Source organism: Hemitrygon akajei, chromosome 6 (assembly GCF_048418815.1).
Source record: "Hemitrygon akajei chromosome 6, sHemAka1.3, whole genome shotgun sequence".
Taxonomy (NCBI): domain Eukaryota; kingdom Metazoa; phylum Chordata; class Chondrichthyes; order Myliobatiformes; family Dasyatidae; genus Hemitrygon; species Hemitrygon akajei.
The window spans coordinates 85737908-86005407 of record NC_133129.1 but is presented as its reverse complement, the minus strand read 5'-3'; the positions used below and the strand labels follow the sequence as shown (position 1 = coordinate 86005407).

Below are 267500 nucleotides of genomic sequence, written 5' to 3'. Positions count from 1 at the left end.
TCCACGATCACCACACAGTTCCATCACTCTCACTCCACAATCACCACACAGTTCCATCACTCACACTCCACAATCACCACACAGTTCCATCACTCTCACTCCACAATCACCACATAGTTCCATCACTCTCACTCCACAATCACCACACAGTTCCATCACTCTCACTCCACGATCACCACACAGTTCCATCACTCTCACTCCACAATCACCACACAGTTCCATCACTCTCACTCCAGTGTCACCACACAGTTCCATCACTCTCACTCCACAATCACCACACAGTTCCAGCACTCTCACTCCACAATCACCACACAGTTCCATCACTCACACTCCACAATCACCACACAGTTCCATCACTCTCACTCCACAATCACCACACAGTTCCATCACTCACACTCCACAATCACCACACAGTTCCATCACTCTCACTCCACAATCACCACACAGTTCCATCACTCTCACTCCACAATCACCACACAGTTCCATCACTCACACTCCACAATCACCACACAGTTCCATCACTCTCACTCCACAATCACCACATAGTTCCATCACTCTCACTCCACAATCACCACACAGTTCCATCACTCTCACTCCACGATCACCACACAGTTCCATCACTCACACTCCACAATCACCACACAGTTCCATTACTCTCACTCCACAATCACCACACAGTTCCATCACTCTCACTCCACAATCACCACACAGTTCCATCACTCACACTCCACAATCACCACACAGTTCCATCACTCTCACTCCACAATCACCACACAGTTCCATCACTCTCACTCCACAATCACCACACAGTTCTATCACTCTCACTCCAGTGTCACCACACAGTTCCATCACTCTCACTCCACAATCACCACACAGTTCCATTACTCTCACTCCACAATCATCACACAGTTCCATCACTCTCACTCCACAATCACCACACAGTTCCATCACTCTCACTCCACGATCACCACACAGTTCCATCACTCACACTCCACAATCACCACACAGTTCCATTACTCTCATTCCACAATCACCACACAGTTCCATCACTCTCACTCCACAATCACCACACAGTTCCATCACTCACACTCCACAATCACCACACAGTTCCATCACTCTCACTCCACAATCACCACACAGTTCCATCACTCTCACTCCACAATCACCACACAGTTCCATCACTCTCACTCCACAATCACTCTCACTCCACGATCACCACACAGTTCCATCACTCTCACTCCACGATCACCACACAGTTCCATCACTCTCACTCCACAATCACCACACAGTTCCATCACTCTCACTCCACAATCACCACACAGTTCCATCACTCTCACTCCACAATCACCACACAGTTCCATCACTCTCACTCCACAATCACTCTCACTCCACGATCACCACACAGTTCCATCACTCTCACTCCACGATCACCACACAGTTCCATCACTCTCACTCCACAATCACCACACAGTTCCATCACTCACACTCCACAATCACCACACAGTTCCATCACTCTCACTCCACAATCACCACACAGTTCCATCACTCACACTCCACAATCACCACACAGTTCCATCACTCTCACTCCACAATCACCACACAGTTCCATCACTCACACTCCAGTGTCACCACACAGTTCCATCACTCACACTCCACAATCACCACACAGTTCCATCACTCTCACTCCACGATCACCACACAGTTCCATCACTCACACTCCACAATCACCACACAGTTCCATTACTCTCACTCCACAATCACCACACAGTTCCATCACTCTCACTCCACAATCACCACACAGTTCCATCACTCACACTCCACAATCACCACACAGTTCCATCACTCTCACTCCACAATCACCACACAGTTCCATCACTCTCACTCCACAATCACCACACAGTTCCATCACTCTCACTCCAGTGTCACCACACAGTTCCATCACTCTCACTCCACAATCACCACACAGTTCCATTACTCTCACTCCACAATCATCACACAGTTCCATCACTCTCACTCCACAATCACCACACAGTTCCATCACTCTCACTCCACGATCACCACACAGTTCCATCACTCACACTCCACAATCACCACACAGTTCCATTACTCTCACTCCACAATCACCACACAGTTCCATCACTCTCACTGCACAATCACCACACAGTTCCATCACTCACACTCCACAATCACCACACAGTTCCATCACTCTCACTCCACAATCACCACACAGTTCCATCACTCTCACTCCACAATCACCACACAGTTCCATCACTCTCACTCCACAATCACTCTCACTCCACGATCACCACACAGTTCCATCACTCTCACTCCACGATCACCACACAGTTCCATCACTCTCACTCCACAATCACCACACAGTTCCATCACTCTCACTCCACAATCACCACACAGTTCCATCACTCTCACTCCACAATCACCACACAGTTCCATCACTCTCACTCCACAATCACTCTCACTCCACGATCACCACACAGTTCCATCACTCTCACTCCACGATCACCACACAGTTCCATCACTCTCACTCCACAATCACCACACAGTTCCATCACTCACACTCCACAATCACCACACAGTTCCATCACTCACACTCCAGTGTCACCACACAGTTCCATCACTCACACTCCACAATCACCACACAGTTCCATCACTCTCACTCCACAATCACCACACAGTTCCATTACTCTCACTCCCCAATCACCACACAGTTCCATCACTCTCACTCCCCAATCACCACACAGTTCCATCAAACTCACTCCACTATCACCACACAGTTCCATCACTCTCACTCCACAATCACCACACAGTTCCATCACTCTCACTCCACAATCACCACACAGTTCCATCACTCTCACTCCACGATCACCACACAGTTCCATCACTCGGACTCCACGATCACCACACAGTTCCATCACTCACACTCCACGATCACCACACAGTTCCATCACTCTCACTCCACGATCACCACACAGTTCCATCACTCACACTCCACGATCACCACACAGTTCCATCACTCTCACTCCACAATCACCACACAGTTCCATCACTCTCACTCCACAATCACCACACAGTTCCATCACTCTCACTCCACGATCACCACACAGTTCCATCACTCGGACTCCACGATCACCACACAGTTCCATCACTCACACTCCACAATCACCACACAGTTCCATCACTCACACTCCACAATCACCACACAGTTCCATTACTCTCACTCCACAATCATCACACAGTTCCATCACTCACACTCCACAATCACCACACAGTTCCATCACTCTCACTCCACAATCACCACACAGTTCCATCACTCTCACTCCACAATCACCACACAGTTCCATCACTCTCACTCCACGATCACCACACAGTTCCATCACTCGGACTCCACGATCACCACACAGTTCCATCACTCACACTCCACAATCACCACACAGTTCCATCACTCACACTCCACAATCACCACACAGTTCCATTACTCTCACTCCACAATCATCACACAGTTCCATCACTCACACTCCACAATCACCACACAGTTCCATCACTCTCACTCCACAATCACCACACAGTTCCATCACTCTCACTCCACAATCACCACACAGTTCCATCACTCTCACTCCACAATCACCACACAGTTCCATCACTCTCACTCCACAATCATCACACAGTTCCATCACTCTCACTCCACAATCACCACACAGTTCCATCACTCTCACTCCACAATCACCACACAGTTCCATCACTCACACTCCACAATCACCACACAGTTCCATCACTCTCACTCCACAATCACCACACAGTTCCATCACTCTCACTCCACAATTACCACACAGTTCCATCACTCTCACTCCACAATCACCACACAGTTCCATCACTCTCACTCCACAATCACCACACAGTTCCATCACTCTCACTCCACAATCACCACACAGTTCCATCACTCTCACTCCGCAATCACCACACAGTTCCATCACTCTCACTCCACAATTACCACACAGTTCCATCACTCTCACTCCACAATCACCACACAGTTCCATCACTCTCACTCCACAATCACCACACAGTTCCATCACTCACACTCCACAATCACCACACAGTTCCATCACTCTCACTCCACAATCACCACACAGTTCCATCACTCTCACTCCACAATCACCACACAGTTCCATCACTCACACTCCACAATCACCACACAGTTCCATCACTCTCACTCCACAATCACCACACAGTTCCATCACTCTCACTCCACAATCACCACACAGTTCCATCACCCTCACTCCAGTGTCACCACACAGTTCCATCACTCTCACTCCACAATCACCACACAGTTCCATCACTCTCACTCCACAATCACCACACAGTTCCATCACTCACACTCCACAATCACCACACAGTTCCATCAATCTCACTCCACAATCACCACACAGTTCCATCACTCTCACTCCACAATCACCACACAGTTCCATCACTCTCACTCCACAATCACCACATAGTTCCATCACTCTCACTCCACAATCACCACACAGTTCCATCACTCTCACTCCACGATCACCACACAGTTCCATCACTCTCACTCCACGATCACCACACAGTTCCATCACTCGGACTCCACGATCACCACACAGTTCCATCACTCTCACTCCACAATCACCACACAGTTCCATCACTCTCACTCCACAATCACCACACAGTTCCATCACTCTCACTCCACAATCACCACACAGTTCCATCACTCTCACTCCACAATCACCACATAGTTCCATCACTCTCACTCCACAATCACCACACAGTTCCATCACTCTCACTCCACAATCACCACACAGTTCCATCACTCTCACTCCACAATCACCACACAGTTCCATCACTCACACTCCACGATCACCACACAGTTCCATCACTCTCACTCCACAATTACCACACAGTTCCATCACTCTCACTCCACAATCACCACACAGTTCCATCACTCTCACTCCACGATCACCACACAGTTCCATCACTCTCACTCCACGATCACCACACAGTTCCATCACTCACACTCCACAATCACCACACAGTTCCATTACTCTCACTCCACAATCACCACACAGTTCCATCACTCTCACTCCACAATCACCACACAGTTCCATCACTCACACTCCACAATCACCACACAGTTCCATCACTCTCACTCCACGATCACCACACAGTTCCATCACTCACACTCCACAATCACCACACAGTTCCATTACTCTCACTCCACAATCACCACACAGTTCCATCACTCTCACTCCACAATCACCACACAGTTCCATCACTCACACTCCACAATCACCACACAGTTCCATCACTCTCACTCCACAATCACCACACAGTTCCATCACTCTCACTCCACAATCACCACACAGTTCCATCACTCTCACTCCACGATCACCACACAGTTCCATCACTCACACTCCACGATCACCACACAGTTCCATCACTCACACTCCACAATCACCACACAGTTCCATCACTCTCACTCCACAATTACCACACAGTTCCATCACTCTCACTCCACAATCACCACACAGTTCCATCACTCACACTCCACAATCACCACACAGTTCCATCACTCTCACTCCACGATCACCACACAGTTCCATCACTCTCACTCCACAATCACCACACAGTTCCATCACTCACACTCCACAATCACCACACAGTTCCATCACTCTCACTCCACAATCACCACATAGTTCCATCACTCTCACTCCACGATCACCACACAGTTCCATCACTCTCACTCCACGATCACCACACAGTTCCATCACTCTCACTCCACAATCACCACACAGTTCCATCACTCTCACTCCAGTGTCACCACACAGTTCCATCACTCTCACTCCACAATCACCACACAGTTCCAGCACTCTCACTCCACAATCACCACACAGTTCCATCACTCACACTCCACAATCACCACACAGTTCCATCACTCTCACTCCACAATCACCACACAGTTCCATCACTCACACTCCACAATCACCACACAGTTCCATCACTCTCACTCCACAATCACCACATAGTTCCATCACTCTCACTCCACAATCACCACACAGTTCCATCACTCACACTCCACAATCACCACACAGTTCCATCACTCTCACTCCACAATCACCACATAGTTCCATCACTCTCACTCCACAATCACCACACAGTTCCATCACTCTCACTCCACGATCACCACACAGTTCCATCACTCACACTTCACAATCTCCACACAGTTCCATTACTCTCACTCCACAATCACCACACAGTTCCATCACTCTCACTCCACAATCACCACACAGTTCCATCACTCACACTCCACAATCACCACACAGTTCCATCACTCTCACTCCACAATCACCACACAGTTCCATCACTCTCACTCCAGTGTCACCACACAGTTCCATCACTCTCACTCCACAATCACCACACAGTTCCATTACTCTCACTCCACAATCATCACACAGTTCCATCACTCTCACTCCACAATCACCACACAGTTCCATCACTCTCACTCCACGATCACCACACAGTTCCATCACTCACACTCCACAATCACCACACAGTTCCATTACTCTCACTCCACAATCACCACACAGTTCCATCACTCTCACTCCACAATCACCACACAGTTCCATCACTCACACTCCACAATCACCACACAGTTCCATCACTCTCACTCCACAATCACCACACAGTTCCATCACTCTCACTCCACAATTACCACACAGTTCCATCACTCTCACTCCACAATCACCACACAGTTCCATTACTCTCACTCCACAATCATCACACAGTTCCATCACTCTCACTCCACAATCACCACACAGTTCCATCACTCTCACTCCACAATCACCACACAGTTCCATCACTCACACTCCACAATCACCACACAGTTCCATCACTCTCACTCCACAATCACCACACAGTTCCATCACTCTCACTCCACAATCACCACACAGTTCCATCACTCTCACTCCACAATCACTCTCACTCCACGATCACCACACAGTTCCATCACTCTCACTCCACGATCACCACACAGTTCCATCACTCTCACTCCACAATCACCACACAGTTCCATCACTCTCACTCCACAATCACCACACAGTTCCATCACTCTCACTCCACAATCACCACACAGTTCCATCACTCTCACTCCACAATCACTCTCACTCCACGATCACCACACAGTTCCATCACTCTCACTCCACGATCACCACACAGTTCCATCACTCTCACTCCACAATCACCACACAGTTCCATCACTCACACTCCACAATCACCACACAGTTCCATCACTCACACTCCAGTGTCACCACACAGTTCCATCACTCACACTCCACAATCACCACACAGTTCCATCACTCTCACTCCACAATCACCACACAGTTCCATTACTCTCACTCCCCAATCACCACACAGTTCCATCACTCTCACTCCCCAATCACCACACAGTTCCATCAAACTCACTCCACTATCACCACACAGTTCCATCACTCTCACTCCACAATCACCACACAGTTCCATCACTCTCACTCCACGATCACCACACAGTTCCATCACTCGGACTCCACGATCACCACACAGTTCCATCACTCACACTCCACGATCACCACACAGTTCCATCACTCTCACTCCACGATCACCACACAGTTCCATCACTCACACTCCACGATCACCACACAGTTCCATCACTCTCACTCCACAATCACCACACAGTTCCATCACTCTCACTCCACAATCACCACACAGTTCCATCACTCTCACTCCACGATCACCACACAGTTCCATCACTCGGACTCCACGATCACCACACAGTTCCATCACTCACACTCCACAATCACCACACAGTTCCATCACTCACACTCCACAATCACCACACAGTTCCATCACTCTCACTCCACAATCACCACACAGTTCCATCACTCACACTCCACAATCACCACACAGTTCCATCACTCTCACTCCACAATCACCACACAGTTCCATCACTCTCACTCCACAATCACCACACAGTTCCATCACTCTCACTCCACGATCACCACACAGTTCCATCACTCGGACTCCACGATCACCACACAGTTCCATCACTCACACTCCACAATCACCACACAGTTCCATCACTCTCACTCCACAATCACCACACAGTTCCATTACTCTCACTCCACAATTACCACACAGTTCCATCACTCTCACTCCACAATCACCACACAGTTCCATCACTCACACTCCACAATCACCACACAGTTCCATCACTCTCACTCCACGATCACCACACAGTTCCATCACTCGGACTCCACGATCACCACACAGTTCCATCACTCACACTCCACAATCACCACACAGTTCCATCACTCACACTCCAGTGTCACCACACAGTTCCATCACTCACACTCCACAATCACCACACAGTTCCATCACTCTCACTCCACAATCACCACACAGTTCCATCACTCACACTCCACAATCACCACACAGTTCCATCACTCTCACTCCACGATCACCACACAGTTCCATCACTCTCACTCCACGATCACCACACAGTTCCATCACTCACACTCCACAATCACCACACAGTTCCATTACTCTCACTCCACAATCACCACACAGTTCCATCACTCTCACTCCACAATCACCACACAGTTCCATCACTCACACTCCACAATCACCACACAGTTCCATCACTCTCACTCCACGATCACCACACAGTTCCATCACTCACACTCCACAATCACCACACAGTTCCATTACTCTCACTCCACAATCACCACACAGTTCCATCACTCTCACTCCACAATCACCACACAGTTCCATCACTCACACTCCACAATCACCACACAGTTCCATCACTCTCACTCCACAATCACCACACAGTTCCATCACTCTCACTCCACAATCACCACACAGTTCCATCACTCTCACTCCACGATCACCACACAGTTCCATCACTCACACTCCACGATCACCACACAGTTCCATCACTCACACTCCACAATCACCACACAGTTCCATCACTCTCACTCCACAATTACCACACAGTTCCATCACTCTCACTCCACAATCACCACACAGTTCCATCACTCACACTCCACAATCACCACACAGTTCCATCACTCTCACTCCACGATCACCACACAGTTCCATCACTCTCACTCCACAATCACCACACAGTTCCATCACTCACACTCCACAATCACCACACAGTTCCATCACTCTCACTCCACAATCACCACATAGTTCCATCACTCTCACTCCACGATCACCACACAGTTCCATCACTCTCACTCCACGATCACCACACAGTTCCATCACTCTCACTCCACAATCACCACACAGTTCCATCACTCTCACTCCAGTGTCACCACACAGTTCCATCACTCTCACTCCACAATCACCACACAGTTCCAGCACTCTCACTCCACAATCACCACACAGTTCCATCACTCACACTCCACAATCACCACACAGTTCCATCACTCTCACTCCACAATCACCACACAGTTCCATCACTCACACTCCACAATCACCACACAGTTCCATCACTCTCACTCCACAATCACCACATAGTTCCATCACTCTCACTCCACAATCACCACACAGTTCCATCACTCACACTCCACAATCACCACACAGTTCCATCACTCTCACTCCACAATCACCACATAGTTCCATCACTCTCACTCCACAATCACCACACAGTTCCATCACTCTCACTCCACGATCACCACACAGTTCCATCACTCACACTTCACAATCTCCACACAGTTCCATTACTCTCACTCCACAATCACCACACAGTTCCATCACTCTCACTCCACAATCACCACACAGTTCCATCACTCACACTCCACAATCACCACACAGTTCCATCACTCTCACTCCACAATCACCACACAGTTCCATCACTCTCACTCCAGTGTCACCACACAGTTCCATCACTCTCACTCCACAATCACCACACAGTTCCATTACTCTCACTCCACAATCATCACACAGTTCCATCACTCTCACTCCACAATCACCACACAGTTCCATCACTCTCACTCCACGATCACCACACAGTTCCATCACTCACACTCCACAATCACCACACAGTTCCATTACTCTCACTCCACAATCACCACACAGTTCCATCACTCTCACTCCACAATCACCACACAGTTCCATCACTCACACTCCACAATCACCACACAGTTCCATCACTCTCACTCCACAATCACCACACAGTTCCATCACTCTCACTCCACAATTACCACACAGTTCCATCACTCTCACTCCACAATCACCACACAGTTCCATTACTCTCACTCCACAATCATCACACAGTTCCATCACTCTCACTCCACAATCACCACACAGTTCCATCACTCTCACTCCACAATCACCACACAGTTCCATCACTCACACTCCACAATCACCACACAGTTCCATCACTCTCACTCCACAATCACCACACAGTTCCATCACTCTCACTCCACAATCACCACACAGTTCCATCACTCTCACTCCACAATCACTCTCACTCCACGATCACCACACAGTTCCATCACTCTCACTCCACGATCACCACACAGTTCCATCACTCTCACTCCACAATCACCACACAGTTCCATCACTCTCACTCCACAATCACCACACAGTTCCATCACTCTCACTCCACAATCACCACACAGTTCCATCACTCTCACTCCACAATCACTCTCACTCCACGATCACCACACAGTTCCATCACTCTCACTCCACGATCACCACACAGTTCCATCACTCTCACTCCACAATCACCACACAGTTCCATCACTCACACTCCACAATCACCACACAGTTCCATCACTCACACTCCAGTGTCACCACACAGTTCCATCACTCACACTCCACAATCACCACACAGTTCCATCACTCTCACTCCACAATCACCACACAGTTCCATTACTCTCACTCCCCAATCACCACACAGTTCCATCACTCTCACTCCCCAATCACCACACAGTTCCATCAAACTCACTCCACTATCACCACACAGTTCCATCACTCTCACTCCACAATCACCACACAGTTCCATCACTCTCACTCCACGATCACCACACAGTTCCATCACTCGGACTCCACGATCACCACACAGTTCCATCACTCACACTCCACGATCACCACACAGTTCCATCACTCTCACTCCACGATCACCACACAGTTCCATCACTCACACTCCACGATCACCACACAGTTCCATCACTCTCACTCCACAATCACCACACAGTTCCATCACTCTCACTCCACAATCACCACACAGTTCCATCACTCTCACTCCACGATCACCACACAGTTCCATCACTCGGACTCCACGATCACCACACAGTTCCATCACTCACACTCCACAATCACCACACAGTTCCATCACTCACACTCCACAATCACCACACAGTTCCATCACTCTCACTCCACAATCACCACACAGTTCCATCACTCACACTCCACAATCACCACACAGTTCCATCACTCTCACTCCACAATCACCACACAGTTCCATCACTCTCACTCCACAATCACCACACAGTTCCATCACTCTCACTCCACGATCACCACACAGTTCCATCACTCGGACTCCACGATCACCACACAGTTCCATCACTCACACTCCACAATCACCACACAGTTCCATCACTCTCACTCCACAATCACCACACAGTTCCATTACTCTCACTCCACAATTACCACACAGTTCCATCACTCTCACTCCACAATCACCACACAGTTCCATCACTCACACTCCACAATCACCACACAGTTCCATCACTCTCACTCCACGATCACCACACAGTTCCATCACTCGGACTCCACGATCACCACACAGTTCCATCACTCACACTCCACAATCACCACACAGTTCCATCACTCTCACTCCACAATCATCACACAGTTCCATCACTCTCACTCCACAATTACCACACAGTTCCATCACTCTCACTCCACAATCACCACACAGTTCCATCACTCACACTCCACAATCACCACACAGTTCCATCACTCTCACTCCACGATCACCACACAGTTCCATCACTCTCACTCCACAATCACCACACAGTTCCATCACTCACACTCCACAATCACCACACAGTTCCATCACTCTCACTCCACAATCACCACATAGTTCCATCACTCTCACTCCACGATCACCACACAGTTCCATCACTCTCACTCCACGATCACCACACAGTTCCATCACTCTCACTCCACAATCACCACACAGTTCCATCACTCTCACTCCAGTGTCACCACACAGTTCCATCACTCTCACTCCACAATCACCACACAGTTCCAGCACTCTCACTCCACAATCACCACACAGTTCCATCACTCACACTCCACAATCACCACACAGTTCCATCACTCTCACTCCACAATCACCACACAGTTCCATCACTCACACTCCACAATCACCACACAGTTCCATCACTCTCACTCCACAATCACCACATAGTTCCATCACTCTCACTCCACAATCACCACACAGTTCCATCACTCACAACTCCACAATCACCACACAGTTCCATCACTCTCACTCCACAATCACCACATAGTTCCATCACTCTCACTCCACAATCACCACACAGTTCCATCACTCTCACTCCACGATCACCACACAGTTCCATCACTCACACTTCACAATCTCCACACAGTTCCATTACTCTCACTCCACAATCACCACACAGTTCCATCACTCTCACTCCACAATCACCACACAGTTCCATCACTCACACTCCACAATCACCACACAGTTCCATCACTCTCACTCCACAATCACCACACAGTTCCATCACTCTCACTCCAGTGTCACCACACAGTTCCATCACTCTCACTCCACAATCACCACACAGTTCCATTACTCTCACTCCACAATCATCACACAGTTCCATCACTCTCACTCCACAATCACCACACAGTTCCATCACTCTCACTCCACGATCACCACACAGTTCCATCACTCACACTCCACAATCACCACCACAGTTCCATTACTCTCACTCCACAATCACCACACAGTTCCATCACTCTCACTCCACAATCACCACACAGTTCCATCACTCACACTCCACAATCACCACACAGTTCCATCACTCTCACTCCACAACACCACACAGTTCCATCACTCTCCACTCCACAATCACCACACAGTTCCATCACTCTCACTCCACAATCACCACACAGTTCCATTACTCTCACTCCACAATCATCACACAGTTCCATCACTCTCACTCCCACAATCACCACACAGTTCCATCACTCTCACTCCCACAATCACCACACAGTTCCATCACTCACACTCCACACTCACCACACAGTTCCATCACTCTCACTCCACAATCACCACACAGTTCCATCACTCTCACTCCACAATCACCACACAGTTCCATCACTCTCACTCCCACAATCACTCTCACTCCACGATCACCACACAGTTCCATCACTCTCACTCCACGATCACCACACAGTTCCATCACTCTCACTCCACAATCACCACACAGTTCCATCACTCTCACTCCACAATCACCACACAGTTCCATCACTCTCACTCCACAATCACTCTCACTCCACGATCACACACAGTTCCATCACTCTCACTCCACGATCACCACACAGTTCCATCACTCTCACTCCACAATCACCACACAGTTCCATCACTCACACTCCACAATCACCACACAGTTCCATCACTCACACTCCAGTGTCACCACACAGTTCCATCACTCACACTCCACAATCACCACACAGTTCCATCACTCTCACTCCACAATCATCACACAGTTCCATTACTCTCACTCCCCAATCACCACACAGTTCCATCACTCTCACTCCCCAATCACCACACAGTTCCATCAAACTCACTCCACTATCACCACACAGTTCCATCACTCTCACCTCCACAATCACCACACAGTTCCATCACTCTCACTCCACGATCACCACACAGTTCCATCACTCGGACTCCACGATCACCACACAGTTCCATCACTCACACTCCACGATCACCACACAGTTCCATCACTCTCACTCCACGATCACCACACAGTTCCATCACTCACACTCCACGATCACCACACAGTTCCATCACTCTCACTCCACAATCACCACACAGTTCCATCACTCTCACTCCACAATCACCACACAGTTCCATCACTCTCACTCCACGATCACCACACAGTTCCATCACTCGGACTCCACGATCACCACACAGTTCCATCACTCACACTCCACAATCACCACACAGTTCCATCACTCACACTCCACCAATCACCACACAGTTCCATCACTCCTCACTCCCACAATCACCACACAGTTCCATCACTCACACTCCACAATCACCACACAGTTCCATCACTCTCACTCCACAATCACCACACAGTTCCATCACTCTCACCTCCACAATCACCACACAGTTCCATCACTCTCACTCCACGATCACCACACAGTTCCATCACTCGGACTCCACGATCACCACACAGTTCCATCACTCACACACCACAATCACCACACAGTTCCATCACTCACACTCCACAATCACCACACAGTTCCATTACTCTCACTCCACAATCATCACACAGTTCCATCACTCACACTCCACAATCACCACACAGTTCCATCACTCTCACTCCACAATCACCACACAGTTCCATCACTCTCACTCCACAATCACCACACAGTTCCATCACTCTCACTCCACAATCACCACACAGTTCCATCACTCTCACTCCACAATCATCACACAGTTCCATCACTCTCACTCCACAATCACCACACAGTTCCATCACTCTCACTCTACAATCACCACACAGTTCCATCACTCACACTCCACAATCACCACACAGTTCCATCACTCTCACTCCACAATCACCACACAGTTCCATCACTCTCACTCCACAATTACCACACAGTTCCATCACTCTCACTCCACAATCACCACACAGTTCCATCACTCTCACTCCACAATCACCACACAGTTCCATCACTCTCACTCCACAATCACCACACAGTTCCATCACTCTCACTCCGCAATCACCACACAGTTCCATCACTCTCACTCCACAATTACCACACAGTTCCATCACTCTCACTCCACAATCACCACACAGTTCCATCACTCTCACTCCACAATCACCACACAGTTCCATCACTCACACTCCACAATCACCACACAGTTCCATCACTCTCACTCCACAATCACCACACAGTTCCATCACTCTCACTCCACAATCACCACACAGTTCCATCACTCACACTCCACAATCACCACACAGTTCCATCACTCTCACTCCACAATCACCACACAGTTCCATCACTCTCACTCCACAATCACCACACAGTTCCATCACTCTCACTCCACAAACACCACACAGTTCCATCACCCTCACTCCAGTGTCACCACACAGTTCCATCACTCTCACTCCACAATCACCACACAGTTCCATCACTCTCACTCCACAATCACCACACAGTTCCATCACTCACACTCCACAATCACCACACAGTTCCATCACTCTCACTCCACAATCACCACACAGTTCCATCACTCTCACTCCACAATCACCACACAGTTCCATCACTCTCACTCCACAATCACCACATAGTTGCATCACTCTCACTCCACAATCACCACACAGTTCCATCACTCTCACTCCACGATCACCACACAGTTCCATCACTCTCACTCCACGATCACCACACAGTTCCATCACTCGGACTCCACGATCACCACACAGTTCCATCACTCTCACTCCACAATCACCACACAGTTCCATCACTCTCACTCCACAATCACCACACAGTTCCATCACTCTCACTCCACAATCACCACACAGTTCCATCACTCTCACTCCACAATCACCACATAGTTCCATCACTCTCACTCCACAATCACCACACAGTTCCATCACTCTCACTCCACAATCACCACACAGTTCCATCACTCTCACTCCACAATCACCACACAGTTCCATCACTCACACTCCACGATCACCACACAGTTCCATCACTCTCACTCCACAATTACCACACAGTTCCATCACTCTCACTCCACAATCACCACACAGTTCCATCACTCTCACTCCACGATCACCACACAGTTCCATCACTCTCACTCCACGATCACCACACAGTTCCATCACTCACACTCCACAATCACCACACAGTTCCATCACTCACACTCCACAATCACCACACAGTTCCATCACTCTCACTCCACAATCACCACACAGTTCCATCACTCACACTCCACAATCACCACACAGTTCCATCACTCTCACTCCACAATCACCACACAGCTCCATCACTCTCACTCCACAATCACCACACAGTTCCATCACTCACACTCCACAATCACCACACAGTTCCATCACTCTCACTCCACAATCACCACACAGTTCCATCACTCACACTCCACAATCACCACACAGTTCCATCACTCTCACTCCACAATCACCACACAGTTCCATCACTCTCACTCCACAATCACCACACAGTTCCATCACTCACACTCCACAATCACCACACAGTTCCATCACTCTCACTCCACAATCACCACACAGTTCCATCACCCTCACTCCACAATCACCACATAGTTCCATCACTCTCACTCCACAATCACCACACAGTTCCATCACTCACACTCCACAATCACCACACAGTTCCATCACTCTCACTCCACAATCACCACACAGTTCCATCACCCTCACTCCACAATCATCACACAGTTCCATCACTCACACTCCACAATCACCACACAGTTCCATCACTCTCACTCCACAATCACCACATAGTTCCATCACTCTCACTCCACAATCACCACACAGTTCCATCACTCACACTCCACAATCACCACACAGTTCCATCACTCGGACTCCACAATCACCACACAGTTCCATCACTCACACTCCACAATCACCACACAGTTCCATCACTCTCACTCCACAATCACCACACAGTTCCATCACTCACACTCCACAATCACCACACAGTTCCATCACTCACACTCCACAATCACCACACAGTTCCATCACTTGGACTCCACAATCACCACACAGTTCCATCACTCACACTCCACAATCACCACACAGTTCCATCACTCTCACTCCACAATCACCACACAGTTCCATCACTCACACTCCACAATCACCACACAGTTCCATCACTCGGACTCCACAATCACCACACAGTTCCATCACTCACACTCCACAATCACCACACAGTTCCATCACTCACACTCCACAATCACCACACAGTTCCATCACTCTCACTCCACAATCACCACACAGTTCCATCACTCTCACTCCACAATCACCACACAGTTCCATCACTCTCACTCCACAATCACCACACAGTTCCATCACTCACACTCCACAATCACCACACAGTTCCATCACTCTCACTCCACAATCACCACACAGTTCCATCACTCACACTCCACAATCACCACACAGTTCCATCACTCGGACTCCACAATCACCACACAGTTCCATCACTCACACTCCACAATCACCACACAGTTCCATCACTCTCACTCCACAATCACCACACAGTTCCATCACTCTCACTCCACAATCACCACACAGTTCCATCACTCTCACTCCACAATCACCACACAGTTCCATCACTCTCACTCCACAATCACCACACAGTTCCATCACTCGGACTCCACAATCACCACACAGTTCCATCACTCACACTCCACAATCACCACACAGTTCCATCACTCTCACTCCACAATCACCACACAGTTCCATCACTCACACTCCACGATCACCACACAGTTCCATCACTCTCACTCCACAATCACCGCACAGTTCCATCACTCTCACTCCACAATCACCACACAGTTCCATCACTCTCACTCCACAATCACCACAGTTCCATTACTCTCACTCCACAATCATCACACAGTTCCATCACTCTCACTCCACAATCACCACACAGTTCCATCACTCTCACTCCACAATCACCACACAGTTCCATCACTCTCACTCCACAATCACCACACAGTTCCATCACTCACACTCCACAATCACCACACAGTTCCATCACTCTCACTCAACAATCACCACACAGTTCCATCACTCTCACTCCACAATCACCACACAGTTCCATCACTCTCACTCCACAATCACCACACAGTTCCATCACTCACACTCCACAATCACCACACAGTTCCATCACTCACACTCCACAATCACCACACAGTTCCATCACTTGGACTCCACAATCACCACACAGTTCCATCACTCACACTCCACAATCACCACACAGTTCCATCACTCTCACTCCACAATCACCACACAGTTCCATCACTCACACTCCACAATCACCACACAGTTCCATCACTCGGACTCCACAATCACCACACAGTTCCATCACTCACACTCCACAATCACCACACAGTTCCATCACTCACACTCCACAATCACCACACAGTTCCATCACTCTCACTCCACAATCACCACACAGTTCCATCACTCTCACTCCACAATCACCACACAGTTCCATCACTCTCACTCCACAATCACCACACAGTTCCATCACTCACACTCCACAATCACCACACAGTTCCATCACTCTCACTCCACAATCACCACACAGTTCCATCACTCACACTCCACAATCACCACACAGTTCCATCACTCGGACTCCACAATCACCACACAGTTCCATCACTCACACTCCACAATCACCACACAGTTCCATCACTCTCACTCCACAATCACCACACAGTTCCATCACTCTCACTCCACAATCACCACACAGTTCCATCACTCTCACTCCACAATCACCACACAGTTCCATCACTCTCACTCCACAATCACCACACAGTTCCATCACTCGGACTCCACAATCACCACACAGTTCCATCACTCACACTCCACAATCACCACACAGTTCCATCACTCTCACTCCACAATCACCACACAGTTCCATCACTCACACTCCACGATCACCACACAGTTCCATCACTCTCACTCCACAATCACCACACAGTTCCATCACTCTCACTCCACAATCACCACACAGTTCCATCACTCTCACTCCACAATCACCACAGTTCCATTACTCTCACTCCACAATCATCACACAGTTCCATCACTCTCACTCCACAATCACCACACAGTTCCATCACTCTCACTCCACAATCACCACACAGTTCCATCACTCTCACTCCACAATCACCACACAGTTCCATCACTCACACTCCACAATCACCACACAGTTCCATCACTCTCACTCAACAATCACCACACAGTTCCATCACTCTCACTCCACAATTACCACACAGTTCCATCACTCTCACTCCACAATCACCACACAGTTCCATCACTCTCACTCCACAATCACCACACAGTTCCATCACTCTCACTCCACAATCACCACACAGTTCCATCACTCTCACTCCACAATCACCACACAGTTCCATCACTCACACTCCACAATCACCACACAGTTCCATCACTCTCACTCCACAATCACCACACAGTTCCATCACTCTCACTCCACAATCACCACACAGTTCCATCACTCTCACTCCACAATCACCACACAGTTCCATCACTCACACTCCACAATCACCACACAGTTCCATCACTCTCACTCCACAATCACCACACAGTTCCATCACTCTCACTCCGCAATCACCACACAGTTCCATCACTCTCACTCCACAATTACCACACAGTTCCATCACTCTCACTCCACAATCACCACACAGTTCCATCACTCTCACTCCACAATCACCACACAGTTCCATCACTCACACTCCACAATCACCACACAGTTCCATCACTCTCACTCCACAATCACCACACAGTTCCATCACTCTCACTCCACAATCACCACACAGTTCCATCACTCACACTCCACAATCACCACACAGTTCCATCACTCTCACTCCACAATCACCACACAGTTCCATCACTCTCACTCCACAATCACCACACAGTTCCATCACTCTCACTCCACAAACACCACACAGTTCCATCACCCTCACTCCAGTGTCACCACACAGTTCCATCACTCTCACTCCACAATCACCACACAGTTCCATCACTCTCACTCCACAATCACCACACAGTTCCATCACTCTCACTCCACAATCACCACATAGTTCCATCACTCTCACTCCACAATCACCACACAGTTCCATCACTCTCACTCCACGATCACCACACAGTTCCATCACTCTCACTCCACGATCACCACACAGTTCCATCACTCGGACTCCACGATCACCACACAGTTCCATCACTCTCACTCCACAATCACCACACAGTTCCATCACTCTCACTCCACAATCACCACACAGTTCCATCACTCTCACTCCACAATCACCACACAGTTCCATCACTCTCACTCCACAATCACCACATAGTTCCATCACTCTCACTCCACAATCACCACACAGTTCCATCACTCTCACTCCACAATCACCACACAGTTCCATCACTCTCACTCCACAATCACCACACAGTTCCATCACTCACACTCCACGATCACCACACAGTTCCATCACTCTCACTCCACAATTACCACACAGTTCCATCACTCTCACTCCACAATCACCACACAGTTCCATCACTCTCACTCCACGATCACCACACAGTTCCATCACTCTCACTCCACGATCACCACACAGTTCCATCACTCACACTCCACAATCACCACACAGTTCCATCACTCACACTCCACAATCACCACACAGTTCCATCACTCTCACTCCACAATCACCACACAGTTCCATCACTCACACTCCACAATCACCACACAGTTCCATCACTCTCACTCCACAATCACCACACAGTTCCATCACTCTCACTCCACAATCACCACACAGTTCCATCACTCACACTCCACAATCACCACACAGTTCCATCACTCTCACTCCACAATCACCACACAGTTCCATCACTCACACTCCACAATCACCACACAGTTCCATCACTCTCACTCCACAATCACCACACAGTTCCATCACTCTCACTCCACAATCACCACACAGTTCCATCACTCACACTCCACAATCACCACACAGTTCCATCACTCTCACTCCACAATCACCACACAGTTCCATCACCCTCACTCCACAATCACCACATAGTTCCATCACTCTCACTCCACAATCACCACACAGTTCCATCACTCACACTCCACAATCACCACACAGTTCCATCACTCTCACTCCACAATCACCACACAGTTCCATCACCCTCACTCCACAATCATCACACAGTTCCATCACTCACACTCCACAATCACCACACAGTTCCATCACTCACACTCCACAATCACCACATAGTTCCATCACTCTCACTCCACAATCACCACACAGTTCCATCACTCACACTCCACAATCACCACACAGTTCCATCACTCGGACTCCACAATCACCACACAGTTCCATCACTCACACTCCACAATCACCACACAGTTCCATCACTCTCACTCCACAATCACCACACAGTTCCATCACTCACACTCCACAATCACCACACAGTTCCATCACTCACACTCCACAATCACCACACAGTTCCATCACTTGGACTCCACAATCACCACACAGTTCCATCACTCACACTCCACAATCACCACACAGTTCCATCACTCTCACTCCACAATCACCACACAGTTCCATCACTCACACTCCACAATCACCACACAGTTCCATCACTCGGACTCCACAATCACCACACAGTTCCATCACTCACACTCCACAATCACCACACAGTTCCATCACTCACACTCCACAATCACCACACAGTTCCATCACTCTCACTCCACAATCACCACACAGTTCCATCACTCTCACTCCACAATCACCACACAGTTCCATCACTCTCTCTCCACAATCACCACACAGTTCCATCACTCACACTCCACAATCACCACACAGTTCCATCACTCTCACTCCACAATCACCACACAGTTCCATCACTCACATTCCACAATCACCACACAGTTCCATCACTCGGACTCCACAATCACCACACAGTTCCATCACTCACACTCCACAATCACCACACAGTTCCATCACTCCACACAGTTCCATCACTCTCACTCCACAATCACCACATAGTTCCATCACTCTCACTCCACAATCACCACACAGTTCCATCACTCTCACTCCACGATCACCACACAGTTCCATCACTCTCACTCCACGATCACCACACAGTTCCATCACTCGGACTCCACGATCACCACACAGTTCCATCACTCTCACTCCACAATCACCACACAGTTCCATCACTCTCACTCCACAATCACCACACAGTTCCATCACTCTCACTCCACAATCACCACACAGTTCCATCACTCTCACTCCACAATCACCACATAGTTCCATCACTCTCACTCCACAATCACCACACAGTTCCATCACTCTCACTCCACAATCACCACACAGTTCCATCACTCTCACTCCACAATCACCACACAGTTCCATCACTCACACTCCACGATCACCACACAGTTCCATCACTCTCACTCCACAATTACCACACAGTTCCATCACTCTCACTCCACAATCACCACACAGTTCCATCACTCTCACTCCACGATCACCACACAGTTCCATCACTCTCACTCCACGATCACCACACAGTTCCATCACTCACACTCCACAATCACCACACAGTTCCATCACTCACACTCCACAATCACCACACAGTTCCATCACTCTCACTCCACAATCACCACACAGTTCCATCACTCACACTCCACAATCACCACACAGTTCCATCACTCTCACTCCACAATCACCACACAGTTCCATCACTCTCACTCCACAATCACCACACAGTTCCATCACTCACACTCCACAATCACCACACAGTTCCATCACTCTCACTCCACAATCACCACACAGTTCCATCACTCACACTCCACAATCACCACACAGTTCCATCACTCTCACTCCACAATCACCACACAGTTCCATCACTCTCACTCCACAATCACCACACAGTTCCATCACTCACACTCCACAATCACCACACAGTTCCATCACTCTCACTCCACAATCACCACACAGTTCCATCACCCTCACTCCACAATCACCACATAGTTCCATCACTCTCACTCCACAATCACCACACAGTTCCATCACTCACACTCCACAATCACCACACAGTTCCATCACTCTCACTCCACAATCACCACACAGTTCCATCACCCTCACTCCACAATCATCACACAGTTCCATCACTCACACTCCACAATCACCACACAGTTCCATCACTCTCACTCCACAATCACCACATAGTTCCATCACTCTCACTCCACAATCACCACACAGTTCCATCACTCACACTCCACAATCACCACACAGTTCCATCACTCGGACTCCACAATCACCACACAGTTCCATCACTCACACTCCACAATCACCACACAGTTCCATCACTCTCACTCCACAATCACCACACAGTTCCATCACTCACACTCCACAATCACCACACAGTTCCATCACTCACACTCCACAATCACCACACAGTTCCATCACTTGGACTCCACAATCACCACACAGTTCCATCACTCACACTCCACAATCACCACACAGTTCCATCACTCTCACTCCACAATCACCACACAGTTCCATCACTCACACTCCACAATCACCACACAGTTCCATCACTCGGACTCCACAATCACCACACAGTTCCATCACTCACACTCCACAATCACCACACAGTTCCATCACTCACACTCCACAATCACCACACAGTTCCATCACTCTCACTCCACAATCACCACACAGTTCCATCACTCTCACTCCACAATCACCACACAGTTCCATCACTCTCACTCCACAATCACCACACAGTTCCATCACTCACACTCCACAATCACCACACAGTTCCATCACTCTCACTCCACAATCACCACACAGTTCCATCACTCACACTCCACAATCACCACACAGTTCCATCACTCGGACTCCACAATCACCACACAGTTCCATCACTCACACTCCACAATCACCACACAGTTCCATCACTCTCACTCCACAATCACCACACAGTTCCATCACTCTCACTCCACAATCACCACACAGTTCCATCACTCTCACTCCACAATCACCACACAGTTCCATCACTCTCACTCCACAATCACCACACAGTTCCATCACTCGGACTCCACAATCACCACACAGTTCCATCACTCACACTCCACAATCACCACACAGTTCCATCACTCTCACTCCACAATCACCACACAGTTCCATCACTCACACTCCACGATCACCACACAGTTCCATCACTCTCACTCCACAATCACCACACAGTTCCATCACTCTCACTCCACAATCACCACACAGTTCCATCACTCTCACTCCACAATCACCACAGTTCCATCACTCACACTCCACAATCACCACACAGTTCCATCACTCTCACTCCACAATCACCACACAGTTCCATCACTCACACTCCACAATCACCACACAGTTCCATCACTCTCACTCCACAATCACCACACAGTTCCATCACTCTCACTCCACAATTACCACACAGTTCCATCACTCTCACTCCACAATCACCACACAGTTCCATCACTCTCACTCCACAATCACCACACAGTTCCATCACTCTCACTCCACAATCACCACACAGTTCCATCACTCTCACTCCACAATCACCACACAGTTCCATCACTCACACTCCACAATCACCACACAGTTCCATCACTCTCACTCCACAATCACCACACAGTTCCATCACTCTCACTCCACAATCACCACACAGTTCCATCACTCTCACTCCACAATCACCACACAGTTCCATCACTCACACTCCACAATCACCACACAGTTCCATCACTCTCACTCCACAATCACCACACAGTTCCATCACTCGGACTCCACAATCACCACACAGTTCCATCACTCTCACTCCACAATCACCACACAGTTCCATCACTCTCACTCCACAATCACCACATAGTTCCATCACTCTCACTCCACAATCACCACACAGTTCCATCACTCTCACTCCACGATCACAACACAGTTCCATCACTCTCACTCCACGATCACCACACAGTTCCATCACTCGGACTCCACGATCACCACACAGTTCCATCACTCTCACTCCACAATCACCACACAGTTCCATCACTCTCACTCCACAATCACCACACAGTTCCATCACTCTCACTCCACAATCACCACACAGTTCCATCACTCTCACTCCACAATCACCACATAGTTCCATCACTCTCACTCCACAATCACCACACAGTTCCATCACTCTCACTCCACAATCACCACACAGTTCCATCACTCTCACTCCACAATCACCACACAGTTCCATCACTCACACTCCACGATCACCACACAGTTCCATCACTCTCACTCCACAATTACCACACAGTTCCATCACTCACACTCCACAATCACCACACAGTTCCATCACTCTCACTCCACAATCACCACACAGTTCCATCACTCTCACTCCCCAATCACCACACAGTTCCATCACTCACACTCCACAATCACCACACAGTTCCATCACTCTCACTCCACAATCACCACACAGTTCCATCACTCGGACTCCACAATCACCACACAGTTCCATCACTCTCACTCCACAATCACCACACAGTTCCATCACTCACACTCCACAATCACCACACAGTTCCATCACTCGGACTCCACAATCACCACACAGTTCCATCACTCTCACTCCACAATCACCACACAGTTCCATCACTCACACTCCACAATCACCACACAGTTCCATCACTCTCACTCCCCAATCACCACACAGTTCCATCACTCTCACTCCACAATCACCACACAGTTCCATCACTCGGACTCCACAATCACCACACAGTTCCATCACTCTCACTCCACGATCACCACACAGTTCCATCACTCTCACTCCACAATCACCACACAGTTCCATCACTCTCACTCCACAATCACCACACAGTTCCATCACTCTCACTCCACAATCACCACACAGTTCCATCACTCTCACTCCAGTGTCACCACACAGTTCCATCACTCTCACTCCACAATCACCACACAGTTCCATCACTCTCACTCCACAATCACCACACAGTTCCATCACTCTCACTCCACAATCACCACACAGTTCCATCACTCTCACTCCACAATCACCACACAGTTCCATCACTCACACTCCACGATCACCACACAGTTCCATCACTCTCACTCCACAATCACCACACAGTTCCATCACTCTCACTCCACAATCACCACACAGTTCCATCACTCTCACTCCACAATCACCACACAGTTCCATCACTCTCACTCCACAATCACCACACAGTTCCATCACTCACACTCCACGATCACCACACAGTTCCATCACTCTCACTCCACAATCACCACACAGTTCCATCACTCTCACTCCACAATCACCACACAGTTCCATCACTCACACTCCACGATCACCACACAGTTCCATCACTCTCACTCCACAATCACCACACAGTTCCATCACTCTCACTCCACAATCACTCCGACTCCACGATCACCACACAGTTCCATCACTCACACTCCACAATCACCACACAGCTCCATCACTCTCACTCCACAATCACCACACAGTTCCATCACTCACACTCCACAATCACCACACAGTTCCATCACTCTCACTCCACAATCACCACACAGTTCCATCACTCTCACTCCACAATCACCACACAGTTCCATCACTCCGACTCCACAATCACCACACAGTTCCATCACTCTCACTCCACAATCACCACACAGTCCCATCACTCACACTCCACAATCACCACACAGTTCCATCACTCTCACTCCACAATCACCACACAGTTCCATCACTCTCACTCCACAATCACCACACAGTTCCATCACTCACACTCCACAATCACCACACAGTTCCATCACTCTCACTCCACAATCACCACACAGTTCCATCACTCTCACTCCCCAATCACCACACAGTTCCATCACTCACACTCCACAATCACCACACAGTTCCATCACTCTCACTCCACAATCACCACACAGTTCCATCACTCGGACTCCACAATCACCACACAGTTCCATCACTCTCACTCCACAATCACCACACAGTTCCATCACTCACACTCCACAATCACCACACAGTTCCATCACTCGGACTCCACAATCACCACACAGTTCCATCACTCTCACTCCACAATCACCACACAGTTCCATCACTCACACTCCACAATCACCACACAGTTCCATCACTCTCACTCCCCAATCACCACACAGTTCCATCACTCTCACTCCACAATCACCACACAGTTCCATCACTCGGACTCCACAATCACCACACAGTTCCATCACTCTCACTCCACGATCACCACACAGTTCCATCACTCTCACTCCACAATCACCACACAGTTCCATCACTCTCACTCCACAATCACCACACAGTTCCATCACTCACACTCCACAATCACCACACAGTTCCATCACTCTCACTCCACAATCACCACACAGTTCCATCACTCTCACTCCAGTGTCACCACACAGTTCCATCACTCTCACTCCACAATCACCACACAGTTCCATCACTCTCACTCCACAATCACCACACAGTTCCATCACTCTCACTCCACAATCACCACACAGTTCCATCACTCTCACTCCACAATCACCACACAGTTCCATCACTCACACTCCACGATCACCACACAGTTCCATCACTCTCACTCCACAATCACCACACAGTTCCATCACTCACACTCCACGATCACCACACAGTTCCATCACTCTCACTCCACAATCACCACACAGTTCCATCACTCTCACTCCACAATCACCACACAGTTCCATCACTCACACTCCACGATCACCACACAGTTCCATCACTCTCACTCCACAATCAGCACACAGTTCCATTACTCTCACTCCACAATCACCACACAGTTCCATCACTCTCACTCCCCAATCACCACACAGTTCCATCACTCTCACTCCACAATCACCACACAGTTCCATCACTCTCACTCCACAATCACCACACAGTTCCATCACTCTCACTCCACAATCACCACACAGTTCCATCACTCACACTCCACAATCACCACACAGTTCCATCACTCTCACTCCACAATCACCACACAGTTCCATCATTCTCACTCCAGTGTCACTACAGAGTTCTGTCACTCTCCATCCTCTCCCGTGAGTCATTTTTTGTTTGTGGACTTGGTATTGCATGTCTTTGGACATTACAGGTCTATCCAGACCCTTCAGCCTACAGTGAAGCCTACTGCCAGCTTTTAAATCTGCTCTGAGATCGTTCTAATTCTTCTCTCCTACACACGTCTCCATGTGCCCTCTTTCTCTACGGTTTTCCCATGTTCTTAAGCTAGGCTGATAGATATCTCCTGACCTGGCTTTCATGGGGAACAAGACAGGGTTGTCTATTAAGTCCTTTGCTATTTAATTTAATATTACAGCCCATTGCTTTTGCCCTTCTTGAAGCTTAAGATATTCATGTGATTTTTGTAAAGGAGACCATTCATGAGATTTCTGTTTATGCTGACGATTTACTGGTTTACATATCTATTCCTGCAGAATCTTTCCCTGCCTTGCTAAAATTATTCAATGAATTTGGAGATTTTTCAGGATATAAAATTGATTTTAATAAAAGTGAACTGTTTCCTTTAAATGAATCTGTTTTTATATACGATAATACTCCTTTTCATGTTTGACTTTGTTAGATATTTTGGTGTTATAATCACTAAAAGATATAAGGATCTTTATAAAGCTAATTTTGTTCCCATGGTAGATTCTATGTCGTATTTATTTAGTAGATGGAACCCACTTACATTTTCACTCGCTCACCACATCCATATAGTCAAAATTATGATTTTACCAATATTTTGATATTTATTTCAGTATATCCCTGTTTTTTTGACCAAGAAGATTTTTGAACGGATTGATTCTATTATCTCATCTTTTATTTGGAATGATAAAAGACCAAGAATTGGTAAATGTCACTTACAAAAATTGAAAAAGGATGAAGGTCTTGCTTTGCCTAATTTATGAATGTATTACTGGGTTGTTAATGTGTGATATATGTCCTTTTGGTTATACTGGGTTGATAAGAACGAGCGGCCAATTTGTGTAGACTTGGAGCTGAAAGCTATGAAACAGTTTTATTTAACCTCGTTATTGGGAGTTTCTCTACCTATACAATTAGCTAAAGTTGCTAATTTAAATTTATACCCTGTGATTAAGTATTCTTTACAAATTTGGCTCCAGTTCTGTAATTTTTTAATCTTAAAAAATTTAAACTTTGTAGTTTAATTTATCGAAACTATTTTTTTAAGCCTTCTTTGAATGATCCAATTTTTTTTATTTTGGAAAAATAAAAGTATTAATTCTTTTTTGGATCTATTTAAAGAAGATAGACTGATGTCTTTTAAACAATTGGTTGATAAATACGCTCTTTCATATTCAAACTTCTTACAAAACCTTCAAGTTAGACATTTCTTACAAAAATACTTAAGTAAATTTCCTTACATATTGGATGCCGACCTGTTAGATACTATTACGAGTATGGACCCTTTGATGAAGGGCTCCATTGGAAGAATTTATAATTTACTATTACTATGGGATAAGCGCCTTTTCCTTAAGATTAAACAAGATTACGAAAAAGAACTTAATTTGACTTTTATAATGGAGGACTAGATGCGGATCTTGAAGTTGGTTAACTCTTCCTCGATTTGCACTAGCCATTCATTGATTCAATTTAAATTTGTACACCGTTACTATTTGACGAAGGAGAGATTGTCTAAAATCTTTCCAAATGTTGATAGTTATTGTGATAGATGTAAAACTGAGAGAGCTACACATGTTTTGGTCTTGTTCGATACTGGAACAGCTTTTGAAGTCAGTTTTTTCTACAATTTCTAAAGCACTTAAAATTAATTTACAGCCTAACAAATTAACTGTGCTCTTTAGAATAATTCATCAAAATATCCGCAGTATTTCTCTGTCTGACCAACATGTTATTGCATTTGTTACATTGATAGCTAGGAGGGCCATTTTGTTGAAGTGGAAGGATATGTTGGCTCCCACTCTGTCACAATGGTTCTCTCAAGTGATGTTATGCCTTAGTTTGGAGAAAATTAGAAGTCGAACCTTCGAACCTATGTTTGATTTTGAGAAAAGATGGGGTTCATTTGCTCGTTACTACCATTTGAGTTAATTGATAGATTTCCTCCTCGATCTAATTGTAAATTTTGGTGGCAGTTTGATGTTTATCTTTAGAAGCTTTTTGTATGATGCAGGGCTCTGGGGTTGAACACCTAATGGGGTCTTTTTTCCTCACTTTCTCTTGCTTTAGTAGGGTTTTTTTCTTTTCTTCTCTTTTTTTTGTGTCACCATGTTTTTCAATCCTTAATATTGTTTTTTTCCCCTTTGAGACATTATAAGTGTTACTTATTCCATGTTCTCTTGTATTTTGGATGATGATGATGATGATAATAATAATAATAATAATAATAATAATAAAAAGATTTGAAAAGACAAAAAAGAAATGAACTCAATATTCTGGGTGTGGTCTAACCAGAGTTTTATATAGAGCCATCAGGTTTACAATAATCCAGTTTGCCTATCATCACAACAGGTCAAGATGATTGTCTCTTCACTCAACGCTGGAACAGCGGGCAGTGAGGATGCCCTGCACTCAATACGCTCCAAGACCATGGCCTCAATACCTCCTTATACAACTCGATTCTCGATTTCCTCAGTCAGTTCGGATTGGCAACAACATCTCCATGATCTCCATCAGCACAGGTGCACCACAAGGCTGTGTGCTTAGTCCCTGCTCTGCCCACATTACACCTACGACTGTGAGGCTAACCACAGCTCCAATGCCATATTCAGGTTTGCTGAGGACACCACTGTCGTTGACTGAGTCACGGGGTTTTAACATCTGGTTGAATTGTATATATAATTTGTAACTATGTGGTTTTGTGCAGGTCTTGTAGCTTTAGTTTTTGGTTTGCTGGTGGTAGAGTTGGTCTCCTGACTTGGTGTGTCTGGGTAGTCTTGTTTTGTCTGGTGGATTTGGAGCTCCTTTCTGGGGTACGCGCTAAGAGGGTAGCGCGATATTAATACGCAGCAGCCTCTCTGGACTCTGGATTTGGGGATTACCAAACATTATGTGGATTTTCTGGTGTAGTCTGTTTTGTCGTGTGCTTTTGTGATATCATTCTGGAGGAACGTTGTCTCATTTTTTAACTGCATTGCAGTTGTGGTTTCTAAATGACAATAAACTGAACTGAACTGAATCACAACAACAACCTCCCACACAACATCAACAAATTCAAGGAGCTGATTATTCATTACAGGAGGAGAAAACCAGAGATCCATGAGCCAGATCTCATCAGTGAATCAGAGGTGGAGAGGATCAGCAAGTTTAAGTTCCTTACAGTTAGTAAACTCTTTCCCATCCAGCCCTGCTACTGTATGTAGAAAGCTAAAATCATGAGAGAGGAGAGGGGAGATGGGAGGAGTATTAAAAGGTATTTGATCATAATAATCAGAATAAATATTAATAGGAAATAATTCACTTTTATGTAAATTAAGTTTATATCCAGAAAAAATACCAAATTCTATAAATATAGATAACATAAAAGGGGTAGATTTCCTAGGATTTGAAATGTAATCTAATAAATCATCCGCATATAACAGAACCTTATGTAATTTATCCCCTCTCCTAATACCCTGCACAGAATTAGAATCCCTAAGAGCAATAGCAAGTGGTTCTAAAGCCAAATTAAATAATAAAGAACTGAGGGGACATCCCTGACGGGTTCCTCTATATAATCTAAAATAAGGAGACTTTTGATTATTAGTAATAACCGCAGCTACCAGGGCATGATAAATCAATTTAATCCAGGAAATAAATCCTGGACCAAAATTAAACCTCTTCAAAACCTGGAATACATAAGGCCACTCCACCCTATCAAAGGCTTTCTCTGCATCCAAAGATACAATACATTCAGATTCTTTGGCTGAGGGGGAATAAATGATATTTAACAATCTTCAAATATTAAAATGTGAGTACCTATTTTTTATAAATCCTGTTTGATCATTTGAGATAACATTAGGCAAGATATTCTCAAGCCTATTTGCTAGAATCTTAGAGAGGATTTTAAAATCTACATTCAATAAAGAAATAGGTCTATAAGATACACATTCTAGTGGGTCTTTTCCTTTTTTTGGAATCAATGAAATTAGAGCCTTATAAATAGTTTTAGGAAGGTTCCCAGAGGATGTAGGATCAATAAACTATTTCACTTACCTTGGTATCAAAATTACTAAAAATTTTAAAGACCTATATAGGTATAATTTCTTCCCTTTAGTTGAATATACTCAACAGGCGCTTTCTAAATGGTCACTTATGACAATGTCATTGATAGGTCGAATTAATGCTAAAAAAATGGTTATTCTACCAAAATTTTTATATATATTTCAAGCAGTTCCCTCTTTTGTTCCAAAAACATTTTTTGATAAAATAGATTCTCTGATTTTGTCTTATGTTTGGAATAATAAAAGCTCTAGAGTGAATAAACTTTTATTGCAAAAACCAGAAAAAGATGGAGGACTGGCCTTACCAAACTTTAGATTTTATTATTGGGCAATTAATATTCATTATATTCCTTTTTGGATTTATGATATAGACGATCAAGATTGCCCTTCATGGTTACAGTTGGAGGAAAATTCAGTAATGGGGTTTTCGTTAGCTTCTTTATTAGGAGCTCCTCTTCCGTTTGCACTCTCCAGAATAGGTAGACAAGCTCTTAACCCTATTGTTAAACATACTTTAAAAATTTGGTTTCAGTTTCGTAGATTTTTTGAATTAAACGATTTTCCACTTTCTAGTAATATTTATTCTAATTTCTTTTTTAAACCATCAACTTTGGATAAGGCTTTTTTAACATGGAAAATTAAGGGAATAAAAACTTTTTTAGATTTGTTTTCACAGGACTGTTTAATGTCCTTTTCACAGTTAATGGATAAATATGATATCTCTAATACACATTTTTTCTGATATTTACAGGTTAGGAATTTTTTACGTGATTTTTTACCGAATTACCCCTTAGCCTGCTCTTTAAATTTGACTTATGCTATTTTTCAGCAATTTTTGGGATTATTCCAGAGGAAGCAAGCAAAGTGTCTGCTTCCGCTCAACATATGATAGCCTTTTCAACTTTACTGGCTAGGACACCTATTTTGCTACACTGGAAAGAATCTAACACACCTACTGTTTTCTATTGGCGCTCCTCCGTTATGTCATGTCTAAGCTTGGAGAAAATTAGAAGCCGGACATTTGATACATCCTTTAATTTTGAACATCTGGCGACCCTTTATTCAATATTTTCACATGTTTAAAATTATTTATTTATTTATTTATTTTTCTTTACTCTTTTGGAGATGACTGGAAGGATGTTTCTTTTCCTTTCTCTCTTTTTTAAATTATATCCTCAATTAGACTGCCCAATCTTTCTTTTTCTTTCTTTTTTTCTCTTTTCTTTCATCTTAGTTAGTTAGTGGGATTTTTTTCCTTTATCAAATAAAATTTCCAGTCTTTTTGTTATGATTGCTATGAGTTGTAGTTTTTTTCTGCCCATTGTATATATAACAGCGTAACATTTTACCTATCTGATTTTGACATTATATACTTTCTGTTTTTATTATTGCTGTTTATATGTCTTTTATATTATCTGTTTGCTAAGCTCCTCCACCAATTTGTATATTCTTTATTTGAAAATTAATAAAAAGATTGAAAAATGAAATGAGGGGGAGAGAGAGAGGGGACAGGGGAGAGGGAGGGGGAGAGAGAGGGGAGAGGGAAGAGGGGAGAGAGAGGGGAGGAAGAGGAGAGAGGGGAGGGGGAGAGGGGGGGAGAGAGGGGAGGGGAGAGGAGGGAGAGAGGGGAGAGGGGAGATGGGAGGGGGGATAGTGAGAGGGGAGAGAGAGAGGGGACGGGAGAGAGGGGGGAGAAGAGGGGAGGGGGAGAGAGGAGAGGGAAGAGGGAAAGGGAGAGAGAGAGAGGGAAGGGGAGAGGGAGAGAGGGGAGAGAGAGGAGAGAGAGAAGGGGAGAGGAGAGGGAAGAGGTAGAGGGAGAGGGGAGAGAGGAGGTGAGCAGAGACGCAGGAGAGAGGGAGAGAGAGAGAGATCTGTGATTCCCTCTGGCATTCTGCAGATCAGATCATTTCGTGGATGATAAGTGTTAGTTTAATTTCCATACTGCATTAACCATTTGTTTTCCTTCTAGCATTCTAGTAAGTGATTTATTGTGGTTTAACACATGTACAGTGCTGCCTTTGTTTGTGGATCTGTTTAAAAATACTCTTGGGTAAATCAGAAAATAATACGGAATGAATTTGAAAATATGTGATGTTACAGTTCGATGTTTTCCCTGACTCTCCCCCCGCCCCCCACACTCTATCATGTGTAAAACTACAGAATGCTGGAATATCGAGCTGCCTCATGTAACCAAGTCTCACTAATGGCTGCAATTCCATAAGTCCACGTGCTGGTGCAGGCTCTGAGCTCAACACCCTCACAGCACTCAACGCACCTACCCTCCTCATCTCTTGTCATGCTCTCCTTGACATGTTGCAGTACCGTTGGATCTCACTGTAGGTCTCATCTGCCCAGTCTGCTAGAGGTGACCTTGCATGCTAGGGTAGGTACGTCCCTAGGTCACCAGGGTACGAGACCTGCCGGCTACCCTCACCCGGTTTAGCCTGCCTGTCGGAGCGGTGTACCGGGGATGTGGGCGTTGTCACATGCAAACAGAGGCTTGGAGCCACAGGGGAGAGCTGAGTGTCCGGAGGGGACCAAAGGTGAGTGAGCTGCCCCAGAGTGGACACGACAAGCCCCTTCACCACAGGTGCTACCCCACCCGGACACTCCATACACCCCAATTAATTGGTTTACTGTACCCTAATGGTCCGAACAGCATTCGGCATGTCATCTAAAACTTTGACAGATTTCTATTGATGTGTGGTGGGGAGTATCCTGACTGGTTGAATCAAGGCCTGGTATGGAAACACCGATGCCCAGGAATTGAAAAGCCATAAGAAGTAGCGGATATGACCCAGTCCGTCACAGGAAGAGCCCTCCCCACCACTAAACATATCTACAAGGAGCACTGTCACAGGAAAACAGCGTCCTTCATCAGGGACCCCCACCATCCAGGCTGTGCTCTCTCTCACTGCTGCCATGGGGAAGGAGGTACAGGAGCCTCAGGACTCACACCACCGGCTTCAGGAACCCCTCAACCATCAGGCTCCTGAACCAGCATGGATAACTTCACTCACCACAACTCCGAACTGATTCCACAACCAATGGACTACTTTCAAAGACTCTACAGCTCCTGTTCTCAGTATTATTTATTTAGTGAGTGTGAGTGTGAGAGTGAGAGTGTGAGTGTGAGTGTGTGAGTGTGAGTGTGAGAGTGTGAGTGTGTGAGTGTGAGAGTGAGAGTGTGAGAGTGTGAGTGTGTGAATGTGAGTGTGTGAGTGAGTGTGTGAGTATGAGTGTGTGAGTGTGAGTGTGAGAGTGAGAGAGTGTGAGAGTGAGAGAGTGAGTGTGTGAGAGTGAGAGTGTGAAAGTGAGAGTGTGAGAGCAAGAGTGTGAGTGTGAGAGTGAGAATGAGTGAGAGTGAGAGAGTGAGAGTGAGAGTGTTAGTGTGGGAGTGAGAGTGAGAGAGTGAGTGTGTGAGAGTGAGAGTGTGTGTGAGAGAGTGAGTGTGTGAGAGTGAGAGTGTGAGAGTGAGAGTGTGAGAGCGAGAGTGTGAGTGTGAGAGTGAGAATGAGTGAGAGTGAGAGTGAGAGAGTGAGAGTGTGAGTGTACGCTCGCGCGATTGTATTTGCACAGTTGGTCTTTTTCTCAGACTGGTTGTTTGTGTCTTTGTGTGTAGCTTTCATTGATTCTATTGTATTTCTTTGTTCTATTGTGAATGTCTGCAAGAAAATAAATCGATACACACTTTGACAATAAACTTACATCGCACTTTGAACTTTACCTAATGGCTCTTGAACCGAACCCTGCCCCCACCCAGCTAATGAAAGCCAACACACCAGACGCCTTGTATACCAGGCTATCGACGTGCAGCAACTTTAAAGGATCCTTTGACTCGTACTGGGGGAGCTTTCCGAGGATTCATCATGGATTGAATCACTCAGGAGGGGGCCATTCAGCCCTGTTTCCACTAGCCCACCCTCCCCGCCAGTCAGCACGCATCCCCACTGTCAGCACACTCTCTCCCCCAAAACCCCCTCCCCACCAGCACCCGACTCTCCCTGCCGGCTCACCCTCTCCTCACCGGACCCACTCCCCCACCAGCCCCTCCTCTATGCCAGCACCCCCTCTCCTCTCCAGCCACCTCATTCCTCACTCTTTCACTGCTTCCTTATGTTTGTTCTACTTATTTAACATGTACTTACTGGAATTCCATTTTTTCTATGAACAGCGTTGTACTGCTGTGCAAAGTTAGTGACTTTCACAACACGTGCTGGTTCTGATTCTGATGGGTAAGGGGTAGAACCTGTGGGACACTGGTGGGATTAAAACAGGTTTCATGCCCAACGATGGCAGGAGATCTGTGCAGGAGTGTTTTTGAAGTGGAAAAGCCATTCATGAAAGATTACTAGAAGTAGATGCTTGAGGGGCAACACAGACTCACGAGCCAAAGATTTCCGTTGGTTTCAAAACAGAAAGCTTAGCAGCACTCGAACGGGCTGCTCAGTCCAACGAGCTCACACCGAGACCAGTACTTGGCCTGTAGCCGCTGCCCCGTGCCCGTCTCTACCCTTCTTAAACACCACCGGTGCCTGTTCCCACCGCACTCTCCGGTAGTATGCTCCAGAAACTCACCCCTCTCTGGCTGAGAAAGATCCTGCTCTAACAGTGCTAGAAAAGCACAGCACGGAAACAGGCCTTTCAGCCCATCTAGTCTGTGCTGAACCACTTAGACTGCTTTCTCTTATCAATAGCTGCACTGGGACCACAGTCCTCCACATGCCTACACCTATCCAAACTTCCCTTAAACATTGAACTCCACACTCACAACCCTCTGAAAGAAGAGATTTCATCTCATGTTACCTGTAAAGATTGTTACTTTTCCACCTTAAACCCATGACCTCCAGTTGTAGCCCCACCCAACCCAATACTCTCCCCCTTTCCCTAAACTTGTTTTGTCTAGCTTTACCTACCTCGGATCTGGGGAAAGATTTCCTGCAGTCTGCTCTCTATACCCCTCCAAATTTTATATACCCCGATCATGACCTCTCTGAACCACCTCAGCTTACAGAACGGATCCTGACACTCCTCAGAGCTGAAACCCTCCATCCCAGGCAGTGTCGCCTAGTCACGCCCTTCCTGTAGAGCGGTGACAGGAACCGCACGCAGTTCTCCAGCTGTGGTTAGACCAGAGTTTGATAAGGTTGGAACACAACGTCCCTGCACTCGTATTCAGTGCCCTGACTAGTATCCCTCAGGCATTTCTGCCTCCATTGAGGGAATATGGCACAAATAGGGTTAACATACAACTGGGTGCACTTGCAGGAGTGAGTTTGATTATCCTTTCACTGTTTTTAAAAACAAGTTTCATCCTGTGACTCCGTCTACCCCTCCCCTTACAGTTAACCTTGTCCAAGCCAGTGCCAGAGATGTATGATAATGCCTCCTCCACACATCCTGCAGGAAAATTCCCAGAACCAGAATGAGATGAAAGTTCCTCCCAAAAAAATATAAAAGACAAAATATTCCTCACAATGTTTTATTTCCTTAAAAAAAAGCATTACATAACAACCAACTCTTCAACTTAAAAAAACACAAATATTATACACAGTTCACAGTCCTAGCCAAGTTATAAAATTGAATCACAAACAGGATAAAAATCTGCTGATGCTGGGAATCCAAAGCAACACACGGACCAGATGCTGGAGGACCTTCCATCAGGTCTTCCAGGAGGGTCCCGGCCTGATGCATCAACTGTTTATTCATTTCCATAGATGCTGCCGGACCTGCCCAGCTCCTCCAGCAATTCCTATAAAATGGAATGAACGATTATGATAATACTGAGAGGTCAAAGCTGGTGATTGTCAGTTGTAACATAATCAGTGACAGACGGATTGGGATGGGAAGATGATGGTTCAAGTTCAAACAGGGAACAGCCCGACCATCATGGATAATCTTGGTCACCCTGTTATAGTAAATGGGCGGCAGGGCGGAGATACGTCTCTACCAATGGCGATGTAAGGCGCTCCTTCCCTCCACTAGCCTGCAGGTCACCCTTGGGCGAGGGGTAGCACCTGCTTAGACCCCCCCCACCCCAATCAGGGTCATGTGAAGCCATGGGAGCAGGACATGGTTGGTCACAAGTCCAGTTATGCGACCTCTGACACCAGGCAATCTCTGAAGAGCATTGATAATGGCTGGGGTTACCCATCTTGTAAAGACACTGTCCAGATGAATGGCAAACCACTTCAGTAGAAACATTTGCCAAGAACAACCACGGTCATGGATAGACCATGATCACCCTTGTCATACAATACAGCACATAATCATGATGATGTTACCATAGATACGTTTTCAAACTGGAAAGAGTACAGAAAAGATTTGCCAGGACCCAGGGGCCCCAAGTTACCAGGAGAGATTGTGTAGACTGGGACTCCACTCAAACAAACGTCGTGCACCTTTCTCCCTGGGAGAGGGTCAGTGCCCAAAGAGAATGGGCTGAGAAACCACAGGAACTTCCTTTTTAAAAAGAGGATTCATTTATGTTTTTATTTAATCAGCTAAAGATTGACAATGGGGGGGGGGTGTTGTCAGGGAGAAAGTACTCTGATGGAACAAGGCACACATAATGCTGGATGAACTCAGCAGGTCAGGCAGCATCTATGGAGGGGAATCAACGGTCGACCTTTAAGAGGGTCCCGGCTGTTTATTCCCTGCCATAAATGCCCCTGTCCGGCTGAGTTCCTGCGGCATTTTGAGTGCCTTGCCCAAGATTTCCAGCAGCAGTACAATCTCCTGCACCGGCCCTCGGAAAGGCTCAAGGACTGCACTGTACTCCGGATTGCAGTGGAACTGACTCTCCCTCACTGGAAGGTCTCCGAGATGCAGAGGGCGGGGCTGAGCAGGGAGTTCGGAGACCCAGACAGGAATTGATCCCAGTTTGAGATCTGATTAAAGTGTGTCTGAGTGTCTGGGGCCTCCCGTGTTGGAAGCTCTGGGTTGTGACTCAGCAGACCAAGCTGCTACCATGGCAACGCCTCAACACCAGCATAAAAACAAGGCGCGTCAGTCTGGGCTTTCCTGGGACTTGGCAACCTTGGTAAACAGTGATGGGGATTACGCAGCGGGTTTGGGTGGGGGGGGGGAGGAGTGGTCTGCCTTGTCCCAGTTTTGGGCTGACGGAAGAGTGAGGGAGCCCAGAGGATGGGGAGCAACTTTCTCCCACCGAGGACAAAGTTTAACAGCAGGGGGAGCATGCGAAGACTCAAGGCCAGCACTCTGCACAAATGGATGCAAGGATCCGGCCATGGGAAACCATTGTGGTGCGTTAATCTAGCCAGCAATGGACACACGACGAGCAGCACCATGATGACTGTTATAGTTTGTTCTCGTTCTCCCCCCTCCCCCCACAGCGATGCCACAGGACGTTCAACAGGATGTCAGTGAAGAGCAAGAATTTCAGGTTGTCTACTGGATATATACTGTTAGTGAATGTACTTCGAAACCTCTTCCTAAGGGAGGTGGTGTTGCTTGGGACTAAAACCTCCTGGGCTGGGAGGTCATTGGGGGGTGTAGGACCTCAGTTTCAATCTACCAAAGTCTTGCTTCTGCCCCGCTCCTGCAGCATGCTGCGTAGGGAACTGTCATGTCGGTACACCCGTTCCTCAGGCAAGGGGCTTTTCTTTCGGGGGGGGTAGAGGCATTGGTTGTTTCAAGCGCCTCATCCAGCTGTCGCAGTGGCCCTGCCAGTCGGAGCCTCGAGTGTGGTCCATCGCTACCCAGGAGGGCGTCCGCTCCACAGTCCCGCCTCACATCATGTTGAAGCTCATCATCAGCACAATGTCCTCCTTTTTCATGGTGGCAGCTGAAAAGACAGGGAAATCAGGGCCAGAGTAAATGGCAGTCCTTCTAACGGCAGTTAGTGCTAGCGTTATCCTGGAACAACGCCTCCTCGTTGAGCCAAGCGTGACTTTTGGGAGCTTTGTCACTCCCTGTACGTGCAGGCACCTCGCAGTCTCCATCCAGCTAATCACAATCGCCTGCCACTCATTCTAGACTCGTCACCAGCAGCCAACTTAGCCCCAGCTCTCATTCACATTCCCCGTTCACTCATCGAACCAGCTGGTCTTGCTCCTAACTTTAACTCTCCCTGCCTGATGCTTACCTGTCGTGTCTAGTTTCTGCCTTATCTTGTTGTGTGGCCCCTCCTAGAATTATAGAAAAGTACAGCACAGAAACAGGCCTTTCAGCCCATCTAGACCATGCCGAACCATTTAAACTGCCAACTCCTGTCAACTTGTGCCCGGACCATACCCCTACCTACGTTGAAATCTCCACCTGCACTGGCAGCGAGTTCCACACTCTCATGACCCTCTGAGTGAAGAAGTTTCCCTTCATGCCCCCCTTAAACTTTTCACCTTTCACCCTTAACCCATGACCTCTGGTTGTAGGCCCACCCAACCTCAGTGGAAAACGCCTGCTTACATTTACCTCTTAATTTTGTATAGCTTTATCAAATCTCCTCACAACCTTCTACATTCCAAAGAATAAAGTGCTATTCTATTCGATCTTCCTCCAGTCCCGACAACACCCTTGTTTGCCCAAGTCTTGTTATGTTATGGTCTAATAGTAAAGTACCGTGTTGCTAAATTGTCTCCGCTGCCCTGTTTTTGGGTCACGCCTCCTCTACGTCCGTGACGAGCTCTCTTCAGTTTTTTGCCCGCGGCGCCCCCGTCCAGGTGGCAACATTCATCCAGGCTGCCCACTAACCGGGTCATACCCTCTTCTAACTGCTGCCGCCCAGCAGAGGAGCAGAAGCCTGAAGTCCCAAACCAGCAGGGTCAACAACAGCCATTTCCCCTCGACCATCAGGTTACTGAACCGCCCAGCGAGACCTGGGGTTAGCGCAATGATTTACAGCGCCGGTACCGCGGGTCCAACTCCCCCCGCTGCCTGGACGGAGTTTGCAGATCCCCCCCCCGTGGCTGCCATTGCTAAATAGTCCTGTGATTAGGCTAGGATTTGCTGGGCGGCGTGGCTCGGAGGACCTACCGGAAGGACAGTCTCAGGAGTGCTGAAGTTTAGCGACCGCAGAGTGAACAAGGACTGGACGAGAGCAGCGGAGACCATTTAGCAGAAACTTCACTAATAGGACTGACTGTGGATGAGAGCGGCAGCTGAGTGAGTTGGGTGAGACTCCGTTTCCTTCATGAGCAGGGCCTGACAAGGCACCTGGAGGTCCGGTTTTGTTCGGGAATAATGCAAATTTAAAATAAAAACCCTAACCTTATCTCACTAACGGGCCGCCTCTTGCACAGTGCACTTGTCTCAGATTTACACACACACACACACACACACACACACACACACACACACACACACACACACACACACACACACACACACACACACACACACACACACACACACACACACACGTGCCTTGTTGTGCACATTTCTTTCACCATCCTGTATAATTTTTGTACAATTTATTTTCAGCGCCTGTGAAACTGCAGCACGCAAGTTTTTCCATTGTACCTGGACCTTGCGGCGTTTGTGCACACAACGATTAACTTGAGCGGATTTAACTCCAGTCCAAGGCGTGTTCCTGTTTAATCTTTACCCACCTCCCAGCAGGTGTAAGGACAGCTTTTATATAACGGTCATCAGACTCTGAAATTCACCATTCATCCACTAAATGATGAGCATGTGATCTCCCAATCTACCCCGCGGATACCCCTGCTCTCTGTCACTGTAACACTATCCGCATTCCACTTTCCTTTTTAACTACCTCAGTGAAATGATGTATGGGGTGATCGGTCCGGCCCGCACACCAACAGCAGCTTATCACTATCTCCGTACAGGTGACAATAATAAACCAATTCCAGGAACCAGCAGAGCAGCAGAATCAGGCCATTCGGACCATCGAATCTGCCCTGCCATCCGTTATGGCTGATTTATTTTCTCTCTCAACCCCATTCCCCTGGCTTCTCCCCTTATTCTTAGATGCCCTGACCAATCAAGAACCCATCAACCTCTGTTCTAAATACACCCAATGATTTGTGCTCCGCAGCCGTCTGTGGCAACAAATTCCACAGATTCACCACCCTCTGGCTGAAGTTAGAACATTACAGCTCAGAAACAGGCCTTTTGGCCCTTCTTGGTTGTGCCAAACCATTTTCTGCCTAGTCCCACTGATCTGCACCCGGGCCATATCCCTCCAAACCCCTCTCATCCATGTACCTGTCCAAGTTTTTCATAAATGTCATGTGAGCCCGCATTCACCACTTCATCTGGCAGCACATTCCACACTCCCACTACTCTCTGTGTGAAGAAGCTCCCCCCCCCATGTCCCCTTTAAACTTTTCCCCCTTCACCCTTAACCCATGTCCTCTGGTTTTTTTCTCCCCTAGCCTCAGTGGAAAAAGCCTGCTTGCATTCACTCTATCTAGACCCATCATAATTTTATACACCTCTATCAAATCACCCCTCATTCTCCTACGCTCCAGGGAATAAAGTCCTAACCTATTCAACCTTTCTCTGTAACTCAGTTTCTCAAGTCCCGGTAACATCCTTGTAAACCTTCTCTGCAATCTTTCAGCCTTATTAATATCCTTCCTGTAATTAGGTGACCAAAACTGCACACAGTTCTTCCTCGTCTCTGTTCCAAATGGACATCCCTGTAGTCCAGGGGTTCCCAACCCTACCATTTTCGGGGGTCCATGGCATAAAAAAGGTTGAAAACCCCTGCTCTATTCTGAGGTCACGACCTCTGATCCTAGACTCCCCCACAATAGGAAACATCCTCTCCATGTCCACACTATCTAGGCTTTTCAACATTCAAAATGTTTCAATGAGGCCCCATCTTATTGTTCTGAATTCCAGTGGTACAGTCCCAGAACCAAATGACGCTCTCCGCACGTTAACCCTTTCATTCTCAGAATCCTCCTGGCGAACCTCCTCTGGACCTTCTCCAATGTCAAGGCACCTTTTCGTAGACAAGGGTGCTAAACTGCTTTCAACACTCCTGGTAAACACACAAAATGCTGGAGGAACTCAGCAAGTCAGGCAGCATCTGTGGAAATGAATGCAGTCGGCGTTTCTGGCGAGACCCTTCCTGGACCCTACGCCAAGTGTCTGCCGAAGGGTTTCGGCTCCAAACATCGACTGTATTTTTTTTCTCCCATAGATGCTGCCTGGCCTGCTGAGTTCTTCCAGCATTTTGTGTGTGTTGCTCAGATTTCCTCTTGCAAGCGTCTGATCAATGCGTTATATCTTCTCTCTCATAGTCTAGTTCTCTCCAAGTGAATGCTAACGCTGCATACATTTGCCTTCCTTATCACCGACTCCACCTGCATGTCAACCTTTCGGGAATCCTGCATAAGGACTCCCAAATCACTTTGCACCCTGATTTTGGAATGTTCTCCCCGTTTAGTAAATAGTCTAGGCTTCCAGCCGAGCACAGGTATCAATTATACCTGACATTTTGATGACGAACTCTGCCAACTTCTCCATTCAGGGATGAGAAGAGCTTATTCGTTATATTCTCCGGGAAAAGCACGAGATCCCTTCCCAGTCCGCGCTTTATATCTTCTACCACAGGGCGCGACCGGACACTTCCCGACTCTGTATTCCATCTGCCACTTGTTCGCGAATTAGTCTTTCTGCCGCCGCCTCTCAACACTCCCTGCCCTTCCACCCATCCGAAAACCTGGCCACAAAGCCGGCAATTCCGTTATGCAGATATTGACTTATAACGTGAAAAGAAGCGGTCCCGACACCGACCCCGGCGGAACATTAACGGGGGGAAACTGTGCCAGGAAGTTGATGTGATCGGCGTGAACTGGCGGTCAATAGCCGACATAGACCCGACGGGCCGAAGGGCCTGTTCTTAGTGGTAATTTCTAATTTGTCAACTCCCCTCCCCACCCGATCCGAGGCTGCTCCAATGTCCCATGTCCCAGAAAAGATCCACCTCCCCCCACCCCCGCGGGTGGTCTTACCGTCACTCCCGGGGGTCCTCTGACCCCACAGGCGCTTCTTCAACCCTCGAGTCCACCCCTTGGCTCTTCGCTTCAGGGCATCCGCCACGCTCGATCTCGTCTCCTCCTCCTGCGGTCCCTCCCAGACCCCGGGGTAGGGGATGCTCCGACCGTCCCACCGCACCCGAGAGAGGTGGCGGCACAGCGGGCAGGCGAGCTGGTGGTCTCCCGAGATGTCCGGGTGGCTCTGGGAGAGGAGGGTCAGGACACACTCGCTGCAGAAGGCGTGCTGGCACGGCAATACCCTCGGGGTCCGGGACCCGCCGTTATAGGGGGAATAGCACACACTGCATTCCGCGTCTCCAAACATCTTGTCTGCTCTCTGAAGGACAAGAAGGGATCCCGCGCTCTATTTATAGCCCGCTGGGTGTGTTTAACAATGAACTCACCCTTCCAAATACGGTATGATTCGTCACACGTCTGGCTGGACAGCCTCCAGGTTTCACCTACCCAATCTCCCCGTCGGTTTCAACACCCACTCGCGCATTCCCCCAGCCACTCAGACAATCCGGTAACTAATGCTGCCCCGCGGGTGTCAGTGGTTGGACTCTTTTACACATTAGGTTTATTATTGTCACATGGCACGGTGAAAAACTTGTCTTGCATTCCGTTCATACAGATCATTTCATTACGTTGAGGTAGTGCAAGGTAAAACAGTAACAGAGTGCAGAATAAATTGGTTTGAGTATAATATCCTCGACTCCATTCAATCAGCCTGGAGCCAATCCCTTTCCACTTCCGATGTTCTCAAAATCCTCAGCTACTGTCAATTCCCTGGCTCTGACACCGTGGAGGTCCAGTCCCTATACACTTATCCCCTATCAAGAAGGCTTTAAAGCTCTCTGCTTTTTTCTCAATGACAGAACCAAACAGTTCCCCTCCACCACCCTCCAACTGGCAGAACTGGTCCTCCCCCTCAACAATTTTTCCTTGTGCTCCCCCCACTTTCTCCGGACTCCATCGTCACCAGCATGGGCCCAGGCCATGCCCGCCTCTCCGTTGGCTACGTGGAACTGTTCCTGTTCCAAGCCTTCCCTGTCGTGCTCCCCAGTTCTTCCGGGGCTGCACTGACTACTGAGTTGGTGCTGCTTCCCGCACCCACGCTGAGCTCATCGACTTTGCCTCCAACTTCCACTCTGCACTTAAATTCACTTGGTCCATTTCTAGCACCTCCCTCCCCTTTCTTGATCTCTCTGGCACCATGTCTAGAGACAAATTGTTGACCAATATCTTTTATGAACCTACCAATTCCCATGGTTATCCTGTTTCCACCTGATCATCTGTAAAAATGCTCTTCCCTTTTCTCAGCCCCTTGGCCTCTGCTGCAGCCGTTCCCAGGCCATTCTCCTACGATCTCTCATCAACGAGGTATTCTTGCCCTCACAACTGCTGCTCGTTAGATGTTCTTTCTTGTTTTTCGCAACATTCTCTATAAATTCTAGTGACTTCTGAGATACTCAAATCACCTCATCTGGCACCAACAATCATTCCACTGTCAAAATCATTTAGATCACATTTCTACCCCATTCTGGCGTTTGGTTGGAATAACAATTGAACCTCTTGACAACGTCTGTATGCACCTACCACCCAACCAGCCTCTGCGTCCAGTACATAATTCTCCAAAACTTCTGCCACCTGTAACGGGATCCCACTACCAAGCACATCTTTCTCCATCCCCAACTTCCTGCTTTCCGCAGGAATTACTCTACACGACCACTGGTCCCTTCCCACCGATCTCCCTCCTGGCACTTACCCTTGCAAGCAGAACAAGTTCCACACCGGCCCCCTACGTCTCCTCCCTCACTACCATTCAGGGCCCCGAACAGTCCTTCCAGGTGAGGCGACACTTCACCTTTGAGACTGCTGGGGTCATTTGCTGTGTTCGGTGCTCCCGGTGTGGCCTCCTGTACATCGGTGAGACCCAACGTGGATTGGGAGACCTCTTCACCGAGCCTTTACGTTCCTTCCACCAGAACAAGTGGGATGTCCCTGTAGCCACTCATTTTAATTCCACTTCCCATTCCCATTCCAGTATTTCCATCCGTGGCTTTCTCCGCTCTTGTGATGAGGCCACACTTAGGTTGGAGGAGCAACACCTTATATTCCATTCAACCTGATTTCTCAAACTTCTGGTAATGCCCCAAACCCACCCACCTTCTCCATTTGCCATCCCCTTTTCCCCCTCTCAGCTTATCTCCTTGCCCACCCATCACCTCCCTCTTGCACTCCTTCCCCCATTTCTTTCTTCCAGGGCCTTCTGTCTCTTGCGCCAATCGACTTCCAAGCTCCTTACTTCATCCCTCCCCCTCCAAGTTTCACCTACCACCTTGTTTCCCTCTCCCTTGCCCCCACCTTTTAAATCTACTCCTCAGCTTCTTTCCTCCAGTCCTGCCGACACGTCGACTGTACTATTTTCCACAGACGCTGCCTGGCCTGCTGGGTTCCCCCAGCGTTTTGTGTGTGTTGCTCAGATTTCTGGCATCTGCAGATTTTCTCTTGTTTGTGCTTTTATGCTCTGAGTTGCTGCCACGTGATTTGTATTAAAAAGCCCGTGTACTGGTGTACCTAAAGGAGCGGCCACTGAGTGTATACTGAGATACGGCGAAAAGCTTGCCTCGTGTACCGTTTGTACAGATCAGATCATTACGCAGTGCATTGAAGTAGAACAAGGTAAAACAATTGTGTACAGTTCTGGTCACGGAATTATAGGAAAGATGTCAACAAAATAGAGAGTACAGATAAGATTTACTAGAATGTTACCTGGGTTTCAGCACCTAAGTTACAGAGAAAGGTTGAACAAGTTAGGTCTTTATTCTTTGGAGCGTAGAGGGTTGAGGGGAGAACTTGATAGATGCATTTAAAATTATGAGGGGGATAGATAGAGTTGACGTGGATAGGCTTTTTCCATTGAGAGTAGGGGAGATTCAAACAGGAGGACATGAGTTGAGAGTTAGGGGGCAAAAGTTTAGGGGTAACACGAGGGGGAACTTCTTTACTCAGAGACTGGTAGCTGTGTGGAACGAGCTCCTAGTAGAAGTGGTAGAGGCAGGTTCGGTATTGTCATTTAAAGTAAAATTGGATAGGTATATGGACAGGAAAAGAATGGACGGTTACGGGCTGAGTGCAGGTCGGTGGGACTAGGTGACAGTAAGCATTCGGCATGGACTAGAAGAGCCAAGATGGCCTGTTTCTGTGCTGTAATTGTTATATGGTTTTATAATAACAGAATGCAGAATAAAGTGTAACAGCTACAGAGAGAGTGCAGTGCAGGTAAACAATAAGATGCAAGATGATAGGGCACCATGGCAGTTAGCAAGACTGTCTTACAGCTTGAGGTGTCGGAGTTCAGAGTTCAATTCCCCCTTCTTCTGTAAGGAGTTCGTACGTTCTCCCCGTGGGCTTCCTCCGGGTGCTCTGGTTTCCTCCCACAGTCCACAGACATTCCGGTTAGTAGGTCATCGTAAATTATCCTGTGTTTAGGCTAGGGTTCAGTAGGTGGGTGGTGTGACTTGTTAGGTCAGAAGGACCTGCTCTGTGCTGTAAATAATGAGGTAGACTGTGAGGTCAAGTGTGCGTATTGATGTAAAGTTCAAAGTAAATTTTATTATCAAAATACATTTTGTCACCATATACAACCCTGAGATACATTTCCTTGCAGGCATACTCAAGAAGTCTGTAGAATAATAACCACAACAGCATCAATGACAGGCTGCATCAACATGGGTGTTCAACCAGTCTGCAAAAGCACTCCTTATTGTCGTGTAGCAGTGTGTTGGAACAGGTTATATGCTGCTGATAATTGGGCAGGGTTTTCTTCAAACAGGTGTGCTTGAAGTTACTGGAGTACTCATCAGAGGATCAGTAACTTTAAACTCCTTTGTGTCACTATCTCAGAGGACCTCTCTTGGACCCATCATATAAATGTAATTACAAAGAAAGCACAACAGCGCCTTTACTTCCTTAGGAATCTGCCGAGATTCAGCATAACTTCAAAAACTTTGACAAAAATCTCTAGATGTGTAGCGGAGAATATATTGACTGGCTGCACCATGGCCAGGTATGGAAACACAAATGCCTTTGAATGGAAGATCCTACAAAAGAGCAGATTTAGTCCAGTACATCACAGGTAAAGCCCTCCCAACCGTTGAGCACATCTACATGAAATGTTGTCGCAAGAAAGCAGCATCCATCGTCAGGGATTCTCTCACTGCTGCCATCAGGTAGAAGGTACAGGAGCCTCAGGACTCACACCACCAGGTTCAGGAACAGTCACTACCCCTCAACCATCAGACTCTTGAACCAAAGAGGGTAACTAAAATCACTTGCCCATCCATTGAGATGTTTCCACAACCAATGATCTCACTTTAAGGACTCTTTATTTCATTTTCTCGTTATTTATTGCTATTTATTTATATTTGCATTTACACAGTTTGTTGTCTCCTGGTTGATCTTTCATTGATCCTGTTATCGTTACTGTTCTATAGATTTGATGAGTATTCCCACAGGAAAATGAATCTTAAGGCTGTATGTGGTGATATATATGTACTTTGGTAATAACATTTACTTTGAACTTTGAACAGACAACAAACTGTGCACATACAAAGATAAGAAATAAAAATAAATAGATAGATAAATAAATAGATAAGCAAGCAAGCATCAAGAACACGAGATGAAGAGTCCTTGAAACATTTCAATTATAGGGCAAGTATAGTTATATGAAGTTATCCCTTTTGATTAAAGAGCCTGATGGTTGAGGGGTGATAACTATTCCTGAACCTGGTGGTGTGAATCCTGAGGCTCCTGAACCTTCATGATGGTAGCAGTGAGAAGAGAGCATGTCCTGGGTGGTGGGGTCCCTGATGATGGATGCTGCTCTCCTGCGACAGAGTTTCATGTAGATGTGTCTAGCGGTTGGGAGGGCTTTACCCGTGATGGACTAGGAACCGTTCAATAGTCTGATAACAGTGGGATAGAAGCCGCCCTTGAACCTGGTGATACCTGGCTTTTGTATCTTTTGATGTGGGAGGAATACCATTATGCTGTTTTTCTCCCCCCAGGTCAGCAGGAAGTATAGACAGGATAGGATGCTTTCTGGAGAGGGTGGAGTTTCTTTAACCTGAGGGGGTAGAAGCATTGGTGAGTTCTCCCGGTGGTTGGATCAGGACAGGCTGTTGATGATGCTCACATCTACAAACTTGAAGTTCTTAATGCTCTCAGCCTCAGCACTGTTGATGTAAACAGGACCATGTTCATTACCCCCACTGCCCCCGAAGTCAATGACCACCGTTTTGTCTTCTTAACACTAAAGGAGAGGTTGTTATCAACATGTCACTTTGTTCTCCATCTCCTTCCCGTACTCCATCTCATCAGCACTTGAGACACTGCCCATCTGTGTTATTCATTAATTATGGAAATGATTACACAACACTTGGTCAATAAGGTTGCAAAATGTTGACTGTCCATTTCCCTCCATACGTACTTGGTAAATTGGTTTAGTATTGTCACATGTATTAAGAACAGTGAAAGTGAAACTCTTGCCTTGCATGTTGTCCATGCAGATCGAATCATTACACTGTGTATTGAGGTAGAACAAAGTAAAACAATAACAGATTTTTTTTCTGTCTTGGCAGGCGGCAGGCAATCAGAGCAGGGCTAATAAATAGACAGGAGGTGTAAACAAGCGGCCATTGTTAGACTGGTGCGGCTTTGGCTGAACAGGTTTGGCAAGCCCAGGCAGAGGTTCTAAGTAAGTAATTAGAAAGATTATGTTAAGTTTTTTTTTTCTGTAGCACATAGCTAGAGTGCTGAGAAAAGATCTGGAGTTAGTGGTATGTTCCTTGTGTGAAATGTGGGAAATTTGGGAGACCTCCAGCCTCTCTGATAACTACATCAGAATGATTTTCAGCTCCTTAGAGACTATGTGAAGAGACTGGAGATGCAGCTCGATGACCTTTGGCTCACAAGGGAAAATAAGGAGGTAACCATCCCTAGGTTGCAGGAGGCGGGTAGCTGGGTGACTGTCAGAAGGGAAATGGTCAAGCCTTTGGCCGTTTCCTTCAATAATAAGTACACCACTTTGGATACTGGTTGGTTGGTTGGGTGGGTGGGTGGTTGGGTGGGTGGGTGGGTGGTTGGGTGGTTGGGTGGGTGGTTGGGTGGGTGGGTGGGTGGTTGGGTGGTTGGGTGGGTGGTTGGGTGGGTGGGTGGTTGGGTGGTTGGGTGGGTGGGTGGGTGGGAACAACATAGCAGGGGGAGCCTCAGTTACAGGGTCTCTGGCACTGAGTCTGATGTCGTGGCTCAGAAGGGAAGGGGAGAGAAGAAGAGTGCAATAGTGACCGGGGGTTCCATAATTCGATGAGCAGAAAACAGATTCTGTAGACCCAGATAAGCCATTGCCTCCCACTTACCAGGGCCAGGACTATTTCAGCTTGGGCCCGCAGCATTCTAAAGGGGGACGGTGAGCAGCCAGGAGTCTTGGTACACATTGGCATTAATGCCGTAGGTAGGAAAGGCAAGGAGGTCTTGAAGAGAGATTTTAGGGAAGCATGCAGAAAGCTGCAAAGCAGGACCTGTGGGGTAGTGATATCTAGATTGGTACCTTTGCCACACAACAAGTACCGGTAGTATTATTCGGCAGATGAACACGTGGCTGAAGAATTGGTGCAGGGGACAGGGCTTTAGATTTCTGGATCATTGGGATCTCTTCCGGGGAAGGTATGACCTGTACAAGAAGGACGGTTACACCTGAATCCAAAGGAGACCCATACCATTGCAGACAGGTTTGCGAGAGCTGTTGGGGAGGGTTTAACTTAACTTGGCAGGGGGGTGGGAACCGGAGTGAGAGGGCTGAGGAAGGGCAGCTGGTTCACAAGTAGATGCAGTGTGTAGTGAGACCGTGAGGATACAAGACTGGCTGACTGGCAGGAGGCAAAGAGTGAGAATAAAGGGGGCCTTTTCTGGATGGGTGCCAGTGACTAGTGGTGTTCTACAGGTGTCAGTGTTGGGACCGCTTCTTTTCACATTGTATGTCGATGATTTGGAAGGAGGAACTGATGGCTTTGAGGCCAGGTTTGCAAACCACACAAAGATAGGTGGAAGGGCAGGTAGCTTTGAGGAAGCAGGGTGTCTGTCTGCAGACAGACTGGGGGAATGGGCAATGAAGTGAGATGGAATACAGTGTCAGGAAGATTATGGTCTTGCACTTCGGCAGAAGGAATAAAGGCACTGACTATTTTATAAGAGGGAAGAAAATTCAAAATCAAAAGTGCAGAGGGACTCGGGAATCCTCACACAGGAATCCCTAAAAGTTAACTTGCAGGATGAGTCAATGGCGAAGAAGGTAAATGTGATGTTAGCATTCATTTTGAGAGGGCTGGAATATAAAAGCAGGGATGTAATGCTGAAGCTTTATCAGGCATTGGTCAGACTGCACATGGAATATTGTGAGCAGTTTTGGGACCCTTATCTAAGAAAAGCCGTGCTGTCCAGAGAGAGTCAGGAGGAGATTCTGGGATGAGGAAAAGTAGTTTTAGCCACAGGATGGTGAATCAGTGGAATTCATTGCCACAAATGGCTGTGGAGGCCAAGTCATTGGGTATATTTAAAACGGTGGTTGATATGTTCTTGATTAGTCAGGGCATCAAAGGTTATGAGGAGAGGCAGGAGAATGGGGTTGAGAGGGATAATAAATCAGCCATGATGGAATGGGCCAGAACAACTAATTCTGCTGCTAGGTCTTATGGTCTGATGCAGAATAAAGTGTAAGAACCACAGAGAAAGTGAAGTGCAACCAGACAGTCAGGTGCAGGAACATAACCAGAGAGAATCTGAGGTCAACAGTCTATCTTATCAGGCGAGGGATGTGTTCAACAGTCTTACAGACCATTTAGAGGGGCAGAAGTTGCCCTTGAGCCTGGTGGGACGTGCTTTCTGGCTTTTGTATCTTCTCCCTGCTGGGAGAGGGAATGACCGAGGTGGGTGGGGTGTTTGGTTATGTAGGCTGGCTTACTGAGGCATTGGCCTGCTGAGCAACTTCGTGTGGTGCTCACGGGAACAACTGCAACTGGAGTAACGCACGCAAAATGCCGCAGGAACTCAGCAGGTCAGGCAGCATCTATGGAGAGGAATAAACAGTCGAAGTTTCGGGCCATCAGGACTGGAAATGAAGGGGGAAGCTGCCAGAATAAGAAGGTTGGGGTAGGGGGTGGGGAAGGAGAACAAGCTGGAAGGTGATAGGTGAAGGTAGGTGGGTGAGGGAGGGGCGATGAAGTAAGAAGCTGGGAGGTGATAGGTGGAAAAGGAAAAGGGCTGAAGAAGAAGGAATCTGATAGGATAAAAGAGTGGACCATGGGAGAAAGGGAAAGGGGAGAGGCACCAGGGGTTAGATGATAGGCAGTAAAGGAGAAGAGTGGGAAATGGAGAAGAGGGAAGGAAGGAGATAAAAGTTACTGGAAGTCGGAGAAATTGATGTTCAAGCCGACAGGTTGGAGGCGACGGAGAAGGAATATGAGGTGCTGCTCTTCCAATGCATTCCCTGGGAAGATGAAGCCTGGGGCGGATATGCCATGGAATAATGGGGCAGGCTTGAGGGGCTGAATGGCCTCCAACTGCCTCTGCTTTCTAACGTGCTGTAATCTATTCTCACCCTCCCCATATTTCCAGTAACTCCCCTTCAGATTCTACCAATCACAGAGACACACTGTTGGGGGGGGGGGGGATTTTACAGCAGCCGATTAACCCAGTGACCACACACGTTGTTGGGATGTGGGAGGAAACCGCAGCAACTGGGAGAAATGTCCATCATCCAATCTCCTCTGTCCATTGGAGGACAGGCAACCTCGTCCTTCACGTTCTGGCAGCATCCTCATAAATCCTCCCCGTTTAATAACATCTTTCCTACAGCAGGGTGGCCAAACTGAACACAACACGCCATTCCCTCTAAGCTGATTGGGTGCATTGCCGCACAACTGGAATTGGAAGCAGGTAAGAACAAGTCCACGAAACGTGAGAGACTTTCTAAAGACCTTTCATAAGACACAGAACAGAATTCAGCCATTTGGCTCATTGTGGCTGATCCATCTCCCTCTCAGACCCAATCTCCTGCCTTCTCCCCGTATCCCTTCAATCAAAAATCTATCAACCTCCGCCTCAAATATACAGAAAGACTTGGCCCCCACTGCTCTCATGGCAATGAATTCCACAGATTCACCACTCTCTGGCTAAAGAAACCCCTCCTCATCTCCATTCTAAACGGACAGCCCTCTATTCTGAGTCTGTGTCTGCTAGTCTTAGACTCTCCCATCACAGGAAACATCCCCTCGGCATCCACTCTATCAAGGCCTTTCACCATTCGATAGGTTTCAATTAGGTCACCCCTCATTCTTCTGAATTCCAGTGAGTACAGACCCGGAGACATCAAACGCTCCTCATATGACACGCTGTTGAATCCTGGAATCATTTTCATGAATCTGTTTTGAACCCTCCCAATTTCAGCACATCCTTTCAAAGATAAGGGGCTCAAAACTGTTCACAATACTCCAAGTGAGGCCTCACCAGTGCTTTATAAAGCCTCAGCATTACATCTTTGCTTTTATATTCTAGTCCTCTCAAAATGAACGCTAACATAATTTTTGTTTTCCTCACCACAGACTCAACCTGCAAATTAACATTTAGGGAATCATACACAAGGACTCCCAAGTCCCTTTGTGCCTCAGATTTTTGTATTTTCTCTCCATTTAGAAAATATCCAACCCTTTCATTTTTTTCTACCGTACACTTCCTGACACTATATTCCATCTGCCACTTCTTTGCTGATACTGCTAATTTGTTTGTCTTTCTGTAGCCACTCTACTTCCTCAAAACTAACTTCCCCCCCCATCTATCTTCATAACATCTGCAAACATTGCAACAAACCATCAGTTCCTTCATCCAAATCATTGACATATAACATATAAAGAATCAGTCACAACACAGAACCCTGTGGAACACCATCAGCCAACCAGAAAAGGCTCCCTTTATTCCCACTTTTTGTCTCCTACCAATGAGCTTTATCCATGCTAGAATCGTTCCTGTAATACCATGGGCTTGTAGCTTGTTAACAGCCTCATTTGTGTCACCTTGTCAAAGGCCTTCTGAAAATCCAAATACATCAGTCAATTCTCCTTTGGCTGTCAAATAATTGCAACAGATTTGTCAGGCAAGATTTTCCCTTGAGGAAGCCATGCTGACTACTGCCTATCATATCATGTGCCTCTGAGTACCCTGACACCTCATCCTTAATAATCGACTCCAACATCTTCCCAACCACTGAGGTCAGACCAACTGGCCTCCTTTCCTTTCTGCAGCCTCTCTCCCTTCTTGAAGAGTGGAGTGACGTTTGCAATTTTCTAGTTTTCTGGAACCAATCCAGCATCTAGTGATTCTTGAAACATCATTACTAATGTCTCCACAAACTCTTCAGCTACCCCTTTGAGAACGCTGGGGTTTACACCATCTGGTCCAGGTGACTTACTTACCTTCAGACCTTTCAGTTCCCAAGAACCTTCTCCCTAGTAATGGCAACTTTATACACTTCATGATCCCTGACTCCTGGAACTTCCACCACACTGCTTGTGTCTTCACCACAGTGAAGACTGATGCAAAATGCTTAATTGGTTCGTCCGCCATTTTGTTGTCCCACATTACTACCTCTCCAGCAACATTTCCAGCAGTCCAAAATTCACTTTCATCTCTCTTTTACACTTTAAGTATCTGAAGAAACTTTTGATATCCTCTTTAATATTGTCTAGCTTACTTTCATGTTCCATCTTTACCTTCTTAATGACTTTTTAGTTGCCTTCTGTTGGTTTTTAAAAACTTCCCAATCCTCTACCTTCCCACTAATTTTTCTCTATTATATGCCCTCTCTTTGGCTTTTATGTTGGCTTTGACTTCTCTTGTTAGCCATAATTGTGTCCTTTAGAATAATTCTTCCTCTTTTGAATATATATCCTGCGCCTTCCAAATTGCTTCCAGAAATTCCAGCCATTGCTGCTCTGCCCTCATCCCTGCCTGTGTTCTTTTCCAATCAATTCTGGCCAACTCTTCTCTCGTGCCTCTGTAAATTTCTTCACTCCACTATAAAACAGACACATCTAACTTTAGATTCTCTTACTCAACTTTCAGGGTAAATTTGATCACATTATGATCATTTGTTCCTTAAACTCTCCAATCAGTTCCGCTTCATTGCGCAACACCCGATCCGGAACAGCTGATCCCCTAGTGGGTTCAATCCTGAGCTGCTCTCAAAAGCCAATTTAGGGTTATTAGAAAAAAACATTCTAGAAATCCCACCTCTTGGAATCTGGCACCAACCTGATATTTACAATCTACTTGCATATTAAAATCCCCCATGATTGTTGTAATATTGCTCTTTTGGCATGCATTTTCTATCTCCCGTTGTAATTTATAGGCCATGTCTTTACTATTATTTGGGGCTCTGTATATAACACGGTCTTTTCACACTTGCAGTTCTATCTACAATGACTCAACACCTTCCGACTCTATGTCACCTCTTTCAAATGATTCGATTTCATTTCTTTTTACCGACTGAACAATTCCACCCTCTCTGCCTTCCTGCTTGACCTTTCAATGCAAAGTGCATCCGTAGATATGAAGCTCTCAGCTAGAGTTATCTTTCAGCTATGATTCAATTAATAAATAAAATCAAAAACGTGTGATTTTTCAATTTTCATTCTAAACGTTTATAGCATGCGTATTACAAAAAACATTTAAAGTGCCGTGCAATTTTCAGGCCGTAAGCATTTCCTGCTTAGAGCAAAGGTTGGTCAGCACAGCTGTAAAAATATGAGGGGGAAAGTTTCACGCACGGAGTCTTGTACAACCACACCATTTCCTATACTCAGTGCCCTTGCCCACATACCAAAAGCCTGCTTCCCTATCCTGTCTACCTGTGATGACGCCACTTTCAGGGAAACATGGTCAAAGTTCAAAGTACGTTTAATATCAAAGTATGTGGGCAGTATTCGACCCTGAAATTCGTCTTCCTGCAGACAGCCAGGAAACACAGAAGCACCATGGAGCCCGCTCAAAGCGAACATCAAACAACCAACGCGCGAAAGGCAACAGAACAAGCAAATAGCACACAGAATATTAAAACACCAGCCTGAACTCCAGGGTCACTTTGTTCTACGACACTCCCCAGGGCCCTGACGTTCACTGTGAACGTCCTACTTTGAGTCACGGAGAGATTCGGAATGGAAACTGGACCTTCATCCCCTCCAGTGTGTGCCCAACCATCAGCCACCCATCTACAACAATCTCAGCTCATTCCTCCTATATTCCCATCGACTGCACCCCCTCACCTCCTTCAGTTCAAAAATGCAGGGTCTCCACCCAAGACGTTCTGACCTTTTCCCTCCACAGACACTGCCTGACCCTCTGAGCTCCTCCAGGAGTTTGTACGATGCTCCTGGTTGGCCCTTTGTGTCTCCAGTGGATAGTGCGGGCGTTAGTGTGACGCAGGGAACAGAGCTTAGCTGTCTGCTGTCTCCACCTTGTGGTTGAGCTGGGTATTGCTAACGGTTCTAATTACAGTGAGTTGGCTCAGGAGCAGATTGCGACTCAGGTTTAATATCACCGGCATATGTCATGAAATTTGTTGGCTTTGCAGCAGCAGTACATAATAATGGGAAAAAACTGTGAATTACAGTGTGTATATATACATAAAGTAATTAAATTAGATAAGTAGTGCAAAAATAGAAATAAAAAGTAATGAGGTAGTTTTCATGGGTTCAATGTCCATTCAGAAATCAGATGGCAAAGGGGAAGAAGCTGTTCCTGAATCACTGAGTGTGTGCCTTCAGGCCCCTGTACCTCCTCCCTGGTACAATGAGAAGAGGGCATGTCCTGGGCGATGGGTGTCCTCAATGATTGACATTGCCTTTTTGAGGCATTTGTCCTTGAAGATGTTGGATGATGGGGACGTTAGTGCCCATGATGGAGCTGACTATGTTTACAACTCTCTGCAGTTTATTTTGATTCTGTGCAGTGCCCCTCAATTCCCCCCTCCCCAATACCAGACGGTGATGCAGCCAATCAGAATGGTCTCCATAGTACATCTGTAGAAATTTGTGAGTGTTTTTGGTGACATTCCAAATCTCCTCAAACTCCGAATGAAATACAGCCACTGTCGTGTCTTCTTTGTAGCTTCATTGATATGTTGGGTCCAGGTTAGATCCTCAGAGATATTGACATGCAGGAACTTGAAACTGCTCACCCTTTCCATTTCCGATCCCTCTGAGGACTGGTGTGTGTTCCCTCGTCTCAGCCTTTCTGAACTCCACAATCACAGAAACATAGAAAACCTACAGCACAATACAGGCCCTTCGGCCCACAAGGTTGTGCCGAACATATTCCTACCCTAGAAATGAGTAGGCTTACCCACAGCCCTATATTTTCCTAAGGTCCATGTACCCATCCAAAAGTCTCTTAAAAGACCCTATCGTATCCGCCTCCACCACCGTTGCCGGCAGCCCATTCCACGCACTCACCACTCTCTGAGTAAAAACTTACCCCTGACATCTCCTCTGTACCTACTCCCCAGCATCTTAAATCTGTGCCCTCTCATGCTAGCCATTTCAGCCCTGGGAAAAAGCCTCTGACTATCCACACAATCAATGCCTCTCATCATCTTCTACACCTCTATCAGGTCACCTCTCATCCTCTGTCGCTCCAAACAGAAAAGGATTATGGGGAAGACTCCTTTCCGATGATGTCGGAATTGAATTCCGAAGCTGTAATTGCATCACGCTAGCCACTGTGTTACCGGGGTGCACGGGATTTCCCTCTGGTATCCAGTTTTCTCCCACATCCCAACAACATCCAGGGTCAGTGCGAATTACCCCCTGAGTGTGTGGGTGAGAGGATGAGAGTGTGGGAGAATGGGGTTGCTTTGAGGGCCCATATTGGTCTTGGTTTTTTAGATTAAGCGCGGGTAGGTACCCCTCAGAGATGTGTGCTTAGCCCACTGCTCTACTCTCTTCACTGACTGTGGCTAGGACAGCTCAAATCCATTTGCTGACAGATGGTGATGAGAAAGGGTACAGGAGCAAGATTGATCAGCTGGTTGAGTGGTGTATCAGCACTCAACGTCAGTAAAACATTGCGATTGGTTGCGGACTTCAGGAAGGGTAAGTCGAGGGAACACACCCTGGTCCTCATCGAGGGATCAGGAGTGGAAAGAGTGAGCAAGTTCAAGTTCCTGGGTGTCAACATCTCTGAGGGTCTGTCCTGGATCCTGATGCAGTTACAAAGAAGACATGACTGCAGCTGTATTTTATTAGGAGTTTGAGGAGATTGGTATGTCACTTGCAACTTTCTACAGACGTACCATGGAGAGCATTCTAATTGGCTGCATCATCATCTGGTACGGGGTGGGGCTACTGCACAGGATCAAAATAATCTGCAGGAAGTTTTAAACTCAGTTGACTCGATGGTATTGTTTCATAATTGGGGACATGTATAAAATTCACAACCACGGACATTGAGTTGGGGTTTTGCTTTCAGAAGTTGGTCTGACGCGATGATGTGATTAATGGAAAAGGTTTTTCGCGCACTTTAGTTGTGTAGGTTTGGGAGTTCAATATAATGCATTACGGGTTTTGTTAAACATAAAATGCATCACTTCGTTTTATTTTTGAATATCTACATTGGTGACCCTGATGCTCTAGGACAATTCCAAAGTTACTGAACAATGCAGTCGCTTTGAAACTGCCGGAGTTTTGGGAGCAAAATGCTGTCATTTGGTTTGTGCAAGCTGAGGCCCAATTCACGCTGCAAGAAATCTCCACCGACAACACCAAACATCTCTATGTGGTAGCATCGCTCAGCAACTCCATGGTGGCAAGAGTGGGGAATCTTCCAGAACACCCACCTGAACACGATAAATGCCAATTGCTGAAAACTCCCCTTTTACAGACTTTTGGACTATTGGAGTCTGAGCATTAAACAGTTGCTCTTCTTGTCCAGCCTCGGCGATGCTAATCCTTCGGAACTAATGGATCACATGCTGTCTCTCCTGGGAAATCACCATCCTTGTTTTATTTTTAAAGAACTCTTCATGCAGCAAATGCCTGATCCAGTTCAGACAGCCGTCACCAATGAACCCTTGAAGGAAGGACTGTGGGGAGCTTGCTAAAATGGCTGACAGTCTACACTCAGCCGGGCAGTGATGCGTCATTCCACCTCCTCTCTCTACCTCAACAAGCCCAGTCAGCAAGGCCCCCAACATAAGGACGCCCGTGGCTGTGAAACAGACGATGCGGGAACTGTGTTTTTACCACGCTCGCTCTGGTAAAAACACGAGGAAGTGCTGACAACCTTGCAGCTTTGACAGTGGCAGCGTATCGGGATGTCAGAGATCTGCGACCACCGTGAGCTCCAGACTCTTCATTTCAGGGTGACGTGTGACACGGGTGATTAAGAGAGCGTGCTGCCTGCATCCCCTGTTGGTGAGAAAGCAAAGAGTGGTGAAACCTCGCTGGAGACCACAGGATCCAGACTTACAGGAAACGATGCTTCGGTGGGCAGTGTGACTTCATCCTGGCTAAAGTGACTGGACGTCTACTCAGTGCAAATCTCCTGTGTGCCCAAGGACTGCTAGTCATTCTCAAGAACTGCTGCCTCATGGACGTCAAGGACTCTAGGTCATTACCCTATTCCCCAGCAAGCTCCCCACAATAACTCTGTCAAGCACATGCACCTCAGCATGTGAGTTTACTCGACTGCTGGGGGAGTTCCCAAACCTCACCAAGCCTACATTCGCCACCCGGTCAAGTCACAAAACACCGGGTCGAGCACCACATTCCCACAACTGGCCGCCAGTCCGTGCCCACACTCATAGACCGGACCCCGAAAAGCTGGCAACTGCGAAGTCGGAGTCTGCCAACATGGAAAAACTTGGCATTGCACGCCAGTCGAGTGGCCCCTGGGCATCGCTCCTCCATATGGTCCCTACGTCCGATGGTAGTTGCTGCCCATACAGTGATTACCTTCATGAGGCCACAATCCCAAACCGTCACCCAGTCCCACACGTCCAAGACTTTTCGTTATCTTCAGCCGGAAAGTTAATTTCTTTTCCAAAGTCAGTCTAGTTAGGGGCTACCATCTGGTGCCTGTGTGCTCGGAGGACATTCCCTAAATGGCTGTGATAATCCTGTTTAGTCTCTTTGAGATTCTGCACATGCTGTTTAGGCTGAAAAATACAGCACAGACATTCTAACGGCTGATGGACTCTGGATTAAAACACTGCGATTTTCTTTTTGTTTACCTGGATGACATACTTGTCACCAATGGATCCAAATCCGAACACGTATCTCATCTCCGCTCACTTTTCGTGCCCTTAAGCCAATGCAGGCTGATTATCAACCCAGCTAAATGCCAGGTTGGGTTGTCAATCATTGACTTTCTCGGCCATCACATCTCTGCAGAAGGTGCGGAACCCCCCCCCCCCCCATCAAGGGTAGCCACAATTTTGGATTTCCCACCATCCCGCACGACTAGAAACTACAGGGGTTTTTAGGTGTGGTGAGTTTCTAGCACCGCTTCATTCCGTGGGCTGCTGAATTTATTCTCCCCCTGTATAGTGGCTTAAAGGCAATGCTCCTTGACTGGTCAGTGGATGATACCAAACAAGCTCTTCCTAACATGACACTACTGGTGCACCCACTCCATGCCCCAGACTATGCTGTGGGCGTTGTGCACGAACAGTGAAGGCGTGTGGCAGCTGCTCCCCCCGACAGGAAGTATAACATGTCTGAGCGGGAGCTTCTGGGTCTCCTTCTGGCTATCCGCCATTTTTGTTTTCTTCCCGAGAGTCGCCATTTCACAACATTCATCGGCCACGGACCCCTCGTGTGCACGATGGCCAAAATATCAGAACCTTGATCTGCACAGCGGCAATGCCAACTGAGTTCACAGCAAGTACACAGCATCTGAAAGGGGAAAGAGTAATGTTGTGGCTGATTGCCTCTCACGTACACATGGGGGATGATTATGACAGCTGACCAAGTTACTGACCCGGAGGTCCAGGCTTACCGACTAGCAGCCACAAGCCTGCAGCTGGCTGACATTGAGTTCGGGGAAGCTGCAGTTTCTCTCCTGTGTGATGTCTCAACTGGTCGCCCTCACCCCATCATGCCCACAAACTGGAGATGGACTGCTTACAACTCCAAACATGGCCTCTTGCGTCCGGGCCGAAAGGCCTCACAGAAACCGGTCACCCTACCGTTTGTGTGGCAGAGCCTCAGGAAGGACACGTGTGATTGGTCTGCAGATGGTGTGGCAGAGTCTCAGGAAGGACACGTGTGATTGGTCTGCAGATGGTGTGGCAGAACCTCAGGAAGGACACGTGTGATTGGTCTGCAGATGGTGTGGCAGAGTCTCAGGAAGGACACGTGTGATTGGTCTGCAGATGGTGTGGCAGAACCTCTGGAAGGACACATGTGATTGGTCTGCAGATGGTGTGGCAGAGCCTCAGGAAGGACACGTGTGATTGGTCTGCAATTTGTGTGGAATGCCAGTGGGCAAAAATTAACCGTCATGTTCAGGCACCATCGGCACCTTTTGAGGTCTTTGAATGATGGTTTGACTATGTTAATGTGGACTTTGTTGGCCCTCTTTCTCCCACTCCATGGTTTCACTCACCTTACCATTGTGGACCGTACCACCAAGTGGTCAGAGGTCATCCTTCTAGCATCGACAACGGCCGCAGACTTGGCTTGGGTGTTCATCAGCACCTGGGTCACTCAGTTTTGCACCCCATCTGATATTTCCTCTGACCGTGGCCCCCCAATTCACGTCAGACCTCTGGGGTGCGATGGCCCAGAAGCTCAGCGTTAGGCTACATCACTCCACGGCGAATCACCCGCAGTCCAACGGCCTATGCGAGCGGTTTCACCGTTCCTTAAAGGCTGCTCTGAGAGCTTCCCTGACCGATGAGTGTTGATGTGATCGGCTCCCGTGGGTCCTGCTGGGGCTCAGAAAGGGTCCGCGGCTGAGTTGGTCCATGGGAAGCTGTTACAAGTGCCAAGTGATTTCATTCCTAATACCACAACCGCCTGGTCAACTTCTCAACAGCGTCCCACCCTCCTCAGTGAATCCACTCCCTTTCCACCTATCCCTACCTCCCATCATGGCCTACCGCACTCCTGCGTACCTGTTGACCTACAATCCACCTCATTTGGTTTTGTCCGCCATGACAGTAACATCCCTTACGCTGGCCCGTTCCGTGTTTTGGAACGGGGGGAAAAGACTTTTACCGTAGATAAGAGGGGTAAACCTGAACGTATTTCAGTAGATCACTTTAAGCTGACCCGCCAAGGTTTGGAATATTACGCTTCCGTGCCCCGGCGTCACAACCTGAACGTGTCAGCGTACCTCTGGACGAGCCAGAGGCGCCTACAGTTCCTCCGCCCATGGAACACAGGACCCGAGCCGGGCAGCTCGTCCGAGCTCCAGCTTTAGTGAAGCCTGGCGGCCTGTGTAGGGTAATGTAATTAGAAATGTACATAATTCACAACCACCAACACTGAGTTGGGGTTTCACTTTAAGAGACTGGTCTGACGTAATGACGTTATTATGTGAGAGGTTTTTAGTGCTCAATAAAAATGTGTTACAGGTTTCCTTAAAGTTAAAACACCTCACCTTGTTTTATTTGCAGAAACCTACAAATGGGTCAGCCTTGATGGAGCAGATTTGATGGGCCAAATGGCCTAATTTGGGCAGCATCTGTGGAGGGAAATGGTTAATGTTTGGGTCAAAGATCCTTTAAGAATTGTCCAATAAACAGACTTCAACAGAATATTTGCCCTGTTTTCTGAGCCACCCTAATCACTCTCCGGGTAGAGCAACAGCAGGACCAGTCAGCACTCCCACAGACTTACATGTCTTTATAATTGTTTTCACAATCGAGAACGTCAGGCGCTCTGTGCCTGTGAGGCAGCAAGTGTGTTTTTCATCGCACCCGTGGGTGTGACCAGCTTGACTAACTTTAACTTTCGTCATCCCCAGTACTTCCCGTCCAGTCTGGGCACTGCAGTGACCCTGCCCTGCACTTGCAGCTGAAATCACTACTGGCTTCCTTACATTGGCGGTGATCTCGCTGCAGGGTATGGGCAACGGGACTCTGGTCAGTTGGCTGCTCCCTTCTCCTCCCCCGGGGTAGTTCATGAGGTAACCTCCCTTTCTTTTCTAAAATAAAGGGTGGGATGTCACTCCTAATCCATGCTCCATAACCACGTCGCCTCACAGGACATCTCCCTCCAGCACTTGCATGCAGGGATTGGCCTCAGTCTGAAGGATAATCGGACCTTGGAGGTGGAGGAGCAACTGCACTGTGTCGCGTACGTTTACCGTCCAGGAACAAGTCTTGGGTAAGTAAGCACTGCCTTGGAGAAAATAACCTGTTAACCAAGAGGGTCTGGGCCTGATTGACACACAAATGACAAGTCAGGCAGTAACTATGGAGGGAAATGAGTTAATCACAAACACAGATGCTGGAAATCTGAAGCAACACACACAAAATGCTGGAGGAACTCAGCAGGCCAGGCAGCATCTGTGGAAAACAGTAAAACAGTCGATGATTTGGGCCGAGACCCCCCTTCAGGTCTGGAATAGAATAGAAAGGTGGGGGGAGAGGGGAGGTCAGCTGGAAGGGGACAGGTGAAGCCAGGTGGGTGGGAGAGGTCAGGGGCTGGAGAAGAAGGAATCTGAGAGAGAACAGTAGGAGAAAGGGACCCAGGGTGAAGTAATCGGTAGGTGAGAAGTAGAGAGCCAGAGTGGGGAATAGAGGACGAGAGGAGGGGGAGAAATCTGTTCACCAGGAGGAGAAATCCATATTCATTCCATAAATGAACAGCCGATGTTTTGGGCTGAGACTCTTCAGGATTGGAAAGGAGGGGTCAGAAGTCAAAATAGGTAGGGGCAGGAGTACAAGCTGGCAATTGATAGATGAGACCGGGGGGGTGGGGGGAAGAGGTACGAAGCTGATGTGATAAGTAGAGGCAAAGGGCCAGAATAAGAAGGGAGAGGGGGAATGGATGAACTATAGGTGATTGGTGAAACCATGGGAGGGGGAATGGATGAACTATAGGTGATTGGTGAGACCAGGGGAGGGGAACGTATGAACTAGCAGGTGATTGGTGAGACCATGGGAGGGGGAAATGGATGAACTATAGGTGATTGGTGAGACCATGGGAGGGGGAACGTACGAACTAGCAGGTGATTGGTGAGACCATGGGAGGGGGAATGGATGAACTAGCAGGTGATTGGTGAGACCATGGGAGGGGGAATGGATGAACTAGCAGGTGATTGGTGAGACCATGGGAGGGGGGAATGGATGAACTATAGGTGATAGGTGAGACCATGGGAGGGGGAATGGATGAACTAGCAGGTGATTGGTGAGACCATAGGAGGGGGGAATGGATGAACTAGCAGGTGATTGGTGAGACCATGGGAGGGGGAATGGATGAACTAGCAGGTGATTGGTGAGACCATGGGAGGGGGGAATGGATGAACTATAGGTGATAGGTGAGACCATGGGAGGGGGAATGGATGAACTAGCAGGTGATTGGTGAGACCATGGGAGGGGGAATGGATGAACTAGCAGGTGATTGGTGAGACCATGGGAGGGGGGAATGGATGAACTATAGGTGATAGGTGAGACCATGGGAGGGGGAATGGATGAACTAGCAGGTGATTGGTGAGACCATGGGAGGGGGGAATGGATGAACTAGCAGGTGATTGGTGAGACCATGGGAGGGGGGAATGGATGAACTATAGGTGATTGGTGAAACCATGGGAGGGGGAAATGGATGAACTATAGGTGATTGGTGAGACCATGGGAGGGGGAATGGATGAACCAGCAGGTGATTGGTGAGACCATGGGAGGGGGAATGGATGAACTAGCAGGTGATTGGAGAGACCATGGGAGGGGGAATGGATGAACTAGCAGGTGATTGGTGAGACCATGGGAGGGGGAAATGGATGAACTATAGGTGATTGGTGAGACCATGGGAGGGGGAATGGATGAACTAGCAGGTGATTGGTGAGACCATGGGAGGGGGAATGGATGAACTAGCAGGTGATTGGTGAGACCAGGGGAGGGGGAACGTACACACTTGAAGGAGATTGGTGAGTCCATGGGTGGGGGGGATGTATGAATGCAGGTGATTGGTGAGACCAGGGGAGGGGGGGATGTATGAACGCAGGTGATTGGTGAGACCAGGGGAGGGAGAATGTATGATCGCAGGTGATTGGTGAGACCATGGGAGGGGGGATGTATGAATGCAGGTGATTGGTGAGACCATGGGAGGGGGAATGGATGAACTATAGGTGATTGGTGAGACCAGGGGAGGGGGAATGGATGAACTAGCAGGTGATAGGTGAGACCATGGGAGGGGGAATGGATGAACTAGCAGGTGATTGGTGAGACCATGGGAGGGGGAAATGGATGAACTATAGGTGATTGGTGAGACCATGGGAGGGGGAAATGGATGAACTATAGGTGATTGGAGAGACCATGGGAGGGGGAATGGATGAACTAGCAGGTGATTGGTGAGACCATGGGAGGGGGAATGGATGAACTAGCAGGTGATTGGTGAGACCATGGGAGGGGAATGGATGAACTAGCAGGTGATTGGTGAGATCATGGGAGGGGGAAATGGATGAACTATAGGTGATTGGTGAGACCATGGGAGGGGGAAATGGATGAACTATAGGTGATTGGAGAGACCATGGGAGGGGGAATGGATGAACTAGCAGGTGATTGGTGAGACCATGGGAGGGGGAATGGATGAACTAGCAGGTGATTGGTGAGACCATGGGAGGGGAATGGATGAACTAGCAGGTGATTGGTGAGATCATGGGAGGGGGAATGGATGAACTATAGGTGATTGGTGAAACCATGGGAGGGGGAATGGATGAACTATAGGTGATTGGTGAGACCATGGGAGGGGGAATGGATGAACTAGCAGGTGATTGGTGAGACCATGGGAGGGGGAATGGATGAACTATAGGTGATTGGTGAGACCATGGGAGGGGGAATGGATGAACTAGCAGGTGATTGGAGAGACCATGGGAGGGGGAATGGATGAACTAGCAGGTGATTGGTGAGATCATGGGAGGGGGAATGGATGAACTAGCAGGTGATTGGTGAGACCAGGGGAGGGGGAACGTACACACTTGAAGGAGATTGGTGAGTCCATGGGTGGGGGGGATGTATGAATGCAGGTGATTGGTGAGACCAGGGGAGGGGGGGATGTATGAACGCAGGTGATTGGTGAGACCAGGGGAGGGAGAATGTATGATCGCAGGTGATTGGTGAGACCATGGGAGGGGGGATGTATGAATGCAGGTGATTGGTGAGACCATGGGAGGGGGAATGGATGAACTATAGGTGATTGGTGAGACCAGGGGAGGGGGAATGGATGAACTAGCAGGTGATTGGTGAGACCATGGGAGGGGGAATGGATGAACTAGCAGGTGATTGGTGAGACCATGGGAGGGGGAATGGATGAACTATAGGTGATTGGTGAGACCATGGGAGGGGGAACGTACGAACTAGCAGGTGATTGGTGAGACCATGGGAGGGGGGAATGGATGAACTATAGGTGATTGGTGAGACCAGGGGAGGGGGAACGTACGAACTAGCAGGTGATTGGTGAGACCATGGGAGGGGGAATGGATGAACTAGCAGGTGATTGGTGAGACCATGAGAGGGGGAATGGATGAACTATAGGTGATTGGTGAGACCATGGGAGGGGGAATGGATGAATTATAGGTGATTGGTGAGACCATGGGAGGGGGGAATGGATGAACTATAGGTGATTGGTGAGACCATGGGAAGGGGGATGTATGAACGCGGGTGATTGGTGAGACCAGGGGAGGGGGGATGTATGAATGCAGGTGATTGGTGAGACCAGGGGAGGGGGGATGTATGAACGCGGGTGATTAGTGAGACCAGGAGAGGGAGACAGGTGTGAGAGGTTGGGAGGTGATAGGTAAAGAGTAAGAAGGAAGAGGGGAAGGGTACAACCTCCAGGTGATAGGTGAGACTCAGCCTCGTTCTAACCTGTCAATGCGGGTTCCTGTTCTGTAAGCAGGTCTGTGGAATTTCAGTTCATTGGTATTAACTTGTGTATTAACACAGGGTCTTTCCTTTCCAGATGGTACCATTGTTGTCACTGTTACATCAGCAAGCACACTGCCTTATATCAGTATCAGTAATAGGCCCAGCCTGTGGCCCTGTAGAGGAGGACTTCTTTGTGGTTGATGTCGGCTCCTGTGGAGCTATTGGAACAGTAAGTCTTGCTGCTCTTGGTGGGGTGGGAGATAAGGCAGAATCTTATTGAAACTGTACGGGTCTCTGCCGTTCCCAGCTGCATAGAGTGGGAGCCTGTTACCTGGGCATCATCTTCCTCTCCATATTGTACTGCCCTGGCCTGCATATCACGCAGACAGCTAGGATCAATATCCATGGTCAGCAATGGATGGCCTGTCTCTGATAACTGCCAAGTCAAAAGTAATCGCTTCCCTCAACGATGTGGTTTTACCTTCAATAGATGTGATAGTCAATGTCTGATATTTTCCTTTCAGTTGACCAAGCACATCATTGTTCATGAAAATTAGATGTTGCACTCAATAGAAAAAAGGCCACTTGACTTCCCGGTAATAACAAGGGATACTGAATCCAGGTAAGCTTTAAATTTTATGGGATTCGTACGATTTAAGTGCCGGGCCAGATTAAAAGGGTCAGGGTGTCTGGACCGGACGCGAGGGCCGATTCTGCTCCTTGCTCTACGATGTTTACTCAGCTCCGCATTGAACTGCCCAACGTTGTAACCGGGTAGCAGTCATCACCGGAATTCCCTTCCTGGGATTGAAAATGGACAAAAGGGGCTGGTGGTCTGTCACTAGCGTAAACCTTTGTCCGTAGAGGTAGTTGTGGTGAACTACATATACCTGTCTGGACACGCCCCCCCCCTGCTGACTGCTCCTGTGGCCCCTCCCACAGACCCCTGTATAAAGGCGATTGGAGGCACTGCTCCTCCCTCAGTCTCCAGGATGTTATTGATGGTGCATCAATGTAGTGGTGGAACAACTTTACACCCGATATGAGACTAAGGGCCTCTGGGTTGATCTGTGCATAGTTGAAGCAAATGCAATGAAAACATTCAGATCCATCTTTCACAGAGTGTGATAAAGCAGCTCCAATGCCATAGGGGACACACCACACGCCAGTCTGATGGGCAGAGACGGGTCATAGTAGGTGAGCAGTTCACCAGATGTTATTAGTCTCTTTGTTTCCTTGAAAGCTTCTTCACATCTTTCTGACCATTCCCACTTTGCTCCTGTAGTGCCTGTAGTACAGCTTCAGTCTTCTCTTGTGTCTTATGTAAGCCATGTTTGTCAACCATTCTATGGTTAAAGTCATTTAGATCACATTCCTTCCCCATCCTGACATTTGGTCTGAACAACAACCGAACCTCTTGACCATGTCTGCCTGCTTTTATGCATTGAGTTGCTGCCACATGATTGGCTGATTAGATATGCACATTAATAAGCAGCAGTGTCCAATAACTGAGTGTTGCTGGCATGTGATTGGCTGATTAGATATGCACATTAATGAGGAGGAGTGTCCAATAACTGAGTGTTGCTGGCATGTGATTGGCTGATTAGATATGCACATTAATGAGGAGGAGTGTCCAATAACTGCATGTATATGGGGTCACGCCAAGTGGCTGAGACAGGAGCAAGCTGGCGCAGGAGGAGGGAGAGCCAGACGGTGTCCGTCTGCTGAAGAAGTCTGCTCGGTGCCCCCACCTCTGCTTGGCTCAACCCAATCCCTGATGGCTTCAGCTCAGGGTGGGGGTTGGGGGGGAGGAGAAAAGGAACGAATGCCCGAGTTCCACCTGGCAGGTGCCTGCAACCCCTTAGTAGCTGGCAAATTCATCCCACGAGACATTCAGCCATTTGTATGTACAAGATGCCCAAATGCTGGGTGCTCACAACTGCACCCTTGGTGCTAGAAGTGGGTGCCAGTAGAATGTTTTTATTGAGATGCAGTGCTGAGTTGGTCCTTTGAGCATACCTCCCAGCAATCCCACAATTTAATCTGAGCTTAATCACAGGACAACTTACTATGCCCACTTAACCCACCAACCAATAACTCTTCGGACATTAAGAAAGGATGTGCTGGAGCTTTTGGAAAGCATCGAGTTGGATAAGTCACCAGGACCCGATGAGATGTACCCCAGGCTACTGTGGGAGGCGAGGGAGGGGATTGCTGAGCCTCTGGTGATGATCTTTGCATCATCAATGGGGACAGGAGAGGTTCCGGAGGATTGGAGGGTTGCAGATGTTGTTCCCTTATTCAAGAAAGGGAGTAGAGATAGCCCAGGAAATTATAGACCAGTGAGTCTTACTTCTGTGTTGTTAAGTTGATGGAGAAGATCCTGAGAGGCAGGATTTATGAACACTTGGAGAGGCATAATAGGATTAGGAATAGTCAGCATGGCTTTGTCAAGGGCAGGTCATGCCTTACGAGCCTGATTGAAATTTTTTAAGGATGTGACTAAACACATTGATGAAGGTAGAGCAGTAGATGTAGTGTGTATGGATTTCAGCAAGGCATTTGATAAGGTACCTCATGCAAGGCTTATTGAGAAAGTAAGGAGGCATGGGATCCAAGGGGACATTGCTTTGTGGATCCAGAACTGGCTTGCTCACAGAAAGCAAAGAATGGTTGTAGATGGGTCATATTCTGCATGGAGGTCGGTCACCAGTGGAGTGCCTCAGGGATCTGTTCTGGGACCCCTTCTCTTCGTGATTTTTTATAAATGACCTGGATGAGAAAGTGGAGGGACGGGTTAGTAAATTTGCTGTTGACACAAAGGTTGGAGATGTTGTGGATAGTATGGAGGGCTGTCAGAGGTTACAGCAGGACATTGATAGGATGCAAAACTGGGCTGAGAAGTGGCAGATGGAGTTCAACCCAAGTAAGTGTGAGGTGGTTCATTTTGGTAGATCAAATATGATGGCAGAATATAGTATTAATGGTAAGACTCTTGGCAGTGTGGAGGATCAGAGGGATCTTGGGATCTGAGTCCATAGGACACTCAAAGCTGCTAATCAGGTTGACTCTGTGGTTAAGAAGGTATACGGTGTAATGGACTTCATCAATCACGGATTGAGTTCAAGAGCTGAGAGGTAATGTTACAGCAATATAGGACCCTGGTCAGACCTCACTTGGAGTACTGTGCTCGGTTCTGGTCACCTCACTATAGGAAGGATGTGGAAGCTACAGAAAGGGTGCAGAGGAGATTTACAAGGATGTTGCCTAGATTGGGGAGCATGCCTTATGAGAATATGTTGAGTGAACTTGGCCTTTTTTCCTTGGAACGACAGAGGATGAGAGATGACCTGATAGAGGTGTATAAGATGATGAGAGGCATCAATCGTGTGGATAGTCAGAGGCTTTTTCCCAGGGCTGAAATGACTAGCATGAGAGTGCACAGTTTTAAGATGCTTGGAAGTAGGTACAGAGGAGATGTTTGGGGTAAGTTTTTTTACAGAGCGTGGTGAGTGCGTGGAATGGGCTGCTGGTGACGGTGGTGGAGGTGGATACGATAGGGTCTTTTAAGAGACTCCTGGATAGGTACATGGAGCTTAGAAAAATAGAGGGCTATAGGTAACCCTAGGTAATTTCTAAGGTAAGGACATGTTCAGCACAGCTTTGTGGGCCAAAGGGCCTGTATTGTGCTGTAGGTTTTCTATGTTTCTAAACCAGAGCACCCAGAGGAAACTCACGGGGTTACGGGGAGAACGTATAAACTCCTTACAGACAGTGTTGGGAATTGAACCTGTGTCGCTGGTACTGTAAAGCATTGTGCTAACCACTATGCTACCGTGTCGCCCCAGGGTGTTCGGGTAACATGGTGTTTCTTTGCATCATGGCTGTCTGCGGGAAGGTGAATCTCAGGGTTGTATACTGCACACGTACTTTGATAATAAATGTTCTTTGAATCTCTGAATAAGCAGCGTTTCAGAAAACATAACTCTGCCTCTCCCACCACCCCTGGCAGCACATTCTAGACACCCATCACCCTCTGTGTAAAAACCCTCCCCTGCATATCTCACTTAAACATCCCCCTCCCACCTTAAAGGCTACGCCCTCTAGTTTTTAACATTTCCATCCCGGGGAATCTGCTCACTTGTGCCTCTCAGAGTTTTATAAACTTTTATCAGCTCTCCCCTCGGCGTCCACTGGACCACAACAAACAGCACAAGCTCGTCCAACCTCTCCTCGCAACTCGTGTGCGTGTGCGGCTCACACCATCTCCCTGTGACCACGTGGGATTCCCCGGATGCCCCACTTTCCTCCCGCATCCCGACAATGTGGGGGCTTCGGTGGGGTAAATTCCCCCCCCCCCGCTGCGTGGATTTCAGGGGGGTAGCTGATGGGAATAGAATGGGATTAGCGTAGATGAGATTAAAGGGGTAGCTGATGGGAATAGAATGGGATTAGCGTAGATGAGCATAAAGGGGTAGCTGATGGTGTGAACTGGGGTCCAGAGGCCCAGCTTCCAAGCAGGTGAGGATCCTCCTGATCGACATGGCCCCCTTTACCCCTCCCCCATCCTCTCCATCTACTTATCGCCCACACACTCCTCCATTACCCCTCTCCCCAACCCCCTCCTCATTCTCGGCCCGAAACATCAACAGTGCTTCTCCCTATAGATGCCGCCTGGCCTGCTGTGTTCCACCAGCATTTTGTGTGTGTTGTTTGAATTTCCAGCATCGGCAGATTTCCTCGTGTTTGCTCCCCTCATTCTTCTGTTTTCCCAGGAATACGTACATCACCATACACTACGTTCTGTTTTCCCAGGAATACGTACATCACCATACACTACGTTCTGTTTTCCCAGGAATACGTACATCACCATACACTACGTTCTGTTTTCCCAGGAATACGTACATCACCATACACTACGTTCTGTTTTCCCAGGAATACGTACATCACCATACATTACGTTCTGTTTTCCCAGGAATACGTACATCACCATACACTACGTTCTGTTTTCCCAGGAATACGTACATCACCATACACTACGTTCTGTTTTCCCAGGAATACGTACATCACCATACACTACGTTCTGTTTTCCCAGGAATATATACATCACCATACACTACGTTCTGTTTTCCCAGGAATACGTACATCACCATACACTACATTAAGATTGACTATATATTGCCCTGCGATACCCTAAGTTTCTCCAGCATTTTGTTTATGCTTTAATACCCTTAAGGAGAACATGGCTCGTCTTATTCCTTCCTTAAGGAGCAAAGGCTACCATAATTCTCCCCTTAATCCTCAACCTTGCCAATGTTCTCTCCATAGCTGTATGGATTCCTACACAGCCACTTTCCTCCCCATCTTCTCAAACCCAGTCAAGAGCCTGCTCTCAGTGAAGAGGTTTGAGGTGAAGAACCGTTCTGGGTCACAAAGTCTGGTGAGCACTTTCTGCAGATGATGCCAAGGACCTGATTCAACCTTGATGTTCCTTTCTGACTGGCTCTGGTGTCTCCTGTCAGGTCTACTTCCACTGTGATGTAGTGGTTTGCGGCCTGCACCACTCGGACACAGCTGGTAACTCTCCAGGAGCTGCTCCCCGGCAGGATGAGAGGAGGTAAGTCGTTCTCATTGGCGTTGGCATCAAATTCCCCTCTCTGAAAGGGTCGTGGATGCAATTTCAAACATATGCCTCTGCTGGGGCTGGCGAGGTAAATTTACCTTACGCCATAAGTAATAGGAACAGAATTTAGCCATTCGGCCCATTAAGGCGGCTCCACCATTCAATCATAGCTGGTTATTTCCCTCACTACCCCATTCTCCTGCCTTCTCTCTTTAACCCTGATGCCCTGACTAACCAAGAACCTATCAGCCTCCACAGCCGTCCGTACCAATGAATTTCACAGAATCGCCACCCTCCCACTAAAGAAATTCCCCCTCCTCTGTTCTAAAGAGACATGCTGGTATTCTGAGGCAGTGCCCTCAGGTCCTAGACTCTCCCACTTTTGGAAACATCCTCTCCTTGTGCACTCCCTGACCTTCGGGGGGGGGGGGGTTAGGTCGGTGGGGAGCTGATACTTTAGACAGTTTTGGTGGGGGTGGGGGGGAAGCTTATCTGAAGTATCCTGGTGTATTGATCATACAATGGACTTGAAAGCACCGTGTACACTGACTTGTAATATTCTTTCCCTTCCCAAACCCGGCCACACAATTCACCACTCTGAAGAGTTTCACAGTGCTGTATACTGTATAAAAATACTGATTTCAGAACACGATCTCAGGGTCGGTGGTAAGTACAGTGTGGTTTGATCAGCTGTCCACTGCCCTGAGCTCAGAGCTCCCCCTCTCTAGAGATAGCAAAATGGTTTGGTGGGGTATTAGTAGTTATACTTAGGCGCTTTTGCCCTGAGCTCCTGAACCGGATGGTTCTACCGAAGTTCAAAGTAAATTTATTATCAAAGCACGTACTGTATGTGTCACCACCTGAGATTCGTTTTCTTGTGGGCATACTCAGTAAATTTATAGAATAAAAACCATAACAGAATCAATGAAAGGCCGCCCAACTACGGCGTTCAACCAGAGGGCAGAAGACAACAAACTCCGCAAATACAAAAATACTAATAATCAATAAATAAGCAACAAAATATTGAGAACATGAGATGAAGAGTCGTTGAAAATGTGTCCGTTGGTTGTGGAAACGTTTCAATGATGGGGCAAGTGAAGTTATCCTGGTTGGTTCAGGGGTTGAGAGGCATTAGCCATTCCTGAACCTGGTGGTAGGGTCCTGTGCCACCTTCCTGATGGCAGCAGTGAGAGAAGGTGGGGGTCCCTGATGATGGATGGTGTTTTCCCGTAGATGTGCTCAAAGGTGGGGTGGGCTTTACCAGTAACGTATTGACCATATCCACTACTTTTTGTAGGATATTTCAGACTCTTAGCTAAGACATTGGCTCCCAACCAGTAAGCACAAGCCTCTATACCCATTGGTCCACACTTTTGGGTCTGCCTGGATAAATAAGACAGTGTCTTCTATTGGCTGTTGTGCACCATTGGTACCCTAGTCCTGAAGGGATCTTGCTACCCTGTGTCCTGGTGAGTAGCAACCGTATTAGTTGGTGTGCTTTTGACTTCAGTTGGGCTCTGCTATCTGATTGGCTGTTATCCTTGCAGGAGCAGAATGGCCCCTCCTCTGGCCGCTGTTGTTCACTGTTGGTGCAGACATTGGCAGAACTGTTCCACTTCTCACTGTGGTCTACGTTGTCAGATCAGGACGATACTACCTATACGCTGGTGTAACTAACAAAATGCTGCTAATGTTGCCTGGCTTGTCTTTACTTGGACTTCACCAGCACCAGCTCATCTTAAGTTGAAGATGTAGGCCATCTGAGGGAAGTGGCGCTTCAGATTGAAGGATATGAACCCACGTCAACTGTCCATTTCCCTCCTTGGATGCGGACGGACCCACTAAGCTCCTCCAGCTTCTAACATCTGCAGTCCCTTCCCTCCATTTCAACTTTTAAATTTAAATGGGTTTCTTCTAGTGGTTATACCATTAAATTAACTTCTGGTTGGAAATGCTTGGTTGATCAGGAGAGTTGTATTTGTGGCACAAGGCACGTGCAACGTTAGCATGCATTTCGTGACGACTAGACTATAAGGGCAAGGATGCCATGCTGGGGCTTTCTAAGGAATTGGTTAGACTGCAGTTGGAGTGCTGTGAGAAGTTTTGGGCTCCTTATCGAAGAAAAGATCTGGCATTGGGGAGAGTTCAGATGAGGTTCATAAAAATGATTCTGAGAATGAAGGGTAATGTATGAGGAGTATTTGGTGGCTCTGGGGCATCTAGGAATATGGAAGGGGGAGAAGAGACTCTCACTGAAACCTACCAAATATTGAAAGGATAGTGGATGTGGAGAGGATGTTTCTTGCAGTGAGAGGGGGCAGGGCAGTCTAGGACCAGAGGGCACAACCTCGGAATAGTGGGTCATCTGTTTATAAGATAGATGAGGAGGGATTTCTTTAGCCCAGAGGGTGGTGAATCTGTGGAATTTATTGCCACGGATGGTTGTGGAGGACAAGTCATTGGGTGTATTTAAAGCAGAGGTTGTCAGGTTCTTGATTATTCAGGGTGTCAAAGGCTATGGGGGAGAAGGCAGGAGAATGGGGTTAAGAGGGATAATAAATCAGCCATGATAGTATAGTGGTGCAGGCTCAATGGGCTGAATGGCCTGATTCTGCTCCTATGTCCTAAGACGAGTGTGTGTTTTTAATTGCACTTTTACACTCCTGGATTTCTTTTATGCTAATCGTAAATCTCAAAAGACCAAGTTACCAGGTAGTTGGAGTGGCCCGTTCTATTATGAGAGGGAGCAGTTTGTCTCTAGCCACTGACTACATTTTCTAATAATTTTCAACATTTGAAATCCTGGTCAGACTAACTGGTATGCAGACACCATGAACGTTAATATAAAATCCATTTGTATCTCCGGAAGGTTCCAGCTGGGTCTGGAACAGGCAACTATTTGCAAAATGTGAGCCTTGTCAATTATAAACCCAGACATAAGGAAATGCACTTTAATCCATGTCTGTTAAACGCTAGTCTAAAGGTTGCCCTCAGCAGGCCTGAGATTGGTACAATTATTCTTTGCAAAGCCTAGTGCGACACTATAGCTTGTCTAATTGCCCCAGCAAGTGCAAATCCCCTGAACAAGGAAAGTGAGCTGGACTGAATACAGTAAATCTGCTCCCCTCTATCACTTCCTCACCTCCTCTCTGATCGATCTCATCTTCCTCCATCTGCCCATCACCTGCACCTCCCTTGGGATTGCCCCCCCCACCCCACTCATTGGGTTCCATGCTCCGTCTTTCCCATTATATTCCTTCATTCACAGCCCTTTATTGCCCCCACCTCTTGTTTCTCATATGTCTCCCCTCCCAACCCGATGCAATCATCCCCTTTATCTGAATCCACTTGCTTACCAACTTTTACCCTGCTGTGCCCCACCCTCTTTATAAAACCGTAAGAGCAGAATTAACCATCTCATCTTGGCTGATTTATTATCCCTCTCAACCCCACTCTTCCCTTCTCCCCGTAAGCTTTGATGCCCTTGCTAATCAAGAAACCATCAATCTCCGCTAAATATACCCGTCTTTCCTTATGCTGGCACCTTCCCTTTATCCCTTCTGAAGAACCATCTCAACTCACCGTTGACTGTCCACTTCCTTCCAGTGATTCTGCCTGACCCACTGTGTTCTCCCAGTGGCCTCTTTCTACAACCAAGTGATTCAGGTTCATCTGCAGGACCTGTGATACTCTCCGATCTCACTTTGGGGATCTTTAACGTGGAGCATTTGAGCTTTTAAAATTCATGGCACATTCGTTGCAGTGATGGGTTCCCTGTTGGTCAGAACTGGTGGTGATTTTAGATTATCGCCAGTCTGGGCAGAACCTCTAAGGTTGAGGTTAGATTCCGCCTCTACCTTGAATCTAAGGTATGGGAGATCACGACCAGGTACTGGTAAATGGGCTGATGGTAGATCATCAGCATGGGGGTACTGGGTTGAAGACCCTGTTTCTGTCCTTTGGATCTAAAATAATACTGGACAACAAAGGTTTTGCTTGCTGAATACTTGTGGGTGTATCTTATGGATTTCGGGCTGCTGATCATGAAAATCACCATGAGATTTCCCTATCATGCACCATTTTTTGAAATCACCTATATTTGTTACTTTAATTTATAATTCAATCCAGAATAACTGATACCAAGATTAAGGAAGGTACTTAGATGGTCCACAAATCAAACAGGTCATCAGTGACAGGCAATTCGAAGAACTTCTACTGGAACAGAAGAAAATCACACGGAAGGCATTCAAAGATGTTGTTGCAAATTTTCTGAGCAGCTAACTACAGACAACATGCTTCAAGCATACAACACCATGAAGTGTGTTGTGTCATTTTCTGCATTCCCACTTAGACTTCTTCCCTGCAAATCTCGGCACGGTCAGTGAGAGTGAAACACCCTGGTTTCCTTGGCTAGTAAGTCTGGAGCCCACCAAACTTGTGAGATTGAGGTGCTCTCCCACCCCAAACCACTGTTTGTGTGGATGATGTGTAATTTGCTACCATACCATAGGGGACTCAATAGTTAGGGGGTCAGACAGGTGATTCTGTGGACGCAGGAAAGAAACGCAGATGGTAGTTTGCCTCCCAGGTGCCAGGGTCCGGGATGTTTCTGATCGCATCCATGATATCCTGAAATGGGAAGGTGAACAGCCAAAGGTCGTGGTACATATTGGTACCAATGACATTGGCAGGAAGTCCTGAAAACAGACTACAGGGAGTTAGGAAGGAAGTTGAGAAGCAGGACCTCAAAGGTAGTAATCTCGGGATTACTGCCTGTGCCCACGTGACAGTGAGAATAGGAATAGAATGAAGTGGAGGATAAATGCGTGGCTGAGGGATTGGAGCAGGGGGCAGGGATTCAGATTTCTGCATCATTGGGATCTCTTTTGGGGCAGGCATGACCTGTACAAAAAGGACGGGTTGCACTTGAATCCGAGGGGGACAATATCCTGGCGCGGAGGTTTGCGAAGGCTACTGGGGAGAGTTTAAACTAGAATTGCTGGGGGGTGGGAACTGAACTGAAAAGACAGAGGAAGGGGCAGTTGGCTCACAAATAGAGAAAGCTTGTAGGCAGTGTGAGAGGGAGGATAGGCAGGTGATAGAGAAGGGATATGCTCAGACTGATGGTTTGAGATGTGTCCATTTTAATGCAAGAAGCATCATGAACAAAGCAGATGAACTTAGAGCGTGGATCAGTACTTGGAGCTATGATGTTAGCTACAGAGACAGATGGCTCAGGGGCAGGAATGGTTACTTCGAGTGCCAGTCTTTAGATGTTTCAAAGAGACAGGGAGGGAGGCAAAAGAGGTGGGGACGTGGCACTGTTGATCAAAGATAGTGTCATGGCTTACAAAAGGTTCAAGAATGTAGGTGATGAAAGAGATCTAGAAAATTATAAGGCTAGCAGGAAGGAGCTTAAGAATGAAATTAGGAGAGACAGAAGGAGTCATGAGAAGGCCTTGGTGAGCAGGATTAAGGAAATCCCCAAGGCATTCTACAAGTATGTGAAGAGCAAGAAGATAAGACGTGAGAGAATGGGATCAATCAAGTGTGACAGTGGGAAAGTGTGTATGGAACCAGAGGAGATAGCAGAGGTACTTAATGAATACTTTGCTTCAGTTTTCACTACGGAAAAGGACCTTAGTGATTGTAGTGATGTCTTGCAGCAGACTGAAAAGCTTGAGCATATAGACATTAAGAAAGAGGATGGGCTGGAGCTTTTAGAAAGCATCAATTTGGATAAGTCACCAGACTGGACAAGATATACCCCAGGCTACTGCGGGAGGGGATTGTTGATCCTCTAGCAGTGATCTTTGCATCATCAATGTGGATGGGAGAGGTTCCAGAGAATTGGAGGGTTGCAAATGTTGTTCCCTTATTCAAGAAAGGGAGTAGAGATTGCCCAGGAAATTATAGACTAGTGAGTCTTACTTCAGTGGTTGGTAAATTGATGGAGAAGATCCTGAGAGGCAGGATTTATAAACATTTGGAGAGGCATAATTTGATTAGGAATAGTCAGCATGGCTTTGTCAAAGGCAGGTTGTGCCTTACGAGCCTGATTGAATTTTTTGAGGATGTGACTAAACACATGGATGAAGGTAGAGCAGTAGATGTAGTGTGTATGGATGTCAGCAAGGCATTTGATAAAGTGTCCCATGCAAGGCTTATTAAGAAAGTAAGGAGGCATGGGATCCAAGGGGACATTGCTTTGTGGATCCAGAACTGGCTTGCCCGCAGAAGGCAAAGAATGGTTGTAGATGGGTTATATTCTGCATGGAAGCCGGTGACCAGTGGTGTGCCTAAGGGATCTGTTCTGGGACCCTTACTCTTCGTGATTTTTATAAATGACCTGGATGAGGAAGTGGGGGGATGGGTTAGTAAATTTGCTGATGACTCGAAGGTTGGGGGTGTTGTGGATAGTGCGGAGGGCTGTCAGAGGTTACAGCAGGACATTGATGGGATGCAAAACTGGGCTGAGAAGTGGCAGATGGAGTTCAACCCAAATAAGTGTGAGGTGGTTCATTTTGGTAGATCAAATATGATGGCAGAATATAGTATTAATGGTAAGACTCTTGGCAGTGTGGAGGATCAGAGGGATCTTGGGATCTGAGTCCATAGGACACTCAAAGCTGCTAATCAGGTTGACTCTGTGATTAAGAAGGTATACGGTGCATTTGCCTTCATCAATCACGGATTGAGTTCAAGAGCTGAGAGGTAATGTTGCAGCAATATAGGACCCTGGTCAGACCTCACTTGGAGTACTGTACTCGGTTCTGGTCACCTCACTACAGGAAGGACCTGGAAACCATAGAAAGGGTGCAGAGGAGATTTACAAGGATGTTGCCTGGATTGGGGAGCATGCCTTATGAGAATATGTTGAGTGAACTTGGCCTTTTCTCCTTGGAGCGACAGAGGATGAGAGGTGACCTGATAGAGGTGTATAAGATGATGAAAGGCATTGATCGTGTGGATAGTCAGAGGCTTTTCCTAGGGCTGAAATGGCTACCACGAGAAGGCACAGTTTTAAGGTGCCTGGAAGTAGGTACAGAGGAGATGTCAGGGGTAAGTTTTTTACATAGAGGGTGGTGAGTGCATGGAATGGGCTCCTGGCGATGGCGGTGGAGGCGGATACGATAGGGTCTTTTAAGGGACTCCTGGATAAGTACATGCAGTTTAGAAAAATAGAGGGCTGTGGGTAACCCGAGGTAATTTCTAAGGTAGGGACAGGTTCGGCACAGCATTGTGGGCCAAAGGGCCTGTATTGTACTATAGGTTTTCTATGTTTCTAAATTGGTGCCACGATATAACAGACAGTACACTGCATATGATTAAAAGAATTATATTTATGAATCTTAACTAAAGGGTTAGTAAAGAATAAAAAAAAGGAAAGGGCCCATTCTAATTAAACTGTCAAATGTGCACAAGTTGGAGTTCATCTTGAACTTCTCTCTCACTCTCACGCGCTGGGCCCTTGTCAGCGTGAACACCCACACCACCTTCCGAACGTCACTCACAATCCATCTTGAACAAATGGGTCTATGACTGGTTCTCCCCAGCGTCTTCTCTCTTCATCTCCTCTCGAACAAAAGCCCAAGACCAACCTATTGTCCCGCACCAAGAAAACCTCCCGCTAACTGGATGGCATACATTCCACATCGCCCCCTATCTTCAACAGTTACCCAAACAAGCTGCTCCTACAGAACTGCCGAAATTAAATACACTCGGCATAACAGTAAAATATGAACCAGGGCATCACACGAGCATGGTGAAAGGTTTCACCAGAACATTGCGGTCATGGAGAAAGGGTATCAGGGCAACTGGAATCCATCGATGCTGGCTGATTATTGTTGGACATTTACGTGAGAAGCCTCAAGCACTGAGTACAAATGAAAATCATCAACAAAACGTTTTTAGCTTAGTTGAAATATTGCAAAGCATCAGAACTGTTATGGAATTATAGGCACTGTGTTCAATAAAAGTTAATTTCTTTTTTTCTCCAAATTCCTATCTGATTATATTTGTGATTAGCTTCAAGTGGTCTATGATAAACAAAAAAAAAATGAGCAACAGTTTGGAAAAAAATTGTCCATGTAATGAGCTGGCTGTCCCAGCAAAGATCATTTCCAGTGTCCTGTCCGATCCCCGGTGGCTGGGAGTGGCTTGGGAACATGACCTGAAGTGTGAATGTTGTCTATTAAAGTTGAATGAAGTTGGGGTTGTATTACTGCTGTTACATGGTGAGTGTTTACAGCGAGCTGGTTCCTCTGCATTTTTAATGAGGCAGTGATAAGAAATAGAAATAGAGTCAGCACTGACACAGGCCCCTCAGCCCATCGAGCTTATGCCGACCAAAACACTGCTTTCATTATTCCTCCCACTTCCCATCAACTCCCCGAGATTCTGCCCCTCATCCACACACTAGAGAGTAAGTTAGTGGCCATTTGACTCACTGCCCTGCACATCTTTGGGACGTGAGAGGAATCTGGGTCTTCAGGGGGAATAAAGTTACTGGGAGAATGTGCAAACTCCATGTGCAGGCAGTGCCAGAGGTCAGCATCGAACCCAGGCCTCTGGATGGAGCCGTGAGCACAATGAGATGCAATTATTGATGTGGTCATGGCTGGAGCTTTCATCTTTCCTTCTGTTTGGGGGAGGTAGAGGTCATACTTTCTGACCTCACCGTCTACAGAAGTCACCCACGGGATCTCCAGTATCCCAGCCACGTTCCTACCGAGTGGAACTCCAATGCTGGAATGGGATCGACAGCCTGTAAGATCCCAAGGGTTCTGACGGGAGTGGAGACACGGACGATACACCTCCTTGTGGGTGAATGTGCAGGGTTACCTCAAGATTGAGAGGCTGCTATTTAAGGCTGAAATTAAACCATTTTGTTTGGGATTTGTGTCGTTGGAACTCAAAAGGCAGTGGAATAGGAGTCTTTGGGTATTTTAAGGCAGAGGTTTGTGTTGAACCATGGAGGGGAGGGAGAGGGTTGGTAGGATTTGGGAGGCAACATCTCAGCCCTCAGATACTCCCTGATCTGGTCCTGAAATAGGAACTGCGAGACCTGGATCAGACTTGCATTGATCCGGTTCTGCTTCCTGGAAATTCTCCCTCCTGCTGGCCCATATAGAACATGGAATGGTACAGCAACAGGCCCTTCGGCCCATGATGTCCATACTAACCATGACACCAATCCAGACTAATTCCAACTGCCCGCATGTCCCTGCTGTCCAAGTGCCCTTTAAGTGACGGAAAATGTTTCTATGGGGAGGCTGATCTTCAGGTGAGTGATGTGATGCAGGTGGACAACCACAATTTAAATTTATGCATTGGATGTTGACCTCCAAGAGGACCACAATCTTGTCATGGATTGTCACTCACCCATGCCAAACAGGTCAAAGGTTAGAGTCCAGATGACGAATGGCTCAGGGCTGACAACCCTGACTGGTTATGGAAACAGCAATGAAGAATCCTTCTACGTTTGAGCAGCCAAGGACAGACAGATGGAGGACCTTCATGTCTGCCCTAAGTACCAGCAGTTGTAATGGGAAGTAAGTAAGCAAGTACTAGGTGTTGACATCACTGGCAATGCCAGTGTTTATTGCCCATCCCTTAATGCCCCTGATCTTCCCTAGTCAATAAGTACCCCCTGCTTTGAGCAACACACACAAAATGCTGGAGAAACTCAGCAGGTCAAGCAGCATCTATGGAAATGAATGAACAGCCAACATTTTGGTCTGGAACTGGAATGGCTTCCGGCTTATTCAGAAGCCAGAATAATCACATCGGTTGGTTTAGACCTGTTTGTGCTGGGCAGTGTAAGAGTGGCGGAGAAAACTGGTGAACCAGTTTCAGTATCCCAGCCACTGAGCACATCTACATGAAACGCTGTGTCGGAAAGCAGCATCCATCATCAAGGACCCCTACTTCCCAGGCCGTGCTCATTTCTCACTGCTGCCATCAGGAAGGTACAGGAGCCTCAGTACTCGCACCACCAGGTTCAAGAACAGCGACTACCCCTCAACCATCAGGCTCTTGAACCAGAGGGGATAACTTCACTCACTTGCCCATCATTGAGATGTTCCCAAAACCAATTATCTTACTTTAAGGACTCTTTACCTCTTTATCTCATGTTCTCATTATTTATTGCTATTTATTTATATTTGCATTTGCACAGTTTGTTGTCTTCTGCACTCTGGTTGATCTTTCATTGATCCTATTATAGTTACTATTCTACAAATGTGCTAAGTATGCCCACAGGAAAATGAATCTTAGGGTTGTCTATGGTGACATATAAGTACTTTGAGAATAAAATTTACTTTGAACTTTTGAACATTTAATATACACATTTTAATATTTTGAATTTATATTTGGGGGTGGTGGTGGGAATTGAACTCATGTCTTTGGATTTCTGGTATCTGTGCTGTGCTTTTGCATTTTTGGTACCAAATCACCAGTAGAAACTAATTCAAGAGCAAAAGATAATCTGCTGGAGGAACTCAGCGAGTCAGGTAGATGGATGGTCCACATTTCATTAGGATTGATGCAGGGTCTCAATGTCGACCGGTCCTTGGTTTCCACAGATACTGCCTGTCCTGCTGAGTTCTTCCAGCAGCTTGCTTTAAATGCTCTAGATTCTGGCATCCATGGTCTCTGTGTCTCATAAAATGTGTGAGGGAGCTGGATTAACATCAGTGGGGATAGTCAGTGACACAAGACGCTAGGGGAGTGGGGTCACTGAGGGACAGTGTGCGGGAGTTGGATTAACGTCAGTGGGGATACAGTCAGTGACACAGGGTGCTGGGGGAGAGGGGTCACTGAGGGACGGTGTGAGGGAACTGGATTAACGTCAGTGGGGATACAGTCCGTGACACAGGGCGCTGGGGGAGAGGGGTCACTGAGGGACAGTGTGAGGGAGCAGGATTAATGTCAGTGGGGATACAGTCCGTGACATAGGGTGCTGGGGGAGGGGGGTCACTGAGGGACAGTGTGAGGGAGCTGGATTAATGTCAGTGGGGATACAGTCAGTGACACAGGGTGCTGGGGGAGAGGGGTCACTGAGGGACAGTGTGAGGGAGTTGGATTAAAGTCAGTGGGGATACAGTCAGTGACACAGGGCGCTGGGGGAGAGGGGTCACTGAGGGACAGTGTGAGGGAGTTGGATTAACGTCAGTGGGGATACAGTCAGTGACACAGGGCGCTGGGGGAGAGGGGTCACCGAGGGACAGTTGAGGGAGTTGGATTAACGTCAGTGGGGATACAGTCAGTGACACAGGGTGCTGGGGGAGAGGGGTCACTGAGGGACGGTGTGAGGGAACTGGATTAACGTCAGTGGGGATACAGTCCGTGACACAGGGCGCTGGGGGGAGAGGGGTCACTGAGGGACAGTGTGAGGGAGCAGGATTAATGTCAGTGGGGATACAGTCCGTGACACAGGGTGCTGGGGGAGAGGGGTCACTGAGGGACGGAGTGAGGGAGTTGGATTAACGTCAGTGGGGATACAGTCAGTGACACAGGGTGCTGGGGGAGAGGGGCCACTGAGGGACGGAGTGAGGGAGCTGGATTAGTGTCATTGGGGATACAGTCAGTGACACAGGGCGTTGGGGAGAGGGGTCACTGAGGGACAGTGTGAGGGAGCTGGATTAATGTCAGTGGGGATACAGTCAGTGACACAGGGTGCTGGGGGAGAGGGGTCACTGAGGGACAGTGTGAGGGAGTTGGATTAACGTCAGTGGGGATACAGTCAGTGACACAGGGCGCTGGGGGAGAGGGGTCACTGAGGGACAGTGTGAGGGAGTTGGATTAACGTCAGTGGGGATACAGTCAGTGACACAGGGCGCTGGGGGAGAGGGGTCACCGAGGGACAGTTGAGGGAGTTGGATTAACGTCAGTGGGGATACAGTCAGTGACACAGGGTGCTGGGGGAGAGGGGTTACTGAGCGACAGTGTGAGGGAGCAGGATTAATGTCAGTGGGGATACAGTCAGTGACACAGGGTGCTGGGGGAGAGGGGTCACCGAGGGACAGTTGAGGGAGTTGGATTAACGCCAGTGGGGATACAGTCAGTGACACAGGGCGCTAGGGGAGTGGGGTCACTGAGGGACAGTTGAGGGAATTGGATTAACGTCAGTGGGGATACAGTCAGTGACACAGTGCACTAGGGAGAGGGGTCACTGAGCGACAGTGAGCAGGATTAATGTCAGTGGGGATACAGTCAGTGATACAGGACGCTAGGGGAGTGGGGTCACTGAGGGACAGTGTGAGGGAATTGGATTAACGTCAGTGGGGATACAGTCCGTGACACAGGGCTGGGGGAGAGGGGTCACCGAGGGACAGTGTGAGGGAGTTGGATTAATGTCAGTGGGGATACAGTCAGTGACACAGGGTGTTGAGGGAGAGGGGCCACTGAGGGACGGAGTGAGGGAGTTGGATTAACGTCAGTGGGGATACAGTCAGTGACACAGGGTGTTGAGGGAGAGGGGCCACTGAGGGATGGAGTGAGGGAGTTGGATTAACGTCAGTGGGGATACAGTCAGTGACACAGGGTGTTGAGGGAGAGGGGCCACTGAGGGACGGAGTGAGGGAGTTGGATTAACGCCAGTTGGGATACAGTCAGTGACACAGGGTGCTGGGGGAGAGGGGTCACCGAGGGACAGTTGAGGGAGTTGGATTAACGCCAGTGGGGATACAGTCAGTGACACAGGGCTGGGGGAGAGGGGTCACCGAGGGACAAGTGAGGGAGTTGGATTAATGTCAGTGGGGATACAGTCAGTGACACAGGACACTGAGGAAGTGGGATCACAGAAGGATGCAGTGAGAGAGCTGGATTAACGCCAGTGGGGACACAGTCTGTGACTCAGAGCGCTGGGTGAGAGGGGACACAGAGGGACGATGTGAGGGAGCTGGATTAACGCCAGTTGGGACACAGTCTGTGACACAGAGCGCTGGGTGAGAGGGGTCACTGAGGGACGATGTGAGGGAGCTGGAATATTATTTGTGTGGGGTTTGAAACTCTGTACTGGAGAGCCTTACAAACCCTTTCTGCACCCTCACACTGACACCAAAGGACTGAAAATCCCCTTCGATGCCCTTGACCTTGCTTTGACTCAGAAAGCGAAGTATCTGTTACCACTTCCAACAGCCCGGTCCTCAACCATTGTCTAACACGATTCCCCATGTCTCCCGTTGACTGAGGACTCTCTGCCTGATCTGATGGCTGGGTGGGCCGGAATAATCCGGAACAGATGGCAGCCCTGAGCGATCGGTGAGCAGCAGCTGTTGAGGGTTCTGTTCTCTTGGGCATGGTGAAGCCTGCCCGCTGTTCACTGCTAATTGGCAGTAATTGTTCAAGCCCCCGCTGCCCCCATCATTGACACCATTGCAAGATAGGTAACACCAGGAGTCAGGTTACGGCCTCTGGGAGACCTTATTCACACCCTGAAAACAGGAGCATTGAGGGTTAAGGTGGGGGAGAGGGGATGAATTGGGGAAATGAGCCCTCGGTAACTGGTAATACACACAAAATGCTGGAGGAACTGAGCAGGTCAGGTAACACCTATGGAGCAGAATAAACAGTCGACGTTTCGGGCCGAGACCCTTCATCAGGACTGGGGAGAAAAGGGGAAGAAGCTAGAAGAAGTTGGTGGTGGTGGGGGGGAGGAGAACTCACTCTGTCTCCTGTAAAAGTGCCATTCCCTTTCCTCAGTTCCTTCATCTTCGCCACATCCTAGGATGAGGTTTCCATCGCAGGACGTCAGAGATGTCATCCTTCTTCAAAGAACAGGGTTTCTCTTCCTCCACCAGCATCTCCTCCATTCCCTGGACACCTGCTCTCACCCCATCTTCTCACAACCTTAACCAGGATAGAGGTTCATAAGACCATTCGGCCCATCGAGTCTGCTCCGTTAATCAATCACGGCTGATCTTTTTCTCCCCCTCCTCAACCCCATTCCACGGCTTTCTCCCCGTAACCTTTGATGCCATGTCCGATCAAGAACCTATCAGTCTCTGCCTTGAATACACCCAACGACCCGGCCTCCACAGCTGCCTGTGGTAACAAATTCCACAAATTCACCACCCTCTGGCTGAAGAAATTTCTCCACATCTCTGTCTTAAATGGACGCCCCTCTATCCTGAGGCTGTGCCTTCTTGTCGTAGACTCCCCTGCCACAGGAAACATCCTTTCCACATCTGCTTTGTCTAGACCTTTCAACATTTGATAGGTTTCAATGAGATCCACTCTTGTCCTTCTAAATTCCAGCGAGTACAGACCCAGAGCCATCAAACGTTCCTCGTATGATAACCCTTTCATTCCTAGAATCATCCTTGTGAACCTCCTCTTGACCCTCTCCAATGCCAGCACATCTCTTCTAAGATGAGGAGCCCAAAACTGTTCACAATACTCGAGGTGAGGCCTCACCAGTGCCTTATAAAGCCTCAGCATCACATCCCTGCTCTTGTATTCCAGACCTCTTGAAATGAATGCTAACATTGCATTTGTCTTCCTCACCACCGACTCGACCTGCAAGTTAACCTTTAGGTTGTTTTGCACAAGGACACCCAAGTCCCTTTGCATCTCACATTCTTGGATTTACTCCCCATTTGGAAAATATTCTGCACCTTTATTTCTACTACCAAAGTGCATGACCATGCATTTTCCAACATTGTATTTCATTTGCCACTTTCTTGCCCATTCTCCTAATTTGTCTTATGCAGCCTTCCTGTTTCCTCAACACTACCTGCCCCTCTGCCCACTTGTCCTCACCTACCACCCTATCAGCTTCCACATCATTCTCTGCTACTTCCGCCATCTTCAACAGGGCCCTACTACCACACACATCTTGACCTCCCCTCACATTCTCTGTCCTCCACAGGGATTGTTCCCTCCATGACTCCCCTGTCCATTCATCCCTCCCTGCTGGTACTTATCCAGATGTGCTACACTTGTTCATTCACCCCCTCCCTCACCTCCATTCAGGGCCCCAAACAGTCCTTCCAGGTGAGGCAACACTTCACCTGCAAATCTACCGGGGTTGCCTGTGGTATCAGGTACTCCCGATGCAATCTGCTCTGCTTTGGAGGAACCCAACATGGACATTAAGAACTTAAAGTACTGTGGTTCTACCTCATCGGCGAGTTGCTTGTTGGAGGAGAAACTGAAGGAGCTGGACTCGGCGTGGATCGTGATGCTGCCTGCGACAAAGAGGCGTCGGAGTGGGTGTGAGAAGGAGGCGTGCAATCTTGCACCTAGTGATTGCCTTGGTTGCATTCCTTGCGGTTGCAAGACCCTGTTGGACATTGGTAAAGTGGAATGCTGCAAATCTGATTCACTGCTTCATTGGCAACGGCAGGGGAGCTGCATGGTCTCGGTCATAGTAAGGACTGGGCCTCAAGCCGTGGTGACCCCTGTTTACACCCTGGAGAGTCAGTGTTCCACCAGACCATGCTGGAGTCAGTACTGCCCTCCCCAGTGTTCATTCAGCACTGTAAAAATTCACTGTGTATGTCAATGTAGCAGACCTGGCTCAGACTCTGATTCCAGTGCAACACTTCACATTTTACCAATTTAACCCCATTTGTCATTCCTTGGCCCATTTAAAGCTGATCAAGATCCACCTTCAATTTTTGATAACCCTCTTCACTGTCCACTGTCGTTAAGATGTGGGCGATCATGGTCCCATGACCATGATTGTTCTTGGAAATTTTTCTACGGAAGTGGTTTGCCATTGCCTTCTCCTGGACAGTGTCTTTCCGAGACGGGTGACCCCAGCCTTTATCAATACTCTTCAGAGATTGCCTGCCTGGCATCAATGGCCACACTACTAGGACTTGTGATCTGCGCCGGCTGCTCGTACAACCATCCACCACCTGCTCCCATGGCTCCATGTCACCCTGATTCGTGGGTGGGTGGGGGGGGGGAACGAGGCAGGTGCTACACCTTGCCTAAGGGTGACCTGCAGGCTAGCAGAGGGAAGGAGTACCTTGCACCTCCTTTGGTGGAGACGTATCTCCAACCCGACACCTTCACTGTCTACTATACTACCTATATACGTCTGGATCTTGGTGTCAAAGACAAGGAGAACAGTGACCTACTGATACCACAGCACAGTGATTACAGCGGGTCTATGACCAGTGCTGGTCCATGTAGGGAAGCACCAGGAACAGTCCTATCCATCAACTTACTCAGGCGACGACCTTTACCCTCGGTCCCTACCCGTTTGCCGGCCCGGTCCTCCCAGACAGGGAAATGATGTGGCATTCCATGCCAGTGTTCTTATCACCCACTCACCCGGGTGTCCGTCTACCGCTGAGGGCCTGCGACGTTTCTCCCTGCTGATACTGGTGGAGGGCTTCGACCCGCTGGCTCCTGCACGTCATCTAAAGATCAACGGGACCTGTGACCCTCCCCAGGGGCACATTGCTGGCACAGGCAAGGAGGACCATCACCACACCCACTCTGTTGGTAGACCCACCCGCATACCCGATGGTGATGCAGCCAGTTAGAATGCTCTCCATGGCATATCTGTAGAAATTTGCGAGTGTCTTTGGTGACGTACCAAATCTCCTCAAACTCCTAATGAAACATGGCTGCTTTCTTTGTAACCACATCAATATAGGTCCTCAGCGATGTTGACACCCAGGAACTTGGAATCGCTCACCTTTTCCGCTTCTGAGGACTCCCCTTACTCTTTCTGCAGTCCACAATCAGTTCTTTGGTCTTACTGACGTTGAGTGCAAGGTTGTACGGAGGAGAACATTCTGGTCGGCTGCATCACCATCTGGCCTGGAGGCTCCAATATCGCAAAAGGCTGCAGAGGGTCAGGGAACTCCACCATGGGCACAAACCTCCCCACCATCGAGGCACTGCCTCAAGAAAGCAGCTTAAGGAGGAGATACAGGAGCCTGAAGATCAACGGTCCATGCACCAATGAACCCCAACGCATTAGATAGATAGATAGATAGATAGATACTTTATTCATCCCCATGGGGAAATTCAACTTTTTTCCAATGTCCCATACACTTGTTGTAGCATAACTAATTACATACAATACTTAACTCAGTAAAAAAATATTATATGCATCTAAATCACTATCTCAAAAAGCATTAATAATAGCTTTTAAAAAGTTCTTAAGTCCTGGCGGTTGAATTGTAAAGCCTAATGGCATTGGGGAGTATTGACCTCTTCATCCTGTCTGAGGAGCATTGCATCGATAGTAACCTGTCGCTGAAACTGCTTCTCTGTCTCTGGATGGTGCTATGTAGAGGATGTTCAGAGTTATCCATAATTGACCGTAGCCTACTCAGCGCCCTTCGCTCAGCTACCGATGTTAAACTCTCCAGTACTTTGCCCACGACAGAGCCCGCCTTCCTTACCAGCTTATTAAGACGTGAGGCGTCCCTCTTCTTAATGCTTCCTCCCCAACATGCCACCACAAAGAAGAGGGCGCTCTCCACAACTGACCTATAGAACATCTTCAGCATCTCACTACAGACATTGAATGACGCCAACCTTCTAAGGAAGTACAGTCGACTCTGTGCCTTCCTGCACAAGGCATCTGTGTTGGCAGTCCAGTCTAGCTTCTCGTCTAACTGTACTCCCAGATACTTGTAGGTCTTAACCTGCTCCACACATTCTCCATTAATGATCACTGGCTCCATATGAGGCCTAGATCTCCTAAAGTCCACCACCATCTCCTTGGTCTTAGTGATATTGAGACGCAGGTAGTTTGAGTTGCACCATATCACAAAGTCCTGTATCAGTTTCCTATACTCCTCCTCCTGTCCATTCCTGACACACCCCACTATGGCCGTGTCATCAGCGAACTTCTGCACATGGCAGGACTCCGAGTTATATTGGAAGTCTGATGTGTACAGGGTGAACAGGACCGGAGAGAGTACGGTTCCCTGCGGCGCTCCTGTGCTGCTGACCACCGTGTCAGACCTACAGTCTCCCAACCGCACATACTGAGGTCTATCTGTCAAGTAGTCCACTATCCAATCCACCATGTGAGAGTCTACTCCCATCTCCGTTAGTTTGTGCCTTCAATCTCTTTTTGCACAGATTTGTATTTTATAGTAATTTTAAGTGTTTGTACTGTATCACTTGGATGGCAGGGTGTAATGCACCCCTTTCCTCTACTAGCCTGCAGGTCACCCTTGGGCAAGGTGTAGCACCTGCTTAGCCCCCGATCAGGGTCACGTGAAGCCATGAGGGTCAGGTGGTGAATGGTCGTACGAGCCGCCGATGCAGATCACAATCCTTGGTTATGTGACCACTGATGCCAGGCAGACAACCTCTTGTAAAGACACTGCCCAGTAGATAGCAATGGCAAACCATTTCTATAGGAAAATTTGCCAAGAATGATCATGGTCCTGGAAAGACCAAGATTGCCTACGTCATACTGACACGGCACATAAAGATGATGAGCGTATCACTGCTCCAAAACAACTGATTTCATGTCATGTAAGTCAGTGACAATAAACCCGATTCTGATTCGGGCCTTGTGCTGGGTATCAGCCGTTAATCACTGTGACAAAGTGTTTTCAATGGGTAAATGGTTCAATTTAATACCAGAGAATGTATGCAGTATACAACTTGAAATTCTTACACTTCACAGACACCCACAAAACAGAAAAACAACAAAGAAAGAATGACAGAAAACGTTAGCACCCCAAAGTCCCCCTTCCCCCTCCCATGCACAAGCAACAGCAAAGCATCAACCCCCCCCCCCACCTTCTACAGCAAAAGCTCTGATCCACCTCCCACCCACCACGCAGGCCCCAGTGACCATAATCTAGATTCCATCTGGAAAACTACTGTCCATCCCAACACTTCAACATCTCAGACTCAGACGATCCCTCTCTCACTAGCGAGGGAGAGAGATCACTCCTGTAACAAGTGAGAGGGGGAGACCAGCAGCTCGTCGTTCCAATGTTACAATCTGCCGCATTGCTTCCCTGAGCCCCCCTCCCCTCCCCCCCGACTCGAGGTCCAACAGGCTCTCACTCACCATCAAGGAGAGAGAGGGAGGGATTGCTCGAGTGCAGGGGTCATCCGCCTGCCGCGCACACTGCCTGCTGATTGGTTGTTTCTTTCAGACTCCCACGATGCTTCAGTCGGTGACATTGGCGATGACCACCCCAAAAGCACACGTCCTCCAGGCTGCAGCCGGAGATATCGCACAATATCTCACTGCACTCGCGGTGCTCTCGAGGCTAAGGCTGCTGTCGTTGGCTGGATCTACATACACTGTGGGTTCTTATTTCAGAGGTGAGGAGGGAGAATTGAGAAGCTAATTAAAATCTGCCTGGTAATGCTGATGGTGATGAACTTGACCCCAGACTGTGCAGCCTTTGACTGTTAATGCTGACAGTGGTGAACTTGGCCCCCAGACTGTGCAGCCTTTGACTGTTAATGCTGACAGTGATGAACTTGGCCCCCAGACTGTGCAGCCTTTGACTGTTAATGCTGACAGTGATGAACTTGGCCCCCAGACTGTGCAGCCTTTGACTGTTAATGCTGACAGTGATGAACTTGGCCCCCAGACTGTGCAGCCTTTGACTGTTAATGCTGACAGTGGTGAACTTGGCCCCCAGACTGTGCAGCCTTTGACTGTTAATGCTGACAGTGATGAACTTGGCCCCCAGACTGTGCAGCCTTTGACTGTTAATGCTGACAGTGGTGAACTTGGCCCCCAGACTGTGCAGCCTTTGACTGTTAATGCTGACAGTGATGAACTTGGCCCCCAGACTGTGCAGCCTTTGACTGTTAATGCTGACAGTGGTGAACTTGGCCCCCAGACTGTGCAGCCTTTGACTGTTAATGCTGACAGTGATGAACTTGGCCCCCAGACTGTGCAGCCTTTGACTGTTAATGCTGACAGTGGTGAACTTGGCCCCCAGACTGTGCAGCCTTTGACTGTTAATGCTGACAGTGATGAACTTGGCCCCCAGACTGTGCAGCCTTTGACTGTTAATGCTGACAGTGATGAACTTGGCCCCCAGACTGTGCAGCCTTTGACTGGTAATGCTGACAGTGGTGAACTTGGCCCCCAGACTGTGCAGCCTTTGACTGTTAATGCTGACAGTGGTGAACTTGACCCCAGACTGTGCAGCCTTTGACTGTTAATGCTGACAGTGGTGAACTTGGCCCCCAGACTGTGCAGCCTTTGACTGTTAATGCTGACAGTGGTGAACTTGGCCCCCAGACTGTGCAGCCTTTGACTGTTAATGCTGATGGTGGTGAACTTGACCCCAGACTGTGCAGCCTTTGACTGTTAATGCTGACAGTGGTGAACTTGGCCCCCAGACTGTGCAGCCTTTGACTGTTAATGCTGACAGTGGTGAACTTGGCCCCCAGACTGTGCAGCCTTTGACTGTTAATGCTGACAGTGGTGAACTTGGCCCCCAGACTGTGCAGCCTTTGACTGTTAATGCTGACAGTGGTGAACTTGGCCCCCAGACTGTGCAGCCTTTGACTGTTAATGCTGACAGTGGTGAACTTGGCCCCCAGACTGTGCAGCCTTTGACTGTTAATGCTGACAGTGGTGAACTTGGCCCCCAGACTGTGCAGCCTTTGACTGTTAATGCTGATGGTGGTGAACTTGACCCCAGACTGTGCAGCCTTTGACTGTTAATGCTGACAGTGGTGAACTTGGCCCCCAGACTGTGCAGCCTTTGACTGTTAATGCTGACAGTGGTGAACTTGGCCCCCAGACTGTGCAGCCTTTGACTGTTAATGCTGATGGTGGTGAACTTGACCCCAGACTGTGCAGCCTTTGACTGTTAATGCTGACAGTGGTGAACTTGGCCCCCAGACTGTGCAGCCTTTGACTGTTAATGCTGACAGTGATGAACTTGGCCCCCAGACTGTGCAGCCTTTGACTGTTAATGCTGACAGTGGTGAACTTGGCCCCAGACTGTGCAGCCTTTGACTGTTAATGCTGACAGTGATGAACTTGGCCCCCAGACTGTGCAGCCTTTGACTGTTAATGCTGACAGTGATGAACTTGGCCCCCAGACTGTGCAGCCTTTGACTGGTAATGCTGATGGTGATGAACTTGGCCCCCAGACTGTGCAGCCTTTGACTGTTAATGCTGATGGTGATGAACTTGGCCCCCAGACTGTGCAGCCTTTGACTGTTAATGCTGATGGTGATGAACTTGGCCCCCAGACTGTGCAGCCTTTGACTGTTAATGCTGACAGTGATGAACTTGGCCCCCAGACTGTGCAGCCTTTGACTGTTAATGCTGACAGTGATGAACTTGGCCCCCAGACTGTGCAGCCTTTGACTGTTAATGCTGACAGTGATGAACTTGGCCCCCAGACTGTGCAGCCTTTGACTGGTAATGCTGATGGTGATGAACTTGGCCCCCAGACTGTGCAGCCTTTGACTATTAATGCTGACAGTGATGAACTTGACCCCAGACTGTTCAGCCTTTGACTGTTAATGCTGATGGTGATGAACTTGGCCCCCAGACTGTGCAGCCTTTGACTGTTAATGCTGACAGTGATGAACTTGGCCCCCAGACTGTGCAGCCTTTGACTGTTAATGCTGACAGTGGTGAACTTGGCCCCCAGACTGTGCAGCCTTTGACTGTTAATGCTGACAGTGATGAACTTGGCCCCCAGACTGTGCAGCCTTTGACTGTTAATGCTGACAGTGGTGAACTTGGCCCCCAGACTGTGCAGCCTTTGACTGTTAATGCTGACAGTGATGAACTTGGCCCCCAGACTGTGCAGCCTTTGACTGTTAATGCTGACAGTGGTGAACTTGGCCCCCAGACTGTGCAGCCTTTGACTGTTAATGCTGATGGTGATGAACTTGGCCCCCAGACTGTGCAGCCTTTGACTGTTAATGCTGACAGTGATGAACTTGGCCCCCAGACTGTGCAGCCTTTGACTGTTAATGCTGACAGTGATGAACTTGGCCCCCAGACTGTGCAGCCTTTGACTGTTAATGCTGACAGTGATGAACTTGACCCCAGACTGTGCAGCCTTTGACTGTTAATGCTGACAGTGATGAACTTGGCCCCCAGACTGTGCAGCCTTTGACTGTTAATGCTGACAGTGATGAACTTGGCCCCCAGACTGTGCAGCCTTTGACTGTTAATGCTGACAGTGATGAACTTGACCCCCAGACTGTGCAGCCTTTGACTGTTAATGCTGATGGTGATGAACTTGACCCCAGACTGTGCAGCCTTTGACTGTTAATGCTGACAGTGATGAACTTGGCCCCCAGACTGTGCAGCCTTTGACTGTTAATGCTGACAGTGATGAACTTGGCCCCCAGACTGTGCAGCCTTTGACTGTTAATGCTGACAGTGATGAACTTGACCCCCAGACTGTGCAGCCTTTGACTGTTAATGCTGACAGTGATGAACTTGACCCCAGACTGTGCAGCCTTTGACTGTTAATGCTGACAGTGATGAACTTGGCCCCCAGACTGTGCAGCCTTTGACTGTTAATGCTGACAGTGATGAACTTGGCCCCCAGACTGTGCAGCCTTTGACTGTTAATGCTGACAGTGATGAACTTGACCCCCAGACTGTGCAGCCTTTGACTGTTAATGCTGATGGTGATGAACTTGACCCCCAGACTGTGCAGCCTTTGACTGTTAATGCTGATGGTGATGAACTTGACCCCCAGACTGTGCAGCCTTTGACTGTTAATGCTGACAGTGATGAACTTGACCCCAGACTGTGCAGCCTTTGACTGTTAATGCCTACAGTGATGAACTTGACCCCAGACTGTGCAGCCTTTGACTGTTAATGCTGATGGTGATGAACTTGGCCCCCAGACTGTGCAGCCTTTGACTGTTAATGCTGACAGTGATGAACTTGGCCCCCAGACTGTGCAGCCTTTGACTGTTAATGCTGACAGTGGTGAACTTGGCCCCCAGACTGTGCAGCATTTGACTGTTAATGCTGATGGTGATGAACTTGACCCCAGACTGTGCTGCCTTTGACTGTTAATGCTGATGGTGATGAACTTGGCCCCCAGACTGTTCAGCCTTTGACTGTTAATGCTGATGGTGATGAACTTGGCCCCCAGACTGTGCAGCCTTTGACTGTTAATGCTGACAGTGGTGAACTTGGCCCCCAGACTGTGCAGACTCCTTTTGTTTTTTCTCAAAACTGTTTGCAGCTTTGAAACTACGAACCTGTCCCTCTCCCCGTTCTCTCTTCTCCTCCTCCCCTGTCGGGCGGGAGATACAAAAGTTCAAGGACACAAACCACCAGACTCAAAGTTCAAAAGATTCAAAGTACATTTATTATCAAAGTATGTGTGCAGCATACAACCCTGAGATTTGTCCTCCCACAGACAGCCACGAGGCAGAGAAACACCGTGGAACACACACAAAATAATGGAGGAACTAACCCTTATGAAGCCTGCTGAATTCCTCCAGCCAGCACGTCGTGTGTGTTGCTCGGATTTCCAGCATCTCGTTTGTGATTGGAACACCATGGAACCCGTTCATAGAAAACATCAACTCCTACCCCAACACGCGAAAAAAAAACAAATTGCACAAACAAGAAACAAAAAATGAGTGAAAAGCACAGAGTATAAAACGCCAAACCACAAAGTCATTGAAAGACTCCAGGCATATGCAAGGACAACACCCTAGCTTACTGACATCAAAACTTTGAACAGCCCTCTCGTACACAAAAGATGAAGCCTTGATCTCCTAGTCTCCCTCATTTTAGGTCTCAGCACTGTGACAAAGTGTTTTCAATGAGTCAGTGGTTCAATTTAATATCAGAGAACGTACACAGTATACGACCTGAAATTCTCACTCTTCACAGACATCCACGAAACGGAAAAACAAAACCTGGAATCAGAATTGGATCAGGTTTGTTATCACTGGCATATTTGTGAAACTTGTTGTTTTGCAGGGCACAGTCCAGTGCAGGACATAAAAATTACTGTAGTCCCTCCTTTGGTCGGGGTCAACCGTGGATGTTACGTCCAAACTGTCAGAATCTGAATATCACCAGCATATGTCGTGAAACTTGTTGCCTTTGTGGCAACAGTACATTGCAATTTGTAATAATAGAGAAAAAACTGAATTACAGTAGATATATATATAATAAATAGTAAAAAAAAAACAGAAAAAAGTAGTGAGGTAGTGTTCATGGATTCAATATCCATTCAGAAATCAGGTGGCAGAGGGGAAGAAGCTGTTCCTGAATCATTGAGTGTTTGCCTTCAGACTCCCGTACCTTCCCCCTGATGGTAGCAATGAGAAAAGGGCGTGTCATGGGTGATGGGGGTCCTTAATGATGGACGTCCCCTTTTTGAGGCATCGCTCCTTGAAGATGTCCAGGATACGACGGAGGCTGGTGCCCATGATGGAGCTGACTGAGTTTACAACTCCCTGCAGCTGATTTTGATCCAGTGTAGTAGCCCTCCATACTAGATGGTGAGGTAGCTAGTTCGAATGCTGTCCACGGCACATCTGTAGAAACTTGTGAGTGTCTAAGGTGACATGTTAAATCTCCTCAAACTCCTAATGAATGCAGCCTCTGTTGTGCCTTCTGTCTAGCTGCATAGGTATGTTGGGCCCAGGTGAGATTCTCAGAGATGTTGATGGTCAGAAACTTGAAATTGCACACTCTATCTACTCCTAATCCCTTGCTGAGGACTGGTGTGTGTTCCCTTGTCTTACACACATAAGCCAATTTGCAAGCCAGGCCAGTACAATGGGGAGAGCAAGCTGTTGCCCACGAGGCAAGCTCCCCCTCTCCACGCAGCGGATGAACCTAACAGAACAGCAGCAACCATTACAGTTTGGCACCGGTCAGCACTGAACTTAACATGGGACTGTCTTAGGAACTCCAGCTCCAGAATTTTCCCTCGGGGTTTACTCCCAAAGCCTTCCCCATGAGTGGGTGTAGCCACAAGGCAGCAGAAGTTTGAGATCAGAGTTTTCCTCCTAGATAAGCTGCTGACCATGTCTGATGAGCCCCATCTGCCTGGTAACCCGCCTTTGCCCCTTCTCCTGTCAGTAGAAACAGTTCCTCTGGGCTTAGTAGCTAAGCCAGACGTGAAAGCCAGGAGATAGATTTGGTTGCCAGGGGCTATTTGAAACGCTCTGCATTGGGAGCATTTACTAGGTAGTGGCAACATTAAGGAACCTAAATATAACTACAACTTACAAATAAAATAGTGTAAAAGATAAATAGTGAGGTCGTGTTCATGGACCATCCAGAAATCTGATTGCAGAGGGGAAGAAGCTGTCCTGAAAATGTTGACTGTAACAATATATTCTCCACTCTGTTCTCCTTCTCACTATCTCAGCAAACTTACATGGGGAATGATACAGCCCAGTCCCTCTCAGGCCACCACTGAACACACTTACAAGGTGGGGCTGCTTCAAGAAAGCAGCATCCATCATCAAGGACCCCCACCATCCAGGTCATGCTCTCTTCTCACTGTCATCGGGCAGGAGGTACAGAAACCTTAGGTCCCACACCACCAGGTTCAGGAACAAACATCAGGTCCTGAACTGGTGTGGATAATTTCACTCACCTCAACTCTGAACTGATTTTATGACCTACAGAAGCACATTCAAGCACAACTCTCGAGTGTTATTTGTATCTGCACAGTTTGTCTTCTTTTGCACATCAGTTGTTTGTCAGTCTTTGCCTGTTTATGTACAGTTTTCATAAAAATTCTATTGTGTTTCTTCTTTCCAGTAAAAGCCTGCAAGAAAATGAATCTCAGGGTTGTATATGGTGACCTATATCTGTCTGTATGGCCGGCAATGTCAACAAGACAAGGGAAATGGTTATCAACTTCAGGAGAACTTGCACCACCCATAACCCCCTTTGCATCAGTGGAAACTACGAGCAGTTTCAAACTCCTCGGGGTACACAGTTTGCACGACCTCTCATGGCCCCAGAACACATTCTCCATAATCGGGGAAGCTCACCAACGTCTCTGCTCCCTGAGGAGGCTGAAGGGAGCTGGGCTTTGCACATCCATACTCACATCATTCTACAGATTCTAACAAGCTGCATCACTGCTTGGTACGGAAACAGGACAGGAGGACTCCACAACTCCCCGTGACCACGTGGGTTTCCTCCGGGTGCTCCGGTTTTCTCACACAGTCCAAATCGTACCAGTTGACAGGCCAATTGGTCACTGTGAATTGTTCCATAATTAGGCTAGGGTTAAGTCGGGGGATGGGCCTCAAAGGCTGGAAGGGCCTATTCCTCGCTGTATCTCAATATTAATGATAACTAAACTGCCTAATGCATCACTGGCAGCAGCCTACCACCCCAATTCCCCCTCCCCAAAAGACAACCCTTGGGAGAACATCAGACTCAATTCGAGTGACTGCATTACTACTAGTTGCTGTACCAAGCTGTGATGCAAAGCTTTCCATGTGTACTGATAAAAGTTGGCGAGGCTCGACGGGGACACGTCAGGTTTCCAGGTCATCGTGGGACAGTAGCAGTGTTGGTGAGAGAGGGAAAAGAGTGGGAGGGTAAACGTGAGTGTAAAAAGAGGGCGGAAAAGAACAAGGAGAACACAAGAGTTGGGAAGGCAGAAAAAAAAATTAAGAGTTGGTGAACAAGAATAAGAAAAAGAAAGAGCATCTTATGAGAGAAGAAGAGAGAGGTGGATGAAAATCAAGAGGTGTGGAGGGGAGAGGGGGAGAAAAGAGGGATGAGAGAGGTAGATGGGGAGGAAAGAGGGATAGAAGAGGTAGAAAGAGGGAGAGGTGAGAGAGGGACAGATGCAGAAAGACAGGGACAGAGACGAGCAGTGACTGAGGGAAAGAGAGAAGGCTTCATTGTGAGAGTTCATTGTGAAAACAACCATCTCCAATTACCCAGTTTGTCAGCAGATGTTTAATTGTGGATTTAATTAAGAAATCTCTTCATCACCCTCACAGGCAGGTTTCCTTACCTGGTGTAAACACAGACATATATTTATATCCTCCCCTCCCCGCTTCCTCTATTCCCCACTCTGGGCTTTTACCTCTCCTTACCTGCCCCAGGGTCCCCACTTCCTTCCCTTTCTCCTGTGGACCACCCTCCTCTCCTACCAGATTCCTTCCTCTCCAGCCCTTGACCTTTCCCACCCATCTGGATTCACCTGTCACCTTCCAGCTCCCCTCCCCCCCCCCCCCCCCCCCCCCCGCACCTTCTCATTCTGGCCCCTTCCTTTCCAGTCCTGAAGAAGGGTCTCAGCCCGAAACATTGACTGTTTATGCATTTCAACAGATGCTGCCTGGCCTGCTGAGTTCCTCCAGCACTTTGTGCGTTTTGCTGAAGATTTATACAGTCTACATACATGGACAAAGACTTCTTCCCTAAAATAACGCTCAGAGTATGGGAGCACAGGGGGCGAACTCCTTGTTGACTGCTCATCGACGCAGTTAAGGTCTCCGAACACTGTCCCACTTGTAATGGGAGTAACTTTTTGAATGTTAGTTTTGTTCTATTCTTTGTTAATTATGTAATTAAAATCATGTATGTGGATAAAAAGAACAAATTTGATTCATGGTGGAGCTCTCTCTACAACCTGGGGTCCACGGACCCCTCTCTTGGTGGTACTGGTTACTAACTTACTTACTGCCCTTTACACAGCTGGTGTTTAGGGCAGCAAAGAGGGTCGCCCATCACTGAGGCTGTTCTTTCTTCAATGTGTCAGCAGCTGGGTTTTCACCACTGTCAGTCACGCAGATCCCGGGTGGAGACTCGGGAATACCGTCACACTCAGATGTAGAAGGATTCTTCACTGCTGTTTCCGTAGCAGTTTTGTTTTACCAGTCAGCCCTGAGCTGAACCCCTGAACCTGAAGGACTGGTGGGCCACCGAGTCTGGCCTTTACCCTTTGACCTGTTTGGCATGGGTGACCCCCCCAAAAGCCAGAGCACTAGGCCCTGACTCCAGCCAACATGGCCCTCCAGGTCATTGAGGCACGTAAACTCCAAACCCTACGACAAGATTGTGGCCCTCTTGGAGGCATGCTATTGATCCACGGCATAAAAATGGTTGGGAACCTCTGTTCTGCACTGACTTGTCACACACACCCAGGTCAGGCTTTGCATGGAGGTTGTGTCACTTAGGAAATCTGCTGGCTGGTTGGGTTATGGATCCCAGGCCATCAGGCAGTAGAGGATTCTGCCCAAACTGACTGAGTGCCCTTCTCCCAGACTGCGTTCGTGCCTGGCTAACCCTAGAGAAGGCACACGTGGTATCCACAGGTATAATGGAGGATTTATGAGAATGGAGGATGTCACAGGGGCTTAATTAAGTTCTGGATGAAGTATGACCATGTTGTAATCTGAAAAATAAAGTCCTGGCTCCAGTCCTCATTCCGGACAAGATGGCGCCAGCGAACAGCAGTCCCTGGGTCAACATCTTCCAGGTACCTCACAAAAATGTCTTTTTTACTTCTTTTATGCCTGTCTTTCACCTCAAATGTGTTTCTGGGACTGGTAGAGCCTGTGATTTACGGTTTGGAGATCGACTGAGGGATCTATCCCTTTGCTGTTTCCGAGAAGATTCCAGGAAGTAAGTGCGTACACAGATAGCCTCGATGCAAAGAAACTTCAAGGTGGGGCCAAAACAGATGTTTGACTCCATCTCACTGATTAAAGTGTCCATTAATCACCAAGAAAGATTGAGGCATCGAGGTGAATGCAGAAGGTGAGTGGGAGTTCAGCGCTGACTACCTTGCTTTTGATCGTTACCAGGGAAGGAATCTATAAGGGGCCTATCGCCGTGTGGCTCACTGTGGCCGGTGGGTCGATCTCTGCTCGTGCAGTGTCCTTCTCTTTTGATGAACATTGGTGATATTGGAGGATCCTATTGTGGTTCTTCATTTATGGATTGGGCTGTAGACTTATCCAGACTTATAGTTTTTATATTCTGTGTTTTTAATCAATCGTTCCTTTTCCATTTTGTTGTGTGAGGAGAGGACATTTGGGCGTTGATGTTCCCTTGTGTTCTGTTAGTTTTGTTTTGTGGGGGGGCGGGGTTGTTTTTTGGGGGTCGATGTTCCTGGACCGGGTTCTGTGGGGAAGGGGGTTGATGCTCGGGAGGCTGTTCGTTTTGTGCGGGGGAGCTGGGTTTGTTGTTCCTCTCTGAACCACTTTCATGATCTTTCTTTGTTTCGAGGCTATCCAGAGAAGATGAATTTCAGGGTTGTATATGGATACTTGCCTTGATAGTAAATGAACCTTTGAAGCTGTGGCTGGTAGTCGTTTGAATGGTGGCATATTGAAGAATTGCAGTCATGTGATGCTCTAATCACTGAATAATCCTTTGAAAACAAATCCACAAAAAACACTGTTAAGGCGCAAACTGAAACTCCCTCTACACTGTCCCATCACACACTCCCAGGGTCAGACACAGGGTGAAGCTCCCTCTACACTGTCCCAACACACACTCCCAGGGTCAGACACAGAGTGAAGCTCCCTCTACACTGTCCCATCACACACTCCCGGGGTCAGACACAGAGTGAAGCTCCCTCTACACCGTCCCATCACACACTCCCGGGGTCAGACACAGAGTGAATCTCCCTCTACACCGTCCCATCACACACTCCCAGGGTCAGACACAGAGTGAAGCTCCCTCCACACTGTCCCATCACACACTCCCAGGGTCAGACACAGAGTGAAGCTCCCTCCACACTGTCCCATCACACACTCCCAGGGTCAGACACAGAGTGAAGCTCCCTCTACACTGTCCCATCACACACTCCCAGGGTCAGACACAGAGTGAAGCTCCCTCTACACCGTCCCATCACACACTCCCAAAGTCAAAGTGGACTTTGTGGTCATCTGCAGAAGTCCATGTCTGCAAACTTGCTTGGAGCAGCATCACATAGCATCAGCTGAGCAGCATTCACAAGAAAAACATAATTTAACGTACATTCTGCGGATTTTTATTGGAAGGATACACAATTAGAACCAAAAATATCCAGTTTAGAAGGTCACAAAAGTCAGAAGGTCTCTGGCTGGGCACATCCGATCTTTGAACACCTACAAAACGTTATTGGGAGGGGAGGGAGCTGCAGCCCGAGTGCCCTGAGGCTCTAACGTTACAGGTTAGTGTGGGTCGTTCCGGAAGGTTCATATATCACAGACACAGCAACACGGGAGCTGTTAGTGTCCCGGAGAGCCGGTGCTTGAAGTCCTCGGTCTATCAATCTGTGGCTGGGTCAGGGCTCCTTCCCCGCGGGCAGCCGTGCAAGAGTGGAAACTCCGTAGTGTGAGAGACCAGAGAGTGTGTAGCTAGGTCGGGGAGAGTCAGGCACAGTCGTGATCGTGGGGGTTTGAGTGTGCAAGCATCAGAGTGTGGCGTAGAGGGCTGGCGGTGAGGAAGTGTGAACAGTGGCGCTTGCTAGCTCGCGTGTTGTCCCGAGAGTGTGAGTGTGCACGCGTGTCAACCCGCCAGTGAGTACCGAGGGACCGCGTGTAAAGTGTGCATGGTGTGAGCGTGCAAGGAAAGTAAGTGTGCAGGGTTAGTGAGTGTCCGGAGGGGTGGGGCGCGATGGTGGGTTCCCGATCCGGCCGGGACTCGGGAGGGGGAGGCGGTGGGTCCGGGCGGGGAGGCAAGTTCTCAGTGGAGGAACTCTACGGCCTCAACACCAACAAGAAGCCCAGGTCGGTGGGACCGCCGGTCCGGCTGCCGAAGGACCGAGGGCCCGGCCTCACGGATGACTACCCGGTTACCGAGGAAGCCAGGGCAGCCTGGGAGAAGCAGAAGCTGGAGACCTTCCTCCGGGAATGCCGCATCTCGCTGGCCGACACGGTGTCCCAGCAGACCGGCATGGTCTACAGGTGAGGTGGAGGCACCCAGTTTGGGATTCCCTTTCCCGTCCCTCCCTCTGCTCCTCAATCCTTCCTCCCTTCAGAAACATCCCCCTCCATCTCCCTCAACCTCACCTCCTTCTCTCAACCTCACCCACTCAACCGCACCTCCCTCCCTCAGCGTCAACTTCTCTCACCTCATCCTCACCTTCCTCAATCTCACCTCCTTCCCTCAGCCTTACCTTCTGAACCTCAACCTCACCTTCCTCACCTCCTTCCCGCAACCTCACTTTCCTCCCTTAACCTCACCTCCTTCCCTCAACCTTACCTTCCTCACCTCATTCCCTCAACCTCACTTTCCTCCCTTAACCTCACCTCCTTCCCCCAACCTTACCTTCTGAACCTCAACCTCACCTTCCTCACCTCCTTCCCGCAACCTCACTTTCCTCCCTTAACCTCACTTTCCTCCCTTAACCTCACCTCCTTCCCTCAACCTTACCTTCCTCACCTCATTCCCTCAACCTCACTTTCCTCCCTTAACCTCACCTCCTTCCCTCAACCTTACCTTCCTCACCTCATTCCCTCAACCTCACTTTCCTCCCTTAACCTCACCTTCCCTCAACCTTACCTTCTGAACCTCAACCTCACTCACCTTCCTCAGCCTCAATCTCACCTCATCCCCCAACCTCAACTTCACCTCTCTCACCTCATCCTCCTCTCTGCCAACCTCAACCTCAAACTCATCTTCATCTCAGCTTCACCTCCCTCAACCTCTCCTCCCTCAAATTCAGTTTTACCTTTCACCTCTTGGCTCCCTCACTTCCCTCAACCTTATCTCCCTCTACCTCATTTTCCACCTCACTTTCCTCAATCTCATCTTCCACCTCAACCCCACCTCAACTTCATGTCCCTCAACCTCAACTTACTCGACAGTGACCTCACCTCAACATCCCTCAATCTCAAATCACTCACCTCACCTACTCCCCTCCTCAACCTCATCTACTCCCCTCCTCTAACTCACCTTACCCCCATTACCCCTGTTCATCCCCAACTTCACTTACCATGCCCTTCTCAGCCCCACCTTCTACCCCTTCAACATTCTCCTCCCTCCTTCCAGAGCCCCTATCCCCTACCCTTGCTCTGGAATATCCTCCTTCCTGCACTTCTCTCAATCCACCTCCACATTTAAGTTTTGAGGTACAACCCTCCATTAAAGCCTCCTACCCCCACACCCCCATCTGTGTTCATCTCCCCTCTCGGTAACTGCCTTCATTAATAATTATTTTGCTCTGTTTACTGATAAATATTCTGTGTGTTTTCTGGACCTATGTGTCTGTGGCCTTGCTGCAAATTATTCATTGTTACCTGTTGTGAGGATCACTAGCAAACTCGTGCAGGAATCTCTTCGGCAATTCAGACTAAAGACTTGTGACATAATTTAATTAGAAAAACTAACAGTAGCTCAGGCAAACTCTGCAGAATCTCGATGAGAAATCACTAGCGATACTCAGAAGAACTCGGCCTGATTTTCAGCCACAATGACCCAACAGAGGGAGGTTGGCAAGCCCCCCACCCCCCACCGAAATACACCCTGGAGCATGTAGAGATTCTGGACACTGTGCTAATTAAATAAAAGTGATAAGCACATAGCACATACAAGATGGCAAGCACGTGTATGTGTATGTGTACTTTGCCATGCAAAGTAAACGTCCAGATCGGGAGGCCATCAAGGCTGCAGAACTCTGCAGTCCGCTACAATACAGCTTGCCTTCTGTTGAGTGAACACTGGGGGGCAGCACTGACTCGAGGCTGGACGACATGTCACACCTCCCACCGGTGGAACCCACTGACTCTATCCTGGCGGCTGTAAGCAGGCGACACCGCGGCTTGAGGCCTACGACCAAGCTCCCCCGCCATCCGCCGGTGTGATCGGCCTCGTCACTTTTATTGCAGGAGAGAACAAGGTCAGTGACTCACAGACTTGGCCTAACTTCTTCATGCTGGGTGTAGGGTGGCACAGTGAGTAGAGTTGCTGCCTCACAGTCCCAGAGACGTGGATTCAGTTCGATCCCGCCTTCCCACCCCTCAGCCATCAGGCTCCTGAACCAGTGTGGATAACTTCACTCACCTCGACTCTGAACCCATTCCACTCCATAAGGACTCGATGAGTCGAGTGGCCCCATTCTGCTCCTGTGCCTCATGGGCTTATGGACTGTGCGGCCGTGGCCTGCGAGCATCAGGCTCCTGGACGGGCGGCCGCAGTGCATTGGCTTAATGGCTATGGATTCACTTCCGTGGACTCTGCGGTCCATGTTCTGCATCTTGTTTCTTATTGTTTGCACGATTTGTTCTCTTTTGTTTCCCGGTCTTTGTTATTTGGGTTTTTTAAAAATGGGTTCTATTATGTTTCTTTGTTTTGTGGCTGCCCGCAAGCAGACAAATCTCAAGGTTTTGTACAGTGTACAGAGTTGGACGATAAATGTACTTTGAACTTCGAAAGGGTACAGCAAAGATTTACCAGGATGTTGCCTGAACCTCGGGGTGGGGTGGGGGGGGCTTGAGTTACAAGGAGAGGTTGTGTGGACTGACTCTGGGATGCAGGGATGAGCGGGGAGCCTAACTGTTTGTTACACATAAAACCAACAAGATTTGCGGATGGCACCAAGATTGGGGTGTAGTCGACAGCCGGGAAGACTGTCGTGGTTTTGCAACGGAGTCTGGTCCAGCTGAAAAAATGGGCTGAAGAATGTCAGATGGAATTCAATGCAGCCAGGTGTGAAGTGTTGCACGTCAATAGGACCAAACAGGGAACAGCGGGGCACTGAGGAGTGTGGTGGAACAAAGGGATCTGGGAATACAGATCCATAATTCATTGAAAGTGGTGTCTCGGGTAGATAGGGTCATAAAGAAAGCTTTTGGCTCATTGGCCTTCAGGTTGAGTACAGGAGATGGGATGTTATGTTGAAGTTATACGAGACGTTGGTGAGGCCTAATTTGGAGTATTGTGCGCAGTCACGGTCACCTGCCTAGAGGAAAGACGTAGATAAGGTTGAAAGAGTACAGAGAACATTTACAAGGACGTAACTGGAAGACTGAGGGAAGATTTCAAAGGTGCAAATGTCCATTTATTATCAAAGCATGTATCTGTATACAACCCTGAAATTTGTGTTCTCCAGAGAGCCATGAAACAAAGAACAAGAAAGTTGTTCAGAGAGAAACAACAAACTCACCCCCCCGTACAAAAGAGAACAGCAAACTAATAATCAACCCCCAAAACCCCCCTCTCCCACACAGGAACATCAACCCCCAAACAACGCAACAAAAAGGAAAAGGAACGGGCGATTAAAAAAAAAACACACAGAATATGAAATGTCCACAGTCCATAAACAGCAGTACCACGATACCATCCTACGATATCGGCGACTTCCATCGAGAGAGAAGGCTACCGCACGAGTCAGAGAGGCTTACTCACCTGCCACAGCAATAGTCCTTCTCAGGCAGTGATCACAAGGCAAGCGGTCGGCGCTGTAATTCTCGCTCACCTCATACATTCCCCACGATGTCTCAATCTTGCTCGACGCTTAAATCAGCTAAATGGACGCTTTAAATGGCGAAATGGAGTCAAACATCGACCCGCGCCCTGACTCAAAAGTTTCTTCGCATCAAGGCCAGCTCGCTTCCCAGAAAACGTGGACCCGTATGGGTCCCAGTAATGCCTGCCTTTTTGTTGGCTTTGTGGAACAGTCCATGTTCCAAGTCTGTACCGGTATCCGTCCCCCTCTTTTCCTTCACTACATTGGCACTGCCTCCTGCACACATGCTGAGCTAGTTGACTTAATTAACTTTGAGTCCAAATTTTACCTATCTGGGGCCCATGGCTACTCCTCGAGTTTGTAGAAAGTGGGAGGAGCTGAAGGAAAACTGGGTGAGGGTGAGGATCAGTTCCGCCAGATGGAGGAGGGTGGTGTTGGAGGGGAACTGATACCACAGATGCTACCTGAGCTGCTGAGGTCCCCCTATAGTTTGTGTGGTTCGTGGACCCGGCCCACCTCTCCCGGAAGGCTGGTCTGCCCGCTGTCATTCTCTCTGTCAACCTGACAGGGTGTATCGGGAAAACCTTTACGGGATTCTGGATGTGTTTGGACACAGACCCTTTCACTTTGGAAGAGGGGTGCATCAGGAGTGACTCGTGTCCAGCCACACCTGCTTGTGATGAATTTCCCTTTACACCAGGAGCTCCCAACCTTCTCTACGTCATGAACCAATACCATTCAGGAACGAGTCCATGGGCCCCAGGTTGGGAACCCCGACTATCCCACAGCCACGGAGCCCTGCTGTCCTGGTCACTCTCTCCCCTCCCTGCTCCGATCGAGCAGAAGATACGAAAGCTTGAGAAGATGTACCTCCTGGCTCAAGGTTATCTTCTCACCTCTTAGACCATAAGGCATAGAAGCAGATTCCACATTCCATCATCCAGGCTGATTTATTATCCCTCTCCACCAGTCTCCTGCCTTCTCCCTGTAACCTTTGATGCCCTGACTAATCAACAACCTATCAAACTCTGCTTTAAATATACCCAATGTCTTGGCCTCCAAAGCCGTCTGTGGCAATGAATTCCACAGATTGACCAGCATCTGGCTAAAGCAGTGGTTCCCAACATGGGGGGTTCATGGACCCCCCCCCCACCTCAGTTAATGATAAGGCTCCATGGCATAAAAAGGGTTATAAACCCCTGGGTTAAAGAAATTCCTCTTCATCTCTGTTCTAAAGGATGCCCCTCTGTTCTGAGGCTGTAGCCTCTGGTCTTAGGCTCCCCCACCATAGGAAACGTCCTCTCCACATCCACTCTGTTAAGGCCTTTCAACATTTGTTTCGATGAGATCCTCCCCCTCATTCTTCTAAACTCCCGCGAGTACGGGCCCAGAGCCGTTAACTGCTCCTCCTAGGTTAACCCTTTCATTCCTGGGATCATTCTCATGAACTTCCTGTGGGCCTTCTCCAATGGCACCTCTTGACTGGATTTCTTATACAATCAAGATCTGCCAGTCTATCTCGATATGGCCCCTGCATTTTATTTGTCTGCCTTCACTGCACTTTGTCTGTAAGTGTAACACTCCATTCTGCATTCTGTCTCCTCGTTTACTACTCTGGTATATTCTTTGTTAGGGAAGATCTGTCTGGATGGCACGCAGGGGAAGCTTTTCACTCTATCTCAGTATCTGCAACAACTACTAGGCCCTCATATTACAACCGAGTCTCCCGTTGATCCTGGCAACATTTACAAAATATTCAATGTCTTTCTTTTTACAGGAACCTGGGGAAATCAGGTCTTAGAGTGTCTTGTCTGGGTATTGGTGAGTACATGACCATCCTTACATGGAACTAAGTCGGCCTGTGCATTCGTGTGTCTCGGGCAGCAGAGTGCTTAGCACAAAGCTTCACATTCCCGGCGACCCGGGTTCAATTCCCGCTGCTGTCGGTCAGGAGTTTGTACGTTCTCCCTGTGACCACGCGGATTTCCTCCGGGGGCTCTGGTTTCCTCCCACGGTCCAAAGACGTCCGGGTTAGGGTTAGTAAGTTGTGGGCATACTCTGTTGGTGCAGGAAGCGGGGAGACACCTATAGGCTGCCCCCAGCAAAACCCTCAGAGTGACTGTTGTCTGGGTATTGGGTGAGTACATGACCATCCTTGTACAGAACAAGGTGCACCTGGGGGTGTGCATGTGTCTTGGGCAGTGTAGTGGTTAGTGTAACCTCATCTGGGTTCACTACAGACTTATGAGGGGTATAGATAGGGTAAATGCAAGCAGGCTTTTTCCACTGAGGTTGCGAAGGACACAACCAGAGGTCATGGGTTAAAGGTGAAAGGTGAAAAGTTTAAGCAGAACATGAGGGAAATCTTCTTCACTCGGAGTGTGGAACGAGCTGCCAGCGCAAGTGGTGCACGTGAGCTTGATTTCAACGTTTCAGAGAAGTTTGGATAGGTACATGGATGGTCGGGGTGTGGAGAGCCGTGGTCTGGTGCAGGTCAATGGGAGTAGGCACTTTAAATGGTTCAGCACAGACTAGAAGGGCTGAAGGGCTGTACTTTTTTGTGGCTATCTATCGGAACAAAATAATTGTTACCTCGGAACCAATGCAGCAGAAAAATTACACGAAACATCAGAATCAGGTTTAATATCACCGGTATATGTCATTAAATTTCTTGTCTTTGTGGCAGCAGCACAATGCAATATATAGCCCTGCACTGTTTTGTGTACTTTCTGTAGTCCTGTGCAGGTCTGTAGTCTAGTCTAGTTTTTATATTGTTTTACGTAGTCAGTGTAGCCTTGCGCTGTCTCACATAGTCTAGTGTAGTTTTGTGTTGTTTCATGCAGCACCATGGTCCTGGAGGAACGTTGTTTTGTTTTTACTGTGTACTGTACCAGCAGTTTATAGTCAAAATGACAATAACAGTACTGAACTACAGTAAGTATTTAGATATATTAAATAGATTAAATAAGCAGTGCAAAAATAGAAATAAAAAAGTAGTGAGGTAGTGTTCTTGGGTTCAATGTCCAGTCAGAAATCAGATGGCAGAGGGGAAGAAGCTGTTCCTGAATCATTCAGTATGACACTTCAGGCTCCTGTACCTCCTCCCTGATGGTATCAATGAAAACAAGGCATGCCCTGGGTGCTGGGGGTCTTAATGATGGATGTCGCCTTTTTAAGGCATCACTCTTTGAAGATGTCCTGGATACTACGGAGGTTAGAGCCCATGATGGAACTGACTGAGTTTACAACTCTCTGCAGCTTATTTCGATCCTGTGCAGTAGTAAGGAACACAATAAATTTGAATACAGAAGATAGTTTATATACTGATGCACCATCAATAACTCACTCTGAGACGTAAGAAGCGAGATATCGGCTTTTATTGACTGGAAGAATGAACAACACTACATCCTGGAGAATGAGGCCGGGCTCAGGCCTCAATCGCCTTTATACAGGGGTCTGTGGGAGGAGCCACAGGAGCAGTCCAGACAGGTATATGTAGTTCACCACATATACTTAGACTGGATGTCCATGATGCTGGGCTGTACACAAGGGGACCGACAGGAAATGATAAAGTAGTGGTGGTTGGGAGTGTGGAGGTATTGATCAGCCTGTCCAACTCTCTGTAGTGTCTGTCTCGATCACTTCCTCAGGCAGTGTGATGACATTGTGTGATGACAATGTGTGATGACATTGCCCCTCAGGTTCCTCCTGTATCGTTCCCCCTCCACCCTGTATCGTTCCCCCTCCTCCTGTATCGTTCCCCCTCCACCCTGTATCGTTCCCCCTCCTCCTGTATCGTTCCCCCTCCACCTCATTGTGATCTTGCACTGCATCGTCTGCCTGCAATGCACTCTTTCAACAGTCGTTACCCTTTATTCTGCATGGTTATTGCTTTCCCTTGTTCTACCTCGAAGCACTGTGTCACGATCTGATCTGCATGTACAGTACGCAAGACCGGTCCATCTCGATACATGTGGCGATAGTCAAGCAGTACAACACATCCTGAGGAAAGAGAATGTGTGTATTCACTCTGTATGTCCCTCGTGATTCCTTACCCCTCTGTAAGGTCACCCTCACTCTTCTGTGCCCCAAGGACTGAAGTCCTTGCCCTCCCAATCTCTCCCTGTAGTCCCTCAAATCCTGGCAACATTTTTCCATTTTTCTGCACCCTTAATGGCAACTTTCCTGCAGCAGGGTGACCAAAACCGAGCACAACACTCCGAGTGTGGTCTCACTTACACCCACAACGTAACCTCCCAGCCCCTGTACTCAATGCCCTGACTGGTGAAGGTCTTTTACTGAGATACAGTGCAGAATAGGCCCTACTGGGCCATCGAGCCACGCCACCCAACAATCCCCCGATTTAATCCGAGCCTAATTTCAGGAACATTAGCAATGACCAATTAACCTACCGACCAGTACTTCTTTGGACTGTAGGATGAAACCGGAGCACCCGGAGGAAATCCACATGGTTCCTGGGAGAACGGACAGGCAGTGGCGGAAATTGAACCTGGGTCACCTGTGCTGTAAAATATTGCTAACCATTACACTTCTGTAAAGTCCTCTCCTCACCACCCTGTCAACATGTGACGCTACTTCCATCGGGAGAGCAAGGGGAGAGGGTCGCTGAAGGTGGGGCTGAGGGGCTAACGGAGAAGCTGGGAGGGGAAGGAACTGGGCTGGTGTTGGGAGGAGTGGGGCGGCATTGGGAGGAGTGGGCTGGTGTTGGGAGGAGTGGGGTGGCATTGGGGGGAGTGGGCTGGTGTTGGGGGGAGTGGGGTGGTGTTGGGAGGAGTGGGCTGGTGTTGGGAGGAGTGGGGCAGCATTGGGGGGAGTGGGCTGGTGTTGGGAGGAGTGGGGTGGCATTGGGGGGAGTGGGCTGGTGTTGGGGGGAGTGGGCTGGTGTTGGGGGAGTGGGCTGGTGTTGGGGGAGTGGGCTGGTGTTGGGGGAGTGGGCTGGTGTTGGGGGGAGTGGGCTGGTGTTGGGGGGAGTGGGCTGGTGTTGGGGGAGTGGGCTGGTGTTGGGGGGAGTGGGCTGGTGTTGGGGGGAGTGGGCTGGTGTTGGGAGGAGTGGGCTGGTGTTGGGGGGAGTGGGCTGGTGTTGGGGGGAGTGGGGTGGCGTTGGGAGGAGTGGGCTGGTGTTGGGGGGAGTGGGCTGGTGTTGGGGGGAGTGGGCTGGTGTTGGGGGGAGTGGGCTGGTGTTGGGGGGAGTGGGCTGGTGTTGGGAGGAGTGGGCTGGTGTTGGGAGGAGTGGGCTGGCGTTGGGAGGAGTGGGGTGGCATTGGGAGGAGTGGGCTGGCATTGGGAGGAGTGGGCTGGCGTTGGGGGGAGTGGGCTGGCGTTGGGAGGAGTGGGGTGGCGTTGGGAGGAGTGGGCTGGTGTTGGGGGGAGTGGGGCAGCATTGGGGGGAGTGGGCTGGTGTTGGGGGGAGTGGGCTGGTGTTGGGAGGAGTGGGCTGGTGTTGGGAGGAGTGGGCTGGTGTTGGGAGGAGTGGGGTGGCGTTGGGAGGAGTGGGCTGGTGTTGGGGGGAGTGGGGCAGCATTGGGGGGAGTGGGCTGGTGTTGGGGGGAGTGGGCTGGTGTTGGGAGGAGTGGGCTGGCGTTGGGAGGAGTGGGCTGTGTTGGGGGGAGTGGGCTGGTGTTGGGGGGAGTGGGGTGGTGTTGGGGGGAGTGGGCTGTGTTGGGAGGAGTGGGGTGGTGTTGGGGGGAGTGGGCTGTGTTGGGAGGAGTGGGCTGGTGTTGGGGGGAGTGGGCTGGTGTTGGGGGGAGTGGGCTGGTGTTGGGAGGAGTGGGCTGTGTTGGGAGGAGTGGGGTGGCGTTGGGAGGAGTGGGGCAGCATTGGGAGGAGTGGGGTGGTGTTGGGGGGAGTGGGCTGGTGTTGGGAGGAGTGGGGTGGCATTGGGGGGAGTGGGGTGGCATTGGGGGGAGTGGGCTGGTGTTGGGGGGAGTGGGGCAGCATTGGGGGGAGTGGGCTGGTGTTGGGGGGAGTGGGCTGGTGTTGGGGGGAGTGGGCTGGTGTTGGGAGGAGTGGGCTGGTGTTGGGGGGAGTGGGCTGTGTTGGGAGGAGTGGGCTGTGTTGGGAGGAGTGGCTGGTGTTGGGAGGAGTGGGCTGGTGTTGGGGGAGTGGGCTGTGTTGGGGGGAGTGGGCTGGTGTTGGGAGGAGTGGGCTGGTGTTGGGAGGAGTGGCTGGTGTTGGGGGGAGTGGGCTGGTGTTGGGAGGAGTGGGCTGGTGTTGGGGGGAGTGGGCTGGTGTTGGGGGGAGTGGGCTGTGTTGGGAGGAGTGGCTGGCGTTGGGAGGAGTGGGCTGTGTTGGGGGGAGTGGGCTGGCGTTGGGGGGAGTGGGCTGGTGTTGGGGGGAGTGGGCTGGTGTTGGGAGGAGTGGCTGGTGTTGGGGGGAGTGGGCTGGTGTTGGGAGGAGTGGGCTGGTGTTGGGGGGAGTGGGGTGGTGTTGGGAGGAGTGGGGTGGCGTTGGGAGGAGTGGGCTGGTGTTGGGGGGAGTGGGCTGGTGTTGGGAGGAGTGGGCTGGTGTTGGGGGGAGTGGGCTGGTGTTGGGGGGAGTGGGCTGGTGTTGGGAGGAGTGGGCTGTGTTGGGGGGAGTGGGCTGGTGTTGGGGGGAGTGGGCTGTGTTGGGAGGAGTGGGGTGGCGTTGGGAGGAGTGGGCTGGTGTTGGGAGGAGTGGGGTGGTGTTGGGAGGAGTGGGCTGGTGTTGGGGGGAGTGGGCTGGTGTTGGGAGGAGTGGGCTGGTGTTGGGGGGAGTGGGCTGGTGTTGGGAGGAGTGGGGTGGTGTTGGGGGGAGTGGGCTGGTGTTGGGGGGAGTGGGGTGGTGTTGGGAGGAGTGGGCTGGTGTTGGGAGGAGTGGGGTGGTGTTGGGGGGAGTGGGCTGGTGTTGGGAGGAGTGGGCTGTGTTGGGAGGAGTGGGCTGGTGTTGGGAGGAGTGGGCTGTGTTGGGGGGAGTGGGCTGGTGTTGGGGGAGTGGGCTGGTGTTGGGAGGGGTGGGCTGGTGTTGGGAGGAGTGGGGTGGCGTTGGGGGGAGTGGGCTGGTGTTGGGGGGAGTGGGCTGGTGTTGGGAGGAGTGGGCTGGTGTTGGGGGAGTGGGCTGGTGTTGGGAGGGGTGGGCTGGTGTTGGGAGGAGTGGGGTGGCGTTGGGGGGAGTGGGCTGGTGTTGGGGGGAGTGGGCTGGTGTTGGGAGGAGTGGGGTGGTGTTGGGGGGAGTGGGCTGGTGTTGGGAGGAGTGGGCTGTGTTGGGAGGAGTGGGCTGGTGTTGGGGGAGTGGGCTGGTGTTGGGAGGGGTGGGCTGGCGTTGGGAGGAGTGGGCTGTGTTGGGGGGAGTGGGCTGGTGTTGGGGGAGTGGGCTGGTGTTGGGAGGGGTGGGCTGGTGTTGGGAGGAGTGGGGTGGCGTTGGGGGGAGTGGGCTGGTGTTGGGGGGAGTGGGCTGGTGTTGGGAGGAGTGGGGTGGCGTTGGGGGGAGTGGGCTGGTGTTGGGGGGAGTGGGCTGGTGTTGGGAGGAGTGGGGTGGTGTTGGGAGGAGTGGGGTGGCGTTGGGGGGAGTGGGGCAGCATTGGGAGGAGTGGGGTGGTGTTGGGAGGAGTGGGGTGGCGTTGGGAGGAGTGGGCTGGTGTTGGGGGGAGTGGGGCAGCATTGGGGGGAGTGGGCTGGTGTTGGGGGGAGTGGGCTGGTGTTGGGGGGAGTGGGCTGGCGTTGGGAGGAGTGGGCTGGCGTTGGGAGGAGTGGGCTGGTGTTGGGGGGAGTGGGCTGGTGTTGGGGGAGTGGGCTGGTGTTGGGGGGAGTGGGGCAGCATTGGGAGGAGTGGGGTGGTGTTGGGAGGAGTGGGGTGGCGTTGGGAGGAGTGGGCTGGTGTTGGGGGGAGTGGGGCAGCATTGGGGGGAGTGGGCTGGTGTTGGGGGGAGTGGGCTGGTGTTGGGGGGAGTGGGCTGGCGTTGGGAGGAGTGGGCTGGCGTTGGGAGGAGTGGGCTGGCGTTGGGGGGAGTGGGCTGGTGTTGGGGGGAGTGGGGCAGCATTGGGAGGAGTGGGGCGGTGTTGGGAGGAGTGGGGTGGCGTTGGGAGGAGTGGGCTGGTGTTGGGGGGAGTGGGGCAGCATTGGGGGGAGTGGGCTGGTGTTGGGGGGAGTGGGCTGGCGTTGGGAGGAGTGGGCTGGCGTTGGGGGGAGTGGGCTGGCGTTGGGGGGAGTGGGCTGGTGTTGGGGGGAGTGGGGCAGCATTGGGGGGGAGTGGGCTGGTGTTGGGGGGAGTGGGCTGGCGTTGGGGGGAGTGGGCTGGTGTTGGGGGGAGTGGGCTGGTGTTGGGAGGAGTGGGGTGGCGTTGGGAGGAGTGGGCTGGCGTTGGGAGGAGTGGGCTGGCGTTGGGAGGAGTGGGCTGGTGTTGGGGGGAGTGGGCTGGTGTTGGGGGGAGTGGGGCAGCATTGGGGGGAGTGGGCTGGTGTTGGGGGGAGTGGGCTGGCGTTGGGGGGAGTGGGCTGGTGTTGGGGGGAGTGGGCTGGTGTTGGGAGGAGTGGGCTGGTGTTGGGGGGAGTGGGGCAGCATTGGGGGGAGTGGGCTGGTGTTGGGGGGAGTGGGCTGGCGTTGGGAGGAGTGGGCTGGCGTTGGGAGGAGTGGGCTGGCGTTGGGAGGAGTGGGCTGGTGTTGGGGGGAGTGGGGCAGCATTGGGGGGAGTGGGCTGGTGTTGGGGGGAGTGGGGTGGCGTTGGGAGGAGTGGGGTGGCGTTGGGAGGAGTGGGCTGGTGTTGGGAGGAGTGGGCTGGTGTTGGGGGGAGTGGGCTGGCGTTGGGAGGAGTGGGCTGGCGTTGGGAGGAGTGGGCTGGCGTTGGGAGGAGTGGGCTGGTGTTGGGGGGAGTGGGCTGGTGTTGGGGGAGTGGGCTGGTGTTGGGGGGAGTGGGCTGGTGTTGGGGGGAGTGGGCTGGTGTTGGGGGGAGTGGGCTGGTGTTGGGGGGAGTGGGCTGGTGTTGGGGGAGTGGGCTGGTGTTGGGGGGAGTGGGCTGGTGTTGGGGGGAGTGGGCTGGCGTTGGGGGGAGTGGGCTGGTGTTGGGGGGAGTGGGCTGGTGTTGGGAGGAGTGGGCTGGTGTTGGGGGGAGTGGGGCAGCATTGGGGGGAGTGGGCTGGTGTTGGGGGGAGTGGGCTGGCGTTGGGAGGAGTGGGCTGGCGTTGGGAGGAGTGGGCTGGCGTTGGGAGGAGTGGGCTGGTGTTGGGGGGAGTGGGGCAGCATTGGGGGGAGTGGGCTGGTGTTGGGGGGAGTGGGCTGGCGTTGGGAGGAGTGGGCTGGCGTTGGGAGGAGTGGGGTGGCGTTGGGAGGAGTGGGCTGGTGTTGGGAGGAGTGGGCTGGTGTTGGGGGGAGTGGGCTGGCGTTGGGAGGAGTGGGCTGGCGTTGGGAGGAGTGGGCTGGCGTTGGGAGGAGTGGGCTGGTGTTGGGGGGAGTGGGCTGGTGTTGGGGGAGTGGGCTGGTGTTGGGGGGAGTGGGGCAGCATTGGGAGGAGTGGGGCAGCATTGGGAGGAGTGGGCTGGTGTTGGGGGGAGTGGGCTGGTGTTGGGGGGAGTGGGCTGGCGTTGGGAGGAGTGGGCTGGTGTTGGGGGGAGTGGGCTGGTGTTGGGGGAGTGGGCTGGTGTTGGGAGGAGTGGGGCGGCATTGGGAGGAGTGGGGCGGCATTGGGAGGAGTGGGGCGGCGTTGGGAGGAGTGGGCTGGTGTTGGGGGGAGTGGGCTGGTGTTGGGAGGAGTGGGCTGGTGTTGGGAGGAGTGGGCTGGTGTTGGGAGGAGTGGGGTGGTGTTGGGAGGAGTGGGCTGGTGTTGGGGGGAGTGGGCTGGTGTTGGGAGGAGTGGGCTGGTGTTGGGAGGAGTGGGCTGGTGTTGGGAGGAGTGGGCTGGTGTTGGGGGGAGTGGGCTGGTGTTGGGAGGAGTGGGGTGGTGTTGGGGGGAGTGGGCTGGTGTTGGGGGGAGTGGGCTGGTGTTGGGAGGAGTGGGCTGTGTTGGGAGGAGTGGGCTGGTGTTGGGGGGAGTGGGCTGGTGTTGGGAGGAGTGGGCTGGTGTTGGGAGGAGTGGGCTGGTGTTGGGGGGAGTGGGCTGGTGTTGGGAGGAGTGGGCTGGTGTTGGGAGGAGTGGGGTGGTGTTGGGGGGAGTGGGCTGGTGTTGGGAGGAGTGGGCTGGTGTTGGGAGGAGTGGGCTGGTGTTGGGGGGAGTGGGCTGGTGTTGGGAGGAGTGGGCTGGTGTTGGGAGGAGTGGGGCAGCATTGGGGGGAGTGGGCTGGTGTTGGGGGGAGTGGGCTGGTGTTGGGAGGAGTGGGCTGGTGTTGGGAGGAGTGGGCTGGTGTTGGGAGGAGTGGGCTGGTGTTGGGAGGAGTGGGCTGGTGTTGGGGGGAGTGGGCTGGTGTTGGGAGGAGTGGGGTGGTGTTGGGGGGAGTGGGCTGGTGTTGGGAGGAGTGGGGTGGTGTTGGGAGGAGTGGGCTGGTGTTGGGAGGAGTGGGCTGGTGTTGGGAGGAGTGGGCTGGTGTTGGGGGGAGTGGGGTGGTGTTGGGAGGAGTGGGCTGGTGTTGGGAGGAGTGGGGTGGTGTTGGGAGGAGTGGGCTGGTGTTGGGAGGAGTGGGGTGGTGTTGGGAGGAGTGGGCTGGTGTTGGGAGGAGTGGGCTGGTGTTGGGAGGAGTGGGGTGGCGTTGGGGGGAGTGGGCTGGCGTTGGGGGGAGTGGGGTGGCATTGGGGGGAGTGGGCTGGTGTTGGGAGGAGTGGGGTGGCATTGGGGGGAGTGGGCTGGTGTTGGGGGGAGTGGGCTGGTGTTGGGAGGAGTGGGCTGGTGTTGGGAGGAGTGGGGTGGCATTGGGGGGAGTGGGCTGGTGTTGGGGGGAGTGGGCTGGTGTTGGGGGAGTGGGCTGGTGTTGGGAGGAGTGGGCTGGTGTTTGGAGGAGTGGGCTGGTGTTGGGAGGAGTGGGGTGGTGTTGGGAGGAGTGGGCTGGTGTTGGGAGGAGTGGGGTGGCATTGGGGGGAGTGGGCTGGTGTTGGGAGAAGTGGGCTGGTGTTGGGAGGAGTGGGGCAGCATTGGGGGGAGTGGAAATCTCTGGCCTTGGTTCGGTACCAATGAGAGGCAGGACCTCACTGGCCGTTCTTTTTCTGTTCACAGGAAGCTGGGTGACCATTGGCTCCCAGGTTTCGGAAGAGGTGAGTGGTCCACAGGTTCCCTTGGCAAAAGGCCTCTCTTGCACTCCTAGAGGAATAGGAATAAGGAAAGGCAGGTATTTCCCTCCTGGACGTACCACTCCTGATCCCAGCCACTGCTCTATCCTCATTCCACGTGACACCCTCCCTGTCTCCTGCCTGGCTTTGCCACAAGTGCTACCACACTCTGAGCTCGAGCTGACAAAGAACATCTTCTACTCTACGCACTACACGCTGGAGGAACAAGGCAGGTCAGGCAGCATCGAGTGGAATAAGCAGTCGATGCTTTGGGCCGAGACCCTCCATCAGGACTGGAAAGTCATTCCCCTCCATGGACGCTGCCTGACCTGACGAGTTCCTCCAGCGTTTTGTGTGTGTTGCTCAAGATTTCCAGCAACTGTGGAACTCGTATTTTCCTTTAGTTCAGACCGTAGGATAGGAGCTCCCATGACCCCACACCAGCTGAGTGTTACTGAGAAATAATCTCTTGTTGCTTTTGCTAACCCCCCTCCCTCGCACATTTGCTGTTCCGAGTATATCTCCCAGTTACCTGGTCTCAGGTGATCCGACTTCCTCACACATCCCAATGACACAAGACCATAAGATTAGGAGCAGAATTAGGCCATTTGGCCCTTCAAATCTGCTCTGTCATTTCATCATGGCTGGTCCATTTTCCCTCTCAGCCCCAGTCTCCCCGTATCCCTTCATACCTGACTGATCAAGAATCTATCAAGCTCTGCCTTAAATGTACCCAATTACTTGACGTGCACGGCCGCCTGTGACATCAAATTCCACAGATTCATTACTTTCTGGCTAAAGAAATCCCTCCTGAACTCCATTCTAAATGGACATCCCTCTATTGTGAGGCTGTGTCCTCCAGTTAGACTCCCCCACCATGGGAAACGTCCTCTCCACATCCACTCTATCTGTGTCCTCTGGTCCTAGACTCCCCCACCATGGGAAATGTCCTCTCCACATCCACTCTATCTGTGTCCTCTGGTCCTAGACTCCCCCACCATGGGAAACATCCTCTCCACATCCACTCTATCTGTGTCCTCTGGTCCTAGACTCCCCCTCCATAGGAAACGTCCTCTCCACATCCACTCTATCTGTGTCCTCTGGTCCTAGACTCCCCCACCATGGGAAACATCCTCTCCACATCCACTCTATCTGTGTCCTCTGGTCCTAGACTCCCCCACCATGGGAAACATCCTCTCCACATCCACTCTATCTGTGTCCTCTGGTCCTAGACTCCCCCACCATGGGAAACGTCCTCTCCACATCCACTCTATCTGTGTCCTCTGGTCCTAGACTCCCCCACCATGGGAAACGTCCTCTCCACATCCACTCTATCTGTGTCCTCTGGTCCTAGACTCCCCCACCATGGGAAACGTCCTCTCCACATCCACTCTATCTGTGTCCTCTGGTCCTAGACTCCCCCACCATGGGAAACGTCCTCTCCACATCCACTCTATCTGTGTCCTCTGGTCCTAGACTCCCCCACCATGGGAAACGTCCTCTCCACATCCACTCTATCTGTGTCCTCTGGTCCTAGACTCCCCCACCATGGGAAACGTCCTCTCCACATCCACTCTATCTGTGTCCTCTGGTCCTAGACTCCCCCACCATGGGAAACATCCTCTCCACATCCATTCTATTGAGGCCTTTCAGCATTCAATAGGTTTCAACAAGATCCCCATAATTCTTCTGAACTCCAGTGAACCGTCAAACGCTCCTCACATGCGGGGCGGTTGGGTTAATCAGCCACTGTAAATTATCCCTGAGTGTGTGGGTGAGGAATCTGGGGGGAATTGAGAAGGAATAGGTTACAGGAATCATGGGAATGCTGTGGGATAGTCTTGAAAGGCCAGATGGCATATAATAAATAATGAGGAGAGGTTGGGAGCTGCGCCTCACTACTAGGCCTCATGGTGGATTTTTACTTGATTATTGAGGGTGTTGGTGCCTGATTTTTCTTCACACCCCCATCTTACCAAATAGACCACCATGGTTATCCAATGGGGCCAACTCTAAGCCAGAGGTATATTGGTAACGTAATTACCCACATTTAATTAACCCATATGATTAAATGGGAGGGGGATTTGAAGGGCAGGCAAGGGAGCATAAACTGGGGAGGAAGCAAATTGATCTTCTGGGGCTAGCATGGACCCAGTGGGCTGAATGGTCTCCTTCCCTGTAGAATTGGGTTTAAGTCCATCACCAGGGATGTAGACTGACACTTCCAGTGCTGATGAATTGGATGTTTGACCAGCACCCAAGGGAAAATGAAGGAGATCCCACAGCAGATACTCAAAGCAGAACGAGGTAGCAACCTCTCAAATTTCCCAGCCTGACAACCTCTGGGATCTTGCTGTGCATCGCTCACTCAGTCTGTGATCAAACCTCGTCCCACAGGTTGCCGAGGACATCCTGACCGTAGCCTACGAGAGTGGCATCAACCTGTTCGATACCTCCGAGGTCTACGCTTCGGGCAAGTAAGCTATGTTCCTGTCCCAACATCTTCCTGGGAGGGGTGGGGGGTGTGATTCAGTCTGACAACACCTCGCATGTCATTTGTGATCGTTAGACGTGGGTTATGACCACAGGAAAAATGGCTGGAGTCACTTAGCACTTCCGTGCAAGGACATCATCAATCAAACGTGCAAAAATTAGTGAAAATAAAACTGCTGATATTTACAAAAAGATACCTCAACAGAAAACTCAATAATAGCATCATACTATTTTATCCAGTGTGAACTGCTGGCACTCTCCTACCACTGGGAGCAATGAGACCCATTTATTAGGCACCAGGACATACTGTCTTCAATTACCCACAAAGTTAACTTAAAACTGCACACGAGGTAGAATATGGTACACTTTACAATGGAGTTACAATCATATTACAAAATAAACAGAAGTATCTACCTTAAATGCAGTACATTTGGCCCTCCTTATCTGTGGGGGATCGGTTCCGGGACCCCCTGCGGATACCAAAAAACGCGGATGCTCAAGTCGGTGGACTTTAGGACCCGGCAGAGATCCAGAACTTATTTAACCTGTCTCAGTGCGGTGGTCTTTAGGACCCGGTGGAGCTCCGGACCTTATTTAACCTGGCTCAGTGCGGTGGTCTTTAGGACCCGGCAGAGATCCAGAACTTATTTAACCTGGCTCAGTGCGGTGGTCTTTAGGACCCGGTGGAGCTCCGGACCTTATTTAACCTGGCTGGCTCAGTGCGGTGGTCTTTAGGATCTGGCGGAGCTTGGGACCCACCACCCGCAGTTTTTCTGTTCTGGAAAATGATCACATTTGAAAATAAAGTGGAAATAATAAAGCGATCGGAAAGAGGTGAAACGCCATTGGTCATTGGAAAAGCATTAGGCTACAGTCGGTCAACGATCAGAACAATTTTAACGGATAAAGTGAGAATAATGGAGCATGTGAAAGGCCCTGCCCCGGTGAAAGCTACAATTATTACTAAGCAACGCAGTTGGTTTAGTTATAGAAATACATATGTTTAAGTGTTTTATATGCATAGAAAGGTAAAATATATACTATGTACTAAGACAAACGTTTGACTAACTGACGCTAAATAATACTGGATGTAGCTGTTCCAACTGAGAGAACTTCCGTTTTTTTTCGATCCCAATCCACGGTAACCTATGCACATCTTCCCATATATTTTAAATCATCTCTAGATTACTTATAATACCTAATACAATGTAAATGCTATGTAAATAATTGTTATACTGTATTGTTTAGGGAATAATGACAAGAAAAGAAGTCTGTACATGCTCAAACAACAAGTGCTGGAGAGAGTACTTCCGGGTTTTCCCAGTCTGCGAATCCGCGCATGCGGAACCCGCGGATAAGGAGGGCTGACTGTATACAAACATATACACATTTACACATCCTTATTACTAAAGAAATGGAATATTCTGCCGTGTATGGCGGGAAAGGCACCACAAAGCCAAACCGAGCTCACCAGCTCACTCTCAACCCATTATGACAATTTACTAAGCGGGAAGACTTTAAAGTGCGTACACTCAGCACAGTGACCCAGCAGAATGACAAGAATGTGTGGGGGGGTGTGTGTGTGTGTGTAAATAGTGTGTTTAGTGAGCGATCTCTGTCACAGTGATTAAGGCCCCCAGCTCCAGATGGTAAGACCCAGAAGCCTATAACTCTAGGCCCCTGATCCCATACCATCCTCTCCTGGGAATCACCCCTCACACCTGAAATAGAAACGGACAACACTGCCAATTCTCACCAGTTCAAGCGGCATCTGCTGAGGGAGAAACTGAGTTGAGAATCAGGGCTAAAAGGTTTATAATAAGTAACAAGCTGAGCAGAGAGGAGAGGCTGGGAGTTAAGCCTCACTACTAGGCCTCCAGCATTTGTCACAACTGAGAGCTGAGGAAGAAGGTAGTCTTAAATTTGTAAGAACACATGAAAACAGGAGGAGGAGGAGACCATTCAGCCCTTCAAGCCTGCCCTGCTATTCCATGGCTGGTCAGCCCCAGGGTTCATCTCTTCGGTGCCAGTTCTCCATCGCCCTCAATGCCCTGAGCTTTCAAAAATCTATCCATCTCCTCTTTAATTCCCATTCTCCCCCAATGATCTGGCCTCCACAACTCACAGGGGTGGCAAATCTATGGCATACAAGCGCAAAAATTCTGTTGGCACACGGCATGCAGTTCCACCCTCAATTCTTTAAACCCCCACCCATAATAAAAAGATACATAATGATTATCTTTACTGCCAAATGATCTTTCACACCTGAGAACGGTGAATTGTCTCACACCGACTCGGTGCCAGCTACACAGTTACGAGAAGACGTGAGGTTGGAAGATACGTTTTGAAAACCTCAATTTTTAATCTTTTGGATAGTAAATAGTGACAATAACAATACTATTAAGAAATGAATAACTAATTTATTTATTGAGATACAGCGTGAAACAGGTCCTTACGGCCCTTTGAGCCGTGCCACCCAGCAATCCCCTGACTTAATCACGGGACAACTTACAATGACCAATGAACCTACCATCCGGTACGTCTTTGGACTGTGGGAGGAAACCGGAGCACCCGGAGGAAACCCACGCGGTTCTGGGGAGAACGTACAAACTCCTTACAGACAGCGGTAGGAATTGAAGCTGGGTCACTGGTATGGTTAAGTGTTGTGCTAACCATGCCTCCCACAGTACTACTTAGAAATTGTCTGTTTAAACTGTTAGTATTAATTTTTGATGGTGGTTTCTGAAGCACTTCTTTAATTTCAATCTGTCTCTGTTGTACTATTATTAATAGTTAAACAATGAACACACACAAACATACAACAGACCTCATCCATTCCACGGCAACACGAGTGAATCTGCAGATGCTGGAAATAAATAAAAACACAAAATGCTGGCAGAACTCAGCAGGCCAGACAGCATCTATGGGAGGAGGTAGTGACAACGTTTCGGGCCGAAACCCTTCATCAGGAGTGAAGTAACATGGGATGGTCGAGGGGGGATAAGAAGTGAGGGGGAGGGATGAAGTAGAGAGCTGGGAAGTGATAGGCTGAAGGGAATTTTTTAATTTCCCATAATTCTCCACCTTCCCCCTAGCCCATTTCCCTCCAGCCTATCACTTCCCAGCTCTCTACTTTATCCCTCCCCCCATTTCTTATCCCCCCTCAACCATCCCATGTTACTTCACTCCTGATGAAGGGTTTCGGCCCGAAACGTCGTTATTACCTCCTCCCATAGATGCTGTCTGGCCTGCTGAGTTCTGCCAGCATTTTGTGTTTTTGCTCATCCTTTCCACAATTACTGTTACTAATTCAATAATAACCTCTGCTCAATGTTGCCACGTCAAGTGAGAGAATTTTTAGAAGATTTTCACCAATTTGGGCACACTCTCTCAAAAAGCTTCTAGAGCATTCCAGAAGTTCACCCCTCTCTGTATGAAGGTGGTCCCAACACACCTCGGTGTTAAAATATCTGCCTCCCCACTGCCCCCACACCACCCCCCCCAGCATCCAACTCTGTGCCCTTGTTTGAGACTCTCCTGCTGGTGGAAACTTCTCCACATCAGCCCTGTCACATCCCCTCAGGGTCTGAGATGTATCTGTAAAGTCGCCCGTCATTGCTCTAAACTCTGAGGAATATAGACATAGAGGAGGGGGTTATGGATCCAATGGAATGGCTGCATTGGGAGGAGGGGTCAGGTCAAAGGTCAGAGGGTGATGAGGTTTTGTTGTCTGTTGTAGGGTTAGGCCAAACTAATGAAGAATTGAATTGAAATGACTATTTCTTACATCCTTCACATACATGAGGAGTAGAAATCTTTACATTATGTCTCCGTCTAAATGCGCAATGTGAAATCAGAGTAATTTATAATAAATAGAACAGTAAATGTAATATGGAGTACACTCAAATCAGTGTGAGTTCATCAGTCTGATGGCCTGGTGGAAGAAGCTGTCCTGGAGCCTGTTGGTCCTGGCTTTTATGCTGCGGTACCGCTTCCCGGATGGTAGCAGCTGGAACAGATTGTGGTTGGGGTGACTCGGGTCCCCAATGATCCTACGGGCCCTTTTTACACACCTGTCCTTGTAAAGGTCCTGAATCATAGGAAGTTCACAACTACAAATGTACTGGGCTGTCCACACCATTCTCTGCAGAGTCCTGCGATTAACAGAGGTACAGTTCCCATACCGGGCAGTGATGCAGCCAGTCAGGATGCTCTCAATTGTGCCCCTGTAGAAAGTTTTTAGGATTTGGGGGCCCATACCAAACTCCCTCAACCGTCTGAGGTGAAAGAGGCGCTGTTTTTTTTCACCACACAGCTGGTGTGTACAGACCACGTGAGGTCCTCAGTGATGTGGATGCCGAGGAACTTAAAGCTGTTCACCCTTTCAACCCCAGATCCATTGATGTCAATGGGGGTTAGCCCGTCTCCATTCCTCCTGGAGTCCACAACTAGTTCCTTTGTTTTTGTGACATTGAGGGCAAGGTTGTTTTCTTGACACTACTGAGTCAGAGAGATGACTTCTTCCCTGTAGGCCACCCTGTTATTGTTTGAGATTAGGCCAATCAATGTAGTGTCATCGACAAATTTAATTAGCAGATTGGAGCTGTGGGTGGCGACACAGTCATGGGTATACAGGGAGTAAAGGAGGGGACTCAGTACACAGCCCTGAGGGGCTCCTGTGTTGAGAGTCAGAGGGTTGGAGTGGACAAAATGATGGCAGAGGAGACACGAGAGACTGTAATGTTTATTGTCATCTGCATGACTACACATATGCACAGGTGTAATAAAAAACTTCCTTGACACAGCATCACAGACACATAGCGTCATATAAACAGCATTCACAAGAAAAACATCAATTAAACATAAAATTCGAGGAAGAAACTAATTCTATTGCAAAGGATGTGGGATTCCAGTAAGATGTCAGTGTGTGTGTTCAGTCGCTGCAGCTTCTACGGGTCAACAAAAGGGGTTACAGGCAGTCCCCGGGTTACGTACGAGTTCCGTTCCTGAGTCTGTCTTTAAGTCGGATTTGTACGTAAGTCGGAACAAGTACATCCGGTATTATTTAGCGTCAGTTAGTCAAACGTTTGCCTTAGTATATAGTATATATTTTACCTTTCTGTGCATATAAAACACTTAAGAAATGTATGTATTCCAATAATTAAACCACTGGGTTGCTTAGTAATAATTGTAGCTTTCACCTGGGCAGGGCCTTTCACATGCTCCATTATTCTCACTTTATCCTTTAAAATTGTTCCGATCATTGACCAACTGTAGCCTAATGCTTTTCCAATGACCGCTAGCGTTTCACCTCTTTCCAAACGCTTTATTATTTCCGCTTTATTTTCAATCGCGATTGCTTCCCGTCAATGGAACAGAAACACTGTGGGTGGTGGGTTCTGAGCTCCGCTGGCTCCCGAGGTCTGCTGGGTTCTAAGGACCATCACACTGAGACAGGTTAAATGGGACAAGTGGGGGCTGTGCTGGGTTTGGGTATTTGATCCTCCACAATATTCCGCGTGGGAATTTAAACTGGAGGTGGCAGTGTTTTTTTTACGAGGTCGAGTTGCGAGCTTGACATCAGCCCAGCATGGATAGTACGGGGGTCACTGGATCGACATCAATCCGGCACGGGAGCGGTCTGTCACTGGATCGAACTCGGGAACATCCGTTCTCCAACCCGGCGCTGATCTCACTGTGCCACCAGCTGACCGGAATTGTGGAGGGGGGCAGGGTCAGGGTGAATCTTACTAAGAACAATTTAAGCCAAATACAAAGTTAAACAGTCAACACAGTGTCAACGGCAACAACTTAAAATGGCGGACGGCGTCGCGATCTGACTTAAAATGGCAGATGGCGTTCTCCTTCCTCGGTTTGTAAGTACGAGTTGTCCGTAAGTCGGACGTTCGTAACTCGGGGACTGCCTGTATTGTCCTTTTTAAACATATCTTTAAAAATCACAAGATCCTGATGGACATTAAGAACTTTAAGTACTGCAGGTCTACCCCATCAGCGAGTGGCTTGTTGGTGGACAAAGTGAAGAAACTCCAGATTATACTGCTGTCTGCGTCGAAGCAGGCATGCAGTCGTAATAGTGAGTGATTGTCTCGGTCACTTTTGTTGTGATCGCAAGACCCCTTTGGAGGTTGTTAATGCGGGAGTTTGATTCACTGATTTATTGGCGTACAGCAGGGACGGTCGGTGGAGGAATTGCTGCCTCCAGCCCCAGTGTCACCTGTTTACAACCGCCAGGATGGAGGCGTCAAAGCCGGTGCGCTCCACCAGGGGGCGGTGTGGCGTGGCGTCCAGACTGGAGTTGGTGCTGCCCCCTAGTGCTTGCTCAACAGAAGACGAGCTGTATTGTGGTCGACTGCAGATTTTGGCAGCACTCATCGCTCTATTTTGGTTTAGCATGACTGTATCCTACTGGTATCTTTACGTGTCTGCTCTCTTGTCTGTGCTACGTGTGCTTTGTGCTGTGTGACTGTTGGTAACGCTGTCTCGTTTGGGTATTCAATTATGACAAATAAACTTGAATTGAATTGATTGAACACACACACAAAATGCTGGAGGAACTCAGCAGGCCAGGCAGCATCCGTGGAAAAGAGTAAACAGTCGATGTCTCGGGCCGAGACCCTTTTTCAGGACAGAACAAGCTCCACTGTAGTGTAAAGCAGTCAGAGTGTTGCCATACAGAGGGAGTGACTAGGGTTTTGCCGGTTGGTTCTAACATTGAATGGTTGAAGGGAGGTAGCTGTTCCTGAACCTGGTGGAGTGGGACGTCAGGCTTCTGTACCTCCTGCCCGATGGGAGCCGCAAGAAGATGGCGTGGCCCGGACGAGGCCAATGGTGAGGAGGGATGTTCCCGTGATGTGTGGGGTGAGTCCACTGCTCTCTGCAGCTTCTTACATTCCTGCACATTGAGGCGACCAGTGTGACCGATGGTGGGGACTGATGTGGGAATCTGGAGCAACAGAAATATTGGAGGATTTTCCGATGCCATCGGAGGGTGCTAAAGGAGTCCTGGGTCTTGGTTCATTCCATGTGGTCTGTGGATGGATTCTGGAGTTCACATCATGATGCAATCGCTCTTGTGTTTTTGTTACTATTTTGGGCGATTTTGGATTGGGGTGGCCTGCAGAAAACAAATTGAGCTGAACTGAACATGCCTGGACTTTCCGAGTTTGTGTTTTTCACTCATTTGTATGATTTGTTTTTTCTTTGCACAGTGGGGGGTGGATTTGATGTTTTTCTTTGAACGGAGTCCCTGGTGTTTCTTTGTTTCATGGCTGTCAGTGGGAAAATAAATCTCAGAGCTGTATACTGCATGCCTACTATGATAATGCTTGAGTTACTTTGAACCTGATGGAAGAATTCAGTGGGTCGAGCAGCTCCTGTGGGGGAGGAAGGAATTATAAACATTCCAGCTCAAAGTCGTTCATCAGGACGGACAGACGGTGATATGAAGAGAAGGAGTGAGTTACGCAGAGCTGGGGAATTCGGTGTTGAGTCTGGGAGGCTGCGGAGTGTGCAGTCAGGAGTGAGTTACCCAGAGCTGGGGAATTTGATGTTGAGTCTGGGAGGCTGCGGAGAGTGCAGTCAGGAGTGAGTTACCCACGGCTGGGGAATTCGGTGTTGAGTCTGGGAGGCTGCGGAGTGTGCAGTCAGGACTGAGTTACCCAGAGCTGGGGAATTCGGTGTTGAGTCTGGGAGGCTGCGGAGTGTGCAGTCAGGACTGAGTTACCCAGAGCTGGGGAATTCGGTGTTGAGGCTGCGGAGTGTGCAGTCAGGAGTGAGTTACCCACGGCTGGGGAATTCGGTGTTGAGTCTGGGAGGCTGCGGAGTGTGCAGTCAGGAGTGAGTTACCCAGAGCTGGGGAATTTGATGTTGAGTCTGGGAGGCTGCGGAGTGTGCAGTCAGGAGTGAGTTACCCAGAGCTGGGGAATTTGATGTTGAGTCTGGGAGGCTGCGGAGTGTGCAGTCAGGAGTGAGTTACCCAGAGCTGGGGAATTTGATGTTTAGTCTGGGAGGCTGCGGAGTGTGCAGTCAGGAGTGAGTTACCCACGGCTGGGGAATTCGGTGTTGAGTCTGGGAGGCTGCGGAGTGTGCAGTCAGGAATGAGTTACCCAGAGCTGGGGAATTCGGTGTTGAGTCTGGGAGGCTGCGGAGTGTGCAGTCAGGAGTGAGTGACCCAGAGCTGGGGAATTCGGTGTTGAGTCTGGGAGGCTGCGGAGTGTGCAGTCAGGACTGAGTTACCCAGAGCTGGGGAATTCGGTGTTGAGTCTGGGAGGCTGCGGAGTGTGCAGTCAGGACTGAGTTACCCAGAGCTGGGGAATTCGGTGTTGAGTCTGGGAGGCTGCGGAGTGTGCAGTCAGGAGTGAGTTACCCACGGCTGGGGAATTCGGTGTTGAGTCTGGGAGGCTGCGGAGTGTGCAGTCAGGAGTGAGTTACCCAGAGCTGGGGAATTCGGTGTTGAGTCTGGGAGGCTGCGGAGTGTGCAGTCAGGAGTGAGTTACCCAGAGCTGGGGAATTCGGTGTTGACTCTGGGAGGCTGCGGAGTGTGAAGTCAGGAGTGAGTGACCCACGGCTGGGGAATTCGGTGTTGAGTCTGGGAGGCTGCGGAGTGTGCAGTCAGGAGTGAGTGACCCAGAGCTGTGGAATTCGATGTTGAGTCTGGGAGGCTGCGGAGTGTGCAGTCAGGAGTGAGTTACCCAGAGCTGGGGAATTCGGTGTTGAGTCTGGGAGGCTGCGGAGTGTGCAGTCAGGAGTGAGTTACCCAGAGCTGGGGAATTCGGTGTTGAGTCTGGGAGGCTGCGGAGTGTGCAGTCAGGAGTGAGTTACCCACGGCTGGGGAATTCGGTGTTGAGTCTGGGAGGCTGCGGAGTGTGCAGTCAGGAGTGAGTTACCCAGAGCTGGGGAATTCAGTGTTGAGTCTGGGAGGCTGCGGAGTGTGCAGTCAGGAGTGAGTTACCCAGAGCTGGGGAATTCGGTGTTGACTCTGGGAGGCTGCGGAGTGTGAAGTCAGGAGTGAGTGACCCACGGCTGGGGAATTCGGTGTTGAGTCTGGGAGGCTGCGGAGTGTGCAGTCAGGAGTGAGTTACCCACGGCTGGGGAATTCGGTGTTGAGTCTGGGAGGCTGCGGAGTGTGAAGTCAGGAGTGAGTGACCCAGAGCTGGGGAATTCGGTGTTGAGTCTGGGAGGCTGCGGAGTGTGCAGTCAGGAGTGAGTTACCCAGAGCTGGGGAATTCGGTGTTGAGTCTGGGAGGCTGCGGAGTGTGAAGTCAGGAGTGAGTGACCCACGGCTGGGGAATTCGGTGTTGAGTCTGGGAGGCTGCGGAGTGTGAAGACAGGAGTGAGTGACCCAGAGCTGTGGAATTCGATGTTGAGTCTGGGAGGCTGCGGAGTGTGCAGTCAGGACTGAGTTACCCAGAGCTGGGGAATTCGGTGTTGAGTCTGGGAGGCTGCGGAGTGTGCAGTCAGGAGTGAGTTACCCACGGCTGGGGAATTCGGTGTTGACTCTTGGAGGCTGCGGAGTGTGAAGTCAGGAGTGAGTTACCCACGGCTGGGGAATTCGGTGTTGAGTCTGGGAGGCTGCGGAGTGTGCAGTCAGGAGTGAGTTACCCAGAGCTGGGGAATTCGGTGTTGAGTCTGGGAGGCTGCGGAGTGTGCAGTCAGGAGTGAGTTACCCACGGCTGGGGAATTCGGTGTTGAGTCTGGGAGGCTGCGGAGTGTGCAATCAGGAGTGAGTTACCCAGAGCTGGGGAATTCAGTGTTGAGTCTGGGAGGCTGCGGAGTGTGCAGTCAGGAGTGAGTTACCCACGGCTGGGGAATTCGGTGTTGAGTCTGGGAGGCTGCGGAGTGTGAAGTCAGGAGTGAGTTACCCACGGCTGGGGAATTCGGTGTTGAGTCTGGGAGGCTGCGGAGTGTGCAGTCAGGAGTGAGTTACCCACGGCTGGGGAATTCGGTGTTGAGTCTGGGAGGCTGCGGAGTGTGCAGTCAGGAGTGAGTTACCCACGGCTGGGGAATTCGGTGTTGAGTCTGGGAGGCTGCGGAGTGTGCAGTCAGGAGTGAGTTACCCACGGCTGGGGAATTCGGTGTTGAGTCTGGGAGGCTGCGGAGTGTGCAGTCAGGAGTGAGTGACCCAGAGCTGGGGAATTCGGTGTTGAGTCTGGGAGGCTGCGGAGTGTGCAGTCAGGAGTGAGTTACCCAGAGCTGGGGAATTCGGTGTTGACTCTGGGAGGCTGCGGAGTGTGCAGTCAGGAGTGAGTTACCCAGAGCTGGGGAATTCAGTGTTGAGTCTGGGAGGCTGCGGAGTGTGCAGTCAGGAGTGAGTTACCCAGAGCTGGGGAATTCGGTGTTGAGTCTGGGAGGCTGCGGAGTGTGCAGTCAGGAGTGAGTTACCCAGAGCTGGGGAATTCGGTGTTGAGTCTGGGAGGCTGCGGAGTGTGCAATCAGGAGTGAGTTACCCAGAGCTGGGGAATTCGGTGTTGAGTCTGGGAGGCTGCGGAGTGTGCAGTCAGGAGTGAGTTACCCAGAGCTGGGGAATTCGGTGTTGACTCTGGGAGGCTGCGGAGTGTGAAGTCAGGAGTGAGTGACCCACGGCTGGGGAATTCGGTGTTGAGTCTGGGAGGCTGCGGAGTGTGCAGTCAGGAGTGAGTGACCCAGAGCTGTGGAATTCGATGTTGAGTCTGGGAGGCTGCGGAGTGTGCAGTCAGGAGTGAGTTACCCAGAGCTGGGGAATTCGGTGTTGAGTCTGGGAGGCTGCGGAGTGTGCAGTCAGGAGTGAGTTACCCACGGCTGGGGAATTCGGTGTTGACTCTGGGAGGCTGCGGAGTGTGAAGTCAGGAGTGAGTTACCCACGGCTGGGGAATTCGGTGTTGAGTCTGGGAGGCTGCGGAGAGTGCAGTCAGGAGTGAGTTACCCACGGCTGGGGAATTCGGTGTTGAGTCTGGGAGGCTGCGGAGTGTGCAGTCAGGACTGAGTTACCCAGAGCTGGGGAATTCGGTGTTGAGTCTGGGAGGCTGCGGAGTGTGCAGTCAGGACTGAGTTACCCAGAGCTGGGGAATTCGGTGTTGAGGCTGCGGAGTGTGCAGTCAGGAGTGAGTTACCCAGAGCTGGGGAATTCAGTGTTGAGTCTGGGAGGCTGCGGAGTGTGCAGTCAGGAGTGAGTTACCCACGGCTGGGGAATTCGGTGTTGACTCTGGGAGGCTGCGGAGTGTGAAGTCAGGAGTGAGTTACCCACGGCTGGGGAATTCGGTGTTGAGTCTGGGAGGCTGCGGAGTGTGCAGTCAGGAGTGAGTTACCCAGAGCTGGGGAATTCGGTGTTGAGTCTGGGAGGCTGCGGAGTGTGCAGTCAGGAGTGAGTTACCCACGGCTGGGGAATTCGGTGTTGAGTCTGGGAGGCTGCGGAGTGTGCAATCAGGAGTGAGTTACCCAGAGCTGGGGAATTCAGTGTTGAGTCTGGGAGGCTGCGGAGTGTGCAGTCAGGAGTGAGTTACCCACGGCTGGGGAATTCGGTGTTGAGTCTGGGAGGCTGCGGAGTGTGAAGTCAGGAGTGAGTTACCCACGGCTGGGGAATTCGGTGTTGAGTCTGGGAGGCTGCGGAGTGTGCAGTCAGGAGTGAGTTACCCACGGCTGGGGAATTCGGTGTTGAGTCTGGGAGGCTGCGGAGTGTGCAGTCAGGAGTGAGTTACCCACGGCTGGGGAATTCGGTGTTGAGTCTGGGAGGCTGCGGAGTGTGCAGTCAGGAGTGAGTTACCCACGGCTGGGGAATTCGGTGTTGAGTCTGGGAGGCTGCGGAGTGTGCAGTCAGGAGTGAGTGACCCAGAGCTGGGGAATTCGGTGTTGAGTCTGGGAGGCTGCGGAGTGTGCAGTCAGGAGTGAGTTACCCAGAGCTGGGGAATTCGGTGTTGACTCTGGGAGGCTGCGGAGTGTGCAGTCAGGAGTGAGTTACCCAGAGCTGGGGAATTCAGTGTTGAGTCTGGGAGGCTGCGGAGTGTGCAGTCAGGAGTGAGTTACCCAGAGCTGGGGAATTCGGTGTTGAGTCTGGGAGGCTGCGGAGTGTGCAGTCAGGAGTGAGTTACCCAGAGCTGGGGAATTCGGTGTTGAGTCTGGGAGGCTGCGGAGTGTGCAGTCAGGAGTGAGTTACCCAGAGCTGGGGAATTCGGTGTTGAGTCTGGGAGGCTGCGGAGTGTGCAGTCAGGAGTGAGTTACCCAGAGCTGGGGAATTCGGTGTTGACTCTGGGAGGCTGCGGAGTGTGAAGTCAGGAGTGAGTGACCCACGGCTGGGGAATTCGGTGTTGAGTCTGGGAGGCTGCGGAGTGTGCAGTCAGGAGTGAGTGACCCAGAGCTGTGGAATTCGATGTTGAGTCTGGGAGGCTGCGGAGTGTGCAGTCAGGAGTGAGTTACCCAGAGCTGGGGAATTCGGTGTTGAGTCTGGGAGGCTGCGGAGTGTGCAGTCAGGAGTGAGTTACCCACGGCTGGGGAATTCGGTGTTGACTCTGGGAGGCTGCGGAGTGTGAAGTCAGGAGTGAGTTACCCACGGCTGGGGAATTCGGTGTTGAGTCTGGGAGGCTGCGGAGTGTGCAGTCAGGAGTGAGTTACCCAGAGCTGGGGAATTCGGTGTTGAGTCTGGGAGGCTGCGGAGTGTGCAGTCAGGAGTGAGTTACCCACGGCTGGGGAATTCGGTGTTGAGTCTGGGAGGCTGCGGAGTGTGCAATCAGGAGTGAGTTACCCAGAGCTGGGGAATTCAGTGTTGAGTCTGGGAGGCTGCGGAGTGTGCAGTCAGGAGTGAGTTACCCACGGCTGGGGAATTCGGTGTTGAGTCTGGGAGGCTGCGGAGTGTGCAGTCAGGAGTGAGTTACCCACGGCTGGGGAATTCGGTGTTGAGTCTGGGAGGCTGCGGAGTGTGCAGTCAGGAGTGAGTTACCCACGGCTGGGGAATTCGGTGTTGAGTCTGGGAGGCTGCGGAGTGTGCAGTCAGGAGTGAGTGACCCAGAGCTGGGGAATTCGGTGTTGAGTCTGGGAGGCTGCGGAGTGTGCAGTCAGGAGTGAGTTACCCACGGCTGGGGAATTCGGTGTTGAGTCTGGGAGGCTGCGGAGTGTGCAGTCAGGAGTGAGTTACCCAGAGCTGGGGAATTCTCCAGCTGTGGGTAACTCGCTCCTGACTGCGTGGGTGACTACATCCACTGGCTCTCCCTTGTCCATTTTCATAGTTGCATCCTCAAAAAACTCCAGAAGATTAGTCAAGCATGATTTTTGCTTCATAAATCCATGCTGACTGGGACTGATCCTTCTGCTGCTATCCAAATGTGTCATAATTTCCTCTTTTATAATTGACTCCAGCATCTTTCCCACCACTGACGTCAGGCTAACCGGTCTATAATTCCCTGTTTTCTCTCTCCCTCCTTTCTTGAAAAGTGGGACAACATTAGCCACCCTCCAATCAGCAGGAACTGTTCCTGAATCTATAGAACATTGGAAAATGATTACCAATGTGTCCACGATTTCTAGAGCCACCTCTTTAAGTACCCTGGGATGCAGGCCATCAGGTCCCGGGGACTTATCAGCCTTCAGACTCAACAGTCTATCCAACACCGTTTCTTGCCTAATATTAATTTCCTTCAGTTCATCCTTTACCTTAGTTCCTTTGGCCATTATTACATCTGGGAGATTGTTTGTGTCTTCCCTAGTGAAGACAGATCCAAAGTACCTGTTCAATTCGTCTGCCATTTCCTTATTCCCCATAATAAATTCACCCGTTTCTGTCCCCAATGGCCCAATTTTGGTCTTAACTATTTTTTTGCTACTGACATACCTAAAGAAGCTTTTACTATCCTCCTTTATATTCTTGGCTAGTTTACCTTCGCACCTCATTTTTTCTTGGCGTATTGCCTTTTTTGTTATCTTCTGTTGCTCTTTAATAGCTTCCCAGTCCTCCGGTTTCCCGCTCATCTTTGCTATGATATACTTCTCTTTTATTTTTATACTGCCCTTTACTTCCCTCGTCAGCCACGGCCGCCCCTTACTCCCCTTAGGATCTTTCTTCCTCTTTGGAATGAACCGATCCTGCACCTTCTGCATTATTCCCAGAAATACCTGCCATTTTTGTTCCACTGTCTTCCCTGCTAGGGTATTGTTCCATTGAACTTTGGCCAGCTCCTCCCTCATAGCTCCATAGTTCCCTTTGCTCAACTGTAATACTGACACATCCGATTTTCCCTTCTCCTTCTCAAATTGTAGGTTAAAACATATCATATTATGGTCACTACCTCCTAATGGTTCCTTTACCTGGAGGTCCCTGATCAAATCTGGTTCATTGCACAACACTAAATCGAGAATTGCCTTCTCCCTGGTAGGCTCCAGTACAAGCTGCTCTAAGAATCCATCTTGGAGGCACTCCACAAACTCCCTTTCTTAGGGTCCAGTACCATTCTGATTCTCCCAGTCTACCTGCATGTTGAAATCCCCCATGACAACTGTATCATTACCTTTGCGACATGCCAATTTTAACTCTTTATTCAACTTACACCCTACATCCAGACTGCTGTTTGGGGGCCTATAGATAACTCCCATTGGGTCCTTCTACCCTTAGAATTTCTCAGTTCTATCCATACTGACTCTACATCCCCTGATTCTATGTCCCCCCTCGCAAGGGACTGAATATCATTCCTCACCAACAGAGCCACCCCACCCCCTCTGCAGTCAGTCTGTCCTTTCGATAAGATGTATATCCTTGAATATTCATTTCCCAGGCCCTGTCCGCTTGAAGCCATGTCTCAGTTATTCCCACAAGATCGTACTTGCCAATTTCCAACTGAGCCTCAAGCTCATCTACTTTATTCCTTATACTTCGTGCATTTATATATAATACTTTTAATTCGGTACTCCCCTCTCCTTTCATATCAATTCCTATTTCACTTGGCCATACTGTATGATCTCTTCTTGAGCTTTCTACTCCATTGATTCAAAGTATCAAAGTACATTTGTTATCGAAGTACGTATGCAGTACACAACCCTGAGTACGCATGCAGTACACAACCCTGAGTACGCATGCAGTACACAACCCTGAGTACGCATGCAGTACACAACCCTGAGTACGCATGCAGTACACAACCCTGAGTACGCATGCAGTACACAACCCTGAGTACGCATGCAGTACACAACCCTGAGTACGTATGCAGTACACAACCCTGAGTACGCATGCAGTACACAACCCTGAGTACGTATGCAGTACACAACCCTGAGTACGCATGCAGTACACAACCCTGAGTACGTATGCAGTACACAACCCTGAGTACGCATGCAGTACACAACCCTGAGTACGCATGCAGTACACAACCCTGAGTACGCATGCAGTACACAACCCTGAGTACGTATGCAGTACACAACCCTGAGTACGCATGCAGTACACAACCCTGAGTACGTATGCAGTACACAACCCTGAGTACACATGCAGTACACAACCCTGAGTACGTATGCAGTACACAACCCTGAGTACGCATGCAGTACACAACCCTGAGGTTCGTCTTCCCCAGTCAGCCACGAAACAAAGAAACACCATGGAACCCGTTCAAAGAAAAGCATCAAACCCCCCCCTCCCACACGCAAAAAAAGAAGAAATCATGTAAATGGCAAAAATGAGTGAAAAATACAGAATGTAAAAATTTCAACCACACAGTCATTAAAACAGTCTAGTTCAGTTCAATTTAGCGTTGTGTCTTTTCTTGACACAAAATAGCAATAAAAAAGGAGTGACCAGAAAGAAAAAACAAATCATAACACGAACCACAGAGCCCAGTCCACGTACCATGCCGATTAAACCTTCCCCAAGGCCCAGGATTCCGGCACCATCCTCCAACAGCATCGAGTGAGAGCGAGAGAGAGAGACCGGTTAAATGCAGATGGTCAGCGCTGAACACCCGCTTGTCTTCCACCTTCCATCAACATGTTGGGCCCAGGACTGACTTACTGGCCGTCACTCCGCTGGCGCTAGGGCAGTATTGGAGTCCCTCTGTCTCTGACTCTCCTTGGCCGTGTTCTCTGTTGTGCCCCCAGTGTGGCTCAGGGGCCTCATTTCTGCCTCTACGGTACAGAACAGCAAAATGCCCACGACAGATCCTCTCGATTCTGCGTCTTCAGTTATTGCTACTTTAGTCTTTCTTCCAAGTGTAAAGTTCAAAGTATATTTTATTATCAAAGTACACACATGTCACCATATATGCCCCTGAGATTCATTTTCCTGTGGGCATGCTCAGCAAATCTATAGAATAGTAACTATAACAGGATCTATGAAAGATCAACCAGAGTGCAGAAGACAACAAACTGTGCAAATGCAAATACAGGAGTACCCCCCCCCCCACAAAGGTAGAGTGTTCCTATGAAACCCTTCTTAAGCCGAAATGGCGTCAAGCGAAGAACCATTCATATATATGGGAAAAATTTTCATGAAAGCGAAAATCCTCTTTGTAATGCGAAAACAGGTTACGAATGTAGGTCTTTTGTAAAAGCGAAGTGGCGTAAAGCGGGGGACACCTGTATAAATAAATAGTAATAAATAATGAGAACATGAGATCATGAGAGAGTTATAGGAAAGTACAGCACTGAAGCAGGCCCTTTGGCCCATCTAGTGTGTGCTGAAACCTTTAAAGTGCCACACCCCTACCATCCATGTACCTATCCAAACTTCCCTTGATCCTTGACATCAAACTCACATCCACCACTTGCACAGGCAGCTCATTCTACACTCTCACCCTCTGAGTGAAGAAGCTTCCCCTCATGTTTCGCTTGAACTGTTCACCTTTCACCCTTAACCCTTGACCTCTAGTTGTAGCCCCACCCTACTGCAGTGGAAAAAGCCTACTTGCATTTACCCTATTTATACCCCTCGTAATTTTGTATATGTCCATCAAATCACCTCTCAAGAAAGAGTCCTTAAAGTAAGTTCATTGGTTGTAGGAACATTTCAGTAACGGACCAAGTGAGTGTTGTTATCCCCTTTTATTCAGGAGCCTCATCAGTTTGCACAGTACTGCAGTGATTTTATATAATGCATAGTCCTGTTGACACAAAAAGAAACAGATTTCGTGACATGTGAGTGATGATAAACCTGATTCTGATCTGAGTCTCTATTGCGGACTGAGAGTGGGAAGGGGGCAGGGAGAGGGGAATCATGGTTGGGAGAAGCAAGAGCGAGGAAGGCATTCATCAGACAGGATGAAGAGGTCAATACTCCCCAATGCCATTAGGCTTTACAATTCTACCGCCAGGACTTAAGAACTTTTTAAAAGCTATTATTAATGCTTTTTGAGATGGTGATTTAGATGCATATCATATTTTTTTTACTGAGTTAAGTATTGTATGTAATTAGTTTTGCTACAACAAGTGTATGGGACATTGGAAAAAAGTTGAATTTCCCCATGGGGATGAATAAAGTATCTATCTATCTATCTATCTATCTATCTATTGATCATTAAAGGAAGACATTCTGTAATGATCAATAAACCAATTGTTTGGAATCAAATGACCCTGCCTGATGACTCAGAGCTGGGTGTGTCTGCACCCACGCCACTCTTCCTGACCCCTCCCGCGGCACTCCTTCTCTGCCACCTGTCCCACACCCCTCCCGCAGCACTCCACCCTCGCCATTCCCAACATCCTTAGCTCCTGTCAGATCATTCAAATACAGCACTGTGCAAGACTCTTAGGCACCTCGCTATGTATACAGTACGGGCCTAGGACATCTGCTGGCTTGCCCTCGTCCTCGCAGTTATCATTGTCCAGTACCCTGGTTACTCTGTGAGCTGCAAGCAAGCAAGGGTTTTCATTGCCCCCGGTATCTCAGACAATGAGCCGATCTGGACCACAGGGGCTGTTCATGTACTGTCCCGTCTGTCTGACTCTCCCCTACCCTTTCTCTGTCACTTGTCCCACACCAGGGCTGAAGTCACACTGGGAAACATCATAAAGAAGAAAGGATGGAGGTAAGAGTGAATTTAATGTTTTATCCTCTATCTTATTACGACTGAGGAGGCCATTTGGCCTATTGTGTCCATACAGGTTCCTAGATGAGGAATCCCAACAGACCCACCCACCTTGTATTCCTGCTATTGCCTATCACACATGCCCACCAGTTCCCCACCCCACTGACTCCTGCATTGAGAATATTTGTTCATGGTGGAATGGGCTTGATGGGCCAAATGGCCTAACTACACTCCTATGCTAGGCACCGAAAGGGGCAATTCAGCTCTCCAGGGTGTACTTACTGGCTAATGTGGGTGGCACAAGTGGCTGTAAATATGGGTAAAGCCACTGGTCTCACAGTCCCAGAGACCAGGGTTCAATCCTGATCTCGGGCGCTGTGTGTATGTGTGTGCACGTGCGTGTGTCAGTGTGGAGTGTCTCAGGGAGTTTGCCCCTAGGAAGTGAGTGAGGGGTAGATCTGAGGGGGGTGTTGGGGTTCAGTGAGTGTTGACAGAAAAGTAATGGGATTGCTGAGACTGCACAGAGGGCTGGCATAGATTTGATGGGCTGAATGTCCACAAACTTCAGGGTATTCCCTATTCAGCCCATTGAATCTGCTCTTCCATTCAATCATGGCTGATTTTTCTTCAACCCCATTCTCTTGACTTCTCCCCTTACCCTTAACCCCTTTACCAATCAGAACCTATCATTCTCTGCCTTAAATACACTCCATGACTTGGCCTCCACAGCCCTCGGTGGCAATGAATGCCACAGAATAACCCCCTTCTGGCAGAAGAATTCCCTCCTGGTCTCAGTTTTAAATTCACTTTATTCTCAGGCCGTGCCCTTGGATCTCAGAAATCGATGAAAGCAACCTCTCCACTTTCACTCTATCCAGGCCCTTGTATCCCCTCCCTCCTCCCCACCCATATCCTTCTAAACTTCATCGAGTACAGGCCCAGAGACAGCAAACACTCTTCATGTGTTAACCCTTTCATTCCTAAAAATCAAACTTCTGAACCTCGTCTGTACCAGCAAATCCTTCATTTCAGAAGAATGAGGGGGGATCTTATTGAAACCTATTGAATGTTGAAAGGCCTCGACTGAGTGGATGTGGAGAAGATGTTTCCTATGGTGCTGGAGTGTCACACCAGTGGACACGGCCTCAGAATACAGGGTTGTCCTTTTGGAACAGAGATGAGGAGGAATTCCTTTAGTCAGAGAGTGGTGAATCTGTGGAAGCCAAATCATTGGGTATATTTAAGGAAAGGTTGATAGATTCTTGATTAGTCAGGACATGAAGAGATACGGGGAGAAGGCAGGAGATTGGGGCTGAGAGGGGAAAATGGATCAGCCATGATGAAATAACAGAGCAGACTCGATGGGCCAAATGGCCTAATTCTGTCCAATATCTTATGGTCTTAGATACAGGGTCCATTGTTATTCATAATATTTCAAATGCGGTTTGACTAACACCTTAGAAAGCCTCCTGCATCATGAAATAATAATCTGAGAGATGGGGCTGGTAATTTTGGTGACGAACCCAACGTCTCCTCAGTCTTTCTTTATCGATTCAACAGGAAGTTGGAGCATTTTTTGTCTCGTTAACATAAGTTTCTCTGTCTGTCCCCCACCCACCCCCACAGACGTTCCAGTTTTGTGATCTCCACCAAACTCTACTGGGGCGGACGGTGAGTATCATCCTCCGCAGCCGAAACTTGCCTCTTCTCTCTCTGCAGACACTGACTAACACATTGTGTATTCCTGGTACCTGCTCTTCTTCCCAGCTTCCCCTCGATTCAGGGGGCCATTTGGGATGGGCAATAAATGCTGGCATCACCAGTGATACCCCCACTTCACGGAGGTGGCATAATGACCCACACTAATCTTCCCTTACAGATAAATTACAGAGCCTGGCTCAAGCCCAACATGTGATCAGTCTTGAGCAATTTTCGGGAGAAAGGGGGCTCAGAGCCACAGACTACTCAGGGAGGTGATCATCGGGGAGATCACGGAGCGCTTATTGCAAGGAAGGTTGAGACTTATGATCTCCCCAAACCCCAGCCCTCCAACCGAATTTCCCCTCCCCTAGGTCCCCAACAGCCTCAGGCCTGTGTATACCCTGGCAAGACCACCTCCACTGACCAGTCTTGCCGTTGGGGTGGTTGGACTCCCGAGGTAGGGAGGAGGACAGCGTCAAGCTGGGGCGGGGATGCCATCTGTAGACTGACAACTCTCTCAGCACCCGATCAGGGTCTGGTTTGGTTCTGCCTGCGCAGAATAACTGATGGAGGGGAGGAACAGGAGGGGAAGAACAGCAAGTTCCTACCTCAATGGAGGGAGAGAGAGAGTCATCATCCCAGAAGTACTCGGAGAATTTTTAGAATATAGAACAGTACAACACAGGTTCAGGCCCTTTGACTCAAATTCTAGTTCAGGTTTATTCAAAGGTTTAAGGTACATTTATTATCAAAGTGTATATGCAGTATACAGCCCTGAGATTCATCTTCCCACAGACAGCCACGAATCAAAGAAACGCCTTGGAACCTGTTCAAAGAAACCCCCCCCCCCCCCAATGCACAGAAACAAAAGCCAAATCGTGCAAAGGACAAAATAAAACAAGCAGAAAGCACGGGGTATAAAACACCGACCCACAAAGGCATCAGTGGAGGAGCCTGGGCACATTCAGTTCACCTCGATCCTCACAATCTAGTGCTGTGTAGTTTGTTATCTGTAACCCCCCCCCCCCCCCCACGATCAAAATCAAATGAAAACTGCAACAAAAAAGGAGTGACCAGAAGCCAGAAATATGTCATAACATGAACTACAAAGTCCAGTGTGCAAACCGCGTGGATTAAACTTATTGCTGTCAGAAACACACAGATCCCGGGTCTACGCACGGTGAGAATGGGCTTTTTGCAGCAGTGGATGGTACAGAGCAAGCACAAACAAATTAACATAAATTATACATTCCTAACAAGGTAAACCTACCCACACCAGCATAAGCTGTAAGGGAGCAAGAGAGAGAGAGAGTAATCTAGTCCAAGGTGGTGGTCAGATTTTGCAGGTTGGTTCAGGACCCTGATGGTGGTGGGGAAGGAACAGTTGTTGAACCTGGAGGTGTGGGTCTTCGGGTTCCTGTACCTCCTGCCCGATGGTAGCATCGCGAAGAGGGCACGATCCAGATGGTGGATGTCCTGAGACATTGCCTCCTGTAGATGTCCTCAAGTGTGGACAGCCCTGTATCTGGGATGGAGCCAACTGTGCCCACGGTGTCTGATGCCAAATTAACGTGAACCTGCCTGATTGTGTCCGTGACCTGCCTGTTTATATTTCTTCTCTTTTCCGCAGGGCGGAGACAGAGAGAGGACTCTCCCGCAAACACATCATCGAAGGTACACAGCCTACGTTCTCCACATCCCTGGGGCCTTGCCTTAGACCATAACACCTTAAGATATAGGAGCAGAATTAGGCCATTTGGCCCATCAAATCTGCTCCACCATTTTATCATGACTGATCCATTTCCCTCTCAGCCCCAATCTCCAGCCTTCTCCCCTTAACCCTTCATGCCCTGACTAATCAAGAATCTATCAACCTCTGCCTTAAATATACCACAACCACCTGTGGCTGCAAATTCCAGATTCACCACTCTGACTACAGACATTCCTCCTCATCCCCATTCTAAAGGGAACACCCCTCCATTTTCAGACTATGTCCCCTGGTCTTCCCCACCACAGGAAACATCCGCTCTATCAAGGTCTTTCAACATTCAAGAGTTTTCAATGAGATCCCCCCTCATTCCTCTGAATTCTAGTGAGTACAGGCCCAGAGACGTCAAATGCTCCTTAAATGACAAGTCTTTTAATCCTGGAATCATTTTAATGAACCTCCTTTGAACCCTTACAGCCAATGAAGTTGGGTTGTTGAGTGATTACAGTATGGAAGGGAGGCCATTCATCCCTTCCTGTCTTCACTGTCATCCCAGTGGATCACCTCAGGCTGTGTCCCCATGGCCAACTTCTTCGCCATGTTTTTGTCCAGTTCATCTTGAAGCCATTGCAGAAATCAGCTCCACCACACACATTCTTGGTTCACACCACACGCCGTGGAGAAAATTCCTTTCCCTCCTGTCACCGTTCCCCTCCCTATCCTTGACACCTCTGCCAATAGGAGTCGACGTGCCCAAACCCCTCGATACCTCCAATCAAACCTTCCCCTCAGCTTTCTCTCCTCTGAGACCCAGTCTCTCCAACCATAGTGTCATACACAGCCCCTCTCATCCATGCCAACCATGGGATTTTCCAGAACTGTTCCCATTTGCCCCAGTTATTTTCCCTATCCCTCTAAGCTAGGGATTCCCAACCTGGGGTCCCTGGACCCCTCACATAACGGTATTGGTCCATGGCGCAAAAAAGGGGTGGGAACCCGTGTACTAATCCTTTCCTGTCCATATACCTGTCCAAATGTCATTAACACCATGTAATTGTACCAGCCTCCAGCTGGCAGCTCATTCCAATTACCCACCATCCTCTGCGTGAAAAAGACGCCCCTCAGATTCCCTTTCAGCCTTTCTCTACACATCTTAAACCTGTACCCTCTAGTTTTAGACTCCCTCACCTGTGATCATCCACCTTGTCTCCACCCCTCATGATTCTATGAAACTCAGAATCAGGTTTATTATCTCCGGCATGTGATGTGAAATTTGTAAACTTGGCAGCAGCAGTTCAATACAATACATAATCTAGCAGAGAGAGAATAATAATAACAATAAATAAAATAATAATAACAAGTAAATCAATTATGTATATTGAATAGCTTTTTAAAAACATGCAAAAACAGAAATACTGTATATTTTTTTAAAAAGTGAGGTGGTGTCCAAAGATTCAATGTCCATCTAGGAATTGGATGGCAGAGGGAAAAAAGCTGTTCCTGAATCGCTGAGTGTGTGCCTTCAGGCTTCTGTACCTCCTACCTGATGGTAACAGTGAGAAAAGAGCATGCCCTGGGTGCTGGAGGTCTTTAATAATGGATGCTGCCTTTCTGAGATACCGCTCCCTAAAGATGTCCTGGGTACTTTGTAGGCTAGTGCCCAAGATGGAGCCGACTAAATTTACAACCCTCTGCAGCTTCTTTCGGTCCTGTGCAGTAGCCCCTCCATCCCAGACAGTGATGCAGCCTGTCAGAATGCTCTCCACAATACAACTATAGAAGTTTTTGAGTGTATTTGTTGACATGTCAAATCTCTTCAAACTCCTTGCCTTCTTTATAACTACATCGATATGCTGGGACCAGGTTAGATCCTCAGAGATCTTGACACCCAGGAACTTGAAGCTGCTCACTCTCTCCACTTCTGATCCCTCTATGAGGATTGGTATGTGATCCTTTGTCTTACCCTTCTTAAAGTTCACAATCAGCTCTTTGTTTTACTGACGTTGAGTGCCAGGTTGTTGCTGCAGCACCACTCCACTAGTTGGCATATCTCACTCCTGTACACCCTCTCGTCACCACCTGAGATTCTACCAACAATAGTAGGATCTATAAGGGTCACACCTGAGCCTCCTACACTCCAGGGTAAACTGCCCCTCCTGATAACTCAAGCCCTCCAGTTCTGGTAATCTCCTCTGCAGCATAATGACATCCTTTGTATCTCTGATGTCCAGAACTGCACACAATGCTCCGAGTGTGGTCACATCGCATTGCAAGTGTCACCAGTTAATCTATACTGTACCCGACAAAATTTAATTTATGCACTTCACTTTGTTTACCTATGTGTAAAACATTTTCAGATTTAATTCTTAACTCTCCTAAATTACTGTGTGTGATGTATACTACTGTCAGGAGAAACATTTGTCTTGTTTGACAGTATACGTGTATATAGTTACATGACAGTAAACTGGACTTGACCAACGTCTTGTCCAATTGTAACAGGATCTCCCGTATTCAGTGCCCTGACCAACAAAAGCCACCTGTGTTCCCCACCCTGTCCCCACCTTCCGGGAGCCAAGTACCTGTACCCCTGGGCTTCTCTGTCCTACCTCACTCCTCAGAAACCTACCATTCAGAGTTAACGCCGCCAGCCATTTTTAGTAACCTCTTTCTTCCTTGCAATGTGGGAGAATGAGGACAGCTTCATGGAAGTTATTAAAATTCTGAGAGACGAAGTGAGGTGGACGGTAGCGATCGCCAGAGATTCTGCAGATGCTGGAAATCTGAAGCAGCGTGCGCGCACACGCACACACACACACTCACGCGCACACGCACACACACACACTCACGCGCGCATGCACACACACACACACACACACACATACATACACACACACACACGCACGCATACACACGCACACACACATACACACACACACACAAACACACGCACACACACACGCACGCATACACACGCACACACACGCACACACACACTCACGCGCACACGCACACACACACACTCACGCGCGCATGCACACACACACACACACATACACACACACACACACGCACGCATACACACGCACACACACATACACACACACACACACAAACACACGCACACACACACGCACGCATACACACGCACACACACGCACACACACACACGCACCCACGCACGCATACGCATACACGCACGCACACGCACACACACACACATACGCACGCACGCATGCACACGCACACACACACGCACACACACACATACACGCACACACTCGCACGCATACGCATACACGCACGCACACACACACCACACACATGCACGCACACACACACGCACACACACACACGCACACACACACGCACACACACATACACACGCACACACACACACACGCGCACACACACACGCACATGCACACACACACGCACACACACACACCCCACCCCCCCCCCCCATCTGGAGGAATTCAGCAGCTCAGGCAGCATTGACCAGAATCATATCACTGGCATATTTCGTTTATTTAATGAGATATAGGCCCTTCTGGCCCTTGAGCTGCACCACCCAGCCATCCCCAATTTAACCCTAGCCGAATCGAATCACGGGACAATTTACAATGACCGATTAACCTACCGACTGGTAGGTCTTTGCACTGTGAGAGGAAACCCATGTGGCCGCTGGGAGAACGTACAAACTCCTTACAGGCAACAGCGGGAATGGAACCCGGGTTGCTGGTACAGTAAAACATTGCACTAACTACTTCGCTACTGTGCGGCCTGTTCCGGATTTCCAGCATCTGCAGAATCTCTCGTGACTGTTACCGCGCCCCACCCACGCCATTAAGTGCCCTCTGAAACAGCCCCAGGCACACTCGGGTCGACAGAAACAAGGGGAGTCAGGGTTAACGGTGTACAGATCGCAGGAAGTGATTGAGGCAATAGTGTGATTACCTGGGACTGGAGAGTAGACTCACAGGGGTGAGCTGGGGCCATGGATCGGTGCCCCTGTCGGGATCTGTGTAACCTGTGTCTCTGACCCCAGGCCTGAGGGGTTCCCTCCACCGGCTGCAGATCCAGTACGTCGACATCGTCTTCGCCAACAGGCCTGACATGAACACCGCCTTGGACGGTGAGTGCAGGGCGTGTCCGGGGCCATTTAGTAGGTGTTGACTCTGTGGGGGCATGGGGTGTGTGGTGAGTGTGGGGCTTGTGGTGAGTGTGGGGTGTGTGGTGAGTGTGGGGCTTGTGGTGAGTGTGGGATGTGGGTGAGTGTGGGGCTTGTGGTGAGTGTGGGGTGTGTGGTGAGTGTGGGGGTGTGGTGAGTGTGGGGCTTGTGGTGAGTGTGGGATGTGGTGAGTGTGGGGCTTGTGGTGAGTGTGGGATGTGTGGTGAGTGTGGGGTGTGGTGAGTGTGGGGTGTGTGGTGAGTGTGGGGTGTGTGGTGAGTGTGGGGCTTGTGAGTGTGGGGTGTGTGGTGAGTGTGGAGTGTGGTGAGTGTGGGGTGTGTGAGTGTGGGGTGTGTGGTGAGTGTGGAGTGTGGTGAGTGTGGAGTGTGGTGAGTGTGGGATGTGGTGAGTGTGGGGTGTGTGGTGAGTGTGGAGTGTGGTGAGTGTGGAGTGTGGTGAGTGTGGGGTGTGTGGTGAGTGTGGGGTGTGGTGAGTGTGGGGCTTGTGGTGAGTGTGGGATGTGGTGAGTGTGGGTGTGTGGTGAGTGTGGAGTGTGGTGAGTGTGGGGTTGTGGTGAGTGTGGGGTTTGTGGTGAGTGTGGGATGTGGTGAGTGTGGGGTGTGGTGAGTGTGGGGTGTGTGGTGAGTGTGGGGTGTGGTGAGTGTGGGATGTGGTGAGTGTGGGGTGTGGTGAGTGTGGGGTGTGGTGAGTGTGGGGCGTGTGGTGAGTGTGGGGCTTGTGGTGAGTGTGGGGTTTGTGGTGAGTGTGGGGTGTGGTGAGTGGGGTGTGTGGTGAGTATGGGGTGTGTGGTGAGTGTGGGGTGTGTGGTGAGTGTGGGGTTTGTGGTGAGTGTGGGGTTTGTGGTGAGTGTGGGATGTGGTGAGTGTGGGGTGTGTGGTGAGTGTGGGATGTGGTGAGTGTGGGGTGTGTGGTGAGTGTGGGGGTGTGGTGAGTGTGGGGTGTGGTGAGTGTGGGGCGTGTGGTGAGTGTGGGGCTTGTGGTGAGTGTGGGGTGTGTGGTGAGTGTGGGGTGTGGTGAGTGTGGGGCGTGTGGTGAGTGTGGGGCTTGTGGTGAGTGTGGGGTTTGTGGTGAGTGTGGGATGTGGTGAGTGTGGGGTGTGGTGAGTGTGGGGTGTGGTGAGTGTGGGGTGTGGTGAGTGTGGGGTTTGTGGTGAGTGTGGGATGTGGTGAGTGTGGGGTGTGTGGTGAGTGTGGGGTGTGGTGAGTGTGGGGTGTGGTGAGTGTGGGGTGTGGTGAGTGTGGGATGTGGTGAGTGTGGGGTGTGGTGAGTGTGGGGTGTGGTGAGTGTGGGGTGTGGTGAGTGTGGGGTGTGGTGAGTGTGGGGTGTGGTGAGTGTGGGGTTTGTGGTGAGTGTGGGATGTGGTGAGTGTGGGGTGTGTGGTGAGTGTGGGGTGTGGTGAGTGTGGGGTGTGGTGAGTGTGGGGTGTGGTGAGTGTGGGGTGTGGTGAGTGTGGGGTTTGTGGTGAGTGTGGGATGTGGTGAGTGTGGGGTGTGGTGAGTGTGGGGTGTGGTGAGTGTGGGGTGTGGTGAGTGTGGGGTGTGGTGAGTGTGGGGTGTGTGGTGAGTGTGGGGTGTGGTGAGTGTGGGATGTGGTGAGTGTGGGGTGTGGTGAGTGTGGGGTGTGGTGAGTGTGGGGTGTGTGGTGAGTGTGGGGTGTGTGGTGAGTGTGGGGTGTGGTGAGTGTGGGGTGTGGTGAGTGTGGGGTGTGTGGTGAGTATGGGGTGTGTGGTGTGTGTGGGGGTGTGGTGAGTGTGGGGGTGTGTGGTGAGTGTTGGGGTGTGTGGTGAGTGTGGGGTGTGGTGAGTGTGGGGTGTGGTGAGTGTGGGGTGTGTGGTGGTGGGGTGTGTGGTGAGTGTGGTGGTGTGGTGGTGTGGGGTGTGGTGTGTGTGGGTGGTGGTGAGTGTGGGGTGTGTGGTGAGTGTGGGGTGTGGTGAGTGTGGGGATGTGGTGTGTGTGGTGTGGTGAGTGTGGGGTGTGGTGAGTGTGGGGTGTGTGGTGAGTGCGGGATGTGGTGAGTGTGGGGTGTGGTGAGTGTGGGGTGTGTGGTGAGTGTGGGGTGTGGTGAGTGTGGGGTGTGTGGTGAGTGCGGGATGTGGTGAGTATGGGGTGTGTGGTGAGTGTGGGTGTGGTGAGTGTGGGGTGTGTGGTGAGTGTGGGATGTGGTGAGTGTGGGGTGTGGTGAGTGTGGGGTGTGTGGGAGTGTGGGATGTGGTGAGTGTGGTGTGTGGTGAGGTGGGGATGTGGTGAGTGTGGGGTGGTGGTGAGTGTGGGGGTGTGGTGAGTGTGGGGTGTGTGGTGAGTGAGGGGTTGTGGTGTGTGTGGGGGGTGTGGTGAGTGTGGGGGTGTGGTGAGTGTGGGGTGTGGTGAGTGTGGGGTGTGGTGAGTGGGGTGTGTGGTGAGTGTGGGGGGGTGTGGTGAGTGTGGGGTGTGTGGTGAGTGTGGGGTGTGGTGAGTGTGGGGTGTGTGGTGTGGTGAGGTGTGGTGAGTATGGGGTGTGTGGTGAGTGTGGGGTGTGTGGTGAGTGTGGGGCTTGTGGGTGAGTGTGGGGTGTGGTGAGTGTGGGGTGTGTGGTGAGTGTGGGGTGTGGTGAGTGTGGGGTGTGTGGTGAGTGTGGGGTGTGTGGTGAGTGTGGGGCTTGTGGTGAGTGTGGGATGTGGTGAGTGGGGTGTGTGGTGAGTGTGGGGTGTGGTGAGTGTGGGGCTTGTGGTGAGTGTGGGGTTTGTGGTGAGTGTGGGGTTTGTGGTGAGTGCGGGATGTGGTGAGTGTGGGGTGTGTGTGGTGAGTGTGGGGTGTGGTGAGTGTGGGGTTTGTGGTGAGTGCGGGATGTGGTGAGTGTGGGGTGTGTGGTGAGTGTGGGGTGTGGTGAGTGTGGGGTTTGTGGTGAGTGTGGGATGTGGTGAGTGTGGGGTGTGTGGTGAGTGTGGGATGTGGTGAGTGTGGGTGTGTGGTGAGTGTGGGGTGTGTGGTGAGTGTGGGGTGTGTGGTGAGTGTGGGATGTGGTGAGTGTGGGGTGTGTGGTGAGTGTGGGGTGTGTGGTGAGTGTGGGGTGTGTGGTGAGTGTGGGGTGTGTGGTGAGTGTGGGATGTGGTGAGTGTGGGGTGTGTGGTGAGTGTGGGGTGTGGTGAGTGTGGGGTGTGGTGAGTGTGGGGGTGTGTGGTGAGTGTGGGATGTGGTGAGTGGGGTGTGTGGTGAGTGTGGGGTGTGTGGTGAGTGTGGGGCTGTGTGGTGAGTGTGGGGTTGTGGTGAGTGTGGGGTTTGTGGTGAGTGCGGGATGTGGTGAGTATGGGGTGTGTGGTGAGTGTGGGGTGTGTGGTGAGTGTGGGGCTTGTGGTGAGTGTGGGATGTGGTGAGTGGGGTGTGTGGTGAGTGTGGGTGTGTGGTGAGTGTGGGGCTTGTGGTGAGTGTGGGATGTGGTGAGTGGGGTGTGTGGTGAGTGTGGGGTGTGTGGTGAGTGTGAGGTTTGTGGTGAGTGTGGGGCTTGTGGTGAGTGTGGGGCTTGTGGTGAGTGTGGGGTTGTGGTGAGTGTGGGATGTGGTGAGTGGGGTGTGTGGTGAGTGTGGGGTGTGTGGTGAGTGTGGGGTGTGGTGAGTGTGGGGTTTGTGGTGAGTGTGGGGTTGTGGTGAGTGGGATGTGGTGAGTGGGGTGTGTGGTGAGTGTGGGGGTGTGTGGTGAGTGTGGGGTGTGGTGAGTGTGGGGTTTGTGGTGAGTGTGGGGTGTGGTGAGTGTGGGTTTGTGGTGAGTGTGGGGTGTGGGAGTGGGGTGTGTGGTGAGTTGTGGGGTGTGTGGTGAGTGTGGGGTGTGTGGTGAGTGTGGGGTTTGTGGTGAGTGTGGGGGTTGTGGTGAGTGTGGGATGTGTGGTGAGTGTGGGATGTGGTGAGTGTGGGTGTGGGTGAGTGTGGGATGTGGTGAGTGTGGGGTGTGTGGTGAGTGTGGGGTGTGGTGAGTGTGGGGTGTGGTGAGTGTGGATGTGGTGAGTGTGGGATGTGGTGAGTGTGGGGCTTGTGGTGAGTGTGGGGCTTGTGGTGAGTGTGGGGTGTGTGGTGAGTGTGGGGTGTGGTGAGTGTGGGGCGTGTGGTGAGTGTGGGGCTTGTGGTGAGTGTGGGGTTTGTGGTGAGTGTGGGATGTGGTGAGTGTGGGGTGTGGTGAGTGTGGGTGTGTGGTGAGTGTGGGGTGTGGTGAGTGTGGGGTTGTGGTGAGTGTGGGGGTTTGTGGTGAGTGTGGGATGTGGTGAGTGGGGTGTGTGTGGTGAGTGTGGGGTGTGTGGTGAGTGTGGGTGTGGTGAGTGTGGGGTTTGTGGTGAGTGTGGGGCTGTGGTGAGTGTGGGGTTTGTGGTGAGTGTGGGGTGTGTGTGAGTGGGGTTGTGGTGAGTATGGGGTGTGGTGTGGTGAGTGTGGGGTGTGTGGTGAGTGTGGGGTTTGTGGTGAGTGTGGGGTGTGGTGAGTGTGGGATGTGTGGTGAGTGTGGGATGTGGTGAGTGTGGGGTTGTGGTGAGTGTGGGATGTGGTGAGTGTGGGGTGTGTGGTGAGTGTGGGGTGTGGTGAGTGTGGGGTGTGGTGAGTTTGGATGTGGTGAGTGTGGGATGTGGAGTGTGTGGGCTTGTGGTGAGTGTGGGGCTTGTGGTGAGTGTGGGGTGTGTGGTGAGTGTGGGGTGTGGTGAGTGTGGGGGCTTGTGGTGAGTGTGGGGCTTGTGGTGAGTGTGGGGTTGTGGTGAGTGTGGGATGTGGTGAGTGTGGGGTGTGGTGAGTGTGGGTTTGTGGGTGAGTGTGGGATGTGGTGAGTGTGGGGTGTGTGGTGAGTGTGGGATGGTGGTGTGGTGGGTGAGTGTGGGCTTGTGGTGAGTGTGGGGCTTGTGGTGAGTGTGGGGTGTGTGGTGAGTGTGGGGTTGTGGTGAGTGTGGGGTGTGGTGAGTGTGGGGCTTGTGGTGAGTGTGGGTTTGTGGTGAGTGTGGGATGTGGTGAGTGTGGGGTTGTGGTGAGTGTGGGGTGTGTGGTGAGTGTGGGGTGTGGTGAGTGTGGTGGTGTGGTGAGTGTGGGGTGTGTGGGTGTGGTGAGTGTGGGGTGTGTGGTGAGTGTGGGGTGTGGTGAGTGTGGGGTTGTGGTGAGTGTGGGATGTGGTGAGTGTGGGATGTGGTGAGTTGTGGGTGTGGTGAGTGTGGGGTGTGGTGAGTGTGGGGTGTGGTGAGTGTGGGGTGTGTGGTGTGAGTGTGGGATGTGGTGAGTGTGGGGTGTGGTGAGTGTGGGGTGTGGTGAGTGTGGGATGTGGTGAGTGTGGGGTGTGTGGTGAGTGTGGGGTGTGTGGTGAGTGTGGGATGTGGTGAGTGTGGGGTGTGGTGAGTGTGGGGTGTGTGGTGAGTGTGGGGTGTGGTGAGTGTGGGGTGTGGTGAGTGTGGGGTGTGGTGAGTGTGGGATGTGGTGAGTGTGGGGTGTGTGGTGAGTGTGGGGTGTGTGGTGAGTGTGGGGTGTGGTGAGTGTGGGGTGTGGTGAGTGTGGGGTGTGTGGTGAGTGTGGGGCTTGTGGTGAGTGTGGGGTGTGTGGTGAGTGTGGGGTGTGTGGTGAGTGTGGGGTGTGGTGAGTGGGGTGTGGTGAGTGTGGGGTGTGTGGAGTGTGGGTGTGTGAGTGGGGTGTGTGGTGAGTGTGGGTGTGGTGAGTGTGGGGAGTGGTGAGTGTGGGGTGTGGTGAGGGGGGTGTGGGTGAGTGTGGGGTGTGGTGGTGTGGGGTGTGTGGTGGTGTGGGTGTGTGGTGAGTGTGGGGTGTGTGGTGAGTGTGGGGTGTGGTGAGTGTGGGGTGTGTGGTGAGTGCGGATGTGGGAGTATGGGGTGTGGTGAGTGTGGGGTGTGTGGTGAGTGTGGGGTTGTGGTGAGTGTGGGATGTGGTGAGTGGGGTGTGTGGTGAGTGTGGGGTGTGGTGAGTATGGGGTGTGGTGAGTGTGGGGTGTGTGGTGAGTGCGGGATGTGGTGAGTATGGGGTGTGTGGTGAGTGTGGGGTGTGTGGTGAGTGTGGGATTGTGTGAGTGTGGGATGTGGTGAGTGGGGTGTGTGGTGAGTGTGGGGTGTGGTGAGTGTGGGGCTTGTGGTGAGTGTGGGGTTTGTGGTGAGTGTGGGGTGTGGTGAGTGTGGTGTGTGGTGAGTGTGGGGTTTGTGGTGAGTGTGGGGTTTGTGGTGAGTGTGGGGTTTGTGGTGAGTGTGGGGTTTGTGGTGAGTGCGGGATGTGGTGAGTGGGGTGTGTGGTGAGTGTGGGATGTGGTGAGTGGGGTGTGTGGTGAGTGTGGGGTTTGTGGTGAGTGTGGGATGTGGTGAGTGGGGTGTGTGGTGAGTGTGGGGTTTGTGGTGAGTGTGGGATGTGGTGAGTGGGGTGTGTGGTGAGTGTGGGGTTTGTGGTGAGTGTGGGGTTTGTGGTGAGTGTGGGGTTTGTGGTGAGTGTGGGGTTTGTGGTGAGTGCGGGATGTGGTGAGTATGGGGTGTGTGGTGAGTGTGGGGTGTGTGGTGAGTGTGGGGCTTGTGGTGAGTGTGGGATGTGGTGAGTGGGGTGTGTGGTGAGTGTGGGGTGTGTGGTGAGTGTGGGATGTGGTGAGTGGGGTGTGTGTGGTGAGTGTGGGGTGTGTGGTGAGTGTGGGCTTGTGGTGAGTGTGGGGTTTGTGGTGAGTGTGGGGTTTGTGGTGAGTGCGGGATGTGGTGAGTATGGGGTGTGTGGTGAGTGTGGGGTGTGTGGTGAGTGTGGGGCTTGTGGTGAGTGTGGGATGTGGTGAGTGGGGTGTGTGGTGAGTGTGGGGTGTGTGGTGAGTGTGGGGCTTGTGGTGAGTGTGGGATGTGGTGAGTGGGGTGTGTGGTGAGTGTGGGGTGTGTGGTGAGTGTGAGGTTTGTGGTGAGTGTGGGGCTTGTGGTGAGTGTGGGGCTTGTGGTGAGTGTGGGGTTTGTGGTGAGTGTGGGATGTGGTGAGTGGGGTGTGTGGTGAGTGTGGGGTGTGTGGTGAGTGTGGGGTGTGGTGAGTGTGGGGTTTGTGGTGAGTGTGGGGTTTGTGGTGAGTGTGGGATGTGGTGAGTGGGGTGTGTGGTGAGTGTGGGGTGTGTGGTGAGTGTGGGGTGTGGTGAGTGTGGGGTTTGTGGTGAGTGTGGGGTGTGGTGAGTGTGGGGTTTGTGGTGAGTGTGGGGTGTGGTGAGTGGGGTGTGTGGTGAGTATGGGAGTGTGTGGTGAGTGTGGGTGTGTGGTGAGTGTGGGGCTTGTGGTGAGTGTGGGGTGTGGTGAGTGGGGTGTGGTGAGTGTGGGGTGTGTGGTGAGTGTGGGGCTTGTGAGTGTGGGGTGTGTGGTGAGTTTGGGGCTTGTGAGTTTGGGGCTTGTGAGTGTGGGGTGTGTGGAGGTGCATGGGGTGTTTGGTGAATTTCATGATTCTGGGACGGGGTGTGTATAGGGGAGGGATCTGATGCTCTGGTGGGACAGGTGGTACTGGGGGGTCTGTATGGGGAAGGGATCTGGTGGGGCAGGGGGTGTGGGGGGCACTAACCAACATCTGCAGATCCTATATTGACCTCATCAGACACCTCAGTCTCCAGGAACTGCCTTCGAGTAGGATGAGTGAGAGAGAGTGTGTGTGTATGATTGCAGGTATGGTTGTATATATTTGCATGTGTTTGTGTGTCGATACAGGGTCTGTGTACACACCAACTTGTTTGTTTATTTATTCATTCCTTTATATGTCTGTCTATCTCTCTGCCTATCTGTCTGTTAATCTATCTGTTTCTTTGTCCATCAATCTATCTGTCTTTATTGATTGAGTACAGTGTGGAACAGGCTGTTCCAGCCCTTTGAGCCTCACCCTTCAATTTAACCCTAGCCTGATCACAGGACAATTTACATTGCCCAATTAACCCACGAACCGGTATGTCTTTGGACTGTGGGAGGAAACCAGAGTACTCGGAGATAAACTTTTGGATAATTCTCACTGAAGGGCACCAGGATTGAACTCTGAACTCCGACGCCCAGAGCTGTAATAGTGTCGTACTAACCGCTGCGTTACCGTGGTGACCATTTTGAACATGTCTGCCACTTCCTGAATACGTAAGCTTGTGTGTTCCTGTGGTTGTGGCTGTATTCATGTGTTCCTGCTTGTTTATTAATCTACAACTGGAATCTCATGGGGGACGTCCTTCCATGAGGAGACCCCCCCTCCCCCACCCCTGATCCAGCCAGTGTAGGGGGAGATAGTGTTCACACAATACTTGGTGCTATACTCACACATGGACGTTTTCACCCGCAGGAAGCTCTGCTCCCCGGTCGAGAGTCTTCTTCGTGGAAGGTAGTTATTGACTGGGGTCTGGTTTGGCTTCCTTTCACCCTCGTGAGTGAGGGGTCATGCGACGGTGGGGGAGGAGCTGGGTCCTCCTGGTTAAGCCAACAACAAAAGCCTGCAGATGCTGGAAATCTGAAACAAAAACAGCAAGTGGTGAGCAAGATAAAGAGTGGTTTAATCAGCCACTCTAAATTGTCTGGGTGGGTGGTGGGGTGGAGATACGTCTCTACCAAGGGGGGCGTAAGGTGCTCCTTCCCTCCGCTGGCCTGCAGGTCACCCATGGGCAAGGTGTAGCTCCTGATTAGCCCCCACTCCCACCGATCAGGGTTATTGGAGCAGGTGGTGGATGATCGTATGAGCAGCCGGTGCATATCACATGTCCTGGAGCTAGGGTTTTACTCTCTGGAGAGGAGGAGGATGAGAGGAGACATGATAGAGGTGTACAAGATATTAAGAGGAATAGACAGAGTGGACAGCCAGCGCCTCTTCCCCAGGGCACCACTGCTCAGTACAAGAGGACATGGCTTTAAGGTAAGGGGAGGGAAGTTCAAGGGGGATATTAGGGGAAGGTTTGTCACTCAGAGAGTGGTTGGTGCATGGAATGCACTGCCTGAGTCAGTGGTGGAGGCAGATACACTAGTGAAGTTTAAGAGACTACTAGACAGGTATATGGAGGAATTTAATATGGGAGGCAGGGTTTAAGGGTCAGCACAACATTGTGGGCTGAAGGGCCTGTACTGTGCTGTATTGTTCTATGTTCTATTATGTGGCCACTGACGCCAGGCAGACAATCTCTCGTTGATATTGTTGATATTGGCTGGGGTCACCCGTCTTGTAAAGACATCGCCCAGAAGAAGGCAATGGGCAAACCCCTTCTGTAGAAACATTTACCAAGAATGCTCACGGTCAAGACCGCGATCACCCACGTCATACTACATGGCACAAACGTTGATGAGTGTGTGGGTCGGGGGAGAACCTGGAGGGGTCAGAAATCAATGGGAATGCTTATTTATTTGCATTTTCTACAAAGTAATAGATGAAGTTTACATTATTCTTGTTTGTGGACAGAGTCTCTTGCCTTAGTTCCAATTCTGTGTGCTCCCGTCATGTTTTTAGGGAATGGTTTCATTTGAGCTTGGCAAACACCAGATTAGTTTTCTCCTGGGGGGGGGGGGGTGGAATAGGCCCTTCCAGCCCTTCGAACCATGCTGCCCCAACAACCCCCAGAGAACCCTAACCGAACCGCAGGGCAATTTACAATAACCAGTTCGCTAACCCGGTACGTCTCCGGACCGTGGGAGGAAACCAGAGCACCTGGGGAATATACCCACGTATATCCCAGGGAGGAGGTACAGCGCCGGAATTGACCAGAACTCCGGAACGCCCTGAGCTGAAACAGCATCGTGCCAGCTGCTACACTGTGGTTGAAGGTCAGCATGGGCTCGATGGGCCGAAAGGCCTGAGCTGTGGCCTGCTTCCCTCTCTCCACAGACGCGGCCCGACCTGCTGAGCGGTTTCCTGCATGTTTAGGTTTCAGATGTCGCGGGTCGGGCAGAGAGAGGCAGCGCCAGCGGTGTGTTTGATCCACGGGTTGCGGGGGGCAGGACCCCGTCAGCGAGGGAGTCCTCACTGCGAGACCTGTCTGTTTCCGCAGAGATTGTCCGGGCCATGACTTTTCTAATAAACCAAGGCGAGGCGATGTACTGGGGGACATCTCGGTGGAGAGCAGTGGAGATCATGGTGAGCGACTTCAGCAGATCATGGAGTGAAAACAGGCCCTTCGGCCCATTGAGGCCACGCTGACCAGCAAGTACCCATTCACACTAATCCTGCTGTTGGTTTTCACTTAATATTGTCACATGTAATGGGGTACAGTGAACTTATCTTAGAATACAAGACTTTGGAGCAGAATTGGGCCATTTGGCCCATTGAGTTTGTTCCACCATTTCATCATGGCTGATCCATTTCTCTGTCAACCCCATTCTCTCCACAGTCTCTTCAGCCACCTCTTTCAGAACCCTGGTGTGTAAGCCATCCGGTCCAGGTGATTTATCTACCTTCAGACCTTTCAGTTTCCCAAGGGCCTTCTCCCGAGTAGTGGCAACTGCACTCACCTCTGCCCCCTGACACCTTGAACTTCCATCACACTGTTAGTGTCTTCCACAGTGAAGACTGATGCAAAGTACTTATCCAGTTCGTCCCCATTACTGCCTCTCCAGCATCTTTTTCCAGTGGTCTGATATCGACTCTCACCTCCCTTTTACACTTTATGTATATCTCGCCTCCCACACACTGTTCATAAGTATCACCGGGTTAGAACCAGGCAGAACGATAACAGAATGCAGAACAAAGTGTTACAGCAAAAGAGAGAGTGCAGTCCAGGGAAGCAGAAAGGTGCTAGGTCATAATGAGTTCAGTTCTGAGTCACAGAAGAAGGCCCTTTGGCCCAACAAATCTATGCCGGCCAAGATGCCCATCCAAGTTGAGTTTGGTCCGTAGAGCAACCTTCCCGATTTCACTCTTCCCACCTTCCCAACAACTCCCTCCAGATTTGATCCTTTAACCGCACACTAGGGGGTCAATTCCAGTGGCCAATTAACCCCACCAACCCCAACCCCCCACGTGGGTGGGATGTGGGAGCAAACTGGAACACCAGGGGGAAACCCAAGTGGGAGAAGGTGCAAACTCCACACACACACACACACACACACACACACACACACACACACACACACACACACACACACACACACACACACACACACACACACACGAGAAAGGGAGAGGGAGGGGGATGCCAGGTGGAGGTGAATGTCGATTTCTCCTTCTGGTAAAAAAATCTCCTCCCCCTCTCCCTTCTACTAATCCCTACTCTGGGCTCCTGCCTCTTCTCACCTGCCTGTCACCTCCCTGGGTCTCCTCCTCCCCTTTCTCCCATGGTGCACTCTCCTCTCCTATCAGATTCCTTCCTCTCCAGCCCTTTACCTTTCCCACCCACCTGGCTTCACCTGTCACCTTCCAGCTACCCTCTGTCTCCTCCCCCACCCACTTTCTTATTCTGGCATCTTCCCCCTTCCTTTCCAGTCTTGAGGAAGGGTCTTGGCTGAAACATCAACGGCTTATTCACTTCCATACATGCTGCCGGCCTGTTGAGTTCCTTCAGCATCTCGTGTGTGTTCTCTGGACGTACAGGACTTGCTCCAAACCTCTTGCTGATTCGGTAAAGCAATCAACGTAATCAAAGACCCCGGACAGTCTCTCTTCTCTCCCATCGGACAGAAGACACAAAAAGCTGAAAGACCAGTAGGCACACGGACAGCTCTCATCCCGCTGTTTTAAGACCCTGAACAAACCTCTTGTACAACAAGATGGACGCCTGACCTCACAGTCTGTCTTGCATCTTATTGTTTACCTGTGCTGCCCTTTCCCTGTGGCTGTTACACTCTATGCTGATTCCGTTATTGTTTTGCCTTGTTCTACCCGAATGCACTGTGTAATGGTCTGATCTGTAATGGACAATACACAAGACGAGCTTTTCACTGAGGCTCGGCACATCGACCGATCCCGAAGTCCAAGCCAATGGTTACTCCGTTATACAGGGTCGGAAGGCAACTGCTCACTGACGCTGGCCCCCACCTCGAGGAGATGGAGACCACCCTGTGGTTTGGACTCTATTCCCCGATCCACCCCCTGCCTCACCGCCCTTACCTTCTCATGGGAGACAGGTGCAGGCACGGGTCGGGGGCGTGCTCGGTTGGGGCGGTAAACACCCTGCCATCCTATAGATGTGGGTGAGATGTTCGCGGTGATGAGGGGCAAAATGGGAAGGGGTAAGGGACACAAAGAGAGGGTGGGGGCAAGAAAGGGTTAAAGTTGGAGGCTCCCAGAAAGAAAATAAAGTTGAGGGGCAGGGGGCTAGTTGGAGAGAGGGTAGGAAGGGGTTAAGATTTGAAAGAGGGCAGCGAGGGATTAAAAGAGGGGGTGCAGGAGTTAAATTTGGAGTGACGCAGGAAGGGGTTGGAGGGGTAAGAGACGGGAGGCAGGAAGGGGGTTAAGGTTGAGAGGGAGGAAGGAATAGCCATGCTGCGATGGGGTTGCTGATGCTGTCTCCTGACCCACTCCGTGCCTCTCCACAGGAAGCATACTCCATCGCCCGGCAGTTCAACCTGATCCCACCTGTCTGTGAGCAGTCCGAGTATCACCTCTTCAATCGAGACACGGTGGAGGCACATCTCCCTGAGCTTTACTACAAGATTGGTGAGTGTCGAGGCTTCTTCCCTCTACAATACTCCCTCTCCCCTTCTCTCTCTCCCTCTTCCCATCCGTCCCACCCTGTTTCTCCCCTACCTCACACTCTCTCTCCCCTCTCTCCCACTCTGACCCACCTGTCTCCGTACATCTCTGTGTTTCTCCAGGTCTCGGCACAATGACCTACTCCCCGCTGGCTTGTGGCTTGATCACTGGAAAGTACGAAGACTGCATTCCGGAATATTCCAGGGCCTCACTGCAGGTAAATCACATCTGACCTGGAACAGATCTGAAAATCCAGCAGAACTGATCTCAGATCCTTCTCTGGTTTTAGGGTCAAGCATGTGACATCCCCTCCACACTGTCCCATCACACACTCCCAGGGTCAGACACAGAGTGAAGCTCCCTCTACACTGTCCCAACACACACTCCCGGGGTCAGCCACAGAGTGAAGCTCCCTCCACACCATCCCATCACACACTCCCAGGGTCAGACACAAAGTGAAGCTCCCTCTACACCGTCCCATCACACACTCCCAGGGTCAGACACAAAGTGAAGCTCCCTCTACACCGTCCCATCACACACTCCCGGGGTCAGACACAGAGTGAAGCTCCCTCCACACTGTCCCATCACACACTCCCGGGGTCAGACACAGAGTGAAGCTCCCTCTACACCGTCTCATCACACACTCCCAGGGTCAGACACAGAGTGAAGCTCCCTCCACACTGTCCCATCACACACTCCCGGGGTCAGACACAGAGTGAAGCTCCCTCTACACCGTCCCATCACACACCCCCAGGGTCAGACACAGAGTGAAGCTCTCTCTACACCGTCCCATCACACACTCCCAGGGTCAGACACAGAGTGAAGCTCCCTCTACACTGTCCCATCACACACTCCCGGGGTCAGACACAGAGTGAAGCTCCCTCTACACCGTCCCATCACACACTCCCAGGGTCAGACACAGAGTGAAGCTCCCTCTACACCGTCCCATCACACACTCCCAGGGTCAGACACAGAGTGAAGCTCCCTCTACACTGTCCCATCACACACTCCCAGGGTCAGACACAGAGTGAAGCTCCCTCTACACTGTCCCATCACACACTCCCAGGGTCAGACACAGAGTGAAGCTCCCTCTACACCGTCCCATCACACACTCCCAGGGTCAGACACAGAGTGAAGCTCCCTCTACACCGTCCCATCACACACTCCCAGGGTCAGACACAGAGTGAAGCTCCCTCTACACTGTCCCATCACACACTCCCAGGGTCAGACACAGAGTGAAGCTCCCTCTACACTGTCCCATCACACACTCCCAGGGTCAGACACAGAGTGAAGCTCCCTCTACACTGTCCCATCACACACTCCCAGGGTCAGACACAGAGTGAAGCTCCCTCCACACAAGGGGCTTCTCCTCAGGTTCTGCCGCACTTCAGTGGCACGCTCCTGATCGCCCAACGCGGAGGCAGAGCTGGATGACTCGGGGGTCTCCTGGTTAGTTTGTTCCTGGGCCTGGCCAAGGTGGTCGTCATTGAGCAGTCGAGAGTTCTGCACGGGCCAACTGCCTGCCGCATCTCCAGAGTTATGTCCATGCCCGGGTGTCCCTGGAGAAGGAGTCCTGCTCTCTGGAAGCTTCTAGGACAGGAACGCACAAAGATGATAATATTTCTTTGTTAAAGTTTTAGGAATATGGTATTAAAATGGAAGATCCCAAAAATGAGGATCTAACCATTAGCGGATTGTAAGAAAGAAGTGTCTGAGATACAGGGTAATGCTCTATCTCTGCCAATCTTTCGGATTGGACCAGGGCCAGGGTGAAAGGTCAAAGAAATTTTGTCTACCAGTCAGTGCTGCCCTCACCTGCAGGGCTACGAGTGGCTGAAGGACAAGATCACCAGCGAGGAAGGCCAATCACAGCAGTGCAAGCTCAAGGAACTGCAGCCGATCGCAGACAGTCTGTCCTGCACCCTGCCTCAGCTGGCGATCGGTGAGTCTGGGCTCGACACGAGGGCTGGGGGAGTGCGGGACAGCATGTGGGCTGCCAGTCAGGGGGTGGGTGCACCGTTACAGTTTGACCTATGAGTGGTCCTAAAAGGGGGCAGAAGGGGATGCAGATGCTGGAAGGACGGACACGCTAATGAGGAACTCAATGGGCCAGTCTGTATCTGCCTCAGATTTCCAGTATCTGTTAGATGCCACTCACCAGAGAGGCGATGTTGGCCCGTTGGGATTCTGCAAATGGGAAGGCAGTTGTTATCCTGGGATTCCGGAGTCTTGGATTGAATGGGAAAAGATTTGATCCACTGAGGTCCTGTACTTGTGGAAATAGGAATCGTCTGCTGATTTAATCTGGGATCGTGTGGAGGGAGTGGGAAAGATCATCATCCAGTGGGATTGCAGGCAGTGCAATGGGAATTGATGCAGTTGTAGGTAGTGAGCGGATCCCTTGGGATTGTGTACAAAGGGAAGCGGTCAGTCCATTACGACAGTGGGTGAGGGTGGGATGGGGTTTGGATTCCGGAGTCTCAGGAAGAGCTGGGCTTGTGAGGCTGACTCATTCCTAAGCTACTGCAGGAAGACCCCGGGATTCAGTGGCCGCGATGTTTGACAGCCCCCTCTCCTCTGCCTTCCCCTCAGCGTGGTGCCTGAGGAACGAATCGGTCAGCTCGGTCCTCCTGGGCGTGTCGGGCGTGATCCAGCTGCGCGAGAACCTCGGCGCCATTCAGGTGAGTTTCCTGCACGGCCCACACTGGCGAGGGCCAAGGACAGATCATCTGGATGTGGGTCCTTCCCCAACACAGCCGTGGTAGCGTGGTTAGCCAGAGTCAGCAATTATGCGGCCAGGAGGGGAGATGCCCCTGCTGGCTGGGGCATCTGGAACAAGGGGTAAGAGTCTCTGAGTGAGGGAACAGACCTTTAGCACTGTGGAGGGAAAATATTTCTTCACCCGGAGGACAATGAATCTTTGGAATTCTCTACCCACGAGTCACTAAATGCATTTAAGACAGGGGCTGAAAGATTTTTGGATCTTTTAGGAGCAAGACTGAGATCAAAGATCAATTTTGTCATACAGCATAGAAACAGGCCCTTTGGCCTGACTCATCCATGCCAACCAACCTGAGCTAGTCAACTTTCCCTGTGTTTGGCTCATATCCCCCCAAGCCTCTCCAATCCTCACACCTGTCCATATGCCTCTCCAATCCTCGCACCTGTCCAAATGCCTCTCCAATCCTCGCACCTGTCCAAATGCCTCTCCGATCCTCACACCTGTCCAAATGCCTCTCCAATCCACACACCTGTCCAAATGCCTCTCCAATCCACACACCTGTCCAAATGCCTCTCCGATCCTCATACCTGTCCAAATACCTCTCCAATCCTCACACCTGTCCAAATGCCTCTCCGATCCTCACACCTGTCCAAATGCCTCTCTGATCCTCATACCTGTCCAAATACCTCTCCAATCCACACACCTGTCCAAATGCCTCTCCGATCCTCACACCTGTCCAAATGCCTCTCCAATCCTCATACCTGTCCAAATACCTCTCCAATCCTCACACCTGTCCAAATGTCTCTCCGATCCTCGCACCTGTCCAAATGCCTCTCCAATCCTCACACCTGTCCAAATGCCTCTCCGATCCTCGCACCTGTCCAAATGCCTCTCCAATCCTCACACCTGTCCAAATGCCTCTCCAATCCACACACCTGTCCAAATGCCTCTCCAATCCACACACCTGTCCAAATGCCTCTCCGATCCTCATACCTGTCCAAATACCTCTCCAATCCTCACACCTGTCCAAATGCCTCTCCGATCCTCACACCTGTCCAAATGCCTCTCTGATCCTCATACCTGTCCAAATACCTCTCCAATCCACACACCTGTCCAAATGCCTCTCCGATCCTCACACCTGTCCAAATGCCTCTCCAATCCTCATACCTGTCCAAATACCTCTCCAATCCTCACACCTGTCCAAATGTCTCTCCGATCCTCGCACCTGTCCAAATGCCTCTCCAATCCTCACACCTGTCCAAATGCCTCTCCGATCCTCGCACCTGTCCAAATGCCTCTCCAATCCTCACACCTGTCCAAATGCCTCTCCAATCCTCACACCTGTCCAAATGCCCTTTAAGAATTGTGATAAATATAATCAAAGACGAGACCCACCCCGGACACTCTCTCTTCTCCCTCTCCCACCGGGCAGAAGATACAAAAGCCTGAAAGCACATGCCACCTGGCTCGAGGTCCCACTGTTATCAGTCTCTTCAATGGAGCTCTAGGATGATAAAATGGACTCTAGACCTCACAATCTACCCCGTTATGATCTTGCACTTTATTGTTTACCTGCACTGCACGTTTCCGGTAGCTTTTACACTTCATTCTGCATTAGGACATAGAACGTAGAACAACATTACACAGGAGCAGGCCTTTCAGCCCACTATACTGTGCTTAACCAGCTAAAAAGTAAATTTTAAAAAACAGAAACTCCTACCTACACAATGTCCATATCTGAATGTCCATGTCCCAATTTGTGCAAATACTACGTCGGCCAAACTGGGAGAAAACTATCCACAAGGATCCGTGAGCATCAACTGGCTGTGAAACGCCATGACCAGCTGCCCCTGGTCTCCACCCCTGGAAATCGAGAGGAGCACAAATTCAACCGGGCATTAGTGGAAGTCACGGCACAAGCAAACACGCGGCCTGCAAGAGAATTCCTAGAAGCGTGGAGAGTGAACGCGTGAAGTTCGCCCCACAGCCAATCAGTGACGAGATTTCCTCCCTGCATCACAATTGAGTTTCGGGAATGACATCCAATCAGCTGATTGGAAAGTATATAAAGGCCAAGCATTTGGAGGACACACCGTAAACAACAGTACACTGACGATGTCTCCTCACATGGTGACGAAACATTTGTGAGTAAATTGCCAGGATCAGGGAACAACTCAACCCAACCATTAACCGTCCAAGTTACGCATCTTTCAACCCTCTAGAGGAGTTGTTGCTCAGCCTCCTACATTCCAGGAAATACACATAAATGCCCAATCGATCAAGTCTCTCTTACATCTCAACCCCTTCAGTCCTGGCAATATCCTGGTGAATCTTTTCTGCACCCTTTCCAGAGTAACGACATTGTGTGGGACCAAATGGCTCACTCAGGATCTTAACCAGAGACAACATACTTGCAGATCACCTCCGTCCCCCAACTCAAGCCCACTCTTCCCACTTCCCTACACACATATTCAATCTGGCCTTGATTTCCCACCTTGCGGTCTGACACACCACATACCCAACCACTTCCTCCCCACCCAACCTCTGCATCCCTACAATCCTGGCACCTCCCCTTCCTCCTTCCCAGATTTCCAAGCTCAGCTGTACTGGAATTCCCACTCCAAACCTTTTCCTTTCCTAAGGTCTACCCTGAGCTGAACTTGCCACAGTATCTCCTGATGCTATACGACACCATTTCCACAGGAACTCAGTAGGTCGGGCAGCATCTGTGGAGGGAAACGTATAGTAGACATTTAGGGTTGAGACCTTTCTTCAGGACTGAGAGCACAGAGGGAGGGAGTCAGCGTTCCGTGTCCGTGGGGCAAGAACGACAATGTAATTAATGCTTTAACTGAGTCAAGGTAGTGACGGAACACGTCGGGCGACTTAGCGGGAGCTACGAACTGGGCCTGCTGAAACAAAATGCTTGCTCACTCAAAAAGCCCACAGAGGGCCTCTTGTGCATCCGAGACCCAGTGAGGTGGGAGCTGGCAAGGTGAGGAGTGGATCCCTACAAGGAGGTTGGATAGGCAGATGGAGTCAGATTGAGTTTGGAAGGGTGGAGAGAGAGGCAGAGACTGGGAGGTGTTGGGGGAGGAAGGGGAGAGGCAGATGGAGTCAGATTGAGGATGGAAGGGTGGAGAGAGAGGCAGAGACTGGGAGGTGTTGGGGAGGAAGGGGGAGGAAGGGGAGAGGCAGACGGAGTCAGATTGAGGATGGAAGGGTGGAGAGAGAGGCAGAGACTGGGAGGTGTTGGGGGAGGAAGGGGAGCGGCAGATGGAGTCAGATTGAGGATGGAAGGGTGGAGAGAGAGGCAGAGACTGGGAGGTGTTGGGGAGGAAGGGGGAGGAAGGGGAGAGGCAGACGGAGTCAGATTGAGGATGGAAGGGTGGAGAGAGAGGCAGAGACTGGGAGGTGTTGGGGGAGGAAGGGGAGAGGCAGATGGAGTCAGATTGAGGATGGAAGGGTGGAGAGAGAGGCAGAGACTGGGAGGTGTTGGGGGAGGAAGGGGAGAGGCAGACGGAGTCAGATTGAGGATGGAAGGGTGGAGAGAGAGGCAGAGACTGGGAGGTGTTGGGGGAGGAAGGGGGAGGAAGGGGAGAGGCAGACGGAGTCAGATTGAGGATGGAAGGGTGGAGAGAGAGGCAGAGACTGGGAGGTGTTGGGGGAGGAAGGGGAGAGGCAGATGGAGTCAGATTGAGGATGGAAGGATGGAGAGAGAGGCAGAGACTGGGAGCTGTTGGGGAGGAAGGGGAGAGGCAGATGGAATCAGATTGGGGACGAGGGGTGAAGAGAGTGGCAGGGATTGGGAGCTGATGAGTGGATACAGGTGATAGGTGATGAGCAGATGGAGGAGGGGAGAGTGGGAGTAATGACAGAGGCTGGAGGTGATGAGTGGATTGAGGTGAGGAGGGGAGAGTGGGAATAGTGACAGAGGCTGGAGGTGATGGGTGGATCGAGGTGAGGAGGGGAGAGAGGGAATAGTGACAGAGGCTGGGAGGTGATGGGTGGATCGAGGTGAGGAGGGGAGAGTGGGAATAGTGACAGAGGCTGGAGGTGATGGGTGGATTGAGGTAAGGAGGGGAGAGTGGGAATAGTGACAGAGGCTGGGGGGTGATGGGTGGATCCAGGTGAGGAGAGGAGAGAGGGAATAGTGACAGAGGCTGGGAGGTGATGGGTGGACCCAGGTGAGGAGGGGAGAGAGGGAATAGTGACAGAGGCTGGGAGGTGATGGGTGGATCGAGATGAGGAGGGGAGAGAGGGAATAGTGACAGAGGCTGGGAGGTGATGGGTGGATCCAGGTGAGGAGGGGAGAGAGGGAATAGTGACAGAGGCTGGGAGGTGATGGGTGGATCGAGGTGAGGAGGGGAGAGAGGGAACAGTGACAGAGGCTGGGAGTTGATGGGTGTATCGAGGTGAGGAGGGGGAGAGAGGGAATAGTGACAGAGGCTGGGAGGTGATGGGTGGATCGAGGTGAGGAGGGGAGAGAGGGAATAGTGAGAGAGGCTGGGAGGTGATGGGTGGATCGAGGTGAGGAGGGGAGAGAGGGAATAGTGACAGAGGCTGGAGGTGATGAGTGGATTGAGGTGAGGAGGGGAGAGTGGGAATAGTGACAGAGGCTGGAGGTGATGGGTGGATCGAGGTGAGGAGGGGAGAGAGGGAATAGTGACAGAGGCTGGGAGGTGATGGGTGGATCGAGGTGAGGAGGGGAGAGTGGGAATAGTGACAGAGGCTGGAGGTGATGGGTGGATTGAGGTAAGGAGGGGAGAGTGGGAATAGTGACAGAGGCTGGGGGGTGATGGGTGGATCCAGGTGAGGAGGGGAGAGAGGGAATAGTGACAGAGGCTGGGAGGTGATGGGTGGACCCAGGTGAGGAGGGGAGAGTGGGAATAGTGACAGAGGCTGGGAGGTGATGGGTGGATCGAGGTGAGGAGGGGAGAGAGGGAATAGTGACAGAGGCTGGGAGGTGATGGGTGGATCGAGATGAGGAGGGGAGAGTGGGAATAGTGACAGAGGCTGGGAGGTGATGGGTGGACCCAGGTGAGGAGGGGAGAGTGGGAATAGTGACAGAGGCTGGGAGGTGATGGGTGGACCCAGGTGAGGAGGGGAGAGAGGGAATAGTGACAGAGGCTGGGAGGTGATGGGTGGATCGAGGTGAGGAGGGGAGAGAGGGAATAGTGAGAGAGGCTGGGAGGTGATGGGTGGATCGAGGTGAGGAGGGGAGAGAGGGAATAGTGACAGAGGCTGGGAGGTGATGGGTGGATCGAGGTGAGGAGGGGAGAGAGGGAATAGTGACAGAGGCTGGGAGGTGATGGGTGGATCGAGGTGAGGAGGGGAGAGAGGGAATAGTGACAGAGGCTGGGAGGTGATGGGTGGACCCAGGTGAGGAGGGGAGAGTGGGAATAGTGACAGAGGCTGGGAGGTGATGGGTGGACCCAGGTGAGGAGGGGAGAGTGGGAATAGTGACAGAGGCTGGGAGGTGATGGGTGGATCGAGGTGAGGAGGGGAGAGAGGGAATAGTGACAGAGGCTGGGAGGTGATGGGTGGACCCAGGTGAGGAGGGGAGAGAGGGAATAGTGACAGAGGCTGGGGAGAGGTGGATCGAGGTGAGGAGGGGAGAGAGGGAATAGTGACAGAGGCTGGGAGATGAGAGGTGGATCAAGGTGAGGAGGGGAGAGTGGGAATCGTGACAGAGGCTGGGAGGTGATGGATGGATCGAGGTGAGGAGGGGAGAGAGGGAATAGTGACAGAGGCTGGGAGGTGATGGGTGGACCCAGGTGAGGAGGGGAGAGAGGGAATAGTGACAGAGGCTGGGGAGAGGTGGATCGAGGTGAGGAGGGGAGAGAGGGAATAGTGACAGAGGCTGGGAGATGAGAGGTGGATCAAGGTGAGGAGGGGAGAGTGGGAATCGTGACAGAGGCTGGGAGGTGATGGGTGGATCGAGATGAGGAGGGGAGATGAGCAGATGGAGGAGGGGAGAGGGAATAGTGACAGAGGCTGGGAGGTGATGGGTGTATCGAGGTGAGGAGGGGAGAGAGGGAATAGTGACAGAGGCTGGGAGATGAGAGGTGGATCGAGATGTGGAGGGGAGATGAGCAGATGGAGGAGGGGAGAGGGAATAGTGACAGAGGCTGGGAGGTGATGGGTGGATCGAGGTGAGGAGGGGAGAGAGGGAATAGTGACAGAGGCTGGGAGGTGATGGGTGTATCGAGGTGAGGAGGGGAGAGAGGGAATAGTGACAGAGGCTGGGAGGTGATGGGTGGACCCAGGTGAGGAGGGGAGAGAGGGAATAGTGACAGAGGCTGGGAGGTGAGAGATGGATCGAGGTGAGGAGGGGAGAGTGGGAATAGTGACAGAGGCTGGAGGTGATGGGTGGATCCAGGTGAGGAGGGGAGAGAGGGAATAGTGAGAGAGGCTGGGAGGTGATGGGTGGATCGAGGTGAGGAGGGGAGAGAGGGAATAGTGACAGAGGCTGGGAGGTGATGGGTGGATCGAGATGAGGAGGGGAGATGAGCAGACGGAGGGGAGAGAGGGAATAGTGACAGAGGCTGGGAGGTGAGAGGTGGATCGAGGTGAGGAGGGGAGAGAGAGAACAGTGACAGAGGCTGGGAGATGAGAGGTGGAGGTGACAAACGGCTGCAGATGGTGGGATCTGATAGAGGAAGATGGAGCTTAGAACCGAGTGCAGACATGATGGACAGATGGGATCAGTGGGGGGGGGGGGGGTGAGAGGGGACTCCTCACCTCTTTATTCAGACCATCTCCTCTTTGCACTCTCAGTCCTGATGCTGTCTCGACCCGAGATATCAACAATTCCTTCCACTATCCCCCCCCCAACAGATGCTGTTCAACCCACTGAGTTTCTCCAGCAGCTTGTCTTGTGCTCCGTAGCCCAGCACAGTGACTCTGATTGCTTTAAATGCCTCACAGTAACGCAGTGCTCGAACAACACCAGGTGACAAGTCAAGGTTTACAATTAGCTTCAGTCATCCTCCATAAACATTGAAGGTTTCCACTCTGGGTAACCCAGTTGAACTTGATCTTGGAAGATGTCAATTGCAATGAATGGATGAATCTTTCCGCTATCCGCTCACTGGCCACATTATTAGGCACACTGTCCACCTGCTCATTAATGCAAATATATAACCACCTCGTCTGGCACCAATCATGTGGCGGCAACTCAGTGCATAAAAGCATGCAGACGTGGTCAAGAGGTTCAGATCAAACATCAGAATGGGGAAGAAATGTGATCTGAGTGACACTGACTGTGGAATGATTGCTGGTGCCAGATGGGGTGGTTTGAGTAACTCAGAAACTGAGATTTTCACGTTCAGCGGTTTCTGGCGCTTACAGAGAATGGTGCATCAAACAGAAATCATGCAGTAAGTGGTATTCCTGTGGGTGAAAACACCTTGTTAATGAGAGGGGTGAGAGGAGAACTGCCAGACTGGTTCAAGCTGACAGGAAGGCAACAGTAACTCAAATAACCACGCGTTACAACAGTAAGAGTGTTCAGAAGAGCATCACTGTACACACAACACATTGAACCTTGAAGTGGATGGGCTACAGCAGCAGAAGACCATATAACCACATACACTGTGCGTCCACTTTATTAGGTACAGGAGGTTCTGTATAAAGTGGCCACTGTGTGTACATTGCTAGTAAAGAGAGGCAGGAGAAAATGAACTACTAAATAACAGGTAATCGGTTTACAAATTGGTGCATCACGGGTAAAGTCCTCCCCACCATTGAGCACATCTACAGGGAACATTGTGGCAGGAAAGCAGCGTCCATCATCAGAGACCCCCACCACCCAGGAGACGCTCACTCCTGGACCCGGACTCCACTCAACCCCATACACCTGCCCTCTCACCATATCCTTTGATACCCTGATCGATCAGGAAACTACCAACTTCTGCCTTAAATATACCCTCGGACTTGGCCTCCCCAGAGCATTCCGCAGATTTACTACCGTCTGGCTAAAACATTTCCTCCTTACCTCTGTTCTAAAAGATCGTCCCTCAGTTTTGAGGCTGTACCCTCTAGTTCTGGATACCCCCACCATAGGAAATATCCTCTCTACATCCACCCTATCTAGTCCTTTCAACATTCAATATGCTTCAATGAGATTCTCCACCGTGTATTCTTCTAAATTCCAGTGAGCACAGGCCCAAAACTGCTAAACACTCCTCATGTGTTAACCCCTTCATTCCTGGAATACTCGTGAACCTCCTCTGGACTCTCTCCAATGACAACACATCCTTTCTGAGATATGGGGCCCAGAACTGTTGACAATACTCCAAGTGCAGCCTGACTAGTGTCTCACAAAGGCTCAGCATTATCTCCTTGCTTTTATATTCTATTTCCCTTGAAATAAATGCCAACATTGCATTTGTCTTCTTTACCACAGAATCAACCTGTAATTTAACCTCTGGGAGTCTCACACGGGGACTCCCAAGTCCCTCTGTACCTCTGATGTTTGAAACTTCTCCCCATTTAGATAATAGTCCGCACTATTGATCCTTTTACCAAAATTCATTATCATACATTTCCCAACACTGTATTCCATCTGCCACTTTTTTGCCCATTCTTCCAATTTGTCTAAGTCCTGTTGCACTCACATTGCTTCCTCAACACTACCTACCCCTCCGCCTATCTTTGTGTCATCTACAAACTGTGCCATAAAGCCATCAATTCCATTATCCAAATCATCGACAAACAATGTGAAAAGTAGCGGTCCCAATACTGACCCCTGAGGAACACCACTAGTCACTGGCAGCCAACTGGAAAATCAGAATCAGAATCAGGTTTATTATCACCGGTGTGTGACGTGAAATTTGTTAGTTTAGCAGCAGCAGTTCAATGCAATACATAATCTAGCAGAGAAAAATAATAATAATAAATTAAAATATTAGTAATAAATAAACAAGTAAATCAATAACATATATCAAGTAGATTAAAAATGCAAAAACAGAAATATTATATTAAAAACTAATATTTTAAAAAATAGGTAGTGTCCAAAGATTCAATGTCCATTTAGGAATCAGATGGCAGAGGGGAAGAAGCTGTTCCTGAATCACTGAGTGTGTGTCTTCAGGCTTCTGTATCTCCTACCTGATGGTAGCAGTGAGAAAAGGGCACGTCCTGGGTGCTGGAGGTCCTTAATAATGGGCGCTGCCTTTGAAAAGGCCCCTTTTATTTCCACTTGCTACCTCCTGCCTGTCAGCCATTCTGCTATCCATGCCGGTATCTTTCCAGTAATGACACAGAATTAGCTGCTCTAAAAAATGCATCTCATAGTCATTCAACAAATTCCCTCTCTTGCAATTGACACCAACCTGATTATCCCAATCCCCTTGTATATTGAATTCTCCCATTACAATTGTGTCATTACCCTTATTACATGCCGTTTCCAGCTCCCCTTGCAATCTCAACCCCACATCCTGGCTGCTATCTGGAGGCCTATATATGATTCCCATAATGTTTTTTTTAACCCTTGCAGTTTCTTAACTCCAGCCACAAAGATTCAACATTCTCTGACCCGATGTCACCTCTTTCTAAAGATGTAATTCCATCTGTTACTAACAGAGCCATCACCGCCTGTGTCTTCCTGCCTGTCCTTTCAATACAAAATATACCCTTTGATGTTAAGCTCCCAACTGTAGCCTTCTTTCAGCCACAACTCAGTGATGCCCACAACGTCATGCTGACCAATCTCTAATGAGTTTAACCACCTTATTCCGAACACTATGCGAATTTAAATTCAGCACCTCTTTGCACTTTTGAATTTTGCCCCGTGGGACAAATTAGCACTTTGCTCTGTCTGTACTTGTACCCAATCATTGGCTTGTCCTTCCTTACATTCACATTACACCCATCATCTACTTGTAAACCTGCTGGCTGATCCTCAGCTCGATCATCCTGGTTCCCATCCCCCTGCCATATTAGTTTAAACCACTCCCAACAGCTCTAGTAAATCTGCTTGCAGGAATATTGGTCCTCCTCGGATTCAAGTGCAGCCCGTCACTTTTGTACAGGTCCCACCTGCCCCAGAAGAGGTCCCAATTATCCAGAAATCTGAATCCCTGCCTCTGCTCCAATTCTTCAGCCACACATTTATCCTCCACCTCATTCTATTCCTGTCCTCACTGTTACGTGACACAGGCACCAATCCCGACATTACTACCCTTGAGGTCCTGCTTCTCAGCTTCCTTCCTAACTCTGTTTTCAGGACCTCTGTGGTGAACTAGATATACCTGTCGATATCTCGCTTCCTACGTCTCAGCGTGAGTTATTGATGGTGCATCAACCTCCCCCCTTTTTCTTTCTATGCCCTTGGTACCATGTCATCACCCTCCCTTTTCAAGATACTGTGGACGCATACAGAAACTTCCCGGACCCCGGCACCTGGGAGGCAAACTACCATCCGTGTTTGCTTTTTGCGTCCACAGAATCACCTATCTGCCCCCTGACAACAGAGTCCCCTGTCACTGCTGCCATCTTCTCCGGTTGCCTATCCGTCTGAGCCACAGGGCCAGGCTCAGTGCAGGAGGCACAGGGGCTGTTGCTTCCCCCAGGTAGGTTCTCTTCCACCCCCCCCCCCCCCCCCCCAGCAGTACTCAAATGGAGTACTTATTGTTGAGGGGGACAGCCACGGGGGTGATCTCCACTATCTGATATTCTTCCTTCTGACAGTCTCCATTTATCTGTCTCCTGTCGCCTTGGGGTGACTCCTCCCTGTAGCTCCTGTCTATCATGGCTTCACTTTCCCTAACAAGCCGAAGGTTGTTGACTAATTAACTAACAAGGTCTCTAAGGAGCTGCATCTCGACGTACCTGGTGCAGACGTGGCCACTGGGAAGGCTGGGAGTCTCCCGGAAATACCACCCCTGACACCCAGAACAGAACACTGGCCCTGTAGACACCCCCCCCCCCCTCCCCCACCCTCTCTGGAGTTGGATAAGACTCCGTAAGTAAGTTCATAAGGAATGAACTTACCTAGCCTCTGCCTGTCCTCACCGAAGCCCTGTTGAACCAACAGCTGCTCTCACAGTGATTGTTCCACTAGACTAACGGCCAGACGAGGTGGTTTGAGTAACTCAGAAACTGAGATTTTCAGGTTGGCACTCCGTTCTCGCCTGATCAATGTGCAGGTGGTGTGAGTCACTGGTGGGTTGTTTAATTGTTTATTTTCTCCATTTATTGCCCCTTTCTGCACTAACGTATCTTCATTCCTTCTCCACCTAGATCCTCAATCAACTGACTCCACAAACTGTCGCCCAGGTGGATGCCATTTTGGGAAACAAGCCCACTGAGAGATGGGACTTGAAGTCTTAGAGGAGACACGGTCCGGGGAGACGGCCTTCCATAGCGTGTACCCTCGTGCCATTCGGATTTGTGTTAGATTCCCAGTGTTTCCAACCCCATGGAACTGGAGCTCCCGCTGTGCTCACTCACCCAGCCCCTCACATTCCTCATCCCAGCGCCACTAGAGATGCAATCCTGGCTCCTTCACAGACGTTATTCCCGTGCGTCATCGTAAAGATATTCCGTGGATTCCAGTTCACTGGGGCACATTGGGAGCAGCACGTTTTGGCCCAGTTAAGTGGCTGCCCAAATTATCTGAAGTTTCGTGGAAATAGTTAAAAAGGTATAAAAAAAGACAAGCTAACTTTTAATTGAGTAACAAATTATGTACTTAACTGAAATTAGAACACTATCAATGCTACTGCAGTACTATAAAGCTGTGTTTAAGCTCCTAATAGTTATCGGTGTAGGAATTTATCCAGTGTACACTGCCGTGTTCTTTCGATTGACCGTGAATGAACAATATCAGCACAGTGCAGATAATGGACTACCCTCGCACAATGCATTTGATGACTCAATCCTGCAAATCTTCATTTTCATTGTAAAATTCAAGATGACTGTCGATACCTTTAAATTCTTTGTAGGTCCTAACTTGTTGAAGTAGTGAAATTGTTTCATTTTCACTTCTGGCTGTTTCTGGCATTTCTAAGCCTGAATGTTTGAAACCACAGGGAGCAAAGCAGTTCTGAATTGTCTTACTGCTTCTTTCTCACCAAATATCAGTGACAAAAATCACTGCTTTTCGAAACAAACACATGCAGCTGAGGCTATTTAAAAACTGTTGCTTTAAGCATGGTGTTGTGTCTAACTGTTAGAAACTATTTGGGAACAGTCTCCTGACCCAAATAAGCAGCATAGTGTCCCAAATAAACGAAGGGAATCACAGCTATTGTCTTGATTTGTTTTTGTTCTTTAAGAGTTGTCCCAAATAAGTGGCTTCCTCAATTGATTGACGGCCCAGTTAACCGGAATCCACTGTACTTGCAGAGGAAGTGCAAACAGGATTCAGCAGAAGGAGGGGTTTCTAAAGGGAGAGGTGAAGCGGACTGTCTCCGTGTCCTCTTGACTCTAGAGCTGATCTGAATGAAGCACAACATTCTCTTGTGTGTTTTCCATGGCCGGGGTATCTAGAACCAGGGGTCACTGTCCCAGGGTATTCAGGACAGAAATAGAACATTCTATGAAAGGGTTCAAAGGAGGTTCACAAAAATGACTTTGGGATTGAAAGGCTTATCATATGAGAAGCGTTTGATGGCTCTGGGATTCGGAAGACTGGGGGCGGGGGGATCTCTATAAGATCTATTTAATGTTAAAAGGCCTCAATAGAGTGATGTGGAGGATGTTTTCTATGGTGAGGGAGTCTAGGACCAGAGGACATAGCCTCAGATCAGTGGGACATCCACTTAGAACAGAGATGAGGATGAATTTCTTTAGCCAGAGAGTGGTGAATTGGTTGCCATAGGTGACTGTGGAGGCCGAGTCATTGGGTATATTTAAGGCAGAGGTTGATATATTCTAGATAGTCACAGCATGAAGGGGTATAGCGAGAAGGAAGAAGATTGGGTCTGAGAGGAAATTGGATCAGCCATAATGAAATGGTGGAGCAGATTCAATGGGCCAAATGGCCTAATTCTGTTCCTATGTCTTATGGTCTTATTATATATTATTATATGAATCTGTACCAACCATGGTGCCAATCCAAGCTATTGCCTTCTGCCTGCACATGGCCTCTCCATTCCCCAGCTGTCTGTGTGCCTGTTTAAAAGCCCCTTGAACACCACTATTGTGTCTGCCTCCACCATCACCCTTGGTAGTGTGCTCCAGCCACTACTCTCAAACATCAGAGATCCTGCAGATACTGGAAATCCTGAGCAACACACGCAAAATGCTGGAGGAACTCAGCAGGCCAGGCAGCGTCTGTGGAAAAGAGTAAAGAGTTGACATTTCCGATCGAGACCCTTCAACAGGGCTGGAAAGCAATAGAGAAAGCATAGAAACTGACGTCTTTGTGTGTTCTTTGCCCCATACATCTCCTCTAAGCTAGGAAGGAGTTCCTTGACCTAGAGGAGACGGAATCCTTTGAATTCTCTCCCCAAGACTTGTCACCCAGTCCAACCAAGTCATTTTTTTAATATTGTGGGCACCACTGTGGCGTAGTGGTTCGCAACACCAGCAACCCAGGTTCAATTCCCAGCACTGCCTGTGAGGAGTTTGTGTGTTCTCCTTGCTTAAAGCAGCTTCACAGGTAGATCGGGTGGGGAAGAAGACATTTGGCATGCTGGCCTTCATCAGTCAGGGCACTGAGTTTAGGTATTGGGAGGTTATATTGCAGTTGTATAAGTAATTGGTGAAGCTGCACTTGGCGTATTGTGTACAGTTTTGGTCGCCATGTTATAGGAAGAGCTGTTATTTGGCGGGGAGGAGATATGTCACTATCAAAGGAGGTGTAAGGCTCGTCATCCCTCCAATAGCCTACAGGTCACCCTTTGGCAAGGTGTAGCACCTGCTTAGTACCCACACCCCCAATGAGGGTCACGTGGAGCCACGGGATCAGGTGGTGGATGGTCGTACAAGCAGCCGGTGCAGATCACAAGTCCTGGTTTTGCAACCACTGACCCCAGGCAGACAATCTCTGAAGAGTATTGACAATGGCTGGGGGTGGGGGGGGGAGGGTCATCCATCGTGTAAAGACACGGCCCAGAAGAAGGCAATGGCAAACCACTTCTGTAGAAAAATATAACAATAGCAATCATGGTCAAAGACGATCATCGCCCATGTCATACAACAAGGAGCAAATAAGATCAGGATTTTATTCTCTGGTGTGTAAGAGATTAAGGGGTAACCTGATGTAGGTATATAAGGTCATGAGGAGCATAGAGAGGGTGAAAGCATATAGTCTTTATTGCCAGGGAGGAGATGCTATAAACAAGGAGGCATAGAGTAATAGAGCACCACAGCACAGAACCAGGCCCTTCAGCCCATCTTATTCTGCCTAGACCTATTAAGCTGCAGCTGGACCATGACTCACCCATACATGTACCTATCCAAACTTCTCTTAAATATTGCAATTGAACCCACTTCCAGCACTGCCGCTGGCAGCTCATTTCACATCCGCACAACCCTCTGAGTGAAGTTTCCCCTCATGTTCCCCTTAAACTTTTCACCTTTCACCCTTAACCCATTACCTCTAGTTGTAGTCCCACCCAGCTTCAGTGGAAAAAGCCTGCTTGCATTTACCCCATCTGTTCCCCTCGTAGTTTTGTATTCCTCTATCAAATCTCCCCTCAATCTTCTATGTCACTGGCCTATATTTCCCAGTTTGTTCTTTGAGCAACAGAATATTAACTATCCTTCAGTCCTCTGGCACCTCATCTGTGAATGTTCTGCCAAGGCCCCTGCAATTTCTACATTAGCCTCCCACAAGGACCAAGGGAACACCTTGTCAGGCCTGGGGACTTACCACCCTAATTTACATCTGAACAGCAGGCACCTCCTCTGTAATCTGTATGCGGTTAGGGAGTATGCGGGAGTTTTGTGAACATCACCATTATCAGTGCCTTATATTTCCCTTGCCAGAGACGCATCTCCACCCCAACACCCATATTCAAATATAACAGATATTAATTCAAATAAGAATTGGTCTTCAGTTCTTATTATAAGTGTAGATTATTTCAGGAAGCTAGTCTTTAGTTTTTTGTAAATTGCAAGTGGTAAACTGAAGTTAGAAGTACAGGTTGCTCCACAGACTTGAGAGATTGCATATGCAATAACTAAACCGTAAGACAACAGCAAACAAGAGAAAATCTGCAGATGCTGGAGAAACTCGGCAGGCCAGGCAGCATCTGTGGGAACAGTCAACATTTTGGGCTGAGACCATTCATCAGCACTGGGGAAAAAAGGACAATGAGTTTGTGTTGATTAGTCCCTCCCAAAGGTCTTTGGACTGCAGAGGTGTCTTATCAATTACATTATGTATCTCAAAGGAATCATTTGTTAACCCAAAGTACTGAAGTAAATAATGTCATTGTAACCATTGAAATTGCCTGCTGTTTGCAAAGATTCAAAGTCATTTATTATCGAAGTGTATATGCAGTATACAACCCTGAGATTCGTCTTCCTGCAGGCAGGCACGAAACAAAGAAACACCTGGATCCCGTTCAAAGGAAAATATCAAACACCCAACGTACAAAAAAAAATTGCTCAAACACCAAAGCATGAGTGGAAAACGCAGAATATAAAACATCAAACCAGAGCGTCATTGAAACAGTCTGGGACTGTTCAGTTCAATTGAGCACTCTGTCGCGTTGACTGCAGAGTCAGCCCATCCTGATCAAAATCACACAAAGTCGCAATAAAGAAGCAGCCATAACATGATTTACAGAGTCCAATCCACACACTGTGTTGATTAAACCCCGCCCAAGATCGAAGATCTAAAAGTTTGACAAACTTCTATAGGTGTGTAGTGGAGAGTATATTGACTGGTCTGGAAACACCAATGTCCTGTAGCAGAAAATCCTACAAAAATTAGTGGATACAGTCCGGTCCATCATGGGTGAAGCCCTCCCACCATTGAACACATCTACACAAAGTGCTGATGCAGGAAGCAACATCTATCATCAGGGCTCCTCACCACCCAGTTCATATATTCTTCTTGCTGCTAGTAGGGAAGGAGGTAGAGGAGCCTCAAGACTCACTCCATCAGGTTCAGGATCCGTTAACCCTCAACCATCAGGCTCCTGAACCAAAGGTGATAACTTCACTCAACTTCACTTGCCCCATCATTGAAATGTTTTCACATGCAATGTCACCCTAAGATTCATTGTCTTTGGGACATAATAAATCCATAGAGTGATAGCCATAACAGAATCAATGAAGAACCACACTAACTTATGTGTTCAACCAGTGAGACACAACTGGGCAAATATAAAAAGAAATAAATAATAATAATCAGCAATAAATATCGAGAACATGGGATGAAGATTCCTTGAAAGTGAGATAAAAGTTTGTGTTCTGTGTAAGGGACCAGATACCAGACAGCACTGGGGTCAGGTCACCTGTCTTGTAAAGACACCGCCCAGAAGAAGGCGATGACAAGCCATTTTGATAGAAAAATTTGCTGAGGGCAACCACGGTCACGGAAAGCCCGTGATCACCCACCTCATATGACACAGCACGTTACAAATGGACAACAGTTGCAAGAGAGAGCAAGGTGTCTGAAATCACAAAGTTGTACAAATAGCGGAGCTACAGAAGGAAAGGGATGAATATGGAGACCATTTCCAAGCAGAGCAGGAACTGTTAGTCTTTTAGCCGTCTCGATTTCCCTCAAGTGTTCTCCTGCATTTCTTGTGCCCCTCAAGCGCCTCATTTGTTCCTACCTGCTATGCACCTCCACCTTCATATTAATCAGGGCCTCAATATCTCTCAAAAATCAAAGTTCCCTAAACATGTTAGTCATGCCTTTCATTCTGACAGGAACATACAAGCTTTGGGCTGTCGATATTTCACATTGGGAAGTCTCCCAAATACCAAGCATCACTTTGCTAGAGACCAACCTGCCCCAGTTGGCACCTGCCAGATTCTTTCTGATGCCATTAGAATAGGCCTTTCTCCAATTTAGAAACTATCATAGAGTCATAGAAAAGAACAGCACAGAAACAGGCCCTTTGGCCCATCTAGTCTATGCTGAGCTATTTAATCTGCCTATTCCCAACAACCTGCAACCAGACCTTAGCCCTGCCATCCGTGTACCTATCCAAACTTCTCTTAAACTTTGAAATCGAACTCACATGCTCCACTTGCGCTGGCAGCTCGTTCCACACTTTCACCACCCTATGAGTGAAGAAGTTTCCCCTCATTTCCCCTTAAACTTTTCACATTGCACCCTTAACCCATGGCCTCCAGATGTAGCCCCACTTATCAGAAAACTTGTCCAATTCCCTTTATTCCACAATTACCTCCACCATCTTCTCTCTGGATCTGAGACAGTTTGACGTGGTACTGCTTCAGTACTGCTTCTCTGCCAGCAGGGGGTGCGGTTGTGTTTTGTTTCAAACATTTTAGTGACAATACCTTCTGGCCGTTTTAATTTTAATCGCTAAATGGGGATTTAACTGGTCAGGTCAGGATTGGTGACCAGCACTTATCCTTGGCAGTGGGGTACTGTGTGATGAGACAGTGTAGAGGGAGTTTCACTCTGTGTCTGACCCTGGGAGTGTGTGATGGGACAGTGTAGAGGGAGTTTCACTCTGTGTCTGACCCTGGGAGTGTGTGATGGGATGGTGTAGAGGGAGCTTCACTCTGTGTCTGACCCCGGGAGTGTGTGATGGGACAGTGTAGAGGGAGCTTCACTCTGTGTCTGACCCTGGGAGTGTGTGATGGGACAGTGTAGAGGGAGTTTCACTCTGTGTCTGACCCTGGGAGTGTGTGATGGGACAGTGTAGAGGGAGTTTCACTTGGTGTCTGACCCTGGGAGTGTGTGATGGGACAGTGTAGAGGGAGCTTCACTCTGTGTCTGACCCTGGGAGTGTGTGTTGGGACAGAGTAGATAGATAGATAGATAGATAGATACTTTATACATCCCCATGGGGAAATTCAACTTTTTTTTTCCAATGTCCCATACACTTGTTGTAGCAAAACTAATTACATACAATACTTAACTCAGTAAAAAAATATGATATGCATCTAAATCACTATCTCAAAAAGCATTAATAATAGCTTTTAAAAAGTTCTTAAGTCCTGGCGGTTGAATTGTAAAGCCTAATGGCATTGGGGAGTATTGACCTCTTCATCCTGTCTGAGGAGCATTGCATCGATAGTAACCTGTCGCTGAAACTGCTTCTCTGTCTCTGGATGGTGCTATGTAGAGGATGTTCAGAGTTTTCCATAATTGACCGTAGCCTACTCAGCGCCCTTCGCTCAGCTACCGATGTTAAACTCTCCAGCACTTTGCCCACGACAGAGCCCGCCTTCCTTACCAGCTTATTAAGACGTGAGGCCTCCCTCTTCTTAATACTTCCTCCCCAACACGCTACCACAAAGAAGAGGGCGCTCTCCACAACTGACCTATAGAACATCTTCAGCATCTCACTACAGACATTGAATGACGCCAACCTTCTAAGGAAGTACAGTCGACTCTGTGCCTTCCTGCACAAGGCATCTGTGTTGGCAGTCCAGTCTAGCTTCTCGTCTAACTGTACTCCCAGATACTTGTAGGTCTTAACCTGCTCCACACATTCTCCATTAATGATCACTGGCTCCATATGGGGCCTAGATCTCCTAAAGTCCACCACCATCTCCTTGGTCTTCACCAAGGAGATTCACTCTGTGTCTGACCCCGGGAGTGTGTGATGGGACGGTGTAGAGGGAGTTTCACTCTGTGTCTGACCCCGGGAGTGTGTGATGGGACGGTGTAGAGGGAGCTTCACTCTGTGTCTGACCCTGGGAGTGTGTGTTGGGACAGTGTAGAGGTAGTTTCACTCTGTGTCTGACCTTGGGAGTGAGTGATGGGACAGTGTAGAGGGAGCTTCACTCTGTGTCTGACCCTGGGAGTGTGTGATGGGACGGTGTAGAGGGAGCTTCACTCTGTGTCTGACCCTGGGAGTGTGTGATGGGACAGTGTAGAGGGAGCTTCACTCTGTGTCTGACCCTGGGAGTGTGTGATGGGACGGTGTAGAGGGAGTTTCACTCTGTGTCTGACCCTGGGAGTGTGTGATGGGACGGTGTAGAGGGAGCTTCACTCTGTGTCTGACCCCGGGAGTGTGTGATGGGACAGTGTAGAGGGAGCTTCACTCTGTGTCTGACCCTGGGAGTGTGTGATGGGACAGTGTAGAGGGAGCTTCACCCTGTGTCTGACCCCGGGAGTGTGTGATGGGACAGTGTAGAGGGAGCTTCACCCTGTGTCTGACCCTGGGAGTGTGTGATGGGACGGTGTAGAGGGAGTTTCACTCTGTGTCTGACCCTGGGAGTGTGTGATGGGACAGTGTAGAGGGAGCTTCACTCTGTGTCTGACCCTGGGAGTGTGTGATGGGACGGTGTAGAGGGAGATTCACTCTGTGTTTCACTCTGTGTCCTGACGAAGGGTCTCGGCCCGAAACGCTGACTGCTCGTTTCCACGGATGCTGTCCAACCTGTTGAGTTCCTCCAGCATGTTGTATGTGTTGATTCATTCTATGTCGAACTGTATACTATCCCTGTCCTGGGACCGGGTGTCTGAATCTAAAAGGGACTAACTTTCTCCTGTCATCATAGTACTCTGCTATTCCATCATGGCTGATCCCAGATCCAGTTCAACACCCATACGCCTGCCTTCTCGTCATATTCTTTGATGCTCTGACCAATCAGGAAACTATCAACTTCCGTCTTAATTATGCCCATGGACTTGGGCTCCACTGCAGTCTGTGGCAGGGCATTCCACAGATTCACTACCCTCTGGCTAGAAAAATTCCTCCTTGTCTCTGTTCTAAAAGGTCGCTCCTCAATTTTGAAGCTGTACCCTCTAGTCCTGGATACCCCCACCATAGGAAACATCCTTTCCACGTCCACCCTCTAGTCCTGGATACCCCCACCCTAGGAAACATCCTTTCCACGTCCACCCTCTAGTCCTGGATACCCCCACCCTAGGAAACATCCTTTCCACGTCCACCCTCTAGTCCTGGATACCCCCACCATAGGAAACATCCTTTCCACATCCACCCTCTAGTCCTGGATACCCCCACCATAGGAAACATCCTTTCCACGTCCACCCTCTAGTCCTGGATACCCCCACCATAGGAAACATCCTTTCCACGTCCACCCTCTAGTCCTGGATACCCCCACCCTAGGAAACATCCTTTCCACGTCCACCCTCTAGTCCTGGATACCCCCACCCTAGGAAACATCCTTTCCACGTCCACCCTCTAGTCCTGGATACCCCCACCCTAGGAAACATCCTCTCCATGTCCACCCTCTAGTCCTGGATACCCCCACCATAGGAAATATCCTTTCCACGTCCACCCTCTAGTCCTGGATACCCCCACCCTAGGAAACATCCTTTCCACGTCCACCCTCTAGTCCTGGATACCCCCACCATAGGAAACATCCTTTCCACGTCCACCCTCTAGTCCTGGATACCCCCACCCTAGGAAACATCCTTTCCACGTCCACCCTCTAGTCCTGGATACCCCCACCCTAGGAAACATCCTTTCCACGTCCACCCTCTAGTCCTGGATACCCCCACCATAGGAAACATCCTTTCCACGTCCACCCTCTAGTCCTGGATACCCCCACCATAGGAAACATCCTTTCCACGTCCACCCTCTAGTCCTGGATACCCCCACCCTAGGAAACATCCTTTCCACGTCCACCCTCTAGTTCTGGATACCCCCACCATAGGAAACATCCTTTCCACGTCCACCCTCTAGTCCTGGATACCCCCACCCTAGGAAACATCCTTTCCACGTCCACCCTCTAGTCCTGGATACCCCCACCCTAGGAAACATCCTTTCCACGTCCACCCTCTAGTCCTGGATACCCCCACCATAGGAAACATCCTTTCCACGTCCACCCTCTAGTCCTGGATACCCCCACCATAGGAAACATCCTTTCCACGTCCACCCTCTAGTCCTGGATACCCCCACCCTAGGAAACATCCTTTCCACGTCCACCCTCTAGTCCTGGATACCCCCACCATAGGAAACATCCTTTCCACGTCCACCCTCTAGTCCTGGATACCCCCACCATAGGAAACATCCTTTCCACGTCCACCCTACCTAGTCCTTTCAACATTCAGTAGGTTTCAATCAGATTTCCCCCTCATTTTTCTAAATTCCAGTGAGTACAGGCTCAAAGCTGCCAAACACTCCTTGTATGCTAACCCCTTCATTCTCAGAATCATCCCTGTGAACCTCCTCTGGACTCTCTCCAATGACAACACATCCTTTCTGAGATATGGGGCCCAAAACTGTTGACGATACTCCACGTGTGGCCTGATTATAAAGCTTCAGCATTATAAAATACCGTCTGTAAACTTGCTGACGATACAACCATTGTCGGTAGAATCTCAGGTGGTGACGAGAGGGTGTATAGGAGTGAGATATGCCAACCGGTGGAGTGGTGCCACAGCAACAACCTGGCACTCAACGTCAGTAAGATGAAAGAGCTGATTGTGTGTTTCAGGAAGGGTAAGACGAAGGAACACATACCAATCCTCATAGAGGGATCAGAAATGAGCAGCTTCAAGTTCCTGGGTATCAAGTTCTCTGGGGATCTAACCTGGTCCCAGCATATTGATGCAGTTATAAAGAAGGCAAGACAGCGTCTATACTTTATTAGGAGTTTGAAGCAATTTGACATGTCAACAAATACACTCAAAAACTTTTATAGTTGTACCGTGGAGAGCATTCTGACAGGCTGCATTACTGTCTGGGATGGAGGGACTACTGCATAAGACCGAAAGAAGCTGCAGAAGGTTGTAAATCCCGTCAGCTCCAGCTTGGGCACTAGTCTGCAATGTACCCAGGACATCTTCAGGAAGCGGCATCTCAGAAAGGCAGCATCCATTATTAAAGACCTCCAGCACCCAGGACATGCCCTTTTCTATCAGGTAGGAGGTACAGAAGCCTGAAGACACACACTCAGCGATTCAGGAACAGCTCCTTCCCCTCTGCCATCTGATTCCTAAATGGACATTGAATCTTTGGACACTGCTTCACTTTTTATTTCTGTTTTTGCACTTTTTAAAATATATGTATTTGATTTACCTGTTTATTTATTATTATCTTTTTTTATTAATATTTTTCTCTGCTAGATTATGTACTGCATTGAACTGCTGCTGTTAAGTAACAAATTTCACGTCACGTGCTAGTGATAGTAAACCTGATTCTGATTCCTTGTTTTTATATTCTATTCCCCTTAAAATGAATGCTAACGTTGCATTTGCCTTCTTTACCACAGACTCAACCTGTAAATTCATCTTCTGGGAGACTTGCATGAGGGTTCCTATGTATCTTTGATGTCTGAGCTTTCTCCCCATTTCAGTTATAGTTCACACTATTGTTCCTTTTACCAAAGTACATTATCGTACATTTCCCAACACTGTATTCCACCTGTCACATTTTTGCCCGTTCCTCCAATTTGCCTAAGTCCTGCTGCAATCGCATTGCTTCCTAGGCACTACCTACCCCTCCACCTATCTACATATCATCCGCAAACTTGCCACAAAGCCATCAGTTCCATTATCCAAATCATCAATCTGAAAAGCAGCGGTCCCAATACTGACCCCTGACAAACACCACTAGTCACCAACAGCCAACCAGAAAAGGCCCTTTTTATTCCCACATGGTGCCTCCTCCCTGTCAGCCATTCCTCTACCCATGCCAGTATCTTTCCTGGAATTCCATAGGATTCTCTACAGCTATGTTGGCTGGAGTCAGGGTCACTCATGTCAAACAGGTCAAAGGGTAGAGGAGAGACTGGGAGTGGTCCACTGGTCCTCCAGGTTTGAGGGTCAGCTCAGGGCTGACAACCCTGACCGGTCAAACAAAATTGTTACAGAAAAAGCAACGAAGAATCCTTCTACATCAGAGTGTGATGGCATTCCTGAGTCTCCACCTGGGACCTGCATGACTGACTGTAGTGAAAACCAAGAGGAAGCTACTGACATGATGAAGGGAGCCTGAACACCCCCAGAGATGGAGGAGCTTCATTGCTGCCCCGAACACCAGCGGGTTGATGGGCAGAAGAGAGATTAAGGCAGGGAAAGAATAGGTCAGGGATCCATTGTTGACAAGTGTAGTCGAGAGGAGGAAGGAAGAAGCGTATTTAAGGTTTAGGAAACAAAGATCAGACAGGGCTCTTGGGAGATATAACGTAGCAAGGAAGGAGCTCAGAAGAGTTAGAAGGGGCCATGAGAAGACCTTGGCGGATGGGATTAAGGAAAACCCCGAAGCATTCTACATGTATGTGAAGAACAGCAGGATGACGAGAGTGAGGATAGATTTAAGATGGTGCTGGTGAAGCACAGCGACTACCTGACAGTAGCAAACGAAACAAACAAATATACTGACGGTATTAATCTCACTCCTCGTGGTAAACGATCACTGCAATCAATAGCCTGCAACTTCCCTTTCGACTTTTTGAAACACTTCTACGACCTGGCATTCATGCAGTTATACAAGTCTGTCACAGTGACGGGTGCTGTGACACTGGTCTGTCACAATGACGGGTGCTGTGACCCAGGGTCTGTCACAGTGACGAGTGCTGTGACCCAGGGTCTGTCACAGTGACGGGTGCTGTGACCCAGGGTCTGTCACAGTGCCGGGTGCTGTGACCCCGGGTCTGTCACAGTGACGGGTGCTGTGACCCCGGGTCTGTCACAGTGACGGGTGCTGTGACCCAGGGTCTGTCACAGTGACGGGTGCTGTGACCCACGGTCTGTCACAGTAACGGGTGCTGTGACCCAGGGTCTGTCACAGTGAAGGGTGCTGTGACCCAGGGTCTGTCACAGTGACGGGTGCTGTGACCCAGGGTCTGTCACAGTGACGGGTGCTGTGACACTGGTCTGTCACAGTGACGGGTGCTGTGACCCAGGGTCTGTCACAGTGAAGGGTGCTGTGACTCCAGGTCTGTCACAGTGACGGGTGCTGTGACCCAGGGTCTGTCACAGTGACGGGTGCTGTGACCCCGGGTCTGTCACAGTGACGGGTGCTGTGACCCCGGGTCTGTCACAGTGACGGGTGCTGTGACCCAGGGTCTGTCACAGTGACGGGTGCTGTGACCCAGGGTCTGTCACACTGACGGGTGCTGTGACCCAGGGTCTGTCACAGTGACGGGTGCTGTGACACTGGTCTGTCACACTGACGGGTGCTGTGACCCCGGGTCTGTCACAGTGACGGGTGCTGTGACCCAGGGTCTGTCACAGTGACGGGTGCTGTGACCCAGGGTCTGTCACAGTGACGGGTGCTGTGACCCAGGGTCTGTCACACTGACGGGTGCTGTGACCCAGGGTCTGTCACAGTGACGGGTGCTGTGACCCAGGGTCTGTCACACTGACGGGTGCTGTGACCCAGGGTCTGTCACAGTGACGGGTGCTGTGACCCAGGGTCTGTCACACTGACGGGTGCTGTGACCCAGGGTCTGTCACAGTGACGGGTGCTGTGACACTGGTCTGTCACACTGACGGGTGCTGTGACCCCGGGTCTGTCACAGTGACGGGTGCTGTGACCCAGGGTCTGTCACAGTGACGGGTGCTGTGACACTGGTCTGTCACAGTGACGGGTGCTGTGACTCCGGGTCTGTCACAGTGACGGGTGCTGTGACCCCGGGTCTGTCACAGTGACGGGTGCTGTGACCCCGGGTCTGTCACAGTGACGGGTGCTGTGACCCCGGGTCTGTCACAGTGACGGGTGCTGTGACCCCGGGTCTGTCACAGTGACGGGTGCTGTGACCCCGGGTCTGTCACAGTGACGGGTGCTGTGACACTGGTCTGTCACAGTGATGGGTGCTGTGACCCAGGGTCTGTCACAGTGACGGGTGCTGTGACACTGGTCTGTCACACTGACGGGTGCTGTGACCCACGGTCTGTCACAGTGACGGGTGCTGTGACCCCGGGTCTGTCACAGTGACGGGTGCTGTGACCCAGGGTCTATCACAGTGACGGGTGCTGTGACCCAGGGTCTGTGACAGTGACGGGTGCTGTGACCCAGGGTCTGTCACAGTGACGGGTGCTGTGACCCACGGTCTGTCACAGTGACGGGTGCTGTGACCCAGGGTCTGTGACAGTGAAGGGTGCTGTGACCCAGGGTCTGTCACAGTGATGGGTGCTGTGACCCAGGGTCTGACACAGTGCCGGGTGCTGTGACCCCGGGTCTGTCACAGTGACGGGTGCTGTGACCCCGGGTCTGTCACAGTGACGGGTGCTGTGACCCAGGGTCTGTCACAGTGACGGGTGCTGTGACCCAGGGTCTGTCACGGTGACGGGTGCTGTGACCCAGGGTCTGTCACAGTGACGGGTGCTGTGACCCAGGGTCTGTCACAGTGACGGGTGCTGTGACACTGGTCTGTCACAGTGACGGGTGCTGTGACCCCGGGTCTGTCACGGTGACGGGTGCTGTGACCCAGGGTCTGTCACGGTGACGGGTGCTGTGACCCCGGGTCTGTCACAGTGACGGGTGCTGTGACCCAGGGTCTGTCACAGTGACGGGTGCTGTGACACTGGTCTGTCACAGTGACGGGTGCTGTGACCCAGGGTCTGTCACAGTGACGGGTGCTGTGACACTGGTCTGTCACACTGACGGGTGCTGTGACCCAGGGTCTGTCACAGTGACGGGTGCTGTGACCCACGGTCTGTCACAGTGACGGGTGCTGTGACTCCAGGTCTGTCACAGTGACGGGTGCTGTGACCCACGGTCTGTCACAGTGACGGGTGCTGTGACCCAGGGTCTGTGACAGTGAAGGGTGCTGTGACACTGGTCTGTCACAGTGATGGGTGCTGTGACCCAGGGTCTGTCACAGTGACGGGTGCTGTGACACTGGTCTGTCACAGTGACGGGTGCTGTGACCCAGGGTCTGTCACAGTGAAGGGTGCTGTGACCCAGGGTCTGTCACAGTGACGGGTGCTGTGACCCAGGGTCTGTGACAGTGAAGGGTGCTGTGACCCAGGGTCTGTCACAGTGACGGGTGCTGTGACCCAGGGTCTGTCACAGTGCCGGGTGCTGTGACCCCGGGTCTGTCACAGTGACGGGTGCTGTGACACTGGTCTGTCACAGTGACGGGTGCTGTGACCCAGGGTCTGTCACAGTGAAGGGTGCTGTGACCCAGGGTCTGTAACAGTGCCGGGTGCTGTGACCCAGGGTCTGTGACAGTGAAGGGTGCTGTGACACTGGTCTGTCACAGTGACGGGTGCTGTGACCCAGGGTCTGTCACAGTGCCGGGTGCTGTGACCCAGGGTCTGTCACAGTGACGGGTGCTGTGACACTGGTCTGTCACAGTGACGGGTGCTGTGACCTCGGGTCTGTCACAGTGAAGGGTGCTGTGACACTGGTCTGTCACAGTGACGGGTGCTGTGACCCAGGGTCTGTGACAGTGAAGGGTGCTGTGACACTGGTCTGTCACAGTGACGGGTGCTGTGACCCAGGGTCTGTCACAGTGAAGGGTGCTGTGACCCAGGGTCTGTAACAGTGCCGGGTGCTGTGACCCAGGGTCTGTGACAGTGAAGGGTGCTGTGACACTGGTCTGTCACAGTGACGGGTGCTGTGACCCAGGGTCTGTCACAGTGCCGGGTGCTGTGACCCAGGGTCTGTCACAGTGACGGGTGCTGTGACACTGGTCTGTCACAGTGACGGGTGCTGTGACCTCGGGTCTGTCACAGTGAAGGGTGCTGTGACACTGGTCTGTCACAGTGACGGGTGCTGTGACCCCGGGTCTGTCACAGTGAAGGGTGCTGTGACCCAGGGTCTGTGACAGTGAAGGGTGCTGTGACCCAGGGTCTGTCACAGTGATGGGTGCTGTGACCCAGGGTCTGTCACAGTGACGGGTGCTGTGACCCAGGGTCTGTGACAGTGATGGGTGCTGTGACCCAGGGTCTGTCACAGTGACGGGTGCTGTGACACTGGTCTGTCACAGTGACGGGTGCTGTGACCCAGGGTCTGTCACAGTGAAGGGTGCTGTGACCCAGGGTCTGTCACAGTGACGGGTGCTGTGACCCAGGGTCTGTGACAGTGAAGGGTGCTGTGACCCAGGGTCTGTCACAGTGACGGGTGCTGTGACCCAGGGTCTGTCACAGTGCCGGGTGCTGTGACCCCGGGTCTGTCACAGTGACGGGTGCTGTGACACTGGTCTGTCACAGTGACGGGTGCTGTGACCCAGGGTCTGTCACAGTGAAGGGTGCTGTGACCCAGGGTCTGTAACAGTGCCGGGTGCTGTGACCCAGGGTCTGTGACAGTGAAGGGTGCTGTGACACTGGTCTGTCACAGTGACGGGTGCTGTGACCCAGGGTCTGTCACAGTGCCGGGTGCTGTGACCCAGGGTCTGTCACAGTGACGGGTGCTGTGACACTGGTCTGTCACAGTGACGGGTGCTGTGACCTCGGGTCTGTCACAGTGAAGGGTGCTGTGACACTGGTCTGTCACAGTGACGGGTGCTGTGACCCAGGGTCTGTGACAGTGAAGGGTGCTGTGACACTGGTCTGTCACAGTGACGGGTGCTGTGACCCAGGGTCTGTCACAGTGAAGGGTGCTGTGACCCAGGGTCTGTAACAGTGCCGGGTGCTGTGACCCAGGGTCTGTGACAGTGAAGGGTGCTGTGACACTGGTCTGTCACAGTGACGGGTGCTGTGACCCAGGGTCTGTCACAGTGCCGGGTGCTGTGACCCAGGGTCTGTCACAGTGACGGGTGCTGTGACACTGGTCTGTCACAGTGACGGGTGCTGTGACCTCGGGTCTGTCACAGTGAAGGGTGCTGTGACACTGGTCTGTCACAGTGACGGGTGCTGTGACCCCGGGTCTGTCACAGTGAAGGGTGCTGTGACCCAGGGTCTGTGACAGTGAAGGGTGCTGTGACCCAGGGTCTGTCACAGTGATGGGTGCTGTGACCCAGGGTCTGTCACAGTGACGGGTGCTGTGACCCAGGGTCTGTGACAGTGACGGGTGCTGTGACCCCGGGTCTGTCACAGTGACGGGTGCTGTGACCCCGGGTCTGTCACAGTGACGGGTGCTGTGACCCAGGGTCTGTCACAGTGCCGGGTGCTGTGACCCCGGGTCTGTAACTGTGCCGGGTGCTGTGACCCAGGGTCTGTGTAAGAAGAGAAAGGGTTAAGGTTAGACTGTGCTAAGATCTAAGCTTACAAAACATATGCTGACACATTGCTAAATAAGGATATAAGATTCTTGCAAAACTGTATAGGTACAATCTGTACCTTGTGGTAATCATGAAGAACTAAAAAGGAGTCATTAAGCTAGGAGCTGAGAGCGGAGGTGGATGAAACAGATGAAGATAAGCTGTACTCTTGTGGCTAACTCCAAGGCCGATAAGTGTTTGAAAACTTGGCAGACATGGCTCTGCGGATGGCTAACTCCAAGGACAGAGGATATGAGAAAATGTGTATGTGACCCCCGAAATGTACAAGCCTGTGGGGAGGGGGAGAGTGGAGCTGACTATGAATAATTGTAGGAATGATACAGCAACTGAGGGACACGTGATAACCTACTTGAAACTGTATAAAAGGAAATGAAATGTAATGCTCTGGGCTCAATACTGCTGGAGCAGTTTTGGGTCCGACTCTGCAGACTCGTGAAAAATAAAGCTTTGCCGCTTTGCAGTTTGCTGAGACTCAGAGTGTAGGATTATTTCTGACAGCTGGGGGCTCGTCCGGGATCCCCACTCCGGTCGTGGAGGGCGAGAGGAAGGACATCGGAGAAGGTGCACCCTGCCGAGTTCGGCAGTCCCTGATTCCTTGCTCGTCGTCTGAAACGGCTTGAGCGAGTGAGATCCGGACAGCGCAAGGCGGCAAAGCAGGGAGGAAAGGAGACGGTTCTACGGCACACCGGGTAAGTGAGACTAGCTAACTGAGATCTAGGTGGGTGTGACCGGGTAAACTAGGTGTGACGACACCTAGAGTAAAAAGAACCGGGCCGGGAAGGGAATAATGGGAGGGGGAAGCTCAAAGGAAGAGGAGCCGGAGAGTTCGGGTTTGTTCCCGAAGGTACCTCCTGATAGCCCCCTCGGTAGAATGTTTGCAGGATGGGGATATGGACGAACAAAGGGAAAGCAGAAAAAGAGAATGGTAGAATATTGCAAATCATGGTCCAAACAGCCAATAAAAGGGTCCTCGGTATGGTGGCCACCATTTGGGTCAGATGAGGATTGGGTTAGACAGGCCTTAAACATATATGTAAACTCTAAACCAAATGTGAGAGAGGAAGAAAATGAGTATGCCTCTTGCTGGGTTCCCGGACCAGGAGACTCCGCAAGAAGTTTTAAACTAGAAACTAAAACTAAGGAGGAAGAGCCTCCTTGGGAAGTGTTGAATCATCTACCTCCCCCTTATGTTCCCCGGCCCCAGCAGCCCGAACAAGCTGCTAGTGCTCCGCATCCGGATGATCCGCAACGGCAGGAGGAAGAAGAAGAGAAAAGGAGAAGGGGAATGCCGGGGAACCTAAGTTTCCCCTGTTAAACCCGAACTGGGATAAGCAGACCGGAGAAGGTCAAGGAAACATGAGAGACATGAGGGAATTCCTGATAAAGGGAATAAGACAAGCGGTCCCCAAGGGTCATAACTTCACTAAGGCGTTCGGAAGCCACCAGAACCCCGATGAGACCCCAACTGACTTCCTGGATAGAATTCGGAAAAATATGCAACAATATGCGGGGGTAGACCCGGAGACAGAGGTGGGACAACAGCTAATTAGGGTAGAATTTGTATCGAAAGCCTGGCCAGACATTCGGAAGAAACTAGAGAAGATAGAGGACTGGAATTCAAAACCCTTGAGTGAATTACTGCGAGAAGCGCAGAAGGTGTTTGTAAGAAGAGACGAGGAGAAACAGAAAAATACCGCTAGGATAATGGTTCAGACAGTACGGCAAGTAACCACAGAAAACAGGGAAAAGAGGGGAACGTGGTCAGACCGAGGCAATGGCCAAGAACCAGGAAGGAAAACGCGAAGGACTCTAAGATGCTTCCACTGCAACGAGGAAGGACATTTTAAACGGGAATGTCCTAAGTATCGGCGAGAGGTCAGGTCATATGCCATGATGGAGGACGAAGACTAGGGGGGTCGGGGGTTCCTACCCTTGGGGAGAAGAAACTATCGACAGGAACCCCTGGTAAATCTGAAATTAGGTCCCCAAGGGTCAGATACAACCTTTATGGTAGATTCAGGTGCTGAAAGATCAAGTGTAATCCAGATACCTCCCGGCGCCCGAACAGGAACAAGAGTAATGAAGGTATCCGGCATCGGAGGAAAAACGATACAAGTACCCATTGTGGACAATGTGGAAGTCGGATATGAAGATAGGGCAACCAGGCAAGACCTTCTCCTTCTACCCTCCGCAGGATTTAACCTATTAGGAAGGGACCTGCAAGTGCAACTGGGCATTGGAACAGTGCCGAACAATGGAGAAATAATAGTAAAATTATTCGCATTAAAAGAAGAGGACGACCAGAAAATAGAGCCCGAGGTGTGGTATAGAGAGGGAAATAGGGGAGGATTGAACATCAGCCCTCTACAGATCACCTTGCTACCGGACGGTCGCCCAGTAAGGAGGAAGCAGTATCCCATTGCAATGGAAGGAAGAAAAGGGCTGCAGCCGGTAATTGAAGGGCTGATCGCAGATGGACTGCTGGAAGAATGTATGTCGCCATATAATACCCCCATCCTCCCGGTGCGAAAGCCGGACGGGACTTATCGGATGGTACAAGACCTGCGGGGTCTAAATGCAGTAGTCCAGACCCGATACCCGGTAGTACCCAACCCGTACACCCTGATGAGTAAAATCTCCCCTGACCATGAATGGTTCAGTGTAATAGATCTAAAAGATGCTTTCTGGAGTTGCCCGCTAGAAGAAAGCAGTCGGGACATGTTTGCGTTTGAATGGGAAAATCCTACAACAGGGCGGAAAAGACAACTCAGATGGACGGTCCTGCCGCAAGGATTCACTGAGTCACCTAACCTATTCGGGCAGGTCTTGGAGCAAGTACTAGCGGAATTCCAATGTGCTCCAAAGAACCAACTGCTACAGTATGTGGATGATTTATTACTATCCGGGCCAACACAGAAAGGGGTGCAGGAAGATACCATCAGATTACTGAACTTCCTAGGGAAAAAGGGGCTACGGGTCTCCAAGAAAAAGTTACAATTCGTGGAAAAGGAAGTAAGGTATCTGGGACACCGGGTCAGTAAGGGACAGCGAAGCATTACCCCAGAAAGGATAGCTGGAATAACAGGGATGTCGCTACCTCGTACCAAGAAGGAGATACGACAGTTCCTGGGGTTAGTGGGGTATTGTCGAATCTGGATTGAGAATTATACTCCCCTGGTGAGATTTCTGTATGATAAACTCGGGCAAGATGAGCAAACAGTAAAATGGACAAAGGAAGAGGAGCAAAAATTCAACTATATCAAGGGGCAATTGATCCGTGCTCCGGTGTTAGTCTTGCCAGCCCTGGAAAAACCATTCCAGCTGTACGTCAACAATGCCGAAGGAATGGCCCAAGGGGTACTCACCCAACTAAGAGGAGGAAAGCGGCAACCCGTGGCTTTCCTGTCAAAAATGTTAGACCCGGTATCGCGTGGATGGCCCACCTGTATCCAAGCAGTGGCAGCGACAGCGGTATTGGTAGAGGAAGCCCGGAAACTAACCTTTGGAGGGAAGATCACAGTGCATTCTCCCCACTCGGTCAGCACCCTACTAGCCCAGAAGGCACATCGGTGGCTCACTGACTCCCGCATTCTAAAGTACGAAACTATACTGATGACCGGAGAAGACCTAAACTTCGCAAAGGATTCCAGTTGCAACCCAGCCCAGTTCCTCTATGGAGGACTAGAAGAAAAGGAGTCAGAACACGACTGTATTGAATTGCTGGACTTGCAAACAAAGAGCCGGGAGGACTTACAGGAAGTTCCCCTGGGAGAAGGACAGGAATTGTATATAGATGGATCCTCACGATGTATTGATGGAGTACGGCACAGCGGATATGCCATCATTGACGGAGAGACTGAAAGAATAGTGGAGTCCGGGAGATTACCGGGAAACTGGTCGGCCCAGTCATGCGAATTATACGCACTCCAGAGGGCTCTGAGGATATTGGAGAAGAGGATCGGAACAATATACACTGACTCTAAGTACGCCTATGGGATAGTACATACCTTTGGGAAGATATGGAAAGAAAGAGGACTGATAACGGCCAGAGGAAAGGGACTGGCACACGAGCAAATGATAAGTATGACATTGGAAGCCCTGGCCCTACCAACTGAGATTGCGGTAGTACATGTACCCGGACACCAAAAAGGATCAACACCTGAAGCAGTAGGGAACCGTCTAGCCGATGGGGAGGCCAAACGAGCAGCCGTTGAAGACCCGATCCAACTCCTGACCTTGATACCAGTGAGGGAAGGACTTACTAAACAACCTATGTTTACCCAAATAGAGATTGATAGCATGAACCAACTAGGAGCCCGAAAAGACACTGATGGTAAATGGACGGTCCCGGATGGGAGACAGGTACTAAATAAGGAAGTAACCCGCAACATCCTCCAACAGTTGCACCATCAAACCCACTGGGGAGTACAGGCCATGTGCGACACAATTCTGAGGGACTATGTATGCAAAGGAATATACACACTGGCCCAGCAAGAGATAACTGGATGTCCGACGTGCCAGCGGATAAACAAGAAAGTGATGCGATCCACTCCAAGAGGTGGCCAGCCACTGGCCATGAGACCGTTCCATAGAGTCCAGATCGACTTTACCGAACTACCCTCAGTGCAGAGATGGAAGTACCTGTTAGTAATAGTGGATCATTTTACCCACTGGGTGGAAGCATACCCGACCACAAAGGCCGATGCGCCTACAGTAGCCCGAATACTACTAGAAAACATAATCCCCAGATATGGGATCATGGGGTCCATAGACTCGGACAGAGGGACACACTTTGCCTCCAAAACGCACCAGTTGATTTGTGATGCATTGAGTATCCAATGGAAATACCATACCCCGTGGCATCCCCAGAGTTCGGGACGGGTGGAAAGGATGAACAGTACCTTAAAGGCGCAATTGACCAAATTAATGCTAGAAACCAAGTTACCCTGGACTAAGTGTCTCCCCATCGCCCTGTTAAGAATCCGAACAGCACCCAGGAAGGATATAGGAATCTCCCCCTATGAAATGCTGTTTGGACTCCCGTATTGGAATAAGGTAGAAGGGTACCCCACGCTACAAGGGGGTGATATTTTTATAAGGAACTATTTACTGGCACTATCTCGTTCCTTTGCAGAACTGCGGAAGAAGGGTCTCTTGGCCCAGACTCCGCCGCTCGACTTTGCTTTACATCAGATCGTGCCTGGAGATTGGGTTCTGGTACGGACCTGGAAGCCGGAGAAGTTACAACCACAGTGGGAAGGCCCTTTCCAGGTCCTGTTAACCACCGAGGCGGCCGTACGAACAAAAGAGAAAGGGTGGACCCACGCATCCAGAATAAAGGGACCAGTTAAGCCTGAGGGACACACGGAGTGGACCTGTGTTCCCAGTGAAGAACCGTTGGTGGTGAAACTGAAAAGGCAACAAAAATGAACTCAATGTGGACTGTTACATTATTGACTGTAATATATTTAATTCTGTATGTGGGAAAAATAGAAGGGAAATGTGACAAGTGTAGGAACCGAGTTTTGGAGAAAGGAAAAGAACGACCCGGGGCCCTTGTGTCACATTCACATGTAAATGACCAATGTTATGGAAAAGAAAAAGAGGAATGTGAAGAGGGAGGAATAAAATATACCCTGAGAAAGAACAGGGGATACCCCGGTGGATCAGTGAGAGAAGAAAAAGGAGAAGGGAGAAGTTGGAGTGTACGAGAAAGTACATGCCCTGAGACAGAATGGATATGTGAAAGGAAAGAAAAAGGAAGGGCAGAGTTTGGTGGAGTCAGAGAAGAATGGGGAACCTATGGAAAAACAAGACCGGAAATGAAGGAAAACCTGTTTATAGACTTAGCAACTCGAATAGCTACAAGTTTAAATGTAAGTGACTGTTGGGTTTGTGGGGGACCCCACATGAGCGAGCAATGGCCATGGATAGGTGAGAGTTTGAGTGTGTGGGAGCTATTGGCTCATGATTGGGATAAGAAAAGGACTGGGAGGACGCAAGAATGGAAGTTAACAAACTATCCGGAAGGACAAGTATGTGTAGAAAGAAAAGGGAAGGTGAAAGTAGGAGAAAGCCCATGTCAGAGTATAAAGTTGGCTAAAACAAAAAATAATGCCACTTGGTGGCCCGAGGAGCCGACTTGGTACATAACTAAAGGGGCAAAGGACAATTGTACGGCTATGGGAAACAATTCGGGAATCTGGAATTGCAGTGGGCATAACCCGTACGAAGGAATTCCCAGTGTTTGGAAAGCCTGGCGGAAAGCAAGGAAAGGAGGATTTGTCCCAGAAGGTCTGTTCTGGATTTGTGGGAATCAGGCATACACCAAATTGCCGAAAGGATGGGGAGGAGTTTGTTTCTTAGGCCTTATAAGGCCAGAGTTCTTCCTCCTACCCCAGGATGAAGATAGGGAATTGGGAATCAAGTTATTTGACTCACTGAGAAGGGAGAAGCGGGAGATAAAGGTGGGAGAATGGGGCGACGAGTGGCCTCCAGCACGCATCATTGAATATTACGGACCAGCAACTTGGGCCCAGGATGGGTCATGGGGTTACCGAACCCCGGTATATATGTTAAATCGAATAATACGCCTACAAGCTGTAGTAGAGGTGATCACCAACCAAACCGCATTGGCTCTGGAATTGCTGGCTGAGCAGCAAAGCCAGATGAGAACAGCCATATACCAAAATCGATTAGCATTGGATTACCTATTGGCCTCCGAGGGAGGGGTCTGTGGAAAGTTCAATCTGACAAACTGTTGCCTAAAGATAAATGATAATGGAAAGGCAGTGTTGAAAATATCCGACAAAATTCGGAAGTTGGCCCATGTGCCAGTACAAACTTGGAGATCCTTAGGGAACCTGAGTTGGCTGGATAGTCTGCTGGGAGGAAGCTGGTGGCGAATAGCCCTGTTAATATTTGGCGGAATACTCATAATGATAATCATATTACCATGCTTAATACCCTGCTTGAGAGCATTAATAACGCGAGTAGTAGTACAGGTAATGCAGCCAGGGAACCCAGCTGACCCGGCTAAAATGCTGTTGCAACGAGGCAGAGAACTGGAAGAGTGGAATCCCTGGACAAATCCTTAGCACACTCTAAAAAGAAAAAGGGTGGAATTGTAAGAAGAGAAAGGGTTAAGGTTAGACTGTGCTAAGATCTAAGCTTACAAAACATATGCTGACACATTGCTAAATAAGGATATAAGATTCTTGCAAAACTGTATAGGTACAATCTGTACCTTGTGGTAATCATGAAGAACTAAAAAGGAGTCATTAAGCTAGGAGCTGAGAGCGGAGGTGGATGAAACAGATGAAGATAAGCTGTACTCTTGTGGCTAACTCCAAGGCCGATAAGTGTTTGAAAACTTGGCAGACATGGCTCTGCGGATGGCTAACTCCAAGGACAGAGGATATGAGAAAATGTGTATGTGACCCCCGAAATGTACAAGCCTGTGGGGAGGGGGAGAGTGGAGCTGACTATGAATAATTGTAGGAATGATACAGCAACTGAGGGACACGTGATAACCTACTTGAAACTGTATAAAAGGAAATGAAATGTAATGCTCTGGGCTCAATACTGCTGGAGCAGTTTTGGGTCCGACTCTGCAGACTCGTGAAAAATAAAGCTTTGCCGCTTTGCAGTTTGCTGAGACTCAGAGTGTAGGATTATTTCTGACAGTCTGTGACAGTGACGGGTGCTGTGACCCAGGGTCTGTCACAGTGACGGGTGCTGTGACCCAGGGTCTGTGACAGTGATGGGTGCTGTGACCCAGGGTCTGTCACAGTGCCGGTTGCTGTGACCCAGGGTCTGTCACAGTGACGGGTGCTGTGACACTGGTCTGTCACAGTGACGGGTGCTGTGACCCAGGGTCTGTCACAGTGAAGGGTGCTGTGACCCAGGGTCTGTGACAGTGAAGGGTGCTGTGACCCAGGGTCTGTCACAGTGAAGGGTGCTGTGACCCAGGGTCTGTCACAGTGCCGGGTGCTGTGACCCAGGGTCTGTCACAGTGCCGGGTGCTGTGACACTGGTCTGTCACAGTGACGGGTGCTGTGACCCAGGGTCTGTCACAGTGCCGGGTGCTGTGACCCAGGGTCTGTCACAGTGAAGGGTGCTGTGACCCAGGGTCTGTCACAGTGACGGGTGCTGTGACCCAGGGTCTGTAACAGTGCCGGGTGCTGTGACACTGGTCTGACACAGTGACGGGTGCTGTGACACTGGTCTGACACAGTGACGGGTGCTGTGACCCAGGGTCTGTCACAGTGACGGGTGCTGTGACACTGGTCTGTCACAATGACGGGTGCTGTGACCCAGGGTCTGTCACAGTGACGGGTGCTGTGACCCAGGGTCTGTCACAGTGACGGGTGCTGTGACACTGGTCTGTCACAATGACGGGTGCTGTGACCCAGGGTCTGTCACAGTGACGGGTGCTGTGACACTGGTCTGTCACAGTGACGAGTGCTGTGACCCAGGGTCTGTCACAGTGACGGGTGCTGTGACACTGGTCTGTCACAGTGCCGGGTGCTGTGACCCAGGGTCTGTCACAGTGAAGGGTGCTGTGACACTGGTCTGTCACAGTGACGAGTGCTGTGACCCAGGGTCTGTCACAGTGACGAGTGCTGTGACCCAGGGTCTGTCACAGTGACGGGTGCTGTGACCCAGGGTCTGTCACAGTGCCGGGTGCTGTGACCCCGGGTCTGTCACAGTGACGGGTGCTGTGACCCCGGGTCTGTCACAGTGACGGGTGCTGTGACCCAGGGTCTGTCACAGTGACGGGTGCTGTGACCCACGGTCTGTCACAGTGACGGGTGCTGTGACCCAGGGTCTGTCACAGTGAAGGGTGCTGTGACCCAGGGTCTGTCACAGTGACGGGTGCTGTGACCCAGGGTCTGTCACAGTGAAGGGTGCTGTGACTCCAGGTCTGTCACAGTGACGGGTGCTGTGACCCAGGGTCTGTCACAGTGACGGGTGCTGTGACCCCGGGTCTGTCACAGTGACGGGTGCTGTGACCCCGGGTCTGTCACAGTGACGGGTGCTGTGACACTGGTCTGTCACAGTGACGGGTGCTGTGACCCAGGGTCTGTCACAGTGACGGGTGCTGTGACCCAGGGTCTGTCACACTGACGGGTGCTGTGACCCAGGGTCTGTCACAGTGACGGGTGCTGTGACACTGGTCTGTCACACTGACGGGTGCTGTGACCCCGGGTCTGTCACAGTGATGGGTGCTGTGACCCAGGGTCTGTCACAGTGACGGGTGCTGTGACACTGGTCTGTCACAGTGACGGGTGCTGTGACTCCAGGTCTGTCACAGTGACGGGTGCTGTGACCCCGGGTCTGTCACAGTGACGGGTGCTGTGACTCCGGGTCTGTCACAGTGACGGGTGCTGTGACCCCGGGTCTGTCACAGTGACGGGTGCTGTGACCCCGGGTCTGTCACAGTGACGGGTGCTGTGACCCCGGGTCTGTCACAGTGACGGGTGCTGTGACCCCGGGTCTGTCACAGTGACGGGTGCTGTGACTCCGGGTCTGTCACAGTGACGGGTGCTGTGACACTGGTCTGTCACAGTGACGGGTGCTGTGACCCAGGGTCTGTCACAGTGACGGGTGCTGTGACACTGGTCTGTCACACTGACGGGTGCTGTGACCCACGGTCTGTCACAGTGACGGGTGCTGTGACCCCGGGTCTGTCACAGTGACGGGTGCTGTGACCCAGGGTCTGTCACAGTGACGGGTGCTGTGACCCAGGGTCTGTGACAGTGACGGGTGCTGTGACCCAGGGTCTGTCACAGTGACGGGTGCTGTGACCCACGGTCTGTCACAGTGACGGGTGCTGTGACCCAGGGTCTGTGACAGTGAAGGGTGCTGTGACCCAGGGTCTGTCACAGTGACGGGTGCTGTGACCCAGGGCCTGACACAGTGCCGGGTGCTGTGACCCCGGGTCTGTCACAGTGACGGGTGCTGTGACCCCGGGTCTGTCACAGTGACGGGTGCTGTGACCCAGGGTCTGTCACAGTGACGGGTGCTGTGACCCAGGGTCTGTCACAGTGACGGGTGCTGTGACACTGGTCTGTCACGGTGACGGGTGCTGTGACCCCGGGTCTGTCACAGTGACGGGTGCTGTGACCCAGGGTCTGTCACAGTGACGGGTGCTGTGACACTGGTCTGTCACAGTGACGGGTGCTGTGACCCAGGGTCTGTCACAGTGACGGGTGCTGTGACACTGGTCTGTCACACTGACGGGTGCTGTGACCCAGGGTCTGTCACAGTGACGGGTGCTGTGAACCACGGTCTGTCACAGTGACGGGTGCTGTGACTCCAGGTCTGTCACAGTGACGGGTGCTGTGACCCACGGTCTGTCACAGTGACGGGTGCTGTGACCCAGGGTCTGTGACAGTGAAGGGTGCTGTGACACTGGTCTGTCACAGTGACGGGTGCTGTGACCCAGGGTCTGTCACAGTGACGGGTGCTGTGACACTGGTCTGTCACAGTGACGGGTGCTGTGACCCAGGGTCTGTCACAGTGAAGGGTGCTGTGACCCAGGGTCTGTCACAGTGCCGGGTGCTGTGACCCAGGGTCTGTCACAGTGACGGGTGCTGTGACCCAGGGTCTGTGACAGTGAAGGGTGCTGTGACCCAGGGTCTGTCACAGTGACGGGTGCTGTGACCCAGGGTCTGTCACAGTGCCGGGTGCTGTGACCCCGGGTCTGTCACAGTGACGGGTGCTGTGACACTGGTCTGTCACAGTGACGGGTGCTGTGACACTGGTCTGTCACAGTGAAGGGTGCTGTGACCCAGGGTCTGTAACAGTGCCGGGTGCTGTGACACTGGTCTGTCACAGTGAAGGGTGCTGTGACCCAGGGTCTGTCACAGTGAAGGGTGCTGTGACCCAGGGTCTGTAACAGTGCCGGGTGCTGTGACCCAGGGTCTGTGACAGTGAAGGGTGCTGTGACACTGGTCTGTCACAGTGACGGGTGCTGTGACCCAGGGTCTGTCACAGTGCCGGGTGCTGTGACCCAGGGTCTGTCACAGTGACGGGTGCTGTGACACTGGTCTGTCACAGTGACGGGTGCTGTGACCTCGGGTCTGTCACAGTGAAGGGTGCTGTGACACTGGTCTGTCACAGTGACAGGTGCTGTGACCCCGGGTCTGTCACAGTGAAGGGTGCTGTGACCCAGGGTCTGTGACAGTGAAGGGTGCTGTGACCCAGGGTCTGTCACAGTGATGGGTGCTGTGACCCAGGGTCTGTCACAGTGACGGGTGCTGTGACCCAGGGTCTGTGACAGTGACGGGTGCTGTGACCCCGGGTCTGTCACAGTGACGGGTGCTGTGACCCCGGGTCTGTCACAGTGACGGGTGCTGTGACCCAGGGTCTGTCACAGTGCCGGGTGCTGTGACCCCGGGTCTGTAACTGTGCCGGGTGCTGTGACCCAGGGTCTGTGACAGTGACGGGTGCTGTGACCCAGGGTCTGTCACAGTGACGGGTGCTGTGACCCAGGGTCTGTGACAGTGATGGGTGCTGTGACCCAGGGTCTGTCACAGTGACGGGTGCTGTGACACTGGTCTGTCACAGTGACGGGTGCTGTGACCCAGGGTCTGTCACAGTGAAGGGTGCTGTGACCCAGGGTCTGTCACAGTGAAGGGTGCTGTGACCCAGGGTCTGTCACAGTGACGGGTGCTGTGACCCAGGGTCTGTCACAGTGCCGGGTGCTGTGACCCAGGGTCTGTCACAGTGCCGGGTGCTGTGACACTGGTCTGTCACAGTGACGGGTGCTGTGACCCAGGGTCTGTCACAGTGCCGGGTGCTGTGACCCAGGGTCTGTCACAGTGAAGGGTGCTGTGACCCAGGGTCTGTCACAGTGACGGGTGCTGTGACCCAGGGTCTGTAACAGTGCCGGGTGCTGTGACACTGGTCTGACACAGTGACGGGTGCTGTGACACTGGTCTGACACAGTGACGGGTGCTGTGACCCAGGGTCTGTCACAGTGACGGGTGCTGTGACCCAGGGTCTGACACAGTGACGGGTGCTGTGACACTGGTCTGTCACAGTGAAGGGTGCTGTGACCCAGGATCTGTCACAGTCATGGGTGCTGTGACCCGTTGTGAACAAGACAGACCTGATGTGGCAGGTGACCTATTTCTCCCCTTTCCTCATGGTCCACTGCTCCTGATACAGACTCTGCACCCAGAACAGCCACATTTCCCTTCGCTCCACAGGAGCTGCTTGACCCGCTGCCTTCTTCCAGCACATTGTGTGCTCCTCCTGATTACAGCGTCTGCCATCTCTTACACCTCCATCATAGAAATGGCATTTGGGTGAGATCAGTGTGAGTGTGCAGGGATTTGATGGGCTGAAAGGCCTCTCACCCTACTGTATTGGAGGTGTTGGATGTAATTTGGTATGGGGAGCAAAGTGAGAGGAGACATTATCCATCTGGGGGCTCAAATACTAACAGAGAGGCCCTTCAGCCCATCAACCACTCAGTGATTCCAATCCTACTTCCCACCAGCTCCCTCTGGAGTCCACGTCTCACCCACACACGGGGGGGTGGTGGGGGGCGAGTTGCAGCCATCAATTAACCCGCCATCCCGGCACATTAGAGAATTGGCAGCAGCCAGGAGAAAGCCAGTTGCCGAATTCCTTTCAGCCCGTGAGGAATGGAACGGAACAAAATTTAACACAATTTAGTACGGGTGTGCAAAATAAAAGGCAAACTAGGAGCAAGACCTCAGTATTTTCTTATTTAGTATTTATTTTTTGAGATACAGTGTGAAATAGGCCCTTCGGCCCTTTGAGCTGTGCTGCCCAGCGATCCCCTGATTTAACCCTAGCCTAATCATGGGACAAGCACTGGTGAATCTTGACAGCTTCTGGCTGGTAGGCAATGGAACAAAGTAAAGGACTAAATACTTCGTTAATCACTCTTTTTCTGGTACGTGATGATTGCAAACAATGGGCTGTAACTTCCCTTTGGACCTGGAGGCAATTCAATGTAGCAGCGGGACCATTGCCTGGAATGAGAAAGAACTGAGGTCTAACCGACTTAAGCACCGGGCCAGATTGGAAAGCTCAGGTATAGGCTGAATCAAGGTGGTGGGGTCCAGGCCTCAGAGCGTATCGAAGCGACTGGACCCGATTTTTGGTTGAAAATTTAAGAGTCGGATCAAATCAGAAAGGTCCTGTACAGGCTGAATCTGTCGGGTAATGTAATTGTTAGGAACATAGAGAATTCACAAACACCAACATCAGGTTGGCATTTACTTTAAGAGGTGGGTCTGACGTGGTAAGGGGATTATGTAAAGGGCTTTTGCCGCACTTTGAGTTCTGTTTTTTGATGTTCAGTAAATGAGCTGCTGTGCCTCTTCTGAAACATAAAATACCTCTGTCACTTTATTTGCGAAAACCTGCATTGGTGACCCTGATGCTCTAGGCCGATTCCAGGGTTACTGAACATGTCGGCCCACACAGTCACTTTGAAACTGCCGGAGTTTTGGGAGCAAAATGCCGTACTTTGTTTGTACAAGCCGAGGCCCAATTCATGCTGCAAGAAATCTCCGTCGACAACTATGTGGTAACGTCGCTCAGAAACTCCCCTTTTACAGACTTCAGGACTATCGGAGTCTGAGCGTTAAACAGTTGCTCTCCTTGTCCAGCTTCGGCGATGCTAATCCTGCAGAGCTAATGGATCACTTGCTGTCTTTCCTGGGAAATCACCATCCTTGTTTTATTTTTAAAGGACTCTTCATGCAGCAAATGCCTGATCAAATTCGCATAACCTTCGCTAATGTACCCATGAAGGACTATGGGGAGCTTGCTAAAATGGCTGACAGTCTACACTCAGCCGGGCAGTGATGCGTCATTCCACCTCCTCTCTCTACCTCAACAAGCCCAGTCAGCAAGGCCCCCAGTAAAAGGAGACCAACAGCTGTGAAACAGACGACGCCAGGCCTGTGCTCGCTCTGTTACAAACGCTAGGAAGTGCCAACCGCCTTGCAGCTTTGGCAGTGCCAGCGCACTGGGACGTCAGAGGTCTGTGACCACTGAGGCTTCCAGCTGCCAGAGTCATCTACTGTTCATTAGACACACCCCTTCAGGGTGATGCTTCCTTGTGACACGGGTGCACAAGTGAGCGTGCTGCCTGCATCGCCTGCTGATGGGAAGGCAGAAAGAGCCAAAATCTCGCTGGAGGCCGCAGGATCCAGATTTACGGGACACGATGGGCGAGGCTCTGCTTCAGTGGGTGATGTTACACTTTATCCTGGGACTTTGTCCTGGCTAAGGTGGCTAGACCTCTGCTCAGTGCAGATTTCCCGCGTGCCCAAGGACAATCAGTCACTCTTAAGAACTGCCGGCTTGTGGATGTCAAAGACTTTAGGTCGTTACCCTGCTCCCCCAGCAAGTCCCCCACAATGACTCTGTCAAGCACATGCACCTCAACAAGGGAGTTTACTCAAGTGCTGGGCAAACTCCCAAATCTCACCAAGCCCACATTCTCCACCTCAGTCACAAAACATGAGGTCGAGCACCTCATTTCTACGACTGGCCACCAGCCCATGCCCACATGCATAAACTGGACCTAGAACAGCTGGCTACCGCGAAGGCTGAGTTAGCCAGCGTGGAAAGACTTGGCATTGTACGCCAATACCCCTGGGCTTCACCCCTCCATGTGGTCCCGAAGTCTGATAGTAGTTGCCACCCTTCACGAGGCCACCACCCCAAACCGTTACCCAGTCCCACACAACCAAGACCTTTCAGCTCATTCAGATGGAAAGTTAATTTCTTTTCCAAAGTCAGTCCAGTTAGGGGCTACCATCTGGTGCCTGTGTGCTCGGAGGACATTCCCTAAATGGCTGTGATAATCCCGTTTAGTCTCTTTGAGATTCTGCACATGCTGTTTAGGCTGAAAAATACAGCACAGACATTCTAACGGCTGATGGACTCTGGATTAAAACACTGCGATTTTCTTTTTGTTTACCTGGATGACCAGTGGATCCAAATCCGAACACGTATCTCATCTCCGCTCACTTTTCGTGCCCTTAAGCCAATGCGGGCTGATTATCAACCCAGCTAAATGCCAGGTTGGGTTGTCAACCATTGACTTTCTCGGCCATCACATCTCTGCAGAAGGTGCGAAACACCCCCCCCCCCCCCCATCAAGGGTAGCCACTATTTTGGATTTCCCACCACCCCGCACTGTTGCAGAGAACGAGTGAACCCAAACGCAGACACTGACACGGAGGTAGAGTAACCTAAAGAGTGTTTATTAACGGTCGCAGGGAAGGCCGGGGAGCGTTGCTGGAGCTGAACTGCAACAGGAGAATGAACGGAAAGGCAGGCGGCCAGTAATCCTTTATCGTGACACGGAGCGTTGCTGGAGCTGAACGGCAAACAGGAGACAGGCGGCCGGTAATACTTACCTTGACACGGAGAGACAGAGTTACACAGGCAAACCTCGGTGCTGATGTAAAGCTCAGAATACACAATCCTAAGCGGCCAGGAACGTGAATTACCACACTGGCTGAAACAAGGATCTGGCGATGCAAAGCCGGGTTTTATGCTGCAGGTTTGGATGAGAATCAGGTGCCGCAATCAAGGAGCCCGGGATCACACTGGGAAAAGGAAATTAGGAGAATATGAGGAACTGACGGTCAGGACTGAGGCAATACCCCACCCTTCATCGGGAGTCTCCAGGTGAGCCACCAGGCTCGCCCGGATTGTCGATGACCCGGGCGGGTGGAGGGGGTTCGGCAGGAGGGCACAACAGGCTGACAGACACAGGTTTCATTTGGGAGACATGGGACGTAGGATGAACGCGCATGGATCTGGGTAGCTTGAGTTTCACGTTGCCGTCTTGCGCTCTGGACTTGCTTCTTTTCTATGCCCTTTGCGAATCACAGGAGATGGTTGATTTCTGGACCTTGTAACTGATGCTGGTGCTAGACCTTCGGACCAGTACATCTGTGGACTGAGGAAGGAAACCGGAGCACCCGAAGGAATCACACACAGTCATGGGGAGAATGTACATTCTCCTTGCAAGCAGTGGTGTGAATTGAACCCAGATCACTCGGACTATAAAGTGATGTGCTAACCACTACGCTACCGTGCCGGCTAAGGTGTTTTGCTAGCCTGAGATTTGGACCAGCCGGGCGAGTGGGCCAAGGAAGAGCGAATGGTGTTCGGTTTAGGTAAGTGCAGTTTGAAAGGCAGGGCTTTCACAGCGGGTCCTCTGGGTACAAGTATCTGGTTCCCTGACAGGTAGACAGGGTGAAGAAGATGTTTAGCACACAGTCAGGACACAGTACAGGAGTTGCAATGTTATGTTGCACTTGTACAAGTCAATGGTGAGGCTGCATATTTCAAGATTCAAAGTATATTTATTATCCAATAACATATAAAGTATACAACCATGAGATCTGTCTGCTCACAGGCAGCCACAAAGCAAGAAACCTGAAAGAACCCAATTTTAAAAAGAAAGACCAACACCCAGTGTGCAGAGGAAGAGAAAAAACACAAAAACAAGTCACACAAACAACAGAAGCAAGCAACAACAACAGCGTTCTGACCCGTAACTGGGCCCTGAGATCGAAATCCCGGAGCAGCCCGGAGTAGGCCCGAAGCCTCAGTATTCCGTTCATCATATAAGCAGAGGGCAAATTGCCACAAAGTTCCCAGCAGCTGGAAACAGTCTCACGGCCTCAGTGTGGTGAGTTACTCCGGGCCTAGAGCACACCACCCAGTGATTTGCTTCAGACCTGGATTTTGCTGCTGAAGAAGCCGTTCTTGGGCTCCCCAAATCGGCTCGGCGCTTTGAGCAATCCGCCCTTGCCACCTGGGTTAGTTGAACGGGCATCAAAACCCCTCTGCTTCATCTTCTCCCCTCCGCATCGTCCACTCCAAACAGCAAAGCGCCAACTCCAAGTGTGTCGCTTTTACAGCAGGGCACTTGCCTCGAGTTCGCTTTGCCTCATTCACCTCATCATTGCTTGTGGTGATAGTTTACCACAATTTACTTCAAGATAAGTGTTATTAATAATGTTTTAATCGGACTCCTTTGCTTTCGAACCACCTGTCACACACCTTCAGCAGCACCATCTTAAACCCAAAGTTTGGAACATCAGGTTCAGTTTGCATCACCTTTTTATTGGAAAGATTTCATTTAAAAAACGGGGAGAGAAAATTTACGTGGATGTCGTCGGGACTCGGGGGACTGAGTCATAGGGAGAGGTTGGCCAGGATAGGACTTCATTCCTTGGTGTGTAGGAGGCTGAGGGGTGACCTTATAGAGGCGTATAAAATCACGAGGGGCAGAGTGAGGGTGAGTGCACTCAGTCTGTGCGGAAAGGGAATCAAACACCAAAAGGCTTAGGTTTAAGCCAGAAGCAGAAAGTTTTTGGGGAAAGCAAAGGGACGACCTCTTCACACAGAGGGTGATAAGAACACAGAACAAGCTGCCACAGGAAGTGGTTGAGGCAGATGCAATAACAATAAGATACAGAGCAGAATTAACCCATTTGGCCCATCGAGCCTGCACCACCATTGTATCGTGGCTGACCCATTTCCCCCTCAGCCCCAATCTCCTGCCTTCCCCCCGTACCCCTTCGTGCCCTGACCAATCAAGATCTACCAAACTCTGCCTTAAATGTACCCAATGAGTTGGCCTCCACAGCTGCCTGTGGTATCAGATTCCACAGGTTCACCACCCTCTGGCTGAAGAAAGTCTGCCTCAGCTCTGCTGTAAAAGAACACCCTCTATTCTGAGGCTGTGTCCGCCACCACAGGAGACAGCCTCTCCACATCCACTCTGTCGAGGTCTCAATGAGACGCCACCCCTCATTCTTCTGAATTCCACTGAACACAGGGCCAGAGACATCAAACGTTCCTCATATGATAAGCCTTCAATCCCAGAATGATTTTCCTGAACCTCCCTGTAACCCTCTCCAACATCAGCACATCCTTTCTTAGATAAAGGGCCCAAAACTGCCCACAAACTGGAAAGGGACCCAATACTCCAATGGGGCCCCCCCAGTGCCTTATAATTATTAAGACACTTGTACAGGTACGTGGATTGAAAAGGTTTATGGGACATGAGCTCAATGTGGGCAAATGGGACTGGCACAGCTGGGCACCTTGGCAGCGATGGACAAGTTGGGCGGAAGACCAGGTTCCATGTGGTATCTCTATGCCTCTGTAATTGGAAATAATCCCGCAGGTAAAGTGGGGAGGGTCACCGAGCACTGAGGTGTCACGAACGTCACCGACAACGACTGATCGTTCTCGTGACGGCAAGACCCCGTTGGACGTTGGTGGTGCAGAATGCCGCAAGGTCTATTGGCGACCGGCAGGAGAGCTGCGTGGCCAAGATCACTGCAAGGTCGAGACCTCGGGCCGCGGTGTCGCCTGTTTGCAGCTGGAGTCGGGCACTCCACCGGAGGGCCGGAAGCCGTGTGGCAGGGTATCTGTGCTGCATCTAGCATTCGCTCAGCAGAAGACAAGCCAGATTGTATTCAGCTGCAGGATGCTGCAACATTCATGCACTCAGGCGGCCGGGCTATTTGCTCGTGCGCGGCTGTATTTTACATCTGCCTTGTGCTGTGTATGACTGTGTTTTGCACCTTGGCCACAGAGGAAACTGTTTTGATTGGCTGTGTTTACGTAGAGATGAAAAACTGTTACACTTCAACTTGAAATATATCCCGGCACAGGGCAAGTGTAGACGTCATGGGAGATCTAGCGGGCGACAGCAACAGGATAAGGCATGAGTGGGGAAATTGATGTCAGACATTTGAAACTTCAGTAGAACAAGTGTAGAGGTTGTGGTAGCTAAGCTAAAGAGGAAACTGAACCGACAGAACAAAGGGATTGGTATTGGTTTATTGTTGTCATACAGTGACAAGCTTGTCTTGCATTTAGATCAAATCATCTGTAGGATTCAAAGTACATTTATTATCAAAGAATGTATGAATTATACAACCATGAGATTTGTCTGCTTACAGGCAGCTACAAAGCAAGAAACCTGAAAGAACCCAATTTTACAAAAAACAACAGCAGAGAAGAGAAAAAAACACACAAATCATGCCAACAACAAAAGCAAGCATCAGCATTCAGAACCAAGTTGAGTCCACGGGCCCGGAGCCCCGGGCAGCCGAGGTAGGCCCACAGCCTGGGTCACCACGGGGCAAATCTCCCCGTAGCCAGCAGACACATAGACATGCCGCGGAGAGACGAGTGGACGTAGGGGAACAGCTAGTGGAATCGGCCTGATCATCGCCTCCGGTCCCAACACCCTGCCTTTTTCAGTCTATCAGGGCCAGCGTTTAAATAGTCCAAACACCTGTCACTACGATGTGGGCCCCACCACAGGGCCTAGATCTCGTTCCCCATCCTGAGGCCATACTCAACCTCTCCAAATCAGCTCGACGCCAAGGTTGATCCAATCCTCGCTCCCGGTTCAGGTGGACGGGCTGAGAAACATTTCTGTGTGGACTCCTCTCCGATTCGCTCACTCTGACCCTGTTACACAGAGCACTGAGGCAGAACAAGCTCAAATAATCACAATGCAGAATAAAGTGTAACAGCTACAGAGAGAATGCAGTGAGTCAGGCAATAAGGTGCACGGTCATAATGAGGTAGGTTGTGAGGTCGAGCGTCCATCTTGCCCTACAAGAGGTCTAATCACAGTGGGATAGAAGCTGTCGAGCTTGGTGGTGCGTACTTATAGGCTTTAGTACGTTTCAGGCTTCTCCCGATGGGAGAGGGGAGAAGGGAGAATCTCCAGTGTGGGTGAGGTCTTTGACGATGCTGGCTGCCTTACCCAGGCAGTGAGAAGTGGACACAGAGTCCATGGAGGGGAGGCTGCTTTCTGCAAAGTGCTGTGCTCTGTCCATGCAGAGTAGTTACTGGACCAGGCCTTGAGACATCCGAACAAAATGCTTCCATTCTATATGTACTAATGAAAACTGGCAAGCTTCAATGGGGATAGGTGAATTTCTTTCGCCTCCTGAGGAAGTAGAGACATTCAGGACTGATGAAGGGGTTCTCCCCGAAATTTCAACTGTCCATTCCTCTCCACAGATGCTGCCTGGCCTGCAGAGTTCCTCCAGTGTTTTCATCTGTTGCTCTGGATTTCCAGCAAATATTGTGCCGAGAGGGGAGGAGGTGATCTTGCAGGAGGGTGAGATTCAGGATGCAATGAACATGCGAAAGGCGAGTGTGTTCAGTGTGGGGGGAGGGGGAATGAATCAGGACCCAGAACTACACAGAAACAGGCACTACTGCCCACCGCGAAACAGAGCTGACAGCAGTGGCAGACCATCTAATCCCACCTGCGTGCATGCGCGTGTGTATCTGTTTGTGTGCGTGCATGTTTGAGTGTCTGTGTGTGTGAGTGAGTGTGTGTGTGTGTGTGTGTGTGTGTGAGAGTGTGTATGTCTGTGTGTGAGTGTGTGTGTGCCTGTGTCTGTGTGTTTGTGAGTGTGTGTGTGTGTGTTTTGTGTGTCTGTGTGTGTGAGTGTGTATGTGTCTGTGTGTTTGTCTGAGTGTGTGTGTGTGTGTGTGTGTGTGTGTGTGTGTGTGTTTTGTGTGTCTGTGTGTGTGAGTGTGTATGTGTCTGTGTCTGTTTGTCAGAGTGTGTGTGTGTGTCTGTGTCTGTGTCTGTGTGTTTGTGTGTGTGTGTGTGTGTGTGTGTGTGCGCTCCCTATCACTCCATGCCTCCATCTCCTGCCTATTAATGTGTCCATTGAAATAAGACTGTAAGACCATAAGACATAGGAGCAGAATTAGTCCATTCGGCCCATCGAGCCTGCGCTGCCATTCCATCATGGCTGAATTATTATCCCTCTCAAGCCCATTCTCCTGCCTTCCCCTGTTGTTATCATGTCTGCTTCCAATGGCTACCTCCTCCAGTAAATTCTGTGTGTCACAGGGTATTATCTGAAGCTGTGCAGGACCCAGCCACTTGGCTAGAACCACCCTCACCCCCACCCTGCTGGTCTGAGGGGCAGTCCAGAGGGAGTGGGCCAGTGGGACAAGGGCCAGAGCAAGAGGACATGGAAGGGGCTCCTGAGGAACAGAGGGCTGAATGGCAGGTGGGCCAGTAGGAGCAGGGCCAAAGCGAGTGGGTTGGTGAGGTGGGGGTACTGTCCCTGTTCCCCCCCCCCCCCAAAGGTACTTTCCACCTGTCTCCCCCCCCCACAGGTACTGACCCTGATCCCCCCCACAGGTACTGTCCACCTGACTCCCTCCCCACAGGTACTGACCCTGATCCCCTCCCCACAGGTACTGTCCACCTGTCTCCCCCCCCACAGGTACTGACCCTGATCCCCTCCCCACAGGTACTGTCCACCTGTTCCCCCCCACAGGTACTGACCCTGATCCCCTCCCCACAGGTACTGTCCACCTGTTCCCTCCCCACAGGTACTGACCCTGATCCCCCCCCACAGGTACTGTCACTGTTCCCCCCCACAGGTACTGTCCACCTATTCCCCCCCACAGGTACTGTCCACCTGCCCACCCCCACAGGTACTGTCACTGTTCCCCCCCCACAGGTACTGTCACTGTTCCCCCCCACAGGTACTGTCCACCTGCCCACCCCCACAGGTACTGTCCCTGTTCCCCCCCCCCACAGGTACTGTCCACCTGCCCACCCCCACAGGTACTGTCCACCTGTTCCCCCCCCCACAGGTACTGACCCTGATCCCCCCCCCACAGGTAGTCCCTGATCCCCCCCCCCACAGGTACTGTCCACCTGTCCCCCCCACAGGTACCGTCCACCTGTCCCCCCACCCTCAGCTACTGTCCCTTATCCCCCCCACAGGTACTGTCCACCTGTCCCCCCCACCCTCAGCTACTGTCCCTTATCCCCCCCACAGGTACTGTCCACCTGTCCCCCCACCCTCAGCTACTGTCCCTTATCCCCCCCACAGGTACTGTCCACCTACCCACCCCCACAGGTACTGTACACCTATTCCCCCCACAAGTACTGTCCCTTTTACCCCCCACAGGTACTGTCCACCTGCCCACCCCCACAGGTACTGTCCACCTGTCCCCCCACCCTCAGCTACTGTCCCTTATCCCCCCCACAGGTACTGTCCCTCTTCCTCTCCCCACAGGTACTGTCCCTGTTCCCCCACCCACAGGTACTGTGCACCTGTTCCCCCCACAGGTACCATCCACCTGTCTACCCCCCACAGGTACTGTCCACCTGTCCCCCCACCCTCAACTACTGTCCCTGTTCCCCCCACAGGTACCGTCCACCTGTCTACCCCCCACAGGTACTGTCCACCTGTCCCCCCACCCTCAGCTACTGTCCCTTATCCCCCCCACAGGTACTGACCACCTACCCACCCCCACAGGTACTGTCCCTGTTCCCCCCACAGGTACTGTCCACCTGTCCCCCCCCCAAAAGTACTGTCCACCTGCCCACCCCCACAGGTACTGTCCACCTATTCCCCCCCACAGGTACTGTCCACCTGCCCACCCCCACAGGTACTGTCCCTGTTCCCCCCCACAGGTACTGTCCACCTGCCCACCCCCACAGGTACTGTCCACCTGTTCCCCCCCCACAGGTACTGTCACTGTTCCCCCCCCTCAGGTACTGTCCACCTGCCCACCCCCACAGGTACTGTCCACCTGTTCCCCCCCCACAGGTACTGTCACTGTTCCCCCCCACAGGTACTGTCCACCTGCCCACCCCCACAGGTACTGTCCACCTGTTCCCCCCCCCACAGGTACTGTCACTGTTCCCCCCCACAGGTACTGTCCACCTGCCCACCCCCACAAGTACTGTCCACCTGTTCCCCCCCCACAGGTACTGTCACTGTTCCCCCCCACAGGTACTGTCCACCTGCCCACCCCCACAGGTACTGTCCACCTGTTCCCCCCCCACAGGTACTGACCCTGATCCCCCCCCTACAGGTAGTCCCTGATCCCCCCCCCACAGGTAGTCCCTGATCCCCCCCCCACAGGTACTGTCCACCTGTCCCCCCACCCTCAGCTACTGTCCCTTATCCCCCCCACAGGTACTGTCCACCTGTCCCCCCACCCTCAGCTACTGTCCCTTATCCCCCCCACAGGTACTGTCCACCTGTCCCCCCACCCTCAGCTACTGTCCCTTATCCCCCCCACAGGTACTGTCCACCTACCCACCCCCACAGGTACTGTACACCTATTCCCCCCACAAGTACTGTCCCTTTTACCCCCCACAGGTACTGTCCACCTGCCCACCCCCACAGGTACTGTCCACCTGTCCCCCACCCCACAGGTACTGTCCACCTGTCCCCCCACCCTCAGCTACTGTCCCTTATCCCCCCCACAGGTACTGTCCCTCTTCCTCTCCCCACAGGTACTGTCCCTGTTCCCCCACCCACAGGTACTGTGCACCTGTTCCCCCCACAGGTACCGTCCACCTGTCTACCCCCCACAGGTACTGTCCACCTGTCCCCCCACCCTCAGCTACTGTCCCTGTTCCCCCCCACAGGTACTGTCCACCTGTCCCCCCACAGGTACTGTCCACCTGTCCCCCCACCCTCAGCTACTGTCCCTTATCCCCCCCACAGGTACTGACCACCTACCCACCCCCACAGGTACTGTCCCTGTTCCCCCCACAGGTACTGTCCACCTGTTCCCCCCCCCAAAAGTACTGTCCACCTACCCAACCCCACAGGTACTGTCCACCTACCCACCCCCACAGGTACTGTCCCTGTTCCCCCCACAGGTACCGTCCACCTGTCTACCCCCCACAGGTACTGTCCACCTGTCCCCCACCCCACAAGTACTGTCCCTGTTCCCCCCCACCACAGGTACTGTCCACCTGTCCCCCCCCCACAAGTACTGTCCCTGTTCCCCCACCCACAGGTACTGTCCACCTGTTCCCCCCCCCACAGGTACTGTCCCTGTTCCCCCCCACAGGTACTGTCCACCTGTTCCCCCCCCCCCAGGTACTGTCCCTGTTCCCCCCCACAGGTACTGTCCACCTGTTCCCCCCCCCACAGGTACTGTCCACCTGTCTCCCCCCCCCACAGGTACTGTCCACCTGTTCCCTCCCCCCACAGGTACTGTCCCTGTTCCCCCCCCCCCACAGGTACTGTCCACCTACCCACCCCCACAGGTACTGTCCACCTGTCTCCCCCCCCCACAGGTACTGTCCACCTGTTCCCCCCCCACAGGTACTGTCCACCTACCCACCCCCACAGGTACTGTCCACCTGTTCCCCCCCCACAGGTACTGTCCACCTGTTCCCCCCCCACAGGTACTGTCCCTGTTCCCCCCCACAGGTACTGTCCACCTGTTCCCCCCCCACAGGTACTGACCCTGTTCCCCCCCCCCCCCCACAGGTACTGTCCCTGTTCCCCCCCACAGGTACTGTCCACCTGTTCCCCCCCCCCCACAGGTACTGTCCACCTGATCCCCCCCCCACAGGTACTGTCCACCTGTTCCCCCCCCACAGGTACTGTCCACCTGTTCCCCCCCCACAGGTACTGACCCTGTTCCCCCCCCCCCCACAGGTACTGTCCCTGATCCCCCCCCCCACAGGTACTGACCCTGTTCCCCCCCACAGGTACTGTCCACCTGTTCCCCCCCCCACAGGTACTGTCCCTTATCCCCCCCACAGGTACTGTCCACCTGTTCCCCCCCCACAGGTACTGACCCTGTTCCCCCCCCCCACAGGTACTGACCCTGATCCCCTCCCCACAGGTACTGTCCACCTGTCTCCCCCCCCACAGGTACTGACCCTGATCCCCTCCCCACAGGTACTGTCCACCTGTCTCCCCCCCCACAGGTACTGACCCTGAACCCCCCCCCCACAGGTACTGTCCACCTGTTCCCTCCCCACAGGTACTGACCCTGATCCCCCCCCACAGGTACTGTCCACCTGTCTCCCCCCCCCACAGGTACTGACCCTGAACCCCTCCCCACAGGTACTGTCCACCTGTTCCCTCCCCACAGGTACTGACCCTGATCCCCCCCCACAGGTACTGTCACTGTTCCCCCCCACAGGTACTGTCCACCTGTCTCCCCCCCCCACAGGTACTGACCCTGTTCCCCCCCCACAGGTACTGTCACTGTTCCCCCCCACAGGTACTGTCCACCTGCCCACCCCCACAGGTACTGTCACTGTTCCCCCCCCACAGGTACTGTCACTGTTCCCCCCCCACAGGTACTGTCCACCTGCCCACCCCCACAGGTACTGTCCACCTGTTCCCCCCCCACAGGTACTGACCCTGATCCCCCCCCCACAGGTAGTCCCTGTTCCCCCCCCCACAGGTACTGTCCACCTGTCCCCCCCACAGGTACCGTCCACCTGTCCCCCCACCCTCAGCTACTGTCCCTTATCCCCCCCACAGGTACTGTCCACCTGTCCCCCCACCCTCAGCTACTGTCCCTTATCCCCCCCACAGGTACTGTCCACCTGTCCCCCCACCCTCAGCTACTGTCCCTTATCCCCCCACAGGTACTGTCCACCTACCCACCCCCACAGGTACTGTACACCTATTCCCCCCACAAGTACTGTCCCTTTTACCCCCCACAGGTACTGTCCACCTGCCCACCCCCACAGGTACTGTCCACCTGTCCCCCCACCCTCAGCTACTGTCCCTTATCCCCCCCACAGGTACTGTCCCTCTTCCTCTCCCCACAGGTACTGTCCCTGTTCCCCCACCCACAGGTACTGTGCACCTGTTCCCCCCCACAGGTACCGTCCACCTGTCTACCCCCCCACAGGTACTGTCCACCTGTCCCCCCACCCTCAGCTACTGTCCCTGTTCCCCCCACAGGTACCGTCCACCTGTCTACCCCCCACAGGTACTGTCCACCTGTCCCCCCACCCTCAGCTACTGTCCCTTATCCCCCCCACAGGTACTGACCACCTACCCACCCCCACAGGTACTGTCCCTGTTCCCCCCACAGGTACTGTCCACCTATTCCCCCCCACAGGTACTGTCCACCTGCCCACCCCCCACAGGTACTGTCACTGTTCCCCCCCCACAGGTACTGTCACTGTTCCCCTCCACAGGTACTGTCCACCTGCCCACCCCCACAGGTACTGTCCACCTGTTCCCCCCCCACAGGTACTGACCCTGATCCCCCCCCACAGGTAGTCCCTGATCCCCCCCCCCCACAGGTACTGTCCACCTGTCCCCCCCACAGGTACTGTCCACCTGTCCCCCACCCTCAGCTACTGTCCCTTATCCCCCCCCACAGGTACTGTCCACCTGTCCCCCCACCCTCAGCTACTGTCCCTTATCCCCCCCACAGGTACTGTCCACCTGTCCCCCCACCCTCAGCTACTGTCCCTTATCCCCCCCACAGGTACTGTCCACCTACCCACCCCCACAGGTACTGTACACCTATTCCCCCCACAAGTACTGTCCCTTTTACCCCCCACAGGTACTGTCCACCTGCCCACCCCCACAGGTACTGTCCACCTGTCCCCCACCCCACAGGTACTGTCCACCTGTCCCCCCACCCTCAGCTACTGTCCCTTATCCCCCCCACAGGTACTGTCCCTCTTCCTCTCCCCACAGGTACTGACCCTGATCCCCCCCCACAGGTACTGTCCCTCTTCCTCTCCCCACAGGTACTGACCCTTATCCCCCCCACAGGTACTGTCCACCTGTCTCCCCACCCTCAGCTACTGTCCCTTATCCCCCCCACAGGTACTGTCCACCTACCCACCCCCACAGGTACTGTACACCTATTCCCCCCACAAGTACTGTCCCTTTTACCCCCCACAGGTACTGTCCACCTGCCCACCCCCACAGGTACTGTCCACCTGTCCCCCACCCCCACAGGTACTGTCCACCTGTCCCCCCACCCTCAGCTACTGTCCCTTATCCCCCCCACAGGTACTGTCCCTCTTCCTCTCCCCACAGGTACTGTCCCTGTTCCCCCACCCACAGGTACTGTGCACCTGTTCCCCCCACAGGTACCGTCCACCTGTCTACCCCCCACAGGTACTGTCCACCTGTCCCCCCACCCTCAGCTACTGTCCCTGTTCCCCCCCACAGGTACTGTCCACCTGTCCCCCCACAGGTACTGTCCACCTGTCCCCCCACCCTCAGCTACTGTCCCTTATCCCCCCCACAGGTACTGACCACCTACCCACCCCCACAGGTACTGTCCCTGTTCCCCCCACAGGTACTGTCCACCTGTTCCCCCCCCAAAAGTACTGTCCACCTACCCACCCCCACAGGTACTGTCCCTGTTCCCCCCACAGGTACCGTCCACCTGTCTACCCCCCACAGGTACTGTCCACCTGTCCCCCCACCCCACAAGTACTGTCCCTGTTCCCCCCCACCACAGGTACTGTCCACCTGTCCCCACCCCACAAGTACTGTCCCTGTTCCCCCACCCACAGGTACTGTCCACCTGTTCCCCCCCCCACAGGTACTGACCCTGTTCCCCCCCACAGGTACTGTCCACCTGTTCCCCCCCCCCCCAGGTACTGTCCCTGTTCCCCCCCACAGGTACTGTCCACCTGTTCCCCCCCCCACAGGTACTGTCCACCTGTCTCCCCCCCCCACAGGTACTGTCCACCTGTTCCCTCCCCCCACAGGTACTGTCCCTGTTCCCCCCCCCCCACAGGTACTGTCCACCTACCCACCCCCACAGGTACTGTCCACCTGTCTCCCCCCCCCCACAGGTACTGTCCACCTGTTCCCCCCCCACAGGTACTGTCCACCTACCCACCCCCACAGGTACTGTCCACCTGTTCCCCCCCCACAGGTACTGTCCACCTGTTCCCCCCCCACAGGTACTGTCCCTGTTCCCCCCCACAGGTACTGTCCACCTGTTCCCCCCCCACAGGTACTGACCCTGTTCCCCCCCCCCCACAGGTACTGTCCCTGTTCCCCCCCACAGGTACTGTCCACCTGTTCCCCCCCCCCCCACAGGTACTGTCCACCTGATCCCCCCCCCACAGGTACTGTCCACCTGTTCCCCCCCCACAGGTACTGACCCTGTTCCCCCCCCCCACAGGTACTGTCCCTGATCCCCCCCCCCACAGGTACTGACCCTGTTCCCCCCCACAGGTACTGTCCACCTGTTCCCCCCCCCCACAGGTACTGTCCCTTATCCCCCCCACAGGTACTGTCCACCTGTTCCCCCCCCACAGGTACTGACCCTGTTCCCCCCCCCCACAGGTACTGACCCTGATCCCCTCCCCACAGGTACTGTCCACCTGTCTCCCCCCCCACAGGTACTGACCCTGATCCCCTCCCCACAGGTACTGTCCACCTGTCTCCCCCCCCACAGGTACTGACCCTGAACCCCCCCCCACAGGTACTGTCCACCTGTTCCCTCCCCACAGGTACTGACCCTGATCCCCCCCCACAGGTATTGTCCACCTGTCTCCCCCCCCACAGGTACTGACCCTGAACCCCTCCCCACAGGTACTGTCCACCTGTTCCCTCCCCACAGGTACTGACCCTGATCCCCCCCCACAGGTACTGTCACTGTTCCCCCCCACAGGTACTGTCCACCTGTCTCCCCCCCCCCACAGGTACTGACCCTGTTCCCCCCCCACAGGTACTGTCACTGTTCCCCCCACAGGTACTGTCCACCTGCCCACCCCCACAGGTACTGTCACTGTTCCCCCCCCACAGGTACTGTCACTGTTCCCCCCCCACAGGTACTGTCCACCTGCCCACCCCCACAGGTACTGTCCACCTGTTCCCCCGCCACAGGTACTGACCCTGATCCCCCCCCACAGGTAGTCCCTGTTCCCCCCCCCACAGGTACTGTCCACCTGTCCCCCCCACAGGTACCGTCCACCTGTCCCCCCACCCTCAGCTACTGTCCCTTATCCCCCCCACAGGTACTGTCCACCTGTCCCCCCACCCTCAGCTACTGTCCCTTATCCCCCCCACAGGTACTGTCCACCTGTCCCCCCACCCTCAGCTACTGTCCCTTATCCCCCCCACAGGTACTGTCCACCTACCCACCCCCACAGGTACTGTACACCTATTCCCCCCACAAGTACTGTCCCTTTTACCCCCCACAGGTACTGTCCACCTGCCCACCCCCACAGGTACTGTCCACCTGTCCCCCCACCCTCAGCTACTGTCCCTTATCCCCCCCACAGGTACTGTCCCTCTTCCTCTCCCCACAGGTACTGTCCCTGTTCCCCCACCCACAGGTACTGTGCACCTGTTCCCCCCCCACAGGTACCGTCCACCTGTCTACCCCCCACAGGTACTGTCCACCTGTCCCCCCACCCTCAGCTACTGTCCCTGTTCCCCCCACAGGTACCGTCCACCTGTCTACCCCCCACAGGTACTGTCCACCTGTCCCCCCACCCTCAGCTACTGTCCCTTATCCCCCCCACAGGTACTGACCACCTACCCACCCCCACAGGTACTGTCCCTGTTCCCCCCACAGGTACTGTCCACCTATTCCCCCCCACAGGTACTGTCCACCTGCCCACCCCCACAGGTACTGTCACTGTTCCCCCCCCACAGGTACTGTCACTGTTCCCCTCCACAGGTACTGTCCACCTGCCCACCCCCACAGGTACTGTCCACCTGTTCCCCCCCCACAGGTACTGACCCTGATCCCCCCCCCCACAGGTAGTCCCTGATCCCCCCCCCACAGGTACTGTCCACCTGTCCCCCCCACAGGTACTGTCCACCTGTCCCCCACCCTCAGCTACTGTCCCTTATCCCCCCCACAGGTACTGTCCACCTGTCCCCCCACCCTCAGCTACTGTCCCTTATCCCCCCCACAGGTACTGTCCACCTGTCCCCCCACCCTCAGCTACTGTCCCTTATCCCCCCCACAGGTACTGTCCACCTACCCACCCCCACAGGTACTGTACACCTATTCCCCCCACAAGTACTGTCCCTTTTACCCCCCACAGGTACTGTCCACCTGCCCACCCCCACAGGTACTGTCCACCTGTCCCCCACCCCACAGGTACTGTCCACCTGTCCCCCCACCCTCAGCTACTGTCCCTTATCCCCCCCACAGGTACTGTCCCTCTTCCTCTCCCCACAGGTACTGACCCTGATCCCCCCCCACAGGTACTGTCCCTCTTCCTCTCCCCACAGGTACTGACCCTTATCCCCCCCACAGGTACTGTCCACCTGTCCCCCCACCCTCAGCTACTGTCCCTTATCCCCCCCACAGGTACTGTCCACCTACCCACCCCCACAGGTACTGTACACCTATTCCCCCCACAAGTACTGTCCCTTTTACCCCCCACAGGTACTGTCCACCTGCCCACCCCCACAGGTACTGTCCACCTGTCCCCCACCCCACAGGTACTGTCCACCTGTCCCCCCACCCTCAGCTACTGTCCCTTATCCCCCCCACAGGTACTGTCCCTCTTCCTCTCCCCACAGGTACTGTCCCTGTTCCCCCACCCACAGGTACTGTGCACCTGTTCCCCCCACAGGTACCGTCCACCTGTCTACCCCCCACAGGTACTGTCCACCTGTCCCCCCACCCTCAGCTACTGTCCCTGTTCCCCCCCACAGGTACTGTCCACCTGTCCCCCCACAGGTACTGTCCACCTGTCCCCCCACCCTCAGCTACTGTCCCTTATCCCCCCCACAGGTACTGACCACCTACCCACCCCCACAGGTACTGTCCCTGTTCCCCCCACAGGTACTGTCCACCTGTTCCCCCCCCAAAAGTACTGTCCACCTACCCACCCCCACAGGTACTGTCCCTGTTCCCCCCACAGGTACCGTCCACCTGTCTACCCCCCACAGGTACTGTCCACCTGTCCCCCACCCCACAAGTACTGTCCCTGTTCCCCCCCCACAGGTACTGTCCACCTGTTCCCCCCCCCCACAGGTACTGTCCCTTATCCCCCCCACAGGTACTGTCCACCTGTTCCCCCCCCACAGGTACTGACCCTGTTCCCCCCCCCCACAGGTACTGACCCTGATCCCCTCCCCACAGGTACTGTCCACCTGTCTCCCCCCCCACAGGTACTGACCCTGATCCCCTCCCCACAGGTACTGTCCACCTGTCTCCCCCCCCACAGGTACTGACCCTGAACCCCCCCCCACAGGTACTGTCCACCTGTTCCCTCCCCACAGGTACTGACCCTGATCCCCCCCCACAGGTATTGTCCACCTGTCTCCCCCCCCACAGGTACTGACCCTGAACCCCTCCCCACAGGTACTGTCCACCTGTTCCCTCCCCACAGGTACTGACCCTGATCCCCCCCCACAGGTACTGTCACTGTTCCCCCCCACAGGTACTGTCCACCTGTCTCCCCCCCCCACAGGTACTGACCCTGTTCCCCCCCCACAGGTACTGTCACTGTTCCCCCCCACAGGTACTGTCCACCTGCCCACCCCCACAGGTACTGTCACTGTTCCCCCCCCACAGGTACTGTCACTGTTCCCCCCCACAGGTACTGTCCACCTGCCCACCCCCACAGGTACTGTCCACCTGTTCCCCCGCCACAGGTACTGACCCTGATCCCCCCCCCCACAGGTAGTCCCTGTTCCCCCCCCCACAGGTACTGTCCACCTGTCCCCCCCACAGGTACCGTCCACCTGTCCCCCCACCCTCAGCTACTGTCCCTTATCCCCCCCACAGGTACTGTCCACCTGTCCCCCCACCCTCAGCTACTGTCCCTTATCCCCCCCACAGGTACTGTCCACCTGTCCCCCCACCCTCAGCTACTGTCCCTTATCCCCCCCACAGGTACTGTCCACCTACCCACCCCCACAGGTACTGTACACCTATTCCCCCCACAAGTACTGTCCCTTTTACCCCCCACAGGTACTGTCCACCTGCCCACCCCCACAGGTACTGTCCACCTGTCCCCCCACCCTCAGCTACTGTCCCTTATCCCCCCCACAGGTACTGTCCCTCTTCCTCTCCCCACAGGTACTGTCCCTGTTCCCCCACCCACAGGTACTGTGCACCTGTTCCCCCCCACAGGTACCGTCCACCTGTCTACCCCCCCACAGGTACTGTCCACCTGTCCCCCCACCCTCAGCTACTGTCCCTGTTCCCCCCACAGGTACCGTCCACCTGTCTACCCCCCACAGGTACTGTCCACCTGTCCCCCCACCCTCAGCTACTGTCCCTTATCCCCCCCACAGGTACTGACCACCTACCCACCCCCACAGGTACTGTCCCTGTTCCCCCCACAGGTACTGTCCACCTATTCCCCCCCACAGGTACTGTCCACCTGCCCACCCCCACAGGTACTGTCACTGTTCCCCCCCCACAGGTACTGTCACTGTTCCCCTCCACAGGTACTGTCCACCTGCCCACCCCCACAGGTACTGTCCACCTGTTCCCCCCCCACAGGTACTGACCCTGATCCCCCCCCCACAGGTAGTCCCTGATCCCCCCCCCACAGGTACTGTCCACCTGTCCCCCCCACAGGTACTGTCCACCTGTCCCCCACCCTCAGCTACTGTCCCTTATCCCCCCCACAGGTACTGTCCACCTGTCCCCCCACCCTCAGCTACTGTCCCTTATCCCCCCCACAGGTACTGTCCACCTGTCCCCCCACCCTCAGCTACTGTCCCTTATCCCGCCCACAGGTACTGTCCACCTACCCACCCCCACAGGTACTGTACACCTATTCCCCCCACAAGTACTGTCCCTTTTACCCCCCACAGGTACTGTCCACCTGCCCACCCCCACAGGTACTGTCCACCTGTCCCCCACCCCACAGGTACTGTCCACCTGTCCCCCCACCCTCAGCTACTGTCCCTTATCCCCCCCACAGGTACTGTCCCTCTTCCTCTCCCCACAGGTACTGACCCTGATCCCCCCCCACAGGTACTGTCCCTCTTCCTCTCCCCACAGGTACTGACCCTTATCCCCCCCACAGGTACTGTCCACCTGTCCCCCCACCCTCAGCTACTGTCCCTTATCCCCCCCACAGGTACTGTCCACCTACCCACCCCCACAGGTACTGTACACCTATTCCCCCCACAAGTACTGTCCCTTTTACCCCCCACAGGTACTGTCCACCTGCCCACCCCCACAGGTACTGTCCACCTGTCCCCCACCCCACAGGTACTGTCCACCTGTCCCCCCACCCTCAGCTACTGTCCCTTATCCCCCCCACAGGTACTGTCCCTCTTCCTCTCCCCACAGGTACTGTCCCTGTTCCCCCACCCACAGGTACTGTGCACCTGTTCCCCCCACAGGTACCGTCCACCTGTCTACCCCCCACAGGTACTGTCCACCTGTCCCCCCACCCTCAGCTACTGTCCCTGTTCCCCCCCACAGGTACTGTCCACCTGTCCCCCCACAGGTACTGTCCACCTGTCCCCCCACCCTCAGCTACTGTCCCTTATCCCCCCCACAGGTACTGACCACCTACCCACCCCCACAGGTACTGTCCCTGTTCCCCCCACAGGTACTGTCCACCTGTTCCCCCCCCAAAAGTACTGTCCACCTACCCACCCCCACAGGTACTGTCCCTGTTCCCCCCACAGGTACCGTCCACCTGTCTACCCCCCACAGGTACTGTCCACCTGTCCCCCACCCCACAAGTACTGTCCCTGTTCCCCCCCACCACAGGTACTGTCCACCTGTCCCCACCCCACAAGTACTGTCCCTGTTCCCCCACCCACAGGTACTGTCCACCTGTCCCCCCCCCCACAGGTACTGACCCTGATCCCCCACCCACAGGTACTGTCCACCTGTTCCCCCCCCCACAGGTACTGTCCACCTGTTCCCCCCCCCCACAGGTACTGTCCCTGTTCCCCCCCACAGGTACTGTCCACCTGTTCCCCCCCCCACAGGTACTGTCCCTGTTCCCCCCTCCACAGGTACTGTCCACCTGTTCCCCCCCCAAAGGTACTGTCCACCTGTCTCCCCCCCCCACAGGTACTGTCCACCTGTTCCCTCCCCCCACAGGTACTGTCCCTGTTCCCCCCCCCCACAGGTACTGTCCACCTGTCTCCCCCCCCCACAGGTACTGTCCACCTGTTCCCCCCCCCACAGGTACTGTCCCTGTTCCCCCCCACAGGTACTGTCCACCTGTTCCCCCCCCCACAGGTACTGTCCACCTGTCTCCCCCCCCCACAAGTACTGTCCACCTGTCTCCCCCCCCCCACAGGTACTGTCCACCTGTTCCCCCCCACAGGTACTGTCCACCTGTTCCCCCACCCCACAGGTACTGTCCACCTGTTCCCCCCCACAGGTACTGTCCACCTGTTCCCCCCTCCCACTGGTACTGTCCCTGTTCCCCCCCACAGGTACTGACCCTGTTCCCCCCCCCCACAGGTACTGTCCCTGTTCCCCCCCACAGGTACTGTCCACCTGTTCCCCCCCCCCCACAGGTACTGTCCACCTGTTCCCCCCCCACAGGTACTGAACCTGTTCCCCCCCACAGGTACTGTCCACCTGTTCCCTCCCCCCAAAGGTACTGTCCCTGTTCCCCCCCACAGGTACTGTCCACCTGTTCCCCCCCCACAGGTACTGAACCTGTTCCCCCCCACAGGTACTGTCCACCTGTTCCCCCCCCCCCCACAGGTACTGTCCCTGTTCCCCCCCACAGGTACTGTCCACCTGTTCCCCCCCCCCCACAGGTACTGTCCACCTGTTCCCCCCCCCCACAGGTACTGTCCACCTGTTCCCTCCCCACAGGTACTGACCCTGATCCCCTCCCCACAGGTACTGTCCCTGTTCCCCCCCCACAGGTACTGACCCTGTTCCCCCCCCCCACAGGTACTGTCCCTGATCCCCCCCCCCCACAGGTACTGACCCTGTTCCCCCCCACAGGTACTGTCCACCTGTTCCCCCCCCCCCACAGGTACTGTCCCTTATCCCCCCCACAGGTACTGTCCACCTGTTCCCCCCCCACAGGTACTGAACCTGTTCCCCCCCCCCCACAGGTACTGTCCCTGTTCCCCCCCACAGGTACTGTCCACCTGTTCCCCCCCCCACAGGTACTGTCCCTGTTCCCCCCACAGGTACTGTCCACCTGTCCCCCCCCCCACAAGTACTGTCCCTGTTCCCCCCCACCCACAGGTACTGTCCACCTGTTCCCCCCCCCCACAGGTACTGTCCACCTGTTCCCCCCCCCCACAGGTACTGTCCCTGTTCCCCCCACAGGTACTGTCCACCTGTCCCCCCCCCACAGGTACTGTCCCTGTTCCCCCCCCCACAGGTACTGTCCACCTGTTCCCCCCCCCACAGGTACTGTCCCTGTTCCCCCCCACAGGTACTGTCCACCTGCCCACCCCCACAGGTACTGTCCACCTGTCTCCCCCCCACAGGTACCGTCCACCTGTTCCCCCCCACAGGTACTGTCCCTGTTCCCCCCCACAGGTACTGTCCACCTGTTCCCCCCCCACAGGTACTGTCCACCTGTCCCCCCCCCACAGGTACTGTCCCTGTTCCCCCCCACAGGTACTGTCCACCTGTCCCCCCCCCACAGGTACTGTCCCTGTTCCCCCCCACAGGTACTGTCCACCTGCCCACCCCCACAGGTACTGTCCACCTGTTCCCCCCCACAGGTACTGTCCCTGTTCCCCCCCCACAGGTACTGTCCACCTGTTCCCCCCCACAGGTACTGTCCACCTGTCCCCCCCCCACAGGTACTGTCCCTGTTCCCCCCCACAGGTACTGTCCACCTGTCCCCCCCCCACAGGTACTGTCCCTGTTCCCCCCCACAGGTACTGTCCACCTGCCCACCCCCACAGGTACTGTCCACCTGTTCCCCCCCACAGGTACTGTCCCTGTTCCCCCCCACAGGTACTGTCCACCTGTTCCCCCCCCCACAGGTACTGTCCACCTGTCCCCCCACAGGTACTGTCCACCTGTCCCCCACCCCACAAGTACTGTCCACCTGTTCCCCCCCCCCCCACAGGTACTGTCCACCTGTCCCCCCACAAGTACTGTCCACCTGTCCCCCACCCCACAAGTACTGTCCACCTGTTCCCCCCCCCACAGGTACTGTCCCTGTTCCCCTCCACAGGTACTGTCCACCTGTCCCCCACCCCACAGGTACTGTCCACCTGTTCCCCCCCCACAGGTACTGTCCACCTGTTCCCCCCCCCCACAGGTACTGTCCACCTGTCCCCCCACAGGTACTGTCCACCTGTTCCCCCCCCCCACAGGTACTGTCCACCTGTTCCCCCCCCACAGGTACTGTCCACCTGTCTCCCCCCCCCACAGGTACTGTCCCTGTTCCCCCCACAGGTACTGTCCACCTGTCCCCCCACAGGTACTGTCCACCTGTTCCCCCCCCCACAGGTACTGTCCACCTGTTCCCCCCACAGGTACTGTCCACCTGTTCCCCCCCCCCACAGGTACTGTCCACCTGTCCCCCCACAGGTACTGTCCACCTGTTCCCCCCCCCACAGGTACTGTCCCTGTTCCCCCCACAGGTACTGTCCACCTGTCCCCCCACAGGTACTGTCCACCTGTTCCCCCCCCCCCACAGGTACTGTCCCTGTCTCCCCCCCCCACAGGTACTGTCCCTGTTCCCCCCACAGGTACTGTCCCTGTCTCCCCCCCCCACAGGTACTGTCCACCTGTCCCCCCACAGGTACTGTCCACCTGTTCCCCCCCCCACAGGTACTGTCCCTGTTCCCCCCCACAGGTACTGTCCACCTGTTCCCCCCCCCCCACAGGTACTGTCCCTGTTCCCCCCCCACACAGGTACTGTCCCTGTCCCCCCACAGGTACTGTCCACCTGTCCCCCCACCCTCAGCTACTGTCCCTGTTCCCCCCACAGGTACTGTCCACCTGTCCCCCCCCCACAGGTACTGTCCACCTGTTCCCCCCCCCCCACAGGTACTGTCACTGTTCCCCTCCACAGGTACTGACCCTGAACCCCACCCCACAGGTACTGTCCACCTGTCTCCCCCCCCACAGGTACTGTCCACCTGTTCCCCCCCCCACAGGTACTGTCACTGTTCCCCTCCACAGGTACTGACACTGAACCCCACCCCACAGGTACTGTCCACCTGTCCCCCTCCCCACAGGTACTGTCCACCTGTTCCCCCCCCCACAGGTACTGTCACTGTTCCCCTCCACAGGTACTGACCCTGAACCCCACCCCACAGGTACTGTCCACCTGTCTCCCCCCCCCACAGGTACTGTCCACCTGTTCCCCCCCCCCACAGGTACTGTCCACCTGTCTCCCCCCCACAGGTACTGTCCCTGATCCCCCCCCTCCACAGGTACTGTGCACCTGTTCCCCCCCCACAGGTACTGACCCTGATCCCCCCCCCACAGGTACTGTCCCTGATCCCCCCCCCCCACAGGTACTGTCCACCTGTTCCCCCCACAGGTACCGTCCACCTGTCCCCCCACCCTCAGCTACTGTCCCTTATCCCCCCCACAGGTACTGTCCACCTGTCCCCCCCACAAGTACTGTCCCTAATACCCCCCACAGGTACTGTCCACCTATTCCCCCCACAAGTACTGTCCCTTTTACCCCCCACAGGTACTGTCCACCTGCCCACACCCACAGGTACTGTCCACCTGTCCCCCACCCCACAGGTACTGTCCACCTGTCCCCCCACCCTCAGCTACTGTCCCTTATCCCCCCCACAGGTACTGTCCCTGTTCCCCCCCCACAGGTACTGTCCCTGTTCCCCCCCCCCACAGGTACTGTCCACCTGTTCCCCCCCCCCCCACAGGTACTGTCCCTGTTCCCCCCACAGGTACTGTCCACCTGTTCCCCCACAGGTACTGTCCACCTGTTCCCCCCCACCACAGGTACTGTCCACCTGTGTCCCCCCCACAGGTACTGTCCACCTGTCCCCCCCCCACAGGTACTGTCCACCTGTCCCCCCCCCCCACAAGTACTCTCCCTGTTCCCCTCCCCACAGCTACTGTCCACCTGTTCCCCCCCACCACAGGTACTGTCCACCTGTCCCTCCACCCACAGCTACTGTCCCTTATCCCCCCCACAGGTACTGTCCACCTGTCCCCCACCCCACAAGTACTGACCCTGATCCCCCACCCACAGGTACTGTCCCTGATCCCCCCACAGGTACTGTCCCTGATCCCCCCACAGGTACTGTCCACCTGTCCCCCCACAGGTACTGTCCCTGTTCCCCCCACAGGTACTGTCCCTGATCCCCCACCCACAGGTACTGACCCTGATCCCCCACCCACAGGTACTGTCCACCTATTCCCCCCCCCCACAGGTACTGACCCTGTTCCCCCCACAGGTACTGTCCACCTATTCCCCTCCACAGGTACTGTCCACCTGTTCCCCCCACAGGTACTGACCCTGTTCCCCCCACAGGTACTGTCCCTGATCCCCCCCCCCCACAGGTACTGTCCACCTGTTCCCTCCCCACAGGTACTGTCCACCTGTTCCCCCCACAGGTACTGACCCTGTTCCCCCCACAGGTACTGTCCACCTGTTCCCCCCACAGGTACTGACCCTGTTCCCCCCACAGGTACTGTCCACCTATTCCCCTCCACAGGTACTGTCCACCTGTTCCCCCCACAGGTACTGTCCACCTGTTCCCCTCCACAGGTACTGTCCACCTATTCCCCTCCACAGGTACTGTCCCTGTTCCCCCCCCCACAGGTACCGTCCACCTGTCTCCCCCCCCCCACAGGTACCGTCCACCTGTCTCCCCCCCCCACAGGTACTGTCCACCTGTTCCACTCCACAGGTACTGTCCCTGAACCCCACCCCACAGGTACCGTCCCTGAACCCCACCCCACAGGTACTGTCCACCTGTTCCCCCCACAGGTACTGTCCCTGTTCCCCCCCCCACAGGTACTGTCACTGTTCCCCTCCACAGGTACTGACCCTGAACCCCACCCCACAGGTACCGTCCCTGTTCCCCCCCCACAGGTACTGTCCCTGACCCCCCCCCTCCACAGGTACTGTGCACCTGTTCCCTCCCCCACAGGTACCGTCCCTGTTCCCCCCCCCCACAGGTACTGTCCCTGATCCCCCCCCCTCCACAGGTACTGTGCACCTGTTCCCTCCCCCACAGGTACTGTCCCTGTTCCCCCCCACAGGTACTGTGCACCTGTCTCCCCCCCCCCACAGGTACTGACCCTTATCCCCCCCACAGGTACTGTCCACCTGTTCCCTCCCACAGGTACTGTCCCTTATCCCCCCCACAGGTACTGTCCACCTGTTCCCCCCACAGGTACTGCCCACCTGTCCTCCACCCCACAAGTACTCTCCCTGATCCCCTCCACAGGTACTGACCCTGATCCCCCCCCCCACAGGTACTGACCACCTGTTCCCCCCCACAGGTACTGACCCTGATCCCCACCCCACAGGTACTGTCCACCTGTTCCCCCCCACAGGTACTGTCCCTGATTCCCCCCCCCCACAAGTACTGTCCCTTTTACCCCCCACAGGTACTGTCCACCTGCCCACCCCCACAGGTACTGTCCACCTGTCCCCCACCCCACAGGTACTGTCCACCTGTCCCCCCACCCTCAGCTACTGTCCCTTATCCCCCCCACAGGTACTGTCCACCTGTCTCCCCCCCCCACAGGTACTGTCCCTCTTCCTCTCCCCACAGGTACTGTCCACCTGTCTCCCCCCCCCCCACAGGTACTGTCCCTCTTCCTCTCCCCACAGGTACTGTCGCTGTTCCCCCACCCACAGGTACTGTGCACCTGTTCCCCCCACAGGTACCGTCCACCTGTCTACCCCCCACAGGTACTGTCCACCTGTCCCCCCACCCTCAGCTACTGTCCCTTATCCCCCCCACAGGTACTGACCACCTACCCACCCCCACAGGTACTGTCCCTGTTCCCCCCCCCCACAGGTACTGTCCACCTGTTCCCCCCCCAAAGGTACTGACCCTGATCCCCCCCCCACAGGTACTGTCACTGTTACCCCCCACAGGTACTGTCCCTGTTCCCCCCCCCACAGGTACTGTCCCTGTTCCCCCCCCCACAGGTACTGTCCACCTGTTCCCCCCCCAAAAGTACTGTCCACCTGTTCCCCCACAGGTACTGTCCACCTGTTCCCCCCCCCCCACAGGTACTGTCCACCTGTCCCCCCACAGGTACTGTCCACCTGTCCCCCACCCCACAAGTACTGTCCACCTGTTCCCCCCCCCCCACAGGTACTGTCCACCTGTCCCCCCACAAGTACTGTCCACCTGTCCCCCACCCCACAGGTACTGTCCACCTGTTCCCCCCCCCACAGGTACTGTCCACCTGTCCCCCCACAGGTACTGTCCACCTGTTCCCCCCCCCCCACAGGTACTGTCCACCTGTCCCCCCACAGGTACTGTCCACCTGTTCCCCCCCCACAGGTACTGTCCACCTGTCTCCCCCCCCCCACAGGTACTGTCCCTGTTCCCCCCACAGGTACTGTCCACCTGTCCCCCCACAGGTACTGTCCACCTGTTCCCCCCCCCACAGGTACTGTCCACCTGTTCCCCCCACAGGTACTGTCCACCTGTTCCCCCCCCCCACAGGTACTGTCCACCTGTCCCCCCACAGGTACTGTCCACCTGTTCCCCCCCCCCACAGGTACTGTCCCTGTTCCCCCCACAGGTACTGTCCACCTGTCCCCCCACAGGTACTGTCCACCTGTCCCCCCACAGGTACTGTCCCTGTCTCCCCCCCCCACAGGTACTGTCCCTGTTCCCCCCACAGGTACTGTCCCTGTCTCCCCCCCCCCCACAGGTACTGTCCACCTGTCCCCCCACAGGTACTGTCCACCTGTTCCCCCCCCCACAGGTACTGTCCCTGTCTCCCCCCCCCCACAGGTACTGTCCCTGTTCCCCCCACAGGTACTGTCCCTGTCTCCCCCCCCCACAGGTACTGTCCACCTGTCCCCCCACAGGTACTGTCCACCTGTTCCCCCCCCCCCCACAGGTACTGTCCCTGTTCCCCCCCACAGGTACTGTCCACCTGTTCCCCCCCCCCACAGGTACTGTCCCTGTTCCCCCCCCCACACAGGTACTGTCCCTGTTCCCCCCCACAGGTACCGTCCACCTGTCTCCCCCCCCCACAGGTACCGTCCACCTGTCTCCCCCCCCCCACAGGTACTGTCCACCTGTTCCACTCCACAGGTACTGTCCCTGAACCCCACCCCACAGGTACCGTCCCTGAACCACACCCCACAGGTACTGTCCACCTGTTCCCCCCACAGGTACTGTCCCTGTTCCCCCCCCCACAGGTACTGTCACTGTTCCCCTCCACAGGTACTGACCCTGAAGCCCACCCCACAGGTACCGTCCCTGTTCCCCCCCCACAGGTACTGTCCCTGATCCCCCCACAGGTACTGTCCACCTGTCCCCCCACAGGTACTGTCCACCTGTTCCCCCCCCCCACAGGTACTGTCCACCTGTCCCCCCACAGGTACTGTCCACCTGTTCCCCCCCCCCCCACAGGTACTGTCCACCTGTCCCCCCACAGGTACTGTCCACCTGTTCCCCCCCCCCACAGGTACTGTCCACCTGTCTCCCCCCCCCCCACAGGTACTGTCCCTGTTCCCCCCACAGGTACTGTCCACCTGTCCCCCCACAGGTACTGTCCACCTGTTCCCCCCCCCCACAGGTACTGTCCACCTGTTCCCCCCACAGGTACTGTCCACCTGTTCCCCCCCCCCCACAGGTACTGTCCACCTGTCCCCCCACAGGTACTGTCCACCTGTTCCCCCCCCCCACAGGTACTGTCCCTGTTCCCCCCACAGGTACTGTCCACCTGTCCCCCCACAGGTACTGTCCACCTGTCCCCCCACAGGTACTGTCCCTGTCTCCCCCCCCCACAGGTACTGTCCCTGTTCCCCCCACAGGTACTGTCCCTGTCTCCCCCCCCCCACAGGTACTGTCCACCTGTCCCCCCACAGGTACTGTCCACCTGTTCCCCCCCCCACAGGTACTGTCCCTGTCTCCCCCCCCCCACAGGTACTGTCCCTGTTCCCCCCACAGGTACTGTCCCTGTCTCCCCCCCCCACAGGTACTGTCCACCTGTCCCCCCACAGGTACTGTCCACCTGTTCCCCCCCCCCCCACAGGTACTGTCCCTGTTCCCCCCCACAGGTACTGTCCACCTGTTCCCCCCCCCCACAGGTACTGTCCCTGTTCCCCCCCCACACAGGTACTGTCCCTGTTCCCCCCCACAGGTACCGTCCACCTGTCTCCCCCCCCCCACAGGTACTGTCCACCTGTTCCACTCCACAGGTACTGTCCCTGAACCCCACCCCACAGGTACCGTCCCTGAACCACACCCCACAGGTACTGTCCACCTGTTCCCCCCACAGGTACTGTCCCTGTTCCCCCCCCCACAGGTACTGTCACTGTTCCCCTCCACAGGTACTGACCCTGAAGCCCACCCCACAGGTACCGTCCCTGTTCCCCCCCCACAGGTACTGTCCCTGATCCCCCCACAGGTACTGTCCACCTGTCCCCCCACAGGTACTGTCCCTGTTCCCCCCACAGGTACTGTCCCTGTTCCCCCCACAGGTACTGACCCTGATCCCCCACCCACAGGTACTGTCCACCTATTCCCCCCCCCCCACAGGTACTGACCCTGTTCCCCCCACAGGTACTGTCCACCTATTCCCCTCCACAGGTACTGTCCACCTGTTCCCCCCACAGGTACTGACCCTGTTCCCCCCACAGGTACTGTCCCTGATCCCCCCCCCCCACAGGTACTGTCCCCTGTTCCCTCCCCACAGGTACTGTCCACCTGTTCCCCCCACAGGTACTGACCCTGTTCCCCCCACAGGTACTGTCCACCTGTTCCCCCCACAGGTACTGACCCTGTTCCCCCCACAGGTACTGTCCACCTATTCCCCCTCCACAGGTACTGTCCACCTGTTCCCCCCACAGGTACTGTCCACCTGTTCCCCTCCACAGGTACTGTCCACCTATTCCCCTCCACAGGTACTGTCCCTGTTCCCCCCCCACAGGTACCGTCCACCTGTCTCCCCCCCCCCCCACAGGTACCGTCCACCTGTCTCCCCCCCCCACAGGTACTGTCCACCTGTTCCACTCCACAGGTACTGTCCCTGAACCCCACCCCACAGGTACCGTCCCTGAACCCCACCCCACAGGTACTGTCCACCTGTTCCCCCCACAGGTACTGTCCCTGTTCCCCCCCCCCACAGGTACTGTCACTGTTCCCCTCCACAGGTACTGACCCTGAACCCCACCCCACAGGTACCGTCCCTGTTCCCCCCCCACAGGTACTGTCCCTGATCCCCCCCTCCACAGGTACTGTGCACCTGTTCCCTCCCCCACAGGTACCGTCCCTGTTCCCCCCCCACAGGTACTGTCCCTGATCCCCCCCCTCCACAGGTACTGTGCACCTGTTCCCTCCCCCACAGGTACTGTCCCTGTTCCCCCCCACAGGTACTGTGCACCTGTCTCCCCCCCCCCACAGGTACTGACCCTTATCCCCCCCACAGGTACTGTCCACCTGTTCCCTCCCACAGGTACTGTCCCTTATCCCCCCCACAGGTACTGTCCACCTGTTCCCCCCACAGGTACTGCCCACCTGTCCTCCACCCCACAAGTACTCTCCCTGATCCCCTCCACAGGTACTGACCCTGATCCCCCCCCCCACAGGTACTGACCACCTGTTCCCCCCCACAGGTACTGACCCTGATCCCCACCCCACAGGTACTGTCCACCTGTTCCCCCCCACAGGTACTGTCCCTGATTCCCCCCCCCACAAGTACTGTCCCTTTTACCCCCCACAGGTACTGTCCACCTGCCCACCCCCACAGGTACTGTCCACCTGTCCCCCACCCCACAGGTACTGTCCACCTGTCCCCCCCACCCTCAGCTACTGTCCCTTATCCCCCCACAGGTACTGTCCACCTGTCTCCCCCCCCCACAGGTACTGTCCCTCTTCCTCTCCCCACAGGTACTGTCCACCTGTCTCCCCCCCCCCACAGGTACTGTCCCTCTTCCTCTCCCCACAGGTACTGTCGCTGTTCCCCCACCCACAGGTACTGTGCACCTGTTCCCCCCACAGGTACCGTCCACCTGTCTACCCCCCACAGGTACTGTCCACCTGTCCCCCCACCCTCAGCTACTGTCCCTTATCCCCCCCACAGGTACTGACCACCTACCCACCCCCACAGGTACTGTCCCCTGTTCCCCCCCCCCCACAGGTACTGTCCACCTGTTCCCCCCCCCAAAGGTACTGACCCTGATCCCCCCCCCACAGGTACTGTCACTGTTACCCCCCACAGGTACTGTCCCTGTTCCCCCCCCCACAGGTACTGTCCCTGTTCCCTCCCCCACAGGTACTGTCCACCTGTTCCCCCCCCAAAAGTACTGTCCACCTGTTCCCCCACAGGTACTGTCCACCTGTTCCCCCCCCCCCACAGGTACTGTCCACCTGTCCCCCCACAGGTACTGTCCACCTGTCCCCCACCCCACAAGTACTGTCCACCTGTTTCCCCCCCCCCACAGGTACTGTCCACCTGTCCCCCCCACAAGTACTGTCCACCTGTCCCCCACCCCACAGGTACTGTCCACCTGTTCCCCCCCCCCACAGGTACTGTCCACCTGTCCCCCCACAGGTACTGTCCACCTGTTCCCCCCCCCCCCAGGTACTGTCCACCTGTCCCCCCACAGGTACTGTCCACCTGTTCCCCCCCCCCACAGGTACTGTCCACCTGTCTCCCCCCCCCCACAGGTACTGTCCCTGTTCCCCCCACAGGTACTGTCCACCTGTCCCCCACAGGTACTGTCCACCTGTTCCCCCCCCCACAGGTACTGTCCACCTGTTCCCCCCACAGGTACTGTCCACCTGTTCCCCCCCCCCCACAGGTACTGTCCACCTGTCCCCCCACAGGTACTGTCCACCTGTTCCCCCCCCCACAGGTACTGTCCCTGTTCCCCCCACAGGTACTGTCCACCTGTCCCCCCACAGGTACTGTCCACCTGTCCCCCCCACAGGTACTGTCCCTGTCTCCCCCCCCCACAGGTACTGTCCCTGTTCCCCCCCACAGGTACTGTCCCTGTCTCCCCCCCCCCACAGGTACTGTCCACCTGTCCCCCCACAGGTACTGTCCACCTGTTCCCCCCCCCACAGGTACTGTCCCTGTCTCCCCCCCCCCACAGGTACTGTCCCTGTTCCCCCCACAGGTACTGTCCCTGTCTCCCCCCCCCACAGGTACTGTCCACCTGTCCCCCCACAGGTACTGTCCACCTGTTCCCCCCCCCCCACAGGTACTGTCCCTGTTCCCCCCCACAGGTACTGTCCACCTGTTCCCCCCCCCCCCCACAGGTACTGTCCCTGTTCCCCCCCCACACAGGTACTGTCCCTGTTCCCCCCCACAGGTACCGTCCACCTGTCTCCCCCCCCCCACAGGTACCGTCCACCTGTCTCCCCCCCCCCCACAGGTACTGTCCACCTGTTCCACTCCACAGGTACTGTCCCTGAACCCCACCCCACAGGTACCGTCCCTGAACCACACCCCACAGGTACTGTCCACCTGTTCCCCCCACAGGTACTGTCCCTGTTCCCCCCCCCCACAGGTACTGTCACTGTTCCCCTCCACAGGTACTGACCCTGAAGCCCACCCCACAGGTACCGTCCCTGTTCCCCCCCCACAGGTACTGTCCCTGATCCCCCCCCTCCACAGGTACTGTGCACCTGTTCCCTCCCCCACAGGTACCGTCCCTGTTCCCCCCCCACAGGTACTGTCCCTGATCCCCCCCCTCCACAGGTACTGTGCACCTGTTCCCTCCCCCATAGGTACTGTCCCTGTTCCCCCCCACAGGTACTGTGCACCTGTCTCCCCCCCCCCCACAGGTACTGACCCTTATCCCCCCCACAGGTACTGTCCACCTGTTCCCTCCCACAGGTACTGTCCCTTATCCCCCCCACAGGTACTGTCCACCTGTTCCCCCCACAGGTACTGCCCACCTGTCCTCCACCCCACAAGTACTCTCCCTGATCCCCTCCACAGGTACTGACCCTGATCCCCCCCCCACAGGTGCTGACCACCTGTTCCCCCCCACAGGTACTGACCCTGATCCCCACCCCACAGGTACTGTCCACCTGTTCCCCCCCACAGGTACTGTCCCTGATTCCCCCCCCACAAGTACTGTCCCTTTTACCCCCCACAGGTACTGTCCACCTGCCCACCCCCACAGGTACTGTCCACCTGTCCCCCACCCCACAGGTACTGTCCACCTGTCCCCCCACCCTCAGCTACTGTCCCTTATCCCCCCCACAGGTACTGTCCACCTGTCTCCCCCCCCCACAGGTACTGTCCCTCTTCCTCTCCCCACAGGTACTGTCGCTGTTCCCCCACCCACAGGTACTGTGCACCTGTTCCCCCCACAGGTACCGTCCACCTGTCTACCCCCCACAGGTACTGTCCACCTGTCCCCCCACCCTCAGCTACTGTCCCTTATCCCCCCCACAGGTACTGACCACCTACCCACCCCCACAGGTACTGTCCACCTGTTCCCCCCCCACAGGTACTGTCCACCTGTTCCCCCCCAAAGGTACTGACCCTGATCCCCCCCCCACAGGTACTGTCACTGTTACCCCCCACAGGTACTGTCCCTGTTCCCCCCCCCACAGGTACTGTCCCTGTTCCCCCCCCCCACAGGTACTGTCCACCTGTTCCCCTCCACAGGTACTGTCCCTGAACCCCACCCCACAGGTACCGTCCCTGAACCCCACCCCACAGGTACTGTCCACCTGTTCCCCCCACAGGTACTGTCCCTGTTCCCCCCCCCCACAGGTACTGTCACTGTTCCCCTCCACAGGTACTGACCCTGAACCCCACCCCACAGGTACCGTCCCTGTTCCCCCCCCACAGGTACTGTCCCTGATCCCCCCCCTCCACAGGTACTGTGCACCTGTTCCCTCCCCCACAGGTACCGTCCCTGTTCCCCCCCCACAGGTACTGTCCCTGATCCCCCCCCTCCACAGGTACTGTGCACCTGTTCCCTCCCCCACAGGTACTGTCCCTGTTCCCCCCCACAGGTACTGTGCACCTGTCTCCCCCCCCCCACAGGTACTGACCCTTATCCCCCCCACAGGTACTGTCCACCTGTTCCCCCCCCCCACAGGTACTGTCCCTCTTCCTCTCCCCACAGGTACTGTCCACCTGTCTCCCCCCCACCCACAGGTACTGTCCCTCTTCCTCTCCCCACAGGTACTGTCGCTGTTCCCCCACCCACAGGTACTGTGCACCTGTTCCCCCCACAGGTACCGTCCACCTGTCTACCCCCCACAGGTACTGTCCACCTGTCCCCCCACCCTCAGCTACTGTCCCTTATCCCCCCCACAGGTACTGACCACCTACCCACCCCCACAGGTACTGTCCCTGTTCCCCCCCCCCACAGGTACTGTCCACCTGTTCCCCCCCCAAAGGTACTGACCCTGATCCCCCCCCCACAGGTACTGTCACTGTTACCCCCCACAGGTACTGTCCCTGTTCCCCCCCCCACAGGTACTGTCCACCTGTTCCCCCCCCAAAAGTACTGTCCACCTGTTCCCCCACAGGTACTGTCCACCTGTTCCCCCCCCCCCCACAGGTACTGTCCACCTGTCCCCCCACAGGTACTGTCCACCTGTCCCCCACCCCACAAGTACTGTCCACCTGTTCCCCCCCCCCACAGGTACTGTCCACCTGTCCCCCCACAAGTACTGTCCACCTGTCCCCCACCCCACAGGTACTGTCCACCTGTTCCCCCCCCCACAGGTACTGTCCACCTGTCCCCCCACAGGTACTGTCCACCTGTTCCCCCCCCCCACAGGTACTGTCCACCTGTCCCCCCACAGGTACTGTCCACCTGTTCCCCCCCCCACAGGTACTGTCCACCTGTCTCCCCCCCCCCACAGGTACTGTCCCTGTTCCCCCCACAGGTACTGTCCACCTGTCCCCCCACAGGTACTGTCCACCTGTTCCCCCCCCCACAGGTACTGTCCACCTGTTCCCCCCACAGGTACTGTCCACCTGTTCCCCCCCCCCACAGGTACTGTCCACCTGTTCCCCCCCCCCCACAGGTACTGTCCCTGTTCCCCCCACAGGTACTGTCCACCTGTCCCCCCACAGGTACTGTCCACCTGTCCCCCCACAGGTACTGTCCCTGTCTCCCCCCCCCCCACAGGTACTGTCCCTGTTCCCCCCACAGGTACTGTCCCTGTCTCCCCCCCCCACAGGTACTGTCCACCTGTCCCCCCACAGGTACTGTCCACCTGTTCCCCCCCCACAGGTACTGTCCCTGTCTCCCCCCCCCCCACAGGTACTGTCCCTGTTCCCCCCACAGGTACTGTCCCTGTCTCCCCCCCCCACAGGTACTGTCCACCTGTCCCCCCACAGGTACTGTCCACCTGTTCCCCCCCCCCCACAGGTACTGTCCCTGTTCCCCCCCACAGGTACTGTCCACCTGTTCCCCCCCCCCACAGGTACTGTCCCTGTTCCCCCCCCACACAGGTACTGTCCCTGTTCCCCCCCACAGGTACTGTCCACCTGTTCCCCCCCCCCCACAGGTACTGTCCCTGTTCCCCCCCACACAGGTACTGTCCCTGTCCCCCCACAGGTACTGTCCACCTGTCCCCCCACCCTCAGCTACTGTCCCTGTTCCCCCCACAGGTACTGTCCACCTGTCCCCCCCCCCACAGGTACTGTCCACCTGTCCCCCCCCCCACAGGTACTGTCCACCTGTTCCCCCCCCCACAGGTACTGTCACTGTTCCCCTCCACAGGTACTGACCCTGAACCCCACCCCACAGGTACTGTCCACCTGTCTCCCCCCCACAGGTACTGTCCCTGATCCCCCCCCTCCACAGGTACTGTCCACCTGTCTCCCCCCCCACAGGTACTGTCCACCTGTTCCCCCCCCCACAGGTACTGTCACTGTTCCCCTCCACAGGTACTGACCCTGAACCCCACCCCACAGGTACTGTCCACCTGTCCCCCTCCCCACAGGTACTGTCCACCTGTCCCCCCCCCACAGGTACTGTCCACCTGTTCCCCCCCCCACAGGTACTGTCACTGTTCCCCTCCACAGGTACTGACCCTGAACCCCACCCCACAGGTACTGTCCACCTGTCTCCCCCCCCACAGGTACTGTCCACCTGTTCCCCCCCCCACAGGTACTGTCCACCTGTCTCCCCCCCACAGGTACTGTCCCTGATCCCCCCCTCCACAGGTACTGTGCACCTGTTCCCCCCCCACAGGTACTGACCCTGATCCCCCCCCCACAGGTACTGTCCCTGATCCCCCCCCCCACAGGTACTGTCCACCTGTTCCCCCCACAGGTACCGTCCACCTGTCCCCCCACCCTCAGCTACTGTCCCTTATCCCCCCCACAGGTACTGTCCACCTGTCCCCCCCACAAGTACTGTCCCTTATCCCCCCCACAGGTACTGTCCACCTATTCCCCCCACAAGTACTGTCCCTTTTACCCCCCACAGGTACTGTCCACCTGCCCACCCCCCACAGGTACTGTCCACCTGTCCCCCACCCCACAGGTACTGTCCACCTGTCCCCCCACCCTCAGCTACTGTCCCTTATCCCCCCCACAGGTACTGTCCACCTGTCTCCCCCCACAGGTACTGTCCACCTGTCTCCCCCCCCCCACAGGTACTGTCCACCTGTTCCCCCCCCACAGGTACTGTCCACCTGTCTCCCCCCCCCCACAGGTACTGTCCCTCTTCCTCTCCCCACAGGTACTGTCCCTCTTCCTCTCCCCACAGGTACTGTCGCTGTTCCCCCACCCACAGGTACTGTGCACCTGTTCCCCCCACAGGTACCGTCCACCTGTCTACCCCCCACAGGTACTGTCCACCTGTCCCCCCACCCTCAGCTACTGTCCCTTATCCCCCCCACAGGTACTGACCACCTACCCACCCCCACAGGTACTGTCCACCTGTTCCCCCCCCCCCACAGGTACTGTCCCTGTTCCCCCCACAGGTACTGTCCACCTGTTCCCCCCCCCCACAGGTACTGTCCCTGTTCCCCCCACAGGTACTGTCCACCTGTTCCCCCCCCCACAGGTACTGTCCACCTGTTCCCCCACAGGTACTGTCCACCTGTTCCCCCCCCACCACAGGTACTGTCCACCTGTGTCCCCCCCACAGGTACTGTCCACCTGTCCCCCCCCACAGGTACTGTCCACCTGTCCCCCCCCCCACAAGTACTCTCCCTGTTCCCCTCCCCACAGCTACTGTCCACCTGTTCCCCCCCACCACAGGTACTGTCCACCTGTCCCTCCACCCACAGCTACTGTCCCTTATCCCCCCCACAGGTACTGTCCACCTGTCCCCCACCCCACAAGTACTGTCCCTGATCCCCCCACAGGTACTGTCCCTGATCCCCCCACAGGTACTGTCCACCTGTCCCCCCACAGGTACTGTCCCTGTTCCCCCCACAGGTACTGTCCCTGTTCCCCCCACAGGTACTGTCCCTGATCCCCCACCCACAGGTACTGACCCTGATCCCCCACCCACAGGTACTGTCCACCTATTCCCCCCCCCCCACAGGTACTGACCCTGTTCCCCCCACAGGTACTGTCCACCTATTCCCCTCCACAGGTACTGTCCACCTGTTCCCCCCACAGGTACTGACCCTGTTCCCCCCACAGGTACTGTCCCTGATCCCCCCCCCCCCACAGGTACTGTCCACCTGTTCCCTCCCCACAGGTACTGTCCACCTGTTCCCCCCACAGGTACTGACCCTGTTCCCCCCACAGGTACTGTCCACCTGTTCCCCCCACAGGTACTGACCCTGTTCCCCCCACAGGTACTGTCCACCTATTCCCCTCCACAGGTACTGTCCACCTGTTCCCCCCACAGGTACTGTCCACCTGTTCCCCTCCACAGGTACTGTCCACCTATTCCCCTCCACAGGTACTGTCCCTGTTCCCCCCCCCACAGGTACCGTCCACCTGTCTCCCCCCCCCACAGGTACCGTCCACCTGTCTCCCCCCTCCCACAGGTACTGTCCACCTGTTCCCCTCCACAGGTACTGTCCCTGAACCCCACCCCACAGGTACCGTCCCTGAACCCCACCCCACAGGTACTGTCCACCTGTTCCCCCCACAGGTACTGTCCCTGTTCCCCCCCCCCACAGGTACTGTCACTGTTCCCCTCCACAGGTACTGACCCTGAACCTCACCCCACAGGTACCGTCCCTGTTCCCCCCCCACAGGTACTGTCCCTGATCCCCCCCCCTCCACAGGTACTGTGCACCTGTTCCCTCCCCCACAGGTACCGTCCCTGTTCCCCCCCCACAGGTACTGTCCCTGATCCCCCCCCTCCACAGGTACTGTGCACCTGTTTCCTCCCCCACAGGTACTGTCCCTGTTCCCCCCCACAGGTACTGTGCACCTGTCTCCCCCCCCCCCACAGGTACTGACCCTTATCCCCCCCACAGGTACTGTCCACCTGTTCCCTCCCACAGGTACTGTCCCTTATCCCCCCCACAGGTACTGTCCACCTGTTCCCCCCACAGGTACTGCCCACCTGTCCTCCACCCCACAAGTACTCTCCCTGATCCCCTCCACAGGTACTGACCCTGATCCCCCCCCCCACAGGTACTGACCACCTGTTCCCCCCCACAGGTACTGACCCTGATCCCCACCCCACAGGTACTGTCCACCTGTTCCCCCCCCACAGGTACTGTCCCTGATTCCCCCCCCCCACAAGTACTGTCCCTTTTACCCCCCACAGGTACTGTCCACCTGCCCACCCCCACAGGTACTGTCCACCTGTCCCCCACCCCACAGGTACTGTCCACCTGTCCCCCCCACCCTCAGCTACTGTCCCTTATCCCCCCCACAGGTACTGTCCACCTGTCTCCCCCCCCCCACAGGTACTGTCCCTCTTCCTCTCCCCACAGGTACTGTCCCTCTTCCTCTCCCCACAGGTACTGTCGCTGTTCCCCCACCCACAGGTACTGTGCACCTGTTCCCCCCACAGGTACCGTCCACCTGTCTACCCCCCACAGGTACTGTCCACCTGTCCCCCCCACCCTCAGCTACTGTCCCTTATCCCCCCCACAGGTACTGACCACCTACCCACCCCCACAGGTACTGTCCACCTGTTCCCCCCCCCCCCACAGGTACTGTCCACCTGTTCCCCCCCCCAAAGGTACTGACCCTGATCCCCCCCCCCACAGGTACTGTCACTGTTACCCCCCACAGGTACTGTCCCTGTTCCCCCCCCCACAGGTACTGTCCACCTGTTCCCCCCCAAAAGTACTGTCCACCTGTTCCCCCACAGGTACTGTCCACCTGTTCCCCCCCACCACAGGTACTGTCCACCTGTGTCCCCCCCACAGGTACTGTCCACCTGTCCCCCCCCCACAGGTACTGTCCACCTGTCCCCCCCCCCACAAGTACTCTCCCTGTTCCCCTCCCCACAGCTACTGTCCACCTGTTCCCCCCCACCACAGGTACTGTCCACCTGTCCCTCCCACCCACAGCTACTGTCCCTTATCCCCCCCACAGGTACTGTCCACCTGTCCCCCACCCCACAAGTACTGACCCTGATCCCCCACCCACAGGTACTGTCCACCTGTTCCCCCCCCCCACAGGTACTGTCCCTGATCCCCCCACAGGTACTGTCCCTGATCCCCCCACAGGTACTGTCCACCTGTCCCCCCACAGGTACTGTCCCTGTTCCCCCCACAGGTACTGTCCCTGATCCACCACCCACAGGTACTGACCCTGATCCCCCACCCACAGGTACTGACCCTGTTCCCCCCACAGGTACTGTCCACCTATTCCCCCCCCCCACAGGTACTGACCCTGTTCCCCCCACAGGTACTGTCCACCTATTCCCCTCCACAGGTACTGTCCACCTGTTCCCCCCACAGGTACTGTCCCTGATCCCCCCCCCCCACAGGTACTGTCCACCTGTTCCCTCCCCACAGGTACTGTCCACCTGTTCCCCCCACAGGTACTGACCCTGTTCCCCCCACAGGTACTGTCCACCTGTTCCCCCCACAGGTACTGACCCTGTTCCCCCCACAGGTACTGTCCACCTATTCCCCTCCACAGGTACTGTCCACCCTGTTCCCCCCACAGGTACTGTCCACCTGTTCCCCTCCACAGGTACTGTCCACCTATTCCCCTCCACAGGTACCGTCCACCTGTCTCCCCCCCCCACAGGTACCGTCCACCTGTCTCCCCCCCCCACAGGTACTGTCCACCTGTTCCCCTCCACAGGTACTGTCCCTGAACCCCACCCCACAGGTACCGTCCCTGAACCCCACCCCACAAGTACTGTCCAGCTGTTCCCCCCACAGGTACTGTCCCTGTTCCCCCCCCCCCACAGGTACTGTCACTGTTCCCCTCCACAGGTACTGACCCTGAACCCCACCCCACAGGTACCGTCCCTGTTCCCCCCCAACAGGTACTGTCCCTGATCCCCCCCCTCCACAGGTACTGTGCACCTGTTCCCTCCCCCACAGGTACCGTCCCTGTTCCCCCCCCACAGGTACTGTCCCTGATCCCCCCCCTCCACAGGTACTGTGCACCTGTTCCCTCCCCCACAGGTACTGTCCCTGTTCCCCCCCACAGGTACTGTGCACCTGTTCCCTCCCACAGGTACTGTCCCTTATCCCCCCCACAGGTACTGTCCACCTGTTCCCCCCACAGGTACTGCCCACCTGTCCTCCACCCCACAAGTACTCTCCCTGATCCCCTCCACAGGTACTGACCCTGATCCCCCCCCCACAGGTACTGACCACCTGTTCCCCCCCACAGGTACTGACCCTGATCCCCACCCCACAGGTACTGTCCACCTGTTCCCCCCACAGGTATACTGTCCCTGATTCCCCCCCCCACAGGTACTGTCCACCTGTCTCCCCCCCCACAGGTACCGTCCACCTGTTCCCCCCCCCCAAAGGTACTGACCCTGATCCCCACCCCACAGGTACTGTCCACCTGTTCCCCCCCACAGGTACTGACCCTGATCCCCCCCCCCCACAGGTACTGTCCACCTGTTCCCTCCCCACAGGGACTGTCCACCTGTCCCCCCACCCTCAGCTACTGTCCCTGTTCCCCCCTCCACAGGTACTGTCCACCTGTCTCCCCCCCCACAGGTACCGTCCACCTGTTCCCCCCCCCCAAAGGTACTGACCCTGATCCCCCCCCCCACAGGTACTGTCCACCTGTTCCCTCCCCACAGGTACTGTCCACCTGTCCCCCCACCCTCAGCTACTGTCCCTGTTCCCTCCTCCACAGGTACTGTCCACCTGTCTCCCCTCCCCCCAGGTACTGTCCACCTGTCCCCCACCCCACAAGTACTCTCCCTGTTCCCCACCCCACAGGTACTGTCCACCTGTTCCCCCCCCCCAAAGGTACTGACCCTGATCCTCCCCCCCACAGGTACTGTCCACCTACCCACCCCCACAGGTACTGTCACTGTTACCCCCCACAGGTACTGTCCACCTGTCCCCCCACCCCACAAGTACTCTCCCTGTTCCCCTCCCCACAGGTACTGTCACTGTTACCCCCCACAGGTACTGTCCACCTGTCCCCCCACCCCACAAGTACTCTCCCTGTTCCCCTCCCCACAGGTACTGTCCACCTGTCCCCCCACCCACAGCTACTGTCCCTGTTCCCCTCCACAGGTACTGTCCACCTGTTCCCCCCCCCACAGGTACTGTCCACCTACCCACCCCCACAGGTACTGTCCACCTGTTCCCCCACAGGTACTGTCCCTATTCCCCCCACAGGTACTGTCCACCTGTCCCCCCACAGGTACTGACCCTGATCCCCCACCCACAGGTACTGTCCCTGTTCCCCCCACAGGTACTGTCCACCTGTCCCCCCCACAGGTACTGTCCCTGTTCCCCCCACAGGTACTGTCCACCTGTCCCCCCACAGGTACTGACCCTGATCCCCCACCCCCACAGGTACTGTCCACCTGTTCCCTCCCCACAAGTACTGTCCCTGTTCCCCCCCCACAGGTACTGTCCCTGTTCCCCCCACAGGTACTGTCCACCTGTCCCCCCACAGGTACTGACCCTGATCCCCCACCCACAGGTACTGTCCCTGTTCCCCCCACAGGTACCGTCCACCTGTTCCCCCCACAGGTACTGTCCCTGTTCCCCCCACAGGTACTGTCCACCTGTCCCCCCACAGGTACTGACCCTGATCCCCCACCCCCACAGGTACTGTCCACCTGTCCCCCCACAAGTACTGTCCCTGTTCCCCCCCACAGGTACTGTCCCTGTTCCCCCCACAGGTACTGTCCACCTGTCCCCCCACAGGTACTGACCCTGATCCCCCACCCCCACAGGTACTGTCCACCTGTCCCCCCACAGGTACTGTCCCTGTTCCCCCCACAGGTACTGTCCACCTGTCCCCCCACAGGTACTGACCCTGATCCCCCACCCCCACAGGTACTGTCCACCTGTCCCCCCACAAGTACTGTCCCTGTTCCCCCCCACAGGTACTGTCCCTGTTCCCCCCCACAGGTACTGTCCACCTGTCCCCCCACAGGTACTGTCCCTGTTCCCCCCACAGGTACTGTCCACCTGTCCCCCCACAGGTACTGACCCTGTTCCCCCCACAGGTACTGTCCCTGTTCCCCCCCCCCCACAGGTACTGTCCCTGTTCCCCCCACAGGTACTGTCCCTGTTCCCCCCCCACAGGTACTGTCCACCTGTCCCCCCACAGGTACTGTCCCTGTTCCCCCCACAGGTACTGTCCCTGTTCCCCCCCCCCACAGGTACTGTCCACCTGTCCCCCCACAGGTACTGTCCCTGTTCCCCCCACAGGTACTGTCCACCTGTCCCCCCACAGGTACTGACCCTGTTCCCCCCCCCCACAGGTACTGTCCACCTGTCCCCCCACAGGTACTGTCCCTGTTCCCCCCACAGGTACTGTCCCTGTTCCCCCCCCACAGGTACTGTCCACCTGTCCCCCCACAGGTACTGTCCCTGTTCCCCCCACAGGTACTGTCCACCTGTCCCCCCACAGGTACTGTCCACCTGTTCCCCCCCCCCCACAGGTACTGTCCCTGTTCCCCCCACAGGTACTGTCCCTGTTCCCCCCCCACAGGTACTGTCCCTGTTCCCCCCACAGGTACTTTCCCTGTTCCCCCCACAGGTACTGTCCACCTATTCCCCTCCACAGGTACTGTCCCTGTTCCCCCCCCCACAGGTACCGTCCACCTGTCTCCCCCCCCCACAGGTACTGTCCACCTGTTCCCCCCACAAGTACTGTCCCTGTTCCCCCCCCCCACAGGTACCGTCCATCTGTCTCCCCCCCCCCACAGGTACTGACCCTGATCCCCCCCCCACAAGTACTGTCCCTGTTCCTCTCCCCACAGGTACTGACCCTGAACCCCACCCCACAGGTACTGTCCACCTGTTCCCCCCCACAGGTACTGTCCACCTGTTCCCCCCCACAGGTACTGTCCACCTGTTCCCCCCCACAGGTACTGTCCCTGTTCCCCTCACAGGTACTGTCCCTGTTCCCCCCCCCCACAGGTACTGACCCTGATCCTCCCCCCCACAGGTACTGTCCACCTGTTCCCCCCACAGGTACTGTCCCTGTTCCTCTCCCCACAGGTACTGACCCTGAACCCCACCCCACAGGTACTGTCCACCTGTTCCCCCCCACAGGTACTGTCCACCTGTTCCCCACACAGGTACTGTCCACCTGTTCCCCCCCACAGGTACTGTCCCTGTTCCCCCCACAGGTACTGTCCCTGTTCCCCCCCCCCACAGGTACTGACCCTGATCCTCCCCCCCACAGGTACTGTCCACCTGTTCCCCCCAAAGGTACTGACCCTGAACCCCACCCCACAGGTACTGTCCCTGTTCCCCCCCCCCACAGGTACTGTCCACCTATTCCCCCCTCCCCACAGGTACTGTCACTGTTCCCCTCCACAGGTACTGACCCTGAACCCCACCCCACAGGTACCGTCCCTGTTCCCCCCCCACAGGTACTGTCCCTGATCCCCCCCCTCCACAGGTACTGTGCACCTGTTCCCCCCCACAGGTACTGTGCACCTGTTCCCTCCCACAGGTACTGTCCCTTATCCCCCCCACAGGTACTGTCCACCTGTTCCCCCCACAGGTACTGCCCACCTGTCCTCCACCCCACAGGTACTGACCCTGATCCCCACCCCACAGGTACTGTCCACCTGTTCCCCCCCACAGGTACTGTCCATGTTCCTCTCCCCACAGGTACTGTCCACCTGTCTCCCCCCCACAGGTACCGTCCACCTGTTCCCCCCCCCCCCCAAAGGTACTGACCCTGATCCCCACCCCACAGGTACTGACCCTGATCCCCACCCCACAGGTACTGTCCACCTGTTCCCCCCCCACAGGTACTGACCCTGATCCCCCCCCCACAGGTACTGTCCACCTGTTCCCTCCCCACAGGTACTGTCCACCTGTCCCCCCACCCTCAGCTACTGTCCCTGTTCCCCCCTCCACAGGTACTGTCCACCTGTCTCCCCCCCCACAGGTACCGTCCACCTGTTCCCCCCCCCAAAGGTACTGACCCTGATCCCCCCCCCCACAGGTACTGTCCACCTGTTCCCTCCCCACAGGTACTGTCCACCTGTCCCCCCACCCTCAGCTACTGTCCCTGTTCCCCCCTCCACAGGTACTGTCCACCTGTCTCCCCCCCCACAGGTACCGTCCACCTGTTCCCCCCCCAAAGGTACTGACCCTGATCCCCCCCCCACAGGTACCGTCCACCTGTCCCCCCACCCTCAGCTACTGTCCCTTATCCTCCCCACAGGTACTGTCCACCTGTTCCCCCCCCCACAGGTACTGTCCACCTGTTCCCTCCCCACAGGTACTGTCACTGTTACCCCCCACAGGTACTGTCCACCTGTCCCCCCACAGGTACTGTCCACCTGTCCCCCCACCCTCAGCTACTGTCCCTTATCCTCCCCACAGGTACTGTCCACCTGTTCCCCCCCCCCACAGGTACTGTCCACCTGTTCCCTCCCCACAGGTACTGTCACTGTTCCCCCCCACAGGTACTGTCCACCTGTCCCCCCACAGGTACTGTCCACCTGTCCCCCCACCCTCAGCTACTGTCCCTGTTCCCCCCCCCCCACAGGTACTGTCCACCTGTTCCCTCCCCACAGGTACTGTCCACCTGTCCCCCCACCCTCAGCTACTGTCCCTGTTCCCCCCCACAGGTACTGTCCACCTGTCTCCCCCCCCACAGGTACCGTCCACCTGTTCCCCCCCCCCACAGGTACTGTCCACCTGTTCCCCCCCCACAGGTACTGTCCACCTGTTCCCTCCCCACAGGTACTGTCCACCTGTCCCCCCACCCTCAGCTACTGTCCCTGTTCCCCCCCACAGGTACTGTCCACCTGTCTCCCCCCCCACAGGTACCGTCCACCTGTTCCCCCCCCCCCACAGGTACTGTCCCTGTTCCCCCCCACAGGTACTGTCCACCTGTTCCCTCCCCACAGGTACTGTCCACCTGTCCCCCCAAAGGTACTGTCCACCTGTTCCCCCCCCCACAGGTACTGTCCACCTGTCCCCCCAAAGGTACTGACCCTGATCCCCCCCCCACAGGTACTGTCCACCTGTTCCCCCCCCACAGGTACTGTCCCTGTTCCCCCCCCCACAGGTACTGTCCACCTGTTCCCCCCCCCCACAGGTACTGTCCCTGTTCCCCCCCACAGGTACTGTCCACCTGTCTCCCCCCCCACAGGTACCGTCCACCTGTTCCCCCCCCCCCACAGGTACCGTCCACCTGTCCCCCCAAAGGTACTGACCCTGATCCCCCCCCCCCTCAGCTACTGTCCCTGTTCCCCCCCTCCACAGGTACTGTCCACCTGTCTCCCCCCCCACAGGTACCGTCCACCTGTCCCCCCACCCTCAGCTACTGTCCCTGTTCCCCCCTCCACAGGTACTGTCCACCTACCCACCCCCACAGGTACTGTCCCTGTTCCCCCCACAGGTACTGTCCACCTACCCACCCCCACAGGTACTGCCCACCTGTCCCCCACCCCACAAGTACTCTCCCTGTTCCCCTCCCCACAGGTACTGCCCACCTGTCCCCCCACCCACAGCTACTGTCCCTTATCCCCCCCACAGGTACCGTCCACCTGTTCCCCCCCCCCCAAAGGTACTGACCCTGATCCCCCCCCCCACAGGTACTGTCCACCTGTTCCCTCCCCACAGGTACTGTCCACCTGTCCCCCCCCCCACAGGTACTGTCCCTTATCCCCCCCACAGGTACTGTCCACCTGCCCACCCCCACAGGTACTGTCCACCTGTTCCCCCCCCCCACAGGTACTGTCCCTGTTCCCCCCCCCCACAGGTACTGTCCCTGTTCCCTCCCCACAGGTACTGTCCACCTGTCCCCCCCCACAGGTACTGTCCCTTATCCCCCCCACAGGAACTGTCCACCTACCCACCCCCACAGGTACTGTCCACCTGTTCCCCCCCCCCACAAGTACTGTCCCTGTTCCCCCCCCCACAGGTACCGTCCACCTGTTCCCCCCCCCCCAAAGGTACTGACCCTGATCCCCCCCCCACAGGTACTGTCCACCTGTTCCCTCCCCACAGGTACTGTCCACCTGTCCCCCCACCCTCAGCTACTGTCCCTGTTCCCCCCCACAGGTACTGTCCACCTGTCTCCCCCCCCACAGGTACCGTCCACCTGTTCCCCCCCCCCACAGGTACTGTCCACCTGTTCCCCCCCTCCACAGGTACTGTCCCTGTTCCCCCCCACAGGTACTGTCCACCTGTTCCCTCCCCACAGGTACTGACCCTGTTCCCCCCCACAGGTACTGTCCACCTGTCTCCCCCCCCCCACAGGTACTGTCCCTGTTCCCCCCCACAGGTACTGTCCACCTGTCTCCCCCCCCACAGGTACTGTCCACCTGTCCCCCCAAAGGTACTGACCCTGATCCCCCCCCCTCAGCTACTGTCCCTGTTCCCCCCTCCACAGGTACTGTCCACCTGTCTCCCCCCCCACAGGTACCGTCCACCTGTCCCCCCACCCTCAGCTACTGTCCCTGTTCCCCCCTCCACAGGTACTGTCCACCTACCCACCCCCACAGGTACTGTCCCTGTTCCCCCCACAGGTACTGTCCACCTACCCACCCCCACAGGTACTGCCCACCTGTCCCCCACCCCACAAGTACTCTCCCTGTTCCCCTCCCCACAGGTACTGCCCACCTGTCCCCCCACCCACAGCTACTGTCCCTTATCCCCCCCACAGGTACCGTCCACCTGTTCCCCCCCCCCAAAGGTACTGACCCTGATCCCCCCCCCCCACAGGTACTGTCCACCTGTTCCCTCCCCACAGGTACTGTCCACCTGTCCCCCCACCCTCAGCTACTATCCCTGTTCCCCTCCCCACAGGTACTGTCCACCTGCCCACCCCCACAGGTACTGTCCACCTGTTCCCCCCCCCACAGGTACTGTCCACCTGTTCCCTCCCCACAGGTACTGTCCACCTGTCCCCCCACCCTCAGCTACTCTCCCTGTTCCCCTCCCCACAGGTACTGTCCACCTGCCCACCCCCACAGGTACTGTCCACCTGTTCCCCCCCCCACAGGTACTGTCCACCTGTTCCCCCCCCCACAGGTACTGTCACTGTTCCCCCCACAGGTACTGTCCACCTGTTCCCCCCCCCACAGGTACTGTCCACCTGTTCCCCCCCCCACAAGTACTGTCCCTGTTCCCCCCCCCACAGGTACCGTCCACCTGTTCCCCCCCCCAAAGGTACTGACCCTGATCCCCCCCCCACAGGTACTGTCCACCTGTTCCCTCCCCACAGGTACTGTCCACCTGTCCCCCCACCCACAGCTACTGTCCCTTATCCCCCCCACAGGTACTGTCCACCTGTTCCCCCCCCCACAGGTACTGTCCCTGTTCCCCCCCCCCCACAGGTACTGTCCACCTGTTCCCCCCCCCCCACAAGTACTGTCCCTGTTCCCCCCCCCCACAGGTACCGTCCACCTGTTCCCCCCCCCCCAAAGGTACTGACCCTGATCCCCCCCCCACAGGTACTGTCCACCTGTTCCCTCCCCACAGGTACTGTCCACCTGTCCCCCCACCCTCAGCTACTGTCCCTGTTCCCCCCCACAGGTACTGTCCACCTGTCTCCCCCCCCACAGGTACCGTCCACCTGTTCCCCCCCCCCCACAGGTACTGTCCCTGTTCCCCCCCACAGGTACTGTCCACCTGTTCCCTCCCCACAGGTACTGACCCTGATCCCCCCCCCCACAGGTACTGTCCACCTGTTCCCTCCCCACAGGTACTGACCCTGTTCCCCCCCACAGGTACTGTCCACCTGTCTCCCCCCCCCCACAGGTACTGTCCCTGTTCCCCCCCACAGGTACTGTCCACCTGTCTCCCCCCCCACAGGTACTGTCCACCTGTCCCCCCAAAGGTACTGACCCTGATCCCCCCCCCCTCAGCTACTGTCCCTGTTCCCCCCTCCACAGGTACTGTCCACCTGTCTCCCCCCCCACAGGTACCGTCCACCTGTCCCCCCACCCTCAGCTACTGTCCCTGTTCCCCCCTCCACAGGTACTGTCCACCTACCCACCCCCACAGGTACTGTCCCTGTTCCCCCCACAGGTACTGTCCACCTACCCACCCCCACAGGTACTGCCCACCTGTCCCCCACCCCACAAGTACTCTCCCTGTTCCCCTCCCCACAGGTACTGCCCACCTGTCCCCCCACCCACAGCTACTGTCCCTTATCCCCCCCACAGGTACCGTCCACCTGTTCCCCCCCCCCCAAAGGTACTGACCCTGATCCCCCCCCCCACAGGTACTGTCCACCTGTTCCCTCCCCACAGGTACTGTCCACCTGTCCCCCCACCCTCAGCTACTCTCCCTGTTCCCCTCCCCACAGGTACTGTCCACCTGTCCCCCCACCCACAGCTACTGTCCCTTATCCCCCCCACAGGTACTGTCCACCTGCCCACCCCCACAGGTACTGTCCACCTGTCCCCCCACCCACAGCTACTGTCCCTTATCCCCCCCACAGGTACTGTCCACCTGCCCACCCCCACAGGTACTGTCCACCTGTTCCCCCCCCCACAGGTACTGTCCACCTGTCCCCCCCCCCACAGGTACTGTCCACCTACCCACCCCCACAGGTACTGTCCACCTGTTCCCCCCCCAAAGGTACTGACCCTGTTCCCCACCCCACAGGTACTGTCCACCTGTTCCCCCCCACAGGTACTGACCCTGATCCCCACCCCACAGGTACTGTCCACCTGTTCCCCCCCACAGGTACTGACCCTGAACCCCACCCCACAGGTACTGTCCACCTGTTCCCTCCCACAGGTACCGTCCACCTGTTCCCCCCCCCCAAAGGTACTGACCCTGATCCCCACCCCACAGGTACTGTCCACCTGTTCCCCCCCACAGGTACTGACCCTGATCCCCCCCCCACAGGTACTGTCCACCTGTTCCCTCCCCACAGGTACTGTCCACCTGTCCCCCCACCCTCAGCTACTGTCCCTGTTCCCCCCTCCACAGGTACTGTCCACCTGTCTCCCCCCCCCACAGCTACCGTCCACCTGTTCCCCCCCCCCCAAAGGTACTGACCCTGATCCCCCCCCCCCACAGGTACTGTCCACCTGTTCCCTCCCCACAGGTACTGTCCACCTGTCCCCCCACCCTCAGCTACTGTCCCTGTTCCCCCCTCCACAGGTACTGTCCACCTACCCACCCCACAGGTACTGTCCCTGTTCCCCCCACAGGTACTGTCCACCTACCCACCCCCACAGGTACTGCCCACCTGTCCCTCCACAGGTACTGTCCACCTGTCTCCCCCCCCCACAGGTACTGTCCACCTGTTCCCCCCCCCCCACAGGTAATGTCCCTGATCCCCCCCCCACAGGTACTGTCCACCTGTTCACCCCCCACAGGTACTGTCCACCTGTTCCCCCCCCCACAGGTACTGTCCACCTGTTCCCCCCCCCCCACAGGTACTGTCCCTGATCCCCCCCCCCACAGGTACTGTCCACCTGTTCCCCCCCCCCACAGGTACTGTCCACCTGTTCCCCCCCACAGGTACTGTCCACCTGTTCCCCCCCCCACAGGTACCGTCCACCTGTTCCCCCCCAAAGGTACTGACCCTGTTCCCCCCCCCCCACAGGTACTGTCACTGTTACCCCCCCCCCCCACAGGTACCGTCCACCTGTTCCCCCCCAAAGGTACTGACCCTGTTCCCCCCCCCAAAGGTACTGACACTGTTCCCCCCCCCCCCACAGGTACTGACCCTGTTCCCCCCCCCCACAGGTACTGTCGCTGTTCCCCCCCACAGGTACTGTCCCACCTGTCCCCCCCCCACAGGTACCGTCCACCTGTTCCCCCCCCCACAGGTACCGTCCACCTGTTCCCCCCCAAAGGTACTGACCCTGTTCCCCCCCCCCAAAGGTACTGACCCTGTTCCCCCCCCCCCCACAGGTACTGACCCTGTTCCCCCCCCCCCACAGGTACTGTCGCTGTTCCCCCCCACAGGTACTGTCCACCCTGTCCCCCCCCCACAGGTACTGTCCACCTGTCCCCCCACCCTCAGGTACTGTCCCTCTTCCTCTCCCCACAGGTACTGTCCACCTGTCCCCCCCCCCACAGGTACTGTCCCTCTTCCTCTCCCCACAGGTACTGTCCACCTGTCCCCCACCCCACAAGTACTCTCCCTGTTCCCCCCCACAGGTACCGTCCACCTGTTCCCCCCCAAAGGTACTGACCCTGTTCCCCCCCCCCACAGGTACTGTCACTGTTACCCCCCACAGGTACTGACCCTGTTCCCCCCCCCCACAGGTACTGTCGCTGTTCCCCCCCACAGGTACTGTCCACCTGTCCCCCCCCCACAGGTACTGTCCACCTGTCCCCCCACAGGTACTGTCCCTCTTCCTCTCCCCACAGGTACCGTCCACCTGTCTCCCCCCCCCACAGGTACTGTCCACCTGTCTCCCCCCCACAGGTACTGACCCTGATCCCCCCCCCCACAGGTACTGTCCACCTACCCACCCCCACAGGTACTGTCCCTGTTCCCCCCCACAGGTACTGTCCACCTGTTCGCCCCCCAAAGGTACTGACCCTGATCCTCCCCCCCACAGGTACTGTCCACCTACCCACCCCCCACAGGTACTGTCCCTGTTCCCCCCCCCCCACAGGTACTGTCCACCTGTTCCCCCCCCCACAGGTACTGTCCACCTGTCCCCCCCCCCACAGGTACTGTCCACCTGTTCCCTCTCCCCACAGGTACTGTCCACCTGTCCCCCCACCCTCAGCTACTGTCCCTTATCCCCCCCACAGGTACTGTCCCTCTTCCTCTCCCCACAGGTACTGACCCTGATCCCCCCCCCCACAGGTACTGTCCACCTGTTCCCTCCCCACAGGTACTGTCCACCTGTCCCCCCCCCCACAGGTACCGTCCACCTGTCTCCCCCCCCCCACAGGTACTGTCCACCTGTCCCCCACCCCACAAGTACTCTCCCTGTTCCCCTCCCCCCAGGTACTGTCCACCTGTCCCCCACCCCACAAGTACTCTCCCTGTTCCCCACCCCACAGGTACTTTCCACCTGTTCCCCCCCCAAAGGTACTGACCCTGATCCTCCCCCCACAGGTACTGTCCACCTGTTCCCCCCCCAAAGGTACTGACCCTGATCCTCCCCCCCACAGGTACTGTCCCTGTTCCCCCCCCCCCCACAGGTACTGTCACTGTTACCCCCCACAGGTACTGTCCACCTGTCCCCCCACCCCACAAGTACTCTCCCTGTTCCCCTCCCCACAGGTACTGTCCACCTGTCCCCCCACCCACAGCTACTGTCCCTTATCCCCTCCACAGTTACTGTCCACCTGTCCCCCCACCCACAGCTACTGTCCCTTATCCCCTCCACAGGTACTGTCCACCTGTTCCCCCCCCCACAGGTACTGTCCACCTACCCACCCCCACAGGTACTGTCCACCTGTTCCCCCACAGGTACTGTCCCTGTTCCCCCCACAGGTACTGTCCACCTGTCCCCCCACAGGTACTGACCCTGATCCCCCACCCACAGGTACTGTCCCTGTTCCCCCCACAGGTACTGTCCACCTGTCCCCCCCACAGGTACTGTCCCTGTTCCCCCCACAGGTACTGTCCACCTGTCCCCCCACAGGTACTGACCCTGATCCCCCACCCACAGGTACTGTCCCTGTCCCCCCACAGGTACTGTCCACCTGTCCCCCCCACAAGTACTGTCCCTGTTCCCCCCCACAGGTACTGTCCCTGTTCCCCCCCACAGGTACTGTCCCTGTTCCCCCCACAGGTACTGTCCACCTGTCCCCCCACAGGTACTGACCCTGTTCCCCCCACAGGTACTGTCCCTGTTCCCCCCCCCCACAGGTACTGTCCCTGTTCCCCCCACAGGTACTGTCCCTGTTCCCCCCCCACAGGTACTGTCCACCTGTCCCCCCACAGGTACTGTCCCTGTTCCCCCCCACAGGTACTGTCCCTGTTCCCCCCCCCACAGGTACTGTCCACCTGTCCCCCCACAGGTACTGTCCCTGTTCCCCCCACAGGTACTGTCCACCTGTCCCCCCACAGGTACTGACCCTGTTCCCCCCCCCCCACAGGTACTGTCCACCTGTCCCCCCACAGGTACTGTCCCTGTTCCCCCCACAGGTACTGTCCCTGTTCCCCCCCCACAGGTACTGTCCACCTGTCCCCCCACAGGTACTGTCCCTGTTCCCCCCACAGGTACTGTCCACCTGTCCCCCCACAGGTACTGTCCACCTGTTCCCCCCCCCACAGGTACTGTCCCTGTTCCCCCCCACAGGTACTGTCCCTGTTCCCCCCACAGGTACTTTCCCTGTTCCCCCCACAGGTACTGTCCACCTATTCCCCTCCACAGGTACTGTCCCTGTTCCCCCCCCCCACAGGTACCGTCCACCTGTCTCCCCCCCCCCCACAGGTACTGTCCACCTGTTCCCCCCCACAAGTACTGTCCCTGTTCCCCCCCCCCCCACAGGTACCGTCCACCTGTCTCCCCCCCCCACAGGTACTGACCCTGATCCCCCCCCCACAAGTACTGTCCCTGTTCCTCTCCCCACAGGTACTGACCCTGAACCCCACCCCACAGGTACTGTCCACCTGTTCCCCCCACAGGTACTGTCCACCTGTTCCCCCCCACAGGTACTGTCCACCTGTTCCCCCCACAGGTACTGTCCACCTGTTCCCCCCCACAGGTACTGTCCCTGTTCCCCCCCACAGGTACTGTCCCTGTTCCCCCCCCCCACAGGTACTGACCCTGATCCTCCCCCCCACAGGTACTGTCCACCTGTTCCCCCCACAGGTACTGTCCCTGTTCCTCTCCCCACAGGTACTGTCCACCTGTTCCCCCCCACAGGTACTGTCCCTGTTCCCCCCACAGGTACTGTCCCTGTTCCCCCCCCCACAGGTACTGACCCTGATCCTCCCCCCCACAGGTACTGTCCACCTGTTCCCCCCACAGGTACTGTCCCTGTTCCTCTCCCCACAGGTACTGACCCTGAACCCCACCCCACAGGTACTGTCCACCTGTTCCCCCCACAGGTACTGTCCACCTGTTCCCCCCACAGGTACTGTCCCTGTTCCCCCCCCCACAGGTACTGACCCTGATCCCCCCTCCCCACAGGTACTGTCACTGTTCCCCTCCACAGGTACTGACCCTGAACCCCACCCCACAGGTACCGTCCCTGTTCCCCCCCCACAGGTACTGTCCCTGATCCCCCCCCTCCACAGGTACTGTGCACCTGTTCCCCCCCCACAGGTACTGTGCACCTGTTCCCTCCCACAGGTACTGTCCCTTATCCCCCCCCACAGCTACTGTCCACTTGTTCCCCCCACAGGTACTGCCCACCTGTCCTCCACCCCCACAGGTACTGACCCTGATCCCCACCCCACAGGTACTGTCCACCTGTTCCCCCCCACAGGTACTGTCCATGTTCCTCTCCCCACAGGTACTGTCCACCTGTCTCCCCCCCACAGGTACTGTCCACCTGTTCCCCCCCCCCCAAAGGTACTGACCCTGATCCCCACCCCACAGGTACTGTCCACCTGTTCCCCCCACAGGTACTGTCCACCTGTTCCCCCCCACAGGTACTGTCCCTGATCCCCCCCCCCACAGGTACTGTCCACCTGTTCCCCCCCCCAAAGGTACTGACCCTGATCCCCCCCCCCACAGGTACTGTCCCTGTTCCCCCCACAGGTACTGTCCACCTGTTCCCCCCCACAGGTACTGACCCTGATCCCCCCCCACACAGGTACTGTCCACCTGTTCCCTCCCCACAGGTACTGTCCACCTGTCCCCCCCACCCTCAGCTACTGTCCCTGTTCCCCCCTCCACAGGTACTGTCCACCTGTCTCCCCCCCCACAGGTACCGTCCACCTGTTCCCCCCCCCCCAAAGGTACTGACCCTGATCCCCCCCCCACAGGTACTGTCCACCTGTTCCCTCCCCACAGGTACTGTCCACCTGTCCCCCACCCTCAGCTACTGTCCCTGTTCCCCCCTCCACAGGTACTGTCCACCTGTCTCCCCCCCCACAGGTACTGTCCACCTGTTCCCCCCCCCCAAAGGTACTGACCCTGATCCCCCCCCCACAGGTACTGTCCACCTGTCTCCCCCCCCCACAGGTACCGTCCACCTGTTCCCCCCCCCAAAGGTACTGACCCTGATCCCCCCCCCACAGGTACTGTCCACCTGTTCCCTCCCCACAGGTACTGTCCACCTGTCCCCCCACCCTCAGCTACTGTCCCTGTTCCCCCCTCCACAGGTACTGTCCACCTGTCTCCCCCCCCACAGGTACTGTCCCACCTGTTCCCCCCCCCCAAAGGTACTGACCCTGATCCCCCCCCCACAGGTACTGTCCACCTGTCTCCCCCCCCACAGGTACCGTCCACCTGTTCCCCCCCCCCAAAGGTACTGACCCTGATCCCCCCCCCACAGGTACCGTCCACCTGTTCCCCCCCCCCAAAGGTACTGACCCTGATCCCCCCCCCACAGGTACCGTCCACCTGTACCCCCACCCTCAGCTACTGTCCCTTATCCCCCCCACAGGTACTGTCCACCTGTCCCCCCACAGGTACTGTCCACCTGTCCCCCCCACCCTCAGCTACTGTCCCTGTTCCCCCCTCCACAGGTACTGTCCACCTGTTCCCTCCCCACAGGTACTGTCCACCTGTCCCCCCCCCCACAGGTACCGTCCACCTGTTCCCCGCCCCCCACAGGTACTGTCCACCTGTTCCCTCCCCACAGGTACTGTCCACCTGTCCCCCCCCCACAGGTACCGTCCACCTGTCCCCCCACCCTCAGCTACTGTCCCTGTTCCCCCCCACAGGTACTGTCCACCTGTCTCCCCCCCCACAGGTACCGTCCACCTGTTCCCCCCCCCCCACAGGTACTGTCCACCTGTTCCCTCCCCACAGGTACTGTCCACCTGTCCCCCCACCCTCAGCTACTGTCCCTGTTCCCCCCACAGGTACTGTCCACCTGTCTCCACCCCCACAGGTACCGTCCACCTGTTCCCCCCCCCACAGGTACTGTCCACCTGTTCCCTCCGCACAGGTACTGTCCACCTGTCCCCCCAAATGTACTGACCCTGATCCCCCCCCCCACAGGTACTGTCCACCTGTTCCCTCCCCACAGGTACTGTCCACCTGTCCCCCCACAGGTACTGTCCCTGTTCCCTCCCCACAGGTACTGTCCCCTGTTCCCCCCCCCCCACAGGTACTGTCCCTGTTCCCCCCCCCCCACAGGTACTGTCCCTGTTCCCACCCACAGGTACTGTCCACCTGTCTCCCCCCCCACAGGTACTGTCCACCTGTCCCCCCAAAGGTACTGACCCTGATCCCCCCCCCCTCAGCTACTGTCCCTGTTCCCCCCTCCACAGGTACTGTCCACCTGTCTCCCCCCCCCACAGGTACCGTCCACCTGTCCCCCCACCCTCAGCTACTGTCCCTGTTCCCCCCCTCCACAGGTACTGTCCACCTACCCACCCCCACAGGTACTGTCCCTGTTCCCCCCACAGGTACTGTCCACCTACCCACCCCCACAGGTACTGCCCACCTGTCCCCCACCCCACAAGTACTCTCCCTGTTCCCCTCCCCACAGGTACTGCCCACCTGTCCCCCCACCCACAGCTACTGTCCCTTATCCCCCCCACAGGTACTGTCCACCTGTTCCCCCCCCCAAAGGTACTGACCCAGATCCCCCCCCCCACAGGTACTGTCCACCTGTTCCCTCCCCACAGGTACTGTCCACCTGTCCCCCCACCCACAGGTACTGACCCTGATCCCCCCCCCACAGGTACTGTCCACCTGTTCCCTCCCCACAGGTACTGTCCACCTGTTCCCCCCCCCAAAGGTACTGACCCTGATCCCCCCCCCCACAGGTACTGTCCACCTGTTCCCCTCCCCACAGGTACTGTCCACCTGTTCCCCCCCCCCAAAGGTACTGACCCTGATCCCCCCCCCACAGGTACTGTCCACCTGTTCCCTCCCCACAGGTACTGTCCACCTGTTCCCTCCCCACAGGTACTGTCCACCTGTTCCCCCCCCCCAAAGGTACTGACCCTGATCCCCCCCCCCCACAGGTACTGTCCACCTGTTCCCTCCCCACAGGTACTGTCCACCTGTCCCCCCACCCACAGGTACTGACCCTGATCGCCCCCCCCACAGGTACTGTCCACCTGTTCCCTCCCCACAGGTACTGTCCACCTGTCCCCCCCCCACAGGTACTGTCCACCTGTCCCCCTCCCCACAGGTACTGTCCACCTGTCCCCCCACAGGTACTGTCCACCTGTCCCCCCACCCTCAGCTACTCTCCCTGTTCCCCTCCCCACAGGTACTGTCCACCTGTCCCCCCACCCACAGCTACTGTCCCTTATCCCCCCCACAGGTACTGTCCACCTGCCCACCCCCACAGGTACTGTCCACCTGTTCCCCCCCCCCACAGGTACTGTCCCTGTTCCCCCCCCCCCACAGGTACTGTCCACCTACCCACCCCCACAGGTACTGTCCACCTGTTCCCCCCCCCACAGGTACTGTCCCTGTTCCCCCCCCCCCACAGGTACTGTCCACCTACCCACCCCCACAGGTACTGTCCACCTGTCTCCCCCCCACAGGTACTGACCCTGATCCCCCCCCACAGGTACCGTCCACCTGTCTCCCCCCCCCCACAGGTACTGACCCTGATCCCCCCCCACAGGTACTGTCCACCTACCCACCCCCACAGGTACTGTCCCTGTTCCCCCCCACAGGTACTGTCCACCTGTTCCCCCCCCAAAGGTACTGACCCTGATCCTCCCCCCCACAGGTACTGTCCACCTGTTCCCCCCCACAGGTACTGACCCTGATCCCCCCCCCCACAGGTACTGTCCCTGTTCCCCCCCCACAGGTACTGACCCTGTTCCCCCCCCCCCACAGGTACTGTCCACCTACCCACCCCCAAAGGTACTGTCCCTTATCCCCCCCACAGGTACTGTCCACCTGTCCCCCCACCCTCAGCTACTGTCCCTGTTCCCCCCTCCACAGGTACTGTCCACCTGTCTCCCCCCCCACAGGTACCGTCCACCTGTTCCCCCCCCCAAAGGTACTGACCCTGATCCCCCCCCCACAGGTACTGTCCACCTGTCTCCCCCCCCACAGGTACTGTCCACCTGTCCCCCCACCCTCAGCTACTGTCCCTGTTCCCCCCTCCACAGGTACTGTCCACCTGTCTCCCCCCCCACAGGTACCGTCCACCTGTTCCCCCCCCCCAAAGGTACTGACCCTGATCCCCCCCCCCACAGGTACTGTCCACCTGTCCCCCCACCCTCAGCTACTGTCCCTTATCCCCCCCACAGGTACTGTCCACCTGTCCCCCCACCCTCAGCTACTGTCCCTTATCCCCCCCACAGGTACTGTCCCTCTTCCTCTCCCCACAGGTACTGACCCTGATCCCCCCCCACAGGTACTGTCCCACCTGTTCCCCCCCACAGGTACTGTCCACCTGTCCCCCCACCCTCAGCTACTCTCCCTGTTCCCCTCCCCACAGGTACTGTCCACCTGTCCCCCCCACCCACAGCTACTGTCCCTTATCCCCCCCACAGGTACTGTCCACCTGCCCACCCCCACAGGTACTGTCCACCTGTTCCCCCCCCCCACAGGTACTGTCCCTGTTCCCCCCCCCCCACAGGTACTGTCCCTGTTCCCCCCCCCCACAGGTACTGTCCACCTACCCACCCCCACAGGTACTGTCCACCTGTTCCCCCCCCCACAGGTACTGTCCACCTACCCACCCCCACAGGTACTGTCCACCTGTTCCCCCCCCCACAGGTACTGTCCACCTACCCACCCCCACAGGTACTGTCCACCTGTTCCCCCCCCCACAGGTACTGTCCCTGTTCCCCCCCCCCCACAGGTACTGTCCACCTACCCACCCCCACAGGTACTGTCCACCTGTCTCCCCCCCACAGCTACTGACCCTGATCCCCCCCCACAGGTACCGTCCACCTGTCTCCCCCCCCCACAGGTACTGACCCTGATCCCCCCCCACAGGTACTGTCCACCTACCCACCCCCACAGGTACTGTCCACCTACCCACCCCCACAGGTACTGTCCCTGTTCCCCCCCACAGGTACTGTCCACCTGTTCCCCCCCCAAAGGTACTGACCCTGATCCTCCCCCCCACAGGTACTGTCCACCTGTTCCCCCCCACAGGTACTGACCCTGATCCCCCCCCCCACAGGTACTGTCCCTGTTCCCCCCCCACAGGTACTGACCCTGTTCCCCCCCCCCCCCACAGGTACTGTCCACCTACCCACCCCCAAAGGTACTGTCCCTTATCCCCCCCACAGGTACTGTCCACCTGTCCCCCCACCCTCAGCTACTGTCCCTGTTCCCCCCTCCACAGGTACTGTCCACCTGTCTCCCCCCCCCACAGGTACCGTCCACCTGTTCCCCCCCCCAAAGGTACTGACCCTGATCCCCCCCCACAGGTACTGTCCACCTGTCTCCCCCCCCACAGGTACTGTCCACCTGTCCCCCCACCCTCAGCTACTGTCCCTGTTCCCCCCTCCACAGGTACTGTCCACCTGTCTCCCCCCCCACAGGTACCGTCCACCTGTTCCCCCCCCCCAAAGGTACTGACCCTGATCCCCCCCCCCACAGGTACTGTCCACCTGTCCCCCCACCCCTCAGCTACTGTCCCTTATCCCCCCACAGGTACTGTCCACCTGTCCCCCCACCCTCAGCTACTGTCCCCTTATCCCCCCCACAGGTACTGTCCCTCTTCCTCTCCCCCACAGGTACTGACCCTGATCCCCCCCCACAGGTACTGTCCACCTGTTCCCCCCCACAGGTACTGTCCACCTGTCCCCCCACCCTCAGCTACTGTCCCTTATCCCCCCCACAGGTACTGTCCCTCTTCCTCTCCCCACAGGTACTGACCCTGATCCCCCCCCACAGGTACTGTCCACCTGTTCCCACCCACAGGTACTGCCCACCTGTCCCCCACCCCACAAGTACTCTCCCTGTTCCCCTCCCCACAGGTACTGTCCACCTGTCCCCCCACCCACAGCTACTGTCCACCTGTTCCCCCCCACCACAGGTACAGTCCACCTGTCCCCCCACCCACAGCTACTGTCCCTTATCCCCCCCACAGGTACTGTCCACCTGTTCCCCCCACAAGTACTGTCCCTGTTCCCCCACCCACAGCTACTGTCCCTTATCCCCCCCACAGGTACTGTCCACCTACCCACCCCCACAGGTACTGACCACCTGTTCCCCCCCCCACAGGTACTGTCCCTGTTCCCCCCCCCCCACAGGTACTGTCCACCTACCCACCCCCACAGGTACTGTCCACCTGTTCCCCCCCCCACAGGTACTGTCCACCTGTTCCCCCCCCAAAGGTACTGACCCTGTTCCCCCCCCCCACAGGTACTGTCCACCTGTTCCCCCCCCAAAGGTACTGACCCTGTTCCCCCCCCCCACAGGTACTGTCCCTGTTCCCCCCCCCCACAGGTACTGTCCACCTACCACCCCCACAGGTACTGTCCACCTGTTCCCCCCCCAAAGCTACTGACCCTGTTCCCCCCCCCACAGGTACTGTCCACCTGTTCCCCCCCCAAAGGTACTGACCCTGTTCCCCCCCCCACAGGTACTGTCCACCTGTTCCCCCCCAAAGGTACTGACCCTGTTCCCCCCCCCACAGGTACTGTCCACCTGTTCCCCCCCCAAAGGTACTGTCCACCTGTTCCCCCCCCAAAGGTACTGACCCTGATCCTCCCCCCCACAGGTACTGTCCACCTGTTCCCCCCCCAAAGGTACTGACCCTGATCCCCACCCCACAGGTACTGTCCACCTGTTCCCCCCCCAAAGGTACTGACCCTGATCCTCCCCCCCACAGGTACTGTCCACCTGTTCCCCCCCCCCCACAGGTACTGTCCACCTGTTCCCCCCCCAAAGCTACTGACCCTGATCCCCCCCCCACAGGTACTGTCCCTGTTCCCCCCCCAAAGCTACTGACCCTGATCCCCCCCCCACAGGTACTGTCCACCTGTTCCCCCCCACAGGTACTGTCCACCTGTTCCCCCCCCAAAGCTACTGACCCTGATCCCCCCCCCACAGGTACTGTCCACCTGTTCCCCCCCCAAAGGTACTGACCCTGATCCTCCCCCCCACAGGTACTGTCCCTGTTCCCCCCCCCCACAGGTACTGACCCTGATCCTCCCCCCCACAGGTACTGTCCACCTGTTCCCCCCACAGGTACTGTCCCTGTTCCTCTCCCCACAGGTACTGTCCACCTGTTCCCCCCCACAGGTACTGTCCCTGTTCCCCCCACAGGTACTGTCCCTGTTCCCCCCCCCACAGGTACTGACCCTGATCCTCCCCCCCACAGGTACTGTCCACCTGTTCCCCCCCACAGGTACTGTTCCCTGTTCCTCTCCCCACAGGTACTGACCCTGAACCCCACCCCACAGGTACTGTCCACCTGTTCCCCCCACAGGTACTGTCCACCTGTTCCCCCCACAGGTACTGTCCCCTGTTCCCCCCCCCCCCACAGGTACTGACCCTGATCCCCCCTCCCCACAGGTACTGTCACTGTTCCCCTCCACAGGTACTGACCCTGAACCCCACCCCACAGGTACCGTCCCTGTTCCCCCCCCACAGGTACTGTCCCTGATCCCCCCCCTCCACAGGTACTGTGCACCTGTTCCTCCCCACAGGTACTGTGCACCTGTTCCCTCCCACAGGTACTGTCCCTTATCCCCCCCACAGGTACTGTCCACTTGTTCCCCCCACAGGTACTGCCCACCTGTCCTCCACCCCACAGGTACTGACCCTGATCCCCACCCCACAGGTACTGTCCACCTGTTCCCCCCCCACAGGTACTGTCCATGTTCCTCTCCCCACAGGTACTGTCCACCTGTCTCCCCCCCACAGGTACTGTCCACCTGTTCCCCCCCCCCAAAGGTACTGACCCTGATCCCCACCCCACAGGTACTGTCCACCTGTTCCCCCCCACAGGTACTGACCCTGATCCCCCCCCCCCACAGGTACTGTCCACCTGTTCCCTCCCCACAGGTACTGTCCACCTGTCCCCCCCACCCTCAGCTACTGTCCCTGTTCCCCCCTCCACAGGTACTGTCCACCTGTCTCCCCCCCCACAGGTACCGTCCACCTGTTCCCCCCCCCCCCCCAAAGGTACTGACCCTGATCCCCCCCCCCACAGGTACTGTCCACCTGTTCCCTCCCCACAGGTACTGTCCACCTGTCCCCCACCCTCAGCTACTGTCCCTGTTCCCCCCTCCACAGGTACTGTCCACCTGTCTCCCCCCCCACAGGTACTGTCCACCTGTTCCCCCCCCCCAAAGGTACTGACCCTGATCCCCCCCCCACAGGTACTGTCCACCTGTCTCCCCCCCCACAGGTACCGTCCACCTGTTCCCCCCCCCCAAAGGTACTGACCCTGATCCCCCCCCCCACAGGTACTGTCCACCTGTTCCCTCCCCACAGGTACTGTCCACCTGTCCCCCCACCCTCAGCTACTGTCCCTGTTCCCCCCTCCACAGGTACTGTCCACCTGTCTCCCCCCCCCACAGGTACTGTCCACCTGTTCCCCCCCCCCAAAGGTACTGACCCTGATCCCCCCCCCACAGGTACTGTCCACCAGTCTCCCCCCCCCACAGGTACCGTCCACCTGTTCCCCCCCCCCAAAGGTACTGACCCTGATCCCCCCCCCACAGGTACCGTCCACCTGTTCCCCCCCCCCCAAAGGTACTGACCCTGATCCCCCCCCCCACAGGTACCGTCCACCTGTCCCCCCACCCTCAGCTACTGTCCCTTATCCCCCCCACAGGTACTGTCCACCTGTCCCCCCACAGGTACTGTCCACCTGTCCCCCAACCCTCAGCTACTGTCCCTGTTCCCCCCTCCACAGGTACTGTCCACCTGTCTCCCCCCCCACAGGTACCGTCCACCTGTTCCCTCCCCACAGGTACTGTCCACCTGTCCCCCCCACCCTCAGCTACTGTCCCTGTTCCCCCCCACAGGTACTGTCCACCTGTTTCCCCCCCCCACAGGTACCGTCCACCTGTTCCCCCCCCCCCACAGGTACTGTCCACCTGTTCCCTCCCCACAGGTACTGTCCACCTGTCCCCCCACAGGTACTGTCCCTGTTCCCTCCCCACAGGTACTGTCCCTGTTCCCCCCCCCCACAGGTACTGTCCCTGTTCCCCCCCCCCACAGGTACTGTCCCTGTTCCCCCCCACAGGTACTGTCCACATGTCTCCCCCCCCACAGGTACTGTCCACCTGTCCCCCCAAAGGTACTGACCCTGATCCCCCCCCCCTCAGCTACTGTCCCTGTTCCCCCCTCCACAGGTACTGTCCACCTGTCTCCCCCCCCCACAGGTACCGACCACCTGTCCCCCCACCCTCAGCTACTGTCCCTGTTCCCCCCTCCACAGGTACTGTCCACCTACCCACCCCCACAGGTACTGTCCCTGTTCCCCCCACAGGTACTGTCCACCTACCCACCCCCACAGGTACTGCCCACCTGTCCCCCACCCCACAAGTACTCTCCCTGTTCCCCTCCCCACAGGTACTGCCCACCTGTCCCCCCACCCACAGCTACTGTCCCTTATCCCCCCCACAGGTACTGTCCACCTGTCCCCCCACCCACAGCTACTGTCCACCTGTTCCCCCCCCCAAAGGTACTGACCCTGATCCCCCCCCCACAGGTACTGTCCACCTGTTCCCTCCCCACAGGTACTGTCCACCTGTTCCCCCCCCCAAAGGTACTGACCCTGATCCCCCCCCCCACAGGTACTGTCCACCTGTTCCCTCCCCACAGGTACTGTCCACCTGTTCCCCCCCCCCAAAGGTACTGACCCTGATCCCCCCCCCCACAGGTACTGTCCACCTGTTCCCCCCCCCAAAGGTACTGACCCTGATCCCCCCCCCCACAGGTACTGTCCACCTGTTCCCTCCCCACAGGTACTGTCCACCTGTTCCCCCCCCCCCAAAGGTACTGACCCTGATCCCCCCCACACAGGTACTGTCCACCTGTTCCCTCCCACAGGTACTGTCCACCTGTTCCCCCCCCCCAAAGGTACTGACCCTGATCCCCCCCCCACAGGTACTGTCCACCTGTTCCCTCCCCACAGGTACTGTCCACCTGTTCCCCCCCCCCAAAGGTACTGACCCTGATCCCCCCCCCCACAGGTACTGTCCACCTGTTCCCCTCCCCACAGGTACTGTCCACCTGTCCCCCCCCCACAGGTACTGTCCACCTGTCCCCCTCCCCACAGGTACTGTCCACCTGTCCCCCCACCCTCAGCTACTCTCCCTGTTCCCCTCCCCACAGGTACTGTCCACCTGTCCCCCCACCCACAGCTACTGTCCCTTATCCCCCCCACAGGTACTGTCCACCTGCCCACCCCCACAGGTACTGTCCACCTGTTCCCCCCCCACAGGTACTGTCCCTGTTCCCCCCCCCCCACAGGTACTGTCCACCTACCCACCCCCACAGGTACTGTCCACCTGTCTCCCCCCCACAGGTACTGACCCTGATCCCCCCCCACAGGTACCGTCCACCTGTCTCCCCCCCCCACAGGTACTCACCCTGATCCCCCCCCCCACAGGTACTGTCCACCTACCCACCCCCACAGGTACTGTCCCTGTTCCCCCCCACAGGTACTGTCCACCTGTTCCCCCCCCAAAGGTACTGACCCTGATCCTCCCCCCCACAGGTACTGTCCACCTGTTCCCCCCCACAGGTACTGACCCTGATCCCCCCCCCACAGGTACTGTCCCTGTTCCCCCCCCACAGGTACTGACCCTGTTCCCCCCCCCCACAGGTACTGTCCACCTACCCACCCCCAAAGGTACTGTCCCTTATCCCCCCCACAGGTACTGTCCACCTGTCCCCCCACCCTCAGCTACTGTCCCTGTTCCCCCCTCCACAGGTACTGTCCACCTGTCTCCCCCCCCCACAGGTACCGTCCACCTGTTCCCCCCCCCAAAGGTACTGACCCTGATCCCCCCCCCCCACAGGTACTGTCCACCTGTCCCCCCACCCTCAGCTACTGTC

The 267500-nt window shown here is 53.1% G+C and overlaps 3 protein-coding genes and 1 long non-coding RNA gene across 4 annotated transcripts; 3 read left to right on the top strand and 1 right to left on the bottom strand.

Moving 5' to 3' along the window:
* Positions 1 to 37815: 37815 nt before the first annotated feature.
* LOC140729217 (RING finger protein 223-like) lies at positions 37816 to 44653 on the bottom strand. Its single transcript, XM_073048735.1, has 2 exons — positions 44293 to 44653; positions 37816 to 40154 (listed from the first exon to the last, which is right to left on the bottom strand). Exons 1-2 carry the CDS (start codon positions 44639 to 44641, stop codon positions 40099 to 40101), a joined length of 405 nt encoding a protein of 134 aa, XP_072904836.1. The 5' UTR covers positions 44642 to 44653; the 3' UTR covers positions 37816 to 40098.
* On the top strand, positions 41059 to 63190 carry LOC140729218 (uncharacterized). Its single transcript, XR_012099289.1, has 4 exons — positions 41059 to 41479; positions 49962 to 50077; positions 53233 to 53313; positions 63050 to 63190. It is a non-coding gene; the product is annotated as an uncharacterized lncRNA (long non-coding RNA).
* Positions 63191 to 103203: 40013 nt separating this feature from the next.
* Positions 103204 to 174140, top strand: LOC140728734 (voltage-gated potassium channel subunit beta-2-like). The gene is made up of 15 exons (XM_073047686.1): positions 103204 to 103886; positions 109167 to 109210; positions 118503 to 118540; positions 120953 to 121032; positions 138985 to 139029; positions 140656 to 140700; positions 142361 to 142404; positions 146484 to 146570; positions 154876 to 154914; positions 156563 to 156648; positions 159045 to 159165; positions 159324 to 159418; positions 161023 to 161143; positions 161794 to 161882; positions 173171 to 174140. The coding sequence occupies exons 1-15, from the start codon at positions 103597 to 103599 to the stop codon at positions 173258 to 173260; spliced, it is 1314 nt and encodes a 437-aa protein (XP_072903787.1). The 5' UTR covers positions 103204 to 103596; the 3' UTR covers positions 173261 to 174140.
* Positions 174141 to 190108: 15968 nt separating this feature from the next.
* On the top strand, positions 190109 to 197774 carry LOC140729216 (endogenous retrovirus group 3 member 1 Env polyprotein-like). Its single transcript, XM_073048734.1, has 2 exons — positions 190109 to 190812; positions 195258 to 197774. The coding sequence occupies exon 2, from the start codon at positions 195550 to 195552 to the stop codon at positions 197218 to 197220; it is 1671 nt and encodes a 556-aa protein (XP_072904835.1). The 5' UTR covers positions 190109 to 190812; positions 195258 to 195549; the 3' UTR covers positions 197221 to 197774.
* Positions 197775 to 267500: the final 69726 nt, after the last annotated feature.

What these genes read in the sequence shown, in the direction of transcription:
- LOC140729217 (XM_073048735.1), bottom strand. Translation starts at nt 44,641, where the DNA reads ATGTTTGGAGACGCGGAATGCAGTGTGTGCTATTCCCCCTATAACGGC. An exon ending in GAGGACCCCCGGGAGTGACG is followed by an intron (nt 40,155 to 44,292) that starts GTAAGACCACCC and finishes CTGTCTTTTCAG; the next exon opens with CTGCCACCATGAAAAAGGAG.
- LOC140728734 (XM_073047686.1), top strand. Translation starts at nt 103,597, where the DNA reads ATGGTGGGTTCCCGATCCGGCCGGGACTCGGGAGGGGGAGGCGGTGGG. An exon ending in ATAAAGAAGAAAGGATGGAG is followed by an intron (nt 139,030 to 140,655) that starts GTAAGAGTGAAT and finishes CCACCCCCACAG; the next exon opens with ACGTTCCAGTTTTGTGATCT. An exon ending in GAGAGTCTTCTTCGTGGAAG is followed by an intron (nt 154,915 to 156,562) that starts GTAGTTATTGAC and finishes CTGTTTCCGCAG; the next exon opens with AGATTGTCCGGGCCATGACT.
- LOC140729216 (XM_073048734.1), top strand. Translation starts at nt 195,550, where the DNA reads ATGAACTCAATGTGGACTGTTACATTATTGACTGTAATATATTTAATT.